The sequence below is a fragment of the Saccopteryx leptura genome, chromosome 12 (genome assembly GCF_036850995.1).
Source record: "Saccopteryx leptura isolate mSacLep1 chromosome 12, mSacLep1_pri_phased_curated, whole genome shotgun sequence".
Taxonomy (NCBI): domain Eukaryota; kingdom Metazoa; phylum Chordata; class Mammalia; order Chiroptera; family Emballonuridae; genus Saccopteryx; species Saccopteryx leptura.
Window position 1 is genome coordinate 1,256,179 of NC_089514.1, and position 210,000 is coordinate 1,466,178.

At 56.3% G+C, this 210,000-nt stretch overlaps 6 protein-coding genes and 1 non-coding gene across 11 annotated transcripts; 5 read left to right on the top strand and 2 right to left on the bottom strand.

Annotated features, from left to right (window-relative positions):
- Window positions 1-171: 171 nt before the first annotated feature.
- On the bottom strand, window positions 172-7,932 carry HUS1 (HUS1 checkpoint clamp component). Its single transcript, XM_066354260.1, has 7 exons — window positions 7,831-7,932; window positions 5,887-6,014; window positions 5,624-5,800; window positions 4,768-4,875; window positions 3,844-3,918; window positions 879-978; window positions 172-275 (listed from the first exon to the last, which is right to left on the bottom strand). Exons 1-7 carry the CDS (start codon window positions 7,880-7,882, stop codon window positions 172-174), a joined length of 744 nt encoding a protein of 247 aa, XP_066210357.1. The 5' UTR covers window positions 7,883-7,932.
- Window positions 7,933-8,270: 338 nt separating this feature from the next.
- On the top strand, window positions 8,271-30,429 carry SUN3 (Sad1 and UNC84 domain containing 3). The gene is made up of 11 exons (XM_066354261.1): window positions 8,271-8,464; window positions 11,211-11,363; window positions 13,723-13,784; window positions 18,206-18,309; window positions 21,052-21,092; window positions 22,119-22,302; window positions 23,733-23,817; window positions 26,765-26,880; window positions 27,698-27,865; window positions 28,333-28,425; window positions 29,749-30,429. The coding sequence occupies exons 1-11, from the start codon at window positions 8,271-8,273 to the stop codon at window positions 29,866-29,868; spliced, it is 1,320 nt and encodes a 439-aa protein (XP_066210358.1). The 3' UTR covers window positions 29,869-30,429.
- A 1,109-nt stretch (window positions 30,430-31,538) lies between these two features.
- On the top strand, window positions 31,539-47,560 carry C12H7orf57 (chromosome 12 C7orf57 homolog). 2 transcript variants are annotated; one of them, XM_066354168.1, is made up of 9 exons: window positions 31,545-32,401; window positions 33,020-33,193; window positions 38,751-38,936; window positions 40,608-40,740; window positions 41,816-41,966; window positions 43,522-43,619; window positions 44,089-44,288; window positions 45,384-45,395; window positions 47,263-47,560. In XM_066354168.1, the coding sequence occupies exons 2-9, from the start codon at window positions 33,139-33,141 to the stop codon at window positions 47,307-47,309; spliced, it is 882 nt and encodes a 293-aa protein (XP_066210265.1). In that variant the 5' UTR covers window positions 31,545-32,401; window positions 33,020-33,138; the 3' UTR covers window positions 47,310-47,560. The 2 variants fall into 2 exon arrangements, with proteins under 2 accessions (XP_066210266.1, XP_066210265.1); XM_066354169.1 differs by lacking the exon at window positions 45,384-45,395 and having other exon boundaries at window positions 31,539-32,401.
- A 10,915-nt stretch (window positions 47,561-58,475) lies between these two features.
- On the top strand, window positions 58,476-80,993 carry UPP1 (uridine phosphorylase 1). Of its 4 annotated transcripts, none has more exons than XM_066354144.1 (9): window positions 58,476-58,767; window positions 65,708-65,786; window positions 72,823-72,891; window positions 75,838-75,955; window positions 77,081-77,239; window positions 78,631-78,745; window positions 79,547-79,756; window positions 79,972-80,118; window positions 80,808-80,993. In XM_066354144.1, exons 3-9 carry the CDS (start codon window positions 72,848-72,850, stop codon window positions 80,945-80,947), a joined length of 933 nt encoding a protein of 310 aa, XP_066210241.1. In that variant the 5' UTR covers window positions 58,476-58,767; window positions 65,708-65,786; window positions 72,823-72,847; the 3' UTR covers window positions 80,948-80,993. The 4 variants fall into 4 exon arrangements, with proteins under 4 accessions (XP_066210241.1, XP_066210243.1, XP_066210240.1 ...); XM_066354143.1 differs by lacking the exon at window positions 58,476-58,767 and adding an exon at window positions 58,870-59,076; XM_066354146.1 differs by lacking the exon at window positions 65,708-65,786.
- A 4,778-nt stretch (window positions 80,994-85,771) lies between these two features.
- On the top strand, window positions 85,772-90,861 carry LOC136384176 (basic proline-rich protein-like). The gene is made up of 3 exons (XM_066354263.1): window positions 85,772-85,786; window positions 87,581-89,052; window positions 90,756-90,861. Exons 1-3 carry the CDS (start codon window positions 85,772-85,774, stop codon window positions 90,859-90,861), a joined length of 1,593 nt encoding a protein of 530 aa, XP_066210360.1.
- A 2,594-nt stretch (window positions 90,862-93,455) lies between these two features.
- On the top strand, window positions 93,456-174,934 carry ABCA13 (ATP binding cassette subfamily A member 13). Its single transcript, XM_066354264.1, is given in 38 exon segments — window positions 93,456-93,597; window positions 97,446-97,570; window positions 103,952-104,085; window positions 107,170-107,659; window positions 107,661-107,762; window positions 108,241-108,585; window positions 108,587-108,790; window positions 108,792-109,910; window positions 109,912-110,457; window positions 110,460-110,790; window positions 110,793-111,085; window positions 111,087-111,400; window positions 111,402-111,480; window positions 111,483-111,772; window positions 112,538-112,685; window positions 113,228-113,307; window positions 114,590-114,761; window positions 117,549-117,743; window positions 119,940-120,104; window positions 120,591-123,898; window positions 131,554-131,668; window positions 132,984-133,313; window positions 134,965-135,034; window positions 137,151-137,297; window positions 140,881-141,038; window positions 141,165-141,395; window positions 150,027-150,157; window positions 150,280-151,241; window positions 156,629-156,712; window positions 157,541-157,621; window positions 157,624-157,759; window positions 162,942-163,037; window positions 169,027-169,096; window positions 170,329-170,347; window positions 170,350-170,415; window positions 170,418-170,445; window positions 174,181-174,268; window positions 174,740-174,934. Coding segments are annotated over 38 exon segments (11,589 nt in total).
- Window positions 130,356-130,431, bottom strand: TRNAI-AAU (transfer RNA isoleucine (anticodon AAU)). Its single transcript has one exon. It is a non-coding gene; the product is annotated as a tRNA-Ile (tRNA).
- Window positions 174,935-210,000: the final 35,066 nt, after the last annotated feature.

A 210,000-nucleotide genomic window follows, 5' to 3' on the forward strand; every position in this document is an offset into this window, starting at 1 on the left:
CCCCCCCCCCCCGGTGTCAAAGACGACGTGTCCCTCAGGACGTGGAGGTAACACAAGGCCTCCCGTTCCAGAGCGAAGAGACCCGGTCCTCTGGGCTCTGGAGAAGCACCAGGGTGGGGCCTCCTTGTCACCACAACAAACAAAACGAGCGAGACCAGAGCAAGTCCTCGCTCAGCTCCCGTCAAAGCCGCGCCCGCAGGGACTGCGCTCTGCCTCCTCCGTGAAGCCCACCCGCAGGGACTGCTCTGCCTCCTCCGTGAAGCCCACCGCTGCAGCTGGTCAACAACGAGCACCAGCAGCCCTGTAGACGTGTCCACTCTGAACGTGGCCAGGGCTCGCCTGTTCGGGACACGTGTGTGAACCCCCCTGGGTCCTCCACCTGGCCCTCTGCCCCACGCCGTGCCTGCCGCACTCGACCGCGGCCGTGGCCAGTACTCACTGAGCTGATCCTGTGGTCCTTTGTCACCTTGTACGAGACAGACGATCTCGTCACTGAGAAAAGCCTGCCTCTGCTAACCTAACCTTGTCAACGTTAAGAAGACCAGAGTAAGAGAACACAGAAATGCCACCCACTTCCCAGCCGTGACCTGAGTGGCAGAGGCAGGGAGGCGAGAGCTGGGAGGGCCCAGGGCCAGCGTCGGGCTCAGCCGGTTTCCAGACTGAGCCCACCCGCCAGCCCCAGCAGGGCCCACGCCTCACGCCGAGCAGGCCCTCCCTACACCACTGTCCACCTCAGCGGCAGGTCAGCCAGCCTGTTGTCTGTTCTCTCCTCAAGCATCAAGCCACCCGAATTTCAAACTCTTCCTGTTCAGAGACCTCAGGAAAAGTGTGAAACCATCAGTTTTTCAGAAGCAAAACACAACCACCAGAAAGCTTACCTAATGGAGGATTTCCAAGGTCTTTAAAGTGAGTTGTAACACACACCAGTTCAGTTTCTATTTTCAAGTTCAAGTCTCCGTTTAGGTTTGCTTGAATAATCTGCAAATGGAGTATTTCAGTCTTAAGAAATAGAAGAAAAAAAAAAATAACAAACCAGCCCACCCGAGCCCGGCTGCTGCCACGATGGTGACAAGGAAACCCACAAACCCCTAGAACCCACCCCACGGCACCAAGACCCGCCCGAGAACCAGGAGCCCAGAAACCCCCACAGGAGAGGACCCTGCATAGTGGAGAGCTCGGCAGGGACACCTGGGAACAGGTGGGACTGGGACTCGGCCAGGAGGCTGGTGGTGGGGACCTGGGAAGCCTGGCACCCTCACAGGGGAGGGTTGTTCACGTTGAACAGGAGAGCCCCTTCTGTAGGGTTTATGAGAGGTGAGGGGGAGAGGGCCCAGCAGTCCAGGGGCAGGGGCTCTGCCAGCTCTGTCCTTCACACAGAAAGAACAATCGGGGCCTCGGCTGAACTGCCCTGACTCTCTCCCCTGGGCTGAGGTCCAGCAGGCCCCAGGGCATCCCCAGGGGAAGCTTCTGGCCTGGCAACGGACCGGCACCAAGGCTGTCAGGGGAGGACCGAGGTCAGCACGCTCTCACAGCTTCGCTGGAAGCTGACTGGAAATTAAAGCGAACTCAGATTAAACCAGGAAAGAAACTACTCTTAACTGAGCACAAGGGCAGATGAAATGGCCCATAAACACTGTGCTTTAGAAAACCTCTGCATCCCAACTTCCTCCAGGTCCCTGGGACAGCCCTCCCGGACAGCCCTCCTGATAGCCCTCCCGGACAGCCCTCCTGGGACAGCCCTCCCGGACAACTCTCCCGGACAGCCCTCCTGGGACAGCCCTCCCGGACAACTCTCCTGGACAGCCCTCCCGGACAGCCCTCCTGGGACAGCCCTCCCGGACAACTCTCCCGGACAGCCCTCCTGGACAGCCCTCCTGGGACAGCCCTCCTGGGACAGCCCTCCCAGACAGCCCTCCCGGACAACTCTCCCGGACAGCCCTCCTGGGACAGCCCTCCCGGACAGCCCTCCTGGGACAGCCCTCCTGGGACAGCCCTCCCAGACAGCCCTCCCGGACAACTCTCCCGGACAGCCCTCCTGGGACAGCCCTCCCGGACAACTCTCCTGGGACAGCCCTCCCGGACAACTCTCCCGGACAGCCCTCCTGGGACAGCCCTCCCGGACAACTCTCCTGGGACAGCCCTCCCGGACAACTCTCCCGGACAGCCCTCCTGGGACAGCCCTCCCGGACAGCCCTCCCGGACAACTCTCCCGGACAGCCCTCCTGGGACAGCCCTCCCGGACAGCCCTCCTGGGACAGCCCTCCCGGACAGCCCTCCTGGGACAGCCCTCCCGGACAGCCCTCCCGGACAACTCTCCCGGACAGCCCTCCTGGGACAGCCCTCCCGGACAACTCTCCTGGACAGCCCTCCTGGGACAGCCCTCCCGGACAACTCTCCTGGACAGCCCTCCTGGACAGCCCTCCTGGGACAGCCCTCCTGGGACAGCCCTCCCGGACAACTCTCCTGGGACAGCCCTCCAGGACAACTCTCCCGGACAGCCCTCCTGGGACAGCCCTCCCGGACAACTCTCCTGGACAGCCCTCCTGGACAGCCCTCCTGGACAGCCCTCCTGGACAGCCCTCCCGGACAGCCCTCCCGGACAGCCCTCCTGGGGGGGAGCTGGGGCGCCACCTCCGTCCCCAGGAAGCTGACAGGGGAGCAGGGGTTCCGACTCCCGCTGGGAGCCTGTCATGTAGCCCTGGGCGGCTCAGAGGCAGCTCAGAGCAGCAGCAGGGCTGGGAGCTACGGGCAGTGAGGAGGCTGAGTGCCTTCCAGGGGAGGACAGCCAGGCAGAGCCAGGCAAGGGCTGGCACTGGGGGGAAGGACAAGTGTTGGGCGTGGTGGGGCGGCCAGGAGGGTGTGGCCATGGCAGGACCAGGTCTGGCAGAGGGTGAAAATCAAGCTTACACCTCATCAGCTCAACAGTGGTTTTTAAGAGGCAAGGACAGCCCTGACTGGGTGGCTCAGTGGTGAGAGCACCGTCCCGACATGCAGAGGTTGTGGGTTCGATCCCCGGTCAGGGCACATACAGGAACAGATCAATGTTTCTGTCTGTCTCTCTCTCACTCGCTTCCTCTCTCTCTAAAGTCAATAAATAGTCAAGGACATAATCAAACGTGTTGGCTGAGTGAAGAACTCAGGAGCCCCAGCTGTAAAGGAGGACCACCCACACAGCACCCCACCACAGTCACGTGCTGTGGCATCTCGTGACATGCAGCCGACTGCCACAAAAGGGGCTTCTTCCTGGGCTCCCGGGACACTCACTGCCAACACCGGCCCCTCATAAAGACACACACGTGAGCTGATTAGGAAGAGCCGCTGAGTGCAGTGTACTGGAGTGTGAGTGTGGACAGCAGGCAGCAGGGCACACACACAGCTCTCCCCGGTGGCGCGGCAGAGCCCTGGGGCGGTGTCCACGGACACTGTGGCACTGCTGCTCTCGACAACGGGTGGTGAGGCCCGTGCGGGCGAGCAAGCGCCCTGGGGCGGTGTCCACGGACACTGTGGCACTGCTGCTCTCGACAACGGGTGGTGAGGCCCGTGCGGGCGAGCAAGCGCCCTGGGGCGGTGTCCACGGACACTGTGGCACTGCTGCTCTCAACAACGGGTGGTGAGGCCAGTGCGGGCGAGCAAGCGCCCTGGGGCGGGTGTCCACGGACACGGTGGCACTGCTGCTCTCAACAACGGGTGGTGAGGCCCGTGTGTGCGAGCGCCCTGGGGCGGGTGTCCACGGACACTGTGGCACTGCTGCTCTCGACAACGGGTGGTGAGGCCCGTGCGTGCGAGCATCGGGCACGCACAGCAAACGCTCCAGAGCTCTTCTCTGAGGAAGTCGTGACTCACGAGGTGACTGCTGATGTTTTTCATTTTCTCCACAACACTCTTCATGGTTTTCAGCAGTGGCAGATAAATACTGACCTACGGACCAGAGGAAAGTCAGAAGCGTGAGTGTCAGTCCAGCCTCGCCTGACGGACACTCGTCACTGCTCCGGTTTGGAGTGCGTGCCTGTGTAAAACCTCTGGAATTCTAGGTTTTTAAAACACCTGGATAAAGTTCCTCTAAAAACATGAGAAAAAGTTTCGCCAACTCACAGCTGCCTCTGGTTACTCCCCTGACGAGGTCCCTGTGGGCACTTGGGTGCCAGGACTCTGCCCTCCACCTGGAGGTGTGTGCCCAGGGAGAGCTGTCCCCTGAGGGACACACGCAGAGGCCCAGGCCTTCCTCTCCGCAAAGCCCTGTGAGGAAGTCCCTGCCCGGCGTCAGACGGGGTCCCCAGTGGGGCAGGACACACTGCTGCTGCCTAGCTGTGCAGACGCCCTCTGGGAAATCCATTCCATTGGCCTCATCTCCCAACGGATCGTGAGCAAGGCCAAGGTCCCTCGGATGTCTTTACTTCCTAAGCCACTGGGTTCCCATCAGCTGGACTGTGACACGCCCTGGACACCGCTCCCTCCTGAACGAGGGACAGTCACCTCTGTGCAAGGTAACCTGGTGACAGAAAGGACGGTCCTGCAAAGGACGTCCACAGTGTCCTTCAGTCCAAGGGCAATCACTGGGCGGACAAACCCTCACCCTCCGCAGCACGCAGTTCCTGCCACGCAGCCCCGTGTAGGTCGTCAAGTAGACGGCCCGAGGCAGGCACACAGTCCACTCTTCCCGCACGTCTTTCAAAAGTGAAGCACTTTCAAGTAAAACACGCTGTAAAGGTTACAGCTAAAATTGACGCCCCTTTCATGCGTGACAGCAGGACTGCAGGTGTCACTTACGTCAGAGTCTGGGATTGTCGGTTCCTGTAAATTCTTCCACAACTTCCTAGGAATGACCTTAATGGGGATGTCGTGGGTCACCATGCGACTACTGCTGGACAGAGACACCTGCCAAGACAGGAACGGAAAAGTAATTTTCGCCCTGGGGGGAGAGCTCTGCTGGTCAGAGACCCTCCCCACGCGCGGAGGCTGTGGGCAGATCCGGGTCAGAGCACACACAGAACAGATCGATGCTTCTCTCTCTCCCTTCCTCTCTCTAAAAAATCAGTTAATTGAAAAAAATCACTTAATATTTTAATAACGTCAACATTTAAAAACAGAAGAACCGTAATGCTGGTGGCCAGGCAGGGTCACGTGGGATCCGGGCAGACGGTAGAGAATCTGCAGACCACGGACCGGAGAGGTGGGGCCGTACCCGCTGACTGGAGGCTCGCAAAGACAGGCCAGCGAGTCAACAACAAAGGGAAGAGCTGATAAACAAAGGAAAACCTGCTATTCGCAGTCAGGGCCCGGGAGCAAGGAACACTGCGCTCGCGGTGGCCAGAGGGCGATCTGGGAGAAATCGGGCCCAGGGGAGGCCCCCAGGGCCTGCTCCAGGCCACGCCCACGGCCCGCTCCAGGCCACGCCCACGTGCCTCTGCCACCTGCTCAGGCTCTGACCAAGTCAAGTGCGCGCAGATGGCAGACTCACGAGCAAGCTGACACAGCTGCCCCGCGAGAACCGAGACGCCCCTGAAGCTAAAGCGGGGAGCCTGAGAGAACGTTCTCTGCTCATGGGGGGATACCCAGTGCACAGGGACCTCCGGGAGCCTCCGGTGTGCCCCCCGCTGTCAGGGGAGTCCGGAAGCCTCCTCACCAGCTCTATGGAGATGGTCAGGCAGGGAAAGTGCTTGTTGGTCAGTTTGACCTTCAGGGCCCTGGCGTTCTGTGCCGTCTTCAGGGCCCGAGCTAGGTTTTCCGACGTGAGCTCCACGTAAATCTCGTTGTTCTCCTCGGAGACACCTTCCATCTGGAACTCGCTGAAGAAGTTCTCCTGAGGGGACACGGGGCCACAGGGTCACCTGGGCCCTCTCCGGCCTGCGAGCGCAATGAGGGCCAGAGGACAGCGGGCCTGCTCACCTGGGGCAGCTCGCACCACATGCTGACCCCGCCGCCGGCCGCCGAGTCGGGCAGGATGAAGTGCAGCTTGCGCGGGCTGATCCGCAGAGTGCAGGCTCGGGCGAGCTTGGCCACCATGCAGCTGACACCTGCGGCGGGGTGAGCAGGTCACTGCGCAGGACAGCGGCGCCCCCAGGCCTGCACTGGCATCCTCCAGGTCCGCGCTCGGCCACCGGCCACGTGCCCACAGCAGGGGTGAGGACGCACAGGCTGACAGCTTTGGACCCTGGGCCGCAGCACGGCCTTCCAGCCCCGGGAGGGTCTGTGCCAGAAACCACCCCTGTGGTTCTGCAGGTCACAGGCTGGAAGCGGCTGCTCAAAACCGTCCGGGCCGCTGTGTGCGATGCTGCTCACGCCCGGACCCAATGACCCACTCTGCTGCTCACGCCCGGACCCACTGACCCACCCCACTGCTCAAGCCCTGACCCACTGACCCACCCTGCTGCTCAGCCAAGACCCACTGACCCACCCTGCTGCTCAGCCAAGACCCACTGACCCACCCTGCTGCTCACGCCCGGATCCACTGACCCACCCTGCTGCTCACGCCCTGACCCACTGACCCACCCCACTGCTCACGCCCTGACCCACTGACCCACCCTGCTGCTCAGCCAAGACCCACTGACCCACCCTGCTGCTCAGCCAAGACCCACTGACCCACCCCGCTGCTCAGCCAAGACCCACTGACCCACCCTGCTGCTCAGCCAAGACCCACTGACCCACCCTGCTGCTCACGCCCGGACCCACTGACCCACCCTGCTGCTCAGCCAAGACCCACTGACCCACCCTGCTGCTCACGCCCGGACCCACTGACCCACCCTGCTGCTCAGCCAAGACCCACTGACCCACCCTGCTGCTCACGCCCGGACCCAATGACCTACCCTGCTGCTCAGCCAAGACCCACTGACCCACCCTGCTGCTCACGCCTGAACCCACTGACCCTCTGACCCACCCCGCAGCTCATGCCCGGATCCACTGACCCTCTGACCCACCCTGCTGCTCACACCTGGACCCACTGACTCACTGACCCACCCCGCTGCTCACACCTGGACCCACTGACTCACTGACCCACCCCGCTGCTCACACCTGGACCCACTGACCCACTGACCCACCCCGCTGCTCACAGCTATAACCAGATCTATGCACACGGCCCCCACCCCGCTGACCCCCGTCTTTGCTCACCGCCCCCACCCCGCTGACCCCCCCACCCTGTCTCTGCACACAGCCCCACCCCGCTGACCCACGCCTTTGCTCGCGGCCCCCACTCTGCTGACCCCCATATCTGCACACGGCCCCCACCCCACTGACCCCCATCTCTGCTCGCGGCCCCCACCCCGCTGACCCCCATCTCTGCACACGGCCCCCACCCCGCTGACCCCCATCTCTGCACACGGCCCCCACCCCGCTGACCCCCATCTCTGCTCGCGGCCCCCACCCCGCTGACCCCCATCTCTGCTCGCGGCCCCCACCCCGCTGACCCCCATCTCTGCTCGCGGCCCCCACCCCGCTGACCCCATCTCTGCACACGGCCCCATCCCGCTGACCCCCATCTCTGCACACGGCCCCACCCCGCTGACCCCCATCTCTGCTCGCGGCCCCCACCCCGCTGACCCCCATCTCTGCACACGGCCCCACCCCGCTGACCCCCATCTCTGCTCGCGGCCCCCACCCCGCTGACCCCCATCTCTGCACACGGCCCCCACCCCGCTGACCCCCATCTCTGCACACGGCCCTACCCCGCTGACCCCCATCTCTGCTCGCGGCCCCCACCCCGCTGACCCACGCCGTTGCTCGCGGCCCCGCCCACGCGCCCGTCATCCCGCAGGAAGCCCGCCGCGCGCCCTTCCGCCTTCCGGTCCGGGCTCCCCCGCTCCTCTCCACACCCCCGAGCGGCCGCGGCCCTCTCACGCGTGAAGTGGTTCAGACAGGCCGCGTCCACAATCTTGGCGCGAAACTTCATGGCGGAACACTTCCCGCGCGGGGGACCTGTGAGTGGTGGGATGAAGCCCCGCCCCCAGCGCCCCGCCCCCAGCGTCCCGCGGGAAACGCCGCCGCGTCCCCATTGGTTCCGATCGCTCCACTAGCTCACAGGCCGGAAGCCAATCGGGACAGCCCGTGGAGCATCAGACCAATCAGAGATAGGGGGCGGAGCTCTGGCTCTGCCAATCAACCTCCCGGATCAGGAGGGGCGGGGCCGCGGAAGGGGGCGTGGCGGGCCGGTGTCCGAATCTTCGTCCTCCTTGCTCCTGGGTCCAAGTTTCTCCAAGGCGGTCTGGGCAGACTCCCCTTTATTTAATGCACTTTAAAAAGAGGACGGATAAGCACCTGGGAAAACTCAGCAAACGGCCATGGCTGCCGATTGTCCGTCAGTATTAAGAGGGCCCCGTAAAATGTCCCTTCTGGCCCCTGATGTTTCAGGACTGTTTCTGGTCCGTGAGCTGAGACACATCAAGTCCTGCCCCTGCGGACCGCTGCTCGGGGCCCCGGCCCGGGGCCTTTCTAGTGCGAGTTTTGGGCCGGGCTGGATATGGGGTCCTCACAGGTAAGGGTCGTGGCATGCATGCTGCTCCCCAGCTTGGACATCAGCATCCCAGGTCAATGCGCTGTCTCCACTGCGACAGGCTGAGATCCCGTTTTGGTTTTTTTTTAATGTATTTGATTGGCAAAGTTAAGTTCGATAAACACGTGTTGGTGAATAGGAAGCAAAGTCTTTCAAGTTCCCAGTGGAAAGTTAAACTGGGTGACTCTCTGCTAAAGGACCAAAACAGTATTCTGAAAACCACACACACACAGCCTGCTGATCAGCAACCCGCCTCTGCTGTGGCACCTGCAGCACAGCTTACCCACGTGGCTGCTTGTTGCACGTTGTCTGCAGCACCAAAATGCTCCTTCGTGGGGGACAGGAGGCACACTCATCGGTGAAACACTAGGTAGCCGTAAAAGAATGAAGGCGATAGTCTCAGAGTGAGAAGAAAAACTTCCAAGACATATTCTTTTTAGATTTTTATTTATTCATTTTAGAGAGGGGAGAGAGAGAGAGAGAGAGAGAAGGTGGGGGAGGAGCAGGAAGCATCAACTTCCACACATGCCTTGACCAGGCAAGCCCAGGGTTTCAGACTGGCTATCTCAGCTTTCCAGGTCAACTCTTTATCCACTGCACCACCACAGGTCATAGTAAGTTACTTTTTACTTTAAGCAATGCAACAAGAGGTGAATTTATGTGTACACACACACACACATATACATAAAGATAAATGTACATAGATAGATCTCACATAAAAATATACAGGGTGGGGCAAGGGTAGGTTTACAGTTGTTTGTGTGGAAACCATTACAATGATTAATAAGTAATATCACAAGAATAAACTCTTTTGCATACTCACAACTGTACATTTGATTTGCCCCCCCTGTACATTTGATTATGCATATTACATATTTGAAAAAGAAAATGATGACCTAGATGCCAGGGGGTGGGGGGGAGCAGGAAGAGACTAGAAGACAGAAGGGTTAGTGAAGCAGCACTTTGCTACATAGTAGCATTTTGTATCCCTTGAATTTTGGACCATTTGGTTAGAAAGTAGAAAGTTTGGGATTTCTTGAGCTAGGTCTAGATGTCACAGAGCAAAGAAGTTGAATGAACTGTAAAATAGTGTTTATCCTGAACCGGCAGAGGGTGAAGAGATTAAAAAGCAAATGAGAAGAGTCCGTTGAGCTCTATGGAGAATCCCTTAGAACAGTGATGGGCAATCTTCTGAGCTTAGTGTGTCAGAATTCGCCAAGAAACTGAGCATAACTCGGGTGGTGTGTCACTTCAAGAAAAACGACCTAACTGGAAGTCCCAGAAGTAGACGCTCTGTGCCGGAGTTCAGTTGTTTTGGCCTCCAGACCTCCGGCACAGTGTCCACACTACAGCACATGTTTCATCTTCGGCTACTGCACCTGGCCGTGCGGGAGCCGAGGATAAACTGTCCTTCTCGGCATGCGGCCCCATACTTCTCTGGTATGCGGCCACATGCAGCCACGTGTCATCGAAAATGGCTACGCGTGTCAGTGCTGACACGCATGTCATAGTTTCTCCATCACGGCCAGAGATGGAATTCACAAATGTCACAGCTGCACCATCCTAGGAAGAAGAGGACACTGAGAAGCAGTGTTTAAGGAACCGATGGCTGGAAAAACATTGCAGAATGGTGGAAAGATGTGAGTACCCCAGGTGAAAGTGTCAAGTATCCGATATAAAGGAGGAAAAATGAAAACTCATAGCATACAGGTATTTTGAGTGAAACTGAAGAACGCAAAAGATAAGAGGAAGCCTTAAAAAATACGACAAGAGGGAGAAAAACAAATTGTCCCCCCTCCCCCCCAAAAAGTGTGGGGGACAAAAGGACACCAGACTCTGCAAAACTCACATCAGCAGCCCTCAACCTCCCCAGTCCACAGGGTAGTCTCTTCAACGGACTGAGAGAAGAGTAACCGTCACGTGGGCAATTTCACCCCAAATTAGCGTGCTGGTGGTCCACCCACGCCTCTGCCTGTGTGTGCAGGAGGGGCGTGCGGACGGGCACTGCTGGGAAACCAAACCCATCCAGTGTGCCCTGCACACGCACGGTAGGCAATGGTCATGTCCGCGTAACCACACACGGCACCTGGGTCTGACTGATGAGTGAGCTGGAGTTTACAGAACTCCAGAGGAAAAGAAAACTGAGCCATACACCAGTTAGCTTAGAACACAAACCCAACAATGCATTATTTATGGATACATATTTATGTGGTGAAACATCAAAAAAAGAAATGGGAATGATGATATTCAGATTGTAGCTATGGGTGGGAAAGAAAGGGGAGGGGGAGTTTGGGGAAGGGGATTCTGGGGTCTTCCATTGTAATTGTGACATTTTATTTTATTTTATTTTTAAAAAGTACTGAAACAAACCCAGAAAAAGGCTAATCTGTTTACCTCGGAGGGGGAGGTTTGGGGACCTTCACACGATAGATGCCGTGTTTGGAAGGTGTTGCGGTAAGCCACGGCCGGGTCGGTATAGCCAGGACGTGAACCGCCAGGTGGAGAGGTGGGCTGTGCATGCCCCTGACACAGCCATTGTGACGTGTCATAGAAGGGTGACGCAACAGAGGGGCCCAGGGACGTCAGGATTAGCTCACTGCCAGTTTCCCCTTGAAGGAGAAACACCGCAGAGGAGCCAGACGACAAAGAGCCAACCCCACCCACCACGAGCAGTGTCCTGTTTCCATGAGATAAAGACAGGAAACAAGTGGGACTCTCCTTCCTCCAGGCCACCTGTCACCACCTGTCACCGGGGAATGAGCGGAAGACCAAAGCCACCGCGGGACACCCAGAGTGTCCCAGGCTCCTTGTTGGAAGAAGCCAGCAGGAGCTCGACTGTTGGAGATTTGCTCCAGGGGCGTGAGGACCCAGATGCCAGCAGGTGCGTAACTTGGCAGGATGAATGAGTCCCGTCCCGTTAGATCTTGTCACCCACCTGCTGAGTCCTAGCGGCTCTGTTTACATGGAAAATAACCAGTCAGAACTTTTCTCCTGTTCAGAGATCATTTCCACACCTTGGCTCTGAAGGCTTCCCTTGATCACAGGAGTGTCTGTGGCAGGCTGTCTGTCTGTCTGTCTATGCCAGGGGTGTTCACATTCGTTAGAGCAGCCTGGGGACAAGGATTAGGAAGGAGAAACCACCCGTGTGAAAGAATGAGCCTCGTGCCTTGTCTTTCTCTGACCGGCTTATTTCACTTAGCATGATGCCAAGACAAGTACCATGTGATTTCATTTACATGTGGAATCTTATAAACAAAACAAACAAACAAAATAGAAACAAACTCTCAGAGATACAGAGAACGGACCAACAGCTGTCAGGGCGGAGGGGTTTGGGGGGCTGGATGAAGGAATTAAACAGTACAAATTGGTACTTGTAAAACAGCCACAGAGGAGTGGATCACAGCATAGCATAGGGAATGTAGTCCCAATATCGAGATACACAGGTACGGGGCCCGGTGGGCACTTGAAGCCTGTGGGGGGGGGGAGGGGGAACCATGCTGTCAAGTATACGATTTTCTCACCCCTATGCTGTACATCTGCAACTAGTGCAGAACGATTTTGAATGTGAACTGTGATTGAAAAAAATAAATAAATAAAAGAGCTTGTTCTGGACCCGAATGCGAGCAATTATTGATCGGAGCCCAAATTGATTATACATTTAAAGAGCCTTTATTAGCTGGCCGGGGACTGCTAGCTGAGAAACAGCTAACAGCCTGGAGCCTAGAGAGAGAGCAGCATTGAAGGGCATAAACCACACAGTCTTAGCTGTTACAACAGGTATGCACCACATTCTCGACAATTCGGTAGAAAGCATTCTTTGTTCTAAAGCTGATTACAGTTCTTCCTGTAAGTGCTGCAAGGCTAAAAGCATAAAATCACATCCTGCTTCTGTAGGCAAGATTTAAGTCAAGATATCTCACTAGCTGGGCTTGAGCTACTGCCACAGGCAAGCTCCGTTTAACGCTTCACTTCCTTGTACAGACTATTGGGGATTTTCTACTCTAAGCAGCTTCCAAAAGCAAGTTTAAAGTTCCTCTTTATGTCCAACTCTCTCTACACAATACTGTGGTCCCATACACAGCACTAGGGCCCTATCACAGAGCTAACCTCAGCAGCAGTGAGATGACACCTTGAACTCACAGCTTAGGCAAGTGGTAGTCAACCTGGTCCCTACCGCCCCCTAGTGGGAGGTAGCAGAACCACCAAAGTATAAATAAAAAGATTTAACTATATAGTCAGTTGTTTTATAAAGATTTATTCTGCCAAACTTAGCGAAAATCCGACCTAAAGTACTTGGTAAGTAATTATTATTATATGCTTTAACTTGCTGTTTAACTCTGCTTTATAAATTTTACAAAGTAAAGTGACTTCCCTACTTTATAAATCACCATGACTGTGGAACCGGGGGGGCGGTTAGAAAATGTTACTACTAACGGAGATACAAAAGTGGGTGGTAGGTATAAAAAGGTTGACCACCCCTGGCTTAGAGGTCCCTTTCACAGTCCTTGGGCCATCTTCCTGGTCTGCAGGGCTTGGCGGGGGGGATACGGGACTCCCTGCTCTGCCTGGCCTTTCCTGCGTCCTTGGGTGGGCTTTGACCACACAGTGTGAAAGGGGACACAGCTTGAGCCAACAGCTGTGGTTGCTCTCATCAAAACAGGTGCGGAATCACTTTCTAAGGAGACTGCAGGGAGGCCCTGTGCATTTGGGTGGGCTAAGGACCCAAGGCCCCCTTTATCCCCCCCCCTCCCCCCGCTGCCTGCCAGGAAAACAAACACTAGAAAGAACAAAATAACCACCCCCATGGGAACAGTGATGCTCCTGAAAAGGAGTGCTACAGAGTTACTGACAAGAAGAACCTCGCCCACAATTGCAAACGTGTGGAAGTCACCGCCCACAACAGCAGAGCAGCTCCCCAGGGGGCAGAATCCCACGGGCGGGGCCCACGCACCTGGGGTTTGGTCAAAAACCTTAATGAACCTTTGGTGAATATGGTAATGCTAGAATTCTCATTTTTCTCAGCCCAGGGCCAGGGAGGGGGTTTCTCCTGAGTTGTAATGACCTTTGGACACTATCCTGAAAACCATTTTCTCTCAGCTTCAAAGCGAATAAATTAGTAATTAAATCAATTTACGAATTCCACCTAAAATCAGCACCTTTGTGGACTTGGGTGTAGCGGTTCAAAGGAACCCATGATGATGGGCTTTTTCGTTCCTGTTGTTGTTTTGATTCTTTTTTAGGTTGACTCAGCCGTGGAAGGTTGTCACAAGTGTGGTGTTTATATTGACTTTCCTTCTTGTAGGTAAGTCTTCGGAAGGAGTGATCCTTAAACAGCCACTGTGGTGAGGAGAGATCGCAATGGAATGATGTAACATTCCTGAAGTGTTTTTTCTTTGGTCTTTTATTTTTTTTATTGTCAACAGTAATACAGGCTTCTTCTTTGTGGAAAACTTAGGAAGCACTATTTTTTTTTTTTCTCTCTTAGGATCATGGTTTAAAAACACGCTTTGAAGTTAAGCCTTAAACTTTTTACTGCAGACACACACAATTGACCCTGTCTACGTCCGAGTGACTCAGCTTGGGGGTGGGACTGTTGTCAAGTAGCGCACCTTAATTCCGCGGGTTACGGAGAGACACCAAGGCAGGACACAGGAGAACTTTTAGGAGGAGGTTTATTAATAAGCCGGCTGCCTATGATTGACATGGGGTATACCTAACCCAAATCACGTGTGTGCAAAGTAGCCCTGAAGCTAGTTATATAGACTGGATCACAGATAGGTGGGGGGGGGGGGGGAGGAGGGGTCGGAACCTATGGCTCCTGAGCTAGATGTGGCTCTTTTGATGGCTGCACCTGGCTCGCAGACAAGTCTTTAATAAAAAAAAATAATAACGTTAAAAATATAAAACATTCTCATGGATTACAATCCATTCATCTACTACTGCTCATGTTCATGGTGGCGGGTGGCTGGAGCCAATCACAGCTGTCCTCCGGGTCGTTGTATGGCTCTCACGGAATTACATTTTAAAATATGTGGCGTTCATGGCTCTCTCTCAGCCAAAAAGTTTCCCGACCCCTGGTCTATAGGCTCTGTAAAAACATTCCTACATATTAAGACTTACAAGGCAACACAATAGTGATGTCATTTTACATATCAAAGACATTCACAAATCCTTTAGTCTCCCATCCAAGGTATATGTTACTCTCAGGACTCCAGGAAGGGAGGGAGAATTCAAATCAGTGTAGGATATGTAAATATTGTCTCTTGTTGAAAGGGGAAGGAAGTTCTTCAGATAACCTTTATTCTTTCAGAGAGCTGTAGTTAAACTCAATGACTCAGCCGTCCTTGTAAGCCAGGAAGCTCCCACATCCTTCTCCCTCCATTCTCTAAAGAAAGGATGGGGCAAGAAGCCTGACTTTTCCTCTTTAAAATGGCATTTCTATTACTAAGTTGCCAATGCTAAGTTTTACAGTTCTTTGGTACCTTATCCCAAAGTGTCAGTCAAATAAGTTTGTAAAACATGATTTTTATGTTTGCTCACTTATAGTTTGCTTTGGGGACTGGGCAGCGTCAGGTGTGTGTGGGTCTGTGAAATTGCAAATTACCTTCTTGCTTGGGAAGGGCTATTGTTTTGCTACTTGTTGGGCAGATAAAATATATTATGCTCACTTTGTTAAAGATGGCGCTGCCCACGTGGAAGCCTGTCGCCCAGGTGATAATATGGGTTGCTCTTCTTGCTTGGGATGGGCATGATTATATTTATATTAATGTGTGTTGGTCGGGAGGGCTTTCGCGCCAAAAGGTTTTAAAAGGAAGAGAGATCACGTTGTTCAGGGGAGGAGTGATTATGTTCTAGGAGGAGCCCATGCTGGAGGAGAGCAGAGAAAGGCCACGTGGAGGAGGCCGGGAGAAGCAGCCAAGATGGTGGAGTGCTGAGGGAGAAGCCAGTTTGTGCAGAGTTTGTGCAGAGAGAAGGAGATGGGGAACAGAGGTGAATAAGGCTGGTGAGGTAGAAACCTTCGATTCTAGGAAACTCAGATAAGTCAGTGGCTTTGGGAGCCCTGAATGCAAAGGGAAGTGTTTTCCCACTGTGTGTATTTCTTGCCCACTGGGTGCAAGCTAGGATTAAAGCTAATGGCCCACCAGTTCTGGGCTCCGTTGTTTCATTACCGTCTGTCTGAATCCTATGCGAACCTGCGTGGGCCAGGCGGCTGTGATGGTGGCCGTGGCTACTGGATTTACACTACTGTTTGCTGGAGGAGAGGTTTTCACGCTAGGAAGTTTTGAAAAGAACAGAGAAGAAGAGGGAAAAAGAAGCCGTGTTTGCAGAGTGAGAGAGGAGAGAATGCAGGGTGCTGAGAGAGAAGCCATGTTTGCAGAGTGAGAGAGGAGAGAATGCAGGGTGCTGAAGAAGAAGCCAGTTTTGCAGGGAGAGAAGGTGTGCAGATGGGGAACCAGAGCTGAGGGGCTTTTGTGAGCTCCACCGAGACTGGTGGGGCCTTTGGTTCTAGGAGGAACCAGAGAAGATTCTCCTGGTTGTGGAACCGGAGGATGTGTCAGTGGCTTCGGGAGCTCTGAGTGAAAGGGAAGTGTTTTCCCTGTGTGTTTGCTCACGGCTGGTGCAAGACTTGAATAAAGGAACGGCCCTCCATTTTTTGGCTCCACTGTTTCTTTACCGTCCGTCTGAATCTAATGGGAGACTGCATGTGCATGGCCATGATGACAGGTGGCCTCTGATGTTCCCTTAGCCAAAGACATTCGTTCCCTTAGCACAGGATTCTGGACACAATGATTGTGTCCCTGCCGTGTGCAGCTCTCTGAGTACCTACCTGTGTCACACGTCACCCCCCTCCACACCTGTACACTGGAAAATTACTCCTTCATCTGTGGACCATGTGAAGATAGAATGAATATGAAAATCAAGGTTCCAACCCACTGACTGCTAGGAAATGCCACCTGACAATTCGGCTGCACTCTGGGTGCTGTTTGCCGTGATTGTACGTGGATACGGGGACTGCTGTCCCCAACCCGCGCCCGCCGGGCCCTCCCCTCCTTCCACGGAGCCCTAGACTATAGACTGGACTCTGCATTTTCCTGTTTCCACGGACAGCTGTGCACTGCTGGGCTCTGCCGCTCCCAGCATCTTGCCTTGTCTCCGTGGCCTCAGGCCGTTGCCCTCAGCTGGCCGCCCCGCCTGCAGCCGTCTGGCCGGCTCACAGCTGATCTGGGATGGACAGGCACACCTTTCCCCAGAGGGCCGACAGCGACCCCAGCCCGCTCTGCTCAGTCTGCGCCTCCCTGGCCGCCCGGGGCAGGAGCACTCGGGGTGGGTGTGAGCAGCACTCACCACACGGGCTCAGGACTCTCCTCTCATTTGGGAATTACACCCCAAAGTCCTTAGACATCTCCTAAGATGGAAACACGTGCATCTCCCCGGTGGAAGCAAACTGCTTCTCAGATGGTCCCCCCTGTGAGCTGGCCAACATGCCCACAGCGGTGCCAGGTCCGTGTTGGACACCGCGGACGTGGAAACGCACGAGACTCGGATCCTTCTTCTACACTGAGGTGAAGGCCTCGTAATATAAAATTACCTATCTTCAGCCGAACCGCTCAGAGGCGTTTAGTGCGTTCACGGTGTGCAGCCACCTCTTCCAAAGGAAGACAGTTCCTTCGCCCGGACGGCGAGCCCGCAGCCCTGGACCCCGTCTCCCTCTTCTCAGCCCCGGGCGCCACCTACTGGCTGCTTTCTGTCTCTGCAGCTGACTGAGTTTTGGGAAAACGTGCTGAGACTCTTCCAAGGGCAGAAAATTGTCTTTTTAACCAACGATGCTGAGAAAAAGGGAGAGAGAAAGATAGAGACAGGTGACTCTCCCAGTCCTGGCCACCTGGCTCTGAGCCGGGCCACCCCTTCTGCACGAGCCTTCGCCCTGTTTGCACGGAGCCCGCCCGCCGACCTGCCCACGGGGCAAGCCCAGGGCTCTCCGGGATCCCACCTGAGCATGCGCACCGGCAGCCTCGCCTCCCCACAGGATCCTCTCTCCTCTCCGCCTCTCCCGCCATGTGTTCATATCTGTCTGCCTCGTGCCTCCTTCACTGTTCCTTGCCCAGGTGGGCATAGCCAGTTTATGGCCTTAAATCTTCCAACAGACACTGCAGCCTCCCAGAGCACCATTCTATCCCCAGGGAGTGGGATGAATGAAACAGGGGTCAGGCTCTGCACCAGCTCAGGGGGTGGGGGGAGGTCACGGGCCAGCTCCTCACTCCCAAATCACAGCAGTCTAAGAGCAAGGTCTGCGTTCGCTGCTGGCACCAGCCCCTGCCCCTGTGCCAGGAACACCGACGGCTGTCCCCACGGGGCCAGTGCCATCGTGCTGGGGAGTGGGAGGGGGCAGGTGGGTGCACTTTTACCAAAAAGCATCTATCTGCTCTTTTCCTCAGCCCCCCAGTTGCTGTAAATTCTGGGTTAGATTTTAGGAGTCAAAATAAATAAAATAAAATAAAATAAAATAAAATAACAAGCTGAGCTTGTTCACTTTGCTTTGCCAGCTCGTGGCGGTGTTAACGGAGGCACTGAATTTCAGCACCGTCCCTTGTCACCTGAGAGCCTGATAGTCTCTTTAAGAGTTCATACATGCCCCACGCTTAGAGAAATGCCCATTAACATGCGAAGTACCCTCCGTTTCCAGGGAAACCCTTTAATCAGAGCCAATCTTTCCTCTGACAGGATTTAGAGACTACACGTGGCTTAAAGAGACAGAATTTCCTCGGAAATCCGGAGGATTTTATGCTGCCGTTGCAGAATACAGTTCAAGGCTCTATAATTACCAGGTGATGCTTTGTACGGTCATTGGGTACGTCAGTCATGTGGAAGTTAAGGTGCTACAAGGCGGGTCTCAGTTGCAATGTTCTCTCTGTTTTGCACGTGAATATCTGGTAGAAGTAATGCAGGGACCAGTGTTCCATTAAGTGATTTCCTCTAAGGACGGTATTTTTCATGAGGATAGGGTTTTCGCTCTGGTCAGTTCACTGTTGACCAGTGTTACCATTTTTCACACAGAACAGGGCTCTGGTAGCAGCAGCCACCTGAGACTGATAGTGACTTATTTCTTTATTTTTCCTCCCTCCCTCCCTCCCTCCCTCCCTTCCTTCCTTCCTTCCTTCCGTCTTTTTTTTTTTTTTTTTGTATTTTTCTGAAGCTGGAAACGGGGAGAGACAGTCAGACAGACTCCCGCATGCGCCCGACCGGGATCCACCCGGCACGCCCACCAGGGGCGACGCTCTGCCCACCAGGGGGCGATGCTCTGCCCCTCCGGGGCATCGCTCTGTTGCAACCAGAGCCACTCCAGCACCTGGGGCAGAGGCCAAGGAGCCATCCCCAGCGCCCCGGCCATCTTTGCTCCAATGGAGCCTTGGCTGCGGGAGGGGAAGAGAGAGACAGAGAGGAAGGAGAGGGGGAGGCGTGGAGAAGCAGATGGGCGCCTCTCCTGTGTGCCCTGGCCGAGAATCGAACCCGGGACTTCTGCACGCCAGGCCGACGCTCTACCACTGAGCCAACCGGCCAGGGCCCTTCCTTCGTCTTTTAAGTGAGAGGAGGGGAGATAGAGAGACAGACTCCTGCATGCGCCCCAACTGGGATTCACCTGGCAAGCCCGGTCTGGATCTGATGCTCAAATCAACCAAGCTATTCCTCAGCGCCTGGAGCCGACACTCGAACCAGTCGGACCACTGGCTGTGGGAGGGGAAAGGAGAGAGAACAGGGAGAGGGAGGGGAAGAGAAGCAGATGGTTGCTTCTCCTCCTATGTGCCCTGACTGGGGATTGAATGCTGGACACCTGCACGCTGGACTGACGCTCTATTCACTGAGCCAACCAGCCAGGGCCTGATATTGCTTTTCAAAAGCGCCCTGTTTCCATTTCCCCATCGGCCATGGATGCCGGGATGGTGGTAACTATGTATCAGAGGTGACTGTAAGCACATTAAATACATATTCCATCTCACCCTGAAAATACTCCGTTAGTAAGGGTATTAATAAGTGCACTTACAGAAGAGGAAGGTGGGTTAGAACAAATAAGGAAATTGATGTGAGTGGGACAGCCAGTGCAGCCCTAAACTCTGGAGCGGATATTCACACCCAGACTTTTCAGAGCTGGGCCCGCCTGTGGCCGAACTGTTTGCTCCTTTATGCCGAGGACACAGTTTTATCGTCACACAGCGTGCAGACTCAGCAACCATAGAGTCACTGTCACAATGAGGCGCTCAGGATGGATGATCGCAAACCCCTTGCTGCAAACATTGCATTGCTTTACGGCCAAAACCCTACACAAAAAGACCCAGCCGGAAACTGTTGCATCTTCTAGGATTCACCCTGCAAGTTACACAGTTTACAATGAAATATCTGTGGGACTTTTGTTAAAAAAAAAAATAGAGCGGCCACATGAGGCGTTTGTTTAAGAACGGCACGTGGTTTGTCCCAGCTCAAATTACTCAGATAACATACCAGCTGTCTGGAAAGCCATGTCCTCAGACTAACCCCCAGAAACTGACTTCTATTTGGGAAAAGAGTCTCTGAACGTGTCATTCGGGCTCTTGAGATAAAAGTCACCCTAGATTTCCCAGATGGTCCCTAAGTTCAGTGACAAGTGTCCTTGTAGGAGACGCAGGGCAGGAGGCCGTGTGACAGAGGGGCAGAGAGTGGGGTGAGGCAGCCGCGGCAGGAGCCCCAGGAGGACCAAGAGCTGGAGAGGCAGGAGACACCCTCCCTGCCAACCCAGAGGGAAGTGTGGACCTCTGACACCTGGGGGGGACTTCTGGCCCCAGGACCCGGAGAGAATAGAGTTCTGTAGCTTTGAGCCGCGGGGTCCGCAGCCATCTGTGGGGCAGCCTGGGACTCATGCCGCACGTGGTGCTCGGGGCGCAGAGGAGCTGGCAGCCAGGCAGGGGCCGGGGGCCCACAGCCGCTGTCCACTGTCCCCTTGTGGACCTCCTCACTGAGGCCTCCACTGTGGCCCAGCTCTAATCCCCGTGGTCCTTCTCTGCCTGGACCGGGCACCGCCATTCAAACACGAGGTGCTCCTCCTGTCCAGACGTCCGGTCAGTGTCAGGTGCATGGCTGCCGTCCAATGTTATTGCTGACCCAATCCAGTGATCATCGGGTCCCTCACGGAGAAAGGGGTGCCCCCACTGCTTATAGCCAGCAGGGGGCTCTGCTGATGTTGGAATCCGCACCCCCCCCCCCCCCCCCCCCCCCCCCGGCACCTGTTCCTCCTCTGTGTCCTCAGACGACAGGGCTCCCCCCTTCCTGAGAAACAGGGCACTACATACACCATCTCAGAGCTCCAGGACGAGGTCATTTGTCACTCAACAGATGTGGATGTCACCCCATCTCCTCCAAACATAACTGCTGCCAGGACAGGCTGAATGGAAAAAGAGGCAGGTGTCTGAGGACCCTGGTGTGTCCCCCCGGCACGCCTGTAGACCAAGGGCGTGACGACATGAGTAAGAAAAGCAGCTCTACTGGAATTGGCGGGATTCAGAATGATTCTTTTTTGTGTTTGTTTTTTTTTTTTCCAGGTCCGACTTCGGATGCCAAAGGAGCAACTGGAACTTTTCAAGTGAGTGAGATTCTCTGACAGGCGCGGCCCTTCCTGTTGTGGTTCCAAATATTGAGATGTTGTTGCAAAATTATAAACCTACAGTCATTTCTCCTTCTATAGAGAATCCTTGAACAAAACGTGCTGTGGGAGGTGCTTTCAATGTTATTGATGATTCGAACAATGGAAACAACCTAACTAAGAAAAACAGGCCGGTGGGCGGTTACCTTAGAGCACAGCCCTGCGCTGGAGGCTGAGGAAGCCATTCCAATTATTCTGAAAAGTACATAATACTTTGGGAAGTGCAGTGGGACACAAAGTTACACATATGATCTCTATTTTGTTACTGATTTTTACATAAAGGCTGCTACAAACATGCTAAGATGTAACAGTGTTTATTTCTTGAGAGTTTGGGTCCTTTCCAAATTGTGAGTTCGTGCTGTTTTTGCAAATTGGAAAATACTAGATCAGCGCTCACCTTTTTTCAAACCAAAGAAGGACCCGTTAGCTTGACAGCGCCAGTCATTTCCAGCCTGTGTAAGTAGCAGAGGCCGTTCTTCTAAAGGAAACTCTGGCCGCCCGGCTGGACCGGCCACCGTCCCTCGCCCGCCCGAGGCTGGTTCAATCTCGAGGCTCAGATTGAAACCTGCTGCTCCGTTCCAGGCTCGAATGCGAAGTGCTCCGATGGCGAGGGGGTGGGAGTGGGGAAGTCACCCAGCCTCAGTCTCGGGTGGCCGAGCTCCCAAGGGACAAGGACCTGCGAGGCTGGCTGAGCCCCCCCCCTTCCCCCCCCCCCCGCCCTGGCCGCTCTGAGCACACCTCACCGTGCCCACGGGCGCCCTTGGAAAAGCTTCCCCGGACATCCTGGCTTGCACCTGTGCTGAGAGCAGGGTCCCGACAGATGGGCTGTCCCAGAGCGCCCCACACTCTTGGGTTTTCTCTTCTACAACATGAAGCACCTCTCGTCCCTCCGCGGCCCGGGCCCACCCCGGTGAAGCCGGACGCCCGCCTCTTCCTCCTTTCACACCGGGGGCTCTCCGTTTCTAGGAGGGAAAGCCAGACGTTGGAAAACAACTTCCGTGAAATTCTGCTTTTAACTGAACAAATCAATGTTCTGAAGGCGTTACTTCAAGAGACACAGGCTGGCCTGCATAATTACAGCTGGAACCCCAGCGGGAACGCCGACGGAGACCCCAGCGGGGCCCAGGACCACCCGGAGGTCACGGACGAGGTAAGCGGGGTTGAGGCCGGGGCCTGGCCAGGGTTTCCCTCTGGTGACGCCTCCCACCACGTCCCTGAGTGGAGAAATCGAGGGCTGAGTGACGAGTGGCCGTGTCCCCCCACTCCACAGGTCCTCGCTGACGTGACTTCCTTTCTCTACAGTGTGTCCCCAGCCCACTTTCTCATCATGGCTCTGTCACAGAGAAGACTGCCTGGTGATAGGACTTACTTCCCACCCAGATAACTAACTCTGTTTTATTTCCTAGTAAGTAAACAAAGGTTGTTCAGAAATGGCCGTCTCTGAAGGTCGATACACAAAGTACTTCAATAACAAGATGGTTTTATTTGTGGACTTAAGAGTTGGCGTGTTTAACCTGATCTGCAACAGACCGGGCAGCTTCAGGACGAGGGGCAATGACATGTTTTTGCTTTTCTCTGCCCTCTCCTAAGCGAGCTTCCTTCCTTAATGTCTGCTTCTTGAAAGGCACAGGAGTCTGAGACTGACCACCTGCCTGCCCTCGGGCCCCATTTCGTCCCTGGTATGCTCTATCACAGTGGTCCCCAACCTTTTTTGGGCCACGGACTGGTTTAATGTCAGAAAATATTTTCACGGACCGGCCTTGAGGGTGGGACGGATAAATGTATTACGTGACCGAGACAAGCGTCGAGAGTGAGTCTTAGATGGATGTAACAGAGGGAATCTGGTCATTTTTAAAAATAAAACATCATTCAGACTTAAATATAAATAAAACGGAAATAATGTAAGTTATTTATTCTTTCTCTGCAGACCAGTACCAAATGGCCCATGGACTGGTGCCGGTCCGTGGCCCGGGGGTTGGGGACCACTGCTCTACCAGGACACTGGCTTTTGTAGAATCAGAACATCCTTAGGAAACCAATATTAATGCAAATGAATGAATTTCTTTTCTTTTTTTTTTTATGAATGAATTTGTAACATAAGCTATCCCGCACTTGACATAATCTGCCACAATTCCCAAAGGTCTGTAGGACGTTCAGTCTCTATCAGCAAGCGAAGACACCAATGAAGGCGGGGACCCGGGAGGTCACACAGACGCCGCCGTTTGACCATCTCACTGACCACAACGGGGTGGTCATTAGGGTTCTGTGAAGGGCCTTAGGTCTGACCTTGCCCTGGGACGCTGGGGGTGAGGGGACACAGCTCTGTGAAGGGCCTTGGGTCTGACCTTGCCCTGGGACGCTGGGGGGGAGGGGACACAGCTTCGAGGATCTGAGAAGCACCGAGCTCCCCCGGTGGTGACAGGATTCTGTGTGCGGTGCCAAGCTCAGCGTGGCGCTGGGTAGACGTTCTCGCTCTGTGGGTTCCAGAACTCAGGTCCACGTCCGCAGTGCGAACGGTCCAAAAACGTCAGCCGTTGCAGCGCTTGTTAACCGACAACTATGTTTTTTAAATTTGTACAGGAAATGTCAAACTTGGTAAATTATGTGCTTAAAAAATTGAGAGAAGACCAGGTCCAGATGGCTGACTACGCCCTCAAGTCATCAGGTGAGTAAAACAGTGAGAAAAAAGATGCTTCGATGGTGTCTCTGTTCTCTGTATTTCTCTGTGCGTCTTTATTAGAAAGACATATTTATCTACCTAGTCACTTGAGAAGGAGGGAATGGAACACCTCTGGACAATCGAGCAGGATGGGGACAGTGGCGGTGGATCGCTCCGAGTTGGTACAGATCTCGGAACAGAAGCAGAGGCACTTCCTCGGGGTGGAAAAGGGCCGTGGAGAGAGCGGGGTCTCCACAGCGCCACCCGGAGGCCACAGTTAGGTTAACGCCCCAGACGTTACCACCCTGTTTCATACACGAGAAAGACTCCTGGTAACAAACCAAGATGGAACACCTGTCAGAACACGGAGGAACTGAACCACGCCATCAAAAGCTTGATGTAACTGGCATTTATAGAATGTTGCGCCCAACAACGTCAGAATGCACCTTCTTTGGACGTGCTCGGGGAGCCCTCATAAAAGCAAGTCAGATGCTAGCCCACAGAGCAAAAATAAGTTTTTGAAACAACCGAAAGCCCACCGAGGATGTCCTCTGACTGGAATGGAAATGCAAACTAGAAACCAGTATCAGAAACCCACCGAGAAAACCTCCAAGTATTTGAGAATTAAGTAATGCATCCCTAAGTCGCCCTTGGGTCAAAGAGGACGTTAAAGCAGAAATTAGAGCCTGGTCTGTGGTGGCGCAGGGGATAAAGCATCGACCTGGAAATGCTGAGGTCGCTGGTTCGAAACCCTGGACTTGCCTGGACAAGGCACATATGGGAGTTGATGCTTCCTGCTCCTCCCTCCTTTCTCTCTCTGTCCCTCTAAAAATGAATAAATGAAATCTGAAAAAAAAATTATTTAAAAAGTATTTTAAAAACAGACATTAGAAAATATTTTAAGTTCAATGAACACAAAAACAAAATGTCGGAATATATGGGATGCAGCTAGAGCAGCACTGACAGTGAAATCTGTAGCAACAAATATTTATATTAGAAAATAAGAGTGACCTTAAATCAACAATCCAAATTTCCACCTGAAGGCAGGAGAGAGTGAGAAGACAGAAACAAGCATATTAGAAAAAAAGGAATAAAAATCTCTTTATTCACAGACAGCGTGATGATTTACCTAGAAAGCCACCAAAAAAAAAAAAAAAAAAAAAAAATGTACTAGAACTCATGCGTGAGGTTAATAAGTTAAATTATATATGTGATTTTCATATACTGGTAGTAAACAATTGGGAAAAGAAATTTTAAAAACCATAGTGTTCCCGACAGTGGTGAAAAACATAAAATACTTGGGCATGAATCTTACAAGCTGCGCAGAGGATCTGCACGCCTGAAATAAACACCCCGGAGGAGAGAAGACAGAAGTGGGTGTGCAGAGAGATGTGCCATGTTCAGGGATACGCAGGCTCCCTGCTGTTAAGATGGCCGCTCTCCCCAGCTGGTCCCTTGATTGTACACAGTGCGGTCGGACCCCAGCAGCCTCACTGGCAGAAATCTCCAGGCTGTCTCTGAAGTGGACACGGACCGGCAGAGGAATCAGAACAGCCAATACAGGTTCAAAAAGAGAGGAGAGGGCCCTGGCTGGGTGGCTCAGCGGTAGAGCGTCGGCCTGGCATGCAGGAGTCCCGGGTTCGATTCCCGGCCAGGGCACACAGGAGAAGCGCCCATCTGCTTCTCCACCCCTCCCCCTCTCCTTCCTCTCTGTCTCTCTCTTCCCCTCCCGCAGCCGAGGCTCCATTGGAACAAAGTTGGTCCAGGCGCTGGGGATGGCTCTGTGGCCTCTGCCTCAGGTGCTAGAGTGGCTCTGGACGCAACAGAGTGATGCCCCAGAGGGGCAAAGCATCGCCCCCTGGTGGGCATGCTGGGTGGATCCCGGTCGGGCGCATGCGGGAGTCTGTCTGACTGCCTCCCCGTTTCCAGCTTTGGAAAAATGAAAAAAAAAAAAAAAAGAAAAGAAAAGAGAGGAGAAAGATGAGGGAGTCACACGACCTGGTGTGTCCAGGCTGCAGGGACGCAGACGGTGTGGTACCGGTGACATCAAAGCAGCAGAACAGAAAGTCCACCTACAGCAAATTGATTTCTGACCCAGGAGAAAGGGCAGGTTAGCGGTGCTGGAAAAGTCAGATGTTCAGAGGCAAAAATAAAGCCTGACTCCTAACTCACACCTTGCAGACATGACCTCATCATGGTTCACACAGACCTAAACGTAATGCTTAAAGCATTCATTATTGTCCGGACCGCTTTTTGTTTCTGAGTGAACTGGGCTGACACAAAGTCTCAGCTATCTCATGAGCTGTTAAAATATGGGGTCAGTATGTCTCCAGGTAGTAAACACAGTCCCCATCCTATTTACGTCTCATCTCTAAAAGAATCGCTTCAGAATTCAGTATTTTGTTATAATACCAGTTTCAGAAATGCTGTGATGCTACACAGAGTACATGTGGTTTTCTCAAAGGGACACATTTCAGTGGTAAAGAAACTGGAAGTCATGCCTGACCAGGCGCTGGAGCAGTGGATAGAGCATCAAACTGGGACGCGAAAGACCCAGGTTCAAAACCCCGAAATTGCCGATATGACCCCATGGTTGCTGGTTTGAAGCCCAAGGTCACTGGCTTGAGCAAGAGGTCACTCAGTCTGCTGCAGCCCCCTGGTCAAGGCACATATGAGAAAGCAATCAATGAACAACTAAGGAGCCACAGCGAAGAATTGATGCTTCTCATTCCTCTCCCTTCCTGCCTGTCTGTCCTTATCTGTCCCTCTCTCTGACTCTGTCTCTGACCAAAAGAAAAAGAAACTGAAAGCCAGACTTTTCCTAACAATTTCCAAGGTATGAATTTTACCTTATTTATAATCTGCCCAGTAATCACTTTCCAACAACATTACTCAAATCTAAATGAAGCGTTTTGAGTTCTGTAATTTTTTAAAAACTATTTTATAATTTTAGGAGCCTCCATTGTTGAAGCCGGGACCTCGGAAAGTTACAAAAATGACAAAGCAAAACTCTCCTGGCATGGGATTGGGTTCTTGAACTATGAAATGCCTCCAGATGTCATCCTTCAGGTAAAGAGCAACCTGTTCATATTTTAGGATTTTGTTCATATATTTTTATCACAAAAATGTTACTGTCTGAAGCGGAGGCAACTCCCCCCAGCTCCTCATACTGTCAGAGTCATCCAGCGACGAGGATTATGGTCAGTAAACAATGACTGATGAGTGAATTGTTTATGTGTTGCTCTAACACCAGTAAACTAGGTTATTCTCAGATAGGACACACGCAGCCCACAGCTCCCTTTCCATCAACGAGTTCAGTCCCTCGACACACGTGTGTTGGCGGTTCACGCGCCCTAGGGGCTGGGCTACGTGCCGTTCAGGTCGGTGCCTTCTCAGAAAGCCCGATCGAAACGGGAGAAATTTCCACATGTCACTTCGAGTCAAAAGGCACTAGATGCCTGCAGATGGTAGAACTCTTCTTCCTAGAGCCTACACGCTGGAAGTCAGTTTCCAGGTTAGCAATGCCATCGGGGGCAACCCTGTGGCTCCCACTCCAGGGTTCAGTCGAGAGCTAGAAACTGGTACATCAGTCTCCCCCCTTAAATACCAGCACCGGGACTGGTGTCACCGTCACCACCATCATCCTCTCCCTCACCACTGCCCTCCTCACCACCGCCACACAGCGGCTAACGGGCGCCAGGAGAACAGCTAACGCTGGGGGCGGGGGGGGGGTGTCTGCACGGTTCCTGTTTGACAGGCGAGCCGGGCACAAGGCCTTCACACTGCAGGCGTAAGCCAGATCTGTGGTCAGGAGCGGTGAGCTGGCCAATGACGTAAGGGTGGATCTGTATAACCAGGTAAGAGGTGAACTCTCTTCTCTCGCCAGCCAGATGTGCACCCCGGAAAGTGCTGGGCCTTCCCGGGTTCCCGGGGTCAAGCCCTCATCAGACTGGCCAGGAAGATCTCGCCAACCGCGGTGACCGTGGAGCACATCTCCGAGAGGGTGTCTCCCTCGGGAAGCATCTCCAGTGCGCCCAAGGAGTTTTCTGTCCATGTGAGAAGCTGCCTAAATCTCCGTTCAGAGCGGGTTGTGGTCGGAGGTGGTTGGTCGGCCAGGGGTTGGGAGCTGGGGTCTCAGCCGCGCTGTGCCCCTACCCGTTTGCAGCTCGGCGAGAAAGTCGTTACGTCCTGGACTCGGCTTTGCCGTCCACAGTGTGAGTGGGTGGGTCCCATGCTTTCCGGTAGGTTTACGCCTCACTGCATCCCTTGGCGTCTGCTCTGGAGGACGGCTCAGAGTTAAACCTGGGTGCTCAGCCCACCTGTTTCATGAAATGTCTCTGGATCCCAACTTTAACACTTTTTGGACATGCAGGGCGGTCCCGGCACCTAACACAACACCGTGCCCCTGGCACCACCCTAGGATGTCCACAGCGTTGTCGCTGCTTGAACACACGACCACCGCGTTTATCTCGACGGGGAGTCCTCTCCTTCTAACCTCTTTGTCTGTCCCTTTCTTTACAGGGCGTCCTGAGACAGTGTGAAGGAGAAGAGATTTTCCTGGGTCAGTTTGTATATAACAAAGCAGAAGCCACCGTGCAGACCTTTGCGCTGCAGGTAACGGGAGCCCTGGTTAGGATGTGCGTGGCTCCGTCCCTGGGGTGTGTGTGTGTGTGTGTGTGTGTGTGCGCGTGCACTGGGGCTGCAGGATGCACAGTGCTGAGAACTGTGACCAAGGTGTGAGGTGAGCAAGGCTTATCTGGACCTCAGTTCTTAGCTCCAAACGCTTATGTGCATTTTCATGCAAAAGACAGGCTAATATAGCAAAGTGGTTTCTAGCCTGACCAGGTGGTGGCGCAGTGGATAGAGTATCGTCGGACTGGGATGCCGAGGACCCAGGTTCGAGACCCCGAGGCCGCCAGCTTGAGTGCGGGCACAACTGGTTTGAGCAAAGCTCACCAGCTTGGACCCAAGGTTGCTGGCTCGAGCAAGGGGTCACTCGATCTGCTGAAGGCCCGCGGTCAAGGCACATATGAGAAAGCAATCAATGAACAACTAAGGTGTCACAACGAAAAACTGATGATTAATGCTTCTCATCTCTCTCCGTTCTTGTTTGTCTGTCCCTGTCTATCCCTCTCTCTGACTCTCTCTCTGTCTCTGAAAAAAAAAAAAGTGGTTTCTAATTCTTCATTTGCTATCACTTAATATATATATATTTTATATATTTACTCTCTCTGTCCTTATCTTGCCTGTCTGGTTCCCTTGCTACTATTAGGTGAGATAGTCCCTGTCTCACCTTCCACTAAGATACAGGGTGATTGTGGTATGACATGGTTCGAGGCAGAGAGGAACTCAGAGGAAGAGAGAAGAAATAGTTGATACCAGATAAATACCGCTTAACTTCTCTTCCTAACTCAGTGGGGGAAAAAAATACCAACTGTTGACATGTCCCCCTCCTGAAAAAGTCATTAAGGTATGTGAAATATATTATCACTGTTCCTCATTCACCACAGGAAGTAATTTGAGATAGAAGGCATCTCGTACCAGGTAAAAACAAGGGTTTTAGGACCCTGCTTGGCCAATGGTGAGAATTCAGCATGTTAGAAATGAACATACCTGTGGGGTTTCCTATTTGACTGAATCATCCATCGTGTCTCTCCCCCCCACCACCCTGGGTCCGCTGACAGTGTGACGGTGGCAGTGGGAGCACATGAGTGTCCAGGGCACTGTGTCCCCTTCCTTGCTCTGCCTCTGCCTTCTTAGGAGCTTGTCACTTACGATGGCTCACTTCTTGCCCATTAGAGTGATTAGGTTAATCACTGTCTGATTAAACTTAAGAAGGCAAGAAAGAGTGGATGTCCCATTCCATCCGCATTCCCGAGGATGCCCTGAGATGGCGTTCTTGAGAAGGCATTGACTCGACCTTTTCTTTCCTTCCAGCGTGAAGCTTCTGAACCCTTACTCTGTGTGAAACTTAAAATCCTCAGCAACTGGGGACATCCGAAGTACACGTGTTTATACAGATTCAGGGTCCACGGAAGCCCGGCGGACCACAGCTAGAGGACCCGGGGCCCACGGCCGCGACGCGTGTGCTTACCTCTGAGACTTCTTGCACTTGTAGGAATCAAGATATCGGGTTCATAGTTGCCACTGCAGAGTGAATGAATTTGACTAATAAAAATATGAAAGTGATTTTCACCTCCCTGTGGTCCTTTAGCTGTTGAGGGCGAATCATTTCGTTGGAGCACTGACAGATGAATGCGTGTCTAGAAGAAGAGGCGTTGTGTAACAACAGTCTTTCTCGTAAACACCTTCTTTGCCTGCATCTGTGTGTTCATACCAGGTGGGCAGACCCACGGCTGTGGCTGTGATTCCTGAATGCTGGTCGGGAGGCACCGGTCAACGCACGCAGACAAGCCGAAGACATTAAAGGCTAAACATTAGTGAGGAAGTCTGACACTGAATATTTGCAGATGACTTGATGAATTCCTTGATATGCAATAGAGTCGCCTTAATAATACGAACAAGGAAAAAGTGCACCGAGTTAGCGGATAGAAAATGATCACTTACAAACCAACATCACTCGTCAGTACAAACAGTAACTGGTTAGAGGATATAATTTGCAGAGAAGCCCACAACAAAGAATCTGAAAAATCAGATAAAAAAAGAAAAGGAAACTACCCATTTGCAGAAACTCCCTGGCAGTGGAGGGCTAGAAGAGGACTTGAATAAACGGAGAGACTTCCCTTGGGAATTCCCGGTCTCTGTAGCTGCGATGCTACACCGTTATTTCCAATTCTACATCCTGACCGCCTTTTTTTGGGGACAAGACGTTGGCACTTCTCGCACAATAAACAAACCTAAGGAACTTCAACACAGTTCCTCAGATCGTCCTGTGGCTGAACGACTCGCCCCTGAGGTTTGGCCGGTTTTCCATCAGAAGGGCATCCACTGGCTACACCCACAGCAGTGTGCGTACACATCACCTGGGAAGTTCAGTTGCACACAGGCTCCTAGCGATGTCGGGTGGTCTCCATCCAAGCCTCAGAATCATTTGGGGGGGAAAAATGTAGGGAAGTAGTGTCAGTATATTATTAAAACTGAAATATTGAATTAAATATTTGCTAAATTTAATTAAAAATTTAAATTTGAGGAAACTGTAAGAGTACATAAGATACCTTTTGTCTCTCAAGAAAAGATCATTACAGCTCAATTTTATATTTATTGGGTCAAAATTCCTTATATTATTTGGGCCTTTCCCGATACAGAATGTATAATCCCACCAATCTTCTTAGGAAGTGTTTTAGAAGTTTTATTATTTTTTTTATGGAATAAAAATGATCTAAAATAAAGGTCAATTTTTAAAATATATTTTTTATAGATTTTTATTTATTCATTTTTAGAGAGGCAGGAGAGAGAGAGAGAGAAGGGGGGGAGGAACAGGAAGCATCAACTTCCTTATGTGCCTTGACCAGGCAAGCCCGGGGTTTCGAACTGGCGACCTCAGTGTTCCGGGTCAATGCTTTCTTTATTTCACTGCAGCACCACAGGCCAGACAAATAAAGGTCAAATTTATTGCAAAACATTGTTTGCAAATCTTAGATACAATGTAGACCTGCCTGGCCTCGGCCACCTGGCATTACACTTTGAGAATTAGTTTATAAGGTAATAAATCATGTTTTGTTAACAACAACAACAACAAAAAAAGTGACATTCTATCATGTCTGGTTTGGCAAATGCTTTGTAACAATGTAAGGCTAGAATTTAGCTTTATGTTACAGTCCTAAAATAGGCAGAACTGTTTGTCGTTTTTTAAATTTTTATTTTCTACTTTTATAGTAATCCACATTACAACTACATTCTGTGTCCAAATGAAAAACAAAGCTGCAGGCTCCTACTTGCGGAGCACATTAAAAATAACCCATGGTTAACATGGATAACTCGTCTTTTAAAGATCAAGTTGGATGCAATGTTTGTTCTCTACCCCCCCCCCCCCTTATCCTCTTTTATTGAAAGTGGACATGATGTCTAATATTTATGCTCTTAGAATTGTATGTAACACGATCCGGGGAAATTCATCACGAGACACAATTGCAGAACTTCCACTTAACGTCCCGCGTTCTTTATCACCCATTTAAACTTCAAGTGCAAAACAACGTCAGTCTGCACTGTCACCCGCGTGCTCCTCACCTGTCTGGCCGCAGACAGGTGTGTGCGTTACCTGATCCTCTGATGGACGGTGGGTTTGCGTCTGACGCTTCAACAGAATTGGGAACAGGTGTTACCACTGTCTCTCCATGTAATCGCGATTACAATCACCTCTCACTCCCGGGGTTGAGGTTGCCCGCGTTCCTACAGGCAGGTGCGGCCCAGGGGACCCCCTCCCTCGCCGGGGCGGAGCCGCCCCCTCCTCCCCCCTAGTTCCAGCCGCGCCCGCCGGTTGGCCGCCTGGCCGTTGCCCGGGGCGACGCAAGTTGTTGTGGTTCCGCGCGGCGCTGGGAGCTGGGAGTTAGTGATTGGCCCTCGCCGCTGGCCAAGCGTGGACTTTGGTCTCAGGCGCAGCGGGAGGCACCGCCCGGACCTCCGCGAGCAGGTGAGCCGGACAGGGCAGCCGGGGGTCTGGACCTGGAGGGGACCACCTGTCCTCTGGGCGGGGGAGTCGGGACCTGTTGTCCTCGGCTCTGTCTTCCCGGCGAGGACGTGGCCCCGGCTCTGCTGGGTACGCTCCGTGTGCGTGAGACCCTGCCGCACACCCGCAGTCACCCGTGCCCCTGCCCACCCGTGCCCCTGCCGTACGCCCGCGGTCACCCGTGCCCCTGCCCACCCGTGCCCCTACCGCACTCCCGCGGTCACCCGTGCCCCAGCCCACCCGTGCCCCTACCGCACTCCCGCGGTACCCGTAACCCTGCCCACCCGTGCCCCTGCCGCACGCCCGCGGTCACCTGTGCCCCTGCCCACCCGTGCCCCTGCCGCACGCCCGCGGCCACCCGTGCCCCTGCCCACCTGTGCCCCTGCCGCACGCCCGCGGCCACCCGTGCCCCTGCCTACCCGTCCCCCTGCCGCACGCCCGCGGTCACCCGTGCCCCTGCCCACCCGTGCCCCAGCCCACCTGTGCCCCTGCCGCACGCCCGCGGTCACCCGTGCCCCTGCTGCACACCTGTTCGGATGCGCACACCCTTCCTCACTGTTAATACGCCTGCATCCGTGTCAGGTGGAGGGACGGACAGTCAGCAGCGGCGCGCATCGAACCTAACCGGCCCCTGCAGCTCAGCCCCGCGCGGCCCCGGCTCCCCCCGCTCCCCGTGGGCACCGGCCCAGTGCGTCTCAGGCATGAGCAGCGCGAGCAAGGCGCCCCAGGGCGCCACCAGCCGCTACGCTCCTTGCGGTGAGTGAGGCCAGGGCAGTGGTCAGCTGGTCAGCCTCCGCTGCCTTCCAGCTCCGCACCCAGCACCCCGCCTGCATGGATAAACGAACGTGGGGTACCCCAAAGCAAGGGGCACCATTTCTGCTCCTGTGCCCCAGTGTCAAAGCAAGCTCTACCTTTAGAAAAGGAAAACCAGGCCCCCCACTGCGGCAGCCTCGGCTGCAGGGGCCCAGGCGGCTCTCTGCAAAGTTCTCTGTGCTAATCTCTCTCTGACCCTCGGCTCTTGCCCTGAACGGTGACTTACTTTCTTCCTTCCTCAGCTGCACCCAGGGTCTTTCATTGATTGTCTATTCCTGCTCCTGGTTTAGACCTCAGCCAGGTTAACTGCGGCCCCTGCTCCCAGGGTCTGGACACAGAGACCAGGCTCTGGCGGAGTTTGTGTGGCTTCCCGCTGGGCAGGTTTGAGCCGGGCAGGGGGAAGGAGGAAGGCCAGGGTGATGTGGGCCGTTGTCGCCTGTGTTGGGATTGCTCCCCATCCCGGGAAGGGCTGGAGAGAGGGGTGGAGGTGGAGGCAGGGCCCAGGGGCTCACGGGGAGAGGCAGGGCGGGGGGCTGGCAGGCACTCTGCAGCTCCCGTGTCACTCAGAAGTGGCACTGGAGTGTGGCCTTCACAGGCTCGGAGCTCTGACTGCGACCACTGTGGGGGGACATGGCGGTGGCGAGCGGGGGTGGGGCACAGGAAGTGTGGCAGTCTCCCCTGCTCTGCCTGCTGTGGGCTCTCAACCTGTGTGTGACCTCTCCGTGCCTCGGGGGCGGCCCTCCCTGAGTGAGGAAGCGCTGTTCTCAGCGCAGTTACACACTAACATTTCACCTCAGAGCAGCACGACGAGGTGTCATTCACCCCGGTTTCGAGGCGAGGAAGCTGAAGCAGAGTCTGAGGACGCGGCCAGATGGGGGTCGTCCCCCTCACGGGCGGGTCCTCTGCCCAGGGTTCAGCTCCTGGTCTCCGAGGCCTCGGGCAGCCCACACGAGGGCCGGCCCCTGGGGGCCCGGCTGAGACTTCAGCAAGAGCTGTGGGCGGGTTGTGGGCCCTCCCTCTGGTCCCTCTCAGCTGTCTCCCTGCTGAGGCAACAGGGTGGTGGCAGCAATCCATAGGGGTTTGTGATCTGGGGCTGGACGAGCACCAGTCCTCTGAGAGGTAGAAGCTACAGATGGTTCTTGTCCCCTTGAGCCCCGTGTGAGCGGTGGTGGTGGCCGCGGTCCTCGGTGAACAGGGCCCCGGCTCACTGAGCGTCTTTGCACGCAGTTTTAAATGGCGGAGCCAAAGCTTCCAGTAATGAGAAGGAAGAAGACACAGTGTTCTCTGTGGATTAATTAGTAATCAAAACACGGAGAGGAAGAATAAAGCTCAAATGGCCCTTGAACAGAGAAGTCACCTGGCCTGGGTGTGAGCCGAGTATGAAGCTCCCGACCTCTTCCTTCTTCACTGACCCTCTGTGCGCTCCTGCACAACTTCTTACAACTTCTTCATGGGACCCCCACCCACCCCCACTTTTCACAACGATAGTGTTGATTCAGCTAGTTACTGTCCTTTCAATGTTTAGAAGACTTGCCGTGTTAAATATTGACTTGCACGCTGGGAACTCAGCTTCAATTCTAAATAGAAATCGGATGTCTAAGCTCTTAGCTGAGAGGGTGATTACTTGTTGTTCATGGGGTCCCCCTCAGCTGATGTACATTGACCAGTTCTCCCGAGTGTCTCCTGGATCAGGCAGGGTTCTTTAGAGCAAGGGAACCAACAGGATGTGTGTTTGTGTACACAGTCCCACGAGCGAGAGGGATTTTAGGGAACGGGCTCACACAGCTATGAAGCAGGCAGGTTCAAAGTCTGCAGGGGGAGGGGGGGCCCAGGGCAGGACTGTTGCAGGTGTCCTGGGTCTGAAGGCACCTGGAGGCTGGATTCCTTCCTCCTGGGAACTCAGTCTTTTCTCCTAAGTCCCTGCACGGATGAGACGAGATCCACCTGACCAGGCGGTGACTCAGTGGATAGAGCCTCGGACTGGGACGTGGAGGACCCAGGTTTGAGACCCCGAGGTTGCCAGCTTGAGCACGGTTTGAGCAAAGCTGCTCATCTGGTTTGAGCAAAGCTCACCAGCTTGAGCGCAAGGTCACTGGCTTGAGCAAGGGGTCACTCAGTCTGCTGTAGCCTTTCGGTTAAGGCACATATGAGAAAGCAATCAATGAACAACTAAGGTGTCGCAACGAAAAACTGATGATTGATGCTTCTCCTCTCTCTCCGTTCCTGTCTGTCTGTCCCTGTCTATCCCTCTCTCTGTAAAAAAAAAAAAAAAAAAAAAAAGAAAAGTGCCATGATTCACGTTTTAACCTCATCTAAAGAGTTACCTTCGCCTGACCTGTGGTGGCGCAGTGGATAAAGCGTCGACCTGGAATGCTGAGGTCGCCGGTTCAAAACCCTGGGCTTGCCTGGTCAAGGCACATACGGGAGTTGATGCTTCCTGCTCTCCCCCCCCCCTCTCTCTCCTCTCTAAAAATTAAAAAAAAAAAAAAAAGAGTTACCTTCACAGCCTATACGTCCTGTTGTGGTTCCCCCCGCACTGATGCCCCACGGACGATGAGACCCCTCCCGGCACAGCCACCCTCCAGCCCGACCTCACTGTGGTAACCGGCTCTGGCCCCCTCCTCTTCTAGACTGGTATCACCACCTCCTCCTCTTCTAGACTGGTATCACCACCTCCTCCTCTTCTAGACTGGTACTACCACCTCCTCCTCTTCTAGACTGGTATCGCCACCTCCTCCTCTTCTAGACTGGTACTACCACCTACTCCTCTTCTAGACTGGTATCACCACCTCCTCCTCTTCTAGACTGGTATCACCACCTCCTCCTCTTCTAGACTGGTATCACCACCTCCTCCTCTTCTAGACTGGTACTACCACCTCCTCCTCTTCTAGACTGGTATCGCCACCTCCTCCTCTTCTAGACTGGTACTACCACCTACTCCTCTTCTAGACTGGTATCACCACCTCCTCCTCTTCTAGACTGGTATCACCACCTCCTCCTCTTCTAGACTGGTATCACCACCTCCTCCTCTTCTAGACTGGTATCGCCTCCTCCTCTTCTAGACTGGTATCACCACCTCTTCCTCTTCTAGACTGGTACTACCACCTCCTCCTCTTCTAGACTGGTATCACCACCTCTTCCTCTTCTAGACTGGTACTACCACCTCCTCCTCTTCTAGACTGGTATCACCACCTCTTCCTCTTCTAGACTGGTACTACCACCTCCTCCTCTTCTAGACTGGTATCACCACCTCCTCCTCTTCTAGACTGGTATCACCACCTCCTCCTCTTCTAGACTGGTATCACCACCTCCTCCTCTTCTAGACTGGTATCGCCTCCTCCTCTTCTAGACTGGTATCACCACCTCTTCCTCTTCTAGACTGGTACTACCACCTCCTCCTCTTCTAGACTGGTATTACCACCCCCTCCTCTTCTAGACTGGTACTACCACCTCCTTCTCTTCTAGACTGGTATCGCCACCTCCTCCTCTTCTAGACTGGTACTACCACCTCCTCCTCTTCTAGACTGGTATCACCACCTCCTCCTCTTCTAGACTGGTATCCCCACCTCCTCCTCTTCTAGACTGGTATCACCACCTCCTCCTCTTCTAGACTGGTACTACCACCTCCTCCTCTTCTAGACTGGTATCACCACCTCCTCCTCTTCTAGACTGGTATCACCACCTCCTCCTCTTCTAGACTGGTATCACCACCTCCTCCTCTTCTAGACTGGTACTACCACCTCCTCCTCTTCTAGACTGGTACTACCACCTCCTCCTCTTCTAGACTGGTATCCCCACCTCCTCCTCTTCTAGACTGGTATCCCCACCTCCTCCTCTTCTAGACTGGTATCACCACCTCCTCCTCTTCTAGACTGGTACTACCACCTCCTCCTCTTCTAGACTGGTATCACCACCTCCTCCTCTTCTAGACTGGTATCACCACCTCCTCCTCTTCTAGACTGGTATCACCACCTCCTCCTCTTCTAGACTGGTATCACCACCTCCTCCTCTTCTAGACTGGTATCCCCACCTCCTCCTCTTCTAGACTGGTATCACCACCTCCTCCTCTTCTAGACTGGTACTACCACCTCCTCCTCTTCTAGACTGGTATCACCACCTCCTCCTCTTCTAGACTGGTATCACCACCTCCTCCTCTTCTAGACTGGTATCACCACCTCCTCCTCTTCTAGACTGGTATCACCACCTCCTCCTCTTCTAGACTGGTATCGCCTCCTCCTCTTCTAGACTGGTACCACCACCTCTTCCTCTTCTAGACTGGTACTACCATCTCCTCCTCTTCTAGACTGGTACTACCACCTCCTCCTCTTCTAGACTGGTATCACCACCTCCTCCTCTTCTAGACTGGTACTACCACCTCCTCCTCTTCTAGACTGGTACTACCACCTCCTCCTCTTCTAGACTGGTATCACCACCTCTTCCTCTTCTAGACTGGTACTACCACCTCCTCCTCTTCTAGACTGGTATCACCACCTCTTCCTCTTCTAGACTGGTACTACCACCTCCTCCTCTTCTAGACTGGTATCACCACCTCCTCCTCTTCTAGACTGGTATCACCACCTCCTCCTCTTCTAGACTGGTATCGCCTCCTCCTCTTCTAGACTGGTATCACCACCTCTTCCTCTTCTAGACTGGTACTACCACCTCCTCCTCTTCTAGACTGGTATTACCACCCCCTCCTCTTCTAGACTGGTACTATCACCTCCTTCTCTTCTAGACTGGTATCGCCACCTCCTCCTCTTCTAGACTGGTACTACCACCTCCTCCTCTTCTAGACTGGTATCACCACCTCCTCCTCTTCTAGACTGGTATCCCCACCTCCTCCTCTTCTAGACTGGTATCCCCACCTCCTCCTCTTCTAGACTGGTACTACCACCTCCTCCTCTTCTAGACTGGTATCACCACCTCCTCCTCTTCTAGACTGGTATCACCACCTCCTCCTCTTCTAGACTGGTATCGCCTCCTCCTCTTCTAGACTGGTACCACCACCTCTTCCTCTTCTAGACTGGTACTACCATCTCCTCCTCTTCTAGACTGGTACTACCACCTCCTCCTCTTCTAGACTGGTATCACCACCTCCTCCTCTTCTAGACTGGTACTACCACCTCCTCCTCTTCTAGACTGGTACTACCACCTCCTCCTCTTCTAGACTGGTATCACCACCTCTTCCTCTTCTAGACTGGTATCACCACCTCCTCCTCTTCTAGACTGGTATCGCCTCCTCCTCTTCTAGACTGGTATCACCACCTCTTCCTCTTCTAGACTGGTACTACCACCTCCTCCTCTTCTAGACTGGTATTACCACCCCCTCCTCTTTTAGACTGGTATCACCACCTCTTTCTCTTCTAGACTGGTATCGCCTCCTCCTCCTCTTCCAGACTGGTATCGCCTCCTCCTCTTCTAGACTGGTATCGCCTCCTCCTCTTCTAGACTGGTACTACCACCTCCTGTGGTAACCGGCTCTGGCCTCCTCCTCTTCCAGACTGGTACTACCACCTCCCTGCCAAACGGGCCGAGAAGGTTGTGGATGCCCCTCCGGTGTCCCAGATCCCAGGTCTCAGCGAGCTTCGGAACCCGCCCAACGGGCACATGCCTGGGGTGCGGAGGTACTGGATCAAGGAGACCGACTCGGAATACGTGAAGCTGGCCAAGCAAGGTGGCCGGCCCGGTAAGCACCCCAGTGCGCAGGTCTCTGCTGTGTGGGGACAGACAGAGAGCCCACTGTCATCACTTCTTCACATGGAAGTATCACTGTACGGAGTCTGGGTTTTGCCCGGGCCATTGGGGAGGGAGGGTAACTGGTGCAGCTGGGGACCTGTCTACTCTTGAGGGACGTCCCGCAGGTGATGAGAAGTTAGACTCCACGGGCTGAGCTCACGGAATTGGCCCCGGCGGGCCTTTCTCCCAGATGGCACCTGTGCCGTGGTCCACCCTGTCTCACGCTCTGATGGAGGAGCCTCAGGGCATTGTGCCCGGGGCAGAGCCCACCTCTGCGGTTCAGCGGCCTCGGTGGGCAGCTTGGGCAGCGTCCGTGCCCGTGGTTTGGTCCCAGTGCCCGCGTCCCGTGCCCTCACGTGATTTTAATAACGGGGACCTTAGATCCTTAGATGAGTTTCAGCGGCGATGTGGACGGACATCCAGTTTCTCTGTGATTTAACTGAGAACGTGGTGCCTGGTTTTGTGGACAGAAGTCGTTGATCGGGTGACGGAGTCCTGTCCAAAATGTCCCACAGCTGGCCTTTGTCACAAGTGGCGCAGAGAGATACTCACCCCCCCCCCTCCCTGCTGCCATTTACCCCTAAGAAAACTGTCATGGAGAATGAAAGTCAACATCTGGGCTGCAGCGGTCAAGAGCCCAGGACGGAGCATCAGATTCAGACCACGTAAAGCCCACAGGACGGGACCTCCCCACTCCCGGCCTTTGGCGAAAGGACATGTAGGGGGACAGCTGGCAAACCTGAATCGAGTCCTGCAGCTTAGATGACAGGATGGAGTCTGTGCTGTCTTTGTCTTCCAGCAGGGACACTGGGGGGGCAGAGACGAGGCCGAGGTGAGGGGCAGAGTGACGAAGCAGGTGGTGGGGGTGGGGACATGGACGTAGCATCGGGGGTCTGGCTGGGGGGGGCACAGGACAGCTCCTACTGCTCCTGCAGCTGTCTGCTAAGTCAGAACCAGGTAAAAATCCAACGTCACAATTTCCTCCCCGAGAGTCAGACGTCCGCAGTGGTGGCCGTTGCCCTTGGTACCCCGTCATTGCTGTAGCTCTGCTGTCCTTAACGGGTCCTGACACCCCCACCCAGCCCCCAGCTATGACAGAGCCTGCAGCTGCGTGTGGGGGGGGTGTGGACAGGGGCAAAGGCCAGAGAAACCAGAGCGGAGGCAGGTGGATCGGGGCTGGACGGGGCAGCTTCTCCCTAAAGCGCTGTGGGGCGAGGGGCCGCCCCACAGTGGCCGAGGGGAACAGACTGACCCAGGCTACAAGGAGGGCGTGGGGCCGCTGAGAGGGCAGCCGGCCAGCCGCCCCCCGGAGGCCTGAGGAGCTCTGCTCCCACCAAGGTCAGCCTGGGGCGACGAGCCAGCCACAGAGTGGGGGGTGTCGGCCGGCACAGAGGTCAGGGCAGGGGCCGGTGGTGCGTGGGGGTGTCCCCCCTCCACGCCAAGCGGGGCTCCCACCTCAGCATGTGCACGGGGTGGGGGGGCTGAGGACCAGGGCCGCCTGATTCCTGCAGCTCCGGGGCGCCCCGAGCCAACCCGAGGGGGAGTCACAGTGTCCCCTGTGAACTGCGACCTGCGCCCGGGTGGGTGGAACCCACTCACTGTGTTTCTCTTTGGTTTTGAGATCTGCTGATGCACTTGGCCCCGGGGACGGGGACCGGGACAGGGACGGGGACCAGGAAGAGCTCCCCCGGGACCTACGCCTTGCCAGACTGGTACACCCACCACAGCAAGCCGCCCACAGCCAAGCAGAGGCAGTGAGTATCTGAGGGGTCGCACGGCTCATCTTCACAGGAAAAAAGAGTTGTTTTTGTAACAACACCTGTGATTTCTGGCCTGGGTGCTGGACGCTGGGAGGCGGGCCTTGGGGAAGGGCAATGTGTGGACTCGGAACCTGGAGGAAGAGCTGTAAGCTTGGGGAAAGGAGCAAGAATGGTGTCTGCCACCCCAAGGCAGGCGGAGGGAGACGGAGGGGAAGATGGAGGGGAAGATGGAGGAAGAGAAGGAGAGGGAGATGGAGGGAGAGAGGAGAGGAGATGAAGAGGGAGATGGAGGGAGAGAGGAGAGGGAGATGAAGAGGGAGATGGAGGGAGAGAAGGAGAGGGAGATGGAGGGAGAGATGGAGGGGAAGATGGAGGGAGAGAAGGAGAGGGAGATAGAGGGAGAGATGGAGGGAGAGATGGAGGGAGAGAGGAGAGGGAGACGGAGGGGAAGATGGAGGGAGAGAAGGAGAGGGAGATGGAGGGAGAGATGGAGGGAGAGAAGGAGAGTGAGATGGAGAGGGAGGGGAGGGGAGGGGAGATGGAGGGAGAGAAGGAGGGAGAGATGGAAGGAGAGAAGGAGAGGGAGATGGAGGGAGAGATGGAGGGAGAGAGGAGAGGGAGAGAGGGAGGGGAGGGGAGATGGAGAGGGAGATGGAGGGAGAGATGGAGGAAGAGAAGGAGAGGGAGATGGAGGGAGAGATGGAGGAAGAGAAGGAGAGGGAGATGGAGGGAGAGATGGAGGAAGAGAAGGAGAGGGAGATGGAGGGAGAGATGGACGGAGAGAAGGAGAGTGAGATGGAGAGGGAGGGGAGGGGAGGGGAGATGGAGGGAGAGAAGGAGGGAGAGATGGAAGGAGAGAAGGAGTGGGTGTTGGAGGGGGGAGTTGAGTGGAAGGTAGAGAGGAAGGGAGGGAAGGAGGAAGGGAGGGAAGGAGGAAGGGAGGAAGGAAGGAAGGAAGGAAGGAAGGAAGGAAGAAAAGAAAGAAAGAAGGAAGAAAAGAAAGAAGGAAAGGGAGGGGGAGATGAAATACAGAAGCAGCCGCGGTGATGGGAGGTCTCTGGTTCTGCAGGGGGCTCCCTGCCTACCGGCCGGATTACATGGTTCATGAAGAGTTCAACCTTGACGGGGCCAGCGGGAATTACGAGTCCCGAAGGGGGCCATTCGACTTTGACATGAAGACTGTTTGGCAGAGGGAGGCCGAGGAACTTGAAAAGAAAAAGGTGACAGGCGCCCTCATAGATGGGGTGTCGGCCCTGCGCTCGTGGTCCCTGAACGGGGATGCGGTGTCAGCCGGGGTTGTGTGTCTGTGACATCGGCAGGGTTGTGTGTCTGTGACATCAGCAGGGGGTGTGTGTGTCCATGACATCAGTGGGGGTGGGTGTCCGTGACATCAGCTGGGGGGGGTGTATGTGACATCGGCAGGGTTGTGTGTCTGTGACATCAGCAGGGGGTGTGTGTGTCCATGACATGAGCAGGGGTGTGTGTCCATGACATCAGTGGGGGTGTGTGTCTGTGACATCAGCGGGGGTGTGTGTGTGTGTGTCCATGACATCAGCTGGGGGGGTGTATGTGACATCAGCAGGGGGTGTGTGCCCGTGACATCAGCAGGGAGTGGGTGTCCGTGACATCAGCAGGGGGTGGGTGTCCGTGACATCAGCGGGGGGTGTGTGTCTGTGACATCAGCAGGGGTTCTGCACTTGAAACCTGGACCTACTGACAGGCAAGAGGCCACCCTAGCGCTGTGTTTGGAAGAACAGACGATCTTCCTGTGGATAAAGTCTGACCCTCGGGCCTTTCCACTGATGCCTTTGCTTTTGACTTTGTGTCTGTGGAATCGCTGCCCAACCCCAGGCCACAGAGCTTCCCCCGTGACTCTGCCTAGAAGTTTCACAGCTTCCCCCCCCGCCCAGATTTATACCCCACCCCACTTCTGTCTCTCTTCCCGGCACGCCCCAGCTCTCCTCGGGGAGTCACCTCCCCACAAACCCTTGCACCTGTCACTTGCCAGGTCCCTCGTTCTATTTCTGAACGTCAGCCCCGCCCTCCTCGTCCCTGGCTGCCACCTGGGTTGAGTGTCCTGTGGCTCAAGATCCCTGCCCCCCGAGCGAGCGAGCATGTCTCCTCTGACCACACCTCCACCCCCACCAGGACATCCACGTCCCCTCCCTGGTCACCTCAGGCCCCTTCCCTCTGGCCACGCTGTCCCCTCCCCCACTGTCGCCTCCGTCTCTCCTGATCTCTCAGGCGGGACCAGGGCATCTACATCGGACCCCACGGGGTGCCTGCTGGGCGGTGCCAGGCTGGACAGCATGGGAGCCCCCCTTCAAGGCCGGCTCGGGGCGGGTCTCCCACCCCTCGTCCCCTCTGTTCCCACTTGATGGCTCAGGGTGAAGGACTCGAGGTTCTCCAGGGCCACCCCCGGGTAGGCCCTGCCTGAGCCCAGCTGGGGGCTGCCCCCCTCGAGTGCGGGACCCAAGGGGCTCAGTCCGCCCTCCAGACTTCACCCCGTGAGCTGTCGCCCGTGTTCATCCCGAGTACACGCGTCTTTGCTTGAACACAGCGACGCTGTGGGTGGTCGGGGGTCCCTGTCACCTGGGGTTGAGCGGGGTCCTGCCGTGCTGTGTGGCCCCGTGGCCGTTCACCAGCAGCACGACCGCCAGGCCGCGGTCCCCTGTGTTTGACTCTCCCCGCTGGCCGCGAGCTGCCTTCTCCCTCAGCCTCCGACCCGGTGAGCGCCTCTCACTAACGCAGGGTTCTGTGTGTTTCTCCGCCCAGGTGAAGCTCCCAGCCATAAACTCCAAGCCCCCGGGCAGAGCCGGGCCGCCGCTGGGCCCCAAGGACCCTGAAGGAGGCAGACTCTCCTTCCCGCCCATGTACGTGCCTGGGCAGCCCGACGCGGTCTGGGTTCGGGGGGGGTCTGGTGTTTGGCCCCAGTGACCACAGTGACCACGAGGCAACACGCTGTGCTCACGTCCGCCTGGGGAGCGCGGGCTTCCCTGCGACGCGTCTGCCTTGTGACTCTGATGTCACAGCCTCCCACAGCCGGCCTGCACGGTCCTGTCCCAGCCGGCCGGCCGGCTTGCTGGCCTGTTTCCCTTTCACAGGGAGCTGTCTCTCTATGGCCCTGAATCCTAGTTTGTGCTGGAATTAATGTGGTCCATTGTCTAATTCTTCAGAGGGAGAGAGAGAGAGAGAGAGAGAGAGAGAGAGAGAGAGAGAGAGAGATCCTTAGGCTCTAAGGAATCAGCTTCCAAATGAACTCACTATCGGCACGTTTGCCGAGAACTGTCTGGGTGGCCGCTGACCCTTGTCCGTAACCTTGTCCATTCCTCTCCTTCGGAGGCCCGGTCAGAAGAGCGGCTCACCCACCAACTTCTCCAAGCTGATCAGCAACGGGTACAAGGACGAGTGGCTCCGGCCGCGAGCGGACGAGGACAGGAGCCCCACGCTGCCGACGCCCGCGGCGTCCCCCTCGGCTCCGCCCTCGGAGGGCCAGCGGCCCCCAGACCCGGAGGATCCGGAAGGCTCCGCGGAGGCCCCAGGTGAGGTGCACGCGGCCGGCCCGCGCCCTGGGGCCTGTGCCCCCCGGAGACGGTGGCCCCTCCCTCCTGTCCCGCGCGGTCTGTCTCCTCCGGCGCCGTCTCAGAACCACGGCGACCCGGGCGGACGCGCCGAGGGGACAGACAGGCACGGACAATGCGCGTTTTGCTTTTTTTTCCTCCTCGTTCGGACGGAAGGCAAACGTCGCGCTTTTCTGTGGGCCTCAGGTTTCTTTCTCGTTGTCAAAGACGCTAATGCTTCCTCTGCCACGCGCCAACCAGACGACACACCAAATAATCTCTGTTTTAGTCTTGGGATCGCCAAGGTTCTGACCTGCGACCCCAGAGCTCCCCCAGCAGCCGGGGTCCCTGAAAGGGGGGGGGGCTTTGTGACAGGCACCCCCCCCGGGTCTCTGAGAAGACCTCGCAGTTCACGCCGGAAATGACTCCACACTCAGCGCTCTTCCTTACGCTTTGTTCTCAGACTCTGAAGAGTTGAGAAGTTTTCTGTAATTAGACGGTCAGGATATATACTATGTTGATTTTACTTTTCACGGTCACAGTCATGGGTCAAATTGCTCTTATTTTCGGCTGCGTCAGTCTGGATGCCCAGTGGGCACCACATTTCATGTCTGTAGCTCGGGAATTACTGACCGTTGGCCGGGAGGTGACTCACTGATGTACCTGAGGATCATTTCTGGGTTAAGTGGGGGGAGGAGGCGGGTTCTCGTCTCTCCATCTGAACTGTTTCTCACAATGGTTTGGGGGCTTGAGCTCTGCTGGCCTTTCCCCACCCAGCTCCTCACCCTGGTGGCAGCGCCCCCCTCAGTCAGGGGGTGTCGTCACGGTGCCTGCTGAGCCCTGGCCCCCTGCCGGCCCAGACAGATCTGCTGACGACACACACTCTCTCCCCTGTCTGGTGGATACGTGGCCAGTTCCCACCAGATGTTGTAAAAAGTTCACTTTAGAGCTTTGCAAGGGCCGGTGTGTTCTGCGACTGACAGTTTTAAGTCATACAGCCTGTTACTAATTCTGTAATTGTTTTAAAACTCGGTCCATTTCATTACATTGAACTAATGTCCCTGTTCTTCATTACAGAGGCTTCAACAAGTGAGTATTTCTAGAGACTGTGTTTGCGTCGAACTACCACAATGTCTGACCAAAAAAAGAAAAAAAAAAAATCGGCGAAGTTCTTCAGTCTGGAGCCGAGGCCTCCCGGGTCGTCTCTGCCCGGATCGCAGGTGTCCTAACAGCGTCGCTGTGAACAGCTCCGCGTTCCAGAAACACGGCTCGGAGGGCGGCCAGAGACAGAGCACCAGTAGTACAAGAATATTTTGTCCTTTCGTGCGTATCACACAAAATAAGACGCAGTTCAGTGCGGGACGGACGCGGGCCCACGCCACGGGAGAGGTGTGTGCTCAGACGGCGGGAGGCAGCGGCCGGCCAGGGCGTCGCCTGCACGGGGCAGCTTAGGGTCTCAGCGCCATGTTAGTGCACGGTCTTGTGCAGATGGGATTACTCCACCACGGGCCAGGTATGGGACCCAGTCCAGGAACTGTCATTGAAGAATCGATGAGCTTAGAGACTTTCTATCGGGACGTCGGTCACGGTGCGTGTTCCGTCACCTGTGTCCCCAAATCAGCTGCAAGACCGGCTCCGTTTCAGAGGAACATCGTAACTGGCCCAAATTAGTGGCGGACGAAGCCAGCAGAGAGGCCGTGAGACCCGCAGGGGTCGCCCGTGGGTGTGTTCTGGGGAGCTGACTGGTCACTACCACCAGTCGGGCCCCGGCCCCCCCCAGAATGTCCGACCCTCGCCTAGCAGTGGCCACACACGCCTCCCCTGCTCCCCTTTCACCCGCGGGGTGCGCTGGCGCTAACATCACACGCAACCGTAGCCATCCAGAGCACGCCCGTCCTTCCAGCCGCGAGACCACCGAGAGGCGGTCGCTGTAGCTCCCTGGACCTCATCAGGGCTTCTCATCAGTGCTCTGTCGTCCCTCCGTGAGGCAGACGCGGGATTGTCACTCTTCCCTGATGGCAGTGTTCTCAGCCGTCTCGATGTTCCAGAGAGCTGGCCTGTGGGGTGCTGGTCATAGCACTGTCCCCCAGAGAGCTGGCCTGTGAGGTCCCGGTCATAGCACTGTCCCCCAGAGAGCTGGCCCGTGGGGTCCCAGGCACAGCACTGTCCCCCAGAGAGCTGGCCTGTGGGGTGCCGGTCATAGCACTGTCCCCCAGAGAGCTGGCCTGTGAGGTCCCGGGCACAGCACTGTCCCACAGAGAGGTGGTCTCAGGGCAGGTGCAAGGACTTGGCCTGCAGGGACCGGCGCCACACGGCCTTCTGGGGCTGGGAAGCCAGGGGAGTCACTGCCAGGGGTCCCCAAACTTTCTACACAGGGGGCCAGTTCACTGTCCCTCAGACCGTTGGAGGGCCGCCACATACAGTGCTCCTCTCACTGACCACCAGTGAAAGAGGTGCCCCTTCCGGAAGTGAGGCGGGGGCCAGAAAAATGGCCTCAGGGGGCCTCATGCGGCCCGTGGGCCGTAGTTTGGGGACGCCTGCGATGGTCACCTCCCTCCCGCCCCCAGGCCTCGCCCCGGCTGTGCTCACCCCGTGAGTTCAGCTCAGCACCCTGTGTCCGCGGAGCCTTCTCCGCACGTGGGGGCGCGCGCTGCCCTGAACGCGTGTGTCTGACGGGCGGGCGCGCGCTGCCCTGAACGCGCGAGTCTGACGGGCGGGCGCGCGCGCGGGCTACACTGGTCCTCAGAGCGCAAGTTGGAGACACGTTTCTGATGCGCACCTGTGGGTTGGAGGGCGCTAAAACTTCGTTTAGACGTCAGAAATAATCCTTATCAACACAGACAGAAATGTGGGTTTTCCTTTATTTAAAACAAACGGCTGCGTGTTCGACTTCGTAAGAAGTGTCCCCTGTCGGTGCCTCTGGGCCGTCCGCTCACTTCTTCACTCTGCGTTGCAGGTCCAGCGGCCCCTCCACCCACAGCGGCAAGGGCACAGCTCGAGTGACCTCCACCCAGGACGCCTTTCAGATCCTGTCCCACCGGCTGAATAGGACCCGACCACGTCACAGCTATTTATAAAACTCCCCGTTGTATTTTACGAAGATAGAGGCTTATGAAATCATTTGTCTTAGAGCAGATTTGACGTCACTGTTGTGTCCACAGTGAGAGGCCTGGGTTTTGCTTCCTGCATTTCTCTGGGGTGTTAAGTAGCTGTGGGGACGCTGTGCCTCACTGGCCTGGGGTGTCCCAGCGTCCTGGAACCCCCTCCCTCCCCGCCATCAGCGGATACCACCTCCTACCTGTGCACCTCGGGTGGTGACGTTCTTATTGAAATCCATTGTTTTAGACTTTAATAAAAAGAAACTCACAGGTCTTTTCTATGATTTGGTCCTGTAGTCTCTGCAGAAATAATTGTTCTGTTAAATAAAATGAATACCAGAATATTGCAGTGTAGTATATTATGAAGAAAAGAGTTAATATTAGGCCTTGACGTTTTAGACATTTAATATAAAAAAACATTGGAGCAGGCCCTGGCCGGTTGGCTCGGTGGTAGAGCGTCGGCCTGGCGTGCAGAACTCCCGGGTTCGATTCCCGGCCAGGGCACACAGGAGAAGCGCCCATCTGCTTCTCCACCCTCCCCCTCTCCTTCCTCTCTGTCTCTCTCTTCTCCTCCCGCAGCCGAGGCTCCATTGGAGCAAAGATGGCCCGGGCGCTGGGGATGGCTCCTTGGCCTCTGCCCCAGGCGCTAGAGTGGCTCTGGTCGTGACGGAGTGATGCCCTGGAGGGGCAGAGCATCGCCCCCTGGTGGGCAGAGCGTCGCCCCTGGTGGGCGTGCCGGGTGGATCCCGGTCGGGTGCATGCGGGAGTCTGTCTGACTGTCTCTCCCTGTTTCCAGCTTCAAAAAACAAACAAACAAACAAAAAACAAAACAAAACATTGGAGCACTTACTAGGTTTAACTTTTTGCTAACTTTTTTTTAAAAATAAACGGAAATCCACAATCTTTAACATTTTATTATATATTACCCCTTAATAAAAACATGTTTAATTTTAGTAGTTAATTTAGTAGTCTTCACAAAAATTATTTAATAATCAGACTGAGCTGTTTTATAAATTTTGCTACTGTTTGTATGTAATGAGCCTGAAGAGGCAGTTTTACATTCTGTACATTTAACTCAGTAGTAAAACAATAATCTCCTGACGGAAGATTGCTAGGAAGCCAGACAAGGTCACGGATAGTTCAGCTCCTTTACCAGAGTAACCTTATCACGCCCTAGCTCACCTGCAGTTTAGAAGTTTTACGTTAGTTTTTGAAATGAGAAACTTGAGTGAGTACACGTTTCTGTATGCTATGTGAAAAAAAAAATGTGGCTGGCTGTGTGTATTGAATAAAAAAGAAGAGAGCATTATACTAGACATTCATTTTTCCCCTCTTCCTTCCTCTCCTTCAATTCCAACCTGGTTCTCAAACACCCCCACCCTAGGAAAACACACCCTCGAGAGCAGAGAGCAGCAGCACACGATTCTTTTAATTCTTGTTTAGGTGGTTGGATGAAGAGACACCTGTGGTTGGAGGAGAGACAGAATTTGGAGTAGGGACCCGTGTCCTTCCCTCTGCTGCTGCTCTCCTGACTTCGAACCTGGCCTCTGTACCCTGTGACGCACACACACAGGGGACGCCACCTGGGGAATGCTCCCTCCGGGGACTCGCCTGTATTTGGGGGTCTGTGTGTTGCCGGTGGAATAGGAAAAAAAAACATTTGTCTGCGCTCAACCGGAAGCTGGGGCTGAAGCAGTTCACCGGCCAGGACAGGGAGCTCTGCCCGGTCAGGAGTCCCTGAGAGGTGAGAACGGCTGACAGAGGTCCTCCTGAGATGACCCGGCGTGGGCAGCCTGCTGTCACAGGGTGGGGCGGGGCGTGGGGCGAGGCGTGGAAGACACGGGACAGAAGAGAACTAAGCAGAAGAAAATAAATTTTTGATACTTTTGGCCATGCCCACCCCATCAAGTCCTCTGCACTTCCTGAGGGCCCCACCTCCTAACATCACATTCAAAGGCGGGGCGTCAACCCATGAATTTTTTTTTGGGGGGGACAGTCCATGGCACGAAGGGTGGGTGGGAGTCACTAAACTGACTCAGCAGGATTTTTTGCTGAATCTGAACTCAACAGGCAGCGCCCATTCAGAAGGAAGACTCAGAGGGGCCAACTCCAGCTCGGTCCAAGGAGAAAGTCTGTCTCGGGATCAAAATTATCTACAGGTTTTTAAGGCATTCCCTATCAAAATCGTTTCTTCAAAAACAGACAAGCTGCTTCTAAAATTTATATGGAAAGATGCAGGCCTGACAGTAGCAGGAACAATCTTTTTTTTTTTAATTTTTTTATTTTATTTATTCATTTTAGAGAGGAGACAGAGAGAGAGAGAGGAGAGAGAGACAGAGGGGAGGAGCTGGAAGCATCAACTCCCATATGTGCCTTGACCAGGCAAGCCCAGGGCTTTGAACTGGCGACCTCAGCATTTCCAGGTCGATGCTTTATCCACTGCGCCACCACAGGTCAGGCAGGAACAATCTTAATAAAAGAATTAAGTAGGAAAAGCCCTGCATCCGATAGAGAAGCCCACTATGTCATCACAGTCCTGCAGACAGTGCAGCAAGGACCTGTGGGTGACCACGGCAGGATAGAAACCCCAGAAATAACCCCAGAGATGTGCTCTACGGACTCCGACGAAGGCACAAAAGCTCCCGGTGGAGGAAGAATCGCCTTTTCAACAAAGGGTGCTGGAGCCACTGGACAGCCACAGGCAAACACCCAGCGGCTTCCCCTGGCCACCACCCCCAGAACTGAGCCACGAACTTAGACGTAAAACATAAAACTATCAAACTTTTAGGGGGAGAAAAACACAGTTGGCGGAAGTCCTCAGGATCTAGGGCGAGGTGGAGTGTTTTCAGACTTGACAAGAAGACGTGATCTATAAAAGGGGAAACTGATAAGTTGATCCCATCAGCATTAAGACAAAATCCTCGTGAAAGCCCATCTGAGGAGGATCAAGCCACAGACTGGGGAAAAACATCAGCAAGTGATTAATTTATCCAACAAAGAACTTGCACCTGGAACTTGTGAAGAACTCTTAAACCTCAACAAGAGGAACAAAAAAGCAATCCGGTTGGACAATGGGGGAAAGACATGAACAGAAACTTCACCAGAGAGGATGCGCCAATGTCAGGAAGCACCTCAGAGGCGCTCAGCATCCCTGGTCCTCGGTGAGGGCAGGAGACTGACCGTCCTGGTGAGGGTCAGTGCAGGACGCTGGTCCTCGGTGAGGGCAGGAGACTGACCGTCCTGGTGAGGGTCAGTGCAGGACGCTGGTCCTCGGTGAGGGCAGGAGACTGACCGCCCTGGTGAGGGTCAGTGCAGGACGCTGGTCCTCGGTGAGGGCAGGAGACTGACCTGGTGAGGTGTCAGTGCAGGACGCTGGTCCTGGTGAGGGGTCAGTGCAGGACGCTGGTCCTGGTGAGGGGTCAGTGCAGGACGCTGGTCCTCGGTGAGGGCAGGAGACTGACCGTCCTGGTGAGGGTCAGTGCAGGACGCTGGTCCTCGGTGAGGGCAGGAGACTGTCCTGGTGAGGGGTCAGTGCAGGACGCTGGTCCTGGTGAGAACAGGAGACTGACCGTCCTGGTGAGGGTCAGTGCAGGACGCTGGTCCTCGGTGAGGGCAGGAGACTGTCCTGGTGAGGGGTCAGTGCAGGACGCTGGTCCTGGTGAGAACAGGAGACTGACCGTCCTGGTGAGGGTCAGTGCAGGACGCTGGTCCTCGGTGAGGGCAGGAGACTGTCCTGGTGAGGGGTCAGTGCAGGACGCTGGTCCTGGTGAGGGCAGGAGACTGACCGCCCTGGTGAGGGGTCAGTGCAGGATGCTGGTCCTCGGTGAGGGCAGGAGACTGACCGCCCTGGTGAGGGGTCAGTGCAGGACGCTGGTCCTCGGTGAGGGCAGGAGACTGACCGCCCTGGTGAGGTGTCAGTGCAGGACGCTGGTCCTCGGTGAGGTGTCAGTGCAGGACGCTGGTCCTGGTGAGGGCAGGAGACTGACCGCCCTGGTGAGGTGTCAGTGCAGGACGCTGGTCCTGGTGAGGGGTCAGTGCAGGACGCTGGTCCTCGGTGAGGGCAGAAGACTGACCGCCCTGGTGAGGGGTCAGTGCAGGACGCTGGTCCTGGGGAGGGGTCAGTGCAGGACGCTGGTCCTCGGTGAGGGCAGAAGACTGACCGCCCTGGTGAGGGGTCAGTGCAGGACGCTGGTCCTCGGTGAGGGCAGAAGACTGACCGCCCTGGTGAGGGTCAGTGCAGGACGCTCAGAATGAAAACAGTAAACAAGAACGGAACACCACCCACCAGTGAGAATTTGGAGAAAACGGGCCTCACATCCCTCCCTTGCTTGTGGGGATGTGGATATGACACCCCCTCGGGGAAGGTTTGGTGGATTCTCGTAAGATCAACCGTACAACCCAGCCATCGCCCGCGTGGCGTGGCGTGTATCCCAGACAGATGAAAGCTCACGTTCACATCAAAACCTGTGCATTAAGTTATTTCACAGACACTTTATTCTCCACAGCCGGGAAACGGCCTATCTGTGCCCTGGCAGGTGGTGGTGCCCAGCCCGGCAGCGGAAACATGAGCTCCGGTGGAGGAGACCCGGGCGGCGCTCTCGGGGACTCTGCTGGGTGAGAACAGCCAGCTCTGGGAGGCTGGATGCTCCCTGTCTCCATGTGTATAACATTTCCTTTAAAAAATTCTTTTATTTAGATTTATTTTAGAGAGAAAGAAAGGGAGACAGGGAAAGAGAGAGACAGGAACACCAATCTGTTCCTGTATGTGCCCTGACCGGGGATGGAACCCACAACCTTTATTTACATATTGGGATGATGCTCCAACCAGCCGAGCCATCCGGCCAGGGCTCCACGCGTCTAACATTTTCAAGATGATGTGTTTTAAGAATGATGGACAGGTTGGTGGATGTAGGTAGGGGTGCTGAGAGGAAGGGGTGTCGCTATCAGAGGGTGACTGGGGTTTTTTGGGGGTGATGGACTGCTCAGAACCTTGACCTTGGAGGTATCAGACATGTGACAGAGTTGTATAGGATGAAATACAGTACAAAAAAACAAACACAAACAAGCCCCAGGGAAACCACGAAACCCCGGGCGATCGTGTTCCTGTTAGCCCCGGGTGCTTACTGGCCACTTCCACACGATGAGTGAGAGCAGGAGGCAAGCTAGTGTGACAAAGAAGCTACCAACCATCACACATCTCTGTCTCCCCTCTGACCCGGGGCCTCCGGCACAACCCACAGCGCTCCCACCTGATAGACGGCTGGTAGACAGAGGAGCTCAGATGGGTCTCACTAACTTGCAGAAAGTCAACAGCTGCAGGTAAAGCCACGGTGGGCTGAGCACCTGTTAGGAAGTTGACCCCTATCACTCCTGATGGCCCGGGGGAGAACTTCCCTGTGAGCAATGGTTTAGAGCAGGGGTCGTCCACCTTTTTAGACCTACCGCCCACTTTGTATCTCTGTTAGGAGTAACATTTTCTAACCGCCCACTGGTTCCACAGTCATGGTGATTTTATAAAGTAGGGAAGTCACTTTACTTTATAAAATTTATAAAGCAGAGTGTCAGCAAGTTAAAGCATATAATAATAATTATTTACCAAGTACTTTATGTCGGATTTTCACCATTTGGCAGAATCAATCTTTATAAAACAACTGAGTATAGTTAAATTTATCTTTTTATTTATACTTTGGTTGCTCCGCTACAGCCCACCATGAAAGCTGGAACGCCCATTAGTGGACGGGAGGGACCGGGTTGACCACCACTGGTTTAGAGGAAAAGCAACCGATAGAAGGGGGTGTGGAGAACGGAGTGCAGACAGAGCTGGGGGGCAGCACAGGGTGGAGTGACCCTGAGGTCCTCATTCTGCCTCTGCGTTTGGTGTCTAGCTGACTGATGTAAAACGCCCCCTCTGGGGACAACAGCCTCCTGCCAGCAGCAGCTCTGCAGGGGAAAACAAGCGTGAAGCCAGTTGCCATGGCCACCATCACAGCCGCCTGGCCCCTGCAGGCTCGCATTGGGTTCGGACGGTCGGTAAAGGAATGGCGGAGTCGGAGGATGGTGGGCCATTCTGTTTATTGGTGTCTCACCAAGACAGGCAAGCCGCAAGAGAAGACAAGGGAAAAGCAGAAGACCAGCTTTTCCCATGAAGGACAAGGGATCAGGGAGGCCCCGGCAATGGTGATAGCAGGAACCAAGAGAGAGCAAGCACCCCGGTCTGCCCCACTTTATAGTGTAGAAATCAAAACCTTTAATCCAATATACAAAAAAGGAAGTCTCTGATACAAAGTCACTTATCTGAGGCAGAATGGGATTCCTCATGAGAGTGCACCACCCAGATCATACAATCAGTCAAGGGTGTGGGGAAAAGCTTAGTCTTAAAACTAAGCCTTAGGCCAGGGGTATCGAACTCGAGGCCCGCGGGCCGCATGCGGCCCGCCGAACAATTTTGTGCGGCCTGCAGACTAATCCATGAAGTTCAAAATATTTTGGATAAAATTAAGTAAGCCTAGGGGCCTACTTGTATTTTTCATTTCTCTAGCTCCTAGCTAGATATTAGCTTAGTTAACAGCAGTTGTGATGCGAACTACAGTTTCTGGTCGTTTTGTGACACTGAGTAAACTGCATGTACGATTGTGCTTGTTGTACAGATTTGTTTTTGTTTTCAACTGCAGTGAGAAGAGTGTTGCGTAACAGTTGCCTTTTGTAGACCTAGTGCGGCTGCCGAACGGCTGTGATCTTGCTCTGCGGCCCACATGCTGAGTTGAGTTTGAGACCCCTGCCTTAGGCTATAAGGACGCTGCCTGCTTACAGCCTGTCCCCTACACCCAATGCAAACTGTAAGCGAGCAAACCTATACATCATATTTACAAACTTATTTGACCAACATTCCATCCTTTTTGCTCGCTTCACAATCTAAACCACAGGTATCTTTCAGGAGGACCACTGTGCAAGGAGTGGGATACATTGCATAAACAGTAACAGTACCAACTACAGCAATAGGATTAACAAATCAGAAGCTATGGGCGAAATGAGAGAGCTGTCAGTGGCACCAAGAGAGGCAAATCTTTTCCCTCTGGCAAATTACAGGTCGGAGTTTTGTCTGCAGACAGCACCGCAGCTGGCACCAGAGGCCGCCCTGAGTGGGCATACCAAACCTTATTGGCCAATACACCAGCATCTGCTGGTTCTATGTGTAGTAAAATAGGAGAACTCATTATTGGCCATAAAAAAATTACGAAGGTGCCCTTCATAATGCTGCCCTCCTGAGCACTCAAGGGGTAATACACTTCTACCTCAGGTGGCCAGGTGCTGGTTGCCCAAGGAGTTAACTGGAGGTCCACCTCTAGCCCCTTTCCCCAGCTGCACCTGACTCTAAGGTCGCATAGGTGACTGGACCCAAGACTTCCTGCAGTTCTGCCCTCAATGGGCTGGTGCTAAGAGCACAGCGTTGTTGCAGATAGGCACCCCACTTGGCCAGGATGGACATTTGGGCCATACCACTACGTGGTTTAGTTGCCCAATCTCTCACCCATCCTGCAATAGGGTAGGTTGTCTTGACTGTAACTGGTGTTGTGGTTGTAGTACTCTCAGTGGCCAGGAGGGCAGCATACACAGCTGCCAGCTGCTTCTCCACTAATGAGTAACAAACTTCAGCACCTTTCCACAATTGGGACCAAAACCCAATAGGTTGCTGTAGGTGCCCTGACGCTGCCACAAGCCCCATCCAAACCCCTCTGAGGTTACATGAACATCCAGCTCCCAGGGCCTGGCAGGATCAAACACATTCAAGGCCTGTGCCACCTTGACAGCTCTCTTAGCTGCTGCAAATGAACCTTGTGCCTGCTCAGCCCAATCCCAGCAAACCCCCTTTCGAATAAGGTTGTACAAGGGGCGTAGTAACTGAGCCAAATGGGGTACAAATGCTCACCAATACCCCAACAAACCTAAGAATTCCTGTAACTGTTTTACCGTAGTGGGCACGGGGTATGCTTGAATCTTATCTATAACTGCGTCAGGGATAACTTTTGTCTTACCCGACCAGACAACTCCCAAGAATTTAACAGATAACCCAGGTCCTTGTAATTTGTTCTCGTTAAGTGCCCAGCCACATGCTTTCAAATGGGATAGCAGGGTAGGGACTGCTTGCTCCAATTCTGAAAGAGAATCACTAGTTAGCATAATATCATCAATATAATGGTACATGCGGACTACCTCTGGCTGTTTCCATTTAGCCAGGTCAGCAGCCACCAGCCCATGGCACAAGGTGGGGCTATGCAAATAGCCCTGGGGTAACACTGTAAAGGTCCATTGTCTCCCTTCCCAACTGAAGGCAAATTGGTCTTGACTCTCTGCGGCTATATCAATAGAGAAAAAAGCATTGGCCAAGTCTGCCACAAAGTGGTATGTCCCCAACTCATGGCTTAGCCGATCCATCATGTTAGCTATCGAGGGAACAGCAGCGTGCAAAGGGGGAACAACTTTATTAAGTTCCCTGTAATCTACTGTCATTCTCCAGGTTCCATCTGCTTTGCGCACAGGCCATACCGGGGAGTTGTAAGGACTGTGTGCTGGCCGGATGAGCCCCACCTTTTCTAGTTCAAGGATTGTCCCTGTGACTTCTTCATAACCACCTGGCAGGCGGTACTGCTTGGTGTTAGTCACACGCCGAGGGACGGGTAATTGTAAAGGGGAATGTGATGCGTGTCCCCGCAACACGGCCTTCACGACCCTGATCCACAGCCGGAACTCCCCAGCTGTAGTTTCCAACCACAGTTCTTGCAAGACATCTGCCCCCAAAATATATTCAGGAATAGGAGATACGTACACCTTATATGGCTTAGGAGGCAGTCTTCCTATCCCCAGTGGAATAGTTACTGGCTTCACACAAACAGATTGGCCGCCATAACCGTCAATGGCCACTGGGTACAACGGGTGTTGGCCTTGGTGGATACAGGTGCAGAATGTTCCCTCCTCTATGTGGCCTAAATTGTGCCCCCAACTCCATCAGCTCTGCCTGGGTGTAGGGCCGGACCACAGAGTGTTCCATTTCCTGGGCAGGAGGCTGTGGCTGCCCCTGAGGGACTCTTTGTTGCTGGGTTTTTACCTTCTTGGCGACAACTGGTCGGGCTCTCAGTGTGCGTATGGCAGCTTCAGCCTGAGCATTCTCATCCTCAGAAGAGGAGTTGCAAGCGCCTGCTCCCGCTGACTCAAAGCCAATCCACCGGCACGGATGCTGCTGCTCCTTTGGCAACCATTTAGGCTCCTGTGGCTGCTGGCTTTTGGCCAGAAGCTGAGACTTGAGCTCTTGAATCAACAAGTGCAAACGTTCAGCTTCCAGGGCAAACTGCAACTCGCGAACCCGTAATTCCTACTCCAGTGCTCGCTCCAATTCCAGCCTTTTCTGTCGCTTGATTTGTAATTCATACTGAAGCTTTTGACCTTGGGCAGCTTCTTGCACAGAACTCCTGGTTTCCTCTTGAGTAAAAAACACGTAGCCACGGCCCCTGAAAGGACAGCCATGGGGAGCCAGAGCAGCAACCAGTCCTCTGCCCCACCCCTCAAGGGTGGCGGCCCCATACCGATCTCCGAATCTTGCCGACTATGCCAAATGTAAAGCCAGTTGCCGCGGCCACCATCACAGCCGCCTGGCCCGTGCAGGTTCGCACTGGATTCGGGTAGACGGTAAAGGAATGGCGGAGTCGGAGGATGGTGGGCCATTCTGTTTATTGGTGTCTCACCAAGACAGGCAAGCCACAAGAGAAGACAAGGGAAAAGCAGAAAACCAGCTTTTCCCATGAAGGACAAGGGATCAGGGAGGCCCCTGCAATGGTGATAGCAGGAACCAAGAGAGAGCAAGCACCCGGTCTGCCCCACTTTATAGTGTAGAAATCAAAACCTTTAATCCAGTATACAAACAAGGAAGTCTCTGATACAAAGTCACTTATCTGAGGCAGAATGGGATTCCTCATGAGAGTGTACCACCCCACATCATGCAACCAGTCAAGGGTGTGGGGAAAAGCTTAGTCTTAAAACTAAGCCTTAGGCTATAACCACCCTGCCTGCTTACAGCCTGTCCCCCACACCCAATACAAACTATAAGCGAGCAAACCTATACATCATATTTACACACTTATTTGACCAACAACAAGGAGGGCGAGAACAGGAGAACACGTTGGCTGCAGGCTTCCGTCTGGTGCCCGGGGCCCTGTATGTGTTTGGTGGGTACAGTCTGAGGAACACCGTGTGTGACACTCACAGGGGAGGCCGGTGCTTTCCTCCTCCATTCCGTCTCATCAACAATCAACATGCTGGTGTGGTCACTACCTTGACTGATGACCTAGGGGCGGGGCCTGCCGGTGGCTTGAAGACCCTTCTCTCAAGTTTCTGCCCTCTCTCTGAGCAGCGTTCTAGAGAGCTGGGTGGACACTGGGACCGAAGGGGAGGGTGGTGGGCACCAGGAACTGGGGAGTGGGCCACAGCCCTGGGGAAACTTAGATCTGAGCTCTGGGATAATTTGAATAGCTTGGAATCTGGGTTCTGGCTAGCGGTACTGGAGTGGGTATCATTATCCGGCGTCCCAGGCCTTGGCCAAGTGACTGATTCGGTAGGAAGCCGCCGGCCCCCAGCCCCCCACTCCCGCTGGCTTGCCTGCTGGGCTCTTCTGCCTGTGGCAGCTGCTGTTGCCTGAGGCGCCTGCTGGGAGCTTGGGTTTCCAGGTGTGGCTTAAAAATGGCCCGACCCAATTTTGTTTCCAAATCTGTCACATTTAAAAAGTTTTAACCTGACAAGTAAGTCTTCAGTACCGTATTTGGTTTTCTGGTTCATGTGCAGCCTCTTGGAAATGAAAAAAAAAAAAAAAAAAAAAGAATCCTTAATGTCCCAGACGTCCCGGGCCACTGCTGTCCCCTTCCCCAGAGTCTCGGGCAGAGCGCCCTCCCGCCCCTACACGTGTCCCCTGGAGAGTACGTGCCTGCCCGGGTGTGAATGGTCAGCGCACAGTCTGCGTTGGGCGGTTCTGCGACCTCAGCGGGTGACTGAATGGATGAGTCACTTCCTCTCCCTGCGCCCGCGGCTCCCCGCCAGGAAGGTTCCGGAAACACATCCCAAACGGGATACTGAGGCCTGAGCGACCAAGGGGCCGCAGCAGACACGGCCCAGCCCCCCTTCCTGACTGCGCCTCCACATTCTTTCTCTCCAGCGCTTTCGGCCGGTCCCCGTTGCGCTCGGGGCACAGCACCTCCAGAGCGACCTGTGCTCCGGCACCACCGGTGGCCGCGAGGGGTCACCCCCACCCCAGGTGTCCCTGCCGACAGATGGGGAGGAAAACAGTGGGTCACGGTTTCGTCAGCAGCGCACCTGGCTCAGTGAGTCCCCCGGCTGGGCCGCGTTCTTCCCATCTATTCCCATCGCGCGCTCCCGGAGGAAACGAAAGCGAGCCGGGAGGCCGGGCGAGCGGGGGCGCGGCCAGGGGGCGGGGCGGCCAGGGGCGGGTCCGGCGGGTCCGAGACTCGTGTCCGAAATTCCCGTTGCTCGTGGTTCCCTTCGACTGGTCGGGTGCGCATCCCCTGGTTCCGCGCTGCCCCGGGGACCCGCGGGCTCCTCCGCCCCCGCAAAGTATTTGTCGCCCGCAGCGCGCGCGGGGCTGGCGCAGCAGGTGTAGTGGCTCCTGCGCGGTGAGTGGTCGTCGGCCCGGGTCCTGCTTTCGGGAGGTGACTCCGGCTCGCGTGGACCTCGGCGGTTTGCTGGAAGGATGTTCGGGGAGCGGGTCGGGTTGCGGTGGGCGGAGGAGGGACAGGGCGCGCGCGCGCGCGCGGGGAGGATGTTCGGGAGCAGTGGGCGCGCGGAAGACGCCCCGGGAGGAGGGTGCTGGGAGCAGTGTGCTGGGAGCAGTGTGCGTGGGGAGCGGGGGCTCCCTCGCATCCGTCCACGCGGCGTCTCCCGCGTTCCGGGCCGCCCTGCGCGCAGCAGGGTGTGGGTGCCTGGCCGGGTACCACCTGGTGGAGGCGGAGCGAGCAGGTTGGGCTCCCGCTGAGCGTCCTCCCCTCCCCCTCCATGCTCCCGGCGCTTGCCAAGCCCGGGCGGGGAGGGCAGTGCGGGAACACTTAGAACTCCCCCTATTCGTGAAGGGAGTAAAGTTACATTTCGGACGAAGACTGTCACGCAAACCGGCAGCGTTCCAATGGGACTCAAGCACAGAGCCCACATTGAACGGTCGCAGCGTACAATCCTGGCCGCACAAAAGAGAAACTTGACTGTCATAAATTATATGACACAAATATAATTCGCACGGGAGCGGGTCCTGGTACAGTTCTTGAATGGTGGCAGGCTGGCCTTGGACCCGCGAGCGCCTCGCGGGGTGGGGTGGGGGACACTGGCAGCCTTACTGGCTGTCCCCAGGTCTCCCCCGCCCAGGTCAGGGTTTGGCTAGGTGACTCACGGTCACCTCCAGTCACCTCTCAGGCCATCGGCCTCCCGGTCCTGCCGCCTTCAACTGGCCTGTCTTGGGTCGCCCACGCCTGAGGTCAGCTCTTCCCGCGGCTGCTGTCCCAGGAGGACAAGTTACAGAGAGAGCCTGTCTCAAGTGCGAGTGGAACAGGTGTTTCCTGCAGGCAGCCGCGGGACTCAGGCCAACGCGCCCTCCCCTCGGCGCTCCCCCGTGTTGCCAGCTCCTTACTCACGGCCCCACCCACCCCAGCCCTGCCTGCTGCTGTTTCGCCCACTCACTGACTCCCTTCCTGGTGTCTTCTGAGGTTAGAGACCTTTGTTTCCATTCATTGGCTTTAAAGAGATTTGTGATTTCCTTGAATTGAAACAATGCCTTCATGGGGTACCCACCCCTAGTGCCCATCCTTCCAGAGTTCCGGCCCTCCCCTCCACTTCCCAGGGCGGCAGGATGGGGCCCTGCTCCTCAGGGATGGCGACCCCCTCTCCTGAGCGCCCCCGGGGGGCCTGTTCCTCTCTCTGCCCGAGCCTCTGGCTCTCAGGCTTCTGAAGTGCTTCCCCTTAGGCGCGTCTGGCACCAATTACTGTCTTAGTGCCCAAACGTTTAGCGTGGGTGGTGGAGCAACATTTCTGTGGAAAAGGCCAAATTAATTTCTCTTTACGTTGGCTTTTGTCCAAGTGGACTTTTTGTCTTGACCGATATAAATTTATTACTCATTGTAAAACAAAAACAAAAAAACAAATGGGTAACAACAGAAGGTGAAACTTACAGGTTCGTCTACTCCCTGAAGGTAAACATTCAACATCCCTCTCTCCCCCCTTTCTCTCTCTCTCTCTCTCTCTCTCTCTCTCTCTCTCTCTCTCTCTTTCTCACATACATACACACACACACACACAAAAGCACACTCACTTCTGAAATACGTTCATTCTAAATATTATAAACATCTACATACTGTGGATGAAGAAAGGGCCACACACGAACCCTGACAAGCCCCAGGGAGACAGGGTGGGTCTTACAAACTCAGAGACCAAAGTAACCACATAGGATGGTGTGGACCCCAAAGTCCCCACTGAACGTGGGCTAGGGAGGGTAGCTGTGCCCTGGACCCACCGAGGCCCCTGCCCAAGGTCAGTCTTTACCTTAAACGAGCCTATTGCCTTAGTACATCTATCTTTTTTTTTTTGACAGAGACAGAGAGAGAGTCAGACAGAGGGATAGACAGGGACAGACAGACAGGGACGGAGAGAGATGAGAAGCATCAATTATCAGTTTTTCATTGCAACACCTTAGTTGTTCATTGATTGCTTTTTCATATGTGCCTTGACCGCAGGCCTTCAGCAGACCAAGTGACCCCTTGCTCAAGCTAGCGACCTTGGGTCCAAGCTGGTAAGCTTTGCTCAAACCAGATGAGCCGGCCCTGGCCGGTTGGCTCAGCGGTAGAGTGTCAGAGTGTTGGCCTGGCGTGCGGGGGACCCGGGTTCGATTCCCGGCCAGGGCACATAGGAGAAGCACCCATTTGCTTCTCCACCCCCCCCTGCCTCTCTGTCTCTCTCTTCCCCTCCCGCAGCCAAGGCTCCATTGGAGCAAAGATGGCCCGGGTGCTGGGGATGGCTCCTTGGCCTCTGCCCCAGGCGCTAGAGTGGCTCTGGTCATGACAGAGCGACGCCCCGGAGGGGCAGAGCATCGCCCCCTGGTGGGCAGAGCGTAGCCCCTGGTGGGCGTGCCGGGTGGATCCTGGTCGGGCGCATGCAGGAGTCTGTCTGACTGTCTCTCCCTGTTTCCAGCTTCAGAAAAATACAACCCCCCCCCACCCCCAAAAAAACCCCCAGATGAGCCTGCACTCAAGCTGGTGACCTCGGGGTCTCGAACCTGGGTCCTCCGTGTCCCAGTCCGACGCTCTATCCACTGCGCCACCGCCTGGTCAGACTAGGCTAACGCATCTCTGAAGTAGAGTAACCTCCTCCTCAGACCCCTCCGGGCCCGCCGAGAGAGCCCGAGATCACGGAAGGCGCGTTGGTATCTTCCTCTGCTCAGCACCTCTGTGCGCTGTCATTAACCACCTGTGTGTCTCTCTGTTTTAGTCTTTATTTAACCTCAGAGAATTTTCCCTGCTTTGCCCTCTCCCACCCTCCTAATCTGTCACCAGTGGAGATCACACACCCCAGTGGACCGTCTCCCCCTTTGAATTTACTGTAAAAATAAATAAATAGATAAGCTGCGGACCCGCCGTTCTCTGGAGCTTTTTCTCACTCAAGTAACAGTTAAGATTTTACTTCCTAGCAATTGTCCTTAACTTGGCTCAGGTCAGCTCTTATGAGATGTTTTCTTGGGCTGGACGCTCCTTTTGTCGACCGTATTAGGCTCGTTATGCAAAGCAATCTGCCTGTCTGATTTTTTTTTTTACGTTCACGGGGGATGTTAAACAGAAAGTTTTAACTCCGGGGGGCTGGAGGTCTTTTGGAAAGAAAGGGTTTATTAGGCGCTTGCTAGCAAAGGAAGAAAGAGAGAGCTCTCCTGGAGACCGGAGTCTGAACCCCCCGGCCGCCTGGCTAGGCAGGAAGGACATGTCCGTGGTCCTGGAGGTTTGCAAGCGTATCTGTGCATCAAGGAGGGGGGGAGGAGATGTCACCGAGGACAGGAAGGGGGGAGGGGAGGTGGAGAGGGCTGGTTCTGGGGTGGGTCCAGCAGGGTCCCCGGCAGAGTCCCTGAAACGAGAAGCAGAGGTTCCTGGGGTCCCCCTGAGCACCCGGTGGCTGCTCTCGTTTGGATAAGCGCAGAAATAGTCAGCTGGAAATTAACCCTAGATCCCAACGGGCATCCAGGACGGGGAGCCGTGCTCTGTCAGAGCTGGTCTGGGGCCATGACCAGGCTAACTGGGCTCTTTCTCTCCCTCACAGCCGCTGTGGTTTTAACCTAGAACATCTCAGAATCTTCTCTTGTCAGTTAAAACAAAGAACCTGGATGTGGGTTTTGTTTTGTTTTAAACAGGTTGGATGTGCCCACAGGCAGGGAAGCCCCAGGGGCTCGCAGCAGGAGGTCCTTCCCTTCCCGGGGGAGTCGGAACAGAGCCGGGTCCACGTCCTCCTGGCCAGGAGTCCAGGGACACCTCCCTCTGTAGAGAGAACCGCGTCCAGGTTGAGGGCGGGCTTAGCTTCAGGACGCGGGGTGCATCTCCCCCGCACCCCGCCGCCCGCCGTGTGAACTTGGAGTGTCACGGTTCAGGGTTGGAAGGAAAGTTTCTTAGAGCGGCGGCAGGCTGACCTTGCCCTCTGGTGCCAGGGTCCAGCCTCACCCGCTGGGCTTTGGCCAAGCTCGTAGGTCCGTCCTCTTAGAAGCTCTTCCCCCAGGACAAAGGGCACACACGGTGTCACGGCGGTCTTCTGGCCCCTGCTGCTCTCCGGTTAGACTGCTGAAAGACGGGGTGTTAAATCCGCACTTCCACAGTGACCAGACTCGGTGTAGCCACCTCTGCCTGCCTGGGGCGCCCTGCGGTGTTGGTCCTGGGCTTCTCTCAGGGGTCGGTCCCTGGTTTGCCGGGTCCTCTCACTCCCACGTGCCCTGTCCCCCCACCCGGCCCCATCTCTCCTGTCCAGCCTGCTTTGTGATGACACTTGGGCGTGACTTCCCCATGGGGAGGCGCCCACAGGCACCCCCTGTGCAGGAACCACGTGCCTCTAGGGAAACATCACACCGTCACCCTTGCCTCACAAGTGACAGTGTGTGCGTCCCTGTCACCCCAGCGAGATGCAGGCAGGCATCCCTGACCCCTCAGCCTGATGCCACCTCCAGGCAGCCCTGAGGGTTTCTCCCCCCCTGGTCTGGAATGTGCCGCCCCTGTGCCTGCAGTGTCTCAGCCTGCAGGAAAAACCTCTCTCCTCTTAGGGTAGGTTCTTGGGGGACAGGGAATAAATTACCAAAAAGACAGATTAGCCGGAGAAAAGATGAAGCGAGAGGAAGGACTTTGGAGAGAGAAACTGGCCCCTTAGGAGAGAGGTTTGATAGCCGGCCTGTGTCTGGGTCTTTTTCAGAGGAGAGATTAGAGTTGCTCCCCTGAGGGGATTCGTGGCCGTGAGCTATTTTGGGAGGCTCTGCATGGAGGCAGATAAGGGGGTACAGGCACTCAATCATTGTCGCGTGACAGTGGCTTATTCTGGGCCCCTTCACGGGGACCTAACCCGCCGGTCTCCGACTGTATTCTCTGCCCCCCAATCTTTCAGGGGCCCCGATCACCTCCTGGTGACGCACACAGTCTGTGTGGCGACCCGGGGCCCTCGTCCCTGTCCCCACGCTGTGCTGGCTGAGTGGCTTCTCTCCAGGCCCCTCCCCACCCACCCCGTGGGGGTCTCACGGCCCCTCGCTGTACACACGGCTGGTGCTGTCTCCCCACCACATGTGTCCTCTCTCCTGGTGGTTCCCAGAACCGGCTGCTTCTCCGGCTGAGCTACAGGGACCTTCCCGGGCCGCCCGGGGCTGCCGGCCTCGGCGTTCGGTCCCGCTGGCGCTGTTGGTCACCGCCCTCAGCGTACTCCTGGGTCTCTTCTCATCTCTGGGTTGTTCGTGGCGTCCCTGGTCGGGTTTGGCTGCTTTTCTGGGTCTGGAGCTGACACACCACTGAGGCCTCGATGTCGTCCCCGGGGGCTCATGCAGAAGGGAGTGGTCATCGTGCAAGGGCTTGTATGGGGGGCTCTGAGGGGACCCTCGTCGGCCACGTGACTAGCGAGGTGCTGCTAGCAGGAAGGAAGGTCACCTTGGGTGTGAGGTCCGTGTTCTTCCAGTTCTGCCCGTTGCTAGGCGCTGGGGGAGGCTTTCCTCCTCGTGAACTTCTTCTGTCGCTGGTCTCCTGTCTGTGCAGCTGCCCAGCACAGTTCCCCAGTAGCTGCTTTTATACCAGTCAGACCCCCCCGAACAGGTTCACCCTGAGTGTCCCCGACGGCCACCGCTGGGTGACGTCACCAGTGACTGACTTAAACGATGAATGTGTGCAGTGCTTAGCGCTCTAACTTAGATGCGGAATGCCTCTTCTGTGTACGTTGCTAAAAGGATGTAGCATTCTACCCAGTGAACTGAAAGCACCAGGCACTGCTCCCCCTCCGTCCCCCGAATTCCCCCTCCTGCGGCACCGCCAGCATAGCTCCGGGGGGCCGAGGAGGAAGCAGGCAGGACCAGACCCAGACCGCGCCGTTCCTGGGGTGGACAGTGCTGCCTGGGCCCAGCTGGCTTTCCTCGGGCCACGTGGGAGGCGGGCAGGGGCAGGGGCTCGGGTTGGGCCTGCGGTCCACCTTACAGCATCCAGCCGGTGTCCTGAGGACACGCGTCACACAGGTTATCTGTCGGAGAGATAAGATCACCAGGGTGTCCAAACACTTGAAATCAGTTAAACGATTTAAAAAGCAGTCGTCAGAAATGTTCCCGCCTTCCACGAAGGACCTGTCCTGCGAAGGACCTCACTTAGCCGCACAAGGCGGTGCTTAGAAACCAGGCTGACCCCTGGTCCCAGGCGTGCAGGACCGGGCAGGCACACTCCCCCGGTGTTCCCTCTGGTGGCTGAGGAAGGCCTGTGAGGAGGTGTCTGCACCTGACACCGTGACTCGGAGTGGAATGGATTGACGTGGATCCTGGTTGGCAGTGGACCCCGGGGCTGGGAGCTAACCTCCAACGGGTCAAATGTTGGCCTCCATACTGAAGGGACGGCCACACTCACGAGACGCTGGTCACCTGACTCCTTTGCAGACTGGGAGAGAGGGTGCCGCTGGGCTCCACCGTTTCAGCTTGAAAACGGCTTTTGAAATCCCCCATGTGGCACCGGGTCCCTGAATTGCCGTTACCTCCTTCTCAGTCCTCACCGGGGTCTCTTCTTACAGACTGGACACCCCCTGCCCCCCCCGCCCGCCCACCTGCAGCCTCGCTCACCTGTGGCCAGTTGAACAGGACGGAGTCTAGGTGAGGAACCCGCCTGCCCCTGGTCCCCACCCTCTGCCCAGCCGGTCCTGGGAAATACCTTGAGAGATGAGATTTCTTTGACCTCCTTTCGTCTTTGACCTTTCAGTGGGAGGGGGACATATGATTGGTCCTCCCTGCCCAGATCCTCTGGAGAGTGGAATTCAGGCCTCATCAGGATGCCAGGCTGCCCCCAGCAAACCCGCATGCATGAGCCACCTGTGAGCATCCTCCCGTGTTGAGCCGGAGCGCTCCAGGTAGCCTGGGCTTTTCTCTGCGTGAGTTGGGTACGTAAATCGTCCGGAGAGGAGTAGGTCGTGTGGGCTCACAGCCGCAGGAGAGCGTTGGGAGCAGGGGACCCTCGCCGCAGCACAGCTGGGACGGTGCCAGGCCTGGGGGGGGCTGTGGGGGGAGCAGTGGACAGGAGGGCCTGTCCCCCCCCCCCGGCTGCAGCAAGACACCCTGAGCAGAGACCCGCGTGCAGGAGTCGGTCACCCCGTAGACCCGCGTGCAGGAGTCGGTCACCCTGTAGACCCGCGTGCAGGAGGAGTTGGTCACCCCGTGGACCCGCGTGCAGGAGTCAGTCACCCCGTAGACCCGCGTGCAGGAGTTGGTCACCCCGTAGACCCGCGTGCAGAAGGAGTTGGTCACCCTGTAGACCCGCGTGCAGGAGTCGGTCACCCCGTAGACCCGCGTGCAGGAGTCGGTCACCCCGTAGACCCGCGTGCAGGAGTTAGTCACCCTGTAGACCCGCGTGCAGAAGGAGTCAGTCACCCCGTAGACCCGCGTGCAGGAGTTAGTCACCCCGTAGACCCGCGTGCAGGAGTTAGTCACCCCGTAGACACGCGTGCAGGAGTTAGTCACCCTGTAGACCCGCGTGCAGAAGGAGTCAGTCACCCCGTAGACCCGCGTGCAGGAGTTAGTCACCCCGTAGACCCGCGTGCAGGAGTTAGTCACCCCGTAGACCCGCGTGCAGGAGTCGGTCACCCCGTAGACCCGCGTGCAGGAGTTGGTCACCCCGTAGACCCGCGCGCAGGAGGAGTTGGTCACCCCGTAGACCCGCGTGCAGGAGGAGTTGGTCACCCCGTAGACCTGCGTGCAGGAGTTGGTCACCCTGTAGACCCGCGTGCAGGAGGAGTTGGTCACCCTGTAGACCCGCGTGCAGGAGTTGGTCACCCTGTAGACCCGCGTGCAGGAGGAGTTGGTCACCCTGTAGACCCGCGTGCAGGAGTTAGTCACCCCGTAGACCCGCGTGCAGGAGTTGGTCACCCTGTAGACCCGCGTGCAGGAGTTGGTCACCCTGTAGACCCGCGTGCAGGAGTTGGTCACCCTGTAGACCCGCGTGCAGGAGTTGGTCACCCTGTAGACCCGCGTGCAGGAGTTGGTCACCCCGTAGACCCGCGCGCAGGAGTTGGTCACCCCGTAGACCCGCGTGCAGGAGTCGGTCACCCCGTAGACCCGCGCGCAGGAGTCGGTCACCCCGTAGACCCGCGTGCAGGAGTCGGTCACCCCGTAGACCCGCGTGCAGAAGGAGTCGGTCACCCCGTAGACCCGCGCGCAGGAGTTGGTCACCCCGTAGACCCGCGCGCAGGAGTCGGTCACCCCGTAGACCCGCGTGCAGGAGTCGGTCACCCCGTAGACCCGCGTGCAGGAGTCGGTCACCCCGTAGACCCGCGTGCAGGAGTTGGTCACCCCGTAGACCCGCGTGCAGGAGTTGGTCACCCTGTAGACCCGCGTGCAGGAGTTGGTCACCCTGTAGACCCGCGCGCAGGAGTCGGTCACCCTGTAGACCCGCGCGCAGGAGTCGGTCACCCCGTAGACCCGCGCGCAGGAGTCGGTCACCCCGTAGACCCGCGCGCAGGAGTCGGTCACCCCGTGGACCCGCGTGCAGGAGTTGGTCACCCCGTGGACCCGCGCGCAGGAGTTGGTCACCCCGTGGACCCGCGTGCAGGAGTTGGTCACCCCGTAGACCCGCGTGCAGGAGTTGGTCACCCCGTGGACCCGCGTGCAGGAGTTGGTCACCCCGTGGACCCGCGTGCAGGAGGAGTTGGTCACCCCGTGGACCCGCGTGCAGGAGGAGTTGGTCACCCCGTGGACCCGCGTGCAGGAGGAGTTGGTCACCCCGTGGACCCGCGTGCAGGAGTTGGTCACCCCGTAGACCCGCGCGCAGAAGGAGTTGGTCACCCCGTAGACCCGCGCGCAGAAGGAGTTGGTCACCCCGTAGACCCGCGTGCAGGAGTTGGTCACCCCGTAGACCCGCGTGCAGGAGTCGGTCACCCTGTGCAGGCGCCAGGACGACAGGACGCTGCCGCGTAACAACACCTGGCTCACCGTCGGGGACGTTGCAGCCAACACGTCCTGCGTGGCTGTGAGCAAGGGGCTCGGCGTCACGGGCTGCCCTGATTGGTCTGTTTTCCGGTAGCCTCCGCGATTTCCTTTATCCAGTTTAGTTCCTGGCAGCATCCTGTCCGGGGTCCCGCCTGGTACGGAGTCCCTGGCCAGGGCGTCTTCCTGCGTACGGAATCCCACCTTGAGATCGTCAGTCCCTGACGTTATCTTCAGACCAGAAAAAAAGCAGAGTCTACATCCTATGCTTAAGGGATAACATCTTCTATTATCTTTCCAATTTTTATTGATTTATTTTAGAGAGAGAGAGAGAGAGGAATGAAGAGAGAGAGAGAGAGAGAGAGAAGCACTGATTTGTGTTCCACTTATCTATGCAGTCCTCGGTTGATTCTTGTATGTGCCCTGACTGGGGATCAAACCTACAACCTTGGCATAAATGGTCGACGCTCTAACCAACTGAGCCAGCCGGCCAGGACTCTCCTTTATCTTACACAAAGGACAGCTCTTTACTCTTCCAGGCAGGCCTCCAGGCCTCAGGACACAATTATTTCCAGTGTAGCTATTGCTCTAAAAAGGGCTAATTTAATGATTTTAATGAGCAGCTAAATTCCAGCGTACCTTGTCCTGCTAGGGTTTGCTGTCGGTCTCAAGGGGCAGCGGGCCAGGGTGGAGCAGGATGATGGTTTCTCCAGTTTAGAGGCGAGACGGGCCAGGCCGGCCAAGAGGGTCAGGTTGTCCTGACGGCCGGGCAGGACGCTGTTTTTTTTTCTTTTTTCTTTTTTTTCTTTTTATTTCTTCTCTGAAAGCTGGAAACGGGGAGAGACAGTCAGACAGACTCCCGCATGCGCCCGACCGGGATCCACCCGGCACGCCCACCAGGGGCGACGCTCTGCCCACCAGGGGGCGACGCTCTGCCCCTCCGGGGCGTCGCTCTGCCGTGACCAGAGCCACTCTAGCGCCTGGGGCAGAGGCCAAGGAGCCATCCCCAGCGCCCAGGCCATCTTTGCTCCAATGGAGCCTTGGCTGCGGGAGGGGAAGAGAGAGACAGAGAGGAAGGAGAAGGGGAGGGGTGGAGAAGCAGATGGGCGCTTCTCCTGTGTGCCCTGGCTGGGAATCGAACCCGGGTCCCCCTCACGCCAGGTCGACGCTCTACCCCTGAGCCAACCGGCCAGGGCTTCAGGATGCTGTTTGTCTGTGGCTTACTGTCCTTTCTGCAAGAGAGGGTTTGGAGAAGGGGCCTCTTGCTCTTCCTCTTTTGAACAACCTGGGGCTGCACCCCCTTCTCCCCCAGCCCCCTCCCCCAGGAAGAAAGAGCACGCAGAGGGGCTGGGTTGCTAAGGGAGGTCACGGTTGGCCTGTACTGCCCGGACGCCCCCTGCCCCCTGTCCCCAGACCACGTGGGGAAGTGGGAGGCCGCCCAGGAAGGTGAGCCTGCACGCAGGGTCGACAGCCCGTTCCCCGTGACTCAGAGGCAGGGGACGGGGCACCCCGGGAGAGCCCACCGCTCGCTGCTGGCTGCTGCCGGCTCGTTCCCCGGATACTGGACTGCTCTGGAAGCCGGGCGCTCTGCGTCTGGCCGCTGGGTAAACCCTGGGGTTCGGGCCTGAGAGTCGGTCACGCCTTGTCATTGTCATTGCGATGCTCTCGTGCTGTTGTGAACCGGAGGGGGGTGTCGTCCCGTCCCCCCTCCCCCGGGCACGGCAAAGCCCAGCCGGACGTGAGCCGGATTGGCAGCAGAGAAAGGAGAGGTTTATTTGTTGAAGAAACGGCGTCCAACCCGGAGTCCCAGGTGAGGACCTAGCTCCCGACGGCTTCTAGGAGGGGACGGGGCACACAGGGGCCCGAGGGGGTCAGGGTTGTGGTCTCTGCCGACGGGTCTGCACGAGGGTGGGGGTCGTTGATCGATTGTTGTCCCTGGTCCTGGGGTCGGCCGTGGTGTCTGCTCGGGCCGGTTTCACGGGGATGCGGTCAGTGGGGTCCGGGGTCGGCCGTGGTGTCTGCTCGGGCCGGTTTCACAGGGATGCGGTCAGCGGGGTCCGGGGTCGGCCGTGGTGTCTGCTCGGGCCGGTTTCACGGGGATGCGGTCAGTGGGGTCCGGGGTCGGCCGTGGTGTCTGCTCGGGCCGGTTTCACGGGGATGCGGTCAGTGGGGTCCGGGGTCGGCCGTGGTGTCTGCTCGGGCCGGTTTCACGGGGATGCGGTCAGCGGGGTCCGGGGTCGGCCGTGGTGTCCGCTCGGGCCGGTTTCACAGGGATGCGGTCAGCGGGGTCCGGGGTCGGCCGTGGTGTCCGCTCGGGCCGGTTTCACGGGGATGCGGTCAGTGGGGTCCGGGGTCGGCCGTGGTGTCCGCTCGGGCCGGTTTCACGGGGATGCGGTCAGTGGGGTCCTTCTGCTCTCCTGGGCCGGAGGTGAGACACAGCTGAGGCCTAGATGCTATCTCCAGTGTGACCGAAGGTCCTCTGTCCCTGTGGTCAACCACAGACCAGAGGCTTTGTTATGAGGTTGCTGGGTGCTGACCAGGGGACCTCCTTGTCCTGAGGGCTTGACGGTTAAGGGCGCGGCCGTGCAGGGGAGAAGGAGGTGGTCCATCAGGGGAGAAGGAGGCGGTCCGTCAGGGGAGAAGGAGGTGGTCCGTCAGGGGAGAAGGAGGCGGTCCGTCAGGGGAGAAGGAGGCGGTCCATCAGGGGAGAAGGAGGCGGTCCGTCAGGGGAGAAGGAGGCGGTCCATCAGGGGAGAAGGAGGCGGTCCGTCAGGGGAGAAGGAGGCGGTCCATCAGGGGAGAAGGAGGCGGACCGTCAGGGTGGCCGGACGGGGCCAGTTTGCGTCGTAAGGAGAGGAGAGAAGGTCGGACGGAGGAGATGGAGCTTCCGCGAGGTCACGCTGCCCGCTGGGTCACTGCGGCCCCTCCTGGGGCTGGACTTTGTTCGAGGCGCTCGCAGGACTCGGAGGAACAAGGTCACAGTTTGTTGTGACCCACAGGCCGAGGGGAGCCCCTCTCCCCGAGTCTTTTGTGAGCTCACCACCCAGAAGCTACTGGAAGCCTGTCCTTTCTGGTTTTTTGTGGAAGTTCATCGCACGGGCAAGACTGATGAGCCCACTGGGCACCAGCCACGGACTCACCTTGAAGTCCCTGCCCTTCCCCGGGGTGGCCACAGGGCTGACTGTCCCCGTCCTCCCCTTCCGGTCCTGGGGACCAGCCCTGTCCTTAGCTGTGGTCCTGAAGTCACTTCATGATGTCACAGAAGACGCCTCTTTCATTCTCAGCACAGAGCAGGCGAGGGTGTCAGGAGCTCTGCTGGAACGGGAGGAAGGCTGGATGTGATTGTGGTCACGATCATGGCACCTCAGGCCCCAGGGAAGGGCCCTCACTGCCCACCGGCCGGGCAGGCCCTGGGCGAGTGTGACGTGTGGCCTGGGGTGCCGGTGAGGGCCGCTTCCTCCTACAACTCCCCGGTGTCCTCGGCTCCCGTGGCCGGGCGGAGGCTGGCATTTCCAGGGAAGCGAGTACAGAGGCCGGGGGTGAGAGTCGGCCGGGACTACGGGGGGCGTGTGATTTCCTCTGGCTTGCGGAATGTGCTGGAAATGGCCCGTGTGTAACCGTGGTGACGACCACAGCCCACCCCTCCCTCTGCGCTGGGGCCTGCGGGGTTTTCGCTTGGTGGGCCCGGTTTCTGACCGCTGGCGGGCAAGGTTTCCCGGTGGGGAGCCTGCTGCACCCACGTTCTGGCTGCTGGTGGCATTTCCACACCGGGTCCTGGGACTCAGGGCCTAGGCTTCGGGGGTGAGCTCCAGTCCTGGTCTGTAAGCTCGGCGACCTTCCCGCTAGACTGAGGGGCCGCCGAGGGGCGGGGTGAGTGCTCCAGGCTCAGGGCTCGGTCGGCTGAGTTCCCCTGTGCACGCCGGGGCTCAGCCCCCCGTTCTCCGGGGGGAGACCTGGTCTGAGGTCAGTGGTCGGCGGCCGGGTCCCGTGAGGTCACTGCGCCTGCGTCTGTGGCGTTCCCCCCTCTGGCTTCGGGGTGGAGGCGGAGCAGAGGACGTGTGCCCACGATGCACCCACGATGCACCAGTGCCCCCGGCCTCAGATCCTTCTCCTCCCTCTGTGGCCGGTCCCTGACCCCTCCTCCTGTCCGAGCTGTCCTCGGGGTCTACGGGAGGACAGTGGACGATCTCCAAGGACAGGGCAGCCAGGTGTGGTCTGTTGGGTTGGGGTGGTCTTCCACAGGTCAGCACAGCTCTGCTGACCGTCCGAGTGACCCTGGCTCCTACGAGGAGAGCCCTGTCCCAGTGACCCTGGCTCCTACCAGGAGGGCCCCCAGGCTGAGGGGCTCGATGCCCGCAGCAAACCGGGCCTGGGGGTGCCTCAGGGTCCCGAGTGGGAGCAGGCGGGACACCACGGGGAAGGAGCCCTGTCCCTGCCCCTCACAGCCCCTCTCCGCCCTCTCCGGGGGGCTGCAGTCGCCCGCACTCCTCACCACAGGGAAGGAGCCCTGTCCCTGCCCCTCACACCCCCTCTCCACTCTCTCCGGGGGGCTGCAGTCGCCCGCACTCCTCACCACAGGGAAGGAACCCTGTCCCTGCCCCTCACACCCCCACTCCGCTCTCTCTGGGCTCCGTTGACCGCACTCCTCACCACAGCTGGTTTGGACAGATGCGTGCCTCCGTCTGCCATTAACACCGCCCTGTGTTGTCCCCAGGCCCTCCCCGCCCGCAGCTGAGACGATGGCCCTGTCGGAGGCCGGCGCAAAGGAAGATGAAAACCACAGGTGAGGCTCCGGTCGGCGGGGCACCCAGCGTCATTGTGACCCCTCTGAGAGCCGCCGGGTCAGCACGTGGACACCGGGCAGGCCGGGGGGCTGAGGACTGGGTGGGCTCGTCTCTGGGCTGGAGGCTTGTTCTGGCCGGGCCTGGGCTCAGCCCGCAGGGGGCGCGGCCGGGGGGCCGGGGGCTCCGTGCTCGCCTCCGCGTCCTGTGGGATCCACCCGACACCTCAGCTCGCTTCTGAAACTCGGTCCTGCTCCTCCCGGGTCCTGGATCCTCCCCTGAGCTCTGTGCAGTTTCCAGAACTCTCCTTTGTGACTCTCCTGCCTCTCTCTGTCTGTCTGTTGGAAAAGCGGGAATTTCTCGTCTTCATCCCTTTCACTCCACACAGCTTTCCGGTGTCCTCCACACCCACCGTTCCCGCCTCTGCCGGGGTGACCTGGGCGCGCCCCATCTAGCTGCCGTGGCTTCCTGGTCCCCGTGACCCCCGACCTTGAGCCTCTGAGCTCGGGAGGGTTCTCAGGGCTCCCCTGTGACTCCCGGGGCCTCTCTAGAGGCTCTCACGTGCCGGTCACGTGTCCGGGTCACGACTCCACACGCACACCTGTTCCCCCTCCCGTCCGGGGAGGCTCTGAGCTCCGTTTCCACGTGCCAGGCGGCCGTGTGGACGTGGCCCGCAGAGGTGCCCTTTCTGCTGGACCGCTAGGCTCCCCGGTGCCTCCGGTGTTGACACCCAGGCCCGATGCCCTGTCCCTGACTTCTGAGTGGCCCCCCCAGGGTGAGGACTCGGGGCTGGGGAGGGAAGTGTTTGGAAGGAAGGTGCAAGAGGGGGGTTGGGCTCACGTGTCCTGTGCGTGTGACTCCGCGGGAGAGTCACCTCGTCCCTCGCTTAGTAATTATTTACCACCCAGCCCCTCAGCGGTTTTATGGCCCGTCTGCCGCGAGGTCTGTGTGTGGCCTGAGGACCTCTGAGTCCTGTTGTTAAACTGTGACTGTGAACCTTGGCAATGCGGTTCTCACGGGACTTCGCTTCTCAGCGTGAAAGGAATTATTAACGTTCCGGGCAGTGATTAACGCCATCGCGGCCACAGAGCCGGGCGCCTTCCACCTGCCGTCCTCTGTGCTTGCGCCCGGCGTGGGGCCCAGCGCGGGGCAGGCGTTAGACTCGCCCAGGCTCCCCAGCCTCGCCCTCCTCTCGCTGGTCCCCACCTGCCCCAGAGGGCGGGGCCCGTCCACAGGAGGGCTGGGGGAGCTTTGCCCTTTGCCCTCCCTGCTGACCGGCTGGAATCAGAAGCCAGTTTTCATTCGTTTTGCATCTCACATTTCTTTTCTTTCTTTTCTTTTTTTTTTTTTGTATTTTTCTGAAGCTGGAAATGGGGAGGCAGTCAGACAGACTCCCACATGCCCACCAGGGGGCGATGCTCTGCCCATCTGGGGCGTTGCTCTGTTGCGACCAGAGCCACTCTAGTGCCTGAGGCAGAGGCCATGGAGCCATCCTAAGCACCCGGGCCATCTTTGCTGCAATGGAGCCTTGGCTGCAGGAGGGGAAGAGAGAGACAGAGAGGAAGGAGAGAGGGAGGGGTGGAGAAGCAGATGGGCGCCTCTCCTGTGTGCCCTGGTCGGGAATCGAACCCGGGACTCCTGCACGCCAGGCCGACGCTCTACCACTGAGCCAACTGGCCAGGGCCGCATCTCACATTTCTTGACAAACCGGGGTCCCCGTGCCTATTTGCTAATTGAATACGTCGACAGAATGGAGCCAAACAAAGCCACGGGGCTTGTGTGTGGACCAGGGAGACCGTCCCCCGAGGAGTGCGTCTCGGACTTGCGACTGTCAAGCCCTGGAAGGGAGGTTGGGGCCATTTCCGCTCCGTCGCCGCACGCGCGCCCCCCTCATGTGTCTTAAAACCATGGCTGGCCTTCGGTCACGCCCTTGTGGCGTCTCCTCGTCCCGGAATCAGAGAGGAAAGGAAGGTTTTCTGTTTTGCAACGCGTGACCTCGTGGTCACAGTCACATCCTGTTGTGTCAGTTCCGGAGGCTGCCAGGGGCCCTCGTCCTGGAACTCGGTGCCCGCGGCGTCCTGAGCCCTCCCTCCCGGGAGCCGTGGTCACACCAACAATCGCTGTCCCTAACGGGGCTTGGGCGGCTGGGGCTGTGGTGTGACATCAGACTGACTGCTCAGGGCGAGGCCCACGGGGACTGTCCCGGTTACACATCCCCCTGGAGGCGGTCCCCTGAAAGTGGCCTCCCCGCCCCAGGAGAGTGAAACACACCCTGAAGTCTGGGGACCCAGAGGGGTCCGGTCAGGGGAGGGGCAGACAGGTGTGGCCGCGGGCCTCGGGCGGTGAGCTGCCCTTCCTGGGTGAGGTCTTCAGCCTCCCTGTCCTGAGTGTGGTCAGGGCCGTCTGCAATGACCGTGACGAGCCCAGAGGTGCCTGAAGTCCAGCACGTGCCCATGACGGTCAGCCGGCCTGTCCCCTTTGTAACGCATTCTTTCTCTCTTTCATGTGTATTTTTTAAAATGTTGGTTTTGGTTGTCTTTCTCTTTTCTTCAATATTTTGTGCTTGGCTCTTCCAGATCAGCCTTTTGAAAATGTTCGGGTGTGAGTTAATCTGGACGCCCCTCTAGAGAAACGGGAGGGGGAATTTCAGTGGGAGCCTGGGAGTGGCCTGTGGATGCCCCAGCCCCAGAGAGACCAGATACGATGGTCGGTGAGACAGACGGGGGTGGGTGCAGTGGTCACCAGGACAGAGCAGGGCATGGACACATAACAGGACCAGCTAGGGGCCAGGGAGACGGACACCGGAGTGGGGGCCTCGCAGGGGGGGTGGCGGTCCTGCCCACCACGCCCACACGCAGCCACGGACACAGGCCCCGGGGGCCTCGCCACGCCGTCCGCCTGATGCTGCCGCCTGCTGACCTTCCGTCCCACTGTCCTGGTCTGAACAGGGACCGCTTCGTCCGGCTCTGCAACCCCCACATCGCGGCGATGAAGGAGGACATCCTCTACCACTTCAGCCTCAGCACCAGCACGCACGACTTCCCGGCCATGTTCGGGGACGTGAAGGTGAGCGGCGGGGGCGTCCAGCCTGGGCCTCGGCCTTCCCGACCGGCCCCCTCGTCGGTGGCGCGAGTAGACCCCCCCGCGCGGCGGGCCAAGGTGACCGAGGGCGCGTTGTTACCTGCCAAGCGTAGGAACCAGTGAGCTGAGAGAAGACGGCCCTCGTGCGGCTGTCTCGGTCCCTCCTTCGTTTCTCACGCACTCAGTCTGTCGTGGAACCGAGAGAAAGAGGTTTCCTGTCGCTCCAGGGAGAGGAGAAGCAGAGGAGACCCTGGCGTTGTCCAGGGGCCCAAGGTGGTGCGAGTGGCCGCGTCAGGCGTGTGTGGTTTCCAAGCAAGATGAGGTCGTTGCGACCAGCGGCTTCCCTAGCTGAGCGCAGCCTCCTGTCCATCTGTCTGTCCTCCCCGCAGAGTCCTAAGTTCTCAGTTCCGATTCACCCTCGCACGGGCCGTGCCGAAGGTCCAGCCGTCCAGCCCCCGTGGGCAAAAACGGACTGATGTTTAGAGTCCCAGCGGAAGCTCGCCAGCGGCCCCGGGGCGTGTGGCTGCGCGGTGGCCCTGTCGGGAGCCCCGAGTTCCCTCGGTCACGCCGTGCTCTCTCCTTCGGGGGCCTTGCCCTCGGCACTTCCCACGTGTCCTCGTTCATTCCGTTTCTCTTCTCCCGTTAGGTTTAATCTCCCTTTTTCTCTTCGGAGACTCACAGTTCTTGGGTCAGCCAGTTTCCCTCCGCGGGCGAATTGACTTGCTTTTCCCGTGTGAAACAACACGGCGAGTTTTATAGACACACGGCTTTGCAGATGAAAGCTTTCTGTTCTTTGAGCCCCCTTCCCCCGCCGGGATATCTGCGGAACAGCGAGCTGCTGTCAGGCTGGACGGGGGGCCGGCAGCCCCCACGGAGCCAGCTGCCCAGAGAGCAAGGCCCTGGGTCCCTGTGTCTGGGCAGCCAGGGCCCCTGCCCTGAGCGGTCATTCCAGGTCCGCCCAGAGCCCAGTGAGCGTTGCCTGCCCAGGGAGCTCCGCAGACGCCGTCCGCCCGGGTGGGGCCAGGGGGCTGGCGTTCCAGCAGGTTCTGGGAGGCGCGTGGATCGCTGGGATGGGGGTCTCGGTGCTAACGGTCTCTTCTCCGTCCACAGTTCGTGTGTGTCGGGGGCAGCCCCTCCCGGATGAAATCCTTCATCAAATACGTGGCCTCGGAGCTGGGCCTCGACCGCCCGGGCGAGGACTATCCCAACATCTGTGCGGGGACTGACCGCTACGCCATGTTCAAAGTGGGGCCTGTGCTGTCCGTCAGCGTGAGTAGCTGCCCAGCGGGAGGGCCAGTCCTGGGCCCTGCAGACCCCCTGGTCCCCTGCACACACCGACCCGCTCCCCTCTGCACCTGTGTGGCCTGTTAGGCAGGGAGACCCCCACCGGGCGGCGAGCTCCTCTCGGCACTCCGGTGCTTGGCTCCAGGGGCCGGCTCGTGGTCTGGGCTTGGTTTCCTTTGTGGGCAGCAGTGCGCCCTGGGCTGCGTGGAGTGAAGGTGCCCCTGGGCCACCTGCACCCTCTCTGGTCAGCCGGGGTCTGTGGCATCACCCTCAGGAGCACGGCGCTGAGCCGAGCGGTGTGCCCAGCTCCCCGTAATTCACGGAGCTGCGTCCCACGCACAGGGCACTGCGCACACACTCTCTCAGAAGGGCGTCTCTGCCTCGGGAGCAGCACCTGCTTGTGCTGGGGCCCCTGGGGGGGTGTCCAGGAGGAGGTGGTCCTGGGGGGCCTCAGAGGGAGGGAGGAAGGGGGGTGAAAGGGTACGGAGGACGAGACACAGAACAGGAGCGGTCTATCGGCCCAGCGACCAGCGTTAGGGTGGCTGAGCAGAACATGGGGGAAGTGAGATGAGAGAACAGGTAGTAGGTATGTGCGGGGCAGTGGTCACCCTCCTGGGGCAGTGGTCACCCTCCTGGGGCAGTGGTCACTCTGCAAGGGCAGTGGTCCCCCTCCTGGGGCAGTGGTCACCCTCCTGGGGATGTTCTCACCCTCCTGGGGCAGTGGCCCCCCTCCTGGGGCAGTGGTCACCCTCCTGGGGCAGTGGTCACTCTCCAAGGGCAGTGGTCCCCCTCCTGGGGCAGTGGTCACTCTCCAAGGGCAGTGGTCCCTCTCCTGGGGCAGTGGTCACTCTCCAGGGGCAGTGGTCACCCTCCTGGGGCTGTTCTCACCCTCCTGGGGCAGTGGTCACTCTCCAAGGGCAGTGATCACCCTCCTGGGGCAGTGGTCACTCTCCAAGGGCAGTGGTCACCCTCCTGGGGCAGTGGTCACCCTCCTGGGGCGGTTGTCACCCTCCTGGGCTGTTCTCACCCTCCTGGGGAAGTGGTCCCCCTCCTGGGGCAGTGGTCACCCTCCTGGGGCGGTTGTCACCCTCCTGGGGCAGTGGTCACCCTCCTGGGGAACTGGTCACCCTCCTGGGGCGGTTGTCACCCAGCTGGGGCTGCTCCCCGTCCTCAGCTGCTGTGTCACAGGGTGTGTGGGTCTGGAGGGGACAGATTTCAGCAAGCCTTCCCTTTTCCCCGAGTGGCGTGGTTTGTAAGTGACTGTTGAAGTCCATCCTCGGTGACGGGCGGTGGGAGTGCCCGCAGGACGCGGACACACGCGGGGGGCGGGGCCAGCAGCCGCGCATGACGCTGCGTCCCTCCCCCTCTCCGGCCAGCACGGCATGGGCATCCCGTCCATCGCCATCATGCTCCACGAGCTGCTCAAGCTGCTGCACCACGCGCGCTGCTCCGGCGTCACCGTCATCCGCATCGGCACGTCCGGCGGCATAGGTGAGGACCCTACATCGCGGGGCCACCGGGGGACGTCGGGCGGGCGCGGACACAGGGGCTTCCGCCTGGCTTTGCTCAGGGAAGCTCGTGGGCAGGATGCGGGGGAGGAAGCTGCTTTGTGATGTTTGGTCCAGCCGTCTCCCAGCCCACGCCCCGGATACACAGCGGCTGGTGCACCTGGAGCCTCTCGTGCGCTCGGGCCCCTCTCTCCTCTGCCCAACCCCCTTCTCTGCCTCTCCCCCTTCCCTGTCCCTCCCGCCCTCCCCACGCAAGGGTCTGAGGCGCCTCTGAGAACACGTGCAGGGAAGGAGGGGGAAGGGAGAGGCGGGATGCAGAGTGGAGATCCAAGACCGCGTCAGTCCTAAAGGGAGGCGCGGGGGCCGGGAGCTGCGCGCGGGCGCACGGGCTTCACTGCAGGGTTCTTGTTTACTTTCGTATTTGACTGAGATCTTCCTTAATGGAAGGCAGAACCCAGGGACCAATGAGAACTACATTAGGGTCCCGACCGGTGAAAACGGAACTGACCTGAAGACAGGTCGCTCAGGGGGGGGTGTCCCGGAGGTCACTGCTGCTGCTTTGCTCTTTCCTCTTCCGTGTTTTCTGCACGGTATGGGCATTAATTAATTAACCTACTATCGGGACCCCCCCTGAATAACCCCCCCCCCACATTTGGCGGAGGAAATGGATCCGTGCCTATTCCTTTCAGACTGGCACTCGGCGTGCTGGCGCGTAGATGGGTCGTGTTTCTGCACGCGCCCTCCGCCCACCCCCGTGTGGCTGTGACCCTGCTTTCCGCCTCAGGTCTGGAGCCTGGCTCTGTGGTCATCACCCAGCAGGCGGTGGACGCCTGCTTCAAGCCGGAGTACGAGCAGGTGGTCCTGGGGAAGCGGGTGGTTCGCAGCACGGCCCTGGACACGCGGTTGGTGCGGGAGCTGGCGCAGTGCTCGGAGGAGCTGAAGGAGTTCCCCATCGTCGTGGGCAACACCATGTGCACCTTGGACTTCTACGAAGGTGATGGGGCGGGCTGGTCCCCCGTGGGGGGGAGGCCTCTCCACCTCCTGTCTCGTCAGAGTTTCCACGTGGGTTGTAATGCCCGCTTACGCGTGGGTGGTGTGGTCTCCGGGGCTGGTGGTCTGAGAGCATCCCTGCGTGCGCTCAGGTGGGGAGCGTAACGGGCACGTGGAGAGCAACGCCGCGTCAGCCCGGGCCTCTCCTTGTGTCCTCAGGGCAAGGCCGTCTGGACGGGGCTCTGTGCTCCTACACAGAGCGGGACAAGCAGGCGTACCTGCGAGCCGCCCACGCGGCCGGCGTCCACAACATCGAGATGGAGTCGTCCGTCTTCGCCGCCATGTGCAGCGCGTGCGGCCTCCCGGGTAGGTGGGCCCTGGGTCGCTGCCCCGCCCCCTCTCCCACCAGGCTGGCCCGACCTCGGCACCCTCCCCAGGTCCTCCGGGGCCCCCGCCCCGAGTCTGCCTTCTGCCCACCCTGCCCCCAGGGGCTGCTCTGGACGGGGTGGCAGGCATCACCCCTGTGCTCAGACCTCCTTCGATGGTCACATGACTGATGGAAGGCAGGATTCTCCGGGTCTCGGCGTCGCCTCCTGTGCCGGGGGTGGGGTGGGGGTGTGTGTGAGGAAGGTGAGTGCAGCCACCTGCCCACTGAGGCTTTGCTTGCAATAAGACTGCCGCTGGCCGAGAGAGGGGCCTGGCTTTCTAACGTGGACTGGAGTCGGGGTGTGTGCACCCCACGGTCCTGGCCACCCTGCAAGGTCCAGCTCTGCTGTCCAGGATCCTGTGTCCTGGTCACTTGCCTTTCAGGATTGCACGGGCCCGGAGCTGGTCCTGGGCTGTGCCCGGGACTCTGTGGAGCAAAGGCGGGGACAGCAAAGGGCCGGACGGCGGGGGGAGGAAGGGCCTCGGGGCCTTTCCGTGCTCTCTGTCTGTCCTCGTGCCCATGGGTCACCCGGGGACTCCTTCTCCTGAGGGGACGGCAGAGGTGACAGACACCTTGTCTCGCCTAGAAGTCCAGCGCTTTGCGTTGACGTGGCCTCTGTCCTCTGCAGCGGCCGTGGTGTGTGTCACCCTCCTGGATCGCCTGCAGGGGGACCAGATCTGCAGCCCCCACGAGGTGCTGGCTGAGTACCAGCAGCGGCCGCAGAGGCTGGTGGGCCACTACATCAAGAAGTGCCTGGCGACGGCCTGACGTCCCCTGCAGACGAGCGTCATCATGGCTGCGAATAAAACTACTGTCCAGATCCCCTTTGTGAGTTGCAGGCTCTGTGTAAGGGCCGGGGGACGGCGGTGCCCAGAGGCCAGCCCCGCACGCACGCACCACACAGACAGCCCCACACGCATGTACCATCCTGCACACACGCGTCACACACACACAGCCCTGCATGCACACACACCACACACATGTACCATTCTGCACACACGCGTCACACACACACAGCCCTGCATGCATACACACACCACACGCATATACCATCCTGCACACATGCATCATACGCACACACACAGACAGCCCCGCACGCACGCACCACATGCATGTACCATCCTGCACACATACGTTACACACACACATACACACAGCCCCGCACGCATGCACCACATGCATGTACCATCTTGCACACACGCGTCACGCGCACACACAACCCCGCATGCATGCACCTCCTGCACACACGCGTCACACGCGCACACACACACAGCCCCGCACGCATGCACCACATGCATGTACCATCTTGCACACACGCGTCACGCGCACACACAACCCCGCATGCATGCACCTCCTGCACACACGCGTCACACGCGCACACACACAGCCCCACACTCACACACGCGTCACACACGCGCACACACACAGCCCCACACTCACACACGCGTCACACACGCACACACACACACAGCCCCGCACGCACCCCACTGAGAGTCTCATTTGCCCACAGCGGGTGTTGTCAGCAGGGTCAGTCGATTTGGGTTTTCTGTAGGAACGGTCCTCTGGAAGTTGAGATATTCCAAGGAAAATATTTCAGGCTTTTACATTCTAGCAGTTGTCAGACTTCACACCCCTGAGTGAGATGTCTGACGGGGGGCGGGGGCAGCACGTTCATCTCCTGGGGGGGTAGCTTCAGAATTCGGCACAGGGCTTGGCACAGCCCACGGGAAAGCCCAGAGGCAGGTGCGGGAGACGGAGAAGTCAGGGTGCCCGCCAGCACGCGGACTGCAGCTGGCCCTGAGCGTGGGCCCCCAGGTCCACTCAGACGTGGCTGTTTTCAATGGGCTGCAGTTGGATTGCTGGCTAGGTTCAGACCCACACTTGCAAGGGTCACACGCTTTCCTCCAACGCGGAGGCTCCCAGGTGGGCCTGCACTGCCCTCTGCCGGCCACGGGCGGGAGGGCATGTCACACAGGTGTGGGGGACTCTAATCCGCAGGTGCTGGGGACACTTATCCGCAGGTGTGGGGACCCCTCCCCGCATCACAGGGTGTGTGAGGTTGAGCGATGACCTCGTGGGGGCCGGATAGTGCCCAACGCCCTCCGAACGACAGTCGCTCATGCTGACGAGATTATAACCATGACACCTGTGCTGTGACAGCTGACCCCAGTAGTACTTGGTTCGGTTACTAGGATGACTCTGGAGGTGACTTTGAAAACAACCTCAAACACGTGTGACCTGGATTCCTCAAGGTGGCCCCGCCAGCCCCCCACCCTGCATGGCCACCCTGCCTGGTGTCCTGGGCTGGTCCCCCTGTGTCCCTCCATTCCCAGTGATTGTGACCCCTCTGAGCAGGATGAGATGACATTGACACGGCCCCCTCTCCTTGCTTGAGCAAGTCAGAGACTTAGGGACAACATTGGGTTTGTTCTGAAGGAACAGATCACGCTGGATTTCAAAAACCGGGGTCAGCTCTCCCACTGTGCCCCCCCCTGCTGTCCCCACAGTTCCAGTTCTGTAACAATTGTCGGCACTTTGTAACGGGGGGAGGAGTCCCGGGGGAGGTACTCGGGTGCAGGGGAAGCCGGCTGGGCTCCCATGAGGAGCGGGGGGCTCGGACAGAACTCGGGGGGTGGTGTTGCCCCCTCCCGCTGGCTCACCTCGTCCCCGCCTGCAGCCCGGTCCCCTCCCACTGTCAGGACGCCACCGGACCAGAGCAATAGGCCTAGTGAAGTGCTATAGAGGATTCAGTCCATGTCTCACACCCTTGTGACTGCTCACAGCCCCGAGACGGAGGGCCAGGTGCTGGCATGTCACCTGGGATCCTGGGTGGGGACAGAGGAAGTCACGCTGTCACATTGAGTCTGTTGAGCACCAGGAACTATTTTTACAAGGACAGATGGATCTCTTAGTTGCACGTACCTCTCTCAGAACCTTGCGACGCAGGTGAAGATGCCAAGCCCTGGGCTGGGAGCTGCCCAGGGTTACGAGGGCCAGTTAGGGCCGGGTCTTCCCGTCTGGATAACGGCTCAGCTCTCCGCGGACAGGCGGCCGACGGGGAGTGTGTTTGCTGCCCACATCTGCGCACATCTGGCCCTTTCAGAGTGGGCGAGTCTATTTGCCGTGCACGAAGCCTTCCCACCGTCTCTGAGAGACCCACCTCTGGTGTGTGGCTGTCCACTTAACATTAGCACTGTGGTATTGTAGCTCCGGGGTCCGAGGTGAATTTGGACCCGTGGGTGGCTCGAAGCTGCAGCCTTCACTGCTGTCAGCCGCCCGCTGCTAAATCACAAGCTCACGGGGTGCTGGGTGGGTCCCCATCAGCTGACCTGTCCCAGTCACCCACAGTCCACTGGGAACTCAGGCTAAATCTGATGTTGGCAGGTGTTCAGTGGGTGTGTGTTGACTGAGCGCACGTGTGAAGGAAGGAATACAAGCTTTATGGCATCTCTTTTGTAGGCCAGTTTATTACCTTAAAAAAAATTTTTTTTTTTTTAAATTAAAGTTGACGTACGGTCTGATATCCGTGTACAATGCAGTGATTAGATATTTAAACAGCTGACGTGGTGATCACCCTGGTGAGTCTCGTCCCCACCTGGAGACATACGTAGTTACCACAGTGGTCACGGCTGTGCTCCCTGTGACCATGGTTATGATTGGCAATCAGCCCTTCTTCCTCCCTTTTACGTGGGTCTCCTCCCTGAAAGTATGAGATCGTTTGCGAGGATTAGATGAGTTACTGCGTGCGTGTCCGGTTCTGGCCAGAGAGCCCGGCACATATGTGGGACCTGTTGTTTTATTTGGTCAAAGTATGTAGACGGTGGACGTGGTGGCCTCCGGCGTGGGTGGGGGACGGCCCCCGTGCAGGGATGACTCTAGGTTCTGCTCGCATTGAAAAAAACTTGTAAACCTCTTCATTTTACTATATTTTATTCACATAGTTCTTTTAGAAAACATTGTATCACGGACATTTGAAATAGAGCAAAACAGAATTAGTCTAGAAGGGACAGGCAGGACTCAGCACACTGTCTGCTTATTAGCTGTATAGGTTGTTGAAATTCCACTTCTTGGGAAAAAAAAGGAGTGTACATAGAGGAATATTTTTCTAAGTATTTTAATACCACTTCTTTTTTTTTTTTCTGAAGCTGGAAACAGGGAGAGACAGTCAGACAGACTCCCGCATGCGCCCGACTGGGATCCACCCGGCACGCCCATCAGGGGCGATGCTCTGCCTACCAGGGGGCGATGCTCTGCCCATCCTGGGCGTCGCCATGTTGCGACCAGAGCCACTCTAGCGCCTGAGGCAGAGGCCACAGAGCCATCCCCAGCGCCCGGGCCATCTTTGCTCCAATGGAGCCTTGGCTGCGGGAGGGGAAGAGAGAGACAGAGAGGAAAGCGCGGCGGAGGGGTGGAGAAGCAAATGGGCGCTTCTCCTATGTGCCCTGGCCGGAATCGAACCCGGGTCCTCCGCACGCTAGGCCGACGCTCTACCGCTGAGCCAACCGGCCAGGGCAATACCACTTCTTTTATTGTGTCTCGAGTCCTACTCATTGCGCAGAGAGCACCCTCACGGCGAGGAGAGCGTTCAAGATCAGCAAAACCTCTGCCATCCTGACGCACCCTGTTCTTATCATTAGGCACATCACGTGCAGTATTTTTATGTCATTAAAATCATAGTTGTTTTTTTTGCCATTCCCCCCTGCTCCACTTGACATGGAAACCCAACATTTAGAAGTTGCCACGTGGTCACCCTGTGTGCTGGGTGACCAATGCTCTACGCAGCCATTTTCTTAGGTTGGCATTGAGGGTCCTCCTAGTTCTTGCCGTGGTGATTAACCCCATCCTGTGAGAAGATTGTGGTTTCTCTGGAATGAATTCCCTGGAGCTGGGTTTCTGGCCAGAGGTAAGGACGCCTGTGCGGGGCACGTCCAGGCTCGTGGACGGCGCCCACGGTAGCGTCTGCAGAACAGTATCTGAGCAGGCCGGGCCATCCTGCAGTCCCCTGGGTTCAGTTATTTACTTTAGCCCACACAGGCCTGGGTTTTTCCAGTACAAGGAAGATTTCAAAACAAATGAGCCTGACCAGGAGGTGGCGCAGTGGATAGAGCGTCGGACTGGGATGTGGAAGACCCAGGTTTGAGACCCCGAGGTCGCCAGCTTGAGCGTGGGCTCATCTGGTTTGAGCAAAAGCTCACCAGCTTGGACCCAAGGTCGCTGGCTGGAGCAAGGGGTCACTTGGTCTGCTGAAGACCCACGGTCAAGGCACATATGAGAAAGCAATCAATGAACAACTAAGGTGTCGCAATGGAAAAGTAATGATTGATGTTTCTCATCTCTCTCCGTTCCTGTCTGTCTGTCCCTGTCTATCCCTCTCTCTGACTCTCTCTGTCCCTGTAAACAAACAAACAAAAAAATCCCCCCAAAACAAAAAAAACAAACGAGAAAACACCCCCTACAACAGTAACCCGGGAGACCAGAGGCACAGGCCACCTCAGCGTTTGGTTGTGGGATCACACGGGTGGCGAGCTGTCTCCTGCTCGGGGAGGGAGATGTGGGCTCTGATGGAAGGACCTTGGGAAATCCCAGCTCGGAATGGCCGATGGCTCGGTGCGCTGGGCCCGTGGTTGCCGTTCGGGCCGGACACGTGTTTGTTTGAACCCTGTTTCAGAACTCAGACCTCATAACACTCTGGGAAAGCCTCCTCTTCCGAGAGCCTGGTGTCCACAGTGCCCGGAGGACACAATAGCATGTCACAGGCAGTGCCCCAGAGGACACAACAGTATGTCACAGGCAGTGCCCCAGAGGACACAATAGCATGTCACAGGCAGTGCCCAGAGGACACAACAGCATGTCACAGGCAGTGCCCCAGAGGACACAATAGCATGTCACAGGCAGTGCCCAGAGGACACAACAGCATGTCACAGGCAGTGCCCAGAGGACACAATAGCATGTCACAGGCAGTGCCCAGAGGACACAACAGCATGTCACAGGCAGTGCCCAGAGGACACAATAGCATGTCACAGGGACTGCAAAGCCCATTGTTTCTAAGCACGGGGGCAGGGGGGGGGGCTAATTATACACTTTCCTTCAGCTTTCTTGATACTCTAAACTCACCGGGGCGTTTTCCTTCTCTCTCCACTATTGAGGTCTGTGGGCCAGCTCCCCCCTCACCCCCCACCCCCTGCAAAGAGCCTGTTCCCCTTCTTAATTCACTGACAGTTTTATTCTTTTGTGCCAAACGTTTTATTCTTTGTGGTTTTCAGTTGCAGCCACAACCACTTGCCACCTGAGCAACTGGGAGGATTGAAAACATGGGTTTAGACGCAGTCTGTGTGGGCGCTTTGTTCAAGCAGAAGGACACTTCCTGAGCTGACCTGCGGGCCTGGGATTCAGCCTGGGCCCCTGTCACAAGCTAGTTCGAGGGTAGAGGGCAGAGTAAGTACGTCCCTGGTCTCCAGGGTGCAAAGCTGGCTCCTCCCTGGTTGTGGAGAGGAGGGAGTTGTGGACGAACAGGAGTTGTGGGGCTGGGCGAACACGCGCTGCCCCGAATCTTGGCTGTTGTAAATAACGCTGCGTTGAACATCCGGGTGCGCGTAGCCTTTCAAATCGGAAGACGGAGTCATGGATACGGAGGACAGACTGACAGCTGTCAGAGGAGAGGGGGTGGGGGGCTGGGTGAGAAGGGTGAAGGGGTTCAGCGAAGGAAAAGGAGAGAAAAGAAAGACTGGTGGACACAGACAGCAGTGTGGGGGTGGCCAGCGGGAAGAGGGGCCACATGGTGCTGGAGGGAGGCTTGACCTGGGCTGGTGAACCCACAACACAGTGCAGAGAGGAAGATGTATCACAGAATGGTACACCGGAAACCTCGATAATTTTATTAACCAGTGTCACCGCGATACACTCCATAGAACATAAATGTAAAAAAATTACATATCTGTCACTCCATTATCTTATAATTGAGAAGTTTCTCTGCAGATATTGAAATAAAAACAGAGCTGCAGTTGCACCGAAAATCTTGCTTTTTACTTACAAGCCAATCACGGAAAACCTCGGGAAAGCTCAAGAGAGAAAAAAAGGAAAAAGTTTTCCATGGTTTCTAACACGAAACGAGCGCGTTCGTTCGAAAGGAACGAAGGCATCGCCACGCCCTGTGCTGCTGTGTCCCTGTCCCCGGGGAGTCACTGGGTCACCTCCCTGGTCGTGGGACTGCTTCTCTGCAGGGGCTCGAAGCGGCCTTATGCTTCTCATCACATGCTCGCACCATGCTTTTCTTCTCCTGCGCCATTTCTGACCCTGAATCCGGCTTCACATTTTTAATCCTGCCCTTGTCACGCGGGAATGCTTTCTGGTTAAATTCTGTGCTCCCCTACGCCTCCCGCACCTCCCCCCCCCCACCGGGAGCGGCTCCCCTACACCCCCCGCCCCACCGGGAGCGGCCCCCCCACGCCTCCCGCACCCCCCCCACCGGGAGCGGCCCCCCCACGCCTCCCGCACCCCCCCCACCGGGAGCGGCCCTCCCACGCCTCCCGCACCTCCCTCGCCCCACCGGGAGCGGCCCCCCCAAGCCTCCCGCACCTCCCCCGCCCCACCGGGAGCGGCTCCCCTAGCCTCCCGCACCTCCCCCCCCACCGGGAGCGGCCCCCCTACGCCTCCCGCACCTCCCCCCGCCCCGCCCCACCGGGAGCGGCCCCCCTACGCCTCCCGCACCTCCCCCCGCCCCGCCCCACCGGGAGCGGCCCCCCTACGCCTCCCGCACCCCCCCCCGCCCCACCGGGAGCGGCCCCCCCCACGCCTCCCGCACCTCCCCCCCCCCCGCCCCACCGGGAGAGGCCCCCCTACGCCTCCCGCACCTCCCCCCCCCCCGCCCCACCGGGAGCGGCCCCCCTACGCCTCCCGCACCTCCCCCCCCACCGGGAGCGGCCCCCCTACGCCTCCCGCACCTCCCCCCCCCCGCCCCACCGGGAGCGGCCCCCCTACGCCTCCCGCACCTCCCCCCCCCCCCGCCCCACCGGGAGCGGCCTCCCCACGCCTCCCGCACCTCCCCCCGCCCCGCCCCACCGGGAGCGGCCTCCCCACGCCTCCCGCACCTCCCCCCGCCCCGCCCCACCGGGAGCGGCCTCCCCACGCCTCCCGCACCTCCCCCCGCCCCGCCCCACCGGGAGCGGCCTCCCCACGCCTCCCGCACCTCCCCCCGCCCCGCCCCACCGGGAGCGGCCCTCCCCACGCCTCCCGCACCCCCCCCCGCCCCGCCCCACCGGGAGCGGCCTCCCCCCGCCTCCCGCACCTCCCCCCGCCCCGCCCCCCCGGGAGCGGCCTCCCCCCGCCTCCCGCACCTCCCCCCGCCCCGCCCCACCGGGAGCGGCCTCCCCACGCCTCCCGCACCTCCCCCCGCCCCGCCCCACCGGGAGCGGCCTCCCCACGCCTCCCGCACCTCCCCCCGCCCCGCCCCACCGGGAGCGGCCCCCCTACGCCTCCCGCACCTCCCCCCGCCCCACCGGGAGCGGCCCCCCCACGCCTCCCGCACCTCCCCCCCCCCCCGCCCCACCGGGAGCGGCTCCCTTTCTCCTCCCGCACCTCCCCCCCTCCGCCCCACCGGGAGCGGCTCCCCTACGCCTCCCGCATCTCCCCCCGCCCACCGGGAGCCGCGTCTCAGCACTGGCCAGGGGCCCCCACAACACCCGGGGTTGGCGCTGTCCAGAGGCAGCCCCTGTGGGCTCTGTGCTCAGGACTCTGTCGTCTGGTGGACCCACTAGTGCGCACAGAACGCAGCCCCCTTCCCGACAGCCACGAAGGCCTCCTCCTCCAGCCGAGAGTCCCAGGACAGGAGGCGGCGGACGTGCCCCGTTCTCCACCCGCGGGGGTCACGACCCACAGTACCCCTCGCCTGACTCCGTGGGCGCCCCTTCCTCAGTTTCTGCAACACAGCTGAGATCACAGGGCCTTTGGGGAGACCTCGTCATACCTGCGTACGATCACACGCACATACAGAACCCCCAGAGAGGTGGCATGTTGACACCTCCTCACAGACTTCCTTTCCCAGACAGAAGGGGAGGGGAGATGGAGGGAAAACCTGCCTTTAAGAAAATATTGTCAAAAAGGAAGTTTCCGGAGCGGATCAGACAAACGCACCGTGGCTCCGAAGCTGTCACGAGGGGCCCTGCCCCCCAACCCCAGGACCCTCCCCAGCACTCGCGTCTGTGGAGATAAGAACCCCCAAACCCCATGGGCAGACGAGTGGATAGAAGAAGCTGTGGTACGTTGACACAATGGAATTCTACTCGGCCGTAAAATAGAGTGATCATTTCTGAGCTATGTTTTTCTATTTGAAGCTGGAGCTTTCGCCATAGATTTTATGACTGAACTGATAAATATTTGTGATTTCATAGTTGCCAGGGGCCATGTTCTTTTGGCCTTGACAAGGTCGTTTAAAGGTCGTTAGGTGTAAGAAAAAACCCCTCCCACACGCGGTAAATAAAACGATTGAAAACTTGAGTGTGTAAAAACGATTTAGACGATAAGAAGGCAAATAAAAAACTGTAGAAAATATTTGCAATCCGCAGCAAGCTAAGTTTCTTTAAAAAAGAAAAAGAAACAGAAATAAGAAACAATGATTTACAAAACAGTAAAAATAATCCGTAGGAAAAAACAGGCCCAGGGGAGACTTAGAGATTTAAAAGATGCAAATTATTACTGACTTGACTTCTGAAAAATGCTTAATCTTCATAAAGAAATGTTATTACTTTTTTTCTTTGCATCTGAGTTTGACAAACTTTGACAGAGAGTTAAAATTTTATTAATGTCCGGCGCTGTTGAGAATGTGACCGGAGTGAGCAATGGCTGGTTTACCTTTGAGTAAGGGCGTTTTTGTTATATCTATCTGCATTACGAATCTAAATGAAAAAAATCACGTTCAGTTTGGCTCAGAAATGTCACTGAGCAATCCTACCTCCTCTCAGACACACGCACACAGTCAGCCAAACAGACAGCTCCTGGTCATGCTGGCCCCCCACAGAAAACCTTACCCATTTCCACCGTGAGGTGATTGGTTTCAATAAAGTAAATCTTGTGGTAGATTATGATGTAGTCTCTGAAAACAAAGGAAGCAGAGCTGACAGGGCTGCTATGAAAAATCGATTCCAAATACATTAGTGACGCTTCTTTGTGTGTTTTTTAAAAAACTAAGTGAAGAAACCTGTCCGGTTAGCTAATCTTTGGGAGAATGACTGGATTCCTTCTGCACCTTTTAAGTTCTCTAACCACACACATTTATTATCAGAGTTGGGTCTATTTTCCGTTTTCTGTCTACCTGTTTGTCTTAAAACTAGTTATATTTCACTAATTTTTTTTTTAAAAAGTGTATGTCTGTATTTTTTTTGTGATATCCAGGCATCATTTAATTTGGGGTATATATATTTTTTCTATTTAGCATATTTATATTCATGCAAAACTCTGGAATCCTACCCGGCCACCCTCCTACCCCCAGACCCCAAGAGAGGAGTCATGTGTTACAGAGGACGGACAGAAGGACTAAGATGCACAGTGGTCTGAGTGGTCCTGGTCTTTCGTTCCGGTTCAGTTACGATCCTCTGACCCAGAGGGTGACCTCCCCCATGCTGGGGGTGTCTCCCCTGTTCCCAGAGGTGTTCGATTTCAGCACTTTCTCAGACAACCGTTCTTACTGACCGACTTTCTTCATGTAGCATCCACCGGGTACGAGAACAAATGTTGGACACTTTCAGGAGTTAAGATGTTACTTTATTGGCCAGTTTAACCTGAGCAGGGGCGAACTCCCGAGATGTCCGGAGACACCGTGCCCACAAGGAACTGCAAATGGGAGCTGCGCCTGGAGCTTACAGCCAGGCCCTTATATATCCTAAGTGAGCAAGCATAGACAGAAGCAGATGTGGCAGTTTAGCTATTGGCTAGGGAGGTCACACGCAGCATAGCAACAGGGGCCGGTTTTAGCTTAGTGGCGAATTTCAAACCTAAACTTCTGATAAGGGTCTCTGACCTTCTTTGTTCCCAGCCTCACAGGAGCCATATCAGCACTTACTGTTCCTTCAATAGTTACACTCTTTGGCAGCCCCAGTACTCCCTGAATCTAACACTTCACAAGAAATACTTCCTTGTGAACAATTCAAAGCGGGTGATTTCTTTTCTGCTTTAATGACAACAGGGATCAAATACTCTTTTTTTTTTTTTCACCCGTGTTTTGTCTTTGTATTTCTGGTACACTCACCTGTCGCATTAGATGTGTTTGCTGGACCTGTCAGGGGAACAGTGGGACAGGTGTGGCGTGGCAGGTCAGGAGCGGAGGAGCCAGGGCAACTAGAAGTTCACTGAAGTTCACAACATGGGACCTTGGAGTCTGAAAGCGCAAGGCGCCCTCGTCAGGGTCGGACCGACCAGCCTTCCCTTCCTGGCCTGTGGAGCTTTGGGTCTCTGTTTGTGGATTACCGGATATCCGCCTTTATGGGCAGGAGTTGAAAGAAGAACATCATCTACCATGAAAACATGTAACGAAGGATGAAAGTAAAAATTGTTTCATGATAACCGAGGATTGCCTATTAATTGGTTTTTCACAGGGCGTGTTCCTGACAGATGGCGTTTCTTCCCCAGGTCATTACCTTCCACTTGTCAACGACAATTTCCATTCTTTTGACGCTGAAAATTCAGAGTTTTGCCAATCGTTTTAATTTTAATTTTTTTTTTTTTTACAGAGACAGAGAGAGAGTCAGAGAGAGGGATAGATAGGGGCAGACAGGAATGGAGAGAGATGAGAAGCATCAATCATCAGTTTTTCGTTGTGACACCTTAGTTATTCATTGATTGCTTTCTCATATGTGCCTTGACCGTGGGGCTACAGCAGACTGAGTAACCCCTTGCTTGAGCCAGCGACCTTGGGTCCAAGCTGGTGAGCTTTGCTCAACCCAGATGAGCTCACGCTTAAGCTGAAGACCCCGGGGTCTCGAACCTGGGTCCTCCGCATCCCAGTCTGACGCTCTATCCACTGTACCACCACCTGGTCAGGCCCAATCATTTTAATTTTTATGAGTAACACTTTTGTAGTTTGTGTTCAAAAGATTTGACTCCAATAATCTGAGTTTTAGAAGTTTGTTTTGATCTCAAGAAAATTCAATAAAAGCAATAATTATGTAAAAAAATATTCACTGGTGCACAGTGTGAGTGATGATATATTCCTGTGGTAAAAATGTAACGTGCTTGATAAGACAACTGGTACGAACCTCATCTGGCAGCTAAAAAGTATTCGTAAAATGAAGATTTTCCACCACCGACTCTGGCAAAATATCTATTTGGATGGAGAAGTCAGGAGTGTTACAGGGATTAGAAAAATAAAAATAGTGGATTTGCTGGAACGACGTCATTTATTGATTTACTTAATTTCATCACGGTCACAAAATCTGCAATAAAGGACTTTGTGGAAGAAAAGGGCAGGAGCAGAAGCCTGGTCTGCTGGGAGCGGACCAGGAGTGACCCAGTCAGGGACGTGACGGGACCAGCGGGCTTCCCCGTGGGCCCTGTCCCCAGTAACTGTTCTCAGAGACCCGTGGTCGGCGTGGCAGTGACCCCCTTTGCAGGAGGCTCAGCCTGGCCAGCGTGCCATTTCCCGAGAGACGGAGATGTGGTGATGCTTTGCAACGTGCTCGAGCGCTGACTCTGTCTGACAACGTCCCCAGGTCCTTTCCCTCGCGGAGTTCTTGTGGCCGCGTGTCCTGTTCACGATCCTGACGCCGCTTCGTCTGCAGGAGCCTCCCAGACACAGAGACAGCTGTGAGTTCCCCTCTCCCTGCAGAGCTCTGGAGCAAAGGGGGGCAGCGTCCATTCTTCTGTTCTGTAGAAACGGGGCTCTGAGCGGCGTGCACGGGTGGGGTTGCCCTGCAATGTCACAATACCTCTATTTCTGGGCTATGTGCCAGTAAGCATCCATTGGCATTTTTTATCCTCTTAGGAATAATATTCATGTGTTTGCTTAATGTAGCCGGTAGATTTGTTTTTCTAACTAAGCTGCCTCACTGTGGGCATGGGTATGTGTCATTATAAATATAGAAAGAGTAGAGGAAGAGGTAAAATTTCAGCTAACGCACATGATACTGATGGTGGCTGTGGTGAGGAAGATGAAGATGATGGTGATGGTGATGATGGTGTGATGATGGTGATGATGGTGATGATGATGATGGTGATGATGATGGTGATGGTGAAGATGGTGATGATGGTGATGGTGATGATGAAGATGGTGATTATGGTGATAGTGGTGATGATGGTGATGACTGATAATGGTGATAATGGTGATGATGGTGATGATGGTGGTGATGATGGCAATGATGGTGGTAACAGTGATGGTGATGGTGATGATGGTGGTGATGGTGATGATGATGATGGTGATGATGATGATGGTGGTGATGGCGGTGATGGTGATGGTGGTGATGATGGTGATGGTGGTGATGATGGTGATGGTGGTGATGATGGTGGTGATGATGGCAGTGATGGTGGTAACAGTGATGGTGATGGTGATGATGGTGGTGATGGTGATGGTGATGATGAAGATGGTGATTATGGTGATAGTGGTGATGATGGTGATGACTGATAATGGTGATAATGGTGATGATGGTGGTGATGATGGCAGTGATGGTGGTAACAGTGATGGTGATGGTGATGATGGTGGTGATGGTGGTGATGGTGGTGATGGTGGTGATGGTGATGGTGGTGATGGTGGTGATGATGATGGTGGTGGTGGTGATGATAGTGATACACTGATACATGTTATTGATAACTTCCTCTGCTGCAGGAGCTTTATCAGAAAGACCATTTTGTTTACCTGGTTTGCAACCTCAACTACTTCACTTCTTGAGACATGAAGGCTTATTTGTTTCTATGCCACTTGCAACATAGATAATGTGTTTAATTCTGAAAATGTGACATGAATAAAGGACTATTAAGGGACAGGCTCTATCTAAAGTAGTATGTCACTACCCTAAAATAGTGAATTAATTTATTTATTCATTGGACAAATATGTATTGAGTGCCTTCCGTGTCCTGGGCCTTGCTGAGGACAGAATGGTGGACAAGGCATTGTCCCTGCCCTCCCAGAACTGACCTCAGGGCCAGATGACCACACACAACACAGTGGGAGAAGTGTCCAGTGGGACTCCCCACAGGGGACCCCGTGAACACATAGTTTAGGTGGCCAGTGCATTCTCGGGAGAGGCTTCTGAGGAATTGGTAATGTGAGTCTTTGCCAGAACAAGGGTGGGCCGGGGAGGAGGGATCGGGGAGGAGTGGTCGGGAAGGAGTGACCGGGGAGGAGTGACCGGGGAGGAGGGATCGGGGAGGAGTGATGGGGAGGAGTGATCGGGGAGGAGTGATCGGGGAGGAGTGATGGGGAGGAGTGATCGGGGAGGAATGATCGGGGAGGAGTGATGGGGAGGAGGGATCGGGGAGGAGTGATGGGGAGGAGTGATGGGGAGGAGGGATCGGGGAGGAGTGATGGGGAGGAGTGATGGGGAGGAGTGATCGGGAGGAGTGATCGGGGAGGAGTGATGGGGAGGAGTGATGGGGAGGAGTGATCGGGGAGGAGGGATCGGGGAGGAGTGATGGGGAGGAGTGATCGGGGAGGAGTGATGGGGAGGAGTGATCGGGGAGGAGGGATCGGGGAGGAGTGACCGGGGAGGAGTGACCGGGAAGGAGTGATGGGGAGGAGTGATCGGGGAGGAGTGACCGGGGAGGAATGATCGGGGAGGAGTGATGGGGAGGAGTGATGGGGAGGAGTGATCAGGGAGGAGTGACCGGGGAGGAGTGATGGGGAGGAGTGATGGGGAGGAGGGATCGGGGAGGAGTGATGGGGAGGAGTGATGGGGAGGAGTGACCGGGGAGGAGTGATCGGGGAGGAGTGATCGGGGAGGAGTGATGGGGAGGAGTGATGGGGAGGAGTGATCGGGGAGGAGTGATGGGGAGGAGTGATCGGGGAGGAATGATCGGGGAGGAGTGATCGGGGAGGAGTGATGGGGAGGAGTGATGGGGAGGAGTGACCGGGGAGGAGTGATGGGGAGGAGTGATCGGGGAGGAGTGATCGGGGAGGAGTGATGGGGAGGAGTGATGGGGAGGAGTGACCGGGGAGGAGTGATCGGGGAGGAGTGATGGGGAGGAGTGATCGGGGAGGAGTGATCGGGGAGGAGTGATGGGGAGGAGTGATGGGGAGGAGTGACCGGGGAGGAGTGATCGGGGAGGAGTGATGGGGAGGAGTGACCGGGGAGGAGTGATCGGGGAGGAGTGATGGGGAGGAGTGATCGGGGCCGGCAGGCAGCGTGGGGAGAAGTGGACACAGCATTGAGACTGAGGAGCAGAGACGTGTCGGAGGGGCAGGCAGGGTCAGACCAATACGGAGGACGGGGAGCCCCTGGAGGAGCCCCTCAGGCAGGTTGTCCTAAGATGAGCATGGGGGGGGGTGCACCAGGTGCCCGTGGAGGAGGCATTTGAGAGAAAGTGGAGGAGTCGGTGGTAGAAAACCTGGCTTCTTGTGCAGGAGAAATAGGACAGCAAGGCTGCTGGAGGGTGACCTGGGGAGGGTGGCTTTCATGTCACAGTGGACAGTGTGGCATCAAGGGCTGAGGGACCACCCGAGTCAATAGTGGGCGATAAAAACACCTGAGTGACTGAGTTGTGAGTAATCGGGCATGAAGTCCACAGAGCTGCCTGCACCGGCTCAGCCCCGGCCGACGGGAGAAGCTCCCGTTCCTCACCCTGAACATTCACACCCCCCCTCCAGCATCTACCCAGCTCTCCCTGTCCTGTCCTGGGGAGGCCGTCCGGCGGAGGGTGTCCTGAGAAGCCCGGGACTGTTTCTCAGAGGTGGTGCAGGGGGCACTTCCAGGGAAGAGGAGGCTTTGTCTGAGCCTCAAAGGACCCAGGAGCCGACGTCGTAGAAGGACCGCACCTCAGACGTCCACCTCGCCGTCCCCCAGCTGTGTGGGCTGACCTCTGTGAACCCCTCTTCTGCCAAGACGGCTCATTGAACCTGCCTCCAGGGACTCCGTGGGTGTGTGCCCAGCTCAGGGCCCGGCACGGAGGAGGAGATGCCCGACCAATGTCCGGTCCCCTCCCTCACACGCCTGCTGTGTCGGGGTGGCCTGATGTTGTCTTAGAGACCATGTGCTCCGGGACGAGAGTCCTCAATCTCTGACCCGCTGACCACCCCACCGTGAAGGCCTCCATTCCTGACCCGGTCCTCAGGGAGAGGGGACGCAGAAATCATTCTAGGCGCAGGCGTCCCCAAACTACGGCCTGCAGGCTGCATGCAGCCCCCTGAGGCCATTTATCCGGCCCCCCACCGCACTTCCGGAAGGGCCACCTCTTTCATTGGTGGTCAGTGAGAGGAGCACTGTATGTGGCGGCCCTCCAACGGTCTGAGGGACAGTGAACTGGCCCTCTGTGTAAAAAGTTTGGGGACCCCTGTCTAGGGGATATGCTTTTTGTCACTGGCTGGGGATGTGACCCAAACCCCTCTCTGGTCTCTTACCCCACTACTCTGGGACCGTACTAACTAGACACTCATTCCATCGTTTGCTCATTAATCCATTGATTAATTCATTAAACCTCGAGAGAGTGTCTTTTTTGTGGGGGTGTGAAGGGTAGGGGTGGGGTGCAGAGGCAGAGGCGTGTGAAGGGGTGTGTGTGTGTCAAGGGGGGGGGACATGAGCGGCACTTTACTAAGGGAGGTGCCTGATGGGTACCACATGAGTCCTGAAAACCTGGGGGGGCCCTTGTCCGGTTTTTCTAAGCTTCTCTGTTTGACAAGATCTTCAGCAAAGACACATAAGCATTTCAGAATTCGAGGTGCATTATAGACTTCAACATTGTGCCCAAACTCACGCCCCTACATTTTTATAGGAGCTGAAAAGAAGTCTACATTCCTATTCTTTTTTTATTTCACCCCTGGCTTGTTCACAGAGGACGGTGTCCGGAAGTGTGGCCACTCCGTGTCACGTAACTGTGACCACTCTGAGCCATTGTGCCCGGTGTGTGTGAGGCCAGAGGCCGGAGAAAGGCCTTCGGTAGATGCGGAGGTGTTATTTTCTCTTGTTCTTTCTTTTTGTTGGTCTTTCTGTCTCTTTGTTCGGCTCTCCTTTACGTCGACACAGCAGTGGGATTAACTGTACAATAGCAGGGTATTACAGGACTGTTTCTAACTCAGTAGGTGCCCCATTTCTGCGACCAGGTGTGTGGGCTCATTGCCTCTTTGCTCCTGCAGGTTATTTGCAGCCCCGAGACCTGCCCAGCTGGGGTGTCCTCCCCTTTGTCCGGGGCCTGCTTTGCAGCAGCAGGGACGAGGTGCAGGAACACCAGCGATGCAGGGTCCACGGAGCACCGTTTCCGGTAAGAAACACCAGCGTCCTTCTCAGGATGTGCGGGAAGCCAGGGCATGGGCACGGTGCTTTTCAGTGCAGCCTCAGTAATTCGGCACAAAGCAGAGATCACGAAACGTACAGAATGCAGAGGTACAACGAGGACATCAGTTCTATTAAATCCAGGCTCACATAATGATACGTAGTGTCTCCCAGCCAATGGCAGGTTCCCCTGCTGTTTGAAGAATCGCAGGGTGACTCCCGACCGGCAGATTTCCTCTGCAGGGAGCGGTTTGTTCCCTGCGGGTTAAAACTGAGGCTTCAAAATCATTTGCTCAGCCAAGGACTCTTGAACTGGTTTGAGACACCCCGTGGGGCTTCCCTGCTGTGCTGCTTTCGTCCCCGATGGACCCTGTTGTCCTGCAGCCGAGGACCAATGAGAACAGTGATCCTGTGTCTCTCTCTCCTCCGTCTAACGCACTGGGCGGCAGGTGTCCATCTCTGACTCTCTCTAAGCCCTCCCTGGGGTGGTCTCTCCCCGCAGTCGGCCTCAAGGGCCAAACAGGGAAAGAGCAGGAGATATTTTATGTGAGAAGAGTCCAAACACAGGGGCGTTCACTCAGAGAGGGTCCCGGAGCTCTGCGAACGAAGGGAAGTGACCGATTCGTCATGAAGGTTTGCAGGTACCAGGTACGAACGCCCAGGGCCTCATTTCATCTATACTTCCTGGCACGGAGTCATCTGAGACATTTAAAGCTAAAAAGCATAGTAAAATGGGTGGTCCTTGTTTTTCAACTTCAAGTCACAAGAAGAAAATTAAGTTTCCAGAGAATCATGGACATGTCTGGCATAATATTTGTAAATGGTGTGTGTATATATATATATATATTTGAGATAGGTCATCCATATAACAGTATTGTGCGAAGAAAATCATTTGGAAATATCAAAGAAAATCACAACGCAGAAATGGTCGACGACCTTTTCGTGTTTGTGGAAAAAGAAAGCGCACGAATCTCTCTCGGGGGCGATTGAAGGGTTGGAGGCCCCCAGCAGTTCTGTTCCACGTCATTCTTGTATCCCTTCCTCGCTCAGAAAGGGAGACTTACATGCTGTTCAAGGCGGGGAGAGTTGGGATTTGCACCCAAACGGTACCGGCCCCGCTGTCTTTTGGTTCTGTGGACCTGCGCGCCTTGTCTGATGTCTCTGAACTGCAGTTTCCCGCGTACCTGCTTCAAGCGTTGTGCGTATTAAAGACGAAATACTTGAGACAGCAAGGTGGGGCAGAGCACCCCCCCCCCCCGGGAGTTAATGGCAGCCAATTCTTATCACGCTGGCTCTAACAGCAAAACGTCTTTATCCAGGTCAGGAAGTAACGTCCTTCTTCTTCCCCCGGGCTCATTGCTCTGCTCCCTCGCTGGGCTGTGCCAGACGCAGGGGTTGTGACATGGCCCTGCTCCACGCCACCTGCCGAGAGGCTCAGGGTGTCCCCGGCCTCAGGGAGTCTCTGCTGGACACAGAGAAGGGGCGCTGTGAGGCGCGGGGAAGAGGGAAGAGGGAGGGAGAGGGAACAGGAAGCCCACACGTGGTCAGGCTTCACCCCTGGACACCTGACCCAGCGTTTCTCATTTGTTTTCTTTCTTCTTATTTTTTTTATTTTTCTGAAGTGAGAAACAGGGAGGCAGAAAGACTCCCCGCATGCGTTCGACCAGGATCCACCCGGCATGCCCACCATGGGGCGACGCTCTGCCCATCGGGGTGTCACTCTGTTGCAACCAGAGCCATTCTAGCGCCTGAGGCAGAGGCCATGGAGCCATCCCCAGCGCCCGGGCCAACTTCGCTCCAATGGAGCCTTGGCAGCGGGAGGGGAAGAGAGAGACAGAGAGGAAGGAGAGGGGGAGGGGTGGAGAAGCAGATGGGCGCTTCTCCTGTGTGCCCTGGCTGGGAATCGAACCCGGGTCCCCCACACGCCAGGCCAACGCTCTACCACTGAATTGATCAATCAGTGTATGTCGATGTCAGACACACATCACTCCATCATTTGAATCATCACTTATGTTGTCTATCTGTCACCTAAAGCCAAATCATTTTCTGTCACCTTTTATTTGTCCCTCTTCACACCTTTGCCTCTCCCCCTCCCCACATCCCCCTCCCCCTGGGAAACATTGCACTCTTATCTCTGTCTACGTGTTTCAGCTTTGTGTTCCACCTGTGTGTGAAATCATACAGTTCTTAGCATTCTCTCCTTTACTTATTTCACTCAGCATTCTGTTCCCAAGGTCCATCCATGTTGTCCATGTCCCTATGTCTTTCATTATGGGTGTAGTATTCCATTGTATATAGATGTGCCACACTTCTTTGTCCAGTCCTCTATCAGGGGACACTTTGGTTGTTTCCCTGTCGTGGCCGCTGTGAATAGTGCTGCGATGAACAGGGTGGCATCTCATCTGTCTTCATTTTGGTTCCAAGATGACTTCGGTTGACGCTCAACACCAGACACAGTCACTTCTGATTATTTTGTCTCAGTTGACGGTGATCTGGGAGCCAGTGTCCATTTCAAGCCGATGGGAACATGATCATGGTTAATTTACGCTGTGGGTTTTCATGCCTTTTATAATTCACCTGGTAAAGTTCCTTTTGGGCAGAAATCCCCAACTTCATCCCATCTCGGTTACGGTTATAAAAAGCCACTTCCTCCTTCCCAGTTTTGTTACGGAGCATCCTCCCTTAGGACGGTTTCCGAGCTGACACGTGAGCCCTCGCTGAGTGCAGATTAAACGGATCGCCTCCCCCGGCTGGGAGCTCACAGGAAGGCTGACAGTGCACACGCGAATCTAAGGAGCTTTATGATACGAACGTGCTAAGCCCGACATATGATTTGCACATATTTCTCATTTTTTCATCGTCTATCCACTTTCTGAACTGTATCTTTTGAAGCACACCGTTTTTATTTATGATGAAGTCTCGCTTTTCTATTTTTTTTTTCTTTTGTTGTGTGTGTGTTTTGGTGTTATCTCTAAAAGGCTCTGCCTAACCCGTGATCATGAAGAGTGACTCCTATGTATTCTTCTAAGAACTTGACCGGGGTGAATCCTACGTGTGGGTCTGTGATTCACGTGAGTTGACTTGTGTGTATGGTGTGAGGAAGGGGTCCATTCTTTTGCCTGTGGGTGTCCAGTTGTTCCGGGGGTTACATTGAATCTATAGATGCGCTGGGAAAGAACTGATGTTTTAACAACCTGGCGTCTTCTGGTCCGTGAGCGTGATATAGTTCTCCATTTAATTAACTGTTCTGGAATTTCTCCCAGGAATGTTTTTGCACTTTTCAGTTTTATGAACATTTTGTTAAATCTATTTCTAGGTAGTTTATGTTGCCTGGTACTGTTTAAAAATTTTTTTTTTAAAAATATGGACAATCGGTGCTGGTGGCTTTTTAGTGAGACCCGTAGGACTTCTCACGTACGTGACTGTGTCATCTGGGAATAGAGTGTCTCTCCCGTTTTTCTGCCTGGATGCGTTTTCTCTCTTTTACCTGGAGCTCCGTGTGCTCTGTATCTGGATGCTGGACCCAGGACAGGGAGGTTCCATTACTAGTCTGAGGGCTGAGCCACTGAATTTATTTTATCCAATAGTCACGTTGGATAAAGTCAGACACGTGGCCTATCTTTGACCCTTTTTATCCTACTCTTTCTTGTTCTGCCTACTCTTGACAACCCCTTTCATTACCTGATAAAGACAAAGAAAGAATTGCACTCAGGAAGAAGGAAATCACTCTCCATCCAAATCCCATTACAGTACTGGGAATTCCCTGGGGGCTCCTGAATTCACAGTCTCTCTCTCTCTCTCTCTCTCTCTGTCTCTCTCTCATATAATACATATCAGTGTCGAATCCAGGATTTTCTGTGTATTCTTTCTGCCATAAATACCTTCATGTTAGTAATAGTTCGTAATCCTGTCTTAAGGGCAAATTAAGGCACTTTTGAAATAATAATTAGAAAAAGAAGATAATACCAGTTCATCTTATGGGGAGACTCCCTGTGAGTGACCTCGGTGTCCGTAATCTGATCATTCTGTGGGCTCCCAGGAGAGTCCCACATGTGGGGGATGCAGGGGAGCTGGCCTCTTGGTCCACAGCTTCTAGGGCTCCCAGGAGAGTCCCACGTGTGGGGGACGCAGGGGAGCTGGCCTCTTGGTCCACAGCTTCCAGGGTCCTTTTATGAAACGGTTATTTTTATTTCTTTATATTTTTCAAGTGAGAGGATGGGAGATAGAGAGATAGACCCTCGCATGTACCCTGACCAGGATCCACCCAGCAACCTTTGTCTGGGGCTGATGATCGGACCAACTGAGCTATTCTCAGCGCCTGGTGCCAACATTTGAACCAATCGGGTCACTGGCTGTGGGAGGGGAAAAGAGAGAGAAGGGGGAGGGGAGGGATGGAGAAGCAGATGGGTGCTTCTCCCGTGTGCTCTGACCGGGAATCAAACTTGGGACTTCCACATGCTGAGTGGACGCTCTACTGCTGAGCCAACCGGCCAGGGCCCAATTTAGTTTTCTAATACAAGGTCACGACAGAGGAAATGGCTGACGTTTCTGTTGTGCTTTCGGAATTCTGACCCACTGAAGGCAAGGGCCAGGCCCTGAAAGGAGACTGGAGTGGACTGTGACACAGGTGACCATGACCACCTTGTCCTGGGCCCGGCTCTGCTGTGTCCACCCCGCTGTTTCTAGAACCTTCTCTGGGCCCCCTCTCTGAGTCTCTACGTGGACCGCATGGCCTGAAAGCCACCGAATTTATTTTATCCAACAGTCACGTTGGCAGAACCTGCGTCGGCTTTGCTGGAGGTGGTGACACCCATGCCCGTGGGGGGCCTGGTGCCAGCTCTGTCGTCGGTTCACGGCAGCGTGACCTGCTGACGACCGTCACTACGTTTTCACGGCGTTCTCCAATGTGTGAGATAAAGAAACCCGGGTTGAAAAAAAAAAAAAAAGAAACCTAATCGTTTCTACAACTTTCTAGGCGGGAGAACTTTATTTTTCTTCCGCCTGGTTATGCTCCGTGTTGCTTGACCCACCATCACTTTCACGCGCTGCCAGCCACGGGTGAACAGCTTTCCTGGTTTGTTTTAAATCAGTGGTTTCTTAAAAATAAACTCCCGCTGACTCTGAGGTTAGATGGCTGGGTGGACGGTGCTGGGGGCAGAGGCCGTGAGAGCCATGTTTTTTCTTGTTCACTAGGAAAAAGCAAACAAACATTTTACGCCGTGTTAGCAATTTTTTATCATCATTTCCCAATTAGAATCACAGAGCCTGCGCTCTCCCCTACCATGAGGGTGGTCCAGGGGGCCTCTTCCTCCATCAGAAGCACCAGGGGGCGTGGGTTAGCGGGAGGCTCCCAGGCGGGGGCTGAGGCTGTGGTCAGAAGGTGCCGCCCGCACACTCGGCTCCGACCAGCTAGGCAGGAAGCGAGGTCTCGGCGCTCCGTGTTTACAGATGAAGAGAAATCCTTTCAAGACATGGGCTCTTATGCATTGAAGTACTCTCTTACGGTTGCACATTTATATTATTATTTTTTTTTTAGAAGTTTTTTCTCTTTAAGAGAATGCTCAGGTGGGCATTTCTTGTTTACACATTTTATGTCGATTTGTTGTTTCCTGGTGGTGAACTCGCTCAAAGCTAAAGCAGAATTCAGGGCCAGCAGAGGGAGCTGATAACTGCTCACGGATGTGGCAGAGGGGTGTGGCGTTGAAAATGTAAAGACTGCTCTGGCCGGTAGCTCGACTGGTTAGAGCAGTGGTCTCCAACCCTCGGGCTGTGGACCGGTACCAGTCTGTGGGCCATTTGGTACCGGTCCACAGAGAAAGAATAAATAACTTACATTATTTCCGTTTTATTTATATTTAAGTCTGAACGATGTTTTATTTTTAAAAAATGACCAGATTCCCTCTGTTATATCCGTCTAAGACTCACTCTTGACGCTTGTCTCGGTCACGTGATACATTTACCCGTCCCACACCCTAAAGGCCAGTCCGTGAAAATATTAATATTTATACCATTTCAAACATGTCAGTTTAGTTTTTAGGGTATGTTTCACTTGTTTACACACGTACGATATTGCTTTCCCTTTTTCTGGGAATGGGAGTGGAGGGCGGAAAGGGACATAGGACCCAGTTACAAAGTTGCAATTTGTAATCTTTAATTTCTGAGTAGCAATTCGATCACGATACAGTTGTTAACAGTCGTCAGCCTGCCCGCCAGGCCACGTGCAAATGTGAGTGAAAACAGGCTGTTTGTTACCTAGAATGCTCTGCTGAGGTTTCTGTTCTCTCTCCTGCATTAATTACTGTTACTAACGAAGCTTCTGTGTCTGAAAGAGCAGGTGTCCCGTCAGCGGCGGCAGGGCCTCCCGTTCCAGAAGGTGCTCAGCGGTCCGCTGCAGCGGGGGAGCCCGGCGCGGCGGGTGGCGGAGGCTTTGCACGCGGGGCTGCTCCTCCTGAACGGCAGCGTGGCAGCGGACGGCCGCAGCGGTGGTCACCCGTCTCCAGAGACGTACGTAAGGCACCTGTTCCCGGTTCAGATCTGGTCACCCCCCCCCCCCCGGCAACACTGGCATTTAAAGAACGTGTGGTGAGACCGTTAGGCACGGGGCTCCGTAAAACCACGGCTAGAGGGTGAGTGTCCGTTCCCAGGGAGCCCCCGGGAAGGGCAAGGCTTGTACCGCGGCCGCCACCTCAGCGCTCGGCCGTTGCTCCAGGCCATCCGATGGGGCACGCACGGTGTTTGAGAAGGTCAGCGTTTTGGATCTTAGGTTTTATGTCTTTGACATTTGTTTCAAGGCAAGCAACTTTTGTTTCCTATTTCATTAACTAGAAAGCCCGGCGGTCATACGAAATGACCGCTGTTCTAGATATTATAAATTGTAATTAAAATGATTTGTGCAAAGGTGTCTGCTAATTCAAACTGAATTACCCAGGGCAGGCGGCGAGGACGCCCCTTTGCTTAGTGCCCCACGGGATTTCCCCTTTCTACTTGCTTAATTGCTTAAAGTAGAGTGCAATGAAGGAAACCATTGGCGGTACATTTCTTAAGAGCCACCTCTAGCTCAATAAATAAAGGTGATTTAAATAACAAAATGTTAATTCACATGTCAAAGATCTCTTTGTACACAACATTTCTTGTGTAGATCTTTCCATCATTTTTAAGCTCGCCTTGCAGAGGACCATCAATTATTTTTAATTTTACGTCCGTTCTTTCACGAACTCTTGAACAGGCAACATAAAGTTGACCGTGTCCAAATGCAGGCTCAGGTAAAAAAATGCCAACCCACTTAAGCGTTTGGCCCTGAGACTTATTGATGGTCATAGCAAAGGCAAGTTCTACAGGAAATTGTCTACGTCTCAATTGAGACGGCAACCCTGTTTGAGATGGAGCCAAATCAATTCTTGGAATGACATGTATTTTACCTTTAGAGGAGCCAGTCAAAGACTTAGCTATTATGACATTATTTTTCAATTGGAGAACCTCTAAAGAAATTACGTTAAGATGTAGTTTTTATGTAAAACAGATGATTGCCAAAGCAAACAAATGTTCACCTTCCCCCTGACCCGCTCAATTTGCGTTCAGCCGTGGCAACTTCACCCCATTGGCTAGTGCAGTTATGCAAGCAACCAATAAGCTATCAGTGACAAACAGACACTTAAGCCGCATATAATAAAGATGTGATTCCTAATTGTTTCCCAATTTCATGAGCTTCTCCTTGTATCTTTATTATTTCCTTCCTTCTACTAAATTTAGTTGGATCTTTTTCTAGCTTCTTTTTATTTTATTTATTTTATTTTTAAAATTTTATTTATTCATTTTAGAGAGGAGAGAGAAAGGGAGAGAGAGAGACAGAGAGGGAGAGAGAGAGGAGAGAGAGACAGAGAGAGAAGGTGGGAAGGAGCAGGAAGCATCAACTCCCATATGTACTCTGACCAGGCAAGCCCAGGGTTTTGAACCGGCGACCTCAGCATTTCCAGGTCGACGCTTTATCCACTGCGCCACCACAGGTCACGCTTTTTCTAGCTTCTTGATTTCTCAGATGTTTAAAATTCTATTTATTGATTTTAGAGAGAGGAAGAGAGAGAGAGAAACATTGATTTGATGTTCCACTTATTTAGGCATTTACTGGTTGAATCTTGTGTGTGCCTTGATCAGGGATTGAACCTGCAACCTTGGTGTATCAGGTCGACGCTCTAACCGACTGAGCCACCGGCCCGGGCGAGATTTTCTCTTTTTAAAATAGCTGCTTTTACGCTCTCCTATGCAGAGCTCTTGGTATATTCCACATGTTTGGATACGTTCTAGTTTTATCATCAATTTCTGATATTCTGGTTCAAAAATTCCTAATGATGTCTTCTTTAACCCTTAGTTATTTAGACTATTTTGCTTAATGTCCATGGACATTGGGGGGGGCCTTTCCAGTTACTTTAAAAACAATTGAGGTCTCCTTTTATTTTACTGAGAGAACATATTCTGAACATTTTAATCTTACGGGTTTGCTGACACGTGCTATACGGACCGCGTTAGGACGGATGCATTTCCGTGCAGGGCTGGGCCGAGCGAAGTGTGGGTTCCTCACTTTAGTGGCACGGTCTCTTTCCCGATGGAGATGTCTTCAGGGTTCACCGGTTCTCAGCAGCCGCCCTCTGCCCTGAGAACAACAACAGACTAGACTAAGCCGGTATTTTCCGTGCTCCGGGGTCCCCGCTATCAGAGAGGAAGACAGCCTTCCCCGCCTTGGACCCGCCCGCCCTCCCCTGAGCCCTGTCTCACCAGGGGATTAGAGTTAAAGCAGTTTAGAAAGCAATTCACCCTTCAAGGCATGGGTAGCCAGTACAGGTCAAATCTCTTATCGACAATCCTGAAATCCTACAAAGTCTGAAAATGGAGCTTTTTCTTCCGGCTGAGTCAGACTCATTCCGCAGTCTTGAGTGTCAATGAGCCTGTTGACCCCACACGTCGAGTCCGTTCTCAGATGTCGCCCTGGACGGATGTCTCAATGGCTTGGGAACGGGCTGCCCCAGACCCCACGGGTGCAGGGGGCATGAGTACCTATCTGATAGCTGCACCATGTTATCTTTAAATAACCAGGGCCCCATGGATTCCATAAGTGGATTTGTTGGTAAAACATAGTCTAGTAAATATTTAATATGTTTTACTATAAATAAATCTGAGTGTTATCTTGAAAATTTGATAAGTTGAATTTGTCTTGATTCTATTCTTTTTTTCCTGCTTCTCATTCCGTTCTATTAATTTTGCAGAGTCTTGAATTTCACAAAGGAGCCTCTGATCATGGGAAAGAAGTTAGTTGCATTCCCTCGAGGGTGAGCCGGTGAACTCTCTTTGGTCTTTTGTGGAATTTTTGGAGACATCGTTATTGCCTCGCTCAGCAGACTCATCCAGGGGCTCCACCGAGGCCGTTCTAATAAATACAAGTCGTTTGTGGACCAGGCTCTTAAAGGATTCAGAAAGAGAGCCGCCTGGTATTGATACTCAGAAACTTTCAAAATTTGGCAAAGAGATGATTGAAAAAAATACAAACTCTTAAAGAGAAAGGCTCAATTTAAAAAATTTGAGATCTCTCTGCTCTAGACTAGACTATGAGAGGATTCCTAGTCAGAGCTTTAACTTGTCCCAGCTGTTCCATTCAGATTGGCCTCCATCCTCGGCCGTGAAGACAGATTTTGTCCATGTGAGTGAAACTGTCATCCACAGTCTCTGTGAACTCGGATTTCTGCAGCAGGAACAAGCCTCAGAGGCTCTGGGCAGCGTCTACGCCGCCAGGAACGCATCCGATCTCTTCTCAGCTCTTCCTGACCCTCGCAAACGAGACGTGGGTAAAATTCTGACTCGTCTATATCGAAATGTCTTCAAGGACGAAGACTCAGCTTTTCTTCTGCAGGTTCATTCTTCGTTTTATCCATATGTTTATGAATTCCGGGGCCGTCCGGGTAGAGAGTCATTGCCAGCTTTCCTGACACAAGTCTCAACACGCATCTCGGATATCAGAAGGCAGTTTAATTTCCAAAACGTCAGCCAAGCCCACGCATTTTTATACGAGACCATAGAGCTTCTCGGGGGAAATGGCTGAGGCATCTTCTTGTCAACAATTGCTTTCAATTTTCGACTTTTTGGGGCTCCGAGCCCAAACCGTGATACCTGCGGAGAGCCCGGAATTGGAAGCCGTGTCTACGCTTTGCTCTGGATAATGGAAGCCTTTCTTCTGCGAATGACTCAGCGGAGGCGGGGTGTCCACCCACTCCGAGTGACTCAGCGGAGGCGGGGTGTCCACCCACCCCAAGTGACTCGGCGGGGGAGGGGTCTCCACCCACCCCGAGTGACCCGGCGGGGGCGGGGTCTCCACCCACCCCAAGTGACTCGGCGGAGGCGGGGTCTCCACCCACCCCGAGTGACCCGGCGGGGGAGGGGTCTCCACCCACCCCGAGTGACCCGGCGGGGGCGGGGTCTCCACCCACCCCGAGTGACCCGGCGGGGGAGGGGTGTCCACCCACTCCGAGTGACCCTGCGGGGGCGGGGTCTCCACCCACCCCGAGTGACCCGGCGGGGGCGGGGTCTCCACCCACCCCGAGTGACCCGGCGGGGGCGGGGTCTCCACCCACTCCCAGTGACTCAGCGGAGGCGGGGTCTCCACCCACTCCGCAGTGGGCACAAGTCCTTTCAAACCTCTCCGCCCACGGCAGCGGGTCCAATGAGCTGACGGCCGTTTGCTGCGCGGCGTCCTGGCTGCAGATGTGGACGGAGATCGGGGGCCGCGTGGCTCAGGGGCTGCAGCTGGACCTGCCTGTCCTCACTTCTCTCCACCTGGGTCTCTCTCAGCTTTTGGAGGAACTGGCAAGTGATACGAAAGTCACTGAAAGCTGCCAGGAGATATTTCCCATCCGTCGCCCGGCTGGACTCACCGTGAACCTGCTTACAAACATAACCCGAGGCGCTGGTTCCCACGACGGGGAGGGTTTCCTGACCCTCCGGGATCTCTCTCTGGGCAGTATCCCGCGAGGCGTCAGTCCGGGTGAACTCGCTTCCCCTGGACCGAGCGGAGAACTCCCTTTTCACCATGGGAACCGCCCTGAGTCGGCTGAAGACATTTCCGTTAAACAGGAGTGCCAGCCGAGAGGTTTTCTATTCTCTGCTTGACCTTTCCCGGGGAGTAAGCCACACCTCGGACTGCAGAGACGGACACAGACATTCGGTAAACAAACCCCCGTCTCTCCAACGGCCTCAGGCGGGATGAGGTAAACCTGGACATGATCATCGCTGGCCTCAGAGAAACCATCTTATTTCTTAGAGATGTGTCACATGACCACGTTTCGTTGTCTTGTGCCGATATTTTCCGAAACGTCGCCGAGGTGGCTTTGGGGGGTGGCTCATTGCATGTGGACGCGTCACAGAGGACGTTGCACGTTCTGGCCATGTTGAATGCCACGTTCTCCCCCCCCCCCGAGGACTCCGTGAGCAGACTGCAGGGCTGTGTCGAGTGGGCGGACGGCATAACCCATCTGGGTGTGACCTGTGACCCCAGTTCCTCCCGGGGCCATCTTCAGAGTGTTCTGAGGAGCTTCGGGGATGTGGGAGACAGAATTAACTCCACGTTGAGGCTGGTCACTTGGCTGTGGAATGCCAGGGAATCTGGTTGTTCGTCGATTAAGTCAAATATAAGTTGTGCGGCTATTTACTTAAAAAACGTAGCTGACTTTCTAAATGTTATCCTGACTGCAGTCTTTGAAAAAGAAAAGGTACCGAAATTTGAGATTTTATTAACGCCTTTAAATGATTCCACAGACCAAGTAAGGATGATTATCAACAACTTAACAAGAGACTTCGAATTTGCGTCTCAATCCAGCTGGAAACATTTTACTGAATTGATTCTACGACCCACAGAAATGTCAGATGGAATCCCCAGCGAAGTTCAAACCCGTTGGCTGCATTTAGTAGCTCTGGGGAGAGAAATTCAAAACCTTGTGAGAGATACTTTCCCTAACATTCTGGAAAATAACCTCCGTTCTGAAGCTAAAAGGTTTTTAAATATGTTTACTACTAGTCCAAAGGAAAAAGATATAAATCGATTAGGCAACTCCTTTTTTCATTTGGCTAGTTACCTTGCCTTTAACTTATCACATGATCTCCAGAATTCACCCCAAATAATTCCACATGAAATAATGCAGGCTGTGGGTCTTGGTATTCGATTGATGAGGGATGTGCTCAACTCCGTCATGCCCGCGGTCCATCACAATACCCCAGAAGACCCGGGGAATAATCAAGTTTTAAAGAAGGTAACTTCTCTCCTGCTTACCCTGAAGAATAAAGACATAGACCCTTCTGGTGGACCAACTTGGAGAAGCTGGCGAAAACCTAATGGATTTCTTAAAGAATATCAGTAGATTAGGCACTGACGATTTGGGGCTCACCTTGCTCGTTGGCTTGATGGACAGGTTTGTAGACAGCTCCCACACCTGGAACGCTAACCAGCTGCTGAAGCTCTCTCGCCTGTTTCCCCGAGAGGACGTGGATGCCGTGGTGGACGCATACTATGCCCTTCCTGATGCCGCGAGGCTCCTGCATGGAGTTGTTGACAAAAACATCACGGACGCCCTCAAGGACGTGTATGACTTCACAGTCCTTCACGGCAGACGCCTTTCCAGTGTCACCAAGGAAGACTTCACCGTGGCGATAAAAACTCTCCTGGACATCGTTGAACTCGTATCCGAGAAACCTGGTGTTCTTGCAAGGGCTTCAGCTTGCCTGCCTTTGGTTCGGTGCCGGAATCAGACAACTCCAGGATTTCAGCAGAAGCCGGAGTTAGAAGCCTGTCACAGCCACTTTTATAGCAAGGTGGCCAGTCTACTTGGCCACCTCCAGCTACCCCCCCCCCCCCCCATGAGGATTCACAATGTTCGAACGGAAGCTCGCGGATGGAAATGACTAAGAAAATGGTCTGCGTCATTCATGAGCTGGTGGACTGGAACACCATTCTCCTAGAGCTGTTTGAAGTCTTCCATGTTAAAACTTCCCTTGTGAAAAATATGCAAGAATTTTGGCATAAGGTGTTACCGCTTGTCCCGTCTTCCGGAAGTCAAAGCAACGGCAGCGTCTCTGGACGGTGTCCCCGTGGTCCCATGAAGCAGGTTGCTTTGCAAATCATGGGGAAATGGAAAAATGTCAATTTTACAGAAGTCACATCGGAGGAAAACATCTTGAGAAATTTGTTTCTTTAAACAAGATCCTGAACTGTGAAGGCACAGAGATATCTCTTAGAAACATTGCTTTAGGTTTGGACGGGGTAGTCAAAGCGCTTTCCGGGGCTCAGAGCCTAGGAAACAGTCCTCACACTCTAGTCTCTCTATTCTTGACGTTTCTGAAGACAAACCTTACAGGCAGGCGTTTCGAAGCCCCATCCAGTCTTAGTAGAAAAAGTGAAACAGCTTCCAACTCTGAAGAGCCGTGGCTTGAGTCCGAACAAACCAAGGGAGATCAAAACCATGACGTAAAATAGCAGAGCCCTGTTCTCCGCAATTCACAAAGAAATTCGAGTGATTAACTCAGTGGCTCTTCTGAACGTGACTTTGCAACTTGTCCGTTTTTTGGAAAACCTGAACTCATCGTCACTGCATTGGGCATTGGAAATTACTGAAGAGTTTCTATCAGTCACAAAAAACTGGCTTCATAAATACGCCGATGAAGAATACTCTGGAATGATGCGAACGTTATCCCCTCTTATGACCAATGAGGGTTCAACTGACGGTCTAGCTTTGTTGAGTAAAGAGATTACTACCTTGCTGAGTCATCTCAAAAATATTTCGAGAGATATATTTTGATGTTGACCTTCTTACTCAACTGGTCAACCGAGAGCCGCCAACTAATTTCTCAGCTGTTCAGTTGTTTTTTTAGAAAGCTTCCTAATTAATTCAATCAATGACTTAGCCGGGCGACCTCAAGAAGCAGCCAGGAATTTAAGTGACACTGACCTTCCAATCCTGAATTTCATTAACCTCACCTTGAACCAAACAGAGCCAGGAAAGGGTGAAAGAGTAACTAACTCTCCCTCCAGGAAGCACAGAGGGGGTTTCTTGGAACAGCTTCTGAAAACATTCTTCAGCTCTGTAGACAAGGAAAATTCTGAGAACAGATTAGCTCCTCTGCTGAAGGAATTCCACAGGGACGTCCTTGCGGAGATGAGGTGAGTGTACCTCTGTATCATCCCTGTGATCGTCACACGTTCCAATCCACTTATTTCCGGGAGCGTCTCCACACTGAGAGCAGTGCTCGTACCTGACACCGTCAAAAGCTCTTTGAAGTGAATTTTGTTTTAGTGAAAATTTTATTAAAATAGCAAGGTAATGTATTGGTTGCTATTTAATGAGTAATCCTATACAGAAATGTAGTCCCTGGCAATGAATCACTTATTAATACTTTCTTATGTTTTTTTGATCATGAAAATAATTTTTTTTTTTTTTTTTTTTTTACAGAGACTGCGAGAGTCAGAAAGAAGGATAGATAGGGACAGACAGGCAGGAATACAGAGAGATGAGAAGAATCAATCATCAGTTTTTCGTTGTGGCACTTTAGTTGTTCATTGATTGCTTTTTCATATGTGCCTTGACCCTGGGGCTACAGCAGACCTTGGCTCCAAGCTGGTGAGCTTTGCTCAAACCAGATGAGCCCGCGTTCAGGCTGGCGACCTCCGGGTCTCGAACCTGGGTCCTCCGCATCCCAGTCTGACGCTCTATCCACTGCGCCACCGCATGGTCAGGCATGAAAATAATTCTTAAATTCTATTTTATATGAAATGAAAGTTAGCCTGCTCACGGTTAGCCTGGTCACAGTAGCCTGCTCACGGTTAGCCTGGTCACGGTTAGCCTGCACACGGTTAGCCTGCACACGGTTAGCCTGCACACGGTTAGCCTGCACACGGTTAGCCTGCTCACGGTTAGCCTGGTCACAGTAGCCTGCTCACGGTTAGCCTGCACACGGTTAGCCTGCTCACGGTTAGCCTGGTCACGGTTAGCCTGGTCACGGTTAGCCTGCACACGGTTAGCCTGCACACGGTTAGCCTGCACACGGTTAGCCTGCACACGGTTAGCCTGCTCACGGTTAGCCTGGTCACAGTAGCCTGCTCACGGTTAGCCTGCACACGGTTAGCCTGCACACGGTTAGCCTGCACACGGTTAGCCTGTACACGGTTAGCCTGCTCACGGTTAGCCGGGTCACGGTTAGGCTGCTGCTTCATATGGGGTTAATCTTGTTCGAAGCTCTCCAAGTACAAACCTCCGGGAGGGGAAGTCAGGCACTCGTACTGGTGTCTAACCCGCAGTGAGCACGCTGTTCTTCCGACTTCCGGGTGTCCTGATTCCTCAGACGCCCACGATCGGTTCCACCTGCCCCTCCCACAGCCACTGGTGATGTGTCCTCACGCCCACTCCCTGGACTCGTCACGCCCGGCGGGGGCCCTGTGGCACCAGGGGGTGTCCGGACAGAGCGTCAGGGGACGCGGGGTCTGAGGATTGAGGGACGCCATGGAAATGCCATCTTGCTGTCCAGGTCACCTCCTGGGAGCCAGGCCGGGTCACTCGCCCCGGCTCCATCTCTGCCGTTTCTTCTCCTGTGAATCCACTTTCATCTTCTGCCGTTCCAGGTTGGTCCGAAGACTCGAGAAGTGTCTGTTTTCTGGGAATTCGATGATGACGTTTCTGAGCAATTTCACAGTAACTGCAGGTGAGTGTGTGCTTCCTGCAAGGTCACGGGAGTAAAAACGGAATTCAGTTTCTCTTACGGAAACGTTATCAAAATAAAGCATATGGAGGAAACGCCATGCTATTGTGATTCATAACAAATCAGAACTTGGCTGGTCTGATGTTTTTGGGGTTCGAGAGGCAAGTCCTAAAAACCCTGGGTGCCAGAACCAGGGGGAGGAAGGAAGAGAACCCGTGTGGTCTGGGTGCACCCTGGCCGCCCGCCCTGGACCGGCGCCTGGTGCCCACCAGCCTTGTCTACCGACGCCCCTCGCTGCATTAACACGCCAAGTCTGAAGTCCGCGGCAAACCCTCGCGGGGTCCCCTGCTTGAGCAAGGAAGGGCGATGCATGTGCAAACGGACGGAAGAGGCTTCCGAGCCTCGGGGTCTCTGTTTCCCGAGAAAGCCTCTCCCTGGGGACAAGTGCATCCCCCCCACCCCCCCCAGGTGGGGTAGGAAACAGACGCCTGGACACGGATGCAAGTGAGAGGACACGGGGGAGGGGTGTCCAGAGGGACAGACACGTGGTGACGGAAAGTGATTAGACTCCGGGTGACCGGCACACGACGCCATCGACAGTTCAGATGCCGGAGACACGTCACCTGAAACCCGCGTCCTCTTATTCATCAAAGTCCCCCCATGACATTTCTTTTCTTTTTTTTTTTTTTTGTATTTTTCTGAAGCTGGAAACAGGGAGAGACAGTCAGACAGACTCCCACATGCGCCCGACCGGGATCCACCCGGCACGCCCACCAGGGGGCAATGCTCTGCCCCTCTGGGGCGTCGCTCTGCTGCGACCAGAGCCATTCTAGCGCCTGGGGCAGAGGCCAAGGAGCCATCCCCAGCGCCCGGGCCATCTTTGCTCCAATGGAGCCTCGCTGCGGGAGGGGAAGAGAGAGACAGAGAGGAAGGCGGGGGGTGGAGAAGCAGATGGGCGCCTCTCCTGTGTGCCCTGGCCGGGAATCGAACCCGGGTCCCCCGCACGCCAGGCCGATGCTCGACCACTGAGCCAACCGGCCAGGGCCCCCCCATGACATTTCTAAAAACAAAAAAAAGCCTTCCCAGAGGAGCCCTGGAGACAGACGGGCCTCAGAGTGCGGGGGCGTGAGCAGGAGTCCCGGCTCCCTGGGCTCTGCGGTCCCTTTGGGCGCGCTCCTGCGAGGACCGTGGACGGCCCCGCTTGGTGCCTCCGTGTCCCTCAGGGGCTGCCTCTGCCGGGGGCCTGATCCTCGCCAGACGTCCATGTTGAACTCTGTGTTCCCAGCGACAGCCTGAGCGTGTGTCATTTTATCCCGTCCGCCTTCCATGACTTTTCAGACACGAAAGTGCAAGATGTGATGAGGAACGCCACCGACTTTGCCGAAGACCTTCGCTCGATCCACATCTTGGATGAGACCATCGACAGCGTTTTAGAGGCGGACGTTTCCTGCTCACGGGTACGGCGAGTGCGGCTGCCGTGACTGCGGCCACGGGGGCTGCTGGCCGTGCCCCCCCTCCCCTGCGGCTGGCACACTCGGAGGCGCAGAGGAAACGAGATGGCGGGCTCAGAACCAAAGGGTGTGCCCTTGTCTGAGGCCGCGGCCACAGCACCGCCTTCGCCTGCGTTAGGAAGACAAGGTTTGTGCTGATTCTTATGCCCGTGGGTCTCAGTCTCATTGGGCAGCGCCCGGGGGCCTGCTTGGTCCAGTAGGGGGTTGCAAAATTCTCAAAAATATACAAAACCAAGAAGTCCAAACTGTCTAAGCGTGAACTACGGTCTCCGTTAGGTAGAGAGTCACTGTGTAGTCTGACCAGGGGGAGCGGTGAGGCGGAGGGTGACAGCCACCAGCAGGGACGCTGAGATGCGTGGTCAAGGGGACGGGACAGGGCTTGTCCACGAGGGTGCTGACGGGTGGACTGCATGTCTGCCGTGGCAGGAAGCGCCTGGACTTGCAGCGGGCGGCGTCCATCCAGCCACCGTCCCCGCGCTTCCCAGCATGGCTCACTTCCTCACAGAGAACCTTCCAGAAGCGGTGACCACGAAGACGGATCCCAGTGAACGTTTCATTGACCATCAGCGGGGCCCCAGTGGGCCCCTCATTTCACGTGGATTCTGGTGAATGGGGGCGTTATAACCGCAAACCTTGGGGACAGATCAGTTTATTCACAATTAACCTGCGTTAGGAAAGACGTGTGTTAAATACGCTCGGAACCCGACATTCCAATGATAGCATTCCCCAAGCTGTGTGTGGCCACCATGGAGTGTCTGTCCTGAGGGAGAAACCCCGAAAGGCAGCCTACTGAGCACCAGGCAGCCTGGTGGGTGGTGGCGATCACAGGGGCGCGGTGAGGAGACCACCCACATAGATGGTCCCGTTCGGTATGAAATCTTCAGGCAGTGGAGCAGTGACTGGTTAGTTTAAGTGGCTTCTAGCTGTGCGGTAAGACGGGTCCGCAGCTAACGAAGTCCCGGGTCCCCTCACCGAAACCCTCAGGGTCCTTGCTGGGTTTGATGTTGTTGCCCGATTCAGCAAGCTGCCACCAGGTGTCACCGACATTCCATCACGGAAGGGGACCTGGCCGTGGTGATGGCTGCCCCTGGCTTTCGGCATGGTGGTTTTCCCTCTGCCTCCTTGACAGTGGACACCATGGGGTCACCCGAATCACTGGACCGTGAGGCCACTGGGAGGGTATTTACAAAGCTCGCACTGCTGACCTTCAAGTAAGTGATGGACGTGCATGAAGTGTGTCCGTGAGCCCACGTGTCCACAGGTGCCGGGCAGTGAGTCGTGCTCAGTTAGGAGATGACCCTTTGGAGCTCTGGTTACTCTAGGTTGGCCGGTGGACAGCAGGCAGAGTGCTGTGTCTGATGTCACTTACAGATGCCCTTCTCCCTGGACATCGGCACCGTAGGTCCAGTTGGTTGTGAGTTCATCATGTCAGATGCCCAGTCCAGCTGTTGGTCGCCCACAGGGAATAGTGTCCAGTGACACGAGGGCCCTGGAGAAATTGCGAGACTCTCCACACATTCACTTAGAGTGTCCCTTCTGTCCGGGGTGCTTCCAGAGGCCGGGCCCCGCGTCCCTGCTCGGAGGGTCAGGTGCCTCTGGGGGCAGCACCTGAATCAGTGGGCATGCAGTTCTCAGAGGCGCGTGTGCGGGGTGACTTGCTGGACCTGGGGACACCTGGTGAGCAACGTCCTTTCCTCTTCGCAATAGCAATGGTGGGCCTCGTCCGATCAGTTGAAGGGCTTCAGAGAAACAGCTGAGGTCCCCGGAGGCAGAGGGAATTCCGCCTCCACATGGCCTCTGGGCTGGAGCTGCAGCACCCGCTGTGCCTGGGCCCCCTCCTCACCGGCTCCCCCTGCAGCTCTGGGACTTGCCGGCCCCACGATCCTGTGAGCCAGTTCCTCTCAAACAAACAAACAACTCCACACGTGCGTCTACACCCTGCTGGCTCCGTTTCTCTGGGGAGCCCTGGCCGACACCCTGTCCCGTTCCGTCACTGTTTTCTGATGCGGAAGCTCCAGACGCGTCCTGCCCGCTCTCCAGGCCCCCAGCCGATGTGCGATGACCGCATTCCCAAAGGGACTCGCCCGGCCGGCATGTCTCTTGGTGGCCACGCCCGTCGGAGCGGAAACGTGGACGGGAAGTTCATGTTTCCGCAGTTTTCTTGTTGCTGGACCGTCTGTCCCACGACGAAGGTCACTGGTTGAAGCCACCGCCCCTGGAGGACGCGGCGCGGCGGCTAGGAGGGGGGGGTGTCGGCTCTGACAGCCCAGTCGTGGACACGGGGGTCCCCCGCCCCTCCTCTGACCGTGTCCGCTTCTCCTCTTGGAAACGGTGACAGGCTCGGAGGGCTGGTTCTCTGTTTGGAAGTCGGGGAGGAGGCGCCTAGCGTCGCGGTGATCACGGTGACACCAGAGAGCCGGCAGACCCCCGGGCGGAGGCTGGGACTCCGTGAGGGAGGGGTCGCGGGGAGGGGCGCTGGGCGGTCAGTGCTGCTGCCAAGGGCGGAGCGGGCGGCTTGCTCCTGAGTCATCAGAAAGGGCCGGTGGCTTAATTACATGCACATTTTGGAAACGTTTTTGTTCAAAACCTTTGAAGTGGAGCAGAGGTCGGGCTCCATGCGTCTGGGGTAAAAACCCTCAGTGCTTCGGGGAGACTGGCTTTCGGGGCCCCTCACGGAGCCCGGGGTGGCCCGACGTGGGTGTGTTCACGTCTGACCCTCTTGCTTGGGGACAGGTTCTGCCCGGTGTCCTGGCGGCAGCTGTGTCCGGGAGGTGTGACCAGGACACCCTGCGTCTCCTGCTGGCCTTTCCCGAGGGCGAGAGGTCCCGGGCGGCCGCGGAGGAGCTGTGTGACCTGCCCGGGCCCACCCTGTACTCTCTGCTTCTGTCGATGGGTCGGAACCTGGACCTTCGCAGCTGCATTTACAAAGTAAGGGGGGGGGGGGCGGCCGGGGTGGCCCCCGCCGTGTCTGCAGGGCCCCTTCTGGGGGCGCAGGGACAAGGAAACTGCAGCGAGGGCTGATGGGTGCACACTGACCACCTCGGCCGGCCGGTGTGTCCTGTGCTGACTCTGGGCGGGGCTGGAACTGGGGGTGTCCGGGGACCTCACGGGGCCTCAGCATCAGGCTGCGAGGGCGTTTGACACGTGGATGGCAGTCAACACGCTCAATACAGAAAACCCAACAGTGAAAATAAAGAGACACCCCCTGGTTCAGTGCCAGGCCCCCTGCTCTCTGAGGCCCGTCTTCCTGGAGTGAATGTAGGTGGGCGGGGTCTGCCGGCCCCTCCGCTGCCCTCTGAGTCAGGACCGGCTCCCAGCCCTCCTCGGCCACGGCCTCCCCTGTCCTGTTCTGTCCTGGGACACGCGGGCTCTGGCTCCTGAGAGTGACGTGCCAGGGCCTCCCCGGGAGAAGGTGCACAGAGGGAAGGCCACCTGGAGCCGGGCTCGGTCCCTGTGGGAGCCGGTTGTCACCTGCCCTGCTGGCTCACACAGTGGGGGGCAGGTGGGGGGTGGGCCTAACGTCACTCTGGGAAAGGGGAAGCCGGTGTTCACGCCCTCAGGGAGGCGGGGGCTGCACCCCTGCCCCCAGCCCGGCCCCCTGCTTTCCGCTCTCCCCTTCCACCAGCCTCTCCGCCCTCTGTCCCCCCACCCTCTGTCCCCCCACCTCCCCATTGCAATCCATAAGTTTCCAGAAACTTCGCCCCTCCCCTTACAGACTGGCTGTGCTCCACGTTGCTCCCCAAAGATTGATCTGACAGCGTCTGGGCTGATTCGCGGTTAACGAGGTGGCGTCAGGCGCTCCACGTCTGGGAGAGAGAACAATTTTGGGCGTCAGGAAGAGGATTGGCCGCCCCGCCCGGCGTCCTCTGTGGCCCCCTGCACTCCTCCCTTCCATTCCCGCACGACGCCGGTGGTTACAGGTTGGATCGCACACTCGCCAGACGTGGATGATCCGATCGGGTACTTTTTAAACCCGTAAGCAGGAGGACACACTTCTCCTAAGTGTCCCCGTAATTTGCAAGGCCACTCTGTTCCGGGCAATCGAGGCTACGTAGCAGGCCACTGGGTCCCACTCCACCTCACCGTGTGGGGCGGAGGTGCAGCCAGCGCCTCGGGGAGCCAGGGTTTGGGGTGTCATCCTCTCACACACCCCAGAGCCGCCCGTTGGGGACCTGCAGGGGCGGATGGGGCACTGGGTTGGAGTCGGTCCCCCTGACGCAGTAGAAAGGACACGACCGTGAGCAACGGCAGCTTGTTTGTCAGGAAGCTTCTAGAGCAGGGGTCGGGGACCGATGGCTCGCGAGCCAGATGGGGCTCTTTTGATGGTTGCATCTGGCTGGCTCGCAGACCAATCTTTAATAAAAAAAATAATAACATTAAAAATATAAAACATTCTCATGTATTATAGTTTATTCATTTCCTACCGCTCATGTTCGTGGTTGCGGGTGGCTGGAGCCAATCACAGCTGTCCTCCGGGACCACACCAAATTTTTATTGCATAATGCGTAAAGTACACAGGTCGTTGTATGGCTCTCAGGGAATTACATTTTAAAATATGTGGCGTTCATGGCTCTCTCAGCCAGAAAGTTTCCCGAACCCTGATCTGGAGGCACGGCTCCTGGGTGAGGAAGGCGCATGTAGCTCACGATGGCAGAGCCGTGTCCCCGCGCAGAGCAGCTCACGCCCCTGACCACAGGGGTCTGCTCCCGGTTTACGCTCTGACGTTGCTGGTTTGGTCTGCTGGACCCCGAGGCCAGCCCCGGGAATCTCACAAGGCTCTGCGGGAGGTGCAGCCTCCGTCCCAGGTCAGGGACTCTCACAAGGCTCTGCGGGAGGCCCAGCCGCCATCCTGAGGTCAGGGAATCTCACAGGGCTCTGCGGGAGGTGCAGCCGCCGTCCTGAGGTCAGGGACTCTCACAAGGCTCTGCGGGAGGCCCAGCCGCCATCCTGAGGTCAGGGAATCTCACAGGGCTCTGCGGGAGGTGCAGCCGCCGTCCCGAGGTCAGGGAATCTCACAGGGCTCTGCGGGAGGCCCAGCCTCATCCTGAGGTCAGGAGACGTGTCCCCGCCGCTCCCATGGGAACGCCCTGGCCTTCGTTACTCCCGTTGCTTCTTCCCTCCGAGGCTCTGGTTCCGGGGGAAGCCGGCGGCACGCTCCGCTCCCTGCTGGACCGCGTCTCCAGGCTCGGCCACCTGCTGCCCAGGGCCCACCGCGTCCTGGACCGCCTCCCCCAGTTCCTTCAGTCCCTGGACGTCCCGGCCTCGGGGGACCCGCTCGACCTCCCACAGGTGCGTGTGCTGCGGTCCAGGCCCCCGGGAAACACTCCAGGGTGCTGGGGGTTTGTTCCTCCCCCGTCTTCCTCTCACAACATCTGACCTGTGCCCGAGACGAACACACAGGGCTGGGGATCACTTCTCATGGCTCTGGTGGCGGCCGCGGGACCAAGAGCGAGGCCGGGCGTCTCCCTGAGAACCGACCCCTACGTCCCCGCGTGGCAGCTGGGGCCCTGTGGGCGTTGTCTGCGAGGTCAGAGGTCACGAAATCGATGATTAGCCCAAATGAGATTCCAAGGGCCTCTTGAACTGAAGCCAGACAGTAAATTGCTTTTAAAACCCTTAGAACATCTGTTTACACATGAATAACCAGCTTACAGACTGCAAACCATTTCTGCCAGCGCAGTCCGGGGCGTGACGTTTGTCTTTGCTCGAAGCCTCTCTCTCCGCCTGGAGTGGAACTGGGGGGGAGGGCGGACCTGGGGGTGCAGGACGCGGCAGGTGGCGGAGTCCTCGGCGCTGCCTCGGGGACAGGGCGTCCACGTGCTCTCAGCGCTGCCTCGGGGACAGGGCGTCCACCTGCCCTCAGCGCTGCCTCGGGGACAGGGCGTCCATGTGCTCTCAGAGCTGCCTCGGGGACAGGGCGTCCACGTGCTCTCAGCGCTGCCTCGGGGACAGGGCGTCCACGTGCTCTCAGAGCTGCCTCGGGGACAGGGCGTCCACGTGCTCTCAGCGCTGCCTCGGGGACAGGGCGTCCACGTGCTCTCAGCGCTGCCTCGGGGACAGGGCGTCCACGTGCTCTCAGCGCTGCCTCGGGGACAGGGCGTCCACGTGCTCTCAGCGCTGCCTCGGGGACAGGGCGTCCACGTGCTCTCAGCGCTGCCTCGGGGACAGGGCGTCCACGTGCTCTCAGCGCTGCCTCGGGGACAGGGCGTCCACCTGCCCTCAGAGCTGCCTCGGGGACAGGGCGTCCACCTGCCCTCAGAGCTGCCTCGGGGACAGGGCGTCCACCTGCCCTCAGAGCTGCCTCGGGGACAGGGCGTCCACGGGCCCTCAGCGCTGCCTCGGGGACAGGGCGTCCACATGCTCTCAGAGCTGCCTCGGGGACAGGGCGTCCACGGGCCCTCAGCGCTGCCTCGGGGACAGGGCGTCCACATGCTCTCAGAGCTGCCTCGGGGACAGGGCGTCCACGGGCCCTCAGCGCTGCCTCGGGGACAGGGCGTCCACATGCTCTCAGAGCTGCCTCGGGGACAGGGCGTCCACGTGCTCTCAGAGCTGCCTCGGGGACAGGGCGTCCACGTGCTCTCAGAGCTGCCTCGGGGACAGGGCGTCCACGTGCTCTCAGCGCTGCCTCGGGGACAGGGCGTCCACGTGCTCTCAGCGCTGCCTCGGGGACAGGGCGTCCACGTGCTCTCAGCGCTGCCTCGGGGACAGGGCGTCCACGTGCTCTCAGCGCTGCCTCGGGGACAGGGCGTCCACGTGCTCTCAGCGCTGCCTCGGGGACAGGGCGTCCACGTGCTATCAGAGCTGCCTCGGGGACAGGGCGTCCACGTGCTCTCAGAGCTGCCTCGGGGACAGGGCGTCCACGTGCTCTCAGAGCTGCCTCGGGGACAGGGCGTCCACGTGCTCTCAGCGCTGCCTCGGGGACAGGGCGTCCACCTGCCCTCAGAGCTGCCTCGGGGACAGGGCGTCCACATGCTCTCAGAGCTGCCTCGGGGACAGGGCGTCCACATGCTCTCAGCGCTGCCTCGGGGACAGGGCGTCCACATGCTCTCAGCGCTGCCTCGGGGACAGGGCGTCCACGTGCTATCAGAGCTGCCTCGGGGACAGGGCGTCCATGTGCCCTCAGCGCTGCCTCGGGGACAGGGCGTCCACCTGCCCTCAGAGCTGCCTCGGGGACAGGGCGTCCACGTGCCCTCAGAGCTGCCTCGGGGACAGGGCGTCCACGTGCCCTCAGAGCTGCCTTGGGGACAGGGCGTCCACCTGCCCTCAGCACTGCCTCGGGGACAGGGCGTCCACGTGCTCTCAGAGCTGCCTCGGGGACAGGGCGTCCACGTGCCCTCAGCGCTGCCTCGGGGACAGGGCGTCCACCTGCCCTCAGAGCTGCCTCGGGGACAGGGCGTCCACCTGCCCTCAGAGCTGCCTCGGGGACAGGGCGTCCACGTGCTCTCAGAGCTGCCTCGGGGACAGGGCGTCCACGTGCCCTCAGCGCTGCCTCGGGGACAGGGCGTCCACCTGCCCTCAGCGCTGCCTCGGGGACAGGGCGTCCACGTGCTCTCAGAGCTGCCTCGGGGACAGGGCGTCCACGTGCTCTCAGCGCTGCCTCGGGGACAGGGCGTCCACCTGCCCTCAGCGCTGCCTCGGGGACAGGGCGTCCACGTGCCCTCAGCGCTGCCTCGGGGACAGGGCGTCCACCTGCCCTCAGAGCTGCCTCGGGGACAGGGCGTCCACGTGCTCTCAGAGCTGCCTCGGGGACAGGGCGTCCACCTGCCCTCAGCGCTGCCTCGGGGACAGGGCGTCCACGTGCTCTCAGAGCTGCCTCGGGGACAGGGCGTCCACGTGCTCTCAGCGCTGCCTCGGGGACAGGGCGTCCACCTGCCCTCAGCGCTGCCTCGGGGACAGGGCGTCCACGTGCCCTCAGCGCTGCCTCGGGGACAGGGCGTCCACCTGCCCTCAGAGCTGCCTCGGGGACAGGGCGTCCACGTGCTCTCAGAGCTGCCTCGGGGACAGGGCGTCCACCTGCCCTCAGCGCTGCCTCGGGGACAGGGCGTCCACGTGCTCTCAGAGCTGCCTTGGGGACAGGGCGTCCACGTGCTCTCAGAGCTGCCTCGGGGACAGGGCGTCCACGGGCCCTCAGCACTGCCTCGGGGACAGGGCGTCCACGTGCCCTCAGAGTTGCCTCGGGGACAGGGCGTCCACGGGCCCTCAGCGCTGCCTCGGGGACAGGGCGTCCACCTGCCCTCAGAGCTGCCTCGGGGACAGGGCGTCCACGTGCCCTCAGAGTTGCCTCGGGGACAGGGCGTCCACGTGCCCTCAGCGCTGCCTCGGGAACAGGGCGTCCACGTGCCCTCAGAGTTGCTTCGGGGACAGGGCGTCCACATGCTCTCAGAGTTGCCTCGGGGACAGGGCGTCCACATGCCCTCAGAGTTGCCTCGGGGACAGGGCGTCCACATGCTCTCAGCGCTGCCTCGGGGACAGGGCGTCCACATGCCCTCAGAGTTGCCTCGGGGACAGGGCGTCCACATGCCCTCAGAGTTGCCTCGGGGACAGGGCGTCCACATGCTCTCAGCGCTGCCTCGGGGACAGGGCATCCACGGGCCCTCAGCGCTGCCTTGGGGACAGGGCGTCCACCTGCCCTCAGAGCTGCCTCGGGGACAGGGCGTCCACATGCTCTCAGCGCTGCCTCGGGGACAGGGCATCCACGGGCCCTCAGCGCTGCCTTGGGGACAGGGCGTCCACGTGCCCTCAGCACTGCCTCGGGGACAGGGCGTCCACATGCCCTCAGAGTTGCCTCGGGGACAGGGCGTCCACATGCCCTCAGAGTTGCCTCGGGGACAGGGCGTCCACATGCCCTCAGAGTTGCCTCGGGGACAGGGCGTCCACCTGCCCTCAGAGTTGCCTCGGGGACAGGGCGTCCATGTGCTCTCAGAGCTGCCTCGGGGACAGGGCGTCCATGGGCCCTCAGCGCTGCCTCGGGGACAGGGCGTCCATGTGCTCTCAGCGCTGCCTCGGGGACAGGGCGTCCACGGGCCCTCAGCGCTGCCTCTTGGGAGAGGACAAAGGAAGATTCAACATTCCCCAAGACTCAAGTAAGAAAACAGTAATCCATGCTTGTTTAATTAGTCAGTCAATTAATTAATTCATTCATTTTTAGAGAGGAGAGAGAGAGAGAGAGAGAGAGAGAAAGAAGGAGGAGGAGCAGGAAGCATCAACTCCCATATGTGCCTTGACCGGGCAAGCCCCTGGTTTTGAACCGGCGACCTCAGCGTTCCAGGTCGATGCTTTATCCCACTGCACCACCACAGGTCAGGCTGTGCTTGTTTAGGTTAATTTGCATATGGCCATTGGCTTTGCTTTCAAGGGACCACTCGGTGTAGAAAGAGGGTGAGGGGTTTCTACTCCACCCTCTGACCTTCACCCTTTCTTGTGATGGGAATTTAAAAAATTTCAATTGCAGCTGACATCCCATGTTATGTTATTTTTAGGTGTACAGCATCGGGGTTAGATGTTTATACCATTTACAAAATAACCCCCCCACCCCCCACCCCGTAAGCCCGAGACCCACCTGACAACGTAGATTGATACAAAATCCTCAACTAATTTTCAGCCCACTGGATCCAGCAACCTGTTAGAAAGATCGTACACCGGGATCAAGTGGGATTTATTTCTGGGGGGCAAGGTTGGTTTAATATCCACAAATCAGTGAACATGAATCACACGCCACAGAAACAGAACGGAAGATGGAAACCGTCCGATCCTATGAACGGACGCGGGAATCTGACAGGATCCGGCGCCCGTTTACGATAAACCCTCAGCAGGGCTGGCCCGGCAGGTGCGCAGATAGGACCGTGTCTTTTCTGAGGTCACAATTGCCGCCGTGTGCGTTCAGCTGAGACTCTCAAAGACGCGTTGTCAAAATACCGGAGCAGGCTCTATCGCCCACGCTTTGCGATCCACTGTGTGGTCACGCTCAGCCTTTGTATAAATGCTCTGTGGGACGATGTCTGTCGGTAGCATGGCATTCTTTGCATAATAAAGAAGAACTTGTTTCTCTTTTCAAACGTTGGCTTCGTTAGGGGACCTGAGTACGGGAGACAGCTGTGCTCTTTGCACCTCGGTGTGACGAGGCGGGGGGGGGGGGATATCAAAGCCGGGCCACATTTCCATTTTGAACGTTCTCTCCAGGGTGACGCCCCCCCCCCCCCCCCACTGGCTCCAGACCTGGTCGTATCCAGTCACTAGTCTCTAGGGTGATGGGGCTCCGTCTTCACCAGGTTTCTGTCCCTGGCGTTGAGTCAAGCAACCCCCCCCCCCCCATTGAACCGCCGGCACCACCGTGAGGTGTAGAGGGTTTGAGGGAAAAACAGGAGAGTTAATCAATCAGGTGCAGCAAGGAAAATTCAGGAGTAATTTATGAAGCTGATTTTATTAGGAGCGTCCCACTGCGGTTCTAAAATTGGGCCGTCAACATGGAGATTTTACTGGACAGAAAGTCAGGTGCCTCTCTTTTCTTCATTACAATTGTCATCATCAGGTGTCCTTGTCACCATTTAGAGCTCTTTCTGATAACCTCGTTTGAAATGTGGAGGTCACACCTTCCTTTCTTTCAAATTACTGACGTGAACGTGGTACCCCGAAGTTTCTCGGGAGGCAAGCGTCAAGAATAGTTATTCCTGAATTTACTGCCCAAACGCAGAGTCGTGTCAATCACTCACCGAGACTGACCAGGCGGTGGCACGGTGGATAGAGCGTCGGACAGGGACACAGAGGACCCAGGTTCAAAACCCTGAGGTCACCGGCTTGAGCACGGGCTCACCAGCTTGACTGTGGGGTCGCTGGCTTGAGCCTGGGATCATAGACATGACCCCATGGTCGCTTGCTTGAAGCCCAAGGTCACTGGCTGGAGCCCAAGGTTCGCTGACTTGAGGCCAACGTCACTGGCTTGAGCTCAAGGTCCCTGGCTTGAGCAAGGGGTCACTGGCTTGGCTGTAGCCCCCTGGTCAAGGCACATGTGAGAAAGCAATCAGTGAACAACTAAGGTGCCGTGACAAAGAATTGATGCTTCTCATCTCTCTCCCTTCCTGTCTGTCTGTCCCTATCTGTCCCTGTCTCTGTCGCAAAAAACAAAATCACTCATTCAAAGTTTGCATGTGTCAGTGAATTTCCCTACTCACCTGGGCACCCATAACTTGAGTAACATTTTTTTCCCCCCTCTTAAATTGCAACAGCTCCATTTTGCTTGAAGCTTTACCAGGAAATTCTACACTCTCCGAATGGTGCTTTGGTGTGGTCCTTCCTAAAACCCATATTGCATGGAAAAATACTGTACACCCCAAACACCCCGGCGATGAACGAGGTCATGCAGAAGGTGAGTTTGGTGAACGTGGGTGTGCTGGACCAGACAAGCGATGTGTTGGGAAGAAATCTTTTAAAATATTTAAGATGCTTATTATGTAGGTGGGATCGCCTCGGGTTTCCTTCGGTTGATTACTGTTTATCTTGGCTTGTTTGTTTTTTCTTCCCTTCCCTGTTCCTGTCGTTGTTGAAGTTGGATTCGCAGAGTCACTGTCTTCGAGGACAGTTAGGAGGCAGGAGGTGTCATCTGGGGCGGCTTGCCCAGCGAGGGCGGTTTAGACGGGAGGACCGGTTCCGGCCGAGGTGGCCTGCCTGCTCGGTGCACCTGGTCACGGAGGAGGAAGTCGACCTTGCGGGTTTGTAGTCGGGGAGGCGGGGTCTCCCCACGGGACCGAGGCTGCGGGCTGCCCCCCAGGGAGGTTGACCTCAGGAGGAACGCACGTCACTTGTTTAGAGGCTCTCTGTCCCCTTTCCTACGTGGCTAGCGTCTCAGAACTCCTCACGGTGGGACGCCTGGTTCATATTTGCGCTTTCCACCCTAAGTGGGGGTGTTGTCCTTTGTGGGGGGTCTCGCTTTCTTGTCTGATGGGGGCGTGGGCGCCTGCAGGCCCCTTGAGGTCACACGGAGGACACAGGGTGCTTTGCCAAACCCAGAAGAGGAGGGGCCAGGCTCTATTCATGACACACTCCCAAGCTCCGCGTAGTATTAACCAAAACGTTAGCGGTGGCGCGCGGACCTGTGAACAGTTACATTTGGTCCGACCACGGTTCCAGCTGCTCCCATAGCCCCCCCCCCCCCCGCCCCCAGGGCTCCGTTCCCTCCTGGGGCTTTAGCTCAGGGGCTGCCCTTGCCCCCCCTCCTTCTGGGCGTGTTGATAATTTCTGTGTTGACCTTGAAAATGTCCTTTTGGCGGTGGGGTGTGTGTGGGGGGGTGTGAGGGGGCAGGGGGGGGCGGTATTTACCAAAAGTCAGCATCTCACGATCAAGTGGGATGTCTGTGTCACGCGAGCCCTTCCTGCTGAGCCCCGGAGACCAGGAGCCAGAGCCAACGTCCACGTCCCCCGGGCACTAAGTCTCAGGGGCCACGAGAGGTTACAGGTTCCTGAGAAAGCCGCTCTGGCTCAGGTTTGTGTTACAGGCCACGAGCTTGTGCTGTTGACGTATCGTCTATTATTACACATCGATATTATCAGGATACCCGTCACCCCCGGGCTCGCCGCCCTGCGGCAGCCTGTGACACACGGTGAGAGGGCGGGGTGTCCCCTGCTGCCCGCGAGCCGCCCTCCGCGCCTGCTGCACGGTCCCTCATGGCTGGTAGCTTTCTTTCCTCACTTTGTTCAAGTGTTTTGCTTCTTATGGAAGAGTTTGTGTTTTCTGTTGTTTTGAATATTTAAATCAGTATTAAACATTAATAGTTACATGCAACCTAACGCTTTAACACATCTTCAATAACTTAAGACCAGACTCCGCGGCGATGTGCGTGTCTGGCTGTGTGTTTAGAGACACAGCTCAGGCACTGGGGGTTTTTCCTTTTCTTTGTTTATTTTAAATTTAAATTAAGTTCTGCGTTCTGCTTTCCTGGGTGCAGAGGTCAGCAACACGCAGCTCTCGAGCTTAGGGGACTCACTGGTTACTGCAGTGGATACTGCATGTCTCCGACTCTCGTGGGAGTGGGAAGGGATGGAGGGGGGATACAAGTGGCCAGGGTGAGCCCCATAGTGCAGCCTGGCTTCCTGTACCCCCTAACCACCCGGAGTGGACCTCCCCACCAAGAGCTGCTCTGCAGGACTAAGCGAGCAGTACCTGCTTGGACGGCGGGCATGCCCAGGCCCCCGGGGCCCCTCAGAGCCTGACCTGGAGTCAGGAGACCGCGGGGACCCAAAGCTGTGTGTGAATGCTCACCTGACCTTGGGCCAGGGCTTTGACACCATGGTGGCAGAAGAGTTCCTTCTCCCCTTCTCCCTCGCTAGGATCTTTGGCTGTGTAATAATTATGTGGACAAAAGTCAGATTAACAAGAGAAAGACAAACTCAATTACGTACGTGTGAGAGCCCCATAAAACCTCAGACTCCAAGACGGGCTCAGAGCGGGAGGCTTCTGTGCAGCTTAGACAAAGAAACAATGTATCTGCGGGTAATTGGCAAGACCGCAGTAAATGTTAGAGTAACAAGGTTTGTTTACACAGGCTTCTCCACCTTACCTGCTGTCGCAGGGGTGCCTCCCGCCCCTGTGGCAGGAACGACACCTTTCACATGGGGGGGGGGCTTGCCTCCTGCTCTCGGGGGGCAGAGTAAGTCAGGTCGTTCTTACAGTAACTGTTTCTCAGGGGCCTTTCATTCAGAACGATCACTGTGTCAAAGGGGCGTGTTTGGGGGATGTGGCCTGCTCCCCTTCAACACTTGAATGTCAGGCTCCTCACCGTGCGGGGATGCGGGCGGCTGGCCTGCCCACAGCGCCAGCCTGTACATAGTGTGCGTGGCCATCACGCCTGTGAGAGGCCCGGGCAGCGGACACCACGAGGCCCGGGAGCAGGACAGACCCTCTCCGGGCAGCCCACGGCTCCGGGCGCATCCCTGTTAGGACTTCCAGAGCCCAGCTGCAGACAGATGTGGGGGTCCCCTGACGTTCCCGGGGGAGCCAGCCGACTGGAGCAAGAAAGTGGGGAGTGGGCGTGTGCCGTGTGAGGGGTGCACGGGCTGGGTTGGGGGTGCTGGGCGTGTGCCGTGTGAGGGGTGCACAGGCTGGGTTGGGGGTGCTGGGTGTGTGCCGTGTGAGGGGTGCACAGGCTGGGTTGGGGGTGCTGGGCGTGTGCCGTGTGAGGGGTGCACAGGCTGGGTTGGGGTGCTGGGTGTGTGCCGTGTGAGGGGTGCACAGGCTGGGTTGGGGGTGCTGGGTGTGTGCCGTGTGAGGGGTGCACGGGCTGGGTTGGGGGTGCTGGGCGTGTGCCGTGTGAGGGGTGCACGGGCTGGGTTGGGGGTGCTGGGCGTGTGCTGTGTGAGGGGTGCACAGGCTGGGTTGGGGGTGCTGGGTGTGTGCTGTGTGAGGGGTGCACGGGCTGGGTTGCCGTGTGAGGGGTGCACAGGCTGGGTTGGGGTGCTGGGTGTGTGCCGTGTGAGGGGTGCACAGGCTGGGTTGGGGGTACTGGGCGTGGCCGGGAGCCCCGTCAAATCACCGATCATGGGACGACTGCGGTCATCAGCTCTGGAAGGCAGTGGACGCGGACCGCTGACATCGGCCTGCCGGCCTGGCCTCCTGAAGGGGGAAGGGAGGCCCAGACGGAGGAGCAGGAGAGCGTGGTCTTCCCCTGCAGCCGCTGTGGCTGCTGGCCCTGCCGGGGACGGGGCCTAGGTGGTGATGGGCTGGGGGAGAGAGGCGGGCGGGGAGGCCGGGGCAGAGGTCACGGTGCCGGGAGCACGGAGGGCGGGAAGGTGACCGGCACCCTGTACTGGCGTCAGAGTTGTGCGTCTTGGAGAGACAGGAACAGAAGCCCCTGTCTCTGCGCGGCCCCTCCTGTGTGACTGACTGATCCAGCCTGCTCCTCACCCTGTCTCGGAGCTCAGAGAGGGTGCTAATGGCGTCAGCCGCAGAGGAAACACTATTAACAAGGCGTTATTAAAATGTAAATCAGGGACTTGCCACCTTCAGGAAAAGAGATGGTGACAATTAAGTGTTGATGAAGATCAGAGCGTCCTTTTAAAACGTCTTCAACAAGAGCTTTGATTTCCTAATTGGGAAGCTTACTGACAGTGCTTCTGTCTGGGTTCCGTGAATACTGGAGAACACAGGAGCTTTCTCTTTGTGTGGTTCCTGCTCTCCTGACAGGAGGCGGGCAGTGCTGACTCGGGGTCACTCAGACGTCCCTGACTTTAGTGTAGTTTTTTATTTTAATATTAGCTTATTTTATTTTGTATTTTTCTGAAGTTGGAAACGGGGAGGCAGTCAGACAGAGTCCCGCATGCGCCCGACTGGGATCCACCCGGCATGCCTACCAGGGGCGATGCTCTGCTCATCTGGGGTGTTGCTCCATTGCAGCCAGAGCCATTCTAGCACCTGAGGCAGAGGCCATGGAACCATCCTCAGCGCCCGGGCCAACTTTGCTTCAATGGAGCCTTGGCTGCGGGAGAGGAAGAGAGAGACAGAGAGAAAGGAGAGGGGGAGGGGTGGAGAAGCAGATGAGCGCTTCTCCTGTGTGCCCTGGCCGGGAATTGAACCCGGGACTTCCACTCATTGGGCCGATGCTCTACTGCTGAGCCAACCAGCCAGGGCCTTTAATGTCAGTTTTATAATAAGTGGTTGTCTATCAAGAGTTGAGAAAAGAGAGAAAAGTTATCCTCAGCACCCTCGTCTAAAATCTCAGTTTTTTAATTTTGTTTTGTGACTGTCCCTGCATCCTTTGTGGGCGTGATGCATGTTTTGCCTCCTTGGAATGATTACATTTTGCCAGGAGGGAAAGCACTTTGCTCTGTCTTCATTTGACAACCATGGCGGTGGACTGATGTATGTGGTGGGGAAACGAGGTGACCCGTCCTCAGGACGCTCTGACCAGGGCCTCTCAGGACCAGACAAGGATCAGGGGAGACCATCGTCTGCCGTGGACACTGCAGAGAGCTCCCTTTTGGGGCGTCACCCAGTGTGGAGCGGGGTGGAGCTGTGCAGCTCTGCCCACTGGCAGGGGGGGCCCAGAGTGGACGTGGGGTGAGACATCAGAGGCCCCGTGGAAAGAGGAGGTGGAGGAGGCCTTGCTTGGGAAGGAGATGAGAAGTCCGTGGAAAGCCAGGAGCGGTCTGGAGGTTAAAGAGGAGAGGGCGGGAAGGAAAGGTCAGCGGGTCAAACACAGCCGAGAACTCAGGAAGGAAAATGAGGGGAGACTTCCCTCTGGGGTTAAGGCAGGCACGGCCGTCACTGGCCCCAGAGGAGCCGTTTCGAGGGCGCGTTAGAAAGAGAAGTCCAGGCACAGGGGGCTGACAGGGGGCGTCGGGGAAACAGGAAGGGAGACTCAGCTGCCAACTTCCCCGTGTCCTGCCGGCGGTCACCTCTGGTCAGCCGGAACCACTGACTGAAGACGGACAACCGTCCAGTTCAGGGGGAGTCGGGAATCAAGAACTGAGGACCGCTGTTTCCTTCCGCCCAGCTGCTCTGCTGAGGAGGGTGTCCGAGACGGTGGGGGGCGTCCCCGGGGACCTCGGCCAGTGTGTCTCTCTGAGTCTGCGCCGCTGTCAGATCCGGACACCAGGGGGCCGTCCTGCCTGCGTCCCAGGCCCGAGGCAGCGGCCCAGGGAGACCGTCCCTGGCAGTGCCCTGTGGAGTGCCAGGCGCTGACCGTGTGACCTGACTCCGAGCAGAGCCACCTGGCTGGCCCTCACATGCCGCTGCCTCGCCTCCTGACAGGTTCCTGAACAAGGTGGGTTTCCTCTTCCCCCTGATCACGATGCTGACGTGGATGGAGTCTGTGGCCAGCACAGTTCGTACGCTGGTGTACGAGCAGGAGAGCCAGAGAGCAGAGGTAGGTGGCCTTCGAGGTCGGCCAGGGACGGCAAGGGCTCTGCCTGTCCCCTCCCTGCTGGGCGGCGTGCATGGTCAGCTGCGTCCCGTCCCGGGAAGGTCACCGTGAGTCCGAAGCCCCTCCCCCCACAGTTCAGCGGGCCCTTCGGTCGAGAGGAGAGGAAGCAAAACTCACTGACGTTGGAAGAAAGAAGCCCAGGTGCTCAGTCAGCCGGGTTTGGGGCACCCAGAGAGACGGACCCCGAGTTCCTTGCCGTTCTGTCCTAGTCACTGTCAAAACTGCTCTGAAGAATGAAAGTGTCCAGAAATGCCCGCCCCCCACCTCTCAGCCCGCAGGAGGGCGAGGCCGTGAGACTGGAGGCACGGATGGCTCAGTGTTTGTTCATGAGAAGGAGGCGCGGTGGAGGGCGGTGTGAAGGGCGAGGCCGTGAGTCTGGAGGCACGGACGGCTCAGTGTTTGTTCATGAGAAGGAGGCGCAGTGGAGGGTGGTGTGAAGGGTGAGGCCATGAGACTGGAGGCACGGACGGACGGCTCAGCGTTTGTTCACGGGAGGAGGCGTGGCGGAGGGCGGTGTGCGTGTCACGCAGGCGTGAGGAGCCCTGCCCGACCGTCGTGCTCGTTGCCTTCCTGAGGCTTCACAGCGACTCACTCCTGGGGCCGGTGTCTCTTCTGATCCGGCCGGGCAGGGGGCTGGGTGACAGTTCGTCTCGCTCGGGTCCCCAGCTGCCGCGGCTGGAAATCGTGCTTAGTCACGCTTGGCGATATCGCGACACCGGAGCTGAGCAAATGGCAGGGTTCGTGGATGCACCGGTTTTACTGTGTGACTCTGAGCTGAGTTATGTGGCTCTAAACCTGCACAGTCACCCCCTCCCCAAACTTCAGGGGGAGTGTGTCCTCCTTGGTGTCCCTCTTTCTCGGTATCAAACGAAACCGACTCACACACACAGAACGAGAAACAACAAGACGTGGAAATAAAGCCCGAATGAATGAGGAGACACGCGAGCCCGTGGCCCGTCAGCCTGAGGTCTGGGACCGGCCCTGACCCTTCCCGCTGCGCAATCCTGCCGCGTGGGCGCTTGCTTTCCCGTGACGCGCCCGTCCCGGTCCTCTCCGCCCTGGACCGGTGAGCGCCCCGCGCCCACTCCGTCAGGGGTCCTCAGAAGGAAGTGCAGGCCCCAGGAGGGCGTGCGCTAGACGGGCCAGGTTTCCACGCGGGGCAGCACGAGGGCCAGAGGTCGGCATGCCTGTCCCCGGCTCGACCCCGCCCTTCTCCAGTGCCCGCCGCCACGGTAACCCGGTGCCCTTCCTCTGACAGTCCCTGAGGATGATGGGGGCGCCCCCCGCGACCCACTTCCCGGCCTGGTTCCTGGAGAACGCGGCCGTGATGACCGTCAGTAGCGCCGCCCTGGCAGCCGTCCTGAAAACGAGTGGCATCTTTGCGCGCAGCCACGGCCTCCCGGTCTTCCTCTTCCTCCTGGACTTCGGGGTGTCGGTCATCATGCTGAGCTACCTCCTGAGCGCCCTTTCCAGTCGGGCGCACGTGGCCGCCCTCTGTGCCAGCCTGCTGTACCCGACCAGCTTCCTGCCCACTGTCGTCCTGCTGGTCCTGCAGCGCCGGCTCGGGGCTGCCGTCCAGGCCTTGCCGGTGAGGGGGCTGGTTTGCAGAAATGCCATTCTGCCCGACGGAACAGAGTCACCGCCCTCCAGGTCTCAGCGTGGTGTTTGGATCGGCACGGGCGGGCACTCTGATGCCTCCCTTTCCTCCACCCCCCCCCCCCCGCCCCAAGCCTCTGCGACCCTCGCTGGGGTCGATCGTGGGAACCGGGGCGGTTTTGTGGGGGGGGGGGAGCGGAGGTAAAACCAGGAACAGGCGTGTCTCCTGTGCAGACTCTCAGGGCGATCGCTAGCTCGAACAGGGAGCATGTGACCTCACCCCCTTCTGTTTCACACATGGGAAGACACAGATTTCCACAGCTATTTTAGAAGTATAAAACACAAGCGTTTTTCTTGCAGCATCATGAATTACAGCACTTTAACTGCAAAGTCCTCTCCGTGAGCAATGTCAGGGTCACTCACCCACAGAAACCGTGCCTCCAGAAGACGTGTTAGGGCCTTCGGGCCTGTCCTACCGAATGGGGAGAAGACACTCCCCCTTGATGGCAGGCTCAGGGCAGGGCAGGGAGTGGCCGCTCAGTCCCCGTGGAGGGGACAGACGTCGTTATGGAGACGGGCCGTTTCGCAGAGCGGGGGTCCGAGCTGCAGACGTCTGCATGGCGCTCACGGCTCTATTCCCCTTCCTCCCCCGCGGGTCAGGCGAAACCCTGGGGTCGCCTCCTGTGTCCTCAGGCATTGGGACGGGTCTTCTCCTCTGCTTATTGTGAGCCTCAGGGTGAAACATTTCTGTGAGAGCCAAAGTACTTTCTCCAACATCAGTTAACCTCTCAACGCTGCGGGGACCCCTGGGCCACGTCCACTCGGCGTAGCTCTGCGGGCAGGGTGGGCCTGTTCCGTCCGCGGGTCACCGCTGATCTGGGCTCGCCTGTGTGACCAGCTTATGTCACCCCTGTGAGAACTCATAACCCACAGTTTTGGGGGAGTGTTAACGAGGTGTTTGCAGAGTAATTAAAGCACCCTGGAGCACTCAGGGCCCCGTGTGCTCCCACATGAGGAGAAGGGGTCTGACCCCCTGCGTGAGCCTCAGACACTGATGTTTCTACCCCAGTCCTCATGCTGAAGGGCCCCAGGCACACGGAGTGAGATTTCCTTCCCACGTGTCCAGTGGGTTCTAGTCTCGTGAGGACACCATTATATTTTAATATAAGGTGCGTGTTCAGTGGTTCTTCTTCTGATAATAGGACCTTTCCACTGGAAACAGCAGTGTTTCCCTTCCGCACGCCCTCCCTGTGGCGTGCAGGGGTGTGAGCTCCGCCGTCCACCTGCAGGGCCCCCAGGGCGCTCGCCCAGCGACAGAACACGCGGTCAGGGCTCTTCCCACGTCCACTGCCATGTGCCCTCCATTCCTGTGTGCACTGCGTGGGCTTCACGACACTTCCCGCAGGGCAGCAGAGAGCAATCATCCCTGTCAACACGGAGAACTGGCCTGTGGTCGTGCGTTTCCCAGTGGGCTGATGTTGGGCTGGGTGAGCAGACCTGGACATCGGCGTGGGGGCCGCGCTTTGCCGTGTTGGGGGGGGGGGGCCAGGCGCGGCTTCCCCATCGCACGCAGTGCTGTGGGCTTCCTGGCCTGCCGTGCGCTAATGGGCTGTGTTCTCTCTCTCTCTGCGCACACATGACAGTGCCTCCTCTCTACCACCGCCTTCGGACAAGGAGTGTTTTTCATCACGTTCCTGGAAGGGCAAGAGACAGGTAAGAGCAGGGGTCCCCAAACTACGGCCCACGGGCCGCATGCAGCCCCCTGAGGCCATTTATCTGGCCCCCGCCGCACTTCCGGAAGGGGCACCTCTTTCATTGGTGGTCAGTGAGAGGAGCATAGTTCCCATTGAAATACTGGTCAGTTTGTTGATTTAAATTTACATGTTCTTTATTTTAAATATTGTATTTGTTCCCATTTTGTTTTTTTTACTTTAAAATAAGATATGTGCAGTGTGCATAGGGATTTGTTCATGTATTTTTTATAGTCCAGCCCTCCAACGGTCTGAGGGACAGTGAACTGGCCCCCTGTGTAAAAAGTTTGGGGACCCCTGGGTGAGAAGATGCATTTCTGACAAGCGGCTCTCAGGGAGTCGGGCTTTTGGAGATTGACAGCTGTCCCGTGGCAAGTGGCTCAGCAGAAAGTCTTCCCTGGGAGGGAGGAGATCCTGGCGTTCGGCGTGGCTGCCGTGACCCCTCCCACGCCCAGTCGCCCGGGTTCTGGGAGCAGTCGAGAGTAACCACAGTGCCCATGGGGCAGCCCTCCAGCCAAGGCTCGGGTGGGTCTTCCTCACGACACCCTGCGCTCACGGCTCACACAGCGAGAACGGGTGTGCACAGACAGCCCGGCCCTGAGGGTGTCATTTCACTGGACCGCGTCTCCCCGGACTCGGTCCACGTTTTCTAGTTTCTCTTTCTAATTCTCTCGGTCACATGTCACCCGTCCGCCATGATCTCTCAGCTCCCATCTTCACCCCCAGGTTTTCTGGGTCCTTCCTGAAGGCCCTGACCCAGGAAGAGATCCAACCATTGAGCAACCCAGTGCGATTCTCTTGTTCACTCTCTATGCACGTCATCGCTAATGATTTGCCTACGCTAATGTCTTGAAGAGCATGGCTTGGCAGCCTTCTCCACTTGTGTTGAGACTTTGACCGCTGACATCCCCGGCCAGTGCTGGCGTGGATGTCTGACATGTTTGTGCGGTGTTGTAAACACCGACAGGTAAAATATGATGGAACCGATGCCACTCGACTGTGCTGGTAGCCCGTGAACCTGGCACCGGTCTTGGGGTCCTCAAACATTTCAGCAGGACACGTTGAGCTGCTGTAAATTCTGTTACAGAAGCAGAGGCTGAGGTAGGCGGGCGCCCTGCATGTCCCGTCCCGTCCCGGGCGCCCGGGGCTGCTTCCTGGTCTAGAGTGGCCACTGCTCTGCCCTTGGAATGTTCTGGACTAAATTCCAACCGGTACCTCATGTTAAAACCTTTATTTGTATTGCGTTCTAGGAAAATACCATGGGAAAAACTGAGGGAGAGAAATGTTTTACTTTAATTTACATGTTCATCCAGCGGTAAATCACAACTCTAGCATAAGAAAGAGCGATTGTCCCCCAGCCCAGATCTTCGATGTCTTGGTGACATATTTTCTAAGAGCAGAGAGGATCATATAATTTAGGGTTTGGATCCTCAAAGAGCCTCCCTCTCTTTGTGACATGCTTCATTTTCTCTAAGTGGGTCAATAAGTAAAGCAATCTCGAACATATTTAAGTGCTGGATGTTGAGGTGTGAACGGTCACTCTGCCCACACCGGCGAGCCAGGTGTGAGCGTCAGCGAGCTCCTCGGAAGTGTCTGACCCACGGCGTGGACCTGCCTTTGCTGTAGCTGCCGACAGCTTTGCTGGGGCCTCGGGGACGAGTGACCGGCTCACACACTCAGCCCTCATGCTGCTCGCCCTCCCTCCCTCCCTTCCTCCCTCCCTCCCTCCCTCCCCCCTCCCTCCCTCCCTCCCCCCCCTCCCTCCCTCCCTCCCTCCCTCTCTCCCTCCCTCTCTCTCCCTCCCTCCCTCCCTCTCTCCCTCCCTCCCTCCCTCCCTCTCTCCTCTCCCTCCCTCCCTCCCTCCCTCTCTCCCTCCCTCTCTCTCCCTCCCTCCCTCCCCCCCTCCCTCCCCTCTCCCTCCCTCTCTCTCCCTCCCCCCCTTCCTCTCCCACTCCCTCCCCCCCCCCCTCCCTCTTCCTCCCTCCCTCCCCCCTCCCTCCCTCTCTCCCTCCCTCCCTTCCTTCCTCCTTCCCTTCCTTCCTCCCTCCCTCCCTCTCTTCCTCCCTCCTTCCCTCCAGGAAGAGATCTAACCGTTGTCCAGTGGGACAACGTGGACCAGTCTCCAGAACACGTGGGCTTGACCTTTGGCTGGGTGTGCTGGATGATTCTGCTGGACTCGGGCCTTTATTTTTTATGTGGATGGTACCTGAGCAACTTGATTCCTGGTAAGAATTCTACACTTTGTAATAAGATGACAAAATTAACTTACAAACAATATGTAGCCCTGGCCTGATGGCTCCGCTGGTTAGAGCGTCATCCTGAAGCACAGAGGTTGCGGGTTCGATCGCCGGTCGGGGCACGTACAGGAACAGATCAATGTTCCTGTCTCTTTCCCTCTCTCCCTTCTTCGCCCACTAAAATCAATCAATAAAAAACAAATTTTTAATGTGTAAACTATTGTGCTATTGCATTAAACTATTGTACCGGTGGGAGAGAGAGGGACAGACACATACAGAGAAAAATGTGATTATTTATTATTTTAAGTATTTTGATTTTTCTCCAACTAATGTATAAATGTATATAACTTTAAATTAGGCAACACTGAATATGAAATATGTTAACATAATATCAGGAAACAAATTGTTTCGATAAAAATACCCCCCAAAAAGAATTTGTTTTTAACTGATGAAATGTTTCTAAAAGGTAGCTTGACATATAAATGAATAACAATGTTAAAGAATTGTAACCCTACTATAAATTGACAAGGAGTAATGTGATCAGCAGAGCAGACCCTGAACTTTAGTAACTTTAGTAACCAGCCAGCTGCTTGTCTAACAAGTGACTCGGTGTTACAGTTTGCATTTTTAATCAGTGAAAAAGGATACATTGTTCAATCAACCTACTAGGGAGAAAAAAATGAGACTCATTCATAAATTCATCAGATGTAAGTGACATAAAAATAATGAGTAAATAGAAAGAGTATGATTTTTAAAGTTAAGGAAGGCGTTTCTAAACACCAAAGACACGAATAATAAAAATGGATTGTTTCCTTATAAGCATTTAAATCAATATTTCAAAATGTCCAAATATAAATAAAATTATAGGCCTATTTACAAGCTTACAAAAACTGTCTACAGAAAATGATAAAATTCTCAAATCAAACTTTAAAAGGTCATTATCTCCATATTTAGTTAAGTGTTTAAAAACATACCTACTTTGGTTCGTACGCCAAATAGTTGTGCAAGTAAATTTTGTGCCAAATGCCTTTTTTTCTGTCTTTCAATTTTTTTGTCTTTAAATGTGCATTTCTGCAACTCAAACCACCAGAGTTGACTCTATGTTTACACACACACACACACACACACACACACACATATATTTTAAATACTAAATACTTTAATAAACGGAGAAGAAAGCAATCACATTAGGAGTGGAGCGCCCAGGTGGGTAAGCCCGGAGGGAGATGTGTTTTGGGAGCAGACTGGTCTGATGTTGGCTGAAGGATTTAATCGGGTCTCCAGCCTGGAGTGAGGCTGCGCCCACAGGACTCAAGTCAAGTTCCCGCCTTGGGGAGAAAAGATGCTCGTTGGTCACTTGAGCTGAGCCGGGGGCGGGACCAGAGGACCAGAAGGAAGACAGAAGGACGTGGAGGGGCCGCGAGGGCTGATTCTTCTCCCGTCCGTCCCAGAGGTTTATGGCTGCGGGAGAGAAGGTGGAAGGGAGCAGGGAAGCTGCGCTGTAGCCACGTGTTCTGTCCCCTCCTGGGGGCGGCTGGGCGGGCAGCTCCCCCTGCAGACGCCGCGTACAGCTCACCAGAGTTCTCTCGCCGAGAGCGCTGGGGTTCCACACGTTGCTGGGTCCACGGACTTCAGGGACAGGAGGGGGCAGGGCCCTCCGCGACGCTGCCATGGCCGGATGAAGTGGCCTCTTGCGACTAGACGGAAGCCCAGGCTGAGACTCAGCCCACAGCCGGATGGACTGACATGGGCCGAGCGAGCAGAGCGCCCTGTGCTGACCAGGCCCTGCCCAGGCTCTAAAAGTGTGTGTGTGGGGGGGTGGACGACAGGCGGTCCTGGTCATCCCTCATGACCACAGGACGCAGGTGACCTTGCCCTTGAGGACCCTGGACCTTCCTCACTGACTACACTGCAGAGCCCCTTTCCCTGGGGGAGAGGGGGAAGCAGGAGAGCCCCCGTGCCTCCTGAGGGGCCTGGTGCCGTCTGCGAGGACACTGGTCTCACTGGGCTGAGTCCTTCCCTGCCACCTGAGTGGGCGGAGGAGGGCGGATGAGCGTGGACACAGGAATGGGTCATTGCGCCCGCATGTGGGAATTTGCATGAGTTCAACACCACGAGCTGCCGCTCTTGATTACTTTAAAGTTCGGAGAAAGAGTCTCCAGGGGTTAGCGGACAGCACACGTGAGTCGTAGCGTAATTGTGGCTTTAGACAGAAGACCAGACGCAACAGAAGTCCTCGGAACAGACAGCTTTCTTCAGATTCGGCCGTGACCAGTGAAGTCTCCCTTAGCGATGGTCTTCATTGTGGGGGGCCTCCGTTGGGCTAGTCCCCACGCTGACCAAGGTGTGGACCCTGTCTCTGTGAGCCGGTTGGAGAAACGGCTCCAGGGAGAGGGATGTCGTCGAGAGTCCTGGTGTCGCCCGCTGAGCGGAAAGCGTGTCTCCGTCCCCTCCGGTTGGCGCACGGGCACAGCCGTCCTCAAGTTCCATCTGTGTCCTCGCTTAGCCTGTGTGGTGCCAGTTAGCACGTGACAGCACGGCCCTGCGGGAAAACCACATCCCCCCGCGGTCTTTAGGAACAGAGGTTCCGGCTGACGCTTCTTGTCTGGGAACCTGTCACCTGAGCCGCGAGGCGGCGCTACTCAGAGCCCCAGCTGCCCCGACTGCCGGACCAGGGACCGAGCTCGGTGTTGGCCTCCAGGGACTTGGGTGCGAGAGGCTGGCTCTGGTCTCTGGTCACTGGGGACCCTGGCCGGTTGCTGCTGGGTCTACACTCGTGGTTTCTTCCTTAGATGCCTTTTTAAAAGTGAAGTGAAAATCCCGGTCTTTTCCTCTTTCTCTTCTATTAAAAATATAAAATCAGGGGGTGTTAAACACGAGTTCAGATTTCCTTCTTGAAAAATCTGTTTTCGAGTTAAGAATCAATGTGTTTGGAGTCAGGTTCACGGGAGGCCCGTGGGGGAGCGTGGACGCTGACCTCGTAAGACTTCCCGCACGTGAGTGAACTGACCTTCGCGAGAGTCTTTTCCAGCGTCTCTGGCCTCTGTCCTTTTAGAGCAGTGGTCCCCAACGTTTTCTGGGCCACGGACCGGTTTAATGTCAGAAAATATTTTCACGGACCGGCCTTTAGGGTGGGACGGATAAATGGATCACGTGACCGAGACAAGCGTCAAGAGTGAGTCTTAGACGGATGTAACAGAGGGAATCTGGTCATTTTTAAAAAATAAAACATCGTTCAGACTTAAATGTAAATAAAACAGAAATAATGTAAGTTATTTATTCTTTCTGTGCGGACCGGTACCAAATGGCCCACGGACCAGTACCGGTCCGTGACCCGGGGGTTGGGAACCACTGTTCTAGGGTAAACCTGAGCCCCTTTCTCCCCAAACAAAAGCAGTAAAACTTGGTGAGATGTTAGAATTCACAGAGGACACATAGGAGACTGACATTTGCTTTTTGCTAAAAGAGTCCATGAGCAGCGTGGGCTCAGGACACCGTCCTCCTGGGAGGGCCCCTCCCGTCCTGTCCCCATCTCGCCCTGGCCGGAGGGCTGCCCTCTCTCGGGACACAGGTCAGACAATCATCTTCACGACCCACCAACTGGACGAGGCGGAGGCGCTCAGCGACTGCGTGGCCGCCCTACAGCGAGGTCGGCTCCGGTGCTGCGGACCACCCCTCTCCCTGACGGAGGCCCACGGCCAGGGCCTCAGCCTGACGCTCACAAAGCAGGTGACCCCAGGGCAGGGCCTTCCTTCTGGGGTGTGGAAACCACATGGGAAAGGGGTCGCCAGACATTTGGGACATTGGACTTATGATCCTACTGTTGCTCACTCTTGCTTTTGGACAGCCTTCCTCCCTTCCTCCCCGGAGGCCGACAGCCCACAGGACACGGCTCGTGCCACGTCTCTGATACAGACCTACGTCCCATGGGCATTCCTCAGAGGCACCAGCCGGCGGGAGCTGAGCTACGCCATCCCCAAGGACGCCGACCGCACCAGCTTCCAAGGGCTGTTCCAGGCTCTGGAGCAGAACCGGCACCGTCTGCACCTGACGGGCTACAGGGTCTCAGACACCACATTGGAAGAGGTAGCGGGAGGGCTCGGGCCGCTGGTCAGGGCTGTGTCACTCTTTGTGCAGTGACACGCGGTGGGGAGACGGGGGCGGGGCGGGGCGAGAGACCCCGCATCTGTATTTGTTTACGACTTCTGATTAGACCAAATCCAAGCCGCCCAACACCGACCACTGCTCTTCTGGGAAAACGGGCGATTTTATGCTCGAGAGCCTTGGAGTTCAGTCCAGAGTCACGAGGTCCCAAACCGATTTCAGCAGTAGGTGGCCGGCCGTCTGTCCTCACCTGGAGACACCTCCTGTTTTCACTGCAGGCTTTCTCTGTTCAGGAGCTCAGGGCGCCACGTGTGGCCCTGAGCCGGGCAAAGGAGCCGGGCAGCCTGTGAGCACTGCCCCCTCCTGCCGGCCCCCCAGCCCCACCATCCTCTACCGTGGCACTGACCTGGTGACGTCAGCACTCATGTGGTTTCACAGAGCCAGGCAGGGGGAAGGGAGTCAGACCAGGCATTTACCCCCCACCCCCCGAGTCTGCACCTGCACGGAAGGCCAGCTTGGTGGTGATGGAGCGCCGTGAGGTTGGCTCTGGAGGGCCAGACGTGAGTCCTGCTTTAGGTGGCTTTGTTCCTACAGAAAGCACTGTGGATTTAACACAAACCTCACAGCTGCTAATCAAAGTGGAAGCTGGGGACAGGCTCGCCCTGCTTTCTGGGCGCCACCCAGGGACACGGCCTGGTCAGGGTGCCGTGAGAGGTTGGCGCTTAGACTCCAACACAATGTCAGAAACTTTAGGTCACCAAGGGAATGAAAAGTCTGCACCTTCCGGGATGTCAAAGCCCTGCCTTCCTCAGCGTTTGTGCCGTCTGAGTAGATGACAGAGAGCAAGATGGGGCTCCCAGGTGAGGACTCATCACCGTCCCTGGCGCCATCACCGCTGTTCACCCTGAAGCATGTGCCGTGCGTGCTCTGCGATGAGGCGTTTCCGTGTGCTGGGCCCTCTGCGTGTTCCGTGTCACGGGAGCTGCTCCTTCACAGTGTCACTTCTGAGAGCTCTTTGTGGGCTGTGTCCTCTCAGTACTGCTCTTTCTGCTTCGTAGTCATGTCTGTTCTCCAGAGTGTTCTCACTCCTACTCTCCCCGTCTGCGTCCCTTTGGGGAATTTCTTCATCTTCCTCCCCTTTGCTCTCTGTTCTTTTAAAGATATTTATTTATTTATGAATCTGCACACAGTGGAATCTGCTCCTCTTAACTGTCTGACAAATGCAGGGTTCAGGAGCCGCACCACCGCCCAGGTATGGGCTCCTGCCTTCTAGTTTTGTTTTGTTTTGCTTGTTTGCTTGTTTGTTTGTTTAAGTGAAAGGAAGTGAGATAGTGAGACAGACTCTCTGTGCTGTGTGCGCTCCGACTGGGATCCACCCGGTAGCTCCGTCTGGGGCCGATGCTCAAACCCATCGAGCCACTGCTGTGGGAGGGGAAGAGAAGCAGATGGGCACTTCTCCTGTGTGCCCTGACTGGGAATTGAACCCAGGCCGTCCACACACCGGGCTGAAGCTCTATCCACTGAGCCACCAGCCAGGGCTGCTCCTGCCTTCTCGAAAGCGTGGTAATTCCACACACTCGCCTCCCGGCAGACAGCTTTCCCCTGGGGTCAGGCTCCCGTCGTTGCAGGGAATCACCCCTAAAACAGCAGCCACAAGCCACGGGACCAGCTGCCTATGTAACTACTGGAGAGACTGTAGGGGCTCCTTCAGTCCCTCCAGTAACCTCTGCCCCCTCCCTCTAGAGCAGGCTTTGCACATAACAGGTGCTCACCAAATACTGACCGGTCCTCAGATCTCCCTCATCTGCCTCCCCGTTGGGCTCCCACGCAGAGGCTAAGAGAGACGCCGCCCATGTGAAGGGCATAACATGCATTTCGCAAAATGCAATATTCTAGGATGCGTGGGTCTGTTTGAGAAAGAGATCTTAAATTGGAAAAAGATTAAGCACGTTACAAAGCCCGCTTTTGTGTGCCGCCGTCTATGAAATAACTGTCTCCACCAATTTCGTCTTTTTACACTCGACATGTATTGACTTTCCTGGGTCCTGCCTGCTATTGACCACGGTTACGGCTGAGTGTGCCCGGCGACACTGCGGTGCTGGGAGGGGCGGAGCTGCCGACGGGCACCCCAGTCACCAGGACGACACCCCTGAGCTGGAGAGCCAATCTCATGTTAAACGGCAACACGTCTCCTGTCAACCATGGTCCCTAAGCAGATAGACCCCCACGGCGGTGAGATTGAAATGTAAAATTGGACCATGGTCGTCACCGGTTTCATTGCAAAGAGTACACCTTCTCCTGTGGTGCAAAGGCCGGTGTTTACCTGGCGTGAGGCTGGGCCGGCTGGGTGGGCGGTGCCGGGAGCTCGCGGCACAGGGGGGCTACATACAGCCCCCCACCCCAAGCCACTGCGAGATCGCCTGAGGCCCGTGCAGCAAACGGCAGTGGTGTGTTTTTAACAGATTCGTTTTTAGATCAGGTTTAGGTTCTGAAGGATCCTGAGCAGAAGGCGCAGCTGTTTCCCCACGTGTCGTCCCCCCCCGGGCTCGGCCTTTCCTGTGACCCAGGCGGTGCTGCTTTGTTAATAGACCCGGAGTTCCGGCTGGTCTCTCGCACAGGCCGCCGCTGTGAGGTCAGCCGACTCCCCGCCCAGCGCACCCTGCCTGCGGTGGCTCCTGCATCTCTGTCGGGAGGGTCTGTGTGCCAGATGGGGCGTGAGCTCGGTGCCCCGTCCCGCACAGAGGGGCAGGGCACGAGAGACCCTGGGTCACCTGGGTGCCTGGTGTCATCAAACCACAGGTGAGAGAGGGGCCCAGGCCGGCCAGACGGGGGACGGTGATGCCGTGACGAGGGCAGAGACTGGACCATGAGCTTTGGAGATGGAGGAGGGGCCACAGGCTGATGAGTACAGGTGGCCACCAGAGGGCAGGGGGTGGTGCCTTGTCCCACGGAGCTCCAGAGGAGCGAGGGCCCCCCCACAATGGGACCGTCCTCCAGGACCCCATTCTGGGCTCTGGACTTGCGGAGCTGTACGGTGAGACATTTGTGCTGTTTGAAGCCCCCCCAACCACCACACCTCCGCTTGTGGTGACTTGTTTCAGTAGCAAGTGGGAGCTTAGACAAGTTCCCATAAAATGACACAGTCTTTTTAATTTTTTTATTTATTCATTTTTAGAGAGGAGAGAGAGAGAGAGACGGAGAGAGAGAGAGAGAGACAGAGAGATGGGGGAGGAGCTGGAAGCATCAACTCCCATATGTGCCTTGACCAGGCAAGCCCAGGGTTTCGAACCGGCGACCTCAGCATTTCCAGGTCGACGCTTTATCCACTGCGCCACCACAGGTCAGGCAAAAATGACACAGACTTGCTGCGTGCACCCGTGAGGCACGTCTTACCCTCTGAGCTCTCCACCAACGTGGCTTATCCTCGGCCACTTAGAAATAAAAAAGAGCACATTTGGGGAAACTGAAAAAATACAGCATAGGTTCCATTTTGGCCAAAGTGTGGAAATTCTTCCCCGGCCAGTGTCGCCCGTCGGTAGGATGAGTGTGATTGTCTCACGTTACATCGTGCATTCAGGGTCCATGCCTGTTGCTGCAAATGGTGGGATTTCCTTTTTATTAGCAGAATAATATTTCACTGTGCATGTATATCTATACATACACATGTATATATGTATATATCCATTCATACATGTTATAGATAACATGTATATACAGTGTGTCCGTAAAGTCATGGTGCACTTTTGACCGGTCACAGGAAAGCAGCAAAAGATGATAGAAATGTGAAATCTGCACCAAATAAATGGAAAACCCTCCCAGTTTCTGTAGGATGATGTGGCAGCATGTGCGCATGCGCAGATGATGACGTAACACCGTGTATACAGTGGAGCAGCCCATGGCCATGCCAGTCGAGATGTGGACGGTACAGAGGAAAGTTCATTGTGTTCTGTGTCTCGCTAAATTCAAATCCATGACCAAAGTGCAACGTGAATATCGGCGCGTTTATAACGAAGCGCCACCACATAGGAGTAACATGACTCAGTGGGATAAGCAGTTGAAGGAAACCGGCAGTTTGGTGGAGAAACCCCGTTCTGGTAGGCCATCAGTCAGTGACGAGTCTGTAGAGGCTATACGGGATAGCTACCTAAGGAGCCCTAAAAATCTGTGCGTGAGCCCACATCGAACTGCACTGAATAGGTATGAAACTGGGAGAGTTTTCCTTTTATTTGGTGCAGATTTCACATTTCTATCGTCTTTTATTGTTTTCCTGTGACCGGTCAAATGTGCACCATGACTTTACGGACACACTGTATTTTTGAATGCATATTTTTGTTTTCTATTTGTACAGGTGTGTGTATATATATGCGCATATATATATAAAATAGGTAAAACCTCACATCTTTATCCATTCACCCACTGATGGACACTTAGGTTGTTTCGTGACTGAGCTATTGTGAAGAATGTTGCAGTGGACACAGAGGTGCAGAGGCCTCTTTAATATATTGTTTTAATATCCTTCAGATAAACACCCACCAGTGGAATAGCTGGGTCATACAGTAATTCTCTATCTGATTTTTTTTCTTTATTAATTTTTAGAGAGGAGAGAGAGTGAGAGAGAGAGAGAGAGAGAGAGAGAGAGAAAGAGAGAGAAGGGGGAGGGAGGAGCTGGAAGCATCAACTCCCATATGTGCCTTGAGTGGGCAAGCCCAGGGTTTTGAACCGGCAACCTCAGCGTTCCAGGTCGACGCTTTATCCACTGCGCCACCACAGGTCAGGCCTCTATCTGATTTTTGAGGAACCTCCATACTGTTTTCCACAGTGGCTGCACCAGTCTGCATTCCCACCCGCAGTGCAGGAGGGCTCCCTTTTCTCCACACCCTCGCCAACACGTGTTCTCTCTCGTCTTTTTTTTTTTTTTTTAATTTTTTTTAAAATTTCTTTTATTTATTCATTTTAGAGAGGAGAGAAAGACAGAGAGAGAGAGAGAGAGAGAGAGAGAGAGGAGAGAGAGACAGGGGGGAGGAGCTGGAAGCATCAACTCCCATATGTGCCTTGACCAGGCAAGCCCAGGATTTCGAACCGGCGACCTCAGCATTTCCAGGTCAACACTTGATCCACTGCGCCACCACAGGTCAGGCCTCTCTCGTCTTTTTATACGGCTGTCCTGACAGGTGCGAGGGCATCTCTTGCTGTGGCTCTGCCTTGCATCTTCCTCGTGAGCAGTGACGTTGAGCACCTTTCAACAGAGACATACCTTCTGTGTGTCTACTGTGGAAAAATGTCTATTCCGTTCTTCTGCCCATTTTTTTTTAATTAGGTTGATTGTTTTTCTAATTAAATAACTTTACCATTTCTTTTTATTTTTATCCACTTAATGGGATGAATTGATTTAAGAAGTAATGAATAATTTGACCAATCTTCATTTGGTTGTCTTTTGACTTGGGAAGCCCGAGCTAATTCCAGTGAAATTAAAAATATTAGATAAGATTGAACACGGTTTCCTGGTGCTTTTACATAAATGAGGCCAGATGAGGGTCCTGTATGGTGCATGAATAGACCTGTAGCCTCTATTCTTGAAACTTTTAGAAAAACAACCAAGCAGGAGGCAGGTATGTGTGCGACGTCTGGGTGCAGGTGGGAAGTGTGGTGCCCGCCCCCCACTGAGTCGCTCCCTCCGTAGCTGCTCCGTTCATCCCTCTCCCTCGAGGCGTGTCTCTGGAGGGGAGTGGACCTTTTCTAATCTGACCTGTGATGAGCATTTTTGCGCGATTTTGCATTTCCGCTTCACCGCCCAGATGAAGCAAAGCACGTTGCCTGTTGCGGTGACCTGCGGGGACCTGTGGAGACGCGGCCTTTCTGCACAGACGCTGACTCAACCTTGTGCAGGAGGATTCGGACGGGAGGAGAGAGGACGTGAGGGCAGCCTGGCCTCGCGGGAGTGCGGCCGGCCCATGGCAGGGGCCCCCCCCCGCCAGCGCCCTGGGGACTGCTCTGATCTGACATCACGCCTCCGCGGGATGCTGGGCGAGAGGCGCTTTGGGACCTCAGTTTAAGGACTTCCGCCATACACACATGCACACGCATGCACAAACACACGCATGCACATAAGCAATGCAACATGTATACATATATGCCCATTCACACACATGCGCACACACATGCACACACACACATGAGCACACACACAAGCATGTGCAACATATGCATACACATATGCCCATGCATACACACACACACATTGTTATAAAAGGAAGAAAAGTAAAATAAAAAGAAAAGATGGAGCTGATCGTCAAGACAACTTTCTCTGTCCTGAAGATACTCTGCAGAATTCACAGTTGCAGTTGAACAGGCAGTGCAAACCCGCTCAGATTGGATACAAAGAAACTGTTTGCTCAGTGGTTGAGTCTGCCGTTTCTAATCCCCTTCTCTGTAACTGCATTAGGTGAGTGCTTACTGTGCTGGGGGGGCCTCCCTGCCACCCCCTCCTGTGCGGACACAGCACTGGTCCCTTGGCTGGTGAGACTCACACACGTGACCACATGGCTGTTGCCGTGTGCTCTCAGGCCCCCACGGCGTGGCGGCAGGCTGTGCTCGGGGCACCCGTGCATACGTGCATTCACCCGCCCGCCACAGTCCTGCTGTGTGGGTCTCTCTGTTACTGTGTCTCCGATGAGGACGTTACGTTGGTGGCGAGGTGGTTCCCCGAGGTGACAGCCTGGCACAAGTCGTGATCGATGTTTTTGTTGTTGCCGTTGTGGTCGCCGCTGCCTGCCGTGGGCCGGAGGCATGTGGCTTTTCCTGGGCGTCAGCGGAGGATTATGCTATGAATAATGTAACCACATCAGCTCTGAGGAACCTGAGGCCCTTCCCCAGCATGGGGGCGCTGGTTTGTCTCAGAGGGGCCCGTCCCAGATGAAGGAACTGCCCCAGAGGGCTGCATGCCTCCCCCCTGCTCCTGCGGACTCACTGCTGCCTCCCTCCTGAGTGGCCCCCCCCCCCCCCCCCCCCCCCCCCCCCCCCCCCGTCTTCCCTGTGGGCTCAGGCCCCTCGGGACCCGGGAGGCGGTCAATACGGAATGTGCTTCCTTCATTCAATCAGCGGCTGGAGTCCGCGTGGGGCTGCCGCTCACAGGGACCCGCAGGCCGGCGGGGGGCTGCCTTGGGAGCTCTGTGTGCAAGCTGAGTGAGGTCCCAGCGGATGGGCAGTGGCACCAGCTGGGGGCCGGGGGCTGGATGCGGTGGGGTCAGGCACTGCGTCGCTGTGGCTTGAGGCAGAAGAGGGAGAGACAGGGTCTCGTGCACGGTGCTGCCGCCAGGGGAGAGGGTGACAGAGTGCTGAGCTGTGGCGTGGCCCGCGGGGGACACTTGGTCAGTCTGGCTGACCAGGTGAGGGTTGAAGTCCCTGCTCACGTCTGAGTTTGTGTGGAGAATGTCACAGCCGTCAGCCGAGGCCATTGTCACTCCTGGCCCACGGACCGGGCAGCCGGCAGGCCCCGAGGGCAGCCCTTTCTCACGCTGGGGAAGGCTTTCCCTGGGAGCCCAGTCTTCTCCGCTCTCCTCTCCAGCTCTCCCTGTGTGTGTGTGTGTGGGGGGGCGGGGGGCAGCCTCCCACTTCTCCCAAGCCCCTGCCAACCTCCCGGGGAGGCTCCCGGCCTCACCATCCCCGCCGGCACGCCTCCCTCTGTCTGGGTTCACTCACCTCATTCCGGCCAACGTCGGTCCTAACCCTCGGATGTGACCAAATTGAGGCGGGGCGCCTGCTTCTGGCAGTAACTGAACAGTGACTTCAGGCCGTTCTCGTACATGAACCACTGTGGGGGACGTGTGCCCCGGCTCGTGGAGAAGGCGTGCTGAGCGGGGATGGTGACAGAGGACGCTCTGTCCCCGCCGGACAAGCTGTGAGCACCTCGGGGTTCCTGCCCAGGGCGTCTCTGACCTTCACAGTGGCTGGTACAGTGCGTCACAAGCCAGTTCGATTGGATACTCCAAATTACGCTGCGAGTCTGACCAGCTTCTGCCGGAAGGAACCTGCCCTCAGGGTCACAGTCAGGGTCACAGTCAGGGTCACAGTCAGGGTCACAGTCAGGGTCACCCCTCTTCATCTCCTATCGGCAGTCTGACCGCCTGCCTGCCGAGAGCTCAGGGGCCTTTTAGAGCAGTGGTCCCCAACCTGTTTTGGGCCACGGATCGGTTTAACGTCAGAAAATATTTTCACAGACCGGCCTTTAGGGCGGGACGGATAAATGTATCACGTGACCGAGACAAGCGTCAAGAGTGTGTCTTAGACGGATGTAACAGGGAATCTTAGTCATTTTTAAAAAAATAAAACATTGTTCAGACTTAAATATAAATAAAACGGAAATAATGTAAGTTATTTATTCTTTCCCTGCAGACCGGTACCGAATGGCCCACGGACCGGTACTGGCCCGTGGCCCGGGGGGTTGGGGACCACTGTTTTATAGAATTGCCAATGAGGTGGGCGAATCAACGAATTATGACATGTTCGGTGAAGGTGGTCGTGAAGGACGACCTGCTTGGGGAATTGAGGCGGAAGAGAGGCCTCTACATGGGAGGAGCGTAGGTGACACGAAGCTCTCCTCTCATCCTCTCAAAGGTGTTTCTGACGCTGCTGCAAGATTCGCAAACACAACCTGATGCCGCCTCGCCGGCGGCTTTGGAGCTGCAGAGCGGCCCGCCCGCCTACTGCTGTGAGTCCAGGGCGCTCACCCGCCCGCGGTCTGCACGGTGGGGGTGGGGGTGGGGGTGGGGGTGGGGGGAGAGAGGGAGGCGCCCCCCACCCTCGTGCACGGCCCTTGTTTTCAAAAGTTGGAAGAAGACCCTGAGTCTGGGCGGGTGCACCTGGGCAGAAAGAGGAGGTCAGAGGCGGGGAGCGCAGGGTCTTCTTACCCTGCGTTGAACAAGGCGGCCGCGAGCAGACGGGTCCGCTTCATCCTTTGCTCAGAACCTGGTTTGTTACACAAGCGAACTCTCAGTCCAGGGACGTGGAGGGATGGCGAGAGCCATCTTGTTCTCCCCGCATCCCGGACGCACGGGCCCCTCCTACATTCACGCGTGCCCACGTGCGTGCGGGCGCTGCGCTGGGTGCAGGCTGACGTGGAGAAGTTTCCGCGCGTGCGCCGTGCCTCCGCGGGGTTCTGTCCGCTCACCGCGGCCCCGTGGCCCCGGGCGCCGTGCCTCCGCGGGGTTCTGTCCGCTCACCGCAGCCCCGTGGCCCCGGGCGCCGTGCGCCGTGCCTCCGCGGGGTTCTGTCCGCTCACCGCGGCCCCGTGGCCCCGGGCGCCGTGCCTCCGCGGGGTTCTGTCCGCTCACCGCGGCCCCGTGGCCCCGGGCGCCGTGCCTCCGCGGGGTTCTGTCCGCTCACCGCGGCCCCGTGGCCCCGGGCGCCGTGCCTCCGCGGGGTTCTGTCCGCTCACCGCGGCCCCGTGGCCCCGGGCGCCGTGCCTCCGCGGGGTTCTGTCCGCTCACCGCGGCGCCGTGGCCCCGGGCGCCCTGCGCAGACGCCCACGTGGCGCCGTCCGTGACGGAGCGGACTCCACCCCTGCGCTCTGGGTGCCTGAGTGCCGCTCCGACCACCCGCTGTCCACCACGGTCATTAGGAACAACTCTCCACGGGGCCGAAGCGGGCTCCAGAGGGGTGAGGTGTGGAGGGGGCTGACCTCAGAGCCCCCCTCCAAGAAGCCTGAGTGCCTCCAGCCCCAGAGTCAGCAACTAACGACAAACACGCCGCCGTGTTTCCAGCAGACGTTTGCCAAACCGCGTTCTCACCGGCCACGTGCCTTCCGGCCCCTCCGCCTCCCGCCGCCTGTTGGTACCACCAGGTGTTTACAGTGCCCACGTTGGGCATTGCAACTGGCGCGTGGGGGTTTCTCCTGGCGGGTTTAATTTGCTGTCCCTGAGGCTTAATTACACTGGGCAGATCTTATTTTCAAAGCTACGTAGATATAATGCACATACCATCTAGTTTTCTCTTGTAAAATATACAATCTGTGGGCTTTCTTGTTTATGTGAAGTCATAGAGCTATGGCCACTACCGATTTGGGAACATTTTTATTACCCCCCCCCCCAAGAATCCCTGTATCACCTAACCGTCCCCTCCCGACACTCCCGGGCCCCCAGCCTTAGGTCACCCGTGACCTCCTGTCTGTCCCTGCGAGAGTTGCCCGTTCTCAAGGTCTGGCGTTGACTCATGCAGCACGTGTCTGGCTTCTGCCACATCGTGCCCTGTCCTCAAGGGTCACTCATTGCATAATTTGTTTTGTTTGCCTACGTGGGTGGTGACCACCCCTTTTTTCCTTTCGGACTCTACTACTTTGTGTCTTCTCTTTCTTGGTTCCCACTGGGAAGGGTGACTGGTTCTGTTCATCTCAGGACCAGCTCTCAGCTTCATTGATTTTTTTCTCCCAATATGTTTTTCTTTTCTCTTTTCTGCTCCATTCACTTCAACTCTAACTTTTACTATTTCATTATTTCTGCTTTAGATTTACCTTGCTTTTGTTTTTCTTTTTCCCTCTTCCTGAGTCAGGTGGACGTGTATGTTGTTGATTCGGGATCTTCCTTCTTTTCTATCCTGGTCAGTTGCAGCTCTCCGCGTCCCTGAGCTCTGTTTAGCGAGCCCGGCAAGTCTCCACATGTTGTCCGATCGCTTTTACTCGCCTCTGGTATTTTCAAACTGCCCTTTTGTTTTTTTTTTTCCTTTGGTCCATTGGTTACTTAGTATTTATGGTTTGAAAATTTCCACGTATTGGTGAATTTGTCAAGTTTCATTAGGTCACGATCATCCGTGGCGGCCAGATTGAAAACAAGAGTCGCAAATGCATCTCCCATCCCTTTTCCTTCCCGTTCTTTCTTCTGTTTCCTCTTTCTTCCCCCCTCCAGAACCCCCCTTCCTTTCTTAATGGGGCGGGGGGTGGTATTTGGTTTTGTTAGTTTCCTTCCACAAAGTGCACGAAGGAGGTAGTTCTTCGTCAGGAGTTGTTGGAAAGTCACACAGCTGGAGTTCCTACCGTCTAAGGCAGGGGTCCCCAAACTACGGCCCGGCCCGCGGGCTGCATGCGGCCCCCTGAGGCCATTTATCCGGCCCCCTCTGCACTTCCAGAAGGAGCACTTCTTTCATTGGTGGTCAGTGAGAGGAGCATAGTTCCCATTGAAATACTGGTCAGTTTGTTGATTTAAATTTACTTGTTCTTTATTTTAAATATTCTATTTGTTCCCGTTTTGTTTTTTTACTTTAAGATATGTGCAGTGTGCATAGGGATTTGTTCATAGTTTTTTTTAATAGTCCGGCCCTCCAACAGTCTGAGGGACAGTGAACTGGCCCCCTGTGTAAAAAGTTTGGGGACCCTTGGTCTAAGGGCTGAGACTCCATCTAAGGGTTTTGTTTGGTAAACGGGAAAACTGAGGCCCCCCCCCCCCCCCGTCTGGAATGTTCTCTCAGGGCTGCTGCTCCTGAGTCCTGCCCTCTGCGCGGGGTCCCCTGTGAGAGACATTTACCATGTTGACGGCCATCCTAAGAGCTCGCCTCTTTAATCAGAAGCATTTCCCAAGAGTCGTGGGGCCCAGCAGGACCAGTGAGTTACTGGGTGGGGGAGGGGACGCGGCCCAGAGGCCTGGGTTCTCTGCTCTCTGTTACTGGTGTGAACACCCTCCCTTCACCAACCTGCCCCATGCTCCTGCCCCAGAGCCAGCGTGCTCCGCAGTCCCTTCATGCCTGGCGCATCCTCCCACACCAGCCGCCTCCCTACCCGTCGGGGAACACCCCTCCCTCAGTCCCCGGCCGTGTCACCCTCCCTGAGGGGCTGCTGGCCCTCGGGGACGAAGGGACTTGATGACTCTTGTGCCGCTCAGTTTAACTGGCATCCTGCGGCATGTCTGACTCCTTCACAAGATGAAGAGCCCTCAGGATGTTATTCAACCTGAGGACCTTGCCGAGTGCTTACAGGTTTTAGGAAAGACGGCATTTGTTCCCCAAATATAACTTATCTCACCACCTCTCCCGAGCCGGGTGCGTTTAGAAATGACTGACAGGTTGGAATTACATTAATTGGAAGGCTCGTTGCAGCTCTAAAACTGGGTTACTCAGCGAGAACACAGGGACACAGTGTCTGGGTTACAAAGTCGCGCTCTGTTTCCTGCATGCGGCGTTCACAAAACAGCCATTGATTGCAAGATGCATGAATATTTGTTGCTGGAAAAACCAGAATATTCTGAAGAGGAAAATTAAACGAGCTACATTCTCACCGACAGAGATAAATATAAACATTGAGGTGGTTGAGAAATGCGTTTGCATTTCTTAACTTTTTGAATACAAAGAAGGACTAGGTCAAATCATAGGGAGTATAAAAATTATTAAATAAAAGACATCTTTTCACTGAAAGGACATACCGCACACAATTAATTTTTCTAGTTTAATATCAGTATATTCAGTAAGCTGTATTTATTCCACATGTGTTATTCTGTAACACACTTTCTTCATGTGAGATGAATGTTTTCCTACACTTACCTATTTAATGTTTCAATCTTCTCATTTCTTTTTTTATTTTTATTTTTTGGCTAGAACATCATGTTTTGGGCCATATTTCCTCTCCCATTCATTTTGTTTAGTCATTACAGACATTTCTTTTGAAAAGATGACATAATCCTATCTTAAATTGCTCTTTATTCACTTACAACATGTAACAAACATTCCCTGCGTCCATGAGCGTGTGCCTCCAGTATTCCCTGAACTCCTAGATTAATACAGTTCCCTGTAGACTTGTGTTACATTGTTCAATGAATCCCGGTGTGTCAGACATTCAAGTTGTTTCCAGCTTCTTTGCTACTGTTTTCTATAAGATGTAGCAAACCAACTTCCTTGATCGTCTTGATGAATTTCTTTCTTTTCTACAACTATTGGGTTGGAGTTTGCTGACCAGTGGCTCCCACTTGTTTACTACAGAAAGACTGTAGGTGTTAGCATTGTCTTTAATCTTGACCCTAAGAGGTAGGCTGGAAAATCTTATTGTTGCTTTGTTTCGCCATAATCATATATTGGCCCTTTTGTAGATTTTTTTTTAATGAGCTGCATGTTCATGCATGCTGTTTGCTTATTTTTCACTTGGGTTATTCCTTTTTTTTTTTTTTCAAAGTATTATATTTGCAACGTTTTATCTTAAAATCATCCGGAACATGGGGTGCACCTGGTAATGTGGGGCTCACATTCTGGGGTGCACACTAAATCCTTGACAAGTTAAGTCATTTCTCACTAGGTGTTAACGTTTGAACAATTAAAATCACCCAACCAAAAAACAACAACAAAAAAAACCCCCTAAAAAACAAAAACGAAAACATAAAAACCTTTGCACATTTTCCCTAAGCAATTTAGTGGTCAGGGTAAATGGAAATGCATAATTATGGATGTAGCCAAGTCCTTGAGTATAATTGCACTCGTATGTCAAATGAGACAATTCATAACAATTTGGTTCAGCATTTTAATTTTGCCTGTTAAATTATTCATGTGAATACTTTTATGAGTTTAGCCATGAATATTTGATTGGTAGTTGATTCATGACCATGAACTATTTTAGCCCTTTTATTTTTCCCATTCGCGTCCCATTAACTGATGCGGGGAAGGCGGAGAAAATTTATTTTTCTTGATACGAGCAAAGCCTTCCCCCACAGACGGACGCGAGCCTGTGGGATGAGCATTTACTGTGTCTATAGGTCGACGTTATATCCACTCTGGTGTTTTCATAAACATGGTCACAACACTGCTCATTCTCTAGAGGGAAACTAATTCTAAGTCCTTACTTACAAATGAGGGACATGCCATTCAGAGAGGGTGGGTCATTCTCCAGGAGTCACACAGCACTGGGGGCTGGGACTGGATTCCAATCCAGGTCTCTGTGGATGGGAAGATCGTCCTTTCTCCAGCCCACAGCGAGCCTCTGAGCGAGGCCAGTGGGCACACCATGGCCGCCCCCTGACTCTGCCTCTTTCCCTCCAACGTCGGGCACCTTCGCTGAGTGGGGTGCAACCCCGGGGCAGTCTGTCTCCTTCCCGTGTTCCCTCACCTGCCGCACAGACCAAGCCGGCGGGGCACGACAGGTGTCTACGGCCCTCCCCGCTCCTCCGTGCACGTCTGGGAACCTGCAGGGTTCGGGGAAGGGCAGGTGGCGGGATGTGAGTGTCAGAAGATGCTACCTGACAGCTTCTCTGTGGGGTGTGACTTCCAGCAGAGACGACAAGAAGCCTGGCGGCCACCTGAGTTGTCCGCCCTACCGCTGACCGCTCAGTTCCTCTTGACCCTAAACACAGTGTAAGATGTCTACTCTGCCAGAGAAAGAACTGCTCAGCCAAAGGCCAGGGAGGAAACCAAGAAATTATCTCCCTAGTGATCTTGGAAATCGGGGGGGCTGGACCACCAAGAGCGCCTGTCATTTCAGCTTGAGCCGGAGAACTCACGTCGTCGTCCTCACGGAGCTGCACGCACAATGCCGCGCGTTGGTGCCGTCCAGCGTCACGGCCTCCGCGGGTGGCCGGGAAGGTTGTCCGTGTGCACACGGTCGCGTGTGGGCCAGTGGTCACACCCCTCCCCACACGGAGTCTCTCTCTGTGCCGGTGCCGGAGCTGCTTCCTGGGCGTGCATGGGGATTGGCACCGCTCGGGCGTCAGACGAGCGGTCCTTGGACTCAGCTGAGCGTCAGACTCTCCCGGGTGGTTATTATTATTTTTCTCTGAGTCTGTCTGGGGTGGGGCCTGGGGACCAGCCTTTGAGGAAGTCCCCGGGGTGAGTCTGATAGCCCATAGCTTCCACCTCGCCACACCTGCCCTCCTCTCGTTAGCCACCGACAGGTTACAGTGCACTGACTGCGCCCCGCCCCCCATCACGAGAGGCCTGGCCTCATCTGTCCTCGGCCCCGTGAAACCTGAGATCCTTAGTTCTTAGACTGTGGCGAGGTGCTTCCTGATCGGGGTCTGGCCGCCTTGACCCCCCACGTCCTGCTAGTCGCCACCCACCCCGTGATTTCTAACGCCTCGTGCTTTGACCTGTGGACGGACATCCCATTTTCTTGATTCCGCCTGTGTCCCCGTTGCTGTGACTCGTCCCGCCCCCCCAGCGCCCCCCCAGCACCCCGGGACGTCCTCCACGGCTCAGCCCCTGCGCTCTGCCTGGTTCTGCCTGTGTCCCCGTTGCTGTGACTTGTCCCCCCCCCCCAGTGCCCCCCCAGCACCCCGGGACGTCCTCCACGGCTCAGCCCCTGCGCTCTGCCTGGCTGGATGCAGCTGCTTACAGCGAGCTGGGTCATTTGTCTGTAGCTCTAAACCTCTCTTAACGCTCTTCTGAGGACAGAAGCCAACAGTCCGGTGCTGCCACACGCTGGGTGTTCAGCGCGGCAGGGGGCGGAGCTGTTCGTGGCAGACCTGCGTGTCTGTCCCCAGCCCCCCACTCCACGGCTGTGCTCTCTCTGCTTCACAAATAACCTGTCCCTCACCCGGGACAGTTCCTTCAAAAACGTTCTCTTCTGCGCTTCACACGTGTTCTCTGCCCTTCTATTCATTGTATTTCAATTTGACATTTGTGAGCAGAACAATCTACTTATCCCACGTGTCCCCTTTCTAAGGCCACCCAACTGACCACTAAGAGGGGGCCAGGCAAGATGACCCAACATCGAGGATTCAGGACTCACGCTGAACTCCGCAGGGTTATGCTTGGACCCGCCGATCCCTGAGGCCAGTTCCCGGTGTGCCGGGCAGGAAGGGGGCTAGCCGAGGCCTCGGGGGCTGGGGCTGCGGTTGCTGCTGGGGGTGGGGGGCAGCTCTGCCTCTGTGGTAGAATTCACACGAATGTAGCAAGCTTCATCTGAATCAACAGAAATAAACGCACAGCCCCCTCCCTTTATCCTGTTCCCTTTGGAAGCCAGACAACGGGTTCCCGGGACAAGTCTGTCCTTGCCAGTGATGTGGCAAGATGTCCTGTCATACAGAACTTTCCAGAAAGTTCTCACTCAGCGTGGGGAGTCCTTTCTGTGCTCAGAGCGGCTGCAGGATCCCTGGTGATGGAGGGAGGGGCTCACAGACCCAGGGTGCTGGGTCCCGAGTGATTCAGGCTTCATCTTCCTGTCCCCACAGACGGTGCCCCCATGGGGACCCGCCCCCAGATGGCCGCCCCCCTGACCCAGCGGCTGGGCCGCACGCGCCGGGCCTGGCGGGCATGTTCTCAGACCTGCTGCCGCCCGTGCTCTTCGTGGCCTTGGCCATGGGCTTGTTCATGGTGAGGCCGCTGGCCGTCGACTACCCTCCCCTCCGACTGACGCCCGGCCACCACGAGGAAGCAGAAACTTCCTTCTTCAGGGAGGAGACTTCCTTTTCCAGGAAGGGACCTTTCCTTTCCCCCTTCTCCTCAGAATGATGGGCGGACGGGTTCCGTCCAACCACAGCGTGGACGCTTGTCACAATTCCAGGGGTCCTGGTGTTCTCTCCCTTCTGGAGGCTGCCTTCCGGGGGGGGGGGGGAAGCTCTGAGCAGCGCTGGCCCCCCAGGGCCTGTCTCCCGGCGGGTGTTTAGGGCAGCGAGGCTGGCCTGGCCTCCAAGCTGGTGTCCCTGGGCGCCCGCTGCTCCCCAGGGCCACCAAGTCCTCGCCACGGAGGGCGATGTGGTGCCCGTGGCTGACACTCCGTGGGCCAGGCCACAGCAGCCCAGATATGTTCCAGGATTTTGAGGATCTTATGAAAGTACATGAATTGTATGTTTCACAAAACCCTCCCCGGGGGCTTCCGGACGCGGCATGTCACGGGCTGCACTCCCCCCTCCCCCCACAGAGGTGCTGGTCTTTCCTGTCTCAGGGGGCCAGACCCATGCACGCCGGCCAGGTGAGGTCAGGCTTTGCTGCCCATACGCTCAGGCCAGTCCGAGTTTCGCCACCCGATGAACTTGTACGGGAAGTTCTCATGGCTGCTAGGGTTTGGTTTCACCGGCGCGGGATTGGGGACCCGAGAGAGGGGCCCTGGCCACCCCCTCGGCCCTTTCCCTGCAGACAGTTCAGAGTGTTCCCACGGAGCGCCGGGTCCGCTCAGGCCTGGGGGGGGCGTGGTCGTGGGCCTCCCGGCTGGGCTGCGTACACAATGCCTCTCTCGCCGACACCGGGGGTGGGTCTGCGCCGCCCGGTCTCCCTTCTCCGATTAGTCCCGCCTGGGCCAGAGACTCAGGTCGGGGAGCACCGCGAGACTCCAGGTGCTCGCTGATGTGTTTACTAACCTGCCGCGACGAGTCACTTGGAATTAAACAAATTCAGGCGCAGAAAGAAAGCGGGTGGTCGGCCGCGCGGCCTGCTGCCCCCACCTGTGGTTGGTGGCTCCTCCTCCCCTGCACGTCTTCATGCTCAGGGGCCTGGGTCTAACTCGGAGCGCGGACCCGTGACGGCGCTCGCTTGTACAAGGGCGGGCGTGTCCCAAGTGTTCCTCCCCCAGCGGCCTCGGGTCTTCGCGGGTGTGGGGTTTACTCACCACTCTCTCCAGCTCGGGCGCAGGGAGGCCTCTGTCCTGAAATGCAGCGTTTCCTCAACTCCTTGGGGTGGAGCAGGGGAGGCTGAGGTCAACCCTACCGGGGGGTGGGGGGGTGGGGGAGTGGGGGGGTGGAGGGGGTGGGTGAGGGGGTGGGTGGGGGGGTGGGGGAGTGGGGGGGTGGGGAGGTGGGGGGTGGGGGGGCGTTGAAGTCTCTGAATGCTGTCCTTCAAAGCTGGGTTCTTTCTGGTACTCACCCCCCACTCCCACGCTCTGCATGTGGCCTTCAGACTGCATTCCTACATTGCCTGGACGACAGGGAAGATGGCCCCAAATCAACTCTGCCTGTGGTCACTCCCACGGAGCCCGAGACCTGGCCTGAACCTGCTGCCGCTACCAGCTGGGCGCCGGGTGGGGGCAGGCAGGAGCTGTCCCCCACGCTGTCTGAGGCCATGGGCGTCAGAATCCCCGGGGAGGGCAGGGACTCGTCACCAGCACAGAGACCCTCTGGACCGTGTCACTGCTGCACAGGACACTGAGGGAGGATGACCTGGACAGAGAAACAGGGACCCCGTGCAGGACCTGCCTCGAACATGCCCTGTGTCTGGCGAGGACAGCGCCACACGCTTCCACGCACTTTAACCTGTGGCCAGGGGTCTGAGGCGGCCACACTGCAGCAGTGCAGGAGCAGGCGTTCGGGTTTTATGGCAACAGGGACAATTTAAAGCCATTTCTGTTTTCTTTTTAAACAGTGACCTCTAGAACTAAGCAAAAAAAAAAAAAAAAAAAAAAAAAAAGTAAACCGTAAAATTGTAACCTTGCTCTTAATAATTATTACAAGTAAACTACTTTATTAATCGATACATTTTTTTTTTTTCAGAAAAAGTATTTTACACCTTTATATTTGTTCTTGAGTTAATAGGTCAAAACAGGGCTCGCCACAGAATTTGTGACACAGATGTCACAGAAGACGTTTCCTTTTTATGGGCCACACTTCGGTGGGAAATATGTCTCTTTCGTTGTGAAAGTGTTTTCTCATTTGCCAGAAACTTGAAAGCCGTTTAAACAAGGTCACGCTACCCACTGTGGGACTTTGCCTTGTTGTAAATTCCAGCACTTTTCATCATTGGGTACTTCTGGCCGTAGCTGTAGGTACCACATTAAGCTAGCTATAAACCATCTTGACCTTAACAATAAAACACTCTGTTGTTTTTTATCAGCAAGAATGGGTTTATTTGAGGATAGCAGAGAATTGCAATTTGGGATAAGGACGCTATAGCAACAACTGCAGGCAAGTCAGGCAAACAAAGGAGAAGGACACACAGGGAACAGAAGGAAGACGGGGGTGCTGCTCTGAATGCGAGTCCTGAGGAAAGTCAGAGTTCAGAGTGGTGATGGCCTCCCATTGGCTGAGTGTGGGGGTTCCCACTGGCTGAGTGTGGGGGTTCCCATTGGCTGAGTTGTGGGGGTTCCCACTGGCTGAATTGTGGGGGTTCCCATTGGCTGAGTGTGGGGGTTCCCATTGGCTGAGTTGTGGGAGTTCCCATTGGCTGAGTTATGTTGGTTCCCATTGGCTGAGTTGTGGAATTCCCATTGACTGAGTTGTGGGAGTTCCTATTGGCTGAGTGTGGGGGTTCCCATTGGCTGAGTTGTGGGAGTTCCCATTGGCTGAGTTGGGGGGTTCCCACTGGCTGAGTGTGGGGGTTCCATTGGCTGAGTTGTGGAGGTTCCCATTGGCTGAGTGTGGGAGTTCCCATTGGCTGAGTTGTGGGGCTTCCCATTGGCTGAGTTATGTTGGTTCCCATTGGCTGAATTGTGGAATTCCCATTGGCTGAGTTGTGGGAGTTCCTATTGGCTGAGTTGTGGGGTTTCCATTGGCTGAGTTGGGGGTTCCCATTGGCTGAGTTGTGAGAGTTCCCATTGGCTGAGTTGTGGGTTCCCATTGGCTGAGTTGTGGAGGTTCCCATTGGCTGAGTTGTGGAGGTTCTCATTGGCTGAGTTGTGGGAGTTCCCATTGGCTGAGTTGTGGGGCTTCCCATTGGCTGGGCTTATTGCTGGACAAGGAGAAAATCTTCCTTCTTCCCGCTGGGGTTGTTGGAAGGCCAGGCAGGTCTCTTCCCCTTGCTGTGAAATTGACCTCCAGGAGTCATGCTGAGAGCTCTCCCCCCACAAGCCCCCCTACTTCATGTTACAGGAGGTTTCCTTTATGCATTTTCACAACCACCTGACTATTTAAGAATCGTTGTATTTTTTTCAGTGGGAAAGAGCGTTTTTCTATATATATACATCCTATTTGGGTTTGTGTGCTGCCTGGTGTTTGCGCTCTCAGTGCATGCACAGGGACAGCTCTGAGACACACTGTGCTCAGCTAACGCAGGGCGATGGGGTCATCTTTCTTTTCCATCAAAATTGCTTCTCTGGAAGGTAAGAGGTCAGGGAAGACCAATTCTGGGGAAGTCAGACAAATGAGTTGAGATGAAGAATGAGGCCTAGGATTTCAGCCCATCAGTGACATCGCACGTTGTCCAACAGGTCATGTTTGAGAACGTGCGATGTCCCGGCTACTGTCCTTTTGCTCACGGATTGTGTGTTCCCATAATGAGACCAAGAAGCAGCCAGCAGTGAAAACCCAGTGGAGATGTTGTCAGGGCCCCTGGGCAGAAAGAGGAGAGATGAGGAGGCCGAGGGGGGCTCATGGGAGAAAGAACTTAGCACTTCATGGTGGAGGGGGGCAGATGGTTTCCAACAAAGCAGCAGGAAAGGGGAGCCCTTCCCAGGAACCCACTCCTGGCTCCTGGAAGGCAGCTCCGCCTCAGTCAGAAGGCATTCCCGCTGGACTGGGCTGGGTGTGGCTCCCTGGGAGAGAATGTTGGGTGACCTTTGTTCAAAGATGTCAAAGTTGGAAGACTGTGGAGGGATTTAAATACCGTCTCAAGGCTCCTAGGTAATTACATTTTCTCAAGCTAGGATGTTTCTTACCATTGATGTGTGAAATTTAATCTAGAGTTTTGTTTCCACACTTCCCCCAAACTAGAAGAATAGCGTGACTTGTGGCTGGCAGTGTCTTCCATGAGGAAATACTATATGGGTGCTGCTCGAACTATTAATTGACGTATGAGACTTGTGCCTGTAAAATAAATACTATAATTCAGTGTGTACGAGACAGTTCACGTATAGACACAAAAGAAATACAGATCTAAGAAACTGTTTAATTGCAGGGCCATATAATAGAACAAAAGTCCAAACAAACCAGAGCTCCAACATTAGCAGAGTATTTGTATAGATTTATATATATAATAAATATAGATAAATAAATATATAATAAATATATAAAAAAATAAATATATATAATAAATATATAAAAAAATAAATATATATAATAAATATATATAAATATATATTTATAGATATAAAACAAGTATATATAATATATATGTACGTATGTAATATGTGTGTGTGTGTGTGTGTGTGTATATATGTATGTATTTAATTCACTGAGAGGAGAGGAGGCAGAGAGACAGACTCCCGCATGCGCCCAGACCAGGATCCACCTACAAGCCCACTAGGGGGTGATGCTCTGCCCATCTGGGGCCCTTGCTCTGTTGCTCAGTAACTGAGCTCTTTTCAGCACCTGAGGTGGAGACCATGGAGCCATCCTTGGTGTCTGGGGCCAATTCGCTCCAATAGAGCCCTGGCTGCAGGAGAGGAAGAGAGCAAGAGAGAGACAGAGAAAGAAGGCCAAAGATGGTAATGTTATAGGCGCACTAAGTGAAAGGATGAGAGAAGTAATCTCTCGTAGAGACAGCTGAGTACAAATGCGTATCTGCAGTGACAACGCTGGGCTTCTAAGAACTTTGGTGATCTCCCTGCTGGTTTGGCTTCACTGTGGCAACGGGGAGCAGTGAACTGGGTCTGAGACCCTGGAGTTGGGTGCCTGGGTCAGCGTGGCAAGGGCACACTGTGAGGGTGGACCTCGCCTGTGGTCTCAGCCGGGTCAGCCTGACAGCCCCGCCCGTGACCTTGTCTCGTGGCAGCAGCGGCAAGGGCGATGACATGCACCTGGCCCACCTGCTTCTGCGCAAGTTTGGAGCCGGCGAGCTGCCCTGTGCCAACCTCACCCCCGGCCAGTAAGTGCCAGCTGCCCCTCACCCCCTTCCAGTAAGTGCCAGCTGCCCCTCACCCCCTTCCAGTAAGTACCAGCTGCCCCTCACCCCCAGCCAGTAAGTACCAGCTGCCCCTCACCCCCGGCCAGTAAGTACCAGCTGCCCCTCACCCCCTTCCAGTAAGTGCCAGCTGCCCCTCACCACCCTCCAGTAAGTACCCGCTGCCCCTCACCCCCCTCCAGTAAGTACCAGCTGCCCCTCACCCCCGGCCAGTAAGTACCAGCTGCCCCTCACCCCCTTCCAGTAAGTGCCAGCTGCCCCTCACCCCCTTCCAGTAAGTACCAGCTGCCCCTCACCCCCCTCCAGTAAGTACCAGCTGCCCCTCACCCCCTTCCAGTAAGTGCCAGCTGCCCCTCACCCCCTTCCAGTAAGTGCCAGCTGCCCCTCACCCCCTTCCAGTAAGTACCAGCTGCCCCTCACCCCTGGCCAGTAAGTACCAGCTGCCCCTCACCCCCCTCCAGTAAGTACCAGCTGCCCCTCACCCCCGGCCAGTAAGTGCCAGCTGCCCCTCACCCCCCTCCAGTAAGTACCAGCTGCCCCTCACCCCCCTCCAGTAAGTACCAGCTGCCCCTCACCCCCCGCCAGTAAGTGCCAGCTGCCCCTCACCCCCTTCCAGTAAGTGCCAGCTGCCCCTCACCCCCCTCCAGTAAGTACCAGCTGCCCCTCACCCCCTTCCAGTAAGTGCCAGCTGCCCCTCACCCCCCTCCAGTAAGTACCAGCTGCCCCTCACCCCCGGCCAGTAAGTGCCAGCTGCCCCTCACCCCCCTCCAGTAAGTACCAGCTGCCCCTCACCCCCCTCCAGTAAGTACCAGCTGCCCCTCACCCCCTTCCAGTAAGTGCCAGCTGCCCCTCACCCCCCTCCAGTAAGTACCAGCTGCCCCTCACCCCCGGCCAGTAAGTACCAGCTGCCCCTCACCCCCCGCCAGTAAGTGCCAGCTGCCCCTCACCCCCGGCCAGTAAGTACCAGCTGCCCCTCACCCCCCTCCAGTAAGTACCAGCTGCCCCTCACCCCCGGCCAGTAAGTACCAGCTGCCCCTCACCCCCCTCCAGTAAGTACCAGCTGCCCCTCACCCCCCACCAGTAAGTGCCAGCTGCCCCTCACCCCCCTCCAGTAAGTACCAGCTGCCCCTCACCCCCTGCCAGTAAGTGCCAGCTGCCCCTCACCCCCCTCCAGTAAGTACCAGCTGCCCCTCACCCCCCTCCAGTAAGTACCAGCTGCCCCTCACCCCCCTCCAGTAAGCACCAGCTGCCCTTTGTGGAGGCACCGCCTCTGACCAGAACCCCGGGTGGGCGACCGTCTCTGCCGTGATCTGTAGTCAGGTTGCAAGTTCACAGTCCACGGAGCGGACGTTCACGGGTGGAGCAGGTTAGTGCTGACCCGGCTGCAGGGGAGTGGCCACCTGCAATGACCCGGAAGAAGCTACATCACTGTCCCTTTCCGTCCTCGCTAAACACATGGTCTATATTCCTGCAAGCACATGTACCAATGTTACCAGCATCTGGTTTCTTTAATAACAAAACTCAAAGCTAAAAAATGAAGTAACAATTAAATATAAAATATGTATTAACTATTACTTCCTTTTATAGGGAAAATGTATGCGTGTGAAAAAATTAGCTATAATTTTTTTTTTTTTATACTGAAGGGACTTCAGTTAGTAACTTCAGTTTGGGAGTGAATTACTTTGAATATTCCCCCCCCCCCCCTCCAGGATTTGAAAATGATCCTATCAAGGTGACCTTTTAATGAAAAAACTTGATAAAGCACATCTTTCTTGATAAACTTCTCCTTCGTATTTTGCTCGACTGTTGTTTACTGAGAATCTACGTGAATCACAGTGCTGTCGCGGCGACCAGGGTTGACGGAGGTCTCGGGAATGACGGTTCTGGGAGGCGCAGATGGGGAAAGCGGTAACATCCACGATGATGTATTCAGGACGACAGTGTGTGGTTTTAGGTGATAAATATAAAAGTCCAGACAACAGGGCAGTATCGGGAGTCTCTTTTCCTAATTTATGATGACACATTTTGCCCATTCCTCACGTTGGCCATTAAGCTGCAGAGACTGAATAGCTATTAACGGTCTCGGTGGGGAGGAACTAATAGAAAATTAATTACATTGTTTCCCTTTAGTCCTCTCTTCAAAAACAAAGTGGTTTCTTTAGCTACATAAAAGCTTCCCGGGGTTCTGCTTTTCCTTCCCTGGAGGGACAGGCGAGGAGGGAAGACGTACCCAGGGTGGAGAGACTGAAATGGAGAGTGGGGGGGTGGGGGGGGGCAAGTGGTCCAGGCCTGCCCGGTGGTGCTGTGGAGGAAGAGTGGTCGGCAGGAAGCGGACACTTCTTTGGTCTCTCAAGAGGGAGACAGAGGAGAGTCCGTGCTGAGGGGCACACTCAGAATTCTGTTTAGCTTGCTGTTCGCTTTGAGGTTCTCTGACAGGAGTGGTCGTGGGTCCCCACTCTCCCCTCCGCCCTTCTTCCACCCTCCTGGGCCCATGTTTGGTGTCTCCTTTTACTTTGTAACACCCAGGTAGTCTGTCCTTAACTTATTCCTGTTTTGTAACCATTTCTTCTCTTCCTCATGGTCGAAATAACAGAAGGCTGGTGGCAGGGGCTGCGTCATGGCCCCCTCCATGAATACTTTCATTAGTATTTTCTTCTTTTTCCAAGTGAGAGGAGGGGAGATAGAGAGACAGACTCCTGCAAGCGCTCCAACCGGGATCCACCCCGGTAACCTGTCTGGGGATGATGCTCTGCCCATCTGGGGCCATGCTTGCAACTGAGCTATTTTTAGCACCTGAGGCAGAGGCTCCATGGAGCCATCCTCAGCGCCCCGGGGCCGATGTGCTTGAACCAGTTGAGCCATGGCTGCAGGAGGAGGAGAGAGAGAGGAAGAGAGAGAGAATGAGGAGGGGAGGGTGGAGAAACAGATGGTCGCTTCTCCTGCGTGCCCTGACCGGGAATCGAACCTGGAACATACACATGCTGGGACTGACACTCTATCACTGAGCCAACCGGCCAGGGCCTCTCATTAGTATTTATATTAATTCATGCCCATGTCGCACAAACGACACTGGATTTAAACTAAGGTCCCGGATAGAAGTACAAGTTTTTATTTTATTTTATTTAAAGTAAGGAAGTTTCCTTCTACTGGTGAAAAGTCGTATTGTGAATCTAATGATACCTGCATTTCTCCTTCTGGCCGACTAGCAACCACTGGATTATTAATCGGGGGACACAGTTTAAAATGACAAATGACACTCTGCTCCTCAGCTGTGTTTTCTGTTGAGATATTCTGAGAGCCACTTGTGAGGGTGTGGGTTGCATTTCTGGGTTTTACGTCCCTCTCACATGGAAGGCAGCGGAGCGTTCCGGAAAACCCTGGCCTGGAATTGAGTTTTTGTCATCGCGGACGACGTGTCGTTCAACTTTTAAAACGTGCTCGAGTTGCTGACTTTGAGCAATGGACCAGTAGGTTGACCTACGTAGTTCCATTTTACAAGGGTTCTAACCTGGTGACACTCCAGTGACGATTTCTTCCACTATTTTGGGGGGAGAACGGCTGCTTTCACGCCCACTCTTGCTCGTGTTTCATGTGTCAGTGGAAAGCCCACCAGGCATTTCCAGTGAACCTCGTTAGCAGGTGGAGAGAGATGGTGTCTTCTCTCCAGGGTCCCCGGCAGCCACAGGAGGGTCTTCTGGGTGCAGTCCCCCGGCTCAGGGGGGTCAGGTCCTTGCAGCCAGGTGGCCGGTGGCAGAGGCCCCCTGAGGGGCCTGCAGAGACAAGGTCGAGGCCAAGGAGCCAAACCATAAAGCACGCCTAGCAGGAGGCATCGCAGGAACGGGAAGGGGACCCAGACCCTGGGACCCGGCTGTTTGAACCCACCGCCAGCTCCACTGCGTTACCTGCTGAGTGACTGGGGCGCGTCACTTACCCTCTCTCTGCAGTTTTGCACCAGAGGGCCCCAGCTCTGTAGAAGGACAGGGTGGCCTCTGAAGGGCTCTGAGCCCCCCGAGACGCAGGAAGCACTTCCACTGTTGGAAACTGCAGGCAGCCCTGCGTCAAAGGGGCCCGTTTAACCCAGCCTTTGCCCCCCGAAGGACGAGGGCGTTCTCAAGACATCTACTCCTGAATGCCAGCCACACAGCCACAGGGTCCCCCCCCCAGGACACTTGAGGGGAGCCCATGGAAGGCAGAGGCACACGTGCCCAGGTCCCCGTGATCTGGGAAGACACAGAAGGGGAAACAGGCTTCCTCACAAGTCACCTCCGTCTCCCGGGGGTGAGCTCTGGAGACCCCTGGAGCCTGGGCGGCCGGCCCAGGTCCAGCGTCTGTTAGATACACCGCTGGCCACGCGCCCCTCCGCGGGGCCTCCGGTTTACTCGCTAGAAGGGAGCAAGGGAGGAGAATGAAGGAAGGTTTGGAACAAAGGGGACTCTTTTTTGAAGAAATTCATTGCTGTAAAAACACTTGCTAAACGGTCACCAAAGGCGTGCCGCTGGAGGCAGGAGGGCGTCTGGACGGAAAGTGGACAGGGAGCCCTTTCAGAAAGCAGAGGTCACATCCTGCAGCCCAGTTCCACAGGTGATGTTTCCATGTGAACTATTCAGTCTCCAGCCGGCTTCCCCGCAGGGCCATTGGCCGAGAAGGCGGTACTGGGGAGTTCTTCACATTCTTTCTGATATTGAAGAAAATGAAATGGAAAATGGCCCTTGGCTGGCTGGGACTGGAAACGGCGAGTTTCTCTCCAGTGGACCGGATGTCTGTCCCCACGGTGTCCTGTGTGGTGGCAGCACAGCCCAGGAGCCTGCCTCTGCAGCCTGGTCTTGGACAAGCGGCCCCACCTCCGAGGGTCCCCACTGAACTCTTCCCATAGGAGGGGGGCCCACCAGAGGTCTGTGCCCCTCCTTCAGTAAATGTTAGTCTCCTCCCTCGTTTCCTAATTTTTGAGTAAATAGAAATAATTATCATTGCTAAATCAACTTGAAAAAAAAATTTTTTCTTTTGTGCTAAAAAATCAACTTTTGATTTAAAAATGTCAAAGTCTAAGGCCTAAAGCAGGGGTCCCCAAACTTTTTACACAGGGGGCCAGTTCACTGTCCCTCAGACCGTTGGAGGGCCGGACTATAAAAAAAACTATGAACAAATCCCTATGCACACTGCACATATCTTATTTTAAAGTAAAAAAACAAAACGGGAACAAATACAATATTTAAAATAAAAAACAAGTAAATTTAAATCAAGAAACTGACCAGTATTTCAATGGGAACTATGGGCCTACTTTTGGCTAATGAGATGGTCAATGTGCTCCTCTCACTGACCACCAATGAAAGAGGTGCCCCTTCTGGAAGTGCAGCGGGGGCCGGATAAATGGCCTCAGGGGGCCGCATGTGGCCCGCGGGCCGTAGTTTGGGGACCCCTGGCCTAAAGGAAGAAAGAGCTACAGGGGACCTTCGGGACGAAAAAGGTTTGAGCTACGGCTGCAAGTTCTCATCACGATGTCTGTTTTACAACCTTTCTTCACATCTGACTTTGAGTGGAATCGAATGGACATTGAATAATTGTTTCTTTTTTTTTTTTTTAAATGATAATTAAATGGCGGTGTCACGTCAAGAGAAGAACTCAGCCGTGCGCCACGTTCGTGAACCGCTCTGTTGCGGCGGAAGGCTCCTGGGGTGGAGGGCGGGGGCCTCAGGACGAGCCACCAAGTCCCTGGAAGCCACGCGGCAGAGCGTCACTAAAGAGTCTCAGAGCTGGTGTCCCCGGAACAAATATCTTCGTCAGGTTAACCGCTCGGACTGTCGGAGCCGACGTGAGAGCTGGGTCTCCCGTGGCAGGAGAGCCGGTGTCTGTGACTGCGAGTGCGTCATCGGCCGCGGTTCCACGGTGGGGGGGGGGGGACACACGCCAACGTGGTCATCTGAGCCGTCACTCACTTCTCGTGTTGTTCCCGTAGGAAGAATTCTTCCTGTTGGCACACGGATCCCTTTCCTCACCCCAACGTCTGGGGTTCCTGTGGATGCCTGGTAGGTTTCTCTGTTGTTTTGATTCTTTCTTTCTTTTTTTTTTTTAAGTCTAAGCCTCAAGGAACACTCATGTTTACTTCACTTATAAAATCCCCATTTGTGTTAACTCAGTGAGCCTCTGGGACTCTCTGGTTCCCACGCTGAGCGGCTGCTCGTGGAAAGTTTCATTACACCAACCGCACGTTGACACAGCACAGATGTTCTGCGGTTTCCACGGCAGCCGCGTTCCTTTAATCTTCCGTTAATGACAAGCACGCGAGACGCGCCCCCCGGGGAGGAATCTCCCAGCGTTTCCGGGCAGGATGACAAGGCCCTGTCACCCGACTCTTTATGAGAGTTCTGAGATCTGGGTATTAAAAGCTAAGATGCCACCGCGCTCTCCTGACTGGGGGTGCGATGGCTGCTAACACAGAGGTGGGTGTCGGGGATTCCACGGGGCCGTGGCCACCTCGTCCGGGAAGGGGCACAAATTGAAATTTATTTGTAAAACGGGTTGGGATCCATCTCAAAGGAAAACTCAAAAGGGCGATTAATTCATAAAAAGGGTAGTCGGCCTGCTGGGCGGAGTCCGCGAGCTGAAATGTGGTGAGTCACAGGAGAAACCAGCCTCCGGAAGCTGAGGCGAGAGGCCCGGACGGAGCGTGGCGTCCCTGAGTAGTGACCGAGCCGGTGCCTGATGTTTCCTGACCGTCCTGAGAAAGGGCGGGAAGGGGCACGGAGCCCGAGCCCCCAGGGGGCAGGCGGGGGCGTCCCTGCGCAGCCCCACCCGGCCCTGGCCGCCCCCGACCCGGCCTCACACCCTCCGGGGTGTTTATTTCACGCCTGCAGCTCGTCACTGGAGCAGGGGGTTGGTTTCTGCTTTAGGCGTTTAAGAAAGAGACGGGTGGCATGGAGTTTGTGTGCTTGTCACCTTGTCACGTCGTGGCCTCTGACTCTCACCGTCATCAGGGGCACGACCGCTCAGTGGGAACGTTTTCCCTTTGGGGTTCTGAGGCGCCGGCCCAAGCGTGCGTACGGAAAAGCTCCTGCGGTTCTCAAAGCGGTCCCGGGGCAGTCCTGGTACAATCCTCAGATGTGGGTGACTCCTAAAGTTTGGGGAATCAAACCATAGAAAAGGCCACAGATAATTCAGTGAAGACGGAACGCTACAGAAAGTCACAGCTTCGTGAGAGGTAATGCCTGTGTGTGGGTTTTAAGGAAGTTTCTACTTTGTCTCTTTGAAACAATTGCAGACTTGTCCAAACGCAAGTGCGGGGTGCCCTACCTGACCAACCGCCGGGGCCACACCCTGCTGAACCTCCCGGCCGTGCGCCTGGAGGACTCTTGCTGCTGCCCAGTGAGAAGCCCAGGTGGCTCCCGGGCGCCCGCGCTGGGGAACGCCTGTTGTTGGAAACGTGGTGTCCTCTAGCTTGTCCCAGGTCTAACCCTAACCACGGCACTCGTACAAATTCCAGCAAACGCTTTGGGGGTAGCTGGTCCCCGACTGCGGACATCCCCTGGTCGGCTGGCCACGCCCGGGGGAGGGAGAGCAGGTGGTGAACAGCTGGTGAGGGGGGGTCTCCAGAGAGCCTTCTGCGCAGCAGCCCCCGGGCAGCAGCGTGGGTCTCACCTCCTCTCAGGCGGCTCTCGGGACAGCTGAGGTGTCGTGTGAATTCCCTGAGCCTCGGGGTGAATCGGGGTGGGGGTAGAAAGAATACTCCTCGTGGGTGTCAGTCACAGCTGCAGTCACCCCTCCACCAGGGTCCCACGTCCCCCCAGGCGCCCAGCTGAGCTTCACCTGCAAGCGCGCGCTGGTCCAGCGGAGTCTTGGTGGGTCCGGGAGCGGCAGGCCAGGCACCCCGGGGCCAGCGCTGGGCACCGGCTCGAGCAAAGCAGCTTTCACGCCTAGGTTAGCCTGCCAGGGGACGGGGGCGCGGGGCAGATCTGTAGTGCGGCCCCCGGAGCTCCGTCACATGTAAAGGAAGGAGAAGGGGAACTTACACATCTTCTATAATAAGGTGACTGACTTTTTTACAGTGGAAAGGAGGACAAAAATAAATTGAAGAAAACAATATCGGAAATAAAAGAAACATTTTATTCGTTGCAACAATCATACACTACAATATGATAAACGCAGAATAAAAACATTTGTCATATTTTACATTGCCATTATGCTTACATGCCCATTACTTTTTAATAGTAATCATAAGAAAAAAGTACTCATTTAGATACAAATACGTCACATCACACGCATCGGGTCGACACTGCATTGATCGAATACGGACATTTACAGACGAGTCTCCCAGTATGAAAGAGGAGGACAGGTAGGAGGACACTTTTCGAGGGAGGACAGAACTTACAAAAGGACTGTCCTCCCTAAAGAAGGACGAGCGGTCACCTTAATATAAAGGATGAAGAAGGGGAGACGATACATCTTTCTGTAATGTTACAATATTACAACACGTTACTGTCACATAATGAGAGCTCAGCGCTCAGGTGTTCGAAGGGCATCACGAGACCTTGGGGCGGAGGCGCTAGTGGAGTACACAGACTCCAGTTCTCGGGTGCCAGGAAGATTGGGGGGACTCTAGTGGGGATGTGTTAAGGAGAGTTGTGATCCCTCAGTGCTCAGGTGCTAGGGAAACACTGACTAGACCTTCATGCACTAGGGGGAATCACTAGACCAGGGGTTGGGAACCTATGGCTCACGAGCCAGATGTGGCTCTTTTGATGGCTGCATCTGACTCGCAGACAAATCTTTAAAAAAAATAATAATAACATTAAAAATGTAAAACGTTCTCATGTATTACAATCCATTCATTTCCTACCGCTCATGTTCATGGTTGCGGGTGGCTGGAGCCAATCACAGCTGTCCTCCGAGACCACACCAAATTTTTTATTGGATAATGCGTCATGTACACGGGTCGTTGTATGGCTCTCAGGGAATTACATTTTAAAATATGTAGCGTTCATGGCTCTCTCAGCCAAAAGGGTTCCTGACCCCTGACCTAGACGCCAGTGCCCAAGGCTTAGGGAATCGGACACCGAACACCTAGCAGCACGGAATCACAGACCTTACTGTTGAGGTTCTGGGAATGGCAAGGGTTAGCGCTCGGGTGGCAGGGAATTGTGAGACCTCAGTGAACAGACCGCAGGGGGAACGGTGAGAACTTCCCGCTCAGGTGCTGAGGACGTGGAGACCTTAGTGCAGCTGCGCCAGGGGCATCACTCGATGTGAGTGCACAGGCGCCAGGGGCATCACTCGATGTGAGTGCACAGGCGCGGACGGGACTCACGGGACCGTAGTGGTGAGGCACTCGGGAATGCCGAAGGCTCACTGCTCGTGTGCTAGGGAGTCGCGACAATTGAGTGCTGAGGTCCTCAGGAATGCGAGGACCTTAGCACTCAGAGGTTAGGGAATCAGGTGACCTCAGCGCTCAGAGGTTAGGGAACCGGGTGACCTCAGTGCTCAGAGGTTAGGGAGTCGGGTGACCTCAGCGCTCAGAGGTCAGGGAGTCGGGTGGCCTCAGCGCTCAGAGGTTAGGGAGTCGGGTGACCTCAGCGCTGAGACGTTAGGGAACCGGGTGACCTCAGCGCTCAGAGGTTAGGGAACCGGGTGACCTCAGTGCTCAGAGGTTAGGGAACCGGGTGACCTCAGCGCTCAGAGGTTAGGGAACCGGGTGACCTCAGTGCTCAGAGGTTAGGGAACCGGGTGACCTCAGCGCTCAGAGGTTAGGGAACCGGGTGACCTCAGAGCTCAGAGGTTAGGGAATTGGGTGACCTCAGCGCTCAGAGGTTAGGGAATCGGGTGACCTCAGAGCTCAGAGGTTAGGGAATTGGGTGACCTTAGTGCCCAGGTGTGGGGGTTCAGGGCTGGGTTTGAGGGGTCTGGGAGGGTTAGTACATCATCTGGGATGGATTTTGACCCGATGATTTTGGAAGGTGATGCTAGGATGAATCCCTTGCTTTGTGCCCCTGCCCACTGGCTTGATGTCCTTCCTAGTTCTGTCATCGTTGAAAGACAGTGGAACCTGCTGAGGGGAGACAGAGTGTAGACTGGCTCTGTGTGTCCATCTCCCTCTAGCTGCTGACGTCCAGCCGCATCCACGTAGGGAGTCCAGCCCCCACGGGCTCTGCCGGCCCCTCCGCTGCCCTCTCCTCAAGGCGTTGAGCGTGCAGAGGCAGGAGCTTGTGCCCAGGACTGGACTAGTGTCTGGCACGGGGAAGTCACCCCCTGAGTGTCCTTCAGTGAATGAAGGAACGTGTTCAGCTGAGCCGGGCGGCCGGTCCCTGTGCCTCTGCCTCGGTTCCCGCTGAGAGGAGGGCGCTGCGGGCACGTGTGTGTCTTCTGTCGGCTCCTTTCACGCCGGGAGCGGGGAACAAAGCTGGTGTGTGCTTTTATGTCTGATGTGCCATCTTTCTGGGAGCTGACTCACTGCCAGGCATTACCCAGCCCGTGGGGCACAGAGATAAAAGAGACGCGTCCCGCCCGTGGAAATCTCAGGGGGCTGCCTGGCAGGTAAACCGGCAAATTGACCATTAAAACCCAGAGTGGCAGGGGCATGCCACCATTGCCAACGTCGGGTGCTGCGAGGACCCACAGGAGGGAGACGGCCCCACTGCAGCACGTGGGGCCGCCTTCCTGCGCGAGGCGGAATCTGCGTTCCGTGAAGAAGCAGGAGCCGGGAAGGGGGAGACGGTGCAAACAGGGAAGCTGGAAGGGGGGGGGACGCTGAGTGACCCGGGAGAGGCCATCTCCAGGAGAAACGGCCCTGGCGAAGGAGGTCAGGGCGCTGGGCCTCACAACCAACCGTGTCCTGGACGAGGCACGTGCTTCCTGAGGAGACAGTGAGTCCCGAGACTTCCAGACCGCCTGGACGCAGTGCCCTCGCCGGACATCCGCCTCCTCCGGCCGCTGACCCGGACATCCGCCTCCTCCGGCCGCTGACCCGCGTGGGCGGGCACGCCGCCGACGGTGCAGGCCCAGCCGGCCGCGGTTTTTCTGAGGTCGTTACACCGCCTGCTGCCGTCAGAGACGCGGGCCCCCCGGCTGAGAGTCTCGGCGTTCCCCAGGGAAGCGCTGACACCGCGTTTGCTGTCGCCAGGCTGGGAGGCTGGTCTTTTGGAGTGCACGTCCCAGGTCCAGGTCCAGGTGCTCGTTCAAATGTATCAAAATCACGACATCTGGCGAAGGTAAGAGTTTTTTTATTTTTTATTTTTTTCCGTTTCCTTTTCCTGTTGTAGAAACCATTTAGGGGAAACTTCATACCCAAGTATCTACTGCTCACACAACTCAGGGGATATTTCAAAACGAACACGAAGCAATAAAATATCCCCTGATTTTTGGGAGCAGAGTATTTGTGGGCACGAGAGAAACCAGATCAAATCTCAGGGTTTCTTCCTGTGACATAAAAACAGTCAAACGCAGCCCTGCCCTGGAAAGAGAAAGTAAGTTTCCTTTAGACTGTAGAGCGGACGGTTACTGTTTGGCGCGCACACGTGTGTGTGTCTGTGTGTGTGTGTGTGTGTCTGTGTGTGTGAGTGTGTGTGTGTGTGTGTGTGAGAAGATCAGAGTTCACCTCACAGATATAAAGCAACAGGAAGGTCATCTATTTTTCATGACATCCGAGATCAGGACAGTTGTGAACATCGCTGGTTTCCCAGGACCAAGAGCTCCTTCACACACGCACGGAAGTCCCGCTTCCTCCGGAGGCTGGGTGGACCCAGACACGACCCAGGACAGCCGTGACGTGGCAGGACGCCTCGGAGGGCCGGCAGGGACTCTCTCTGGGAGTTGGGAACGGCCCCCATGGCCTCACGGAGGAGGGTGGACCCAGACACGACCCAGGACAGCCGTGACGTGGCAGGACGCCTCGGAGGGCCGGCAGGGACTCTCTCTGGGAGTTGGGAACGGCCCCCATGGCCTCACGGAGGCTGGGTGGACCCAGACACGACACAGGACAGCCGTGACGTGGCAGGACGCCTCGGAGGGCCGGCAGGGACTCTCTCTGGGAGTTGGGAACGGCCCCCATGGCGTCACGGAGGAGGGTGGGAAGGCTGTCCCGTCACGAGGGGGTGAGGACCGGATAGAGGACAGCGCCTCTGTCCACCAGGGGGGGGACTCAGAAGTCACAGCAGAGATTTCCCGGGAGGGAAGTCAGGGCTGCCTCCAGACGGGCAGAGATGGAAGATTCCAGGCTTCCGTCCCAGTGACGGGGAAAAAGGGTCTGATGTGGTCCCGACTGGGAAAGGAATGGAGACAGAGCCGGTGGTGGGAGGGATGTGGCCACTTGTCAACCCGTCAGGTAATGAAATGAAGTCCATCTCTGTGAGTCCGGAAGGCAGGCCCCTCCCTGCCCTGTGGTGAGGACTGTGAAGACTCAGGGGACCCTGGAAAAGCTGATCACAGTTAGGGCTGGTGCCTGTGGGAGGCGTCCTGAGTGAAATAAAGGCTCTCTACAGGTGTGTCACGCTGTAGTCCCTGATGAAAATCAACGTTCACACTTCACAGCGTAATCCCAGAAGAAAGTCTTATCAGTCGTATTCCACAGTGTAATCCCTGATGAAACCCTTGAGTCCTCGTGCAGACTGTTTGGAAATCCCTCCTTCAGCGAGAGACACAGGCGATGAGATTTATAGCTCGATATGGAATGTCTCAAGATTCACAGCTGCAGCGAAAAATAACCTGAAATGCATTTGCTGGTTGAACGTCGGCTGTGGCTGTTAATTAGAATGTGCCAAGTTAGTGGAAGAATTCTGTCTGTTTCCTCCAAGGCTACTTTAGACTTTTCTTTCTTTTTTTTTTTTTTATTCAAAAGATGGAAATTTATTTTTTCTCTTGTCTGTAAGTTTGAATTAACTTACACACCAAAAAACCAAAACCCAAACCAAAAAAACTTTAAAATCTTTCCTTTATTGTTTTTTGTTTTTTCTTTTTGTGTTTTTTTTTTTTTTTTTACTTTAGCCTTTTCGTCCACACTAACCCAAACCTCCATATTTACGGTGGATGGGTGCGTCTCTGCTGGCGTCAGGGGCGTGACCACGGGGCTTCCCTCCCCTGCTCCAGGGGTGCGTGCTCAGGTGCCCACACGTGCTCTCCGGCCCCCTTTCCTCTGAGCTTTGATCGGTCTCCTGCATTGACACGTTTGATCGGGCTTCTTGCAGAATTGATGTTGTGAATCTAAGAGCACACAACCCCCTAGAGCAGGGGTCCCCAAACTACGGCCCGCGGGCCACATGAGGCCCCCCGAGGCCATTTATCCGGCCCCCGCCACACTTCTGGAAGGGGGCACCTCTTTCATTGGTGGTCAGTGAGAGGAGCCTAGTTCCCATGGAAATACTGGTCAGTTTGTTGATTTAAATTTACTTGTTCTTTATTTTAAATATTCTATTTGTTCCCGTTTTGTTTTTTTACTTTAAAATAAGATATGTGCAGTGTGCATAGGGATTTGTCCATAGTTTTTTTTTATAGTCCGGCCCTCCAACAGTCTGAGGGACAGTGAACTGGCCCCCTGTGTAAAAAGTTTGGGGGCCCCAGCCCTAGAGAATTAAAAAATAAAAAAATCTGTCCCGCCTTTTTATTATTTGAGCCAAGTGACAACGTGCTGGGGGCAGGACCGCGGATGCCCCCAGAGGGGAGCAGCTGCAGCCCCTTTCCTGCGTCTGGAAGGAAGCAGGGCCCTCAGGAGCTGATGCGGAGGCGGGGAGCAAGGTGGGGGCGGGGAGCAGGGTGGGGCCAGGGAGCAGGGTGGGGCCGGGGAGCAGGGTGGGGGCGGGGAGCAGGGTGGGGGCGGGGAGCAGGGTGGGGGCGGGGAGCAGGGTGGGGGCGGGGAGCAGGGTGGGGGCCGGGGAGCAGGGTGGGGCCGGGGGAGCAGGGTGGGGCCGGGGGAGCAGGGTGGGGGCGGGGAGCAGGGTGGGGGCGGGGAGCAGGGTGGGGGCCGGGGAGCAGGGTGGGGGCCGGGGGAGCAGGGTGGGGGCCGGGGAGCAGGGTGGGGCCGGGGGAGCAGGGTGGGGGCGGGGAGCAGGGTGGGGGCGGGGAGCAGGGTGGGGGTGGGGTTGCAGGGTTAGCAGGGGCGTGTGCTCCCGGGAGGGCAGTGACAGCTCCGGGCCGTCTGGAAAAGGGGCGTTGCAGAGGCCTGTGAACCCAGGCGCACAGAAACGAGGGGCGGGACTGGCTTACGGCCCAGAGGAGCCTCTTAGTGAAGAAGTCACGTGGCGGGGGCGTGGCCACCCGCCGGCCCGTCCAGTTGAGATTCATGCTCGGATCCCCCGGGGAGGTCGGCACCTGTTTCCGCCTCCAGCGCCGTCGGCGTGGGCTCGGCCGGGCACAGAGGCACACGCGTGTCGACTCGGCCGGGCCCCAGGTCCGGGAGGTTCTCCTCTGGGAGCCGCGTGGTCCGGTCCTGCCGTGGGCTGCGCTGACATCTGGACCCGAGCTCCCATCACGTCGCGTGACTGCATTAACCTTCCAGCCGCGACCCACCAGCCTTTCACTTTGGCCTCCCTGGCGACTCTGGGGACTTCCACGAGCTGCTGAACAGTTTTCATCGTCTTTTTCTGAAGAGAAAATGGGAGCTTCTCATGGGAATAGGCTTCATAAGAACGAAGTTCATTATCACGTAGAGTGTCGCCCGTGGGACCTTCCCGAGTTGTTCCACGCACCTCTTGAGCGGGCATCTTGCTTATTCAAAACACCCACTCGGTTCTGTGGACCTGGGTGAGGCTGGGCCCGTCTCCCTCCTGGTGTTTGGCAGAGCCTCTGTTCTCAGCAAAGACTTGGTGCATTTGAATATCCACGGAGTGATTTTTCTTTTTCTTACAGCTACTCAGTGGCTTTTCTGGGAAACTGTTACTCATGATTCCCGACAGGAAAGGCTTGTTGTGAGGAGACACATGTTGCTCCTGGGAGCAGATGAACTTCCTTCTTCGGTTTTCGGCCGGACCCGTCCTGACTTCCAGGCCGGTGGGAGGGAAACCCCACAGCTGATTTCCACCACGCTGCCCGGAGCTTTCGGAACGTTCTTGAGAAAGAGCAGGAGAGAGCAGCCCTCCCTTTGGACGCTGCCAGACCTAGACGTCCATTCTGAGATCATCACACACACTGCTCCGCTGCCCACGCACAGAGTGTGTGGAGTCCTCCCGCGCTCAGGCCAATGCATAGAAGCCCTGAAACGAGGTTCCGGAACATTTCCAGCTCTGACCCCCGAGACTTCATCGGTCAGCCAGTCCTCCGCGCCCAGTGAGTGCTAAGTAGCCAGTGACCACAGGCGATTGGCTCCATCGGCCGTGTGTGCTCGCTCAGCTGGTGATGCTGGGGGTCACGCTGCGGTGGGTTGTGCTCGGTCAGTGGGGCTGCACCCCGGCCGTGGGGGGAGCTTCTTCACTGGACCCTGCCCCTGCCCCCTGGGGGGGCGCATCACTCCCTCGTCCCTCAAGCCTCCTTTGTGTCTGCTGTCTTCCAAGAACGTCTTCCCTCCCTGGCGAAGGCCGTCTGTCAACCCCGGTCATTTGGAAATATGCCCTTCGAGCAGCTTCTCATCCGGCTTCCTGTCTGTGGAGAGCCGGGCACCCGGGGCTGTTTGCCTCTCCCCAACGTCCAGTGGGGGTGCCCTTCTGACCTGCTCCCCACGCGGGGTCTGTGATCCAATCCGGGTCCACACGCCCCCCTCCCTGTTCCCGTCGAGCTCTGCTGCTCTCCGTAGTTAGTCCTGGGCCTTGGGGAGTGTGGGCACACGGGCAGTGTCCTCTGTAGTTAGTCCTGGGCCCTCGGGAGTGTGGGGCACATGGGCAGCACCCTCGTAGTTAGTCCTGGGCCCTCGGGAGTGTGGGGCACACGGGCAGTGTCCTCTGTAGTTAGTCCTGGGCCTTCGGGGGTGTGGGGCAAATGGGCAGCGCCCCCGTAGTTAGTCCTGGGCCCTCGGGAGTGTGGGTCACACGGGCAGCGCCCTCGTAGTTAGTCCTGGGCCTTTGGGAGTGTGGGTCACACGGGCAGCGCCCTCGTAGTTAGTCCTGGGCCCTCGGGAGTGTGGGGCACACGGGCAGCGCCCTCGTAGTTAGTCCTGGGCCCTCGGGAGTGTGGGTCACACGGGCAGCGCCCTCGTAGTTAGTCCTGGGCCCTCGGGAGTGTGGGGCACACGGGCAGCGCCCTCGTAGTTAGTCCTGGGCCCTCGGGAGTGTGGGTCACACGGGCAGCGCCCTCGTAGTTAGTCCTGGGCCCTCGGGAGTGTGGGGCACACGGGCAGCGCCCTCGTAGTTAGTCCTGGGCCTTCTGGAGTGTGGGGCACACGGGCAGTGTCCTCTGTAGTTAGTCCTGGGCCCTCGGGAGTGTGGGGCACACGGGCAGTGTCCTCTGTAGTTAGTCCTGGGCCTTCTGGAGTGTGGGGCACACGGGCAGTGTCCTCTGTAGTTAGTCCTGGGCCTTCTGGAGTGTGGGGCACACGGGCAGTGTCCTCTGTAGTTAGTCCTGGGCCCTCGGGAGTGTGGGGCACATGGGCAGTGTCCTCTGTAGTTAGTCCTGGGCCCTCTGGAGTGTGGGGCACATGGGCAGCGCCCTCGTAGTTAGTCCTGGGCCTTTGGGAGTGTGGGGCACACGGGCAGCGCCCTCATAGTTAGTCCTGGGCCTTCGGGAGTGTGGGTCACACGGGCAGCGCCCCCGTAGTTAGTCCTGGGCCCTCGGGGGTGTGGGGCACACGGGCAGCACCCTCGTAGTTAGTCCTGGGCCCTCGGGAGTGTGGGGCACACGGGCAGTGCCCTCCGTAGTTAGTCCTGGGCCTTCGGGAGTGTGGGGCACACGGGCAGCGCCCTCATAGTTAGTCCTGGGCCTTCGGGAGTGTGGGGCACACGGGCAGCGCCCTCATAGTTAGTCCTGGGCCCTCGGGAGTGTGGGGCACACGGGCAGCGCCCTCATAGTTAGTCCTGGGCCCTCGGGAGTGTGGGCACACGGGCAGTGCCCTCGTAGTTAGTCCTGGGCCCTCGGGAGTGTGGGGCACATGGGCAGTGTCCTCTGTAGTTAGTCCTGGGCCTTCTGGAGTGTGGGCACACGGGCAGCGCCCTCTGTAGTTAGTCCTGGGCCTTCTGGAGTGTGGGCACACGGGCAGTGCCCTCTGTAGTTAGTCCTGGGCCTTCTGGAGTGTGGGCACACGGGCAGCGCCCTCGTAGCTAGTCCTGGGCCCTCGGGAGTGTGGGGCACACGGGCAGTGCCCTCTGTAGTTAGTCCTGGGCCCTCGGGAGTGTGGGGCACACGGGCAGTGCCCTCTGTAGTTAGTCCTGGGCCCTCGGGAGTGTGGGCACACGGGCAGCGCCCTCTGTAGTTAGTCCTGGGCCCTCAGGAGTGTGGGGCACATGGGCAGTGCCCTCTGTAGTTAGTCCTGGGCCCTCGGGAGTGTGGGCACACGGGCAGCGCCCCCCGTAGTTAGTCCTGGGCCTTCGGAAGTGTGGGCACACAGGCAGCGCCCTCTGTAGTGAGTCCTGGGCCTTCGGGGGTGTGGGGCACACGGGCAGCGCCCTCGTAGTTAGTCCTGGGCCTTTGGGGGTGTGGGGCACATGGGCAGTGCCCTCTGTAGTTAGTCCTGGGCCCTCGGGAGTGTGGGCACACAGGCAGCGCCCTCTGTAGTGAGTCCTGGGCCTTCAGGGGTGTGGGGCACACGGGCAGCGCCCTCGTAGTTAGTCCTGGGCCTTCGGGGGTGTGGGGCACACGGGCAGCGCCCCCGTAGCTAGTCCTGGGCCTTGGGGAGTGTGGGTCACACGGGCAGCACCCTCATAGCTAGTCCTGGGCCCTCGGGAGTGTGGGGCACACAGGCAGCACCCTCATAGCTAGTCCTGGGCCTTCTGGAGTGTGGGGTACATGGGCAGTGCCCTCCGTAGTTAGTCCTGGGCCTTCGGGGGTGTGGGGCACACGGGCAGCGCCCTCTGTAGTTAGTCCTGGGCCTTGGGGAGTGTGGGGCACACGGGCAGCGCCCTCGTAGTTACTCCTGGGCCTTCGGGGGTGTGGGGCACACGGGCAGTGCCCCCCGTAGTTAGTCCGGTTCCGAGAAGCCCTGAGGGCGTTCGTCAGCGGCTCCATCCTGTTTTCAGCATCTTCACAGCGTCTGTTGATGCCGCTCTCCTGACCTGACCTCATTCTGGGGCCGTCCCTTCTGCATCTCCCTAGAGATTCCTCAGAGCTGGTGGGGCAGTTTCGTTCTACCTTTGAAGTGACCCCAGGTGACCAGCCATTTAGAGTCAGTACGGTAAGCCCGTCCCCCCGGGCGCCATAATCTACTCCCTTCAGCAGACGAGGTTTTCACGGGCGGAAAAAGCGGGCAAAGCTTTGGAATAAGAGCCCGTGGAGTGATGGGCAGACCCAATGTGTTCCTTGTGTGTGTGTGTGTGTGTGTGTCCTTCATTGTGTTCCTTGTGTGTAAAGCTTTGTAAAGCTTCCCAGGCGCCTCTGAGGACACGAGGGCCGGTCCCCCCTGAGGGGCAGCTGGGGGTGGGTCTCGGACACAGGGAGGAGGACAGGCCTCCTGAGGGGCAGCTGGGGGTGGGTCTCGGACACAGGGAGGAGTACAGGCCTCCTGCAGGGCAGCTGGGGGTGGGTCTCAGACACAGGGAGGAGGACAGGCCTCCTGAGGGGCAGCTGGGGGTGGGTCTCGGACACAGGGAGGAGGACAGGCCTCCTGAGGGGCAGCTGGGGGTGGGTCTCGGACACAGGGAGGAGGACAGGCCTCCTGAGGGGCAGCTGGGGGGGGTCTCGGACACAGGGAGGAGGACAGGCCTCCTGAGGGACAGCTGGGGGGGTCTCGGACACAGGGAGGAGGACAGGCCTCCTGAGGGGCAGCTGGGGGTGGGTCTCGGACACAGGGAGGAGGACAGGCCTCCTGAGGGGCAGCTGGGGGTGGGTCTCGGACACAGGGAGGAGGACAGGCCTCCTGCAGGGCAGCTGGGGGTGGGTCTCGGACACAGGGAGGAGGACAGGCCTCCTGAGGGGCAGCTGGGGGTGGGTCTCGGACACAGGGAGGAGGACAGGCCTCCTGAGGGACAGCTGGGGGTGGGTCTCAGACACAGAGAGGAAGACAGGCCTCCTGACAGGCAGCTGGGGGTGGGTCTCGGACACAGGGAGGAGGACAGGCCTCCTGCAGGGACAGCTGGGGGTGGGTCTCGGACACAGGGAGGAGGACAGGCCTCCTGCAGGGACAGCTGGGGGTGGGTCTCGGACACAGGGAGGAGGACAGGCCTCCTGCAGGGCAGCTGGGGGTGGGTCTCGGACACAGGGAGGAGGACAGGCCTCCTGAGGGGCAGCTGGGGGTGGGTCTCGGACACAGGGAGGAGGACAGGCCTCCTGAGGGACAGCTGGGGGTGGGTCTCAGACACAGAGAGGAAGACAGGCCTCCTGACAGGCAGCTGGGGGTGGGTCTCGGACACAGGGAGGAGGACAGGCCTCCTGCAGGGACAGCTGGGGGTGGGTCTCGGACACAGGGAGGAGGACAGGCCTCCTGCAGGGACAGCTGGGGGTGGGTCTCGGACACAGGGAGGAGGACAGCCCTCCTGCAGGGCGGGGCAGGCTGCAGGGCCAGGCAAGAGGGAGGGCAGGGAACACAAACGTGCAGAGTGTGGTCACTGTTCACAAACTGGACACGGCCGCCCCCCCTTCTCGCAGGCCGAGTGCTGTCGGTGTCCCGGTGCTGAGATGCCTCAGGGCCAGCCATCCGCACCTGCTGTGCCGGCGGCCACCTCCCCAGCCGCGCGCCCCTGTGGCTCCGTTGCTTTGCTTCTCATGCTTCTGAAGGTCACGTGAAGGGTAGCGTATCGCAGACACGCCTGAGGGTCCGGTGTCTTTTCTTATCACCTGTGTCGGTCATTGAGTGAGTTATTTGTCCATGGGTGGCTTCAGGACAGAACAGATAACACAAGGCACAGCCCCAAGGGCACTGGAAGCGGTTATTTTAATGTCAACACCTGTCGGAGGCTCAGGAAACTGCACCGTCCCCAGCTGCTCCCTGTGTGCCAGGTAAGGTGACAACGACGATGACACAGCAGTACCGATCGACAAGACCAGGGAACCGAGGTCGGTGCAGCACTCCTATGGGGGTCTGGACCCCCGGCACGATGCAGACGCTGGCACGGTAGGGTTTACAGGGGAAGTGGAAGGTCACTGGAGAGTTAAAATGCGCCAGCTTGGAAATTGTCAGGGAGATTGACAGTGAGCAGCTCAGGTTTGGAGAAGACAGAGCTGGAAATTAAATGTGAGTTCACCCAACAAATACTGAACACAGCGTTCAAGGTGTTGTGACAAGTGCTGGCCGTAGTCCTGTTACACGGTCCAGCAGGTGCTACGTCATTTTTAAAAAAAAAAAATTTAAGTGAGAGATAAGGAGGTGGAGAGACAGACTCCCGCCTGCACTCTGACCAGGATCCACACGGCAAGCCCTCTATAGGGTGATGCTCTGCCCATCTGGGGCTGCTGCTCCGTTGCTTGGCAACTGAGCCATATTAGCACCTGAGCAGAGGCCACAGAGCCATCCCCAGCGCCCGGGCCATCTTTGCTCCAATGGAGCCTTGGCTGCGGGAGGGGAAGAGAGAGACAGAGAGGAAGGAGAGGGGGAGGAGTGGAGAAGCAGATGGGCGCCTCTCCTGTGTGCCCTGGCCGGGAATCGAACTCGGGACTTTCACACTCCAGACTGACGCTCTACCATTGAGCCCACCGGCCAGCACGTGCGATGCAATGACGACACTTGCGTACTCTTATGCGCAGTCTAATGTGTTGGACGACCCGCTGGCTGGAATTGCTGACTGCTGACTCCTTAGGTAACCGTGTGAGGGCCTCTCCACCGGACCCGCACTCTGTCTTCAGGGGCACCCGTCTCCTTCACTGCAGGGGGCGCTGACTCTGCGGTCCGGTCCTCAGCACCAGGGGCCCCAGCCGGCGCTGACCCTGCAGCGTCTCCAGGCCTCGCCCGCTGTCCCGACAGCTCTCCGCCCTCCCCCTCGCTCTGGCCGCCTCCGGTCCCCCCTCCCCGGCGTGACGGTCCCTCTGGCCTTCCCTCCCCAGGAGCCGCTCCGCCGTCCAGGGCACAGTCACAGCCTGTCAGGACACGGATGTCGCGGAGGAGCAGACGAGGGTGTTGGAGGGCAGAACCACTGGGGACGTCCTGGTCTTGTGCAACCTCAGTAAGAGCTACCACAGCTTCTCCGGGAGGACCGCGGCCGTGCAGGACGTGAGCCTGGGCGTCCAGAGGGGAGAGGTGAGGGAGCCCCCCGCGCGCCCCTTCCTGCTGCAGACCCGTGAGCCCTCGTCGTCCTTGTCGGTCGGTCGGCGTGGGTCATTCGTCTCAGGACATCCGACGTCACCGCTGAGAGCAGCCGGCAGACGGTGGGGGTCTCGCTGAGCTGGCGGGGGGCCGGACCCGAGTGGACAGTCTGCGGGTCTTTCCCTCGGGAGACCTCGGCCGCTCGATGGGTGGGGTTCCTTCTGCTTCGTGATCTAGAAGAAACTTCCAGCGATGGAGGAGTTTTAATTGTTGTTTGTGCTGGGAGGTGGAGGTCACCTTGCATTGAGTGCAAATATTTTATGAATCCAATTAATTGAGGAAATTACTTCTGACTCTTGCTTGGACTCCAACGGAACAGTCTTTTAAGTGGCCAATTAAGCTCATCGCGTGCAGGCTGGGGAGGGGAGGGACGCGCCCACAGCGGAGCCGCTGCCCCGAGCGGCTCTTCCTGGACATGGCGGCCGTCCCTGCGGAGACGTTTAATCAGAACTGACAGCAGCCGTGTAAATTGTTTCTGATTTGCACTTAATTGCATTAAAGGGCAATCAGCTCCGGGAGTGATTACCTTTAATTCCCGGTTGAAAGTAAGAGAGTGTCCTGCATCCGTATCGTCCCAAGATCCTGAGAAATCCAAAGTTGATTATGTACCGGGCGCCCCCCCAGATGGGCAGCTTGGTGTGTTCTGAGGGAGACTGTGTTTACGGGTCAGGCTCTCTAGTTTTCCACACGTGAATTCACTTGTCTGTCCATTACTGCTGGGGCCCTCACACCGTCAAAGGCTGCGATCATGTCGACAGCACTCTGGAATCTATTATAAACTGCTTTATACAGAAGTTGGATTTTCACCCTCTCCATAGGCACCCCCCACCCCCTCACCCCCCACCGCGAGCTGGCGGAAGACAGACGTCCTTTCTGGCACAACTGATTCTGTCACCTGTCTCTCCCCGTCAGTGCTTCGGGCTCCTGGGGGTGAACGGCGCAGGGAAGAGCATCACCTTCAAGATGCCGAGTGGGGACGTCCTCCCGACCGCCGGACACGCCGTTGTCAGGACTCCCACGGGGTCAAGTCCCCATGGAGTCATTTTTCTGTCTGTTGAGTTAATAATGGAGCCCAGAGACCCCTGCATGCCCTCAATCCTGGGGACTAATGTCTGGGGCGTCATTTCCCTGAAGATTTCCTTCCCTCTGCTCCTCCTGGGGGGGGGGGATGCCTCTGCCTGTGAGTGAGCAGCGCTCAGGGCTTCCGGCCGGAGCACGGGGTCAGTGCAGGTGGCCGGAGCACGGGGTCGGGGCAGGAGCACGGGGTCGGGGCAGGTGGCCGGAGCACGGGGTCAGTGCAGGTGGCCGGAGCACGGGGCCGGGGCAGGAGCACGGGGTCGGGGCAGGTGGCCGGAGCACGGGGTCGGGGCAGGTGACCGGAGCACGGGGTCGGGGCAGGTGACCGGAGCACGGGGTCGGGGCAGGAGCACGGGGTCGGGGCAGGAGCACGGGGTCGGGGCAGGTGACCGGAGCACGGGGTCGGGGCAGGAGCACGGGGTCGGGGCAGGTGACCGGAGCACGGGGTCGGGGCAGGAGCACGGGGTCGGGGCAGGTGACCGGAGCACGGGGTCGGGGCAGGTGACCGGAGCACGGGGTCGGGGCAGGAGCACGGGGTCGGGGCAGGTGACCGGAGCACGGGGTCGGGGCAGGTGACCGGAGCACGGGGTCGGGGGGGCAGGTGACCGGAGCACGGGGTCGGGGGGGCAGGTGACTGGAGCACAGGGGCAGGCAGGGGGACAAGCAGCCTCCCTCCTCTTTCGGAGGCACAGACGGGCTGGGGTCTCTGTCTGTTCGAGGCCTCTGTCACGCACTGGGCAGGGAACAGCGGGTGTGTGAGGGGGGCTAGCCCTCACCCCCCCATTCACCTTCAAAGTGACCTGAAAGGGCCGCCCGGTCTCCTGTGTTCACCTTCCAGACCTGCTCTTCCGGGCGGTACAACCGTGTTCCGGCTGCTCCGTGTTCCCCGAGCCAGCACGCGTGTCCTGGCGTGGACGTTCCCGTGTTCCGGCTGCTCCGTGTTCCCGAGCCAGCACGCGTGTCCTGGCGTGGACGTTCCCGTGTTCCGGCTGCTCCGTGTTCCCCGAGCCACCACGCGTGTCCTGGCGTGGACGTTCCCGTGTTCTGGCTGCTCCATGTTCCCCGAGCCAGCACGCGTGTCCTGGCGTGGACGTTCCCGTGTTCCGGCTGCTCCGTGTTCCCCGAGCCACCACGCGTGTCCTGGCGTGGACGTTCCCACTGCCCGGGCTCTGTGCCCACACTTCCTGCTCTCAGTGCTGCAGTCGGAGGCCGGCGTGTGTCCGTGTATTCTGCTGCAGTCGGCTCAGTGACGCTTGGTGGCAGCCTGCAGACAGACGTTTGCTGTGGAACCTGCATCCAGACAGTGTGGGCTTCCTTCTCGTTCTCCAGAGGCCGCTCTGCAGACGGGCCAGGTGCTCGGCGCTGCGTTCGAGGTCCTAGTCTGTCTCCTGGGCACCGCGGACTCGCTCCTGAACAGACTTGGAAATCATTTGCTTGAGATGTTATAACTAACGTATGCTCAAGTCTAGGAATTGAAAAAAAGTACCGCCGTCACCCATTATTTAAGCTAATTCTTTGCATCGACAAACCCTTGTTGTCCGTCTGTGAGGTGCCAGGCGCGAGGAAGGCATTCTTCTCTGTAGCCCTAAAGTTCAGTTTCACTCTTATGTCTCTTACCAGTCTCGTCGCAACAGACGCTGTCTCCGTGTGTGTCTGTGTCTAATTGTATCTGTGACACCCCCCCCCCCCCCCCCCGTGTGTGAAGTGATTACATGTCTCTCTGGGTCAACAGGCGCCTCTCCTAAGGATGGCTTGTGTGACTTGAGTCCCACGGGGTCCGTGAGCGTTCCCGCCCGTCCGCAACAGCGCCTGCTGCACACGTCAGTTTCTGCAAGGCTGGTGGGCACGAGAGTGTCATTATTTGAGTTTTCTAGTCCCTCATGAGCGTGGGCGCGTCCCCCAGGGTCCTTGATGCACAGCGTCTGTTCTGTGGACGGGCTGTCACATTCTGTGGGTTTTTTTCTTTTCTATAAGGCTGTGTGTCTTTGTTGCCCGTCATGTCTGAGCTCCTCATACGTTCAACAGGAAAGCGTGATCCTTTGTATCTTTTAAGCCTTATCTGGCCCTGGCAGTATTTTAACTGTCTTCAAAATCTGTGTATCTAGTTCTTGCTTCTGATGAAGTCAATTTATCCTTTCTTTTTTTTTTTTCTTTTGTCATTCTTGGTTGTTGAATCTTAAGAAATCCTCTTTCTGAGTCATAAAGATACTTTCCATGTTTTCTTTTCGAAGGCTCATTTCTTCCTTCCACGCCTTTCCCGTGGACGGAGTGGCCGTTTGCCTGCGTGCTGCACTGGAGACAGAGCTGTCGTCCTTTCTGCCCGGAAGTCCAATTTGCCTAACGCCCCATCCCGGGCCAGGCGCCTCTCACCCTCCCGCGGGCGGCGCTGCCTCCGTTCCCGTTCAGAGCGCTGACCGCTGACCCGCCCTCCCTGCTGTCCCTTCGCGCCGCGTCCTGGGGGGGGGCGGCCCTGCTGTCTGTCTCCTGGGTCTTCGTCTCCAGGATGGTTCAGACCACTCTGGGACCCTCGTACGTCTCACTTTTAGAGTCATCGTTATCAACTTCTCCAAAAACATCCCAGCGTTTGGATTTTGATTGGCATGGGATCAGATTGCCATTGTAATTTGAAGAGATTTATTAACCCTTTAAGTTGCTCTGTCTGCCTCGTTCGTCACGAGGGCAACACAGCTGTGCGTTCCGGTCATTTAAGGAGCATCCTGGGATTACGTTTTGCAATCCTCTTTATCGAGTCCTTGTGTATCTCTGCTAGATGTAATCGTCCGGACGAACTGGTCTTCCTCAGCGGGCAGTGCGTCTCCTGGTGGTTTATTATTATTTTTTTACTTCTTTCTTGTTAGATTTTCTCAGGGCTCGGGACTCTGCTGGCTGACCGGCCAGTGAGCCTGTGTCTGTGCGAGGGCATGCCCTCTAAGTCTGTCAGCCCTGCATCCCTCTGCTGTGTGTTCCCCAGAGATCTTGTCCAGGGCCGGCTCTGACACTGGCCACTGCGGGTTCCCCATCCTGCAGCCAGACGAGAGCGCCCCATTTCCAGTCACCCACAGCCCCGCCCGGGCCCTGCACGGCTGACCAGCCCGGACGAGGAGCCACTGTCGGGGAGCGGAGCTCTGGGCGGCTTCTCTCAGCCTCCCGGAGGAGAGGCGGGGTCGCCCGGGACCCAGACATCGCTCAGTGAGCTCGGCCTTGCTCCCTCTCCATCCACACAGCAGTGCTTTCCGTCCCCATCACCGCGCAGGGCCGAATCCCTCGTGCTCTGGGGATCAGGCCAGAACCGGCCGGCAGCGGCTGGAGACCCCCGTCCTGCGTCCCCTGGTGTCTGACGCATGGAGAGGTGGTCTTCGGGGGAGTCTTCTGTTCTGGACACCACCCAGGTAGCCACGAACGGAGCTAAGGAAAATCTGCTAATTGTCTTTGGAGACGGAGGGAGAAACAGAAAGCGTTGTGTCCACAGTAACTAATGGAAATTCAGTGGGCTGTGTGCGGCGCCCGTCGGGTGATTTGTAAAGAACGGACATTCTAATAAGCTGTTGCCTCTGCTGCAAACCTTGTGTATTTTTCACCGACTGATAAATCTACTTCTAAAAAGCATTTTAATTAGTCCTCATATTCTATCTGGAGTACAAGGCTTTCCTCGGTGATGGATGAAACATTTCTCTCCCCTTCCTGTGGCCGACGCCTCTGACTCGATGCCTTTGTGTTTTCCCTGAGATTGTCCCAACAGTGTGGACGCTGGTGTTTCCGTTTTCTCAGCGTGATGGTGTCAAAACTGCCAGCGTGACATCGGCTGTCTCAAGGAAATGTTATTGTGCAATTTTATTAGAAGTTCCTTGTTTATAAAAGTTCCTAAATGTATACATTCTGCACTCACGCAGATGGACATATGTCATAGTTATTTTTCTTTTCACATGTTTACATCATGAGTAAACAGTTTCTGATCATCCATCTGCCTTGACTTTTCTACAGTACACTGTATTTCGTCATGGACTTCAGTCTCTCTTATTTGAGGAATTTTGTACAGTATTTTCAAATTAGTTTGCTGTGGAAAGCTTTCATTTCTGATCCTTACTATTCAGTGACTCTTGTCTTTATTTCTGTTTTGTTTTGACAACTTGTATTTCCTTACAGAAACTCAATTTAAAAATTTTCAGTGTTTCTCAGTCATTGTTATGATAAGATCGGTATTTCTTATGCCAGTCTGTGATTTTTTTCCCCCTATGAAATGATCTTCATACTTTCTCAACTTAGACTCTATTTTACTTTAAAAAAAGGACGAAAGATTGAATTTCCTCAGCAACTCAAGTCTTCCCGTTGACAAGTTTATTAAATGTCCTTCTTCTCATTACCCTCCCCCCTCCACGCTTTCTCTGTCTCGTCTTCTTGTTTTATTTTTAACTTCTTGATCTGAATGACTTTTAACATCTTTTTTTTTTTTTTTTAAAACAAACCCTCAATTTATCAAGTTTATTGATACGCTTCTGGGCATAGCTTCCCCTTGACACTGACGATTTCATAGGCGATGTGATCACTGTCACAGTCTCTAAATGACGTCAGTAACTTTGATCGAGTCTCTCAGAGATTTACGTGGAAGAGCGTTTCTAGATACTCAACATCTGGTGTTCCTTGGCTTCATATTTTTTTCTTTTTCTTTCTTTTTTCCTGTTGTATTCGTTTTTGGTGTAGCCAGCAGGTGAAATACGGTGTCAGGAATATAGTCAGTGAGGTTGGCTTTAATAGTTTTAAAAATTCCTTAAAGAGTTTTTTTTTTCCTTTATTTTTCTGAAGTTGGAAACGTGGAGGCAGTCAGACAGACTCCCACATGCGCCCGACCGGGATCCACCCAGCACACCCACCAGGGGGCGATGCTCTGCCCATCTGGGACGTTGCTCTGTTACAACCAGAGCCACTCTAGCGCCTGAGGTGGAGGCCATGGAGCCATCCCCAGCGCCCGGGCCAACTTTGCTCCAGTGGAGCCTCAGCTGCAGGAGGGGAAGAGAGAGACAGAGAGGAAGGAGAGGGGGAGGGGTGGAGAAGCAGATGGGCGCCTCTCCTGTGTGCCCTGGCCGGGAATCAAACCCGGGACTCCCGCACGCCAGGCCGACGCTCTACCACTGAGCCAACCGGCCAGGGCAAAGAGTGTTTTCATTGAAGTACAAGCTGCAGGTAGAAGAGAGCGTGCCCACGCCTTCTCACGGGGCAGGGGTACTCCTGTGGCCTGCAGTGCTCAGGAGAGCAGGCCACCCCATGGCATCCCGCCCGCCCACGTCTCCCCTTCAGGGCCACGCCTCTCCTGATTTTTAAAAAAATGTCGTTTTGTGTATTATTGACACTTTCTATCTAGTGGAGCCTGCATGGATGGCTTCCTTCCCAGGAGTGTCCCAGACACCACAGTGTAACCTTGCTCCTTTGTAAACCCTCGGTGTGACTGTTTCAGTCTCTCGATCTAGCCTAGGGTTTCCTTGCTCTGTCTCCTTCTTTCCCGGACAGCCTGTCTGTGGGTCCCGAGCCACTGGGCTTGGAGAGGGAGCTGCCCGTCGACTTCGCCGGGTGCAAAGCGGCTGACGTTCAGCCCTCCTGCAGAGGCTCCGGGCTCCGGCTCACCCTCGGCACCTCGGAGCAGCAGCCGGTGCCCCTTTCTCTCACCGAAGGGGCGTGCTTCTCCGGTCCCCACGCTCTCCCCGACGTCAGCCGCCCGGGTGCCCAGTGTCCGGGTTAGTGCGCTGATTGGTCAGAGACGGCGCCGTGGTGATGGTCCCATTCTTCACACGACTGTTTTCTTCTCTTGGGTCACGTGGTTTTCTGAGAGTCGCTCTCACTCCATCTCGTTTGATTCCTCTGAGGTCGAGTTCATCGAAGACGGGACGGAGGAGTGCTGATTTATTTTCTTTCTTTTTTTTTACCCAGTTTTCAAAATAATTGACTTCCAGGGATCCTCCGTGGTGAAATGAGGGGGGTTGTGAGTTTGGATTTCATCGTTCTGGGCTCGTTCTGGTGGAGGCAGGATGCGTCACGGGGTGGGCTGTGCCTCGTCGCCCCCTTTGCTCCCCACGATCTCCTTCCCGCCTCTCCCCATTCCCCGCCTGTGCCGTTTCCGTCTGCTGTCTCAGACGATGGCAACTCAAGGGTCTGGGTGAAGATTCAGTGACGTCTCACGGGAAAGTCCCCTCGCCCAGTGACAGGCGTGTCCTCTGCTCGTCCCGCTCGTCACCGAGTCGGGGAAAGTCGCAGACCAGAAAGCTCGTCTGCTTCCCCCCCGGAGGCTGCGTGTCTCACCACTACCCCGTCCATCGCAGCTCTTAACTGTCCGCGCCGCGGCTGTCTGCCCGCAGAGAGGGCGGTGAGACTTGGGCTGGTCCCTGTCAACGGGTCCAAAGTCAGTCTGTGAAACTCACTACGTGTAAACAGACGTCATCTGCTGCGGGAGCGTTTGAGGCGTGAACGGAGGAGTTGGGTCCCGTCTGGCATTCTGGCGGAGAATCCTGCCGTCCGGAATCACAGCCCGCTCGAGTGTTTCTTTATTGTTGATTTTCCCCAAAGAAGGTGTTTTTGTTGATTGGCTTTTTTTTTTAAATTTTTATTTTTGGTAACGTCTCTATTTACAAGTACAAAAGGACAAAGTCATCAGAATTCAAAAAGAAACAAAAGGAATACGGTTTGTTTTCTCCTCCCCGGGAGACTGACGGTCTCCTTTATAATCTCACTCCATCGTTTCTGAGATAATTGGAAAATGAAATTCAAACAGCCGTTCTCGAAAGCAAGAACGAATTCACGTCTCCATAATGGTCTGCAAGTCCCTTATTAGTCTACATTTCAGCGTAGTTAGTTTAATGATGACTAAATCACACTGCATTAATTATATTTTTAACCTTGATTATTTGTCATGTAAATTGCAGACCGGTCTGCGAGGAATCAAATGGGCAATTAGAACACAAAGAAATGTTTCACTGCTGAGGGAGTTGGCGCATACCTTCCTGCCCGTGACGCTCATAACATACCCTTCCACATCAAAGCACACCGATTCAGACATTCACTCCGCTGAAGTTCCCTTCCTTTTACGGTGCTAAAGGAACAGCGCTCTCCGTGAATCTGTTATTTACTAGGAACGCACGTCCTCAAACTGGAGGATGAGATGTGTCCCAAGAACGTTATTTCGAAACTGACCATTACAAGTGCCAGGTGACTTCACCCCTGCGTCGACCCTAATGAACAAAATAAGCTAACAACGGCAGAAAAGTAGGAACAGGCTCTTAGATACGAGAACAGACGGATAGCCACCACGGGGGGTGGGGTCGCAGCCGCTGAAAAAAGGGAAGGGACGCAGGAACTGCGTTATTCCATACGTAGGTGGGACATAAAAGTGAGACTAAGAGACATTGATAAGAGTGTGGTGGTTACGGGGGGAGGGGGAAGAGGGAGAGGGAAAGGGGGAGGGGCACAAAGAAAACTAGATAGAAGGTGACAGAGGACAATCTGACTTTGGGTGATGGGTATGCAACATAATTGAACGACAAGATAACCTGGACTTGTTATCTTTGAATATATGTATCCTGATTTATTGATGTCACCCCATTAAAAAAATAAAATTATTAAAAAAAAAAAAAAAAAAGGGAAAGGACAAAACAAACAAACAAAAAACAACAACAAAAAACAAAACCCTCGCAGACGCAGACGACAGCGTGGTTATGGCCAGATGGAGGACGGATCGGGGACGGCAGGGGGGGCAGAGGGAAGGTCACGGGGTTGGGGATGGCAGAGGGGGGTAGGGGGAAGGTCACGGATTGGGGATGGCAGGGGGGGCAGAGGGAAGGTCATGGGGTCGGGGATGGCAGAGGGGGGCAGAGGGAAGGTCATGGGGTCGGGGATGGCAGAGGGGGGCAGGGGGAAGGTCACGGGGTCGGGGACAGCAGAGGGGGGTAGGGGGAAGGTCATGGGGTCAGGGGCGGCAGAGGGGGGTAGGGGGAAGGTCACGGGGTCGGGGATGGCAGAGGGGGGGCAGAGGGAAGGTCACGGGGTCGGGGATGGTGGGGGGGGCAGAGGGAAGGTTACGAGGATGGAAGGAGACGTGACGTGGGGCGTGGCACACACCGGGCATCACAGAGATGACGTCCTGTAGGATGGCGCACCTGACACCCTACTTCATTTTATTAACCAACGTCACCCCGGCAACTCGAGTAACAATTTAAAACTAAATGAAATTTGCTTCATAAAAATAAATGAAAAAAAAAAGTCCGTTCATAAAGACGACAGAGATCTTGAGTCCTAGAGTTCAAAGCTTTTTTTTTTTTTTTTTTTTTTTTTTTTTCTGAAAAAAGAAAACAACAACAACAAACTTTTTAAAGCCGCTGAATAAAGCGCCTGATACATGTCAAGGTCGTGCTGACGCCGGGACAGACTCCCCTCGTCACTCTCATCGTGGTCCTCTGGCTGTCATCGTATCAGGAGTTACGTTCTATATTTAGTTTTTATAGGCAACCAAAGATCTAAGTGAAATGATCAAGATGGAAAAAAAAAAGTAAGAGATACCAGGGCAGAGAAGGAGAAGTCTAACACGTAAGAGATACCAGGACAGAGAAGGAGAAGTCTAACATGTAAGAGATACCAGGGCAGAGAAGGAGAAGTCTAACATGTAAGAGATACCAGGGCAGAGAAGGAGAAGTCTAACATGTAAGAGATACCAGGGCAGAGAAGGAGAAGTCTAACATGTAAGAGATACCAGGGCAGAGAAGGAGAAGTCTAACATGTAAGAGATACCAGGGCAGAGAAGGAGAAGTCTAACATGTAAGAGATACCAGGGCAGAGAAGGAGAAGTCTAACATGTAAGAGATACCAGGGCAGAGAAGGAGAAGTCTAACATGTAAGAGATACCAGGGCAGAGAAGGAGAAGTCTAACATGTAAGAGATACCAGGGCAGAGAAGGAGAAGTCTAACATGTAAGAGATACCAGGGCAGAGAAGGAGAAGTCTAACATGTAAGAGATACCAGGGCAGAGAAGGAGAAGTCTAACACGTAAGAGTTACCAGGGCAGAGAAGGAGAAGTCTAACACGTAAGAGTTACCAGGGCAGAGAAGGAGAAGTCTAACATGTAAGAGATACCAGGGCAGAGAAGGAGAAGTCTAACACGTAAGAGATACCAGGGCAGAGAAGGAGAAGTCTAACACGTAAGAGATACCAGGGCAGAGAAGGAGAAGTCTAACACGTAAGAGTTACCAGGGCAGAGAAGGAGAAGTCTAACATGTATCTAATTAGATTCCGGAGCTACAGAAGAGAGATGACAGAAGAGAGATAACCATTCGGAGATAAGTCGTTGCTAAAAATATTTCAGTGTTCATCAGAGGGATGACTCATTTGACCAGAAATCACTCTGCTTCTCACACACGACCAAGAAGAAGCTGCTCTCACCTGGGCGTTTTGTCGTGAGACTGCTGAGTTTCAAATGCGAAGGCAAACTCTTAAAACAAATAAAATTAAAAAAAAGAAGAAGAAGAGAAGAGAAGAGAAAAAACACAAATCATAGTAAAGGAGTAAAATTAGATTTGCCCCTGTGCAAACGCTTCCGTTGAAATAAACAGAATGCAATCAGTTTCTCGGTCGCACTAGCAACCTTTCACCAGCTTAACAGTTTTTTTGTTTTTTTTTTTCCCCGGTTTGGCACAGAAACTGGACCAACCCCATGGCCGCAGGAAGGCCAGTGGGGTCGTGCTGAATTCTCAGCAGCACGAACAGAAGCAGAAATAAAGGAACGACGGCATGGTGGGAACAGCTGGGAGGAGGCATCACGGGGGTGCCCGTTGTTACGTCTGGGCAGGCGGTTAGAGAGCAGTTTGTATCTGACCCGGATCCCTTCCTCACTTTTCCAAACCTTGTATGGTGAGCGTATGTGACGTTGTCGGGAAATTAAATAACAACGGGAAAATGCTTTGAGCCTGAGCAGGTGGTGAGAGAGGCTCAGTGGACAGAGCGCCGGACTGGAATGTGGAAGGACCAGGTTTGAAACCCCCAGGTTGCCGGCTTGAGCGGGGACTCATCTGGCTTGAGCGCGGGGTCGCTGGCTTGAAGCTCAAGGTCACTGGCTTGAACAAGGGGTCACTTGCTCTGCTGTAACCCTCTGCGCCCCCCCCCCCCCCCCCCCGTCAAGGCACATAAGAGAAAGCAATCAATGAACAACTAAGGAGACTAAGCCGCAACGAAGAATTGATGCTTCTCATCTCTCTCCCTTCCTGTCTGTCTGTCCCTATCTGTCCCTCTCTCTGTCACAAAAATAAATAAATAAATAATAAAATAAAAAAGAAGAACTCTTTGAAGACACTGGGCTTTCCCTTCCTGTCTCAGACCGGTGGTTTTTGGAACCGGCTTCATTTGAACGCCTGCGGTTCGGACAGACGGTTTCCTCTCTTGGCTTCCTCTGGTCTTAAACACTCACTATTCTAGAGTTCGCGTGAGCAGTCACGACTGTTAGTGGTGGAGAACATAGGAATCTCCTCACTGATCGCTGGGCTTCATCTAAAGCCCTCCCCTCCCTGCGAGAAGAACACCCATTCACTGCTTATGAACGCCTGGTCTTCCATAGACCAGCACGCGTGACAGTCGAGAGGGATGTCAATCACAATGGCAACGTAACGCTCGCGTGAGTGTTAGGAACACAAGGAAGGGCGGATCCTGTGTAATCCTACACAAAAGTGACTTTTATTCTTGGCATCCTCATTTTGAAAGAAAAAAGAAACACCCCCCTCTCTCTACGGCCCATACCCTGTGCACACACGCAGAAACACGCAGTTGCCGGACTGGTATCGTTTTTCATGCATTTCACCCCGGTTTTCTGGAGATCGTATGAGACGAGGTTTTCAGGACTGCTGCTCAGACCTGATACGGAGGCTGCCCGGTGTCCCGCTGGGCTTCCGAGCTGCCTTTCTCCACACCCTAACGCTCTTATCCGGGTTTTCCTCTCCGGCAGCAAAGCACCTCCTCGCTCGAACCGTCTCGTTCTGGGAAAGGAATCAGGGCCTGGTCCCTGCTGCGGCTGAGACCTGGCAGAGGGTCGAGCCGGCAGGAGCGCCACGCGGAGCCATCGGCAGGGCCCTCACGGGGCACGTGCAGGGGTCGCCGTGCACGGACGGTGTTTCCAGGGGCTGCGCCGTGCCTCCGCGGGAAGTTTCTCCGGGCAGCACCCGGAGTGCACAGCACGTGAAGAGGAGCCCCCAGGCTCAGACGGAGGCGTGACGCGGCGCAGGTCTGCGTCCTGTCTGCTGGCCTCACATCAGACGTGCGCTCGCTGTCATCGTAACAGCGCTGACGCTGACTCAGCTCAGGGGAGCCGAGAGTGTGGCTTTGTAACACCGAGAGCAGGCGAGCTTGTGGAGCACTGCTGACTTCTCCCATACGGTGTGACTGTAACATTGTTTCTCGCTAGGACTTTATCGGATACCGAACATACTTTTTTTAGACTCCTGTTCCGATGTGCTGTGCCGGTATGATTAAATTGTCTTGGGTGATCTGTTTGTTTCTTTACCGCGTGGTGTCGGGACAGCTTTGCGAGTCCCCTGGCGGAGACACGTCCCTGGCAGAGGCTTCTTGCTAATTAAGGGGAGATGTCCACTGAGGGAGATATTGCCGGCAGTCACCTCCTCGTTTCCCAGTTAAATACCTAAGTCAATTTACAGTTTCTATACATTTTAGAGTATGTTCTTTTTTTCTTCCTCAGGATATTGTAGCCTAGGACCACATATTTTTTTATGAATAGGAGAGGCCACTCCCGGTGGGAACACCAGCTTGAGATACTTGGTAGCTTGGTTTCCTTTTGTCCAAAGATTTTTTTTAGTGTCAAAAGCGGTCTCAAACTTACTGCTTCTACAGTGAGCTGTTGGAGAGTTCAGAGGGGAGGTTGTAATGTTAAAGTCAGTCTATTGTCTGAGCTCATTAACCTTCCTCATACTGTCCCCTGTGGACCCTGAGATCCGTGCCGGCGCCCTGGCCTCGTGGTAGCTGAGCCGCCCCCCGCACCATGCGGGTTCCCCACGCTGTTCCCCGCATGCCTTCGCGGGTACGGCGTCCGTGTGCCCCGCGCACCCTCTCGCCCACGAGCTCTCACGGCCCATCAGCGTCAGGAACACACAGGTCTGCTGCGTCCTGCAGGCTTGTTCTCCACTCTGTGCTGAGCCCAAAACCCGGCAGCGTCCCTGTGAAGACAGACACCCCGTCACACATGCGTCCTGTTCCACCGGAGCGCTTGTGGGACCGTGAGCTCCCTGAGGACGAGCGCACTGGTTTCTCCAGAGGTGACTCAGCCCTTCCGCTGTACTGGTGAGGAAACCGGGACCAGGGGCGTGCAGGCTTTGTCCCGGGCGTGCAGTCGGAGGTCAGCGGGAGGGGGGTCTCCCGACTCCCAGGTCCCCCCGCCTTCCTGCCTCTCGAGCACACTCACGCACTCGCGGACAATGGCAAAGGGGGTGCCGGGTGGTGGCGACGGCCAGCAGTCCTCCTTGTCCAGTTCCGGCTTTGACCGGAGGCTGGTTAAGAGTGAGGTCATCTCCCGGAATACCAGTGGCCAAAAGAGCCCCAACCTGCTCAGAGCAGGTCATTTGAGGAGCCGCCGTACCGTTATGTGCACGCATGTCCTCCTGTTCCGTGAGTTGCCTTTTTGCTTTGTGGGTGGGTCCCTGCACGTGCAGAAGAGACCGTCCCACCGGTTTATCCGTGTTCTCGCTGCCTTGGCTTTGGGTGTGAGACTCGGAGCGGCCACGGCCGAGACCAGTATCAGGGAGCGCGGACTCTCCATTTTCTTCTGGGTGTTGTACAGTTTTCAGATCCGCGTTGAGTTGGGTTTTGTGTCTGGTGTGAGAGAGAGGTCCAGTTTTATCCTGTTGCACGTGGCTGTCCGGTTTTCCCAACTTTTACCCATTGTTCATTTTTGGCTTCTCTGTCAAAATCAATTGACCGTCTATGAATGGGCTTATTTCTGGGTTCACCGTTCTATTCTGTGTTCTGTTGATCCAGGGACCTGTTTTCATGCCGGCACCGTGCTGTTTTGGTTACTGCGGTTTTGTAATACGGTTTGAAACCGGGAAGTGGGACGCTTCCGGCTTCATTCTGTTTGCTCAAGATTGCTTTGGCTGTGCAGGGTCTTTGGTGGTTCCATCCAAATTTTAGGATTTTTTTTATTACTTCTAACAGGTTGTGTGTGTGAGAGTGTGTGTGGGTGTGCATGGTGTGCATACATGCCTGTGTGCAGGTTGGATAGCCTCTGTCTGTCTCTTCCTTTGTTGCTCACACTTTTTTTGTTTTTCCAAAGTGAGAAGCAGGGACAGCAGACAGACTCCCGCATGCACCTGACAGGGATCCACCCGGCATGCCCACCAGGGGGTGATGCTCTGCCCATCTGGGGCGTCGCTCTGTTGCAACCAGAGTCATTCTAGCGCCTGAGAAAGAGGCCACAGAGCCATCCTCAGCACCTGGGGCCAACTCGCTCCAACCATTAGAGCCATGGCTGTGGGAGAGGAAGAGAGAGAGAGACAGAAAGGAGAGGGGAGGGGTGGAGAAGCAGATGCGCTTCTCCTGTGTGCCCTGATTGGGAATTGAACCCCGGGATTTCCACACGCCGGGCCGATGCTCTACCGCTGAGCCAACAGGCCAGGGCCTCTTCTTAGAACATTTAGGAATAAAAGGTCAGGTGTCTTATAGTTAACAGTTACTTCCACACTTTCTTTCAGGTGTTCATTGACTTTGCTACTGAGCAGCAACAGACCCCACTGGCCCCTTGCGATCCGTCGGCCGCCGGCTGCCGGCTGGACCACCTGCCTGTCTGAGCCCCGAAGAAGATGGCTTCAGAGCAGGGTTTTCAACTGCCGGTCCGTGGACCGTTCTGCCAGAACTTCCGTGCCTGTCTACAGAAGAGCTAACCACTCTGCCATTGTGTGAAGAGTAGAGACCCAATGATCTTAGTTGAGTTCTCTTATGCTCGGTGTGATTTCTACCTTAGCGGTCCCCGAAATAACTCTCCCATTTTCGCCAGCCCCCAAGGCTCAAACCCGTTGAAAACCGCTGTGTTAGAAACGTAGAGCCTCGTCTGTTGTTACAATTAGTCCTCAGAGATCAGAGTAGGGAGACGTGCGCCCCCGCTGGTCAGAGCTCCCTCTCCTTCAGATTCTACTTTGAAACTGTTAGTTAGTAGCCAACGAACTGAACGTTCTTCTTCCCTGCAGACTCTGGGGGGTCCCTCCAGCACCGTCTCTCCCCGTGCTGAGCCCGCTGGGGCCGGCGGCGTCCTTGTGGTGCAGGTGGGAGTGAGTTCAGAGTCCCGGCTCAGACGGCTCGCAGCTGGAGGGGCCGTCGGGGAGCAGCCGTTTCAAACATTTCATTTCACTTTTAAGGAATCCCAGGCCCCTCAGGGCTCCACACTTTTCTGAGATTATTATAGGGGTATGTTCTATATTTCTCATCTTTTTACTAGATGTGCTTACAGATGTCTAAATAAAATTTCAGTGATTTAGGTGCAAACCTTTCCTTACACTGGATGACATAGTATGGTATGACATGAACATAATTGCCATTTCTTTAACCTAAAAGATGCTATTTAAGAAAAAAAAAATGGATGAAAGAGCTTTTTGGTCAACACTTTAGCGAAATGCAATACATTGAATTGGTACTCTGTATCACCGATAAAAGTTTTACCAGAAATTCACAGATTATCCTTTTAGAGGAGCATTAAAAAAAAAAAAAAGATGTGACTGTATTTTCTTTTTCTTAGTTTTGATGACTAATTACCGTCTTCAGATCATTTATTTTATTTTAATCTCATTTAGACAATGAACTTGGACAGGGTGACATTGCTCAGTCAGAGGACACAGGTCTCAGATGACGTCCCTATGGCATTTGAACTGTTGATGGGGTGTGTGCCCGTCACCCAGAGACTAATCATTTTCTGTTCAAAGTATATTAAATCAGCAGGTTTCAGCTGCGTGAGCAGCTAGCTCCTGAGAGCGGGTTGGAATGCAGATTTCCAGGCCGCGACCCCCGGGCCCAGTGAGTCTGCAAGGGGTGGGGGGAGGTGGGACCCCAGCACCCCGCATTCTAAATAAGCCCCGCCCCTCACCATTCTGTCGCACCTGCCCGCGTGAGAACCAGTTTGAGCACCCACGAGCTGAGAAGGCGTCTTGTTACATTGTAATTACACAGACACCATCAGCACAATATACAGCACACACACAGGAGTTGCAAACATGTTACAGAGGTTTCTGAAGAGCTCGGCGCTACTGCCCTCGGAGTATTTCCAGACATAAAGCCGATGTGTGGCTCTCAGGCGCGGCCTGAGCCTGACGCTGCCGCATGCTGTTAGTAAGCTCCGTCCCCGCTGCTGACAGTGGCTTCCAGTCCCCCGAGTCGAGATCCTTCCCAACCTTCTCTGCATCACCTTCTCTAGAGCCTCGGAGGAGGACCACGCTGCTTTTATTTTTAAATCCAGCCTTACTCAGTCGAGGTTTTTGAGCAACAGTCGCTTGTGAGCGAAGGAAAAACACTTCCCGTGACATTTCCTAACGGAAGAGAGATTTCCCTGAACTCCCCCATCCATTCCGAGTCCCCTTCTGTGCTCGAGTTATTTCTGTAGGGTCGGGGTTAAGGAAAGCCTGGATGGTTTTGATGGAGAGGGATTCGATCCACGTGAGTCACGCCTTCTTAACGAAGTCGCAGCTCAGAGTTCCAGGGTTCCTTCCTCCCCGTTCTCACACCGGCTCATCGCTCAGCGGCAGGTGTGACCTCCTGTTACTGTCGTTGAATCGATGAACAAAACCGTGAGACAGGACCGTGCCTGTCCTGCGGTGGACGGACGAGCGGTTCTCTGACTGCTCCGGCCCTCGGAACGTCCCTGTGTCCCCACGGCACGGCCCCCGGCCTCCTCAGGGGGTCGGTCTCGGTGGGGCAAGAGGGAAGGGAGGCTTCTCCCGCTGCTTGAAAAGGCTCCCGTCCGGCTGAGTTCGACTCGGCAGAGCTCTGCCCCGAGCGACTCTTTCCCGGTCTTCGGGCGGCCGTACCCTGATGTCAGCCTCCGGGTCCCCTGTGGGACCCACACAGGAACGTGGAGGAAGCCGGGCGCGCGCAGACGCCGTATCCCGGAGGACCAGGCACGAAAGGTCAAGTCCTGTGTTCACGTCGAAAATGTCATTGCCTTTAGAAATTATGTAGATATTTTATGGCTCTGGAGTTCAACATTTGTCTTAAGGCCTTTGGGTTTAAGGTCGCACGGCTTGAGACGTCCCCACCAACTGCGTTCTTTCGGGTGGAGCGCTCGGGGAGGCGGACGCAGCGGTGATTGGAGCGCTCGGGGAGGCGGACACAGCGGTGATTGGAGCGCTCGGGGAGGCGGACACAGCGGTGATTGGAGCGCTCGGGGAGGTGGACACAGCGGTGATTGGAGCGCTCGGGGAGGCGGACACAGCGGTGATTGGAGCGCTCGGGGAGGTGGACACAGCGGTGATCATTCTGGTTCCGCCTCCTCCGTGGTGGCATCTGCATCCGGGAATTTAAACAGATGAAGGGAAGCCACAGCGCAGACTCCAGACTGCAAAGAGCAAACAGGAATTCTGTTTCCATGACAGGAGGGAACAGGGAGCTAAGGGCATCGTGAGCTTGGTTTAGCGGACGCTGAGCCGAAACACAGCTCGCCACGATCGCTCCGGAACACCTCACGAACGCGCACGCCACACCTACCCCCCTGTCGTGCTTACGTGTGTGACATGCATACTGTAATCACACGTTTTTGTACCCAAATAGGTGGCGTAGACATGTACATTTTTTCAAACTGGTTTGACCACGTGTCCACCTGTGGCTTTTCATTGGTCGGCATTGTTTCAGCTCGGTGCTGACCTCTTTGTGGTATGTTACAACTCAGAGTCACACACTGACGAGTTCAAAGCCCTTCCAGTCACACAAGCATGCACTTGCACGCACACACACACACACACGCACACATATGCACACACATGCACACGCATACACACATGCACACACACATGCACACACGCACACATGCACGCACATGCACGCACACACACACTCATTCTTCCTGCTAGTGCCAGCGAGCCCATTCTGTGCACATTGGTAGTGCTGGGCACTGGACACACCGGGCGGTGGACAGAGAGGGGGAGAAGCTTCAGCTTTGTCCTTCAGACACACAGTCAGGGGCGGGGGGGAGGCCAGGTGATGTCTCGAGACCACCCGCACTTTCCGCTCGGGGGCCACAGTGATGACAAGTGTGATTCCTTCTAACCAAGGGAGGGGAACCGACCTCGTGGAATAGTTACCCCTGGGCGGCTTTTACCTGCGGAGAAAGGGGGAAGAACATTTGAAGGAGAGATACTATCCGAGCAAACCGACGGTGCCCAGTGAGAACTGGGCATCTGCCTGTTACTCGGGGCGTGGGGAGCAGGGGGCGGTCAGCGGATGGAGCGGTTGTATAACCATCAGCACCGGGCTCTGAGCTCGTCAGAATTTCCCTTCTGTCCCAAAGCGGCTGCTGTGGCTCCGGCTCTCTCGGTATTCAAAGCAGCAAAAAGAGAGATCGGAGGAAAGGGCACAGCATTTAAAAGGTCGCCTGGCAGTGCCGTGTCAGCGGTGGCCAGCTAGCGGCACGAGGGGGCGTGAGAGCTCTGCTTCCGTGCGAGGGGATGCGGCGGCTGCTCGACAGGGGCCAGCCATCTCTACCACGGGAGCGCACGGCGGGGTTTCCTGGCCCGTTTCGCGTGGGAACCGAATGAACTAAACCCGCGTGAACGCCTTGAGCGGATGAGGTTCATGTCAAATGACGGGACCGTCTTCTTCGGGCGACCCTGCTCCCGAGACTGTTCCTATCTTCAGGAGAAAAGCAGCCGGGGCAGATCTGTATGTAGATCAGACGCCATTTGTATTTATTTCTTAAACATCCTTGTCAAATTGAGCACCACAGATTCGAGGAGGAGAAAGAATTTTATGACTGTTTCCCATTTGGGCGAAATAAATAGCGTTGTCATTTTCTAGCGGCGAGAATTCCTGTTGAGAGTTCTAATGGATAGTTTTTTTTTTTCTTTCCCCCTTTTCTTCGCTGGAAAGGGTTTCAAATTGCCAAAGAAGTCAGAGGCATTTTTCCTTATTATCTGTGACGCCCGTCAGGGCGAAGGCGACATTTCACCACCTCGTCAGTGAACCCATCCCATTTTTCTTGACATTAGAGCATTTTAAGGAAAAATGAGGTCCACTGAGTTAAACGCACATCTCAAACCTAGAAAAATTGGCTCTTTCTTTTTTATTAAAAAAAACACGTCTTGAAGTTGCACGAGCACATCTCTCTTTCAAGTCGAAGGCAAAACGCCGGATCCCGTTTGGCCGTGGCGTGTCTGTCCCCTGGGCGTGGCTTTGTGTTGCTGAGTTCTGTCCATGAGCAGATGGTGGTTGTACAACAGATGAGTCTTCTGGGCTGGCCCACGGAGCCCTGGAACCCGGTTCCACTGGACCTCTGCGGGTGTCAGGACGGCTGCTGAGACAGGGTCCCCGCCTGTCCCCTTCCCCTGTGTCCCGTCAGGCATGCTCTGCCCCCTTGCTAGGCATTGGCAGCTCCGTCTCCACCTTGACCTTCGGTGCTTCCACCCGCTGGGTCCCCACGTGCTGGCTTCGTGCTGTTAGCCCTGTTCTCACGCCTGGCTGGCCGCCGGGTCCTTCTGCACCGGGTTTGCATGCGTGTGCACGTGCGTGCGTGCGTGGTGAGGACGGGGCTTGGTTAACAGGAGTCGTAGCCGTGGTGTCCTCTGAGACTCAGGACGTGCGTGGGGCAATCGTTTGCAGGTGGAGGTCCGGGAGATACTGCAGAGAAGAAACCGCCGGACCGGGGCTTTGCAAACAGCTTGCGTTTGGGAACAGGAAGGTGTGGGCACAGCCGATGGCCACAACCACGGAAAGCCCCGGAAGGAGTTCCCTGAGGGGCACCAGGAGAACTGGGTGCAGTCCTGCTTGGCAGCGGGACCCACCATTGTACCGCCCAGCCCAGTGCCGCACCGTCGGACTGCTCTCTTCTCGAGCTGTGTGTGTGTGACCTCTCTCTCCCCTTTCCGCTGGGCACGCTGCTCTCGCCCCTGAGCGCCCCTAGGGACTTGAGTTCTTCCCTTATGACCCTCACCTGTCAACTAACTCGCTTTGCAGTCGTCCCTGCCGCGGTCCCCAGTGCCCAGGCTCGGCGCTGCGCAGAGGTGGGGGGACGCCTGAGCGCTGCCAGCCCCCCACCCCCACCCCCGTGACGCGTCCTGGAGGAGCAGCTCCTCGGGGTGGCTTCTCGGTCAGCTCGCCCGGACAGCGGCGTTACTTTGTTACTTTCTATTTCTCCCGATTCGCTGGGAAACCGCCTCCGGGTGACGCCATAGGAGTTCAGCCGATCTCTCCGCTCCCCCTGTGCCCGCATCTCGGGAAGCCCCGGAGAGTCGGTGCTCGTGTGAGCCCGGGGCCGTGGGGTCCACCCCTTCCCTGTGGGCTTTCATTATTCCCCGTGTCGTGGGCAGACAGCCAGTAAACGCGTTAAGAAATGCGCCCCTGGCGGCTCAGCGCTCCTCTGAGGATGTGTCCTCGTCTCCATTTGTCCCGAGAGCTCTGGGCGACTCTCTGGGAGCTCACCGCTCACCACGGCGTCAGAACGCCGCGCCCACTCGGAAGCCCGTCACGGGCAGACGCCGGCTCCTCTGGGAGCGTTCTCGCCGGTTTTCCTCAATCAGCCTTCAGCTTCCCGAAAGTGGCCCCCAGGGAGGCTTGAAATGATCTTTACTTAAAACGACACGAACCCATCTGTTTCTACTCCGTGTCAGGAAAAGCTTCCCAGGACGGCAGAAAGGGTGGCTTTTCAACAGGGGGGTGAACGTGATCAGACCACGGGAGACGGCAGAACCCACGGGGGGGGGGCGCAGCGAGAAGGCGTTGCTCCGTCAGGATGAGAGTCCTGATGTCGCCCAGACACCCGTCTTCCCTGAATCAGGGGGGTTCTCTGACCAATGTCCCCTGGCACCCTGGCGTGATCACCGGTTAGCAAACATCAGGAGTGTCACGCCCAAGACACAGTCGGGACGTCGGCTCAGAGGCGCCGGCTTTGAGGACCTTGCCGATTATTGGGTTACTGCGACGTAGCCAGGTGGCCGTAAATGGTCTCGACAACGTGCCGAATCCGGCCAGCGTCTGGGTGTTCCCGTCAGCGGGGGAGCCCTCCGCTCCTGCTTCAGGGACCCGTTCCTGGACGCGGCGTCCAGGTCGCAGAGAATAGGAAGCTAGACGCAGTGAGGGTCAGCGAAAGCAGAGTGTGAGGTGTGTGGCCGAGCGGGCTGGGGATGGAGCGAGCCGGCATCGACTGGGGACGACACAGGTGCGTGTCCGTGCGCCCGGGGGACGTGTGGTCGCCCTCCTGTTCACGTGAGCTGGGGACGGCGACAGGGACGACTGCAGAGCCAAGTCAGTTCACAGGTGAGGGTCACGAGGGAAGACGCATGTCCCTAAGTACCGTCGGACAAACTGAATCCCGAGAGGGGAGTCATCAGTTAATGTCGCTGTGTGTTAGTTGAGACAGAGCTGTCGTTAAAAAACGTATTAAGAGATGTTTCTCCTAAGAACCTTAGTAGGAGAAACATCTCCAATCTGTATATTTGCTTTTGTCTGAACGATGAAGCACCAGCCACCGGCCACGTTGACACCTTGTTTGGGTGGAAATGATCTGTCAGGAAACATGCGATGAAACAGAGAACGTTGCCCTGGTCAGTGGTCAGATGGGAACCATCCTGTTTCCGGCTGTGTGTCCGGTTCCCGCAGAGAAGGGAGTCTGCCCGGCCGGGTTCAGGTGGGAGGGCTTCGGTGACCAGACCGCAGGCAGGGCAGGGGCCGAGGCTGAGCTGAACGCCAGACACCCGGGGACGCGCAGCAGCCGGACCCTGTCGGGTCCTGGAGCCCGAGGGAGGGGGCGGGGCCGCTGAGCGCAGTGGTCAGGGAGGGGGCGGGGCCCGCTGAGGGCAGTGGTCAGGGAGGGGGCGGGGCCCGCTGAGGGCAGTGGTCAGGGAGGAGGACGGTGCCCGCTGAGCGCAGTGGTCAGGGAGGGGGCGGGGCCCGCTGAGGGCAGTGGTCAGGGAGGGGGCGGGGCCCGCTGAGGGCAGTGGTCAGGGAGGGGGCGGGGCCGCTGAGCACAGTGGTCAGGGAGGAGGACGGTGCCCGCTGAGGGCAGTGGTCAGGGAGGGGGCGGGGCCGCTGAGCACAGTGGTCAGGGAGGGGGCGGGGCCCGCTGAGCACAGTGGTCAGGGAGGGGGCGGGGCCCGCTGAGCGCAGTGGTCAGGGAGGGGGCGGGGCCCGCTGAGCACAGTGGTCAGGGAGGAGGGCGGGGCCCGCTGAGGGCAGTGGTCAGGGAGGAGGCGGGGCCCGCTGAGCGCAGTGGTCAGGGAGGGGGCGGGGCCCGCTGAGGGCAGTGGTCAGGGAGGGGGCGGGGCCCGCTGAGCGCAGTGGTCAGGGAGGAGGGCGGGGCCCGCTGAGCGCAGTGGTCAGGGAGGGGGCGGGGCCCGCTGAGCGCAGTGGTCAGGGAGGGGGCGGGGCCCGCTAAGGGCAGTGGTCAGGGAGGAGGACGGTGCCCGCTGAGGGCAGTGGTCAGGGAGGGGGCGGGGCCCGCTAAGGGCAGTGGTCAGGGAGGGGGCGGGGCCCGCTGAGGGCAGTGGTCAGGGAGGGGGCGGGGCCCGCTAAGGGCAGTGGTCAGGGAGGAGGATGGTGCCCGCTGAGGGCAGTGGTCAGGGAGGAGGCGGGGCCCGCTGATGGCAGTGGTCAGGGAGGAGGCGGGGCCCGCTGAGGGCAGTGGTCAGGGAGGGGGCGGGGCCCGCTGAGGGCAGTGGTCAGGGAGGGGGCGGGGCCCGCTGAGGGCAGTGGTCAGGGAGGAGGACGGTGCCCGCTGAGGGCAGTGGTCAGGGAGGAGGCGGGGCCCGCTGAGCGCAGTGGTCAGGGAGGAGGACGGTGCCCGCTGAGGGCAGTGGTCAGGGAGGGGACGGGGCCCGCTGAGCGCAGTGGTCAGGGAGGAGGACGGTGCCCGCTGAGGGCAGTGGTCAGGGAGGGGACGGGGCCCGCTGAGCGCAGTGGTCAGGGAGGAGGACGGTGCCCGCTGAGGGCAGTGGTCAGGGAGGGGACGGGGCCCGCTGAGCGCAGTGGTCAGGGAGGAGGACGGTGCCCGCTGAGGGCAGTGGTCAGGGAGGGGACGGGGCCCGCTGAGCGCAGTGGTCAGGGAGGAGGACGGTGCCCGCTGAGCGCAGTGGTCAGGGAGGAGGCGGGGCCCGCTGAGGGCAGTGGTCAGGGAGGAGGCGGGGCCCGCTGAGCGCAGTGGTCAGGGAGGAGGACGGTGCCCGCTGAGGGCAGTGGTCAGGGAGGGGGCGGGGCCGCTGAGCGCAGTGGTCAGGGAGGACAGTGCCCGTTGAGGGCAGTGGTCAGGGAGGACAGTGCCCGTTGAGGGCAGTGGTCAGGGAGGAGGACGGTGCCCGCTGAGGGCAGTGGTCAGGGAGGAGGACGGTGCCCGCTGAGCGCAGTGGTCAGGGAGGAGGACGGGGCCCGCTGAGGGCAGTGGTCAGGGAGGAGGACGGTGCCCGCTGAGGGCAGTGGTCAGGGAGGGGGCGGGGCCGCTGAGCGCAGTGGTCAGGGAGGACAGTGCCCGTTGAGGGCAGTGGTCAGGGAGGAGGACGGTGCCCGCTGAGGGCAGTGGTCAGGGAGGAGGCGGGGCCCGCTGAGCGCAGTGGTCAGGGAGGGGGCGGGGCCAGCTGAGGGCAGTGGTCAGGGAGGAGGACGGTGCCCGCTGAGGGCAGTGGTCAGGGAGGAGGACGGTGCCCGCTGAGGGCAGTGGTCAGGGAGGGGGCGGTGCCCGCTGAGCGCAGTGGTCAGGGAGGGGGCGGGGCCAACGGCACCTGAGTGACAAGCAAGCCGGACAGGAAGCCGAGCGTCACCCTGCTGTCTGTCCCGTCCTGTCCTGTCCCGTCCTCTGCTCTCTCTGAGGGCTTCCCATTGGCTGGGCCCAGCCAGGGCAGAGGGGAGAGGGCGGAGCACGGACCAGGAGTGACAAAGAAGTTGTGACAGTAATGATTAGCAGGCCATTTCTCCAGGTGGGACCTACGCTGGGGGCAAGCAGACACCCCCCCAGCCGGCACCGCCACCCCTGCTTCTGTGGGAGAAACACCAGTCTTCACCAAACACGTCTTCCTGGAAAAGAGGGCCACGGTGGGGGGAGGGTCCTCCAGTCCTTTGTACTCAACATGCCCCCTCTTAACCTTTCCCTGAGTTCTTCGATAGAAAGACAGAATGCACGTGTCTGTGATGTGGCTGTCCCTGTCATTTCCGTGGCCGACGGCCTCCAGCCAAAGGAAGGACCCCTGGTCCCGGAAGCCCCCACGCTGGAGCCACGTGCCTGCAGCTGGACCGGCACCCGGCCTCCCTCTTCCGTCCCCTGTGATCCCTCGGCCCGCGGTCCGTCCCCGGCCTGAGTTCAGAGCCCGGAGAACTCCGCCTCGTGGTGAGGGCTCAGGGGTGCTGTGTCGGGGTGAGTGTGGGCACACGGGGCTGGTACCTGCCGTCAGACAGGACCGGGCTGTGAGCGCAGGACTCCTGGGCTCCGTCGCCTCAGAGGCGCTGTGCCCGGATGGACCTGGGGACACGATCCCGGATGGACCTGGGGACACGATCCAGGAAGGACGGGGACCCGGGAGGCTGAGAGCAGCTCGCACCGGATCCCTCTCCTTGGGACCCACGGGCACGGCGTGTGGTCCCTCTTCATCCTGGGAGTTCTTGGATTTCACGAATGCCCGCCGTGGGGCTCGATGGCGGCGCCCTGCCCTTGCTTTGTGGGTGAGCAGGGGAAATGGACACACCTGAGCCCCTGGACGCCGACCACTTGCGAAGCTGATCGTGCACCGAATTGTCGACTGCGCCTTATTGAACCCAGGCGATTCGGGAACAAGGGCTCTGAGGGAGGAATTGGGTTTTGCCGGAGGCCCGGTTCTATTCCAGGCGTTTCCAAAACATCAGAAACAGCCTCTGTGCTGCGTGGAAGGAAGGCCCCGTGGTGTCCACAGCACACGTGCAAACAGCCCGGCCCGGCGTCGAGGCCCCTGGGCGGCCGGGGAAGCATCCTCCCTCGGGGTTTCCTGTGCACACGCGCCCTCGCTGAGCGCGCCCGGGCCTCCCGCCTGCGATGGATCGGGCCCTTTCACACGTCTCACTAGTATCTCTGCAGTCCCTCCGTTTGAAAAGCTTTTCTTCTTGTCCTGCTGCGCAGAACGCTGTAAAATGTAGGGCAGCGGGCGGAAGATGGGTCCTCCCTTACCAGAAAGACCAACTCGGGAATATTGCCTCTTTTATCCAAGAATGGTGTCACCCCGGAGGTGACGTCTCCACTCTCTTTCTCAGCTCCTCGTCTTCAGACGGGTCTGAAGAGTGTCTCCCGTGACCATGGGTTCAGACTTTATCTCCTTTATTTATTTGTTTTTCAGTTGTTGAGGACGGGAGTGCCCATCTGACTCCTGGTGACGGCATCGTATCAGAAATAAG

Bases quoted from the DNA above. Each gene is read 5' to 3' on its own strand.
- HUS1 (XM_066354260.1), bottom strand. From the start codon at position 7,882: ATGAAGTTTCGCGCCAAGATTGTGGACGCGGCCTGTCTGAACCACTTC. The intron at 6,015-7,830 runs GTGAGAGGGCCG...ACCCCGCCGCAG, and splicing joins CTGTCTGAACCACTTCACGC to GTGTCAGCTGCATGGTGGCC. The intron at 979-3,843 runs GTGAGTCACGAC...CTCCATTTGCAG, and splicing joins AAAACATCAGCAGTCACCTC to ATTATTCAAGCAAACCTAAA.
- SUN3 (XM_066354261.1), top strand. From the start codon at position 8,271: ATGGCTGCCGATTGTCCGTCAGTATTAAGAGGGCCCCGTAAAATGTCC. The intron at 11,364-13,722 runs GTGCGTAACTTG...ATTCTTTTTTAG, and splicing joins GAGGACCCAGATGCCAGCAG to GTTGACTCAGCCGTGGAAGG. The intron at 22,303-23,732 runs GTAAGCGGGGTT...AAATTTGTACAG, and splicing joins ACCCGGAGGTCACGGACGAG to GAAATGTCAAACTTGGTAAA.
- UPP1 (XM_066354144.1), top strand. From the start codon at position 72,848: ATGGCCCTGTCGGAGGCCGGCGCAAAGGAAGATGAAAACCACAG. The intron at 72,892-75,837 runs GTGAGGCTCCGG...TGGTCTGAACAG, and splicing joins AAGGAAGATGAAAACCACAG to GGACCGCTTCGTCCGGCTCT. The intron at 78,746-79,546 runs GTGAGGACCCTA...TTTCCGCCTCAG, and splicing joins CGGCACGTCCGGCGGCATAG to GTCTGGAGCCTGGCTCTGTG.
- LOC136384176 (XM_066354263.1), top strand. The intron at 89,053-90,755 runs GTACCCCTCGCC...GTTCCGGTTCAG, and splicing joins CGCGGGGGTCACGACCCACA to TTACGATCCTCTGACCCAGA.
- C12H7orf57 (XM_066354168.1), top strand. From the start codon at position 33,139: ATGAGCAGCGCGAGCAAGGCGCCCCAGGGCGCCACCAGCCGCTACGCT. The intron at 38,937-40,607 runs GTAAGCACCCCA...TTTGGTTTTGAG, and splicing joins CAAGCAAGGTGGCCGGCCCG to ATCTGCTGATGCACTTGGCC. The intron at 40,741-41,815 runs GTGAGTATCTGA...CTGGTTCTGCAG, and splicing joins CCCACAGCCAAGCAGAGGCA to GGGGCTCCCTGCCTACCGGC.